This window comes from Coccomyxa subellipsoidea (genome assembly GCF_000258705.1).
Source record: "Coccomyxa subellipsoidea C-169, whole genome shotgun sequence".
Taxonomy (NCBI): Eukaryota; Viridiplantae; Chlorophyta; class Trebouxiophyceae; family Coccomyxaceae; genus Coccomyxa; species Coccomyxa subellipsoidea.
In genome coordinates this window covers 3,499,801-3,770,612 of record NW_005178041.1, presented here as the reverse complement: position 1 = coordinate 3,770,612, position 270,812 = coordinate 3,499,801, and the positions used below count along the sequence as shown (strand labels likewise).

General features: G+C 52.0%; 47 protein-coding genes and 4 non-coding genes across 51 annotated transcripts; 25 read left to right on the top strand and 26 right to left on the bottom strand.

Moving 5' to 3' along the window:
* Positions 1-223: 223 nt before the first annotated feature.
* On the bottom strand, positions 224-9,337 carry COCSUDRAFT_59482 (hypothetical protein; the record flags this gene model as incomplete). The annotated part of the gene is made up of 14 exons (XM_005651475.1): positions 224-378; positions 783-1,589; positions 1,940-2,114; positions 2,513-2,688; positions 2,882-3,542; positions 3,851-3,976; positions 4,338-4,481; positions 5,808-5,900; positions 6,204-6,331; positions 6,849-7,011; positions 7,840-7,944; positions 8,440-8,558; positions 8,923-9,041; positions 9,183-9,337. 14 exons carry the CDS (start codon positions 9,335-9,337, stop codon positions 224-226), a joined length of 3,126 nt encoding a protein of 1,041 aa, XP_005651532.1.
* A 5,084-nt stretch (positions 9,338-14,421) lies between these two features.
* Positions 14,422-15,258, top strand: COCSUDRAFT_59481 (hypothetical protein; the record flags this gene model as incomplete). Its single annotated transcript, XM_005651474.1, has 2 exons — positions 14,422-14,661; positions 14,941-15,258. The coding sequence occupies 2 exons, from the start codon at positions 14,422-14,424 to the stop codon at positions 15,256-15,258; spliced, it is 558 nt and encodes a 185-aa protein (XP_005651531.1).
* Positions 15,259-16,358: 1,100 nt separating this feature from the next.
* COCSUDRAFT_59480 (amidohydrolase 2) lies at positions 16,359-19,293 on the bottom strand (the record flags this gene model as incomplete). The annotated part of the gene is made up of 7 exons (XM_005651473.1): positions 16,359-16,386; positions 16,597-16,813; positions 17,167-17,353; positions 17,947-18,051; positions 18,251-18,472; positions 18,827-18,978; positions 19,134-19,293. 7 exons carry the CDS (start codon positions 19,291-19,293, stop codon positions 16,359-16,361), a joined length of 1,071 nt encoding a protein of 356 aa, XP_005651530.1.
* Positions 19,294-29,775: 10,482 nt separating this feature from the next.
* COCSUDRAFT_35315 (CRAL/TRIO domain-containing protein) lies at positions 29,776-31,657 on the bottom strand (the record flags this gene model as incomplete). Its single annotated transcript, XM_005651472.1, has 4 exons — positions 29,776-29,973; positions 30,469-30,623; positions 31,106-31,296; positions 31,596-31,657. The coding sequence occupies 4 exons, from the start codon at positions 31,655-31,657 to the stop codon at positions 29,776-29,778; spliced, it is 606 nt and encodes a 201-aa protein (XP_005651529.1).
* Positions 31,658-32,451: 794 nt separating this feature from the next.
* On the top strand, positions 32,452-34,797 carry COCSUDRAFT_64748 (catalytic/ hydrolase/ zinc ion binding protein). The gene is made up of 8 exons (XM_005651471.1): positions 32,452-32,714; positions 32,815-32,852; positions 32,969-33,035; positions 33,158-33,240; positions 33,366-33,438; positions 33,654-33,739; positions 33,989-34,092; positions 34,298-34,797. The coding sequence occupies exons 1-8, from the start codon at positions 32,652-32,654 to the stop codon at positions 34,375-34,377; spliced, it is 594 nt and encodes a 197-aa protein (XP_005651528.1). The 5' UTR covers positions 32,452-32,651; the 3' UTR covers positions 34,378-34,797.
* Positions 34,798-34,957: 160 nt separating this feature from the next.
* On the top strand, positions 34,958-39,884 carry COCSUDRAFT_64747 (hypothetical protein). Its single transcript, XM_005651470.1, has 7 exons — positions 34,958-35,089; positions 35,264-35,332; positions 35,458-35,622; positions 36,400-36,594; positions 37,515-37,628; positions 38,173-38,337; positions 38,807-39,884. Exons 1-7 carry the CDS (start codon positions 35,033-35,035, stop codon positions 38,951-38,953), a joined length of 912 nt encoding a protein of 303 aa, XP_005651527.1. The 5' UTR covers positions 34,958-35,032; the 3' UTR covers positions 38,954-39,884.
* Positions 39,885-41,583: 1,699 nt separating this feature from the next.
* Positions 41,584-41,655, top strand: COCSUDRAFT_t17. Its single transcript has one exon. It is a non-coding gene; the product is annotated as a tRNA-Thr (tRNA).
* A 1,101-nt stretch (positions 41,656-42,756) lies between these two features.
* Positions 42,757-58,650, bottom strand: COCSUDRAFT_64745 (ARM repeat-containing protein; the record flags this gene model as incomplete). Its single annotated transcript, XM_005651469.1, has 21 exons — positions 42,757-43,492; positions 44,010-44,198; positions 44,568-44,757; positions 45,407-45,610; positions 46,267-46,390; positions 46,638-46,845; positions 47,122-47,259; positions 48,414-48,542; positions 49,281-49,395; positions 50,372-50,448; positions 51,248-51,355; positions 52,014-52,238; positions 52,794-52,934; positions 53,865-54,020; positions 54,410-54,576; positions 54,987-55,283; positions 56,176-56,344; positions 56,684-56,802; positions 57,529-57,719; positions 58,049-58,248; positions 58,519-58,650. The coding sequence occupies 21 exons, from the start codon at positions 58,648-58,650 to the stop codon at positions 43,412-43,414; spliced, it is 3,360 nt and encodes a 1,119-aa protein (XP_005651526.1). The 3' UTR covers positions 42,757-43,411.
* A 1,389-nt stretch (positions 58,651-60,039) lies between these two features.
* COCSUDRAFT_59474 (hypothetical protein) lies at positions 60,040-60,981 on the bottom strand (the record flags this gene model as incomplete). Its single annotated transcript, XM_005651468.1, has 2 exons — positions 60,040-60,134; positions 60,792-60,981. 2 exons carry the CDS (start codon positions 60,979-60,981, stop codon positions 60,040-60,042), a joined length of 285 nt encoding a protein of 94 aa, XP_005651525.1.
* Positions 60,223-60,294, bottom strand: COCSUDRAFT_t15. The gene has a single exon. It is a non-coding gene; the product is annotated as a tRNA-Asp (tRNA).
* A 2,572-nt stretch (positions 60,982-63,553) lies between the features above and the next one.
* On the top strand, positions 63,554-63,625 carry COCSUDRAFT_t18. The gene has a single exon. It is a non-coding gene; the product is annotated as a tRNA-Asp (tRNA).
* Positions 63,626-64,232: 607 nt separating this feature from the next.
* On the bottom strand, positions 64,233-67,153 carry COCSUDRAFT_35311 (tetrapyrrole methylase family protein; the record flags this gene model as incomplete). The annotated part of the gene is made up of 8 exons (XM_005651467.1): positions 64,233-64,436; positions 64,646-64,714; positions 64,896-65,014; positions 65,220-65,339; positions 65,649-65,781; positions 66,067-66,179; positions 66,334-66,547; positions 67,091-67,153. 8 exons carry the CDS (start codon positions 67,151-67,153, stop codon positions 64,233-64,235), a joined length of 1,035 nt encoding a protein of 344 aa, XP_005651524.1.
* A 43-nt stretch (positions 67,154-67,196) lies between these two features.
* On the top strand, positions 67,197-70,040 carry COCSUDRAFT_32319 (iron-sulfur cluster assembly protein). Its single transcript, XM_005651466.1, has 5 exons — positions 67,197-67,521; positions 67,879-67,989; positions 68,320-68,456; positions 68,745-68,847; positions 69,351-70,040. The coding sequence occupies exons 2-5, from the start codon at positions 67,905-67,907 to the stop codon at positions 69,509-69,511; spliced, it is 486 nt and encodes a 161-aa protein (XP_005651523.1). The 5' UTR covers positions 67,197-67,521; positions 67,879-67,904; the 3' UTR covers positions 69,512-70,040.
* Positions 70,041-70,207: 167 nt separating this feature from the next.
* On the bottom strand, positions 70,208-72,273 carry COCSUDRAFT_12443 (hypothetical protein; the record flags this gene model as incomplete). Its single annotated transcript, XM_005651465.1, has 4 exons — positions 70,208-70,284; positions 70,958-71,051; positions 71,526-71,657; positions 72,079-72,273. The coding sequence occupies 4 exons, from the start codon at positions 72,271-72,273 to the stop codon at positions 70,208-70,210; spliced, it is 498 nt and encodes a 165-aa protein (XP_005651522.1).
* Positions 72,274-76,069: 3,796 nt separating this feature from the next.
* COCSUDRAFT_59470 (hypothetical protein) lies at positions 76,070-77,674 on the top strand (the record flags this gene model as incomplete). The annotated part of the gene is made up of 5 exons (XM_005651464.1): positions 76,070-76,156; positions 76,420-76,624; positions 76,754-76,871; positions 77,011-77,162; positions 77,289-77,674. The coding sequence occupies 5 exons, from the start codon at positions 76,070-76,072 to the stop codon at positions 77,672-77,674; spliced, it is 948 nt and encodes a 315-aa protein (XP_005651521.1).
* Positions 77,675-78,960: 1,286 nt separating this feature from the next.
* On the bottom strand, positions 78,961-84,068 carry COCSUDRAFT_46302 (hypothetical protein). The gene is made up of 11 exons (XM_005651463.1): positions 83,816-84,068; positions 83,258-83,348; positions 82,937-83,074; positions 82,679-82,713; positions 82,344-82,435; positions 81,910-81,998; positions 81,422-81,521; positions 81,110-81,135; positions 80,695-80,788; positions 80,195-80,316; positions 78,961-79,630 (listed from the first exon to the last, which is right to left on the bottom strand). Exons 1-11 carry the CDS (start codon positions 83,989-83,991, stop codon positions 79,520-79,522), a joined length of 1,074 nt encoding a protein of 357 aa, XP_005651520.1. The 5' UTR covers positions 83,992-84,068; the 3' UTR covers positions 78,961-79,519.
* Positions 84,069-84,903: 835 nt separating this feature from the next.
* Positions 84,904-91,476, bottom strand: COCSUDRAFT_46301 (hypothetical protein; the record flags this gene model as incomplete). The annotated part of the gene is made up of 9 exons (XM_005651462.1): positions 91,391-91,476; positions 91,068-91,091; positions 90,544-90,769; positions 88,094-88,268; positions 87,601-87,800; positions 86,726-86,885; positions 85,978-86,097; positions 85,357-85,497; positions 84,904-84,957 (listed from the first exon to the last, which is right to left on the bottom strand). The coding sequence occupies exons 2-9, from the start codon at positions 91,072-91,074 to the stop codon at positions 84,904-84,906; spliced, it is 1,083 nt and encodes a 360-aa protein (XP_005651519.1). The 5' UTR covers positions 91,075-91,091; positions 91,391-91,476.
* A 486-nt stretch (positions 91,477-91,962) lies between these two features.
* COCSUDRAFT_12091 (hypothetical protein) lies at positions 91,963-98,977 on the top strand (the record flags this gene model as incomplete). The annotated part of the gene is made up of 10 exons (XM_005651461.1): positions 91,963-92,155; positions 92,665-92,821; positions 93,224-93,309; positions 94,048-94,148; positions 94,428-94,542; positions 95,579-95,733; positions 96,200-96,337; positions 97,384-97,615; positions 97,908-98,116; positions 98,813-98,977. The coding sequence occupies 10 exons, from the start codon at positions 91,963-91,965 to the stop codon at positions 98,975-98,977; spliced, it is 1,551 nt and encodes a 516-aa protein (XP_005651518.1).
* Positions 98,978-99,676: 699 nt separating this feature from the next.
* Positions 99,677-101,715, bottom strand: COCSUDRAFT_35307 (putative cyclase; the record flags this gene model as incomplete). Its single annotated transcript, XM_005651460.1, has 6 exons — positions 99,677-99,802; positions 100,283-100,448; positions 100,842-100,914; positions 101,175-101,219; positions 101,413-101,467; positions 101,575-101,715. The coding sequence occupies 6 exons, from the start codon at positions 101,713-101,715 to the stop codon at positions 99,677-99,679; spliced, it is 606 nt and encodes a 201-aa protein (XP_005651517.1).
* Positions 101,716-102,471: 756 nt separating this feature from the next.
* COCSUDRAFT_46300 (amine oxidase catalytic domain-containing protein) lies at positions 102,472-111,783 on the top strand. The gene is made up of 17 exons (XM_005651459.1): positions 102,472-102,524; positions 102,993-103,201; positions 103,574-103,738; positions 104,229-104,374; positions 104,827-105,025; positions 105,507-105,656; positions 105,961-106,056; positions 106,350-106,433; positions 106,806-106,928; positions 107,404-107,604; positions 108,393-108,531; positions 108,804-108,871; positions 109,419-109,541; positions 109,950-110,222; positions 110,516-110,657; positions 111,066-111,250; positions 111,567-111,783. The coding sequence occupies exons 2-17, from the start codon at positions 103,007-103,009 to the stop codon at positions 111,729-111,731; spliced, it is 2,454 nt and encodes an 817-aa protein (XP_005651516.1). The 5' UTR covers positions 102,472-102,524; positions 102,993-103,006; the 3' UTR covers positions 111,732-111,783.
* A 1,201-nt stretch (positions 111,784-112,984) lies between these two features.
* On the bottom strand, positions 112,985-114,676 carry COCSUDRAFT_59463 (hypothetical protein; the record flags this gene model as incomplete). Its single annotated transcript, XM_005651458.1, has 5 exons — positions 112,985-113,042; positions 113,527-113,692; positions 114,085-114,180; positions 114,303-114,390; positions 114,575-114,676. 5 exons carry the CDS (start codon positions 114,674-114,676, stop codon positions 112,985-112,987), a joined length of 510 nt encoding a protein of 169 aa, XP_005651515.1.
* Positions 114,677-116,319: 1,643 nt separating this feature from the next.
* Positions 116,320-118,820, bottom strand: COCSUDRAFT_64739 (hypothetical protein; the record flags this gene model as incomplete). Its single annotated transcript, XM_005651457.1, has 6 exons — positions 118,413-118,820; positions 118,048-118,141; positions 117,677-117,760; positions 117,136-117,275; positions 116,677-116,728; positions 116,320-116,361 (listed from the first exon to the last, which is right to left on the bottom strand). Exons 2-6 carry the CDS (start codon positions 118,135-118,137, stop codon positions 116,320-116,322), a joined length of 408 nt encoding a protein of 135 aa, XP_005651514.1. The 5' UTR covers positions 118,138-118,141; positions 118,413-118,820.
* Positions 118,821-119,428: 608 nt separating this feature from the next.
* Positions 119,429-123,294, top strand: COCSUDRAFT_59461 (hypothetical protein; the record flags this gene model as incomplete). The annotated part of the gene is made up of 9 exons (XM_005651456.1): positions 119,429-119,668; positions 119,937-120,041; positions 120,352-120,570; positions 120,923-121,086; positions 121,418-121,493; positions 121,752-121,937; positions 122,388-122,481; positions 122,776-122,919; positions 123,203-123,294. 9 exons carry the CDS (start codon positions 119,429-119,431, stop codon positions 123,292-123,294), a joined length of 1,320 nt encoding a protein of 439 aa, XP_005651513.1.
* A 1,367-nt stretch (positions 123,295-124,661) lies between these two features.
* On the bottom strand, positions 124,662-130,377 carry COCSUDRAFT_59460 (hypothetical protein; the record flags this gene model as incomplete). Its single annotated transcript, XM_005651455.1, has 12 exons — positions 124,662-125,401; positions 125,716-125,930; positions 126,122-126,181; positions 126,616-126,693; positions 127,162-127,345; positions 127,634-127,808; positions 128,140-128,289; positions 128,737-128,874; positions 129,300-129,422; positions 129,684-129,821; positions 130,073-130,141; positions 130,324-130,377. The coding sequence occupies 12 exons, from the start codon at positions 130,375-130,377 to the stop codon at positions 124,662-124,664; spliced, it is 2,124 nt and encodes a 707-aa protein (XP_005651512.1).
* Positions 130,378-131,404: 1,027 nt separating this feature from the next.
* On the top strand, positions 131,405-144,683 carry COCSUDRAFT_39910 (hypothetical protein; the record flags this gene model as incomplete). Its single annotated transcript, XM_005651454.1, has 23 exons — positions 131,405-131,654; positions 132,349-132,472; positions 132,863-132,991; positions 133,400-133,508; positions 133,840-133,939; positions 134,304-134,463; positions 134,809-135,580; positions 135,939-136,241; positions 136,528-136,660; positions 137,042-137,223; positions 137,562-137,699; positions 137,982-138,036; positions 138,362-138,461; positions 138,804-138,905; positions 139,216-139,317; positions 139,829-139,946; positions 140,280-140,486; positions 140,771-140,855; positions 141,516-141,690; positions 142,483-142,602; positions 143,173-143,368; positions 143,915-144,070; positions 144,645-144,683. The coding sequence occupies 23 exons, from the start codon at positions 131,405-131,407 to the stop codon at positions 144,681-144,683; spliced, it is 3,855 nt and encodes a 1,284-aa protein (XP_005651511.1).
* Positions 144,684-146,761: 2,078 nt separating this feature from the next.
* Positions 146,762-150,626, bottom strand: COCSUDRAFT_39909 (DUF1682-domain-containing protein; the record flags this gene model as incomplete). The annotated part of the gene is made up of 8 exons (XM_005651453.1): positions 146,762-146,878; positions 147,411-147,524; positions 147,974-148,096; positions 148,572-148,673; positions 149,020-149,153; positions 149,445-149,541; positions 149,847-150,031; positions 150,425-150,626. 8 exons carry the CDS (start codon positions 150,624-150,626, stop codon positions 146,762-146,764), a joined length of 1,074 nt encoding a protein of 357 aa, XP_005651510.1.
* A 1,042-nt stretch (positions 150,627-151,668) lies between these two features.
* Positions 151,669-156,796, top strand: COCSUDRAFT_64738 (hypothetical protein; the record flags this gene model as incomplete). Its single annotated transcript, XM_005651452.1, has 11 exons — positions 151,669-151,834; positions 152,114-152,227; positions 152,456-152,682; positions 153,129-153,330; positions 153,536-153,659; positions 153,841-153,968; positions 154,338-154,456; positions 154,935-155,046; positions 155,324-155,443; positions 155,931-156,095; positions 156,629-156,796. The coding sequence occupies exons 1-11, from the start codon at positions 151,673-151,675 to the stop codon at positions 156,794-156,796; spliced, it is 1,641 nt and encodes a 546-aa protein (XP_005651509.1). The 5' UTR covers positions 151,669-151,672.
* Positions 156,797-158,379: 1,583 nt separating this feature from the next.
* Positions 158,380-162,433, top strand: COCSUDRAFT_59456 (hypothetical protein; the record flags this gene model as incomplete). Its single annotated transcript, XM_005651451.1, has 8 exons — positions 158,380-158,391; positions 158,773-158,850; positions 159,246-159,302; positions 159,613-160,812; positions 160,987-161,101; positions 161,279-161,427; positions 161,717-161,902; positions 162,167-162,433. The coding sequence occupies 8 exons, from the start codon at positions 158,380-158,382 to the stop codon at positions 162,431-162,433; spliced, it is 2,064 nt and encodes a 687-aa protein (XP_005651508.1).
* A 1,853-nt stretch (positions 162,434-164,286) lies between these two features.
* Positions 164,287-170,113, top strand: COCSUDRAFT_59455 (hypothetical protein; the record flags this gene model as incomplete). The annotated part of the gene is made up of 14 exons (XM_005651450.1): positions 164,287-164,340; positions 164,595-164,684; positions 164,970-165,176; positions 165,542-165,697; positions 165,913-165,999; positions 166,180-166,365; positions 166,726-166,891; positions 167,244-167,407; positions 167,748-167,881; positions 168,149-168,266; positions 168,554-168,787; positions 169,013-169,189; positions 169,523-169,633; positions 170,051-170,113. The coding sequence occupies 14 exons, from the start codon at positions 164,287-164,289 to the stop codon at positions 170,111-170,113; spliced, it is 1,947 nt and encodes a 648-aa protein (XP_005651507.1).
* Positions 170,114-170,628: 515 nt separating this feature from the next.
* Positions 170,629-178,442, bottom strand: COCSUDRAFT_21995 (cobalamin-independent methionine synthase). The gene is made up of 19 exons (XM_005651449.1): positions 178,391-178,442; positions 177,728-177,777; positions 177,455-177,503; positions 177,170-177,258; positions 176,951-177,039; positions 176,523-176,684; positions 176,192-176,246; positions 175,781-176,022; positions 175,247-175,486; positions 174,628-174,833; positions 174,485-174,516; positions 174,234-174,362; positions 173,834-173,987; positions 173,358-173,548; positions 172,960-173,090; positions 172,511-172,675; positions 172,025-172,167; positions 171,613-171,730; positions 170,629-171,382 (listed from the first exon to the last, which is right to left on the bottom strand). Exons 2-19 carry the CDS (start codon positions 177,750-177,752, stop codon positions 171,320-171,322), a joined length of 2,283 nt encoding a protein of 760 aa, XP_005651506.1. The 5' UTR covers positions 177,753-177,777; positions 178,391-178,442; the 3' UTR covers positions 170,629-171,319.
* A 459-nt stretch (positions 178,443-178,901) lies between these two features.
* Positions 178,902-179,494, top strand: COCSUDRAFT_39905 (hypothetical protein; the record flags this gene model as incomplete). The annotated part of the gene is made up of 2 exons (XM_005651448.1): positions 178,902-179,041; positions 179,305-179,494. 2 exons carry the CDS (start codon positions 178,902-178,904, stop codon positions 179,492-179,494), a joined length of 330 nt encoding a protein of 109 aa, XP_005651505.1.
* Positions 179,495-181,506: 2,012 nt separating this feature from the next.
* Positions 181,507-181,954, top strand: COCSUDRAFT_59452 (ATP-dependent Clp protease adaptor protein ClpS; the record flags this gene model as incomplete). The annotated part of the gene is made up of 2 exons (XM_005651447.1): positions 181,507-181,621; positions 181,875-181,954. 2 exons carry the CDS (start codon positions 181,507-181,509, stop codon positions 181,952-181,954), a joined length of 195 nt encoding a protein of 64 aa, XP_005651504.1.
* Positions 181,955-182,101: 147 nt separating this feature from the next.
* On the bottom strand, positions 182,102-192,308 carry COCSUDRAFT_46296 (hypothetical protein; the record flags this gene model as incomplete). The annotated part of the gene is made up of 20 exons (XM_005651446.1): positions 182,102-182,624; positions 183,134-183,283; positions 183,608-183,681; positions 184,147-184,208; positions 184,330-184,509; positions 184,804-184,957; positions 185,400-185,545; positions 185,879-185,962; positions 186,330-186,463; positions 186,814-186,967; positions 187,339-187,424; positions 187,684-187,755; positions 188,065-188,284; positions 188,785-188,921; positions 189,339-189,474; positions 189,875-189,992; positions 190,404-190,560; positions 190,926-191,004; positions 191,440-191,721; positions 192,045-192,308. 20 exons carry the CDS (start codon positions 192,306-192,308, stop codon positions 182,455-182,457), a joined length of 2,859 nt encoding a protein of 952 aa, XP_005651503.1. The 3' UTR covers positions 182,102-182,454.
* A 4,094-nt stretch (positions 192,309-196,402) lies between these two features.
* On the bottom strand, positions 196,403-199,581 carry COCSUDRAFT_27331 (hypothetical protein; the record flags this gene model as incomplete). The annotated part of the gene is made up of 8 exons (XM_005651445.1): positions 199,333-199,581; positions 199,003-199,202; positions 198,527-198,721; positions 198,060-198,150; positions 197,679-197,795; positions 197,259-197,402; positions 196,851-196,985; positions 196,403-196,615 (listed from the first exon to the last, which is right to left on the bottom strand). The coding sequence occupies exons 1-8, from the start codon at positions 199,516-199,518 to the stop codon at positions 196,403-196,405; spliced, it is 1,281 nt and encodes a 426-aa protein (XP_005651502.1). The 5' UTR covers positions 199,519-199,581.
* Positions 199,582-201,307: 1,726 nt separating this feature from the next.
* Positions 201,308-203,477, bottom strand: COCSUDRAFT_27330 (L domain-like protein; the record flags this gene model as incomplete). The annotated part of the gene is made up of 6 exons (XM_005651444.1): positions 203,443-203,477; positions 203,166-203,331; positions 202,875-202,984; positions 202,423-202,629; positions 201,795-201,906; positions 201,308-201,441 (listed from the first exon to the last, which is right to left on the bottom strand). Coding segments are annotated over exons 2-6 (720 nt in total), but the record flags the coding sequence as incomplete, so codon positions are not given.
* Positions 203,478-204,972: 1,495 nt separating this feature from the next.
* Positions 204,973-208,967, top strand: COCSUDRAFT_59450 (hypothetical protein; the record flags this gene model as incomplete). The annotated part of the gene is made up of 9 exons (XM_005651443.1): positions 204,973-205,065; positions 205,391-205,510; positions 205,783-205,877; positions 206,202-206,441; positions 206,686-206,752; positions 207,857-208,027; positions 208,208-208,251; positions 208,396-208,501; positions 208,830-208,967. The coding sequence occupies 9 exons, from the start codon at positions 204,973-204,975 to the stop codon at positions 208,965-208,967; spliced, it is 1,074 nt and encodes a 357-aa protein (XP_005651500.1).
* A 194-nt stretch (positions 208,968-209,161) lies between these two features.
* On the top strand, positions 209,162-209,833 carry COCSUDRAFT_32314 (hypothetical protein). Its single transcript, XM_005651442.1, has one exon. It carries the CDS (start codon positions 209,554-209,556, stop codon positions 209,737-209,739), a length of 186 nt encoding a protein of 61 aa, XP_005651499.1. The 5' UTR covers positions 209,162-209,553; the 3' UTR covers positions 209,740-209,833.
* Positions 209,834-209,881: 48 nt separating this feature from the next.
* Positions 209,882-211,622, bottom strand: COCSUDRAFT_32313 (ctr family copper transporter). The gene is made up of 5 exons (XM_005651441.1): positions 211,404-211,622; positions 211,206-211,311; positions 210,814-210,960; positions 210,204-210,444; positions 209,882-209,899 (listed from the first exon to the last, which is right to left on the bottom strand). The coding sequence occupies exons 2-4, from the start codon at positions 211,289-211,291 to the stop codon at positions 210,231-210,233; spliced, it is 447 nt and encodes a 148-aa protein (XP_005651498.1). The 5' UTR covers positions 211,292-211,311; positions 211,404-211,622; the 3' UTR covers positions 209,882-209,899; positions 210,204-210,230.
* A 156-nt stretch (positions 211,623-211,778) lies between these two features.
* Positions 211,779-216,294, top strand: COCSUDRAFT_21987 (chaperone DnaJ). Its single transcript, XM_005651440.1, has 9 exons — positions 211,779-211,859; positions 212,168-212,592; positions 212,720-212,786; positions 213,140-213,441; positions 213,888-214,038; positions 214,286-214,400; positions 214,847-215,037; positions 215,479-215,604; positions 215,952-216,294. The coding sequence occupies exons 2-9, from the start codon at positions 212,249-212,251 to the stop codon at positions 216,066-216,068; spliced, it is 1,413 nt and encodes a 470-aa protein (XP_005651497.1). The 5' UTR covers positions 211,779-211,859; positions 212,168-212,248; the 3' UTR covers positions 216,069-216,294.
* COCSUDRAFT_21985 (hypothetical protein) lies at positions 216,264-220,011 on the bottom strand. The gene is made up of 8 exons (XM_005651439.1): positions 219,791-220,011; positions 219,588-219,657; positions 219,316-219,456; positions 218,849-219,015; positions 218,388-218,515; positions 217,915-218,089; positions 217,354-217,488; positions 216,264-217,024 (listed from the first exon to the last, which is right to left on the bottom strand). Exons 1-8 carry the CDS (start codon positions 219,851-219,853, stop codon positions 216,845-216,847), a joined length of 1,059 nt encoding a protein of 352 aa, XP_005651496.1. The 5' UTR covers positions 219,854-220,011; the 3' UTR covers positions 216,264-216,844.
* Positions 220,012-220,150: 139 nt separating this feature from the next.
* Positions 220,151-222,279, top strand: COCSUDRAFT_46291 (hypothetical protein). The gene is made up of 4 exons (XM_005651438.1): positions 220,151-220,411; positions 220,672-220,767; positions 220,953-221,083; positions 221,459-222,279. Exons 1-4 carry the CDS (start codon positions 220,261-220,263, stop codon positions 221,570-221,572), a joined length of 492 nt encoding a protein of 163 aa, XP_005651495.1. The 5' UTR covers positions 220,151-220,260; the 3' UTR covers positions 221,573-222,279.
* Positions 222,280-223,147: 868 nt separating this feature from the next.
* Positions 223,148-228,694, bottom strand: COCSUDRAFT_59445 (hypothetical protein; the record flags this gene model as incomplete). The annotated part of the gene is made up of 11 exons (XM_005651437.1): positions 223,148-223,238; positions 223,488-223,631; positions 224,004-224,125; positions 224,559-224,659; positions 225,103-225,221; positions 225,607-225,725; positions 226,216-226,356; positions 226,781-226,955; positions 227,815-228,027; positions 228,134-228,348; positions 228,626-228,694. The coding sequence occupies 11 exons, from the start codon at positions 228,692-228,694 to the stop codon at positions 223,148-223,150; spliced, it is 1,509 nt and encodes a 502-aa protein (XP_005651494.1).
* A 1,577-nt stretch (positions 228,695-230,271) lies between these two features.
* Positions 230,272-235,414, top strand: COCSUDRAFT_59444 (hypothetical protein; the record flags this gene model as incomplete). The annotated part of the gene is made up of 12 exons (XM_005651436.1): positions 230,272-230,308; positions 230,461-230,724; positions 231,053-231,172; positions 231,465-231,601; positions 231,811-231,885; positions 232,158-232,325; positions 232,695-232,873; positions 233,378-233,483; positions 233,840-234,100; positions 234,486-234,636; positions 234,886-234,994; positions 235,276-235,414. 12 exons carry the CDS (start codon positions 230,272-230,274, stop codon positions 235,412-235,414), a joined length of 1,746 nt encoding a protein of 581 aa, XP_005651493.1.
* Positions 235,415-236,224: 810 nt separating this feature from the next.
* Positions 236,225-239,305, top strand: COCSUDRAFT_39894 (hypothetical protein; the record flags this gene model as incomplete). The annotated part of the gene is made up of 7 exons (XM_005651435.1): positions 236,225-236,282; positions 236,974-237,026; positions 237,434-237,646; positions 237,804-237,821; positions 238,196-238,336; positions 238,697-238,814; positions 239,172-239,305. The coding sequence occupies 7 exons, from the start codon at positions 236,225-236,227 to the stop codon at positions 239,303-239,305; spliced, it is 735 nt and encodes a 244-aa protein (XP_005651492.1).
* Positions 239,306-240,246: 941 nt separating this feature from the next.
* COCSUDRAFT_35298 (proliferating cell nuclear antigen) lies at positions 240,247-242,734 on the bottom strand (the record flags this gene model as incomplete). The annotated part of the gene is made up of 9 exons (XM_005651434.1): positions 240,247-240,298; positions 240,666-240,736; positions 241,005-241,128; positions 241,444-241,545; positions 241,807-241,878; positions 242,012-242,112; positions 242,220-242,287; positions 242,411-242,564; positions 242,684-242,734. 9 exons carry the CDS (start codon positions 242,732-242,734, stop codon positions 240,247-240,249), a joined length of 795 nt encoding a protein of 264 aa, XP_005651491.1.
* Positions 242,735-243,593: 859 nt separating this feature from the next.
* COCSUDRAFT_11792 (hypothetical protein) lies at positions 243,594-246,813 on the top strand (the record flags this gene model as incomplete). The annotated part of the gene is made up of 9 exons (XM_005651433.1): positions 243,594-243,711; positions 243,875-244,032; positions 244,341-244,437; positions 244,617-244,656; positions 244,868-244,945; positions 245,163-245,268; positions 245,633-245,866; positions 246,206-246,402; positions 246,627-246,813. Coding segments are annotated over 9 exons (1,215 nt in total), but the record flags the coding sequence as incomplete, so codon positions are not given.
* An 877-nt stretch (positions 246,814-247,690) lies between these two features.
* On the top strand, positions 247,691-250,834 carry COCSUDRAFT_12493 (hypothetical protein; the record flags this gene model as incomplete). The annotated part of the gene is made up of 6 exons (XM_005651432.1): positions 247,691-247,822; positions 248,598-248,858; positions 249,180-249,321; positions 249,730-249,896; positions 250,209-250,319; positions 250,637-250,834. 6 exons carry the CDS (start codon positions 247,691-247,693, stop codon positions 250,832-250,834), a joined length of 1,011 nt encoding a protein of 336 aa, XP_005651489.1.
* A 4,635-nt stretch (positions 250,835-255,469) lies between these two features.
* Positions 255,470-259,044, bottom strand: COCSUDRAFT_39891 (hypothetical protein; the record flags this gene model as incomplete). Its single annotated transcript, XM_005651431.1, has 8 exons — positions 255,470-255,510; positions 256,055-256,297; positions 256,852-257,079; positions 257,470-257,616; positions 257,908-257,970; positions 258,241-258,454; positions 258,617-258,745; positions 258,859-259,044. 8 exons carry the CDS (start codon positions 259,042-259,044, stop codon positions 255,470-255,472), a joined length of 1,251 nt encoding a protein of 416 aa, XP_005651488.1.
* A 3,780-nt stretch (positions 259,045-262,824) lies between these two features.
* Positions 262,825-265,856, bottom strand: COCSUDRAFT_39890 (Clavaminate synthase-like protein; the record flags this gene model as incomplete). The annotated part of the gene is made up of 6 exons (XM_005651430.1): positions 262,825-263,006; positions 263,343-263,507; positions 263,790-263,905; positions 264,276-264,523; positions 264,835-264,998; positions 265,703-265,856. 6 exons carry the CDS (start codon positions 265,854-265,856, stop codon positions 262,825-262,827), a joined length of 1,029 nt encoding a protein of 342 aa, XP_005651487.1.
* A 1,506-nt stretch (positions 265,857-267,362) lies between these two features.
* Positions 267,363-269,677, top strand: COCSUDRAFT_21982 (3,4-dihydroxy-2-butanone 4-phosphate synthase). The gene is made up of 5 exons (XM_005651429.1): positions 267,363-267,473; positions 267,690-267,836; positions 268,219-268,352; positions 268,920-269,005; positions 269,314-269,677. The coding sequence occupies exons 1-5, from the start codon at positions 267,408-267,410 to the stop codon at positions 269,487-269,489; spliced, it is 609 nt and encodes a 202-aa protein (XP_005651486.1). The 5' UTR covers positions 267,363-267,407; the 3' UTR covers positions 269,490-269,677.
* Positions 269,678-270,396: 719 nt separating this feature from the next.
* Positions 270,397-270,470, bottom strand: COCSUDRAFT_t14. Its single transcript has one exon. It is a non-coding gene; the product is annotated as a tRNA-Thr (tRNA).
* Positions 270,471-270,812: the final 342 nt, after the last annotated feature.

The window sequence follows — 270,812 nt, the reverse complement described above, 5'->3', positions numbered from 1 at the left end:
CACGTCTACTGCTGCTCACTTGCAGTGCAATGCGCATTTGTGTGCTCCTTATCGTGTCTCACTTTTGACAAGCATGCTCTCCGGGCGCGCACACGTTTGGAGAGTCTGGAGGACCATTCAAACCACAAACTCAAGTCCAAATTGGCCAGAGCTATATGAATTCCTGGCGGCTTCTGCCTGCCGCCCTGTAGCCTCCTAGCACACCTTAGAAGATTCATGCTTTTCATGCGCGCACACCCGGCTGACTGTGCAGCTTCCAGGCTGCAAGGACGTCGTCAATGCGCGTGCGTGGGTTGGTGCAGGGGTAGTCTGCAATGGCGTTCCTGGCATGCAGGCAGCTTCCGCCAGCTTCCCCCGTCGTGTTGCATGCGCGGACCCCTGCGGCGCACACTACTCCAGCATGAGCTCTCTGTTGGTTTGCTTAAGGGTACTTCTGCGGCTGGGAAAGGAATAAAAGGGCCAGCTTACAAAAGCTGGAAGTCTGCAGGTCGGTGTGATCTGCAAATTACCCAAAGAAGCTGGATGGGCTTATGCGCCCTTTCAAGCAGTTGGTAACAAGTGAGGGCAGCCTTGCAAGGGATGGTTTCAGACTCTACAGGTGATTTTTGTCCTAGATAAATGGACAACCGACAGACTACCAAACACATTGCAAAGGACGATGTCATGTGGTGTGCTAGGGGCAAAGACCTTTCTCAGATATTCGCTTGACACCACAAAATTATTTACTGTCCCTAATTGTTTGATCTGTCACCTGGGCCAGGCTTGAGATGGTTGGGGCCGACGGGTCACCCTTGGATCGCCCTGGTTTCCGAAGGCTCCATAGCTGCTGCGCCCCGAGCTGCGGCTGCGACTGCGGTCGGTGGAATTTGAAGATATATTTCCAGGCTTCAGGACCTTGCTTAGGGTCAAATTATGGCCATGGGTCTTGCCAGTCTTCAAGGTCTTGCTGCAGCTGCGGGTGGGGCTAGGACTGCAGGACATGGCGCTGGGAAGTGCCGGCAGCGGACTGCCCTTGCGTTTCTTGCCATACTTGCTCAGGCTGCGGCCGCCCGTGCTGCTGCGGCCGCGGCTGCGGCTAGTGCTATGGGCTGCCTCGCGCCCGCCGCGTGGCTGGTCGCCAATAGGGCTGCGGCTGCGGCTGCGGACGGGGCTCATGTAGCACGGAGACGGCCGCGGGGCCTTGCGGCCGGCGTCGCCGCGGCCGTCCCGGCTACGGCTGCGGCTGCGGCAGCCGACGCGGCCGTGGCGGTCGATACCGTCAGCCCGGCCGCCGGAGCGGCTGCGGCTGCGGCTGCAGCTGCTGACGGGGCTGTAGCTGCGTTTTGGAGCATTGTTGCGGCCGCGGCGGCCGCCGTAGAGGCAGCCATACCAGTCATGGGATTGGCGCGGCGGGGGCCGACGATTGTTCCCCGGCTTTGCGTAAGGCGCAGTGTGTGGGGGATAGCCGCCCACATCGTAATATCTCCCCGCGTAGGCCTGGCGGTTGCAAGTTGCGCGCTGGTCTCGGCTGCGGCCGCGGCCGGCCGCGCGCGACTGCCGGCCCGAGAGGTCGCCGCCGCCAAGCGCTTCGCCAGCTTTGTTGGCGACGCCTGGAATTCCTCCAAGTTTCAGCTGAGATAATTCACTAAAGTCCGTAAGGGACACCGCTTTTGTGGCTGTATCCAATTTGTAGATGTATGTGTTCAGTTGGTAATCAATACAAAAAAGTTAAGAGAAACACTGCAGTGCATGACTTGACATCACAGGATGAGATTGTTCTCAGCGGCACTGACTTCTGTGATGCTCCCCTGTTGCACCTTCAAGACTTTCATGTTGCAAGTCCAACATCTCTAGGCAGGTGTCACCTCTCTGGAACCTCCCAGGGTGCAATGAAAGGGTCTGGGCCAATATGAATGTCCACCGAGGCCCAGTAAGGCCCTGGGAGATGCGAGAGTCTCACCTTTGCTGCAGCTGTCCTGGCAGCTCTTGACGGCCACCTCGCCCTCTTCGCGCTCGTCTGACTTCTTCCTGGGTTCCGGCTTCCAGGGCGGCGGCTGCGGCTTCAGCACAGCTGCCGCCTTGATGGGGTCATTTGCCAGCTCAGCAAATGTGATCATTCCTCTGTCAACACCAGCCTGCAACACCAAAATACTATTTTACTTTTCTTACATCTTGTAGGGTGTAGGGGTTCGTCTTTCTGGGCGGTGTTCGCAATTTTTCTGTTTTCAATTGTCTTTGTTTTGTTCTCGGTAAGCAAAACATGAAATTTGACCAGAGACATGCAAATGCCATTCAGCAGAGACTGCCACGGCCTGAGAAAAACAACACGCCCACAATGTACCGCTAGACTTTGAAACCTGTATTTCCTGGCTCGGGGTTACGTTGTGCAGCAATGTATTATTCTGCAGGGCAGAATAGCTGGTTATGTTGTCAAGCACATGGGAATGCATATCCTCAACTTCTATCATTACACTGATTTCAGACACCTGATGAAGCTTGCTGAGGTTGAGTATCATGGGGAAAAGGGCTCAACCTGCGTGCCTTTCTGGTTCCAAGCCGGCTTGCTCGCAGGTGCCGCATTGGCAGGCTTCTCAGGCGGGCACGGGTCTTGCGGCTTCTGCATGCTTTGATTGTGGCGAGCGATGAGCGCAAACAAGTCAATGCCCGTGCCCTCGTCATCGGCTACAGCTGGCGCGCCCTCTCCTGCTCCTGAGTGTGACACCACAAGAAGGTTCAAATCAATAAGAGATGAGGCAGCAGCAACGACAAGACACGCTGAAGGTAAATGGCACCTCCTTAAGGGTTGAAAGACGCCTCGTTTAGGTGTAAGCTCTCATTTCTGCGCAGGTCTGCTCATTCAGTCCCTTTTCTGAGCACCAGGCATAAATAGATAATGGTTTACCTTCAGGCCTGGACGCATTGAAATCCCATGTCTCCTCTGCTGGAAATGCCAAATGCTCATCGCAGCCATCCTTCTCAATACGTGCGAACGCCGGCTGCTCTTCAGCCGGCCCGGTCAACATGCATGCGCGCGCCGCCGGCACCGGCGCCGGCGCCGGCACCGTCACAATTGCCGGGTGCGCATCGGCCGGACCGGCAAAAATACATCCGCGTGGGGCCGGCACCGGCCGCATCGGCGCCGGCCCGGCCCCAAAGAATGCGCGTGCAGCCGGCACCGTCGGCGGCCGTGCCACACCCTCGGCACCGATGCATGAGCGCGCAGCCGGCCGTGGCGGCGGGGGCGGCGGAGGCCCCGGTGGCGGGGGCGGGGGCGGCGGCAGCGGTGGCGGGGGCGTTGGAGGCAGAGGCGGCGGCAGTGGCGGTTGCAGTGTGCGAAGCTGCACTCGCGCGAGATCCTGTCTCATGCACTCAATGACGGCGTCCTTTTCCCTGAGTTCCCGGGCCCTTTCGGCGGCGGCCGCTGCGTGCATGGCGGCCAGGCGCGCAGCATCCTTGGCAGCTTCCTCTTGCACCGCCAGCTGGCATGCCAGCTCAGTCTCCTTTCGTGCATGCCCCTCGCACGCAGCCGCCACCGCCTCGTGCCTTCGCTCCATCGCGCGCAGCTGGTAGCAAAAAATCATTGAAGGCATTTTGGACTTCTACTTGACATTTTCCCTAGGTATGTAAATGTTGTCCTCTGTGGCAGCAGAGAACGATCGGAGCGGTGTCAAACAATATGCATTGTCTGTATTGAACGGGGCACCGGTATCCCTTTTTACTCGTTTCTTGGCAAGCGCCTCAGATTTGATAATCAATTGTCTGATGATCAAACCCAAAAGATAGAAATGATGCTCACAGAGAGGCACCATTGCGCAATGCACTATTCTCGCAGGGATGACAAAAGATTCAGCTATCCAGAGAAAGAACCCACCTCTTCTTCGGCACGCTTGATGTCCAGCTCCCGCTGTTTGGCGCTGGTGAGGGTAGATACGCGAAGGCGGCTCAGCTCCGCCTGCTTCTGCTGCAGAGCAAACTTGCACCGCGCCTGCTCCGCGACCTGTGGCAGAATGTTGCCTATGAAATAAGAGGCACTCACCTTGGTCTAAATTACCAATTTCTGACAATTGGCACCACCAATCCACCCGTGATGATCCCTAGCTGACTCTGAGCGTCTCCTTTCAACTTCTTGGAAAGATGCCAAACGTTTCCTATCCTGCAGGGCCTCAGCATTGCCACCCGGGCCTGCTGTTGGGACCGGTGATTCTTTTCCCCTCTTCATTTCAAGGGCACTTTCCTCCTTAGCCTCATATCTCACCAGCACTCTCACATACGGATGAACGACACAATGCTGCTTCTCTAGAGCTCCATTAAATTGTGGCACAATATGCAATCCCAATACTTGTGAGTCAGCGAGTCACCTGAAACTGCGCCTTGCCAAGCTTTGTCTGCAGGGACTTGATGGCCGCATCGCAGCTCTTCTTCTCCTGTTTGAGCTCCATCTCTCGCTGCCTATGCAGAGCCTCTGCCTCCAGCTTCCTCTCACCTTCCTCGCACAGCTTGGCCTGAGCATGCACCACTCTCCCTTAAAATTCATCTTCTAACCCTTTTTACCCTGAATTTGTCTTAGTTTTTATCACTATTGTTCTTCTTATTACACACTTTCCTGCCAAAAGGCAAGGTACGACCTGCAAATAAGCTGCAGGTCAAAGGCTGCCCACAATGCCACCCCTGTTCGGACTCGCCAGATCCAAGCAAGACCCAATCAAATCTGGGCGCGCTTCTCAGTATTTATACCGGCCCCCGCCAGCTGGAACCGATAAATGGATTTCAACGTTAATTTTTGTTAGGCTTGGCAGTGCAAATAACGGCCCAGGTGGGATCTGCTGTGTCACCCGTCAGAGCATATGCAGCTGAGAGGATATTTGCTGCAAAGCGGGATGGGATGATCTGAAAAGAGCATAGTTCTGGGCAGGATGAGCCTCAGCATTGGGGACAAAAGGGTGAGAGACATGAGGCTTCTTTAACGGAAGGCACTAGCAAAGTGTGGCAGTGAGACCAAAGAATGCTACCTCGAGTGCTGCAATCTTCTTCCGTTCCGCCTGCAGGAGGAACCAATGGTTTAGCATGTCATACCTCTACCTAAGCCCGGGCGATACAGACAACACAGCATGCACACATTTTCCAGACACGGGATAAGAAGGATTGTATGACATTGTCATTAACTCATTTCAGACTCTGAAAAGGTCTTTGAGAGACCTGTTGCGAGAGGCCCGTCTCATGGGCAGACTTTCACAGGCAATGCTCATATCTTTTGATTCGTCTGCATCCTGCCAAGATCATGATCAACCCTATAACGTTTATTGCCCGAGAATCTGGGGTCTCAAACCTAATTATAAAGAATGGCATCTCAGGATTGCTACGGGCAACATGCGTGCGCTCTAAATGTCACGGCAGGCAATAAGCTGTGATCGCACCGCTAGCTTTTTGGCCCAGGCAATCTTTCTTTCCATAACCTCCCAGAATGACTGCAGCACAACACAAAAGGTGCTCAATTGCCCCAGCACAGCTGTCATTTACTCTTCATCATTTGACTCATCACTGAAGTATTGTTCTCTACCACAATCTCTTAGAATTTTGACGACAGCAGGTCGTGACTGCTGCTTGTGAGTCGCGATAACTCATCGCTGACTCCTGGCCATGACTCACCATTACCATGCCTAATGCAAGATACATAACTACAGATGACTCATCTGTGAAAAAGCACATGCGGCAATCACTCGATATGTCACCTCTGGAATCCAGGTCAAATTTCCAACTTGGCAAGTCGCTGAGTATAAAGTTGGAAGATTTGAAAAACCTTGACTCAACATGTCCAGAATATTAATCACCTCGCCATAGTCCAGCAGAATTTCCTCTCCTTTCTTGATCCCGCGCTTGGCAATGAAGAACAGATGCAGCTCAGTCGTGGTGCGGTCGAGGACCTGAAAGGAACGAGTTTGTCACTTTCTTTTCTCTCTTTTTAGTCACCCTTCAGCCACCTTTCAGTCGTGTTTCATTCACCTGTCGGTCTGAAAACAGCACCCTGCAATGTGAAGCCCAAATCCTCGCAAAATGATGCAAACTCTTTCTCGACACAGTACACTTAGTAAATTATTACATGCGGAGAGGCAGTATCGCTCTCCTGATTGAAGTTGACCAAAGCATTCTAACAACTCAGGGGATGAGTGCATACGGCATTTTGTTCACATGTTTTCTACTGGCTAACAGCCTACTGATTGACTCACCTGGAAAGACATTATGTTTGACTTTTTTTCCTTGTCGAGGAATCCCTTGGCGTCGTTGATTAGGGCCAGGCAGTTTCGCGCGCGTGAAGCATCTATTATTATCTCCTGGTCCTTGGCCCAATGGTCCTCTGCATGCACAAGCATTATTGTCCTTATTATTACTATCACTAATGCTATTGCTAATATCACATGCTTTTCCTGCCAGAATGCAAGCTGCGTCCTGCAGGCAAGCTGCAATTAAAGGCTGCCATGATCCTACTCCTTGATATCGTGGATGGACTCGCCAGATCCTAGCAAGACTCAACCAAGCGTGGGCACGGTGCTCAGCATTTATACCGCCTCCCGTCTGCCGGGCACAAGCATGGGGGACTTGAGTATTCCAAACCAAGAGAGAGGAACAAGAAATGCTGCAACGTGGCCACTCGTGAAGAGTATCGCAGACAGGCGCGCAGAATCAGCATTCCTGCTAAGAATTTTGGCTGAAAGCCAATGTGGCTTTGAACATGCCTTTGAATCAGTGGGTCAAAGCCAGAAGCATGGCAGAAAAGAGGACCTTGACGAACTTCTTGAAGAAGCTCAGAGCTACAGGGCACAGTCCTTACTGCAATGAAATGCAACAAATGGGCATTTATGGTGTGTACGCACTTGGGAGGTCAATTTCGGAATCAAAGGTTTCTGTTTTGTCCTTTATTATGAACCCTGTCACGCGCTCCTCGCCGTCGCACGCCGCAGCCGCGTCTTCTTCCGACTGCTCCTCAGTTTTTACCACGCCGCAATATTCGCCGAGCAGGTGGAACTGCGGCAGGTCCTGCATGACAAACCACGGTGGTTATCGCCGTATTTCGTGCTCAACATACACATTGCCTTCAAGAAGGGTAAAAGAAACCCCAAAGACGCTATAGGGCAAGCAGCAAAAACAAGCCTGCCATACATCGTGGACTGTATCACATGCACAATAAGCGGTCTGGCTGGGTGGATCTTTGCTGCAAGACATACTATGATATGTGCAGAGGGCTGTGAAATGAGTGTAGTGATCCATGCAATGTGACTGAGCAGGCTGTCAGGAAACATGATTTTCAACCCTCAGCCAGAAGAGGCAGTTGTCAAAATCAGGCTCATTGTAATAATTCAGATTGCTACATGAGAGCTGTGAGATGAGGGTTTTGAGACCAGGATTCCGAAAGACTTGTATTGGAACGCCTACAGTACAGTTTGTAACCAGGCATTGTCTGACAACCTAGGGCTTGGACTCAGGGATGTTGCCAGTTCAAGAAGGTGTCAGAACCGATACATCTTGCATGGCGCAAAATGCAGGGGTTACCTGGGCACACACTGCGCCCATCAGAGCAAATGTCTACTGCCATGTTGTGCCAATCCAGCATCGGATCTCTCTAGGGTACTGCACTTGTCATAAAATTCTAGTTATCACACGCTTTCCTGCCAGGTGGACGGTGCGTCTGCGGACAACCCGCATGCACAGGCCGCCATAATCCTACCCCTTGTTGGACTCGCCAGATCCAAGCAGGATCCAATCAGCCATGGGCGCGGTGCTCACTATTTTGTACCCGCCCCCGCCAGCCGGGACAGAGTAGGGTTCTGCCTGGGAAATAGAGAGGAGAGTCCAGAGCAGGCGCACCTTTTTCGCGCTCAGGCCTCGCTCTCTGGGTCGGACATCGATCCAGCGTAGCACTTCTTCAGTGCGCCTCTTTGCTGGGTGGTTGGGGTCGCTTATTTCAAACACCTGTTTGCAAGCACAGAGAAGAGGGTAGAGTCCACACGTATTCTGAAAGACAGCTTGTAAGCATAGCACTCCTAATTTAATGAAAGGGGCACAATCCCCCTAGGAGTACTTTACTACTGACTCACGCGTTCTATACTAATTACTAGCAGGGCCACCCTGGCCAGCAACGCATCAGTTCGTAGGCCTTGTTGTAAAGGAATGCAAAAGCATGCAGTTAAGCGGTGCATGTCTCAGCAACCAATGCAGTGCAGTCTCAGGCTGTCATTGGCATGTCCATTTATACACGGTTTCTTGCCAAGAGGCAAGGTGTGTCCTGCTGACAAAAGTGCAGTGAAAGGCTGCCAATATCCTACCTATCGTTGCACGCGCTAGACCCAAGCAAGACCCACTCAATTGTGGGCACGGTGCTCAGTATGTATACTGCCCCCCGCCAGCCGGGGCCATGTCCGTTTAGGTTATCAAACAGGTATGATTTTAGGAATGTCTGTGACACACCTTCAGGTGCTCGGCCATGTGATTCAGCCGGTATGCTGAGTCGCCGGCCAGGTACGCAGAGATGTTCTTTTTCAGCTTCAGCACAACAGCATCCAATTTGGATTCGTCCACCAATGACTCTGCGCATGCATACATGAAAGCACCTCAAATGCATGATCTGCTGCAAGGTTCCATGAACAGGCATGCCAACCTGCAGAGCCATCTAGTTTGGGTGCCATGCATTCCAAATTTACAATTGTAAAGCGTGCATGCAAGCGGCCTACAGGAAATTTGCATTCGATCCCTTCCTATGATGTGCCAATCAGTGATAAGCAGCTTCTAGTATGCATGCATGCATGGCAGCTGCCGCCTTCCAATCAGCTGCGTCCTAGGCAGTTGCATCTGTCAGGGACTCGGCTTGAGTTTTTCACATCTTCCTTGCAAGTACAGCAAATGGCACTTCTGCATACAGGCAGTGGGCAGGTCTCAAGATGAGGGCCTCACCCAGTGTGTTGGAGTAGCACTGCACGTCAGGCTTGCGCCTTGTCTTGGCCGGCTTGGCCTTCTGTGCGGCCGCCACCTCTTTGCCAGGCGCCTCAAAGTACCAAAGCTCCGCCAGTTCCCTGCACGAGCACCAGCGTTAAGCACTGTGACGAAGTGCTCCCGTGCCAGCAGGGATCGACATCCAGCGTTGCAGGGATCATAGCTCGTTGCTTGGAAGGTCATTTTTTAAGAAGGAGGACGAGTTGTAAAGTTGCTCGTACTCCGTTTCAGGGGTGTCGGCGTCCGTGGCGACGATTTTGATCTTCGGAAGTGCGGAGATTGGAGCAGCCTTGTAGTGTTGTGGCTTTGGCTTCAGCTTTGGCTTTGCCTGTGTTGAATCTGGCGCCAGCACGATGGGACTCGCTCTCCGCACCATCCTGGAAACTGATCTTTTCAGGAAGCACCACAGGCACGACTTGCACAGCAGCCGGTGAGTTCTGAGCTTCACAAGTCGGTCAAAAACTGCAGGCGTGCGCATCAAAGACAAGGTCAGGGCAGCAGGGGACACCTGCCGATGTACTCGGAGGGTTGCTGGACCCGAGAGTAGATGCGAGCTCCAGAAGATTCCCTTTTTTCAATGCCGGCTTCTGTCCATTTAATACCAATGTCTTACGCACAAACAAGGAGCTGAATCACATGCAGAGTCCCTACAAGACGCACTTTCTGCAAATTTGTCCTCGAGATCAATTTCAGCAATTGCAACCTTGTACACAATGACGGCTGCCTCTTTGCATGAGTGAGGTAATGTGGTGTAAAGTGGGGTTTCAGTAAATTTAAGACCCCCTAGAAGGGATATCGCCGGTTGTCTGCCCAAGCCAGTGCAGAAAATCTCTAGAAATGTGATGATTTTTGGAATGCTTGTGATTCTTTGTAAGCCCTCAATATTCCCTTGGAACCAAAAGCTGCGTGTAATTCAGGGTATCTGCATAATTACAGGTGTCCAGGCCAGGCGCTCATAATATGCTGGTACCCGCAGTCCACAGTGACATGCTGTAATGGCTAACCAGCAGGTGCACCCTTTATCAAAAGATCGGGGTTGTCACCCTTCACTGAGCCTACAATGACCTTGCGGCTCTGCAATTGTGGATGCATCTTGCCTGTAAACACAAGGCATTATCCGCATGCCTGACACCAGCATACGTGGCTTGAGGTTGTTTGCCCAAACGATGCGTTGTAATTGAGAGAATGGCTTTCAAAATTTGTTTAAAACATGTCCAGCCCGTGCCATTTATCTGATTCTTGAGAGCAGAAATAAGGTCTTGCAAAATTGTACTGGCGCCACTCGAAGTAATAGCGGGTGATCAATATATCATGATAAATTGCGCAAGGACTGAGGGTTCCCAAACTTCACACGCCCATTTGCATCGAGGTTCAGGGACCTCACAGTTGAAGGCTTTGATCTGGATGTTCTCATTGCCAGAATACCGGGCATCCAAGTGTTGCAGGTTGGGAAACACCGCAGCAAAGTTGACATAGAGCAGCGGCCCACGACTGAAATCCACCCGCCAGGCATCTCCCCACATGATATTTGGACTTGTCAGGTTCTGGCGCAATCTGCTCAGAAGCTACATAAACGCATCACATTTTCGGGAAGCATTTATGACTCCAGAGGTTGCATGGCGCCAGCTGTAGCAAGCAGTCAGACATGTCTCAACCTGACAACTGATATGCATTTTGCAACCTTCAGGCCGCGCAGCTGCATAGCAGCCGGCATGACCGAGTCAAACTTGATTGCATGCAAGAGTGACCATCTGCAAAAGTCTATAGCGGGCATCAGCATGTTTTCACCCTGATACTTCTCAGGCTTGACCCTGCGGTACTTGCTACATTCTCTGCCCATGCCCAGAGTTTCCAGGCAAGCAGACTCCCCTATAGCATCGCAGATATCACCTACAATTATTCCCTCTGTTTTGATGTACCACAGCAAATGCTTAAGGCTGCTCAAGAGCGGCAGAGGCTGCAGGCTCACAAGAATTTGCAAGACCTGCAGGTTGATTGCCTTGCTCAAGGCCTGGAACAGCCAGGTAGACGGCTGGCCTTCCAACAGTGAGACCCCAATTGCTGTAGGTTGCTGAAGGCTGCCTCTAACCTGTCTGCCACACTGGGCTCCAGCTCAGCATCCGTGCTCTGTGGTTCTCTGCTGACTGCTTGCAGGTCCAGAGCAATGATGTCTGCACGGTGGCTCCGGTCGGTGTACCACAGCTGCTCTGACAGGCTCCTGGGGGTGGGTTCAACTGCTGTGCTTGACAACTGCACTCTGAACAAAATTTGGCAGGTGCCACAAGCTCTGGCCCAGTCTCTGGTGTTCTTTTAAATGCTCAGCTATGGCGGAGACCTTGAGTGGCAGATCTGGCGTCATTTGCAGCTGCTCCAAACTTTGCTCAACCTGCAGCAGTTGGGGAGAGAACCCTCTGTGAGAGGCTCCTGGCCAAATACTTTAAGAACGAACGACAAACTTCACTACTGAATAAAAATCGCTGACGTTGTTCGTGGCGTTTGTGAAGATTGACCAGACCTGTGATACACTGCTGCTGTGTGGTTCAGCCATCATCGCAAGGGAGGCCGAGAGCACGTCGTCTTGAGCAGAAAGCCCGAAATACTGTGAAAGGACAGATTGATCATCATGCTTTCCTTGTTCTACACCACGAGGCGATAATATGACCATGCCAGTAAGGGGAATGGCATGGCTGATATCAGTAAGAAGTCAGACTCTTAATAGAACGCACACCTCTAAAGTGGCCCTATGCTCTCTGCTGCTGTGAGCTGCGCACAGGCCGACAGCTTCGAGACACCTTGTGTCGACAACCAGAGAGACACCGAGTGGAATTAGCACTTTGCAGCGCTGGATGAACGGCCTGGGAAAATGGCCTGTAACAAATCCAGGAGCATCAGACGCCTTATATGTATCTAAAAGCAGCAATTGAGCAATGGCACGACTCTCCTGGTGGCGTCAGGCTGTAACTGGTTCGAGCCCAAGTCCCTGGACGATTTGTGTGTAGAGGGTTCGAGCCCCTCCTCCTAGTCGGAATGCCCGGGTTCGAGTCCTGTTGGGTGCCTATCTACATACTTTTTTGCTCTCTTTTTCGCATTTAGGTACCGCAGCCACATACTTGTGGACATTGATGTTTATGTCGGATGCATTCCATGTACATACAATTGTAAGACCTCAATGACATACCGCCAAGTCGATGCATGGGGATAATATTGGGGCCAACAAACTATACAAAAAACTTAAGCATGATAGGCCTTTAGTGCACAAATCGTTTACAACAAAAGGAGATTTCCCAGTGCTTCCTGCTTCAGTCACCAGTCATGCTCCAGAATTTTGGACAGGCTGAATCATTCAACGTTGTTTTCACATCTACAGCTCGGAGACATCACCTATTCAATGCACACACATGCGTGGGGCTGGCTTCAAGCAGGGATCAAGGATGCCTGTACGCGACAGGCATGCCCCACATGCTTGGCAATGGCAGGCATCCTGCTGCATGCACCCAAAAAGCGCCGCTATATCCCCGTTTCCTAGGTATGACACAGCGCAAGGCTTTCCTACAAGCTCCATGGCTGTCCACAGATCCAGCTTGCATTCCCAGCCGCTCCAAGCCAGTCTGAGCGCACACAAGCTCTCTGCCAAGGCTTTTATGTTTGCAACTTGAATGAGTGGGGCCGCGTTTGTGGCAAGCTCTAAGCTGCTCAGAGTTGTGGGCACAATCATCACGCAGTCATCGTGCACCGACGTGACACTCAGGTGCTTCAGCTTGGGAAACGCTGCAGCAAAGTCCATCAGAGATGTTGTGGCTGTGGCGTGTATCTCAAGACGAGTCAGGTTCTGATGAACGTGAGAAAAGAACCTTGTCACAAGATGCCCATCATGTTCCGCGGCACTGAACCTGGCAGAAGTGGCTTGGTGCCAAGTCGCTGGCACCTTCAGGCATGTATTTATATCACTTGCCATGCTGACTGTGCATCCATCTGGCACCGTCAAATCCCAGGGTGGTGTGTTCTCAAAACTCACTGCTTGCAACTGCAAGCACCTGTGCATATACAGGGCTGGCAGGTGCAGGTCACCGGTATCTCCTGGCAGGAAATATGTTCCTAAATAAAGTGTGCGCAGGCAATCCATCTCCTCCAGTGGCATGCAAAAATTCCTCGGCATTCCTTGCCCATGCGAGAAGCACAGCACCAGATGCTTTAGATGGCGCATTTGCGGCAGGATTTGCGGCTTCAACGTTTTTAGTTGCAAGAGCTGCAAATTGACTGCTCTGAAGAGCATTGCTGTGATCCATTTGAAAGGTTGCGACATTCCAAGTGTCACACCAAGCTGTGACAGATTGCCAAAGCTGCCTGCACGGCTGGCTGCTATGATGGCGTCCAACTCAGCACACCACTGATCTGCTTGTGGAGAGTCTGGCCAAAGGCGCCCGAAGCAATCTGAGACGCAATAGGAGAGGTCAAGGCCAACGACTGTGGCGCTTTGCCAGCGCTTTGCGAACCAGCACAGCTCTCGAAAACTCATGGGTACAGCCCCGAATCGTGCCAGGTGCACGCCGAACGAAGTATGGCAAGTGCCGCAAGCTTTCGCCCACTCTTGAGGAATTTCCATATGCCCAGCTATGATGGACCAGACCTCAGGCGGGAGATCTGGCGCCATAGTAACCTGCTTCGAGATATTGTTTCGCCTGACCAGCCCAGCCTGCGAATGGAAATACGAACAAGGTTTTAAGGTTATTGGTAGCCTTTACATGCAGCTTATCTGCAAACGCACCTTGCCTTTGGCAGCAAAAGCGTGTAATCAGAATAATAATAACAATTAAAAGCGCCAAACATTGATGAACAAGGTGTTCCTCTTCGGGTGTGTTTATCCTCTAAATAGTGCGATGGTGCACTGCAAATCGGAGCAGACGAGGGGGCTTATGTTGAATCTACCTGCCCTGGTTTCCACGACAGGAGTTACTCGAGACCTGTCTGGCACCAGTCCTCTCAGGTTCAGCAGCTCAGCTTGAGAAAATGCAGAAGGCCGAAATCAACAAGAAATGGCCGAAGGAACAGAAAGATGTCTTCAAGCGTGCCTTCCACCGTTCGTCACGTGCCGTTCGTCACGTGAATTGCCCAGTCTGTGTGCGAGAGTTCATCATCAGAACTTTTTCGCCGTCCTCAATTCGCCGTTTTACAATTTTACCCGATGAGCTGTTTCACAATTCTTCGCTTGTAGCTGCAAGCAATGCTTGCCCAGAATAAGGGATAGAGGGCCGGTGTGTAAACTTCTGAACATAATTGCTTAAATTAAGATTACAAGTAATTTCAGACATTGCCATGCACTCTTGTTTATTCGTCCGTTCGTCGAGCATCAGTGGAAACTGCTCTCTCAGAAGTTTACCCACAAGACCTCTTCCGAGGCTGTATCTCTTGAACAGAGGCCAATCTCAGCTAAACTGGCAGTATGGACGCTGGTCAAAGCGCATGCTTTCGATCCCGAAGAGCATCAGCGAAGATCAGACTGAAAAAGTAGCCACAAGCCAGCCAGGCGACCAAGTTGCAGCCTACCTGCCTCCGCCAAGCACGACTGCCAAGGCAACAATCAAAGAGCTGATGACGCTGTTGGACGATTCAGACTTGGCAGAAGTGGCGGCCTTTGTTAGGCAGGCCCACGAGGAAAAGCTGAGTGTACCTGAGATTGCAGCCGCAAACAAGAGACTGCAGGTGTGCGGATGAAGTTACTGTACTGGTGCTTGGCATGTCCCTCACAGTGCAAAAGAACTCCGGCACTCTTTGCATTCTGCCGGGCAGTGACAATGTGATTTCCTGAAAATCTGCCCCGCTTGCCACCTGCTGTTGTAACAAGTCCCAGTACTGTCTCATGTGACGCAAGGACACTCGTTGCCTCAATGTATTCCAAATGAATCAAAGCTGCAAATTGAATGAGTATTCATGCATTTGAATTGATACAAAGGACTGCAGGATTTCATACTGCTTGCGTAGGATTGTGCTGCGGATCTGGCACAGCGACTCGAGCTACCCTCTCAGCTGGTCGAGTATCTGGCAGGCCTGAGAGTGACAGACATTGGCGGGACAGACCTGAACTTCAGGGCGTACATCTCACACATGTCCCCGGAGTATGCACTTAATCCGGGGTACGATAAGATAGCATGCAAGTGGTTGCTCGTGGATTTGCCTTGTGAAGGGAATGAGGGGCGAGCAAAGAGGAGCGTGCGGGCGGCGGTGTATAAGGATGACTGGGACAAGCACGGCCAGCACATGGAAAACGAGACTTTACTGGTGCATGATGCAGGTCAGTAGCTCCACGAGGGGCAAGCCTTATCACTTCACCGTGGCATGTCGTGCAAAAGCTACATGCACTTGTCAATTAAGGTGTTTCGGATCAGTTTTTATCCATATCTAGGACCTTGCCGCCCAGATGCATGTGTCTAATAGCTCTTTTTGTCATGCTATGGGAAATCTGGGATTTATGCATTCACCGCTATGCTTGTTCTTGCAGGAATTGCGACAATTCAAGGATCCGACAAAAAGTACTTAGTTAGCTTTGGTGGGAGCATGTTCGAAGCAGAGCGCTATTCATACTTGCCAGACTTTGGAGACAGTGATGAAAGCTACTTAGAAGGCCTCTTTCCACCCTCTGTGCTTGCAGCCTCCATAAGCACAGACAAAGACATGGACAGCGAACACGAGAGGATGCAACTCACGGAAAGGGCAAAGAGATGCCTTCTTGCAACATTGATGGCTGCATTTGGCGAAATTTGGCTTCGGTGGCTCAAGGAATTGAAGGATGAAGACCCTTTCAAATATCCATACGACCCAGAAGACGACACCCCTTCATGGCTTCTTTAATCATGGCGATTGAGATGAGCACCACAGGACACAACGTGCTATGTTCTGTAAGTATTGTAACCTAGATTACATCCTTTTAAGAACTGCTCCCTTGGGGCAGATTCAGCGTCAACAATGACGTCACTTGCTGGCCATGACAGCGTCATTCACATGCACAGCGCAGCGAACTCACTGTTTGTCTTGTGCTGGACGGTCTAAGGGTAATAAACCCTACACCATTAGCCCTAAAATCTGAGCCCTGACCCTATATTAATAAAACCCTAAGGGGAGTGTACACAGGTCCAAACATGTTCCCGCCTGTGTCACATCCTGGAAAAGCAAAGGACATCTATAGTGAGGTACAACAGCCAATCGCCAATCTGCTGAAGCCTCCTCAAGTCACTAGAACCAGTGCGATTACGGTAACGCTTATTTTAACGTTAACCCAGATGCTCTGCAATGCGCAGGCTGGCAGCTTTTATTTGAACCCAGCACCCTGGGTGATAAAGTAAAAATGGAACACACACAGGACATGCCCTGCGTGAAAAACAAAATACTGATCCTTTCAAGCCTTATGACAGCACCCAGAGCTGGCCGAAGCTAGCCAATACAGGCTCCAAGACACCACCCATTATTCCTCACAACTTTGTTGAATTCTTTGCCGCAGCAACTGTTGCTAAACGGGGTAGCAGCGCCGCAGCGTTGCCTCTATTTATTGCCGCGAACGCTGACATGGCAGCTGACTCATCTATGCAGCCGTTTATTTTAGAGGGTCCCATCCCCCCAGCGCCTGAACAGGCACCGGCGCACCCGGAGCCTGAACTGGCACCGGTGCCCCCGGTGCCGGTGACTGTATTATTTTCCTCGGCGCAATTGCACGCGTTATTTACCCCGGCGCCAAAGAAGGCGTCCAATCCGCGAGTGCTCGCGTCCAGCAGGGATGAATTTCCGAACAGAAAGTCTGTTCCAAAAGTGATGCGAGACGCGTTTGTGAACGCAAGAAGGCCCTTCAGCGTGTACTTGTTGCCTGCACAAATTTGCACTGGCTCAATGTTGGGCACAGTTGATGCATCTGTCCTGTCTGTAGACAGCCAAAAGTGCTGCAAGTGCTCATCAAAGGATCCTGAGAAGAATTGCCATGACACAAGTAATCTCAGCACCCTGAACTAATTCAAATTGCGTTCCACTCTCCTGGATGGGGCACGAACGGCTTGCCCCGTTCCTTCATTCGAATATCCAGTGCACAAGTGCTGTCAATAACAGTGGCGCAAAAACATCACAAAGATGACCTGCCAATATGCTCACAAGGCTTGCAGCTACAATTAGAATTGCCCCTCTTGGTGTCAGCCAAGAGCATCCCAGAGACACAGCACTGCGCACCCGACAGCGTGGTGTCAAAGTAGAATCTGCGCATGTCGGCGACCATGTCATCGGCCGACGGGCCGGGATTCGCGGCTGACCGCGCTGATGCGCGCGCGATGCGCACGGCCTGGAAGGGAACGCTGCCGCCGGCGTGGGAGAGGATGACCGACATGTTGGGGTAACGTGCCATAAATCCTGACGTCACCTGCAGTGCAGGGGGTCCTCTTACAGCTGTTTATCCCATGCACTCAGTCTCGAGCTACTAATTGCTCGGCTTGGCTGTGGCGTCCTGGTGAGATGAAGAAGTGTCAGAGATGCTGCGCATCGTAAGGGCTTTTACCTCTCACAGGAACACCAACAGAAGTATTACCACTGCCACGGCCTCAAAAAGAGGGGCAAGCTAGACATTTATACTTGCATCTTTGATCTGCTGCCACAGTACGCGTCTTCAAATACCGTACTCGACCTAATTCAAATGGAACTGCACCTTAGTTGGATGAACGCTAGGAAGGCACAACTGTAAATCCACAATGCAAAGTTGCATACAGGCAACTCCTATGGAATGCCCTCGCCGAGAGCTTTCCAGTACTGACTTCAAGATTTTTGAAAGCCTCAATATCGGTGGAGACCCTAAATTTATATTTCGACCCTTAATAAAAAGAGTCGTTTACTTCTTTTATTAAGTATTAGGCCGAGTACGGTACTATGCGTGGAATCCTGTTGCTGTGGTTCTTGCAATAGAGACTAGAGGGGACAATATGTGATCAGCGTCATCACAACTGCAAGACACAGGCTCACCAGGAGTGTGGCTGCCCGGGTGGTATCCAGCAGAATGTCGGCTGCGCCATACTTGAGGCCCGGCACTTTTGGCCCCGGCAGCTGGTTCGGATGGATGAACACCACCTGCAAGAATTATACTTCTCCCTTCAATCATATTACCAGCACTTGGACCTCTTTCTGAAGTAAGCGGTCACACTGTGCACAGCATATTGGAAGGGTACAGCACACAAAAGAAAAAAAAACAGAAAATGACAGAAAGGGTGGCCCGTCTTGACAGGGTTTTGAACTGGTGAGTACTCTATCGCAAAGAAGGCAGCCGCACCGCGCGGCGCCGGTTGAGCTCGGCAAAGAGCGGCTCCGAGGCTGGCTCGCCCAGATACACGCTGCGGCTGTTCGCGAATAGCTCCACCCCGTCGGCTCCGAGTGTATCCAGCGCATAAGCCGCCTCTGCGAGTGACGCATTCACGTCCGGCATCGGCAGCGCCGCGAAGAAGCCGAAGCGCCCTGCATGCGCGCGGACGACCTTGGCCGCAAACTTATTCAGCTGCAAGCAGAAAGTCCACGTCAGCATTTCATGCATTGATCACTGGCAATTAAGACGTGCAGATTCGTTGTTGACATGCAGATGCTCCTGCTGGGAGAGGGTGTCATGAAATTGTCCGGCAATGCACGGGTCTCATGTGGCCATAGAAATGACGCAGCACCAGTTAGCAGGTTGAGCTACACTCGCAAAAGTAGAATTCGGAAGAGCACAGGAATCTCCAAGATGGTGGGCTCCCCTCAGGCACCAGCGTCCTCTGCATGTGTGATGACGCATTCCTTCTCTTAGCACTGCTGTCACTTCAACAAATGTGAATCACAAGGGCAAGGGCATGCATGAGGATGAGGGCAAAAACACCTCTCGCGCCTGCCTGGAAGCTTCCTGCAGTTCCCCAAAGTCCAGGCCTGGGATGGTGATCGACAGGATGGCAGTAGAAATGCCCGAGGCATCCATGTAAGCCAGTGAGGACTCTGCTGTCCAGTTCTGTGGCAGATCAGTCCTGTTCCCTCCTGCAGCACACGCAATGAGCCATGTGAAGGAGGCTGCATCATGCAGAGATACGTAAAACGAGATATCTTTTCATCATCGTATAGGGCAGATCTCAAGCCCTCCCAAGAAAGATTCCCCACACATCCTTTACGTTTCGTTCTGAGGTCGTGCACACCATGTGTCCGCAAGTATGCGGCATAAGACGGTGACAGGAAGTGGTGATGCAGGTCGATGCGCTGTGGGGATGCCTGTTTTGATGTGGGATCGCCTGAAGCTGCAAGCAGCAGGTGGCTTGCCAGCAGGGCTGCCAGGAACGCTCGAAGCAGAAATCGCATACTTTATTATTTCTACTTCATCATATGATGCTCTAATTGATTGATCCACTCATTCCAGGAGGTTTTGAAGAGAGTGATGGACCGGTCCACTTGTCCAAATAGCGAAACATGAAAGTCCGAATTGTGCCCCAAATGCAACAACAAATTTAATATTTACCTATGCCTGTTTTATTAGCACCTCAGAAACAAGAAAACACTCCCCAAACAATTAATGCTGTCCACGGACCTGAGCCCTTTGATCCCAGACATCCCAAGCAAGCCAAGTTACACTGACCTCGTCGGCCTCCTAAAGTGTTGCTGCAGCAAATAAATTATTATTACATGCAATCTCAACCGTTAATTTATTCCTGGAAAAATTATCTTCTTCGAAATGCCCTAACATGCCCTAGCTACCTAGCAGGTGCCACCTGCTTTCATCTGAACACTGATCTAGATACAGTGATCATCTAATCAGCCTTGTTGGCTGGCATGATGTAATGTTTCTCTCTCTCTCTCTACATGGTTTTCCCTGGTATAGTCTTCAAGGGTGAGGTCAGGCGAAGTCCTACGTCAACAGGCTATACTGCAGAACTTCTGGCATAATGATCTTATTGGTGTTGCTAAATTTTTTTTTAAGTGTCTAGATGGCATGCTGGGCGCTGCCTTTGAAAATCAGAGGCAGGCGCTAAGTTGGCTGGAAGCATTCTAATCTCACGGACTGACTGACAGGCATGAGAAGATCTGGTGCACAACAATAAAAAGGAGCCCATGCATGATGATATGATCAGGTGGCCCTTGTGGGCCAGGAAATTGGCGCACGCAGCAGTGTCACCAAAAGGAGGTAAAATCCAAAGTTTTAATTAAATGTTGCACGGTTAAGGCTGACCCCACATCTGTTGAACTATATATTGACCACAGGTAGCAAACTTTCCTCCAGAAGGTCTTTTGGCCATCACAACAGGATGACCCATTGAATCCTTTCATGATGCTGCGCATGCATGCAACGCCTAAATTCAAAGCGCAGACGTAAAGCAAACCCGAAAACATATCGCTGCGACCTCCGGAGGATCCTGTTCCTACCTTGCAGCCAGAGTGTATCGAGAGAGAAAAGTCAAACATCTCAAGAGAGATATGATCGCGACATTCAATTGTGATATTTGCTGAGCAGTTGAGTAATCCTTGACAACTCTGCTGCAGCATGCTAGCAACCGCCAAACATATGTACACAATGGGAAAATGCACTCGCCTCAAGGCAGAAGCATCGTCACCAGTTGTCTTTGTGACCATGAAGATCAGTGAAACACCGCAGCAAATTGAGCCGCATGAGTCATGTCTAGGTCCCCTAGGGAGTCACCCAATCGCTGTCCGGGCATGATACTTCAAAAATTTCCCTTGCAAACCAGAGAGGCATTGTTCCAGGATTGTGTACATTGAAAAAGGTTTGCAAGACCCAGGAAAAAAGTCATCAGAGCCCCGGCAAATACTGCCAGCTATGCCATGTCTTTGCTGCACCATGAAGCAAATGACAGGAGAATATGCGTCACCGTATTATGTACTTGCAGTCATTCCCTCGAGATGCCCGATGATAAGTTGATCCCCCAGCCATGCCGACCACCGGGCGGCAAATGCTGTCAACAATGTCATGTGTCACCAGAGGCTAGCCAGAGGGAGTAAAAGGAGACGGACCTAGGAAGTACATACCAGATGCCCCATGACAAATGATCACAGCATGGTGTGTTTGTCATCACTCCCCCGATGTTACTTTGGCAACCCCGGCCCTACGCACTGAAACGTACAGGTAACATAACATCACATGCAACGTTGTCAGCAGCGTCTATCTAACAGCACCGTACACCACTGACAACCCATCACAGCATGGTGTATTTTCCGTCATTCCCCCGCGAAGGTAACTCGGTGTCCCCAGCCCTGGCAGCCGTGGGGCGGCCGCCGCTGCTCTGCTTCAGGAACGCCGCGTGACGTGCGCGCCTGTGGTCGTAGAATGATTTAGCGCCCCCCAGGAGCCAGATCAGGACCCAGATCAGGCAGAGCCCCAGGTACCAGCCCCAGTCGAACCCGCCGATTTTGAAGCCGATCATCGCATTTGCAAAAGCTGCCATCACCGCGATCCGGCCCACGTTGTGGTGGTAGTAATTCCACAGCAACCTACACATATATTGCAGACCTTTCAAGACTTTGTCAGCTTCTTCGATTGCAGATGAGGCCTGGCCAGTTCAGATCACCCGGCGCTGTTGCTATTTAGACAAGTAGCCAGGTGCAGAGCCCTCGAATAAAGCAGAGCTTCCTGCCTTTCACTTTTGAGGTTTTGGGCATGAAACGAAGAGAAGTGTTATAGAATAAGTGCGTGCACCTGTGCTTGCTGTCCGGCTGGGGGCGTGCCACGATGGCGAGCGCCTGTAGGATGGCGAGCCCTGTCGTGGTGACACCTATGACCACATGCCCTAGTAGTATGCCCTCCACTGGAATGGTCGTCCACAGATACACTCCCAGCCCAAAGCCCACCAGGATGCAAACAACCGCCACCACCTGCAATACACACCTCTAATAGTTAGTTGCCCTGCATGTTTTACACAATATGATGTGGCCATGCCAGCATGAGTGTATGAGTGCATCAAATGATGCACGTGGGCTATTCATGCAAATATGGGACTGATATTATGGAGCGGCCTGGCAAAATCCTAAGTGAATTTCAGGGCTGGAGGGACAGCGGCACTGCGAAGCAGGGGTGGTGGCTGATAAAAATTGCCTGGCCAAATCACACATCGTCTCAGGGTTGTGCGGTGATGCACAGCAAGTTCCGCTGTCTGACCAGACCACAGTGCTAAAATCTTGCCTGGTAGGATCGAAAAAAAGGAAGCATCGAGTAAATTCCGCTAGTTCTGTGATTCACATTGCACACTTGACAATGCCCCAATGACATCCTTGACTCTTGCCTGAGAATCTCACAAGAACAAGAAGAATGGATGAAAGAAACCCAGCAAGGCACAACTTAGCAGGATATACTGCAGCGGGATTTGTCAGGCAAACTAAGCCTTCGTATCAATCAGACGATTGCTCAGCACATAGACTGAGTATCATTTTCTGATGACAGCAAGTCTCACCCAACCGCGCCACCAGATTGACATGAAACCATGCTTCCACCCCAAATTTTTTGCCGACCAACTTGAATGGGGAGACTCGGTTCAGCTTCCGGAACAATAAGGGTCCGCTGTAATAGATAGCCCCATCCACAGGTCATCTGGTTACTTATGACAAGAGCAATGCAGGTTACTAATGACAAGAGCAATGCATTAAGCAGGAGAACGCACCCCGAGTGCTCTGTGAATCTGGAACCAGATGTTGGGGCCCAGAGTGTTGCGCATGGAGTGTGCTGTCACAATGCTGATGGGCAGAATTATTGCCCAGGCTACAGTCATCAGCACGCCGTGCGCCTGCGCTCAGATTCAAGGGCCCATGTCAGCGACTCTGAATTGCACTGAACTGCACAGGTCTGGATTCTGCTGTGAAGATGGCTGAGCACCACTTGATATGCCAGTCAAAGGGCCCTGTCATCAGCAATTTGTGCGCCTGCAACAGACTCAAAGTATTACCAATCAGGACTGGCATGTGCTTGCTTTTGACCGCAGCGCGTCATCTAAGCTAAGGCAGTGCGCTACAAACTTGCGGGTGCTCTGGAACACTCGTAGCCAGCGGTTGACGAATACCACAATGGTTCCAGCATGCAAAATGTGAGAGCCTTGCAAACAAGCGAGCAAGGCCCTTGCGCGCTCTTAGCTCCGGATGGCTCAGTGGTGTTGCAAAACACAAAAGCAGGGGCCTCCAGTTGGCTGCAAAAGGGACCACGTCTCTCCACAAGTAAAACCTTTGGAATGACGGCTGTGGCTGACTCAACGATGCAAACTTATTACCGTGAGATCCAGGCGGACTCATCCAGATCAAGGTTTGACAAACTCAATAGAATCCGCAGACCTCAAACGGGATAAAACTGCACAAAGTCTCATGATCTGACCTGTGCTGGTTGAGTCAAGCCAGAATATGGGTATTAAAGCACAAAAGAGTCTGCCTGGCCCTGACAGCCTTGTCAAGCTCCAGAGAGGTGGTGAGGAGGATTGATGACTGTCTTGAAAGGCATCTTAAAGAGTGCGTCATCCTTGGATCTTTGATGGTTGTGTCAAGTCAGGACCCGGATATTCAAGCTTGAAAGAAGCTCTTCCAGCTCCGGAGGGGTGGTCAACAGGACTTTATGACATCTGGGTCTGGCAGGCATTTGTGCTGAAATTCCTGGATCTGATCTCCGCTGATCGGGTCAGATAGGAACACTCACCATGACTTCCTTGTCACTTGTAGCCGAGCTGAGATTGTGCATCTCCAGACACCAGGCTCTGGATAGTGTGTAAGGATTATAGATAAATATAGTCAATAAATGATAACGATATTTATAATGAGCAGCCCACTCACCATGGCTTCCTTGTCGGTGGTCGCCGAGCTGAGCTGTGCAGCTCCCGAAGCCAGGCTGATCGTACCGGCCACAGATTGCGCGTCAGAATGCGCCTGCAGCGAGTCATCGGCACCTACTGTCCCATGCGCAGCTCTGCAACCACACAACAAGTCACAACCTACATTGTGAATCTTAGAACATGCTGTTCCTGCTAGAGGCAAGGTGCGCATGCAGACAAGATGCAGTTGAAGGCTGCCGAAACCCTGCCCCTTGTTGGACTCGCCAGATCCAGGCAACACCCAATCAACCGTGGGCACAGTGCTCAGTCTCTGAGGCATATGATGTGCTCTTAAGGACATCCGACTTAAGAGGGCCTGGATGTCTTGATTGCAAGCAGGCAGGGGACGCTGCACGTATATCACACATACTGAATATTCCACCTCATTTCAGTTTAGAGCTCTTTGATGCAGTGGATTTCAAGGAAATTGAACTCACATGCAGTCGGTGGAGGCGGTCGGTGCTTCGGCGCCCGCGGGGAGTTTAAGGGTGAATGTAGTGGCCAATGCCCCGTCGCCTGTTTTGGCGGCCGCCATGTCACTCGCCAGGTTCAGCTTGCCCGTGCCCGACTGCACTCCTGCTGTCGACTTGGACGCCAGCAGATAATTGTTTGCAGACGCGCCTGCAACCACCGCACTTCATTGAGATTTCTGCGGTGAAATCCAACGAGAGGCTGAAGGTTGAAGCTGTGAATTCCTGGTTGAACATGTGCCAGAAAAATACAAGCGGATGCAAGGCGCTGCAAAGACTAGAGAGTGGCGTGCCAGTAGACCTGAGGCAAAGCACCTCAACCCACCCATTGGCCACGTTTGCCACCACAGAACACTGCTTTGAATCAAAGCACACGCGACCTGAGCAAAATTTCCACACCCAAGAGACCACTCTCAACACCACTCTTGCCCATCCCACATTCGTGAATGAACCTGCCCTCTGCCCGAGCCTCTCAGACCAAATTTGCGCCATGCACAACTGGCGAGTACTGTGGCAGCAATACAGGCTGCAGTTCCAACAGTTGGGTTCTCGATAATGAAAGGGAGACACAGCTGAAACCAGGGATTAAAAATGCCCAAACAGAGCCTTGGCTCTACATGGCAAGCATTGCAGCAGGCAGCTCATTGCTAAAATCACTAGATAGTTCAAGTGAACTGGGAAAAATCCTTACACCCGGCCCTCAACTGTGCTCTTGACTCTACAGATACCTGCGCACACTCGCCCACTGCCCACTCTTGAAGCAAACATGCAATTTGCGCAACAGCTGGCCATTCAAGCAGACGGTGGGGACGTATATATCCCACCAGTCGGGCAGGAAGTGCTGGCAATGTTGCAGAGAAAAGGGTCAACCCAGAGTCTACAGATGCTTGCGCAGGCTTGCCCACTGTCCACATTTTGACCAAACATGCACTAGCTGGCCATTTGGGCAGTAAGCAGGCATAAAAAAAACCCCACCGGTCGGGCAGGTGGAGCAGGACTTGACAATGACGGCCGATGCGCCAATCATCTGGCCGGGGATGGCCGGCAGGCCCCAACCACACCAGCCGTCGCCATTCATGCACTGCAGCGCCGCTTGCATCAGCGACCCCCCACCCTGCACAGTGTCCCAGGGGATTTATGAGGAGACTGAGGCAAGATGTATGAAGCACCAAAGATAGAAGAGACGCCGTGATAAGTCCACAGTAGAATCTGTGAATCGCTGCTGCGTTCACACTGGGCAATAGATGGGCAATGGCAGCAGCTGAAGTTCTTCCCTGCAGTTTTGGAGAAACCTTTTGACATTATCAGTAACCAGCCCAAGAACTGACAGGGTATCACCTTGCATTGTAGGCTTTGAGATTCAGTAATTACCCCTACATCGGAAGTACATAGATGATGACATGAAACATATTAAGAAAAATCAAAATCCGGACCTGCTGGTCTGGGGTGAGGGTCCACAGCAGACGGATGCCGTCCATGAGGTCTTTGCACTGCGCAAAATCCTGCGACTTGCCATTCAACTGCAGTGTGCAGCCGCCAGTACTTGCCGCCTGCAGCAGAAATGAAACATATGGCTTGAATCCCCACACAGCACTCCACCTCCCGAGATTGAGGTTTTCAGAGGGAAGAACTCAGGAAACAAGCTTAAGAGACGCAGAAATTCTAAAAAGTCTTGAACAACGATGGAGCCAAAAAATTGCAATGGAACCCATACAGAGTGCACACACAGAGCACACGAGGTTGTTGGGAACCCCCATAGAAGTTTTACAAGATGCTACACAAACAGCACCAGAAATTGGTGGTGCATGGCTAACAGATCAGCAGGCATCAGGCGCTGGCCTCGACTGATCATGTATCTTGACATATCAGCGGGGCAGAGAGACGCTTCAAAATTCAACATTCAACTTTCAAAAGTCTTCCTCACCGGGGCGGCGCTTGCGGCGGAGGCAGGCATCAGCTTGAGATGCTGGCCTCCACCACTCAGGCGTTCAGATCTCCTACCAGCTACTCATCAGCAAGGCATGAGAGCGTTTTGAAATTTAAGTTCAGAATTCCTCACCGGGGCGGCGCTCGCGGCGGAGGCAGGCGCGGATGCTGTCTCGCTGGTCTGCGCCGCGGACGGCTGCACGGCGGCGATCTTCGGCGAGCCGGCAGCGGCTGCCGGCGCGGCCGCTTTGGGAGCGGTTGCCGGGGCGGCTGCCGCATTCGGCAGGCCCGCGCCGAGATTCAAGGTTCCCTCAACTCCCTGCAAATGAAGCGATATGCGCCTGTTAGCAGGATGAAATAAATCGGCAGGCCCGCACTGATACTCAGTGTTTCTTCCACTCCCTGCAAACGAAGCCTGTTAGCAAGGAGAAATAAACCTGCAGGCCCGATTGAGATTCAGTGTTGAATCAACTCCGTGCAAACGAAGCCATGTGCGCATGTTAGCAAAGACAATAATGTGCGCACATTGCGAAATGAACGTCTGCTTGTGCAGCCCTCTGTGCAGAGACTGCCCACATAACTAGCTGAAGGTGGGAATATTTCCGGTGTTTCTCAGTCCCACACTGTTTCACCAATCGTGCGCCATTTTGCATTGCAGAGCAGTTGATACACAAGTGAGAGTTGCAGTCACTTCCTTCAGCCACCAGGCTCCAAACATGCTCTTTTGGGGTCTTTAATCTTCGATCACCTAGTAATGCACTTGGTACTCCACATTCTTTCCAGAACGCCATTCCAGGGATCACAAGATACCAGATACCGGAAGCTGGATAGCAGAAACTGAAAGAACGCACCTGCGCGTCGGCGTGCTGCCGAAGGGCGCCACCGGGACCAAGCTGGCCGAGCGCCATGAGAGTGGCTGTGGGCGTGGCTGACAGGGCGTTCCCTGCGCTCAATGTCTTACCCCCATTAGACATGCTTTACTAAGGGGGTTGTGTTTATCTGCAGCATTCGAAAATCCTCTGCACTCCTCTGGTCAGTAGTGACCAGGATGGGGCACGCTGACACAGCATGTATGGCAGGGATGAGTAAAAGACAGGCCCGGCCCAGGCAAAGGGTCACTGCGGATATTTGAGCATTTAGAGACCACTCTGCGGGATAAGCGGACAACTGTGCCCAAAGACAACTGGCCGTCTAGCACTCCTAAGCTGACCATGTCACAAGACATCAAGAGCTTTTACACACTCTGAAGCTGACCACTTCACCGGAAATTGACAATTTTTGCCTTTGCAGTACAGCTGCATTGAGATTTGCATACAAGTGGCTGACCTGTTCCGGGCACCCTGATTTTGAACAGAGCTTGCAGCCGGTCGCCAGACTTGGCCGCGCTGGCAGAGATCAGGTCCAGCTTCCCCGGCGGCTTCACCTGCGCCGGAGTGTATCCGCCCAGGTAATAGTTGTCCACGGACGCGCCTGCGACAAAAATAGTCATCGGTCAGACTTGCATTACACTCACGTGCTTTCTACTCAGCGATTCTGGGCCCCGGACTGCATGACCAAATGGATGCCCATTGCTAATTAAAAGAACCACGCTGCACGCTTGCATGCATGCATGCCTTCTCAAGAACAACATCCCTTCAGGTCATCCATTGTTTCAAATAACAAGCGTTGCAGGGACATGGCAGGATCTCACACAGGAGATCAGCCTCGCAATGGCTCTTGCTCTGGTCGTTCAAGATGTGAGAAGATCACAGTATTGTGATGTAGTGGTAGGCTTGCGCCAGTAGAGCCTGACCTGAGGGCGCAGAAGAATTCGTCTTGACAACAACGGCTGAGCCGCCAAGCATGCCACTGCCAGGAGCCGCTGGGAGGCCGAAGGCTGCCCAACCAGTTGACTGGACGTCCAGTGCGCCAGACATGACTGAGCTGCCATTGCCCTCGTCAGTAAGAGACCAGAGCAGGTTGTAGGGCGCGCCCATGTCAGCGCTCATGTCCTGACAAGCCTTGAAAGTCTGCGGCTGGCCGTTGAATTGCAGTGCGCAGTTTGCCTGCAGTGAAGACAACCAGGAATGGTCACCTTTGATGGGTCAAGAGGCTGTCTGTTTTAGAACGTCACAACATGCTATGATCGGAACACATGCATTGGTACTTCTGTGAATCGTGCGAGCTTCTGTACAGTGACAATATCAGCTCGCTGGCTCCACAGCTGGGGTGGAAAGCCGAGATGCCCGCCATTTATGAAACGTGATCTGCTATTCCTACAGGGCCCTGCTCTACAATAAGGGCTGATTCCAAAGGATATCGTAGTCAAAACTTTCTCATATGGTAACTACCTGCAAGAGGAGACGATGATGCGAGACTCCATGTGTACTGCAAAGACACCGGAAAAATTTAATGGATGGAGCAGTGTGAGAACTCGCAGGCAGCTTTCTGCAAGAGGAGAGCGGTAGTAATAACATAACAGTGTTGTCAATTGTCTACAATCAGCACGCCAAAATTTTAAGCAACTTTGTAATATGAAGAAACTCTCTAGCTAGTGTGAATAACCTAGCAAATGCAGAGTTTTCTGATTGTATTGGCACTTGCTGTTTCGTACCTAGGTACCAATTTGAATGGACAGCTTGCTTCTGATGTCGCTGCGAACAGCACCACCGCTAGGGCAAGTAACGGCACTAATGAGTGCCGCCCCATGCTGTGGTCTCTGAGAACTCGTAACAAGCGGCGGAGGCGCGACTACATCACATACTTAAGTTGGATAGGTAAACAATGTTCCCGAGACGTCATACACGCAATTCGAAGTTGACATCCCGTCATAATCAGATCCGCAATGTGGAAGGCTCCTGTGCCTCGATGAACGTCATGGTTCCCCAGAAAAGCTTGGGGGTCCCGAAGCCGGGTAAGCCACCAAGAAGACACAATGCGCAAAACCATGCATGCTTAGTCAGGGAACCTGATGTCCAACAAAGCTTGGATTTGTCATGACTGCTAGAGGATCCGGAGAACTCCGACATAGAACATGTACTTGTGTACATATCTCGCCGCGATTACAATCATGTGATGTATATCCCCTCTACGGTGAAACTAATAGGAATATTAATTTACTCTAATAGTGCTTCACCCAAGAACCACACGGACAGGCGCATATTCCCTGCTGCCACTGTCTTCGGCTGCCCTGCGCACCTTAAGAATTTTCATGCGCAACTGCTGCGGCTGCTTGTGCAACCGGTTATACGACATAAACTGCGCTACATCGATAGATATCTCTGCCTGGACTCCGAATCACTGGCCTCAAAAGAATTCGTCATTAAATAGTCATCTCTCACACTCCAAGTCTTCTCTGCATATCAACTCTCGCTCCGCACACTAATCAATGAATGATTCATCAATGCCCGGGTGCACTTCTCTACTTGGCCTTAATTATCTTCGCTCTCGCACTGCCGTGTGTGTCACCACAATCTCCCTGATTCAACTATAGATATTCTGGCACAGGCCGCTTAGTCAACTATAGCTATTATGACACAGGCCACTCTAGGGCATCATTTCTTTACTGTGGCAGAGTGTCTGCCACTGCAGCAGACGAATTCAAATTCAAATTCTCATTTGAATTCTTCCGGGCAGGTTTCTGGGGTGAAGAACTCTTTGCGAAGTTCCTCCCTGGACACAAATCTCACGAGGGCGGCGTACTTCTTGAGCCAGGGTTTGACCACTTCCCAGCCGGGGGCAAAACCCCAAGGGGCGTCGAGCATCAGGACCTGCCCCAGCCGCTTGGGATAGTACAGGAAGAAGACATCCACCTGCGCATGACACCAGCATATCCTCAGAGCAAGCCATACTTCCTTTCATTTACTAAGAAAATCACCTAGCACAGTACCAGTCGCCACGAGAACTAGGCAATGCACTCAGTACCCTCCTGCTCATGTAATTATATCACTATTGCAGAGGTAAGTCTTGAGAGGTGTTAATTTTCTCTCCTAAAAAGTATGTAATCCCTTACTATCCGACCTAGACACACCATTAAGGCGTTGCTAACCATGCAAAATCTTATGCATGCGCCTTGAGACTGTTCTTTGTCAGCAGATCACTCATAGATGGCAGATATTGCATTGGAGGACGAAAATCACGAGCACCAGGAGAGGGACAAAGCCAAAATGCATTGTACAGAATCCATGGACTACTTGACATGCACCTGGAAACGACACTAAGCATGTACCTGAATGCACTCTGTCAGCCTTTGATCAGTACTATATCACCTCGTCACCTCTCTTCTGTAGAGGGAAGATGAGGCATACCAGAAAGCGGACGAAGCCGAAGTCGGCGTTCCGGTGGCCGAAGCCGCGCAGGTCAAAGATGCCCAGCAGGGTTTCGGTCCCCTCTGGCATCGACGCAATCCCCTTCTCCAGCAGGTACGCGCACAGCCTCTTGCTCTCATCCAGCGGCCGCGCACCTGCAACAGCATTAAACCACTTCAAAATTCTTCAATCACACTCATCAGACGCAGAGATGTGTTTACAGCTAGTGGTCGGTCTTAGCCCTGCACAAAGCTGTTGTTTTAGAGCTTGCAGGTGACGACCATGCTATCTTGTCTGCATGCGGTGTGCCTCATTGAATAGAAGGAAGTTCCATTCAGTGACTTCATCTCCACCGTTGTACACTACCTAGCCACGGGAGCTGTGACTTGAGCACAAGCTGCAACATCAGCCTGTGGTAATGCAAGCAAAGCTCCAATTTTATGAGACCGATTCCGGCATGTCTCGACATCCCTGCTTTGAATGGCAGATAACAGATTGCCCCACCTAGAAGTCAGATGGGGCACTAGACTCCGGTGGCTACCTATGACCTACATCACGCAGCCCACCCATGCAAAGGTACCCCTTTTAAAGCAGAAGGTCAATTTTTCTCACGAGAGCAAAACACAGCCAAGCGCACCGGTGATGTGGCGGGCCGCGCGCACAACAATGACCGGGCGTCCATTGACGTCGGTGTGGCTGTGCAGGAATGCTTTGCCTGTGGCAGCTTCCTCCGCCACGTCAGCATCTGTCAGGGGAGCCGGCATGAAGTCGCGCCGCCACTCCATCATGCGCGTCAGCTTCTCCTCAGCTTCCTCCACGTCCAGCTTCCTGCCACACGGAAGCTGCCCCTTCAGCCGGCGGATTTCTTATGCAAAATCCTCACATACCAGCGCACTTTGGGCCAAGCACCGCTGGCATGAATGGAAGGTCAACAAGAAGGCAGATTTCCACAAGGGCTGCTTCAAAGAGGCACCGAGAAGCTGATAGCATAAAAGAAATAAGTGAAAGCACTGCCCTATTTCAATGGTCTTACCTAAGTATTCATCGTGAGCCACGAGCATAGATCCTGCACTGCGTGTTCAGCCTATACCCAGCATTCATTGTGTGCCAAGGAATGGAATCTGCACCTGTCTCGCAAGAACCATTGCTGTGTTGCAACATCAGGCTCCCCAGCTTTGCAGTCTGCCATACGTGCACGCAGCTCTTGCAGCGCCTGCAAGTTCAACATTTACAGCTTGGCACCTCAAATCAATCAACGATGCATAGGTGCAACCTGTGTGCGTATTAAGTATCTCAGGTGCAGCAATCCAGTTCAGGACATCTTGGAATCCACATGAATCAAAGTATCCACTGTACCTTCAAGATCTTCATGACAGGAGAACGGATGTGTGACTGAAAGGGTAATTGATGGGCTGCAAGACTATTTACCAAGGTGAACAAGTAGGAGTGCCTGAGGCGCCGTAAAGAGCTCTTGCCTGCTCTTCTTCGGGCGTGCCGTTCCATGGTACTGTTTGAAGTCCTGGGGGCGTCCGCACTGCCGTCTGCTGCGCCCTTGCTGAAATAGCCCTGCTTTTGTGCGTTGTTCTTCGGAGGTGGGTTCGAGCTGAATGCGCTAACCTCTGACGCAGATGGCTGTGACAAAGAAGACTCGAAGTGACTCCCGCATGATTGAGAAGCATTGCCATCCTGGTAAAGGACCAGTGGTCAACTTCCAAACTAGATCATGGCCAGATCAAGCAGGGCTACGGCGAGCTGCTCGTGTTGCCAAGAGTATGGAAAGCCGTGCAGCAGACGCTCTCCAAAGACTTCGTATCCAGCCTAGAAGAAGGACTTCAGGGATCGCCTCCCAAGTCTGATTGTGAAGGACGAATCTCAGCCTTCAAAGTCCTCGCTGACGTCAACATGCACCGTCAGATAGAAGCGAAGGCCTTAAATGAATCTGGAATCTCATTTGTCATATCTACTAAAGACACAGTGTATGATGCGGCTTGCAATCGATTAGGAGCAGTCATCTGATTATACCACGGTCTTCTGAGCTACGGTTGCTTGGTTGCTTCCATCAACAGTTCTGCCTGTCTCCTGAGAGTAGTTAAGGAATTGAAGCTCGATGCAATCCTTTTTTGAATCAAAACTATTCTAACTGAATATCTCACAAGGGCTGATGCCTAAATTGCATTCTTGAGATGGAACCTGAAGAAGCTTTTACTGAGAATGATCGGCACTTCATGTTACTAGCGTTCGAGGAGGTGTGAACTTGTAGATTTTTAAGATGGAAATTTAAGACAAGTCTTCGAATTATTGACAGAATGTCAGCCTTCCTGCTGAGGCCTCTCTTGCATATTTCAGGCCAGAGGAGCATTGGCTCGCGGCGAAGTCCCAATAGGGTACAATTGATCACTGCTGCAATCTGCCTTCCTACATCGAATCTCCTGCAAGTGGTTGGATATTGCCAAGGCATCAGCTAGTGCTCCTGATGTAGACATGAGCATGCATGCTCCAGGTGCATCATCGTCCAGGATGATGAGGTCATAGCAGCAGGGAGCAATCTCACAAATGAATCAAGGAATGTGAGGCCCCATCTTCTTTAGATTGTAGACCACTGTGCAGAGAGCTGAGTCAGTTGTTTCCAAAGTGTTGGGGGGTGCCAATGTCTTCTCCTGCTCGGGCTGATCTGGCATTGCATGCGCAGGCCACAAGGCATGCAGAGATGGATGCTGTTGACAAAATTTTTGCAAACATTGCCGGCCCTGATCGCAATCATGCATTTGAAAGGTGACTGACCTGTCCTTCCCACATGTTGTCACATGTCCTGCCGTTTCAACCAGCTACACAGCTTTGTGTGGTCCTTGCCAGTAAGATGTCACTTCATTGACGGCTGGCGTTTGGTATGCTTTCAGGTGCCGGCTGTTTGTCACTTGCGAGCCTTGCATCATGTGTGCTGGCGCGCTGAGCCTGCTGCGCTTTGCTCAGGTGCAAATCTGGGCAAGCCTTCTCCATACGTCTTGTCAAATATAGTATGCACTGAGCCTGCTGCGCTTTGCTCAGGTGCACCACTGGGCAAGCCTTCTCCATGGGTCTTGTTAAATATAGTATGCACTAAGATATGGTCACTTGCCTGATTGGTGGCAATTATGACGTGGATTGTGGGTTGCATGCAAGTAAGTAATTTCCTTTTACTGCTGCAGGTTGTGTATGGGTGCAGAAATGACAGATTCGGTGGCTGCGGCTCAATCTTGTCCATCCACGAGAATGGATGTGGGGGCTGTGGAGGGTGCGGCCCTGTTGACCGGTCTTGCCAGTCCAATGAATGCCACATAGTAGATCTCTCAGCCTCACTTCACTTATGGTAGTGCCTATAGCGCGAGCAGAACAGATAGTAGGATTTCAATTGTCATGGATCCTGCGACTCCTGCAAATGGCAGCTACTTTATCCTAGATCCCAACTTATTTATTGTACGTCTAGCGCATGATTTGAAGTGCTCAAAGTCTGAGTACATGATTGTAGATGTGCATTGTGCAGGGATACCACGGTGCCTGGTTTCAAGCTGCGGTGTAGGGGAGGACTCATGGCTGAGGAGGCGGTCACCCTGCTCAAAGAGTTCTATGCCACAGGCAACCCAAAGGGTGCTTCGCCTGTCTATCTCATTCTGTTGCAATGCTGCGTTCATTCAGCTTTGCTGGTTTCAAAGTCCTCTTTTTCAAAGAAAATTGGAAATAGTAAATGTTATCCTGCTGGGTCTGCTAGAACCGTATCCTCAGGTATTGGATTGTGTGCGTGGATTTGGATACATGCAGCTTTGGTCTGAATGGCTGTGTCTCTGTGGTGCAGCCCCAAAACCGCATCGCCCTCTAGCACCCGTCAGCAAGGGCACTCCAGATGCCGGCACAGTGACAGCCGGCCGAGCTTGAGCGTGCGCGTCGAGGCCAGCCCTGAAGCATGCTGGACAGTAGTTTTCAGTTGACGCTGCAAGGTCCAGATCCAATTGGGACCCCAATCGCGCCACAAGAATGTCCAGAGAGCTGCCAAAGAACTCCTTACGTTGACGCATCAGGAACTTTCTAATAGATGGGACCGGTTTCGGCCAAAAGATCCTACTATGTTGAATTGGAGAAGCAGCGAGCCACCAGCTTGTGCCAGCAGTGTAATAACAGATGCTTGCGCTAATGCTGCTCTCCAGCAGCAGCACATCTGAGCTCTAGATGTCTCGACCTGAAACATGTGCTGTGCGATGATCGCATTGTGATCTTGTCTGCATGCAGCAACTTTTCTGCTCTTCAAGCAGTATAGCGCTCTAATGGAAGGCACAGACTTCTGTAAAGCATCCCCATAAGAATAATTTGCATCACCAATTGCAGCTGCCTCCAAATACTTGGAAGCTGCCCGGGTGACTAACCCCACAAAGCTCCAAACTGCCCAGCGCAGAATGTTCAGCCCAGTCTGCTCCTCAGACTCCTTTGCGTTCATCGTCAGAATAAAATATATATCTGAAAGTAATCCTCAAAGCATCCTATTGGGCTGTCCTATTGAGACCCGAGCAACATCTCCTGCGGAGGGTGAACAAACATGGATCGAGCTGAGCTCCTGAGCAACTTGCAGGAGTACAGGGCACAATTACAGCAGGTTTGCCTCTTGCGCACATCAAAAATATCTGGGGTTTTATTCTGGAGAAATGGGCTCATCGAGAGATCTTTTAAACGAAACATCTTGTGGTCTCAACTTTGGTTGACAATAAATCCAAGAAAAGGAGTGTCCCCTTTTGAAATAGCATATCCAATTTATTAATTCTCCTTGCAGGTGGAACAGCTGCTGATCGAGGACTCGGAGAACCAGGAGTATGCTGAGATCCACAACAATCTTTCAGAGGTGATCTTGTTGCTCCCTCAGTTTTGTCCCATTCACTACTGCCATCAATCTTTTGAGACCACAGCACAACAGTCTTATGCTCGTTTTGGAGGCTGAAGTGTGCCATTTCACCATTTTCTGTGCAGGCCATCAGCCTCACAGAGGAATTGCTGCAAGGTGAGGATGATGGAGACGAAGGGGCAGGGCCCTCCACGTCTGCAGCAGCAGCACCAAGGCCAGCAAGGCACGCACCGAACGTGGTCCTGACAGAGGCGCCAGCCATCCAGCTGTCTTCAGTCCTCCCTGCCACGGTGCGCCCTTTCAGATGGCCTTGACACCTGGTGCATCTCATTGGTGGTGCATCAACATTGTATGTTTCGGCGCGAGTGCCTTACAGAGGGGCCGCTCAACAGAGCACCACCATATTCTCTATCGGCACAACTCCATCTCTGGTATTTGCCAGAGCTACCAGCACTCTCGTGTTATGACACATGACCGGGTGATGACCACCATGATGTACTTACTTGATACACCATTCCAATGCAATACAATCCTGAAGGTGCAAGCCTTTTTTGAAGGTTGTCAAGGGTGGGCTTTGGGCCGGCTCTCCCAGCAGAGACTCCATGTAAAAGACTCTTGAAGTCAGTTCAGGGGTACCTGTCGCTGCTTGACAGGATCCATGGCTGCACACTAGTAACAGCGCCATCGTTAGCAGGTCTAGCTGGACAGTGCCAGTCCATCAACCAGCCCTTGTCATCCTTCAGACTGCCCTTGATGACTACTAGCCCCTCCCTTTCCAACGAGAGCAGTTTGCCACAGCTGTGGGCAAACCCCAGGGTGCTCTGACAGACGCCTTCGTGTTCATGAGGTCTTGGGCCTCTATATGACCTCCTAGCTCTCAGCATTTGTGAAAACTTTCGCCACCTGTGTTCCAGGCCTCAAATACGGACATAGCAATCACTTGGGTGCGCGCGCATGCATGTACCACAGCAAATAGGGCGGTGCAGCAGTGGATCAGGCCACAACTGCTCCAGAGTAGCACAGACCGTGAGCATGACTATGACACTTCTGCGGCTGTGCACGCGCAGGTGGCACAGCAGATCAGGGCGGCGCAGCAGAAGGCAGCGCTAGCGGGGCAGGCGCCTCCGGCATGGGCCATCGGCGCGGTGTGTCACGCGCTGAGCCCGCTGGATGGCAACTGGGCCGAGGCGAAAGTGAAGGGCATCAGCGCGGGCGGCAACTTTGTCGTCGCCTTCAGCGGCCGGGAGGACGAGCTGGAAGAGGTAATGTTTCTGTCTTGGGTGTTTTCTGTAGTCTTGCAGCTCGTCTCCAGGACGTGCTTTGCCTTTGGCAGGCAAAGCGCGTCATAATAATAGTAATAGCAAAAATATTATAGTAGTGGGGCAGCTGCGTGACCTCTTTTTGCGTTTCACTTACTTCATGGACGTACACCGCTGTTTCGGGCGATCTCGTGAGCAGAGAGAGCATGGCGATGAGGGTGTGCATGCTCTCATGCACTCCCTCCTTTGTGCCTCTTTGCTCCCAGTATCAAACAGCGCTGGTGTCGCTCCATTGTGCAACCGGCTGCAATGCAGAGGCTGGCCTGCGCATCTAGACCACTTGAATAGGACAGGACCCTTCAACTGTGTTTACATGTTTTTAGGGCGCTCAAGGGCTTCTCTCAAGAGATTGATAGACTGAAAACAAAACTCAATTCGCCATAGACGAAGCCAGGACCGTCTACAAGCATCCCTGCTTTGCAGGTCTTTTCTTGATGCGCCTGAGTTACGAGGGCACCTAAGGCTCCAAAGCCCAGAGAAGCGCCAGACTCAGAAGGATATATAAGGAGATTGGAGGGGGTTGCCAATAGCCTGAAATCCTTTGCACAAACGAGTGAGCGTAACTCACGCATGTGCACCAAAGCAGGATCAGTAGAAATCTCCCGCCAGTGCCAGAGCAACCTGTGAAGTAGACATGCACGCAACGACGCAGACGACAAAAGGAAACACAAGGCTCAATTTTTTTTGTGGCTGCTAACTTCACACATACACATTGTTATAATTTTGCAAGGGCCACATCAGCTACCAGCAGAGTGTAGTTATAACAAAGGCGGACCCATTCCCACTGCTGTCCATCTTGACAGGTCCTTGGCTGTGGCATAGAAAATGTCATAGGAATTCAGCAGTGATCCGCCAATTCACAGGTTGATCGCGGGAGTGTGAAGCCGCCGCCGGCAGTGGAGGAGACGTACAGAGGAGTGGCCGCGCCCTCACGCCCCAAAGTCAACGCCGCGCCGGAGGCCATCGAGATGCCCCGGGTGAGGCGCCCTGTATAGTGTCTTCAGGGAGTACGTCGGTTTAGGGTTTGAAACTTTTTCATTTAGGATTTATTTTATTTTAGTTAGGGTTTAGGGTTTTTCTGTTCAAAGGCAGCTAATTTGATATTTGTTGTTGCGATCGGACGTAGCTTCTTCTCCTTTTCATATATCAGGTGTTGAATGTGACTGCTGCACCAAAGTAGGCAGGCTTCTCGTTGCTTTCTCCCTGGCCAGGTCTGCATGCCATGTAAGAACATCCATAGCAGAGCTGCAATGTTCATGTGCATGCGTTTTCGCGGCTCATTGGACCGTGCTTGCTTTTGATTTCTTCCTGCCCAATGTCTGTCCTGCCTGCCGCTAATCAATATAATGCCATTGTTCAGCAAACCGTTTTGGGATTCTTGCCCCGCTTGCAGGGGTTCCATGGCGCCCATAAATATAATAAATAAAAAATAAATATAAATAAATAAATGAATGCAGTGCTTGATGTTTATCTCTAGCTGGTTGTCCTTTGCCTGACTGGGGCTGCTGTGGGACGCTGCAGTGGCTTGAGATCAAGCCGACGGACGACGACAAGACCAAGGCGAAGAAGAAGAAGCTGCAGAAGAGCTACAAGAGCAAGAAGAGGTTCCAGGAAATGGACATGGTGACCAAGAAGAAGCAGCAGTCCTGGCTTGACTTCAAGTCCGGCAAGGGCGCCAAGAAAAAGGTGCGCTCACTGCCCTGCACCTTTTGCATCTACTACAGACTTATTTTCCTTTTGTTCAGGCAATCCTGAAGCAAAGCCGAGCAAAGCTGAAGCCGCAATGCAGGGGAGGTATTAATGCATTTGCTTTGTTGCATCTCAGATATTGGCAGAATTGTGTGCGATGTTGAGCGGTTGTTGCTCAAATCCACATGTGCAGTGCTCATATGGCTGAACACTGGCATTGCATGCAGTGCAGTCTCAAGCATGCAATGGTGTTGCTCGAGAATGCACTGTAGGTATCCCATTGAGCAGGACACATGAGAGCCCGCTCCAATGCTGGTGTGCAATTGCGGCTATTTAGAGCTGACCATTTAGAGATCCCGATAAAGAATGTGGTGATCTCTGACATGCCAGAGTTGGCAGCAGGAGGGCATCATTGCCCTCTGCAGTGCAGTCTATATCTGAGTGTTTGCTTTTGAGTGCTGTGCAGACGGGCTTCCTGTCGACCACAAAGAAGGGCAGCATCTTTTCAGTTCCGGATGGGCCTGGGGGCAAGGTGGGAGTGGTGGGCTCTGGCAAGGGGATGACTGATAACCCCACCTTTGTCAAGCATGACTACAGCGCTGTCGGCCAATGATACGTGCTGAAGGCTGCAGAAGAGTCTTCTACCCTGTTGGCTGCAACAGAATTCACCTCGTGGCAGCTACATATGTACAAGAGCCATTGTTTGGGTGATCGATTGTTGAAAGAATAATGACTTTTTTGCAAAGGTGTTTCACCGGGAAGCAATGACCTCTTTTGGTAAGCACCATGAGCGTTACATCCTACCTCTTATATGCGCTTCCAATGCCAGCCATACCAGACCACCGACTGGCTGTAAAATTGTATCTGCAGACTATAGAGTTAGGAAGCAAGCTCAAAATTCACAGTGTTGCCTCGTGTCTGTATCTACAGATGCCTTCAGATAATCAAGGGCCATCTAACTTCTATTGGCCATTGGTTTACTAACCAATATTATTAGCACAGGAGCTCTCTGTGTTGCTTATGACATGTTCAAAACATAAGCAGCCTGTCCGGAAAAGTCTCACGAGCTACCGATCTGCTTCATGACCAGCTTGGGCCGCAGCGTGACACAGTCAGCGTTGACAAGCCCGAGTGCGCAGATGGCACGCCCCCCCACGGGCATCACATCCACATTCACCACCCACTCGGGGTTCTTCAGATCCACCGCGGCCATTGCGCCACCCTGCGCTGTTCCCTCCGCAAACCCTGCCGCAGCCACCGCAATCCCCCTTTCCCTACTCAAAAACCCTTCGTTCCCTTTTTCTGCCCCAATCTCCTTCTGCTCTTCACTGCCATTTTCACTGCCAGCTAACAGCCTTTCATCTTCGTCTTCTCTGTCCCTCTTGCCGCTAGTCAAGGCTGCACCATTGGACTCAGGAACACCGCTGCTGTGGCCGTTCTGCCGCTCTAAACTGGCATTGCCAGATGGCACCGCTGTGGATATCTCAGCAGCAGCAGAGGTCGGCTTCTGCCACATATGGTCGGCTGCGGCACCGTCCGACGGCGTTCCTGCTGCTGTGCTGTTTGATGGCGTTCCTGCTGTAGCCGCGTTCGACAGCGTCCCTCCGGCAGCGGCCGGCTCGGTCGTGCGCGATCGGTACGCGATGGCAAAGCGCAGCGTGGGCGCCGCTGACTCATCCTTATCTCTTCCTGTGCTATTCTGCCTTGCCTCGCTGCCAGCCTCTACTTTCTCCTCGTGCCCTATGACACTCCCATGTACCTGCGCCGTGGCCTCCCCCGACTGCAGCTGTGGCTGAGCTGCGGTGGTTGCACTGGATGTGAGCATGGCTGCCGTATGCTGTGCAGCCATGATCAGCACTGCAGCGCGGATGTGGGCCTCTGTTGCGCCGCAGGTGGTGTGGATTGGAGAGATCCTCTGCACATGCCTGCACACACCCACACACACCAGGATGTCAAATTCTGGATGCAGGCAAGGCATGCTTCTACCACCATAGCCCCTCTGAAAAAGATTCATACCCTACCACCTGGACACTTGGGCGGATGCAGGTCAGGCCTTGACAAGCCAGCCACCAGCATTCAATCCGAATACTCCCTTTTAGACTGCGCTGCAAGCAGCCCTCCCTCAAATATTCTAATGATGCAAGAGGTGATTGTGTTATGTGATTGTGTTAGGCCTGTAAATGCCACTCAGGGGAAAGCAAATTGTTCCTCACTTCAGGCGTGCGCGGTCGCCGCTGCTAATCTGCCGAATGAGGTGCGCCACAACATCGGCCGGCGACGGCAACCCCGGCCGCTCGCCGCCGCAGCCGTCACTGGCGTTGTGGCCTGCTGCCTGCCACTGCAGCAGCAACACTCCCCGGCAAGGGAGCTTGACGATGGAGAATGCCACATTTGGCGCGCTAGGCGCCACCTCCCTCAAAGAGACCTGCAGCGCTTCCATCGCCTCCCTTGTTGCACTCTTCTCCCTGCAATTATTCGCAGTACGCACCCATTTCTCACATGAAAAGTAACTCGCGATGCCTACCAGTGACTATATGACGTTTTCTGGACGTTTATACGCCGCAAGAAAGTACATTGGTCATTGAGATGGGTTGCAGTCACCTCCTGAACTGGCATGTGACGATGAAGCCCTGGGATCCCTCGGCAATGGCGTCAGCAGCTCGGTAGTCAAATCGACCCAGTTCCTTGAATGAGTAGCCTGGAGTGTCATCCAGCCTCCGCTGCTTGTTGCGATGGAGCTCTGGTGCAGGTCGCCGCATCTCCTGCACAATTCCCTAACTTGTGAATTGTCCCCTGCTGTACTCATGAATTTAGTACCATGTAACAATGATGCATCGGATATGACACTTGCAGTGCACATTGCCCAGAAATTTCGTCGTTGGCCAGGCCAGATCGGCTGGACATCCGAAAAGGGGCTGGCAAAGAAACTGCTTGTTTGTGCAGAGGTGCAAGTGCAGGTATTGTACCCTTTCTGCTGCCCTGATGAGATCCTCATCCATCGTGCTCCAATGCTGAATGCGGAAGTATACGATGGCCACTGCCGATGCAAGAGGTCTACAAGGACACTGCCTTGGCGCAATCAGGGAACATGCCTTTCTTACAACAAGAAGCCAGGTCTGCTGACACTTTGAGATCAGGCGGAGGTTTGAGTGTGCGATCAAAACCGATTGTCATCTATGAGCTCAATATCTCAGGAGATACCGAATGATAAGACCAAGAAATTGCGGTTATGGCATCCATGGAGCTTCCATAGCTCAGTGGTAGAGCGTTGGTCTTGTAAACCAAAGGCCGAGGGATCGATACCCTCTGGGAGCATTATCATCTTTTCCTAAATTTTTGCGTTCCTCACTTGCCTTGAGCATCTTGCCGTGCTCAACATCACGCACATCACAAAAGGCTAGAAGCCTCCTGCAAACCAAAGAAAAATTGCTTTGGCGGTGCCGCACGGCATGCGGCATTGCGGCCGTGTGCGGCATGTCATGCATGGTGCTTTAGAATCACCATCATGGTTGTGACGAACAGGTGCAGCTTATCGTAAGAAGATGTTCGCCTTGTGAGAGAACCAACTATCTCTTGGACAACCTCAGGAATCACGTTTGCAAGGAGACAAATATGAGTGCAGTGGGGAAGAAGCTGGTCTTTTGTTGGCTGGTGCCTTTATCTGGACCCGCATTGGGACTCGTGCCACTTGAATTTTCAGCTGTTCCGCACAATACCAAGCGATTCAGGGGAAGAGTAGCAAGTGAGTGAAATTCCTTGGGGCCATCATTTCTAGTTCTCCGGCAACACGATGGGTTGCCGCGGCGGCTGCGACGCATGCGCGCCAGCCTCACCGCTGCCGGCAAGATAGGCCTCTGCACCTGAGTGTGCTTGCACCGTACATAGAAATGACCGTAAGGTGCACAATATATCTCCTAGCTGTTATAAAAAATAAAGAGAATACTTCATATGAGGGCAGGTACTGCCGCCGGGAATCGGTGATAAAGGATAGCGGGGCATCGGAGGGAAGGATGTTGCCATGCCCATTCCAACCCAGAACACTAGGCGCATGCTTGGCAGAGTGGAGCAATAGTACCACTCCCAAGATATTTACACAAGATGACTGCATGCATGCTTTGCCATGATCATATATGATCATGGACACATGGGATATGAGATAGGGGATATATATATGACAATGATGAGACATGGCTGTCCCACGAAGACAGGCGGCAAAAACAGCTTCTGTTTGGAACTAAAGAAGGGCCAGGCAGAAGAAGCAGGCCCGTCAAATCCTGATATGATTGTATTAGGGATGACCTGGACTCCATTGAATTGACATACCATTGGTGGAGAAAGTGCCAAGACAGAAAAGGCTGGAGGGGAAGTATTGAGAGCAAGTTGCTGCAACGCACCTAGCCCTGAGGGCTGGAACAAGCATGCAATAATAATAAGAATAATCTAAGCTGACAGCACTAATCAGCGTGCCTCTACGATTCCTGGGATGATCTGAACTTTTCATCCAGGCCTCCTAGGAATACAAAAGGTACCTTGTTCAGGTGTGATACATATGTAAAAATGATGTTGCTCAGCAGTGAAGTCCCCACTCAAGATACACTGTTCACACCATCCCTTTGCCCTTCTGCACCATTCTATTTAACATATAATTTCAGATCTACAAAGCTGCTACAAAAAGCTCTCATACCAGCTGCAAATTGTTGTCAAACTTGTGCTATATACACCCGCGTGCATTCTCTTCTTTCCCCATACGTTCATGATGTGTTCCTTACGTTCAGCTCAATTCTTGGGACAGGATCAAAATCCTGACAGCTGGGCCAAAAATATTTGCAAAGACATGGCCTCAAGCGCTGCAGCTTTCATACATTGTCCCCTAGCCAGCTGGCTGCAGCCCACGCCGATAAGACTCGCACAACAGTGTGCGGGGATTGCTCCAATTAACTAAATGGATCTATGCCAGGCACTTGGGCTTCAGTTGAGGGCAGGCGTGCCCAGGGTGTCGCAGGCAATAGCCCATCTACACAAAGCCTTCAATTCCTGCGGCGGATGTCCAGAGCTGGATTTCCAACGCATTTCACTGCCGCTGGATCTGCCTATTCTGGCCTATGACCATTCGCAGGGACGCCTCCAGGCTGCCGTCTATCCAGCCCACCGCCTGACCATGCACACCCGAAACTCAACCGAACAGCCTTTCATATCTGCAGGGATGTGAGATGCTTTTGCATTGTCAAGAGCCCAGCAAAGCCAGTCCGCAGCAAAGCCAGCATTCTGCCCCCGGCCTTGCCCGACATGGCCGCCACATCACAAAGACTTCCCTTCAGGGGTCGGCACAGGAGAACGCAGCACAGAAATCAGACGAAGGGGGGACACTGCAAGGGACAACGCCACAAGTCTCTTCATGGAAGGGATGCTTCAAGGGACCAGGGGACTCTAAATTAATCGACTTCATCAATTTTTAAACAAGCAAGTACGTTACCTTGATCTGAAGTCCCTTGTGGGCACCAACGCAAGGGGCTTTCATCATGCCAATTATGACTGCAACGGTCACAGAATGCTGACTGGGCATCACCTTTACCAATTACTAAGCAGGAGGAGTACCCAACCACATCAAGATCATGGTGTGGTAACCAGATTCAACAAGATTAGTAAGAGGCACGGTGCGAGGGGCGTACCTCCACGAGCTTGGCCTCCGGTTGGCGCTGGGCGGCTGCCGCGAAAGCAGCGCGCAGGGCGGCGGGCAGGTCGATTGTGAGAACGGGGGATGCCTCCGCCAGCACGGCTCGGCGCAGCAGCAGAGCGTCTCGCTCCGAGCGCGAGGCCTGCATCTCTGCTATGCTGCGCCGGATATCTTCTCGGTCCTCCTGCATTGGGGAAAAGTAGAATCAAGCACAGCTGGAACAGATGTTCTCAGTATAGGTTGTTCCTGTCGTTTGAAGTAGCATGTGTCTTGAAGTTGTGGGATAGAGGCTTAGAGTGAAAGAAGCATGGTCAGGCAGCACGCTGAGAAAAAGCTCAATCCCAGAAGCAGCAGCAAGCTGGCAAGCCTGAAAATCTGCCCTTTGTCTTGACACCTTGGGCTTTCGATTGCAACTGTCGCCAAGGTGCACTTCTTAAAGTCATGCCTGAAAAATACACATTCCGTGCTGCTCAATCAGTCACCCACAACACGCCTGCCCCAGCCGGGTGAGACTCTACCAAACGTCCCTGGCACAAGAGGATGCAGAAATCACCTGAAACAGGTTTTCCTCCTCTATGGAGCGCAGCGACAGCGCGAAAACGCGCGCGAGCCGGCCCGGGTCATCAGACAGAGCGGGGCTGACGCCGGCGCACACGAATGCGCAGAATGCAGCGGCCGCGGATCGCCGTCGGAGACGGCCCATGGCCGCCATCGCAGGCACGCCCAAGATCTCCTCCAGGTACCTGTGTGGTCACAAGAGCTTGCATTCCTCATTAGGTGCAACCATAGAGGAGGCAGCTTGTGTCTTTCAGCCATGCATTTGCAGGCAGGAGGGCTGTCTTTATTTCTGATCGGACTCTTGCAAAGGCGACAGAAGCATTGCATACGAAAACTCGGCTGATACTATGTTGCCTGTCATTCTAGCTGCATAGCAGGAACGCTTGGAATGCGACTGGCCTGCTTAAAACCATCTGGCAGACCCTCTGATCCTACAACTTCAGAGGGCATCACAAGCGCATCTCGCTTGCGCAGTTTCGGTGAGTATCAAGCAAGGAATCTGCATGTTTCACTGTTGTTAGCGTTGCGGAGAGCCAGGCGTCCACCACGCTCCCAGTGGCATCGGGCTTATTGGCCGGGACAGAGTGTAAATCGCGGTTGATCGAATCACACCAAAGCCTGGATATATCTTCGTCTCTACCCGAACCTATATCTGACAAGTCAAATTCTTAGGTGCACAATCACCCGGTGAGCGCGGCAGAGGGCCCAGCGTCGAAGACCCGCCCAGCCGCATCGGGGTCGGCACAGAGCGGCCAGCGTATTTAGCTCAACTAGATACATCTCTACCACCACCTTGTCCTGTGTCTCACATGCCGTGGAATGCTGCACACTCACCTGGTGAGCGCAGCAGAGAGCCAGGCGTCGAAGAATCTTCCAGCGGCTTCAGGGTCGTTGCCCGGCAGCAGCGGCGGCAGCGCGGCCGGCCGCGGCAGCAGGACTCGGCCCAGCACTTCTAGCAGCCCCTCTGCAATCGTCACCAGCGGCTGTGGCACGTCCTCCGCCGCCATTATCGGCGCGCACACCGCGGCAGCCATCGCCCTGCGCAGCATTTCATGCCTTTATGAGTTTCTGCGCACTTCATGCAAGAGTAGCCCCTGGCACCCCTTGAACGGTCAATGAATTGGGAGGATGTACCATGCTGTTGCGGTCACAGAACTTGCTCGATAGGTTCTCCTGTTCCTCTTATCTGAACTCTGCAGCCATCTTCTCCCTACAGTGCGCAACTGGCAGCTGGTGGGCAACTGGCAACTGTCAACTGGTGCGCCTTCTGGCCAGAACAACAGGTAGGTTGGAGTTGCATGCCTCTCAGGCAGTCTTGACAACTGGAGAATATATTTAAATTAAGCCTTTTTCTTCAATGCACAAGCCACCATAGCAGAAAGGCAGCAAAGGCTACGCCCACTTGGCATCATTGGCACAGCCCACATGATAGCAGACAGGAGCCCTCAGCCATCATCAGGAAAGCGGCAATCGATGCCAAGAGCACAGTGCATGTCACCAACAGTGGAATCCGGAGTAATGCTGCCCGCACGATTCTAGATCATGTGTCTTGCTATTGCCGTGGCATCAATGTCTCTTTACATCATCATTGACACAGGTGACGGGTCAAATTGACTCACAATGTGACCCCAACTCTTCCCACGTGCAAGGGGACCTGAGGAGAAGAGCCGCATAAAATGGAAAAAATGCCACACCTGAGGCTGGGCTCGAGGGGCTGCAGGGCGGCGTCCCCCAGCAGCTGCACTAGCACTGTGATGAGGCTGCTGCCGGCCAGCGCCTCGCCCATTGCCTCCCGCGACAAAAGCCCGCCCCGCTGCCCTGTTTTGACAACACGCACACGCGATCAGTCGCCCCTCTTCCAGCACAATGGAGATGGCAAAAAGATTCCGCACAAGACTCTGCAGGTGTTCAGGCCGGGTTTGATCTATGTGAATGGAGAGGTGCTGCAGCTTTGTCTTCTTTCTGCAAAAGCGAATCCCCTGCCGCGTGTCCGCCACCCGACTGTGCAGAGTATGGCAGAAGTGGTAGGCGGGAATGTCTTCAGAATTTCAATTTGAATGCGCACCGGGCTTTGGCGGCTGCGGCGGCTCGGAGGCGGCGGCCAGCTCGGCCTCAAGGGCGGCCATGGAGCGGTGCAGGCACGCAAACAGCGTCCGCTCATACGGGAGGAAGAGTTGCGCGCCGCCAAGAAGGGCAAAGGACTCGAGCGCTGAGTAGACGGCCGCGTTGTCCCGGCCCCGCTGCAGCACCGCAAACAGCGCTGGCAGCAGCGCCTGCAAGAGGAGGATTGCACGACTGTCAGTGTATGGGAAATCCTTTTCCTACCATTGCATATGTTCCAGGACACTTCAGAGGTAATGGCGACAAATTGCAGACAATGGAAAGTTTCCAGTGGAAATTGCACATGAAGACTGGACGTACAGGGCACAACCAAACCAAAAAGCATTCTTGGATTCAGTCTTATTTCTTGGTGCACCCTTGCAGCTTTTTTGAGTGGCTGCATCATCAGCTAAAGGGGGCTAAAGTTTTGATTAGGTGCATGGCCCCACCAGCAGCGGCGGGGGTAACTCAGCCACGCTGCCGAGTGTGGCAGTGAGTAATCGCAGCCCCTCCTCCACCAGAGTCTCGCTCTCCGCGCTGCCCACGTCCAGCGCCGTGCCCAGCAGCGGCCACAGAACGCCCCCGAACTGCGCACCAACCACACACCTAATGGGTTTAAGGTAGGGTTTTATTTTTATTTTTTTTATACCCTATAACCCTACACCCTAAACCCTAAGAAAATATAGACCAGACCTTCAGGCCCCGCAGGTGTGGCTGCAGACACTCTGTGTGTATGCCCTATTGGCTTCGGGCCTTAGGTTTGCCGACACTGTAATAATAATAACACACACATAATGCTCAAGCATCCCATTGCCATGCTGGCAGGTGTCACAGCACCCTCCAAAGCTGCCTGCACACCCCATGTGTGTCAGGTGGATCTTTGTTTTAATTTGCAGAGCTCAAGTACCAATGCGCAATCATCTGGGGTCTTTGCCAATGTGGCAGCGGCAGCAGCACAACCCCATGCTGCATGGCAAAGATAAATGGGGATCAGACATCTGCTGATGTCACATGCGCACGCACGAATAGCATGAAATAGAAGCATGTGAACCCCAGAACTCCGATGAGCTGTTGACTAAACGCTGACTGCAGGTCTCCAAGCTGCACTGCACACAATTGGCCAGACCCTACAGAGACGCACAAGCAGTGCCAAACTCTTGTTATCGATTAAGAACAGAGAGTAGAGCAGTTCTCTTCAGTATTCCGTTACCCTGTTCTGAATCTGAAGTGCAGAATCCATATGGCATAGGCACAGGCTGTTGTGACAGCACCTTCGAGACCAATTGCCCAATTTTCAGGCTGTGGAAATGTATCTGTAATGTGCAGCGACTGACAAGAATTGAGAACATTCCCATAACCTTGGGTCAGCATAAAGAAGTCATAAAGGGATGCGTTGTCCTGGAATGATTATGTCAAGACAGGACCTGGCTTCTCTTGGTTTATCTCTGACATGGTGGAGGAAAGCCCAAGATAGAGAAGGTTGGAAGACTGTCATAGAAACGCTGCTGCGACGCACCTGATCCTCATGGATTGGAAAGGCGTGTAATAATGATAATAACAGTAAAAAGGGATGCATTCACCCAACTTGTGTCAGGGAGGCCTGCACAACATGGCCCCATCATGCATTTCTTCTAGAAGAACTTTTCTCATTGGCAGGCAGAGTGTTAGGAAGGGTTTAGGGTTTAGGGTGTTTAGGGTTTAGAAATTTCTTAGGAAGGGTTCCCTAGGAAGGGTCACCGACCTGAGGGTCTCTCAACGCGCGGCTGCCGAGGCGAGTGACGACGTGTGTCACCACTGCTATGAGCGCGCTGTGCAGCCGTGACAGCGCGCCCGTCTCAGACTGCGTTGCCTCCTGCGTGGCGCTCCACACCTGCAGCAGCAACAGATCACGCAAATTCTGACACTGACATTACCACACCATCACAAAGAAGTGAATCGAGCCTGAATACATGTGCATCATGAATCTTGCGGCTGCCATGAGGCCAATGCGGCAATATTGAGAGCCTTGAAAATGCTCCCAGGCAGAAGCACACTGGTCTGGCACAGGGAGCCACAAAGTGGTACACTCTATCTAGAAGTTGCAGCCAGCAGTGAAGACTAGCAAGCGTGCGGGCATCGACAGACCACAGTCTGCGCATGGCCAGCAAGTCTTCAAGGTGACAGATGCACTGGCAACAATTGCCACCTGTCAAGACGCGCTGGCAATATGGACACAGCCTATTGAGAGCCCGAGGGTACCACAGACAGAAACCAAGATCTCCACATGCTCAATGCACCATAACAGAATCAATCGCTACTGTACAATTTTGCTTCCTTTCACGGCACACTGGTGACATGGAGACGGCCTGCCAAAGCCCAGGAGCACCACAGACACAGATAAGGATGACTTTCACCGGCATGCATGTAAAGGCAATTCTCCGATTTATTTTCACGCCTTCCTGAGACTGTTTCCTAAGTCATACACCCTCCAACTGTTCGGACAGATTTTATACCGACATTGTCTGCAGAAGCTCGTCGCCTCTGGCAGGATGGCTGAGCGTGTAATAGGATGAAAACGAATTGCCCGCAGTGCGATGGCACATGGGCATGTGCAGGCATGTGCGCGCACCTGCGGGAGCGCTGACGCAACCGCTCCGAGGTGCGGCTGCGCTGAGTCGCCCAGGACCTCGACTGCCACGGAGACCAGCTGCAGAACTCGCACCTTGCTCTCCGCCTCCTCCAACCTGTTGCATGCCATCAGCACAATGTGTGACTGGAATAAGACTCACTCAGCAATGCGAGTGAGGTAGTGTAATCCACCGGACCCTGAAGCGCCTGCTTGACCTGCTGAATATGAACACCTGGTAGGAAGGGCGGGATGCAGTGACAGGCCTGGCTCGGTCTTGTTCTCCCCACACAATCAGCAGAGCACTTGATCAAGTTATATAGTCACCATGTCAAAGAAAGCTAGGAACCTCTTTCCCCTCACGAGCTGTAAACTTGATCCTCCTATTTTGCTGCGTAGGAAGCCGGCGCAGGAAGAATACGCGGCTTTCTAATCACTGCTGGTTCACTGCAGTGCTTCGGTCCGAGCAAGCCGATGTATGCTTCCTTGGGAAGGGAGTAGGACAAGTCTTTCCGATTGAGGCCTTGCAGTAAAGCAGGATTCTAGACCCACTGAAGCATTTACTGGCCACACAGGGGTACCCAACAAACTAGCCTTTATGCGCAGCATTGCCTATTGTTAGGGTTTAGGGTTTATATTTAGGGTTTAGGGTTTTCTTTTAAAGGCCTTGCCACGCAACAACTGCAATTAGGAATTGTGGGCTGACCAGCTGGAAACCAGGCCATTTAGTGGATGTCGCCGGTTCTCAAGTCGCTGATGCCTTTGACTGTTCCAGTCCTTCGGCTTGAGCGACGGGAACAAATACAAGTGACTGGCTGTCCCTTTGCAAGGCCAAGAAAAACAATGAGAACCCTCTGCATCTCAATATTCAGGCAGAAGAGGACTCCCAATTCCTAGCCTTGCAATTAGGCAGGCTCATTTCAGCCTGGACCTACCCCCTTGCCAAAACATGCAGCGCCCTGAGCATGCTGCAAAGCACTGGCTGCAACTTTGGGGCTTCTGTTTTCCGCAACCCTGGCAGAACGCAGGAAATCTCACATGTCAAACGCGCCTGCAAAGTGCTGCAGCAGAGGCAGAGCAAAATGCAAGCTTACCTGTTGAGCAGCCCGAACAGCGCAGAGAAGAGGGCAGTCGCTCCTGAAGTCAGTGCGGCAGTGCGAGCCTCGTGGTCCTGCAATCAAAACCAACACATGCGCCTCAGATCTGACATCCCATAAATCCTCAGCACAAAGTCTTCAGACAGCGATTGCATGACATATTGAGCTGACAGAGGTTCTGGCTGTGTCCATAATAGATTGAGGAGCGGCTGGCGCGGTGGGAGGTATTTCATCCCGTGCACATGATCAGCCGCACAGTCAAGAGTCACTCGCTGAATGCCGATCCGGATTCCAGTCACAGAAACGGATGTCTGAGGGCCATCATACAGTCAGCAATGCAAGGGGCCTGCAACAGGGAAATTATGTTGGTGCAATTTCTGACACCTACAAGGCAGCCTTGCTTCCTTTTGTGGGCGCTCGCTCTGTCTTCATGTCTGCATTCAGTCGTGGCGAAGTACGTGAAATGCTGCATGCAGATTGATAAGAGAGCCAGCTGCTGCATATGAATGCCGAGGGCCATGAGGGCGTCTGGAGCCTGTCAGCTGGGCGTTGGCAACCAACAAGGCGTTGGCAACCAACAAGCCCCATAGTGGCAGACCCGATGGCCCGGACACACCGAACATTCGCCAAAAAGGGCGCCTCGCCTGAAATGTAGAAAACACACCGAACAGAAATCACTGCAGCAGTGTCACAAGGAAGAGAGCTGCATCATTTGCCTGCTACCAATGTGGCAATAGGCAATGGGCGGATCTCCAGAACCGCTTCAATGGGTCCCGACCGCCAAAGAAGCCCAGTCCAGCAGTTCTGCACAATCGCACATTGCCCACTTTGCACACATGGGCACGTGGCAGCCTTTTTAAGACAAAGACGTACCTGCACGGCTGAAGGGTCTTCTGCGGCGGCGTTGCGCTTGGAAAGGAAGATCAAGCCCAACCGCGCGTCGTTGGTGTTCTTTTTCCTCTCCTGAGCCTGCCGGATTGCCTGCGCAGTCACATTCTGAAGATTACTCATCAGACGCGTCAATAGCCAAATTTCCCAAACAAACGAGGCGTATTGAGCTGTCTGCAGGCAAAGCAACAATGTTGGAGACAACCTGCCACACTCATCACACCTACAAAAGTGGTAGTCCTCCTCGTCAATTGCCGCTGTGTCCGCTGACAACCTATTTGGGGGCCTTTCTGTTCTTCTAAGGGTGGGTGCTCCAAAAATCCTTCACGTGGATCTTGCCCACATGTTCTTGGACAAGCTAAGTCACAAATACCCCAAAGCCGGAGACAAACAGATTATACGTCTAGAAAGCACGGAGGTGGACAGCTGTCATAGGGATGGTAACCCAGGTCGGACCCCTTTGCAACCTCTAACAGCCAGAAGAACATCAAAACTCAGGCAGGCATGCAGACTTTTCTTGGCCTCTGATGTCCCTCTAATTCTCAACATTGCTTGGCTGTCAGGAAATCACAGGTAATACAACCCAAGAAATCATGCCCATGACTGTTAGTGGTGCACCACCTTGGTCAAGGCAGAAGACGCATGAGTCCAGCATGTATTCGGACATAAAAAAACCTTGAGGTGCCGTATATTGGCATGAAATCTGCGTAAAATGTCAATTGAGACAACACAAGGAAGAAGGAGTGCGCACATGCTGCTGTTCGAGGAGGGCGGTGCAGAGGGACATGGCGGCTGAGGTGGCGGTGAGGCCGAGCACGACGTCAGCGTCGGCGATGTGTGACGTCAGCGATGACAGAGCCGATGACCACAGCGCCGGCGGAAGCTCGCCCCCGCAGACGCCCACCAGCCACGCCGCGCGCGCCACCAGCACGCTCCGCTGCAGCCGCCCGGCACCTGCCGCCTGCCCGCTGCCGTTCTGCGCGCATGCAGACAAAAAATTACTGGTCACATATTGCACAAAAGCAGGCCATATGGTCATGTGTAGGTCTTATTTTTGGAACAGAGAAGGGCAGGCGGTCCCGCCGTTATATGTGCGTGGAGATGGATTGGCTAGTAGTCACAGGCAATCCAGAAATTGTCAGGCTTAGATGCACTTGCCCACGCACTTAAGATGCCGTGTCAGAAAGAACATGGACAGCTTTCGACTGCCCTCTACGTGTCTTTTGACAACTGAGCCAACAACTTTGGTTCTTTTCACAGGGAGGACAACATAAGAAAGCAGTCAAGCTGGGCTATCTCAGCATGGCCATCAGCATTTACACATCTGACTGTGACTGCCAGCAGGCAGGCAACCATCACTGCTCCGAGAATCATTCAGAGGTCTGCACATACTTGGGCCCAAAGCACCACCCATCACCCCGCAGAAGGAATGCAAGTGGAGATACGCTGTTCGTTTCAGAGACAGTCTTGCATCCCTTATTGGCTCCTCCACTGACAAAGAGGAGGGTCCCTAGGTGGGTTCACAGCGCACCTGCAGAAGGTCTGCTAGCTCGGAGGAGTACCAGGCGGGGAAGTTGACCTGCGCGGCCACGGCCGGCCGGAAGAAGCCCTCGCCAATCGCCCGGTACACCGCCTCTCGCGCCAGCACCGTCTCAGCCGACAGCGGGCCCGCCTGATCAGGCGCACGTGATGAGTCATATGTCAAGTAGGGATTATGTGAGATTACTCATGTTGCAAATGGTGAGCCTGCAATGACGCACACCATGTCAAGCAGCGCTCCCGCTGGGTCGGGCGCATGCAATGACACATTCTATGGTCAGCGCTGAGTTATCAACGCACATCAAAGCATTACCCCTCGCCAAAGCTTGTAAGAAAGACGGCTGCTCGTGCGGACACATTTGCCGCCCAGAAGCACCCTGCCAAATGCCTTTCAGATTACCTGATCATCCTCCGAAGCACACAGCATGCCATCCAGCCATAAGGGCATTCTTTGCAATGTGCAGGAGAGAGTGACGCAGATCTCTGATAGGCATGTGGCCGGGTGGACAGCAGCAGCCTCCCACAGCAGATCAAATCAATTCATAAAGCGGTTTTGCTGTGGAACCTCAAGTCTTGCTGTGCCTCCAGTAAGCTCATCCTGGCATTAGTACGAGTAACATGTAGTAATGAACAAGCTGGACCTGCAGCATGACGGCCAGGGCGACAAGCGCGGCGGCCTTCAAGGAACCTCTTCACAACTTGACAGGAATATCAGAGGGAGGGAACAGCATCGGCCAACTGCACTCTTGAAACAATCTTTTTGAGCCCAACCGTCAAAGCTAGGCCTGATCCCTTATCTTCACAGCAGAAAGAGAGAGAGTGAAAAACAAACCTGCAGCTCGGCGGCCAGAGGGGTGTGGGGCTAGCCTCTTGCAAGAGAGCTGGCAGGATGTCCGACAAGCTCAATCTGTCTAGCTTACCCATTGTGGCAGCGTGGAAGATTGACATTTATAAGTCAGCACCGAGCCACCAACGCACCAAATAGGGTTTTAGGATTTAGGGTTCAGGGTTTAGGATTTAGGGTTTACCGAAAGAAGCAAAGAAGATATGAAAAGGCGCGCACCTGCAGCTTGGCAGCGAGGGAGACGAGCGCGGCGGCTACGGTGTCGGGTCCGCGCTTGAGCATGCAGATGAGCAGTGCCAGTCCGCACGGCCGCGGCGTGTCCGCGTCAGGGCTGCTCTCCACGTCCGTCGAGCGCACATAGCCCTCCGGGTTGTCCTGCAATCGCAGCAGAGCGCACCTCAAAGTGTCACGAATTAGATCCACAAATCATGATTTCTTGAAGTTTGAAGGTAGACGCATGGTGGCTGGGGGTCTCTCAGGAAGTCACACAGACATCAGGACACACTTGTCACTCATGGACCTAAGTTTGCTTTCGTACAACCGTCCCGAGTGACAAAGCATTTCTGTTCTTTGTGCACTGCCCGGGCATCTACAAGGTGGAAGAAGAGTCTCCCGCAAGCCCACTGTAGGTGATTGGGAGGACTGCAGAAGACCATCAGAGGTAAGACAAGAAGAACTTCCACAATCGGAGGGTCTGTCCTCTCCAGCCACCACGAGAAAAGCAAATGCATGCGTAGTCATCCCTCGACTGAAGGCTGACTCACCTGCCACTCCTGCAGCTCTTCCGGAGTCAGCGCCACGTACTTTGTTACCACGGCCTCCACCAGGGCAGCGCACTGCTCCGCGCTCAGCATCTTGTCCACAGCCGCGACCGCCTTTTCCAGAGACTCCTTCGTCTCGCGCCCCTTTTCCGGATCCTCCTGCTCCGCCTCTGCACCGGGCCATTGCATGCATGCGCCAGTCAGTGCATGGCGGCAAGTCATGGCAAGCATGGTAGACATTATCCAACCACAGGCATTATATAGATACTGATCAAGTGCTCTGCAGAAAGGCAGTACGCAGCTGGGTCCTCTATTAGCTAACTTCTGTTGGATACGCCAAACAAGATCTTCTAATTCTGGAAAAGCCAGATGGGGCAGGGCACTAGGCAGCTTGTGGGTGTTCTCCACCAATTGCTGCCCAGACAGGTCCTGGGCAGAGCTGATGTAAAACGCCCACATGCTGACAGTAGTCCTCCCAAAATATTTGCTGGGGAAGTCTTCCAGCAACGTGGCATGCAGGCAAACATGCACAGAGAGGCTCCCAAATCAGCCAACAGCATCTCACAGAACAAAGCTCCACCTCTCGCAGTGCGGCCCTCCAGCCACGAGCTTGTGTAGTAGGGGCAGAGCAGCACGCGCGCCAGGAACCTCGTCAGCAGCACTCGCGTCTTGGGCCGCACGTGCTGCAGCGCCGCCGCGTCCAGAGCCACCAGAGCCGCGTGCCCGTAGAATGCCAGGAAGGCAGGCAAGAATCGCGCGAAGCCGACCGGCTGCTTGTCAAGCGCGGCGAGCACGCACTGCAGTGCGCGCTCAAATGACTTGGCGGCCGTGCCCACGCGTTCCCTCTCGGCCGCCGCCGCCGCGCCGGCCCCGTTGCCTGCGCGCATAATTTACTAGTGTTGGCTTTTATTTGTTTTTATTTGAGGTTCCCGAGGAATGGTGCCGGCGTCAGATTATGCAAACTTAGAAATTCATGAGACTGCCAGCTTGGGGCCACTTACAAGGGAAGCGCCTAGAAGCTTTGCATGTCAGACCGGCAGTCTGTTCCTTGCACAGTTCGTGGCCTACGCTGTACCTTGAGTGTTGCGTTACCATCAGCCATTCAGGATGCACAAGCACCCTCCATGGGGTAGCTGCAATACAGTGCGAGATGGTCCCCTTGACTAAATACATTCCGTCAGTGGCAGGGACTGCAGCGGGGTCTGACAGGTGATGGACACGCCACTCTAAGGCACCATAGCACAGAAACAGCACGAGAATCAAGGCACATGTCATGCACATGTTGTGCAATAATAGCAGGCAGAAAGTGAAGCGATTAGGACGCGACGAGGAATATTTGGCAAAATTGCATTTTGAGATAGAAGTACGTCCTGGTAGCCAGCCCGATCCTACCATCGGAAACCGTCACAAACCCCAGTGGTGTATTGCAGATCAAATTCTGCCATGACCATGGCTGGATACTTATCAATTACCCCTGGCAACTCAACATGTGTTGCCATTCCCGGCATTGGGTGCATACAGGAGTCTGAGGCTCCAGTGGGCAGGAGAAACGTAGGAAAGAAACATGAGGGGTTCTTCCTTCTGCCTACTACTTTCAAAACAACTGACAAGCTGCCACATAGGCAGGGCCAGTAGTGCCTTCATGCATATTCCTGCTTTGCATGTCACGTGAGAGAGTGCCCTACTTCAGAGGTCATCTGGGGCCTAGAGGTCCGGGGGAATGTACAAGTGTGTGTCGAGGGGGGTAGCATTGGAGCCTGACAGCCCACCTGGAACGAGCATGGTGACAGTGGCAGAGGAGCCTTGGTGCAGGGCTTCCAGAAACTGCCCAATGTCGGGCAGCAGAGGGTCCCAGTCAGGCAGCAGCAGCAAGAGCTCGCGCAGCACGTGCAGTCCCCTGTTAGCCAGCCGCCCTCGCTCGGCCCAGCCGTTTGCTCCCTGCAATGTAAACAATCAACATTTCATGCGTTGCATGATGTCGGGCTCCCCTGAAGTGCAATTTTGGCTGATGTGATGCACATAGGGTCCCCAAGCAGAACTAAAATATTAAAGAGCTTTGGCACCTCCCCCGCTCTCATCTGACAAAAAAAATGGAGACCTGGGCCTGGGCAACCTTAATCCCCTCTGGGTGACCTTCACTGGTTTGGATACCCATCCAAATGACCCATATGAAGTTTTCAAGTTCCCTCAGGTACTCAGAAGCGCCCACGGATGCATCCCAAAAAGGTCCACCCAGGTGTTCAATGCCAGGAGGGGGGCACTGCTCAAGAAACTCACCTGCGCGGCTGCGGCAAAGTGGGCGCGCCATTCTGCGGCAACTGGAGGGAACGTTGCTCGCGCGCGCTCGTTCATGGCCGCCCGCTCCGCCGCGATGCGGTCCGCCAGCGGCTTCAAATCTGCGCTCGCATGGTGAGTCAGCGCTCAGTAGCCAATGACCAGTAAGAAACCCCTGAGCCTGCCCCTGGGGTAAAGATCACCCTGAAGCATGCAGCAGCGAGCCATCCCCGCCTTCATTAGAGGTGTGAATAAGTGCTTAGTCACCATTTGGTCATGAAAACCCAGCAGATCTCGCCGCAGCCTGCTCATCATAATCAGCCACCGCACGTCTGAGCCTGTTGCTGGGCTGATGAGCACCCAAAAGCATGCAGGAGCTGCCGAGGACCCCCTCTCGATAGAGGTATGCACGTACTGACTTCAGGCATTCTCAGACTCTGAAACGAGGCGGAGGACACAACTCACTGCTGCATGCTCACTGCACTGGCAATAAAGCCCTGAATGCATCCCTGAATGCATCTGTCTGTCAGTATTGTGGAATTTGTCGAGGTTGTACCTTGCAGTCCTTCTAAGCAAATTTGGTTTTGACTAACTACTAATCACACTGTCTTGGCAGCAGTGCAGCTGTACTGCTGCAACACGTAGAAGGATGTGTCAGGCAGCGGCGTGCCCTCACGCCCTGTTTGCAGGATTAATAAGAGGTGTGGTGAATGCACGTGAATTGTAATGTGCAATATATACAGGAATGTGGTGATCTGCAAGGTGACAAAATGACGGGATGCTGTGCAGTAATAGGGGAAATACTCCTGCAAGGCAGAGAAGTGAACGCGTTCTGGCAGGTTACTCACCCTGGGGGGACATGCTGCCGTTGCTCCGGGGGGCCTCCACAACGATTCGCTTACCCCTCAGCGCGCGAATCACATTCTTCAGGGTGAATAAAGCGCGCTCCTTTCCGCGGAAGGTAGTTGCACCGGTCTCCCATGCAGCCGCCTGTGTGAGGTCTGCCAGCAGCGTGCCCCACTCGCTCGGAAAGTCAAACCTGCATGCATGCAATCACACGTGCAAGTTACTTTTGCGCTCTTGCAAATTTCTGCACGGCTTGCATTGTGCACAGCTACGAGATAATTGAGGCATGGTGTGTCTGGCAATTCCAAGCAAAGCAAGCAGCCTGCCGTACTACCGGCTCAAGACAGATTTGGATGTCATGCAAAACCTTTTGGGCCCCCGACCCCTGTCAACTGAATATGTGAATCTAGCACCTTTTAGAATCTGAAAGAGGCGATATGACGAGGAGATTAAAGGAAATGTTTTTGCATTTATGGACCGCAAGTATAGGAGGTGCATCTGGTGCGGGGAGAATGGGAGCACCTGGCAATGTTTGTGATGAGCAGGCCCAGCTGCGTGGCCACACGGTCGGAGGTCTCTGAGAAAAGCAAGTGCAGGGCTGAAGTGCGCACACCCGCCTTCTCATCTGATGGCACCCTGGACCATTCCCTGGTCCCCAGTGTCTTGCGCCAGGAGCTGCCCACCGAATTCTTGGCAACCACAGCAGCAAGCAATCGTATTGACTGCAGCACAGAGCGGAAATTTTGACACCCAGGAAATTTTAGCAGATACCGTTCCAACTTTCGATGCTGCCATGGAGGATCCCATATGTGGTCGCCGCACACCAACTCACAAGCATCATCACTAATCATGGAACAATGTGACAGTGTATTATCTTTTATGGCACGATAAACATCCCCCTTCACATGAACCATACATGAAGGAGGCACAGATCTTGCCTCGTCTTTGCAGTGCTCTAGTATGTTAAGCAGAGCTGCCAGGAAACCTGGCACCGCATCCGCCTCCCATTCCTTCAGACTAGCCTCTGAAGCATTTCTAACAGGCGCATCGAGGCTGAAAGCGCCCGTGATCGCTGCGAAAACGTTCCCAAGTTCCACAGGATGCTGCTGTACTTCTGCCTCCATCCTGTTGCTTGCACCTATTGGAGCATATGCATCTGCTGAAGATGAATGGAAACAATATCAATGAACAATGTCATTGAACATTGAGAAGGAGCCCAACCTCCAGGATCTCTCTTCCGAAATCGGAGGATGCATCTCGAAGCAGCTGCCTGAATTGGCAGCGTTCCAAGCAACGTTCTTCAGCATTCCAACTCATAGTTGCGAAGAGATTTGTCTGCCTATATTTGTCCACTGCTACAACATGCAGCACTGAGCCTGAAAGCGCAGATATATGGAGACATCATGTGTGAGAACCGCTCTCACTATGGCGCGGAACCCCCCAAGAAACCCCGGGACTGGGGAGAGTGTCACACGGTGGGAAGGCTGCTGGGGATGGCGGGAGCAAGAGAGGGATGGGTGGACTGCCTGGCCGACATTGCTCACACAGCAAGCGGGGCAGGTGCAGAGGCTGAGTTTGACAGTGACAGTCTTTGGAGAGCTTTCTTTGGCAGAGAGCCTGCAGCACTCGTGCTCAATGTGAGGGAAGACATCGGCAGAAAGGATGCCGGTGCTTGGAGGATATGCACATGCTGAGGACGCTGTGCATCTCACGCAAAGGTGCAGTTACTTAAAGGAGGAGGGGATAGAAATTTTACAAGGGCACACCTTCTTCTGCCAGTCCACTGCAGACCCCAGGCTGGACTTGCGTGGCTGCAAATCCCTCACTGCTGTGCAATATAACATTGGTCCTGCCAACTAACATCAAGGTGCCAGAAGCCTGCGTTGTCAGAGCGCAGTGGACTCCCACGTATTCTGGCAAGACTGTCCTGTGAGATACTCTTAGAGCTTGCTGTGTGGCGTTGCGTGTCAGCGCTGGCATCTAGTGGAGAATGACTTCTTAAAAGTGTACTACCACCATGCAGAGGATCATGAGTGCTGTTTTCCTTAAATTGAAGATGCCATCGACAGGTGAAGCAAATTGGCCTTGAGAATTGCTGCAGCTGCGGCGCCTGTTGGTGCTGCCTTGCCACTGTTGGCAAGATGCACTCTCCTTTCCAACGCGACCTTGTGCATATCAGCTATCTGTGCAGTTAGTGAATGATGTGAAAAGCTAGAGCTGGCGAAGGTTTTAAGCAAGTGTCGGTCCTGAAACTAGCTGCCTGACTTTTCTTGTGATGAGTAGTGCCCGGAATTGTCCGAGAGGTAAGCCATTCATCAGCGACTTGGGATCATCCACTCAAAAACACACAGAACGGCGCATGCTTGCACAGCCGCTGCGGCTGCCATGACAACATCATACAATAGAACACAAGGCCAGCATTGTGAACCGCGTGTGAAGTTGTTGGACTCCGCCCTTGTCTGCGCCTTCTGCCGTGAATGCGCCCGGCATGGTCCACCACGTCACTGACACAGTCACTCTGACCCGTAGCGCTCGTGCGTGTAGCGCCGCATGGCGGTGACCGGCGTCGGCGCCCAGGTGTCGGCCGGCGCCGGGCGGGGAGACCTCGCTGATCATCCGTAATCGCCACCTGTGCCTGCATACGGCACAGAAGGACCCCAAAACATTGAAAAGGCAAAAAAACTAAAAAAGGGAAGCTCGGCGACCGGGAATTGAACCCGGATCACCCGCGTGACAGGCGGGTATACTAACCATTATACTATCGCCGAATGGCCAATGTACTGGCCGATAGTCTGGATTTGCCCTCAATCGCTTCGATGCAACCTCGACCAAATTTTGTGCCTATGTACCTTGGTTGGTCGTCATTAACTCACACGCCAATTAATTGCTCCACCATCGCCATTGAGTGTAGGTGCCCGCTGTGCGTCGCAGCTTGCAGTCAGGGAACGTGTAAGAGCATGGGCGGCCTTTTGGAGGACTTGCAAACTTGACCAACATGCCACTGGCAAACCATACAAAGAAAGCCCACTTCCATTCTGCATGGGCGCGAGCATATATGGCGAGACGTTCCACCCGAGGGTGGTTTCGAAGGCGCGATCAGAATGGCGTTAAGTGTCTGAAGTGCCATGGTCCCACCCCCTCATAGACACCTGTGGCCTTGACATGCATGACATGGCCGGGACATCGGCGCATGCATATGCACCTTGCAATGGTGCTTGAACTTAATGCCCAGATCCCATGGAAGCACATGGATAGCAGATCAGACCTTCCGGGGGACCATGCGGCCGATGCAGCCCAGGGCTTCTTCTGCCGTGGCATCCTTCATCATCGTGGCCTCCTGTGCAGCCCTCGGAAGCGGGCCCGGGGCTGAAGAGCCTTTTAAGGTTTGCGCTCGAGCTCTGCCAGCCTGCGCATGCAGCGGTGCGCTGTGCTGCAGTCCGCGGCTGCGGCTGCATTCGGCGTTGCGGCTGCGGCGGCGTCTGTGGCAAATTGCCGCCTCAGATTGCTAGATTTTTAATAATTTGCCCTTGTATGGTTTTCACGCCTTGAGTACTCACACTAGTGCCCGGGGCAGGATGAGCACCGATTGGCATCAGACTAGGCTACCATACTACGCCAGCCCAGTGGCATCATGCCAGATGATCTTTAAACCGCAGACGTGAGAGGTATGTATTTGCCTTCAAATCTTAAAGGTAAAGTGAGAGGGCATCATAAAACTTCCAAAGTCTGTACGTTGAAAACCCTGAACCCTAAAGTTTGCTTATCGACCTTGAAAATTGCCTCGCAATACTTGTTCACCGCATTCAATGACAAAAATAATGTGGTTGTGGTGTACACATGCGTGGAATGATTGATGGCTTCTGCGGCCTTGGACTTAGTAAGCTTGTTGATGGCAACATCAAACTTGAAGTAGCGGTACTGCCGTATTGCTCACCAGCCAGCTGGGGCCTTAAAGTTGATAAAACAATCGGGGCGAGCTCGAGATGCATCTTCTCGAGATCATCTCGAGATGCATCCCGCGTTTTTACTTCTTTTCGAACGTATCGAATGAGTTCTTAAGCTTTCATCGCTCGCATATGCATGTGATCACCGGTCATGACATCGCAATTCGCACAGTGCGATTCCGAGGTTTTGTAGGACGGCCTGAACCTAGTTGTTTTAGTCGTCATCTTTAATTTGGTAGGTCTGAATTTATGCAAGTGGAGTGTTGTAAATCCGGGCTATTCTTTCAAAAGCTGATAATTTCATGTTTATGAATTCATAAAGGCCCTTCATTAAAATCAATGTTGGATGAAAATGAGACCGTGCGACGGACCTGGGTCACTTGTGCAACAACTAGCTAGCTATAGCTTGCAATCAATTGAAGCTGTCAAATTCAGCGGATGATAGAAACTTGTGCCCCAGTGGGGGCGGGTACACATACGCGCATCATAGATATGTGTGTCATGATGACGTGCAAAGATGGTACTTCGATTGATCATTGAAAGCTTTTATGTGGTCACCACATATACTCCAGTGTGGCACACTCGTGCACATGTACGGTACATATGCACGAGTGTACACATGTGCTAATAATACACGACAAAACAAGGATACCCCAAGGCATCTTTTGATTATGAAAACTGTATAAGGTGCTGAGCACTGCAAGCGAGATGGGTACCAATGGGATGCTTGGCTCACGCAACAGGTATGGCAGGTGCTGAGACTTCAAGTTGAGGATGACAATCACAATGTCCGATTGACTTCCGTTGTTGTCATGACAATCACACTACAACATCATGCAACATCAGATGATTTCATGCTCAATGTGAGGAGAGCATAGGGAGCGAGGATGCATATATTTTATATAGCTGGACATGCGGATCTCTAGAGGACACAATGCATCTCACGTGCACTTAAGTGTGAGATATTGCCGAGGAAATTGCCGACTTTTAGTATATTAATATATTGAGAGTCGGAGTTCCATAAGGTTCCGACGTCAGCGTCGCATGGCATGCAGTGCGATTCCCACCCAGCATGATGCCTTTTTACAGAATCTTGAGAACCTCGAACGAGCTCGTAAAGGTATACGTACAGGCAGTGCCGCAACTACCAACGCTTCCCAGGGACTTCGTTCAGTGTCATGCAAACCCACCGGTTTACATAGATTAACACCTTATAAGATCCCGGGGATAATCGCAATGTTCCTCTTATCAACAATTTCATCGGGGTGGCTACGGCAAGTCCGACACTTACGTTCGAGAGGACCTTGATCAATCACTGGGGAGGATCCTTCAGTTCTAGCAGCACTCAAGGTGCTCTTATCAGTTTCATTCATCAGCAAATCAATTTACATTAAGGCTGTCAAAGCATTGAGCCCACATATTATTAACATCTCCGGGGTATCATACCCTGGACCTTACTTGTGATGATCACAAGTAAGGTCCCCCCTGGGCCACCATGTGTCGGACACTCCTGTCATTGATCAAGGGGCCTCATGGTCACCAATGGTTGATACATAATATATTTTGAGTACCATTGAAATTGCCCTGTGGGACAGTTCCCAGCTGGGGCTGTGGCACTGTCGATTGTACGATCTCGCGAGCTCACCAGTAGTGTAGTATGCTGCATACTGTATGCATAGTATGTGCGTCTGACATGATGCCGGCCGGCGGCTTACAAGTGTTGCTGGCTCGCGGTGGCCCTCTTAGCTGCAGGCTGGCACCACCGATGCGCGCACTATACTCGTATCTGTCCATCAGTTTGTCTATCTCTTGATTTAGTGCCATACCCCTGGGGCTGGTGAGTCCTGCTGGCTGCCATATGCTGGTGATGGTTCCTCAAAACTGCGCGCATGCTCTAAAGATCGCACGTTCCTTGCCTGCAAGCTGCGACGCGCAGCGGGGCCCCAACACTCAATGGCGATGGTGGGAGCAATTGATAGGGTGTGAGATAATGACAGCCGAGGTACATAGGCACAAAGTTTGTTCAAGATTGCATCGAAGCGATTGAGGGCAAATCCAGACTATCGGCCAGAACATTGGCCATTCGGCGATAGTATAATGGTTAGTATACCCGCCTGTCACGCGGGTGATCCGGGTTCAATTCCCGGTCGCCGAGCTTCCCCTTTTCTGTTTTTTTGCCTTTTTCATGTTTTGGGGTCCTTCTGTGCCATATATTGCAGGCGCAGGTGGCGATTACGGAAGATCAGCGAGGTCTCCCCGCCCGGCGCCGGCCGACACCTCGGCGTCGACGCCGGTGCGGCACCACGCGCGCGGTGACCGCCATGCGGCGCAGAGCGCTACGGGTCAGAGTGACTGTGTCAGTGACGTGGTGGACCGTGCCGGGCGCATTCACGGCAGAAGGCGCAGACAAGGGCGGAGTCCAACAACTGCACACGCGGTTCACAGTGCTGCCATGCACATGCTGCAAAAGCAACTTGCCCTTGAATGCAAATTTTACTAGCACTGTAGGCAAAGTGCATGCATGGCGCCTTCATATGAAGGCGCCTTCTTACTTTCTTTGCGAATAATATACTTTCTAAGCATCCTTGATTTGCATAAAAGCATGGAAGCTTTTTAAGGTACAAATGAAGCTGATGTACTCCCTTTCCATTGTGTAAAAGTTAATTGCTGCAGCAAAGGCATGCGCCGTCCTAGGTGGGTAGATCTTCAACTACCGCATGATGAAAAACACCCATACATGTCAAGGGCTGGCCCACAAACACTCATCCCGTCTCGCCCTTAATACGCACAGCAGTCTCGTACAAAGAACTTCGCGGCACACCCAGCTGCTTGGCTGCCAGCTTGGCTGCGTGGGAGGCAGGCACGCCATCAGATATCAGCTCCCGCAGCTGCGCCTCTATCTGCGCATCTGACGGCGCCAGTGCCTCACTACCCGATGATCCCTCCACCACAACAGTCACCTCTCCCTGCACATGCAGGGAATGCAGTCTTTACAGGAGCATCATAGACATCTGGGCCTCTGTTGAGAGTCTCCTAGAGCTTCTAAGCAATGTCAATGGCCCTGGGCATGAAATAGGCACCGAGGCAAATTGAGTACTGCATGTGGCACAATCAGCACCACAGCACCTGCACCGCCGTCTGCACAGTCAAGGGAGACCTTGCATCAAGTGCATACCTTGCAGCCTCGCAAGCGCATCTCGCTAGCCACACCCTCCAGCGAGCCCCTGGAAAACTCCTCATGCAACTGCAAGCAGACAGATGAAGGCATCAGGTATTTTTATTGGCCATGCGGTTCCTGTCCATTCTTGAGGGTTCCAACCACAGCATATCCTCCCTGCGTGACAATAGGTGGTTAAAAATGCCTGTCAGCATATAGCCAGCATTGGCACCCGCTCTTTGCAGATCAAGGAAGCACAAAGGCGTACCTTCGTCATTTCCCTGGCTACAACGCATCTGCGCGAGCCCCCCAGGGTTGCAGCCATGTCATCGAGGATGGCCGCCAGTGAGTGCGGGGGCGCATAGAATATTAGAGTAGCTTCCACGCCTGCGATTACAAGATAATCCAACATATTATTGCTCACCGCTTTCTCTGAGCCAAGCACGGGCTGCTTAAGCTGAGAATTGAAGAGCTTCTCACAGAGTCTCTCTTTGCAAATGAGAAAGGCTCCACTTTGCCTGTATAGTCGAGCAGCAACTCTGCAGAGGAAAAGGGGCTCAAGAGATTACATGAAGGCAAGAGGAGTGCTCACCTGCAAGCTGCGACAGCCTCTTCTGCCGCTGTGAGGCCTTCGGTGGAAGGAAGCCCACGAATTGGAAGGATTCTGTAGGCAGCCCAGAGGCCACCAGCGAGGCCAGCACTGCCGATGGACCTGCCCAGACTTCAGAGGTCAACAGACTACAACTGCTCTGGCACCGTCTCTGGCAGCAGATCAAGAAATCACATGCTCCTTACATAGTGATTCGTGACAATATATTCACATCTATAGGCTGTCTTCCCCTGCAACGACCATTCTATACTCTCCTGGCAACAAGCCTTCAAGCTTGCAGCAAGGTAACATACAATCGCAGCTCTGCAGTATGGCTCAAACCGAGAGAACTCATCACGCAAATGAGTTGCTATCAAAGATACCCTCTGCTGCTGTATGGGTGCACTGCACTATGACAGCAGCGAGGCACACCTGGAACAGGGATGACTGAGTGGCGCGCATGCACTGCAGCGGCTATGAGTTTCGCCCCCGGGTCACTGACAGCTGGCATGCCTGCGTCGCTGATCAGCGCTATTGACGCCCCTTGCGCCAACCGCTCTAGTACCTGAACCATGCAAGTTTAATACTTCTTCTGAAGATTCAAAATTATAACTTATTCGCGTTCCTGGGGCGGGGAGGTGTTTGCAATGGTGACGCACATGGCTACACTTCTGGGACAACATTGGCGCTTGCTTTGTCTTCTCATATGCCTGACTTCCATTAGGCTCCAGATAACAAGCAATCACTTGTCGCGGTGACTTTTTAGCTGCCGGTGCTCTTAAGGCAGGGGACAACTTCATTGGAGTGCAAAAGTGGAGAGGCATTCGTGGGTTGAAAGGGAATCAGTCACCTGGGCCTCCTTGACGTGCTCGTTGTGCTCGTGGAAGCTGTAGAGCTGGGTGGAGATGCTGAAGTAGGACAGCAGCTTGCGGCTGTGCCGCGTGTCTTCCGCCAGAATGCAGTCTGCACCAGAAAACAATCTTTTGTCAGAACAGGAGAAGACAGCTTGCATCTAGTGACAGCGGTGCTCACTTACACAGCTCCAACAGAGGGCACTGGCACTGTGTGCATTTGCACTACACTCACACACACTCTCAAGACAGCCACGCTGTCCCACCTGCATCTCGCAGCACTCTCAGCGCACGCAGCGTGACATCTTCCAGGTTCCCGATCGGGGTCGCCACGATGTAGAGCCCCGGGTCCAAAGCTGCAGGCTGCCGGATCGCTGCCAGCACATCCCTGCCCTGCCGTGGCCCTCTGATGTCCTCTGACTGCTCTGGAGGCGCCTCATCTGCAATGTTCTCCGGCACCTCAGAAGCATCATTGCAGTGCTTTGTGGGCAGGGAGTCTGTTGGCAGGCCACCTGCGGGTGCTGCGGATGCTAGGCTGCTGCTGCATCTGATCTTTGATGCGCAGCAGCACAAATGTGTTCTGAGTGAAGCTGCTTTGTGTGGCTGATGCACGCCCTGCGCTGCAACACAGCGCTGCCTGGTGTTGTGAATGGAGAACGTTCTGGTGCTGAAGAGTTTTGTGAACGCTGCCCTGCTGCAGAGACGAGGAACGAAGCCGCGTGCCGGGCTCATGTCCTGTGGCACACCATTTTGTGCCACTGTGAGCAGGACATGCACCCGGTCCGGGCTTGAGAGTGTGCAGATAAGCTATATCAAGTTGTGCACTTTAAATATTCACCATGTCGAGTGATTTATTGGTTCCGAAACATATCAGATCACCAGACATGTGGCTCTGGGATCGTGACTGCAGATTTCTTGATCCACAAAGGTCGCAATAATGATCAAACGTAACGTTGCCTGGACAATGTGGTGTCCTCTTCTGCATTCTCTCTTTGACTTCGCTAAGTTGAAAGATAGCATAACGTGATGGGTGAGTAATCTCCGTTGAGGCAACATCGTGAGGTTGCGAGGGCGAAGAGCTTGCATTGAGAGATAACAATATCATTTCAAGCTTGCAAAGCTTACTTTACATCTGCACGGCATCGATTGCTCAATTTGCGAAGGCGGAGATAGCTCGAGCTCCTATCTTGTCCTTTCTGGTAACTGAACAGAAAGAAGACGTCTTTACGTTATGTCGTCTGCGCAGCTGAGCCACAGCATGCAACGCTGCTGTCCAGCAAGCACATCCGGGCGCCAGCGATCCAGCACGGCACACTGCCATGCACAGCACACTACTGGCCCTGGGCTTGGCAGACAACTCAGATCAAGCAGCGTTCTGGCTTGTGGCCAAAGTCGGTCTCTAAACAGCGAACAGTCGAATGTCTCACAGCATGTAAGGACGAGACGAAGAAGAGGTGCGATGCTCAGCAGTCCCGGCTGCCTTAATAAGTGTTGTTGCAATTTGGGCAGCTTCAAGGTGTAACTGGAGCGCCCCACGAAAGGGCTTTCTCAGAGTCTTTGCCACTGGCTGGATGTTGTTACAACAGCTCTGCGCATTGACAGGCTTACAAGAAGCTCCGCAGGATAATGGTTCTAGTAAAGTAGCGAGGAAAGCTGTGCTGTTGTCTTGGTATTTAGAAGACAAATTCCTGAATATGTGGCGAGAACTAATATGGTAGGTAGAGACTAATCGGCATTCACACTGACCAACAAGGATCAGGGGGTCTGCTGTAGTGTCCTGAATTGTTCACCTCATAAAGATTTTTTTGCAGGTGCGTCAGTGGTGCGCAGCGCAGCTATGACAGATGTAGGGCAGAGCCTGGAGCTCACGGATGAGAACGTGGAGCTTGTGCTGGACGAGATCAGGCCGTACCTGATGGCAGGTAAGACCCTTCCCCCATATCTAAAGGCCTCTAAGGGCATGTTGGTCGGTGTGATCCAGCAAGCATTCTAGCTCCTGTGAGTAGCCTGCATGATTCCTTCCTATCTCTGGGTTCTTGCCGACAATGTCCACATGATGGCTACAAACCTATAACCAGATGCAACACTGCAGCAACAGGTTGCCTGGAGCAATCGCTGCCCTTTCTGTATAGCGAATGTGAGCTGAAACATGCATGCAATTGTATACATGCAGCTGCGCAATGGACCAGAACTGCAATAAAATGCATGCTGTTTAGATCAGCCGTCCTCTGACTACTGCATTTGCCGTGCAGATGGAGGGAATGTTCAGCTGGTGGAGATTGACGGCCCGGTGGTCTACCTGAAGCTGCAGGGTGCATGCGGCTCCTGCCCCTCCTCCCTGACCACCATGACCATGGGCATCAAGCGGCGGCTGCAGGAAAAAATCCCGGTGCGTGCCAGACCACTGCCCTCTTACTGCCACAGCGTGTTCCTGCCAGGACATGACCAGTCAGCAATGAGATCCATCGCTGCGATTGCCAATAGTACTGTATTGCGATGTGCAGTGGTTGGGGCTTGAAAGGGCACAGTAATCTCTCAAAATCCTTAGTGGGAGTCTCTCTTAAGGACGCAGAAACCAGTCTCAGTGCTGGCCTGCCACCCATGGAACGCGTTGTAAACAAGGAATAGAGGAGTTCTGGTGGGGCAATGTCTGAGCGTACCTTTGAACATGCGCCAGGAGATTTTGGAGATTGAGCAGATCATGGACGAGGACACAGGCCTGGAGCTGACAGAGGACAACATCGAAACGGTGCTTGATGAGATCAGGCCCTACCTCGTAGGTAAGGCTTCGCAACCGTCCTTGAACCCGCAGCGTGACAGACCTCTCAAGAGACAGTGGCCTGCTGTAAACCGTCCAGTGCAGCTTCACCACGGGTATATTAGTGCCCTACCTCCTCTACCTTTGCTCTCACATGTACAGTGGCCACACCAGCTGCTAATCCAGCTGCATACCCTACCGCTGCATACACCCCACTTCAGCTTTGGTCGCCCCCTTTTCTGACTATCATTTATGAAGCCAAGATGGTCGGTAGCCGCAGTGCTGTTCGGACCGGAAAGCCTCACCACGGGTATTTTAGTGCCCTTGATATGTGCATCGACAGATTGTCAGGGACGACCTTACCTGCTGAGAACTCACCAGCTGATCAGGATGCTTTGGCGCACTGATTACATGTCCTGTGGAGACAGTCAGGTGTTCACAAATAGTACTGCACACACCCTCAGACCATGCCGTAGGGAATTGCATTCCTCTTCTCCAAGTTGACATTTTCGTGTGGTTTTTCAGGGACGGGTGGCGGGGGACTAGAGTTGGTGGAGATAAGTGGCCCGATCGTGAAAGTGCGCATTACGGGGCCGGCCGCCAGCGTGATGACTGTGCGAGTGGCAGTCACGCAGAAGCTGCGCGAGAAGTTTCCGGCCATCGCTGCCGTGCAGCTTGTCAACTGAGAGATGAGGGATTAAGGAGTCAGCCGTGACAGAAGGTTATGGCTGCATTGTTCAGCGGATCTTGCATCTGTGTGGCAAGCAAATATGCTGGTTGGTGTACTCTAGAAGAAGTGGAATCCTGTCGAGGAGCTTGGTGGGTTGATGGTCTTGCCGTTGGAAGTCCCACTAAGATCAGGGTAAGCACGTTGAGGGCCGTTGAGATCTTGCGATGGGGGCTTTGATGCTGCAGAATATTTGTGTGATTCAGCCCTGTCATTGCGATTGCATAATCTGGGATTGAAGCAAGAGACAATTTGCAGGCCGTGAGATGCTCTGCATGTGAGAAATTTGGTTGTCCAGCTGTTGACATCATGTGCCATTGCTGCTTTTGGTCATCAATCATCGGACGTTGGTTTGTACTGCTGTTGACATCATGATCGCATTCTCCATTGCATGCTGCTTGTCAATTCTTTGCCTTCTCAGTGATCATCAGTATTATGGATCTGTAATGCCTTTGATAGGGGCTTGGTGAAATTGCTCAATTTTCTCCATGTACGTACTCCTGAGAATTAGAGGAGTGTTGATTTGAACCTAGCGCCGGCTGTTCACGCTGTTCACTTTCGGCGTCACCACAATAGTCAATGGTTGTTCAGCATCTCATTGTCCTGGCCAATCATGCGCCAGAGGGGTTTCAACATCACAATGACTGTTCCCTGATCAATCTGCCTCTGCAAATTGACGCCTGTATGCTGCCTCGTCCAAGATGGGCTGCGGGAAGATCCAGCTGCCAGAACCTGCATGACAGCATCAGAGACAATCAATTGAAAACTAAAGATCACCCCAGGTTTTGGCACCAGGTTTTGGCCTCCAAGGGGGATCCCCTCTGGGATTGGGCTCAAGCTTTTGGGTTCTTGGATGGGGTTCTGGTGCGCCCTGAACTCTCTGCATATCGACAGATAAATCCACTATGCAGAGATGGAATCCCTAGGATTGCCCTGTGACATTGGAAGCTGCTGTTTGGGCAGCCCTATACATCTGTGGAGGCACTCTCAAAGCCTGGATCAGACTGGCCCCTCCTCAATCATAGACACTTCTAAGACCTCGGCAGCGATTGAGGAGCATTATTATTATTATTATTATTATTATTATTATTATTTCATGGTTCCAGTTCTCAAGGACAAGGTACGTCAAGCAACACCTGGATTATTGCTCTCCAGTCTAGGAGCATTATTATAATTATTATTGTTATTACACGCTTTTCCTGCCAAGAGGCAAGGTGCGTCCTGCAGACAAGCTGCAGTTGAAGGCTGCCATAATCCTACTCCTTGTTGGACTCGCCAGATCCAAGCAAGACCCAATCAACCGTGGGCACAGTGCTCAGTATTTATATAACCCCGCGCCAGCCGGGGACTAGGAGCATTGAGGAATAGAAACAGGACATTACAGCACAAGTCGGGATTTCAGCACCTGGCGCCTCCGAGGCTTCTGCATGCCGCCGTCGGAAGTGCTGCCGCGTCTGATCTGGCAGCTGTGCCAGTAGCGCGGCGTGCCTGGCCTCCAGCTCAGCGATGCGGTCAACCAACGGCAGCTGCGCGCGGCTGCCGTGCACATGCACATAGCCTGCGCGCACATGCCGGCCGTCAGCTAGCGCAGCTTCATGCAAACCTGCCAAGCTCATGGTTCCAGCAGACGTGTATTGTGTGTTGCACTAGTCAATCCCCCCAATCAACACGCAAACCAGAGCGCAAAAGACATCAAGATACTGCCTTGAAAACATGTGCGCAAATGCCAGCGGCCACCTATTGCCCCAGTATGGTTAAGGGAATTAGTATTGAGCATTCTCAGGCACCTGGGAGAATCAGCACACCTCTGTATATGTTGAATGAATTCCCCATGACATCGTCCTGCAGGCAGCGCAGAAATTGTCCGTTTCAACAGCTTCATCATGTCACTTACCACCCAGTGTTCAACCCAGCAATCTCCTCGCAAAAGTACATGGACGTTGGAATTCCGATATCTGCGTGGAGCGGCCTACACGGTATGTGCTTGCCTCATAGTCCACGAGGTCATCACCGATGTCGACCAGGTGCTCATCGACTGCCAGGAACTCCATCAGCTGCTCGTCCACTGGACGTCCAGTCAGCCCATACAGTAGCAGGTTCAGCACCTGCGCGCACGTCATTGGATCGATTCGCAAAATCAGCTGCCACGCAAGCATCTTGCCGCAGTCGACAGAGGATTCCCGAAATGCTGACTTGTCTGCCTTCTTGCTTCGGACAGCTCCTGTAATGTCAGTGGCAAAAGATAGCCACATTAGCTAGACCGTGCAGAAAATGATGCTGACATGTGCCATGCTTAAATGGGTCAAATCGCACACCCGGTCCTGTCATTTCGCATGCTTGTATAGGTAGTGATTGTTGATACAGTCCTGTTTACACAGCGCGGCAGCCCTTGCTCCCTACTTTGGTGCTCGCACTGACATTCATGTCTGCATTCTCTCCTGGGTTAAGTTAAACCTTGCTGCTCAAGATTGGCACGGGCATTTTCACCGCAGCTGCGGCCTCGTAAGGTACGGGGTGTGCACGCACCCGGTAGTCGAAGCTCTTTGCCTGGCTGGCAGCATGGATCTGCTCGATGCTGAGGTGGCGCGCTGACTCAGGCGATGAGTCAGCCGCGCATGCCGGGTGACCCAGCATGACTGCACAGATCGCCCTTTCCTGCCGCCAGTATTCCTCCCCCTTTGCTGCGCCAAACGCCACATCAGTGTAATTATACCGTGACATGAGCCTTCAGTAATTGCTCCCAGCGTTGAGGCTGAGCCTTGTCTTGCAGGACAGAGTGAGCTGCCAGAATCCCTCACAAAGAAGAGATCCCACTGTGTTACTAGCGCCAAGGGCTGCCTAATGCTCATTACAGCTGCTTAACCATTTCTGACAAGGATGGTTTGCTGCACATCTGTAGAGAACATAGACGGATAATCTTGTATACCAAATTCAGTATTCTACAAGGCAATGTCTCTGGCTGTCTTTACAAAGGGCACATGTCCTGCACTTGCAGTGCATCCCTTGGTGACAGAGCAATCACAGATGGAAGGGGCTCCACCTTTGCGATCTCATCTGCTAAACGCTGGTTCCACAGCCCTCTCCCTTCCAGCACAGTCTGCAGCGTCTTCCTCACTGCCCACATGACATCCAGACATGCTCAGACGTCTGGCATGAATGGACTGGACTGCACAGCTGAACCCTCCACTTTGATTTATCCTCCCGGCGTGGCAGCTGAGTGAGCAGTAACGCGCATGGGCTGAGTCCTCTCAAATAGGAGATACCACAGATTTTTCGCAACTGCACAGGACATGTGATTTGTGTCCAGGGGTTCAAAGGAAGGAACAACTCACAGTCTGAGTGCGCCTGAGGCAGCAGCAGGCCTTGTCTTGCGTAAAACTCATTGGTCTCATCGGCCTGGTAGATGGTGGCCTCCACAAACACGAGGATGTCCAGATAGTCAAAGAATGCCTACAAGAAAAAAGGAGCTTGGCGACAGAAATCCCCATCCTTTTGAAGCTGGATAACAAACATGGCGTGGAGATTCAGTCATACTTTATTGGAGTTCTCTTCACGTCAAAATGAGATTCTTCAAACCTTTGGAACTTCAAGGTGGTGGTATGGGAAGTACGTCTGCACGAAGTCCTCGATGGTAGTCCGTGATCTTCTTCTGTCAGTGAGCAGCGATTTTTTCAGAGATTAACATTTACACCAGCATCCGAAAAGGGCTTCCAGAACCTCGAGTCAAGACTTCAGATCACATTTACAGCAAGCAGGGGGCGACGTCAGCTCACAAGGCGTTGTAAGAAATTGTTGCCGTCCTCTCAATCAATTCTTGTTCACGACACATGATACAACGCAACTCTATAACACATTCTGCCAACCAATGCTTCAGAGCATGCTCTTATTATTTGTGCCTGCCTACGAGGATACAAGTGGTCTATTAAGAGATACCTGACCAGTCAAACAACGCACAAGCTCAGTATTGATTGGCTGGATGTTGGGATGCGATAAATCCGGTCAGGTCAGTTCATCAAATTCATGCGTCTGTCAGGAACGCCGTCGACCTCCGTGGGCCCAGTTTCGCACAACTTCTTTTCTCACTGCCTTCCAGATTTCCAAGAAATAAGGAAGTATGCCGACTTTTTTATACCATGAACGTGTCGCCATTCAGGCATTACATTGGCAGTCGGGGCATCATCAAAACCTCTTGTTGGCTGCGGTTTGGTGCATTTATGTTCGACTGATCATGGCAGAGCACCCAGCACCACTGGCTGCTGCCTGTGATGAAGAGCATGCAATATATCTTTTGCAGAGGCTGAATGATCTGACCATGAATGAAGGCGAGCCCTGCTGCGACAACGTCAGGTGCGACACCTACCATGTGCCAATCTGTGGCTCGTTCGTAATTGCACTTATTGTGGCGAAATATTAATAGGAGTGTTGCAGCAACAGCACACCAAATTTTGGGTTAGGAGGGTGTCAATACATCGTTTTGCCGCCATTCAGATTTCAGCACTGAGAGACTTATCGAGCTGCTGCTTACAGAATCTGCTGTGCTATCGCTATGGTGCCGGTATGCAGGCCGAGCTGCGACCCTCAACTTGCTGAGCATGAAGGCCAGCACAGCCAGGGTCGAATGACGAGGACGCCTGCCAGTACACCGCCGCGGTGTTCAAGTGGTATGAGTTTGGCGGAGGATTCTTTCCTGGACTGCAGGGCAGACACACCAACATAGTCGCCTTAAAATACTCACCGGAGAGGGCATTGACATCACTTGAGGTCAGTCCAATATCAAGGCAGCATCACATACTTCGATGAGCATAGGGGTCTCTGCACCAATATGCGGCACCAATATATTACGGGCTTGCTCTATCCCATGCCATCGGATGGTGCAATGCAAGTGGAAAGTAAGCTTCTGAAAAGCTTGGGGTGCGCCTTCATATATACCTCTGTAAGGGCAGAAGGGGCAGTGGCAGATTTCTGCATGTTTGCAGAGCCCCCTAAAAAGGCTGGTCCAGAAGGAGATCCACTGCCAGAGGCCAGTATCAAAACATTAGAGGACTGGGACACCGTCGAAGACGAGCCGCTCACACCAGAAGACATTAGTAATGTCAGCCTGCACACCTTCACCTACTCCATGCATGGACCTCTGCAAGAACAGGTTTGCTTTTGCAGATGCCTTTCCTGACCACTGGCTCCTGTGCACCAAGTTTGAGTCCACTACCGTTGAGTATGCCAGGGATGGCACCCTACACAGCGATGCTTGCATGTGTGCTCTGGCGGCTTGAAATGACATAATTGACTTGAGTGATTTTGAGGGTGACTTGGAGGTCAGAACAGAGGCTGTGCATGTGAGGGCTGGCCTCTTGTATGCTGCTGGCACCGGCGGTTTGAATGATTGCCACCTTGAGCTCGAGTGGGTGCCTGCATTGTTTGACTGGGAGATTGGCACGACTGACGTCACTAAGTATAAGAGGTCACAATGCTTGCGTGAGGGGGTCTCCTGGGGCCTCGTGAATGTAGAACCCTTGTGGTGAATCCAGGCCTCCGGAAGGCGCTGAAGAAAATGCACTAAAAGAAAGCTATGCAACTTCTCAAAAGAAGAGGCACTTGTGGGTGTCACACTTGCTCTATGATTGATCAGGATTATATAGAGCAGCCATGGAAGCCTATTGCTTAGAGTGCTCCTATGTTTGCTAAGCAACTCAGAGACATTCCCTGCACAACGCAGCGTGCCTGCCTTGACAGAGAAGAATGTATTGCCAAATTGTGAGGATTCTGTATGTTTGATATTGATCGATCTGAGCAATCTGCCCTCTTCCGCACATGCAATCCATGTGACGTGTGAAAGGTCATTTGCAGTGTTGACGCACAGAGTGGAATTTTTTCAATATAAGAATAGATCCAGTAACGCGGCGTGCCAGCCTCCAGCTCAGCGTTTGGGCCTATGAGGCCGCCCACATGCCCATAGCCTGCGCGGCGCATAGAAGTATACATGCTATGCAACTGCTGTATAATAATTGCCCCTAGCGGCGCACAGCGCGCACATGCCGACTGCAGCGCTCCTTGCTTTCATCAGGGGGAGTAATCCATTGTTCTCCTAGGTTACCTACCCTGCTTTCATAGAATATTCTCTGGCCACAAGCAGGATCCTGTGCTCGGTCAGATTGCTACGTTTCCGACTGAATGCAACCTGAGGGAAATTAGCAGAAGCTGAGCAAACTTTCGCCGGAGATAACGGAGGTAGGTACGAGTAGGTACTAACCCTAGGGTTAGTCCCCCTGATACAAAGAAGCACGTGTGGAGCAGCCGCCAACGAACGAGTGCCGCTTGCCCCTCCCAGAAGACTTTCCTGGTCGTCCGCTGTCACACCAAGTGTACGTTCGATAGAAAGCGGAAGTCGATACCGGTGTCAGAGCGACCTTTGACAGCGCATGAGCAGCAGAGATTGCGTTGCCTCGCTGCATATAATAACATTGTTACTTTGACGTCTCAGATATTTCGCCATACAAGCTTTCAAGGGCTCTGGGCGGCTATGTCAGCCAACACATTCAACGAGGGAGCTGATGTGCGGCAGCTTCGAAACATTGCTCTCAGAGCACATTTCAAGTCCCTGCTCGAGGTGAGCTTCTCAATGGTACCTGTAGCTACTAACACCCGCCATACATGAATGCAAGGACGATAATCATAAGAGGTTAATTGTGTCTCGCTTGGATCTGCCAACAAGGGGTAGGACTGTAGCAGCCTTAGATTGCAGCTCGTCTGCAGGACGTACCTTGCCTTTTGGCAGAAAAAGCGTATAGGAATCATAATAAGAGCTCACACAAAGGGATTACACTGGTAAAACTCTACAACACTGAACCAGAAGTGTCATGTTTCATGCAGGCTGGCATTTGTCCCAAGGATGCGGAAGATGAATGGCACAGGGCGAAACTGGAGGTGTCAGAGGAACTCCCAAAGATTCCAGTCATCTACAAGCTCAATCGTGAAGACTTCAAGCTGTCGGATGATTTTGAGGCCCTTGCAAAAGCCCGGGCACCACTCATTGGCGAGCATGCTGGTCTCACCTTCACAGAGAAATACAGAGACAGTTTGCAGCAGCGCTCAGAGCTCTATCCACTGATTCTTGCTTACGGGGAGCACATATGCACCAAGTATCCCCAAGTGTACCAAGTTCTCAGCATTCTTATGGGAAAAGGCCTGGAGCCTCTTGTGACAGAGCTGAAGCCCCTGCTAACAATTGAGCGCAGCTGGCAGATGGCACAAGACCTCTTGAAGGCCATGAAGGCACAGCTCAAGACCGGCTGCTTTGGCAGCGAAATTGGATGGCCATACAAGTGGGATCTGCCAGGATCACCGGAGTGGGAAGCAACAGAATCATGGGAGCGGGGCGATGCATTTGATGCTGCCAGGGAAGACGAGGGCCGGCTTCATGCGAGTCCAGTCGGGTTAAGAGATACTTGTGAAAGCCGTCAGGTTTCTTGAGAGACAGCTCCAGGATGCACCCGCCAGCCTGCAGAAGAACGCAGAGAACTACCAGGTGCTCTGTGGAAAGTATGGGAACAAGAGGGTGGAGGCATGCGCTGAGTATCTGAGGTCGGAGGATGGGACTTGGCTGCGCCGAGTGCGTGACCAGAGATACTCTCGCACCTGTGCCACCCGCACAAACTTTCTTGAGTCAACACAAGATCTTTGGCATGCCTTAGAGGACCGCGATATTGACAATATCTGCACGGATGATCTTGCCTTTGCAGATGCCTTCCCGGACCATTGGTTCCTGTGCGACAAGTTCCACTGCATCTTTATCGCGTATGCCCGACCCGGCAGCCTTGACAGCGATGCCTGCATGTGTGCCCTTGCTGCTATCAATGGCGCCATTGATCTGGGAAAATTTGACAGCGATCTGGAGGTGTCACCTCAGGCTGTGCATGAGAGGGCCGGTCTTCTGTTTGCACCGGGCGAGGGTCGCCTCGGGTATTGTCGGCTGGAGGTTGAGTGGGTGCCGGCGCTTTTCGAATTCATAATCGAGGAAAGTTTTGTGGCAGATGTTCACAAGGGCCCATACAATGTGGAGAGAGTTTCCTGGGGACGGGTAAATGCAGATCCTGTGTGGTACATCAACGCGTCTAAAATTGCATGAGGTTTCCTAGGAGTCGAATCTGTCTGCCACAAGCCTGGGTGGCAGGCATGGGCAGTGCCATTGTGTAATATGCACCAGTCAATTGTGATGTGTTTAAAATCACCAATTTGACGAATATTAATATAGCAGCTGTGTAGAGCAGCTGCCACGCCGCCTGCGCTTCTGACATCACCCTATAACCTACTTCAATAAAAGTAAGCAATGCGTCCTTTTTGCAGCGCCGCCACAGCTTGTGCATGCATTAATTGCAGTCAATTGAGTGGCAGTGAGATTTTTGAGGACCAAAGATTGCAGAATCAACGAGTGGTGCCATTTGAGAGGATTCCTGGAATGCACCACCTCGGGATTTTTTGCCAAAGGGAGTAAAAGAATAGGGAACTCTTGGTTCTGCGATGGCAAAGCCCTTCTTTGCAGCCCTTCTCTGCTAGCTTCGTGGAGTTGTTTGCATGCACCTTCAATGTCTACTGCTGAAGTGGGCCATGTGAGGCTCCTTGTGAATGATATCACAGCAGATCTTTTTGCACTCAATGCGGCACAAAAGAAAGACAGTACACACTTAGCATTCTGCGGAGCCAAGCAGCGCTGAAGGAATTGGATTACACAATAGCTGCAACAGGACACAAAGTGACTCGGCAAGTTTATGTAACTGGAAACAATGCACAGGCAGTGACAACCCTTCTACAAGGGTTCAACATACGAAAGCCTAAAAGTAGAGTACACTAAGGAAGCACCTGATAGCAGGATGTATAAAATCAACGAGTGAGTTACTTGAATTCACGTGAACGGCAATGTATTACTTTCGGTGTGAACACTTCAAGATCTTTTTCAATACCTAGTAGTTGGCTCTGCACTGCAGCAGCGAATATATAAATGTTGCCCAGGACAAAGCCTCCATATTCACCCGGGATTCTCCCTACAATGGGTGATCCCACAAAGTACACCTAATGAGTCGCGGATGACTAAATATCAGCAAACATGCAGCTTCACACAGCTTCCTGGAGTGCCGTCCTGATTAGGCCAGCTCTGCCAGACAGCAAAGTGCACTGCAGCGCCCGTGAACCAAATGCTGACTGCTCTTATTGAACTTCTCAAGTCATTTTAAGTAATGCGTAGTGCCAATTGCCCCCTGCAGATGGCACCTTGCTTTGTTGCAGCTTTGCAAAGAATGCAAAATTTGTAGCCATTGTTTTGCTTCTGTCCCAAAGAAAATTTGGATCCAAATAAATTTGGCGTTGCTGCCTGTTCCTTGCTTCCCGCCCACAGGGAAGCTTCAGCTCAGCGGCCGCTTCCAAAATAATCCCATACGTCTAGGCACAAATGCCAGGCAACCCTCACCCAGAATATGTACTTGGCAATTTTACATCCCTCCCGGCTTTTTCAAGCCAATGCATACAGCCTAACGAAGGCTCCTGCCCCGAGTCCTTGAGGGATTAATGTATCCCCATCTGGCCATCCACCAAATTTCACATAAAAGAGAGATTCAAGCCCGCAAAAAGTTTGTCATCCCTCACCCAATAAATCAAACCATGCTTCACAGCACCGGGCCCCAAGAAGAATTAGCAGCTACTGCACCAGTTGTGCAGGCCTGCTGATTTAGCCTTTTGAGACTCATCTGCAGCTCGGATGCAAATGCCCTCATTTTGGATCATGTCAAACAGATCAGGAATGCCCCTGCCCTGCTGCTTTTTGGATCTCTAGATCCGCAAAAAATCAGCATGCAAGGGTACGGGTGGCAGCAGATGTTGAGCCTAATGTGGCTCTCTGCTGACCACTCATGCACATGCACTCTGCCGCTAATCATGGTCCCAAATTCGAATTCGAATTTGAATTTGAATCCGTGAATTTTTAAACCCGGGCGGCGGCTGCGGAGTCGTTTCTGAAGTCCATTGACTGGCCTTCAGGGATTGAGCCAGTGGTCGAGTGGTAGGAGCCATTGGCCTTGTCATTCATGTCCGCCTGTTTTGCAGAAGCACAAGCAAATGTCAGGCATCTCCAGCTTTGAAGTCTTTCTTAATTGCTCCAAATGCAACAGTAGCAGCAGCCACGATGCACGGCCTGGCTTTCTTTGCCTCTGATCGGCCTGGAATTTAAATTGAATATCCGTGCAGATTGCTATTTGCAGGCACAGCTCAAATGTGGTCGCCAGCACAGAACATTTAAGTGAAGCACGGTAGCATTCCAGCCAAGTTTGATTTCTGTTGCTTGTGCGGCAGCATATACACACACGTTTTGAGCTCACAGCCAAAAAGCGCCCGGCATGTAGTGCGGGAGAAAATCTCACAGCGATTTCACCATGGGAGGGCAGGCTACAAATTCAAAAGGCCTTTTAGCCAGCCGTTGTGAATCCCGGTGTAACTGTTTGGGATAAGAGCGCTCCCTAGACCACTCAGGCAGCTGCTTTGTCTTTGCACCAGCCCTTTCGCAGATACTTCTGCCTTTTTGTGTTCCATTTTGTGATTGTTTTTGAATTATAAATCTAACTCAATTCAAGGCTTTTACACTTGCAAAGCAGCAGCTCACCTCCTTGGACCCTTTGAAGCCGGGCAGGTGAGCCATCTGGCCAGCTCCCCAGATCATGGCAGAGAGCCGGTTCGCCAGCGTCCCATACATGAACGCATATGACATTGCCACAAAGAACATGGCTGCAGAACAAATACACGCCACAGCTCAGCGCAAGCATCGAAAGTACAGTTGTTCCAGTGCATGCTGAATGTTGGAACAAGCTTAACATTGGTGCCTTGAATTTTGCATGCAGCAGATGTAAAGAAGATGCAGGTTCACTGGCGCAGGACAGGAAAATACATGGCAGCGCCTGTTTCCGCCAAAAATATGTCTAATACACCAGGCACAAAGCAAGTAGTTCTGATGCACTGCTCTCTTGCGCGGCAGCCTTTTCTCCTTGATCTCTCGCTCGCACTATCTCTCATGCATGCGCTTTCTCCTGGTAAGAGAGAGTAGGACAAGCAAGGGGTCGCACAAAAGAGAACGTGAGAGCAGCTGGAAACAGGGACTTTGCGCACCAGCAATGGTGTTGCCAATGAAGACGGGGATCATGGAGTGCACGATGTAGGTGCTCACACTGACCGGAGCTCCAATCTTCATGCCAAAGGGAATCTGCATGCATGCGCGCAGCCAGCCGTCAGGTGCTGAGATATCAAAACAGCACGTTTCTGTGCTTCAATCTCTGACTGTGAATATGGCACGCTTTCTGCCAGAGGCAAGATGCGTACGCAGACAAAGCTGCATGTGAAGGCTGCCAACAGCATGTCTAGTCCTTAATGGACTAGACAGAACCAAGCTTGCATATTAGGCTGCAACTGTCAAGGCATGTGGAGAAAACTGAGCTCGGTGTGAGCCATTCAAGGGTTCAAGGGTACTGAATATTTGGGCAGTACAGGTGGGGCTATTTTGTCCAGGCTGCATTTTAGGGCGTACCAGGAACATGTTGGCAATCACGTGATCTGCGCGCAGGCAGGCACAGCATTGTTAGTGTCTCTTTGATTGCTTCCAAAAAGGCACAGAGTCACAGAAAGATTAGATCATACTCACCAAAGATGATCAGGTTTAGCTGCAATTAGTCATGAACACAGCAAGCCATCGGTTGATGCTGCTATTCATCCCACTTCAATGGTCAAAATTGCAGGTTGCAAAATGTATCACAGACATTCAAAGGTTTGTCTGAGTATACAATGCCACCAAAGCTGAGCGCTGATGCGGGGGGTAACGCTGCAGGAGACAGGGCCGCACCAAATCCGACGGCAACGAACGCCAGCACCGGGAAGTAGACACCAAAGATTTTCCCGATAATGTCCTGCGCAGCAGTCGCCTGCCAGATGCCCAGAGTCACCTGATCCAACCACACCACCAACTCTTCATATTTATTCACGTTTTTACGCAAGTTCTCATTTGGCCCCTCCACCAAGCTGACGAAATGTCAATGCAATGCGTCACCCAGCAAATTACAGTGTCCAACACACATAGTGAGCAATCAACAAGAGCGTGTCATGTTTCCTGTGCATACTCGAAAAGCGAAGAGGATGAAGGAGGCTGGTTCTGTTGGGGGAGACAGACTTCAGATCAAGTGTGGTGTTCCTTTCAGCCACAGAAATATATTTCACAGGAGAGCTGACCTTCTCAGCACACCTCCTGCTGTGCACTTGAAAAACGAGCGACACTGTGGCGCAAAGAAAGAAAAGCATGAAGAAAAAATCGCAAAGAGTGAGACGGCAGCGCACCAGCCAGTTACAGAGCAGGCCGCGGACGACAGTGGTGCCAAAAGAGGCGCTGGTCTTGGACTTTGCAACCATGATCGCATTGGCCACACCTGCGCATGCATGCAGCTGTCAGAGCACAAACCTTCAGGACCCGCCTTTCGGCTGTCTTTGTCAGAAGACAATCATTCGGTACTGCTTTTTGCAACGGTGACAATCCAATCAGATTGGCAGAGCAAGGGGCCAAGGTTGTCAAATTGCATGCGGGTCTGAATCATTGCGGATTATAAATTCACAGATTGACCCCTTGAGAACGAGCAACATGGTACTTGGAAACGAGAAAAGATTCAAGAGGCAAATCAGTCTTTCAAGCATCCGCTGGGCTGTCACTGCCTGTCTGAAGCCACTAGAGACAAATGTAATTGATTGAATTTCAAAACATAATTTTAGTGTCTGACCTGCGGGCATGCCGCTCTGGAAGAGCAGTGTCTCGTCGACAATCCACACGATGAAGAGAGAGCCGGCCAGGTTTCCAAAGAAGGAGAAGAACCTGCCAAAAACAGGCAAGACAAACATCAGTGCTGCAGTTGTCACTTGACAGCACGCAGCCATGAAGAGCTGTCAACTGCAGTGCATGTGCGGTGACTAGAGCAGAAGCAGAGGCAAAGAGAGCAAGGATAGAAGTCTGTGTCGCTGATGAAAATGTGAACCAGGTTGCATGCACTGTAAGGAACCATGCAGGATCTTGAAAGAGGAGGGAAAGGGAAGGGACTGGCTGGGGGTGAAGACTCACCAGTTCTTGAGCAGCTGCAGCCACGTGGCCCGGCCCTGCGCAACACAACCGGAATCTTCAAGTCAGGGAAAACTCTATCAGGACCCATGCATGCCATGACAGCAATGGGAAATTTTTTGGTGAGGGTGTGCCGCTTCAACCAACCAGAACAGCGTATGCCGCATTGCATATTACCCGTGAATTAAAGACACCTCCAGACAGCGTGAATCGGTACCTCAGCACTGTGAGACACAACAGCGGTGGAAAGAGATGACTCACCTCAAAGACAGCGGCAGGCAGCATGGCTGCGTTGCCAGTGTAGAGCTCTCCACCGCAAATGATGATAAGGGCGAGCCCAAAGGGCAGGCCAAAGGCACCATAGACCAGCTTCTGCAGACCTGGGTCCGACTCCTTGACCTGCGCACATGCAAAGGTGGGCTTCAAAACACCCAGGCCGTTGTGGGCCCCAGAGCGTGAATTCACTGATGCAGAACGTGCTGTAATGAATGTCTGACGTGAGAGGAGTCGCGGGCGGGATCTGGTGTCGAGACATGGCGATTGATTGTTCTTGACCAGACTACAAAAGGCGAAGAAACACACCCCGGGCATCTGCCCACCGATGGTGTAGGCTAAGCAGCCGCCGAAGCTCAGGTAAAAGCCGGCCAGGACGCCAAGGTAAAAGGTCTTCCACCTGTGCGTTCAAGTTGCGTCAGTGCATGCCTCTAGCCAGAGTTGATAATGCCCAGCATGGTCTAAAGTAATGGCAGTGAATTCTTATTTTATGAGAAAAGAAGAAAGTTGATGCAAACGTATACGGTGAGCGCCGTCAGATTTGGCATTTAAGGCCCCTGAGCCAAGAGCCTAGTCGAGATGCTCGACTCAAATTTCTTGCTGGGACGGAGCGGACAACACCACCATAACTAAAAACTCTGCATAGCAGTCTCGGAAGCTTGGCGAACTCTTCTGTGGCCACTGTGGCCTGGAAAGAGAAGCCGCCCACCTTGGAGCATCAGCTGCAGCAGAGCGCAAGAAACTCTACGTCTCGTGACGGCATTGAAAAGTCATATGAAATTTATGGATAACGGAATCAAATTGTTTAAAATTACAGACAGTGCCTCCGTCCTAGCACCGACAGCCAGGTTGATGCCATGCACTCACCATGGCATGTTTGCCTTCTCCTCTCCCATCCGCACAGCCGCGTCGTAGATGGCAGGCGGCGGCAGCAGCTGGATTGTGGGCGTCCTTAGAGTGGGCTGACGCACCGCCACGGCCTTGCTGGTGTCGCGGCGACCGCGAGTCGATTCCTCGCGCTCATATGTGTGAGGGAGCGCCATCCTTGCAAACAAGCTCGCTGCTCGTTGTGAGGAGCTCTCCCGCAAGATAAACCGCAACGAGTGAAGCTCAAGGAAGCCCAAACCGAGAGGAGAGAATGAACAGAGCGTCAGATGTCGTAGGGCCACGGGGGTCCTCAATGACCTCAATTTCTTACTAACATCTGTCAAAGGTCATTTTTTCTTCGAAGGGGCCGCTTCCTCGTAAGTGGCAGCTTCGCTCCAGATACTGATATCACAAATAGCTGCACGCAGCCTCTGTCATTGGCACAAAAAAACCCGCGAACTCATGTGCATTTGCAGTGAAGACAACTATCCCACATTCTCCATAGCTCGCTGGCACCGGCCCCGGCTTTGCACTCGAGCTTCAAGCTCAAAGCTGAAGTTCAGAGCTGAATCCAGCCTGACCATGTACTATAGTAGTACAGTGCCAAAATTAGTCAACTACTGTAATGATGAGGTGATCAGGGAGACAACTTGAAGTTGAAAGCATGCACATTTACCGATCATTCTAGACTCAACAGAACATCACTTACAGAAGTACAGTCTCAAAGGCCCAGCTGCAGACATTCTGCAAGTGAATTCAATTTGGCTGTGCATGATTATCAGGTGATCATGCGTATACAATGTCCGCATTCGCTGAGTGTCTTTGACACCAGCAGCATTCTGTCATCAGTGGCTCCCCTTTTCATTCTGCAAGCAGTGTCACCATTGCACATTGTATTTCTCAAGTCTCGCTGCTATTCTCAGCTCCCTGGGGTGCACAGCGCTGCAAAGAAATGCAGTCCAGCAGCAGTTGCCAGCTGCACTGGTTTCATGGCTGGCGGGCATTCCGGCTGGCTCTAGCTAGCAGTATTCAGCGGAGATCTCAATGTTTATAATTGTGATGGCCAAAGCAGCTTTGCCACAATGCCATCAGCCAAACAGCTTGAAGGAGAGCTTTGTGCGCGCCCCATTCCTTCCAAGCACCTGCAAAGCACCCCTAAGATTGGAGAATTACACCTGGCCCCCTATTCCTAAAGCCATGAGTGCCAGAAAGGCAATACACAAAGCCAACGCCCCCTTCAAGAACAGCAACAGCGCATCTTGCTCCACACTGGAATATCACTGGGCTCAGGGGATGCGACTCTGCATCCACCTCAGAAGCCATACCAAGCACAAACGAGACAATTGATGCCATCCCTCACATTGTGCTTTAAATTAGCAAACCTTGTCTTTGCACTGAGCAGCTGTCTTAGCTTCAGCATCTAAAGCCACAGGTGCCTTCTGCTCACAACACCCAGGGGGCACCCCTTGGGCAGCTGACTCTCAGACAGGTTTAGTAATTCTTAACGACTTCAGTCAGCATGAGTCAGCGGTTAGTCACACCTGCGCCTGCTCCTTCTTCTTCTTTGCTTCTTCCTCCTTGGCGGCCGCGGCAGCTTCCGACGCCTTCCGCTGCAGCTCCAGGAATCGCTGCTCTGCGAGTGACGCCTCCGCATCAAGCTCCTTCCTCCGCGCTTCCTCCTCCTGCAGAAGTGCAGCCACAATTCGATCTTAGCAAGCTTGGTCACATGCCTCGAGAAGATGGATGGATTCATGCCAGCGTTCAAATCTTGGATCATCAATGCCTTTGGGTGAGCTGTTTCATGGAACAAAGACAAATTCTGCTTGATCTCACTAGAACATATGTTTCTCTTCCACCAACGTGTGCCCCACTTTTGCAAGGACTCTGTGCCCCAGAACTAGCAGCAAACTGCCATTGCCTTGTCGGACTGGTCCAGACCTCTGCATGTTGCGTCTTTCCACTGCCAGGATGGGTGCCTTGGATACTCGCTGCATAAAGAGGCATGCGTCTGCAGAGGCAGAACAGCGCACCTGCTGCTTGCGAGCAGCTTTTGTTACAAAAATTTTTCCCAGAAAATACAACAACATGCCACTGTACTATCAAAAATGGCAGAACCTTGCCGCATGAAGGTTGCTAACTCTGCAGTGCAAAGCAGAACGCACCTCGGCCTTGCGCGCGGCTTCAATCTGGGCCAGCTCGGCCTGTTTGGCCTTGATGGCCTCCTGTGCCCTGCGAGCATCATCCTCTGCAATCTGCCGCTCCTCCTCAAGCTCTTTCTTCACCTGTAGCAGATCATCACCATGTTCAGCAAAGCGTCGTCCTGTTTTGAAAGAGTCCGCCTGACGAGCCTTCAGCAACTCAAGCGCACAACAGCTCAGGCGAGGCATGGGGGACTCTTCTGACCCAGAAATGTCAAATCCCTGTAACGAGCCATGCAGCACCAGCCGCAACTTCAAAGTAGCAGTGCTCAAGTCTGCATTTGACCCTCGTCACCGATTAGAGTCAGGCTCTTTGTGCAAAGCATGCGACAAGCAGGTGTGTCAGAGCGTAGGATGCCGAGCATAGTGGTGGATAGAACCAGTGCGCTCAGCATCATCTACTGTGACAGGCATGCCTTCAAGCAACACACAACCCCTCCGCTTGCTCAGACCAGGTCGAAAAGACTCTCCCAGCCTCTGCACAATGGGTCGCAGCCTCACTGAAAGCACTTATTTATTCAATTTTTGCCAGCATGCAACTTCTTGACCCTTCTCGCCACAAAACCTGTCCCAACTCTCGACCCCTATAGCCATGCCTTCCCAGACACACTCAAAACTGAACAGAATGTTGAATTCAATCTTAATTACGAGGCACGAATCACACGATGCGACTGTCGAATTCATTGATGATAAAGAGTTCAAGAGACATCACCTGTTCCTCCAGGACCTTGCGCTCGGCCTCCAGCCGAGTCTGCAGCGATTGCTGCACCGCGTCGCTGCCCATGGCTGCTTTGACTCTCTCCTCTATTTGTTCCTTCACCCTCCGAGCAACCTCCTCCTCTATCAGCTGCTCCTCCAACAGCGCCCTCTTCCTGCGGCCATGTCAGCACCGACATGAGCAAGGTCTGGCATATGATCAGCTCATATAAAGGTCTAGTACACTACAGTATCTGACAAAATAACGAAACAGCTGCTTGCGGCTGTGCCTGACAGTAGTGTACTGGTGTCCCTGTCAGGGCAGGGCAGGGCAATCCCATGACAGATGGCTGGCAAAGAGACCCCACAGCTAAGGGGGAGAGGTTACAGAGGAACTTGCCAAAAGCACCATGAACTTGGGCTGATCATGAGAGGCACATCACCATTGCGTCAGGCAGTGGCCTGAAACAGAAGCAGCTGACACGCTGTGCCATATCCACTGTAACTTAATTCACTGTAACTGCAGACGCCCTGCGTGTATGCCCTATGGCCTCTGGCTTTGGGTTTGCCGACCTGTAGTAATAATAATTGGGCATCGCCGCAGATATGGCGTGCCTTGCGCTGCTCTGTTCCAGACCAGCCGAGGCCATCCTCTGCCACAGCACTTGAGTGAGAGGGGTGCTACACAGTTTAGCGCATTTCCCTTCTACCCCTGAATGAATCTTCAGTGGCACCCAATAACACACAACCAAGCCCTAGGCATCCACCAGATGGGAACAGTAACTGTACTTCGCGTGATTATTAGCCCAGGGAATACACCTACAAGAGGGAGGGAGTAATTTAAGAGAAGTAGGTTACTTCCCCTGCTCCTACACTTGCTGGGCGTGTCACCTGAGGCGCTCCTCCTCGTCCTCCTGCTCCACCTCCGAGTTGTGCTCCTCCTCGTCAGACGATGACGCATGGCTTCCGCTGGCTTCCGAGGAAGTTGCGCTGCAGGTGCCCGCGCGCGCGCGCGGCTTCGCTCCCTGGTGCCGCTCCCCTGCCGCAGACCCTGACCTGGAAGGGCTCCTCGTACGCCGCCACTTCCGCTCCTGTGCATTTGATTTCGTCAGGAGTTGTCTTCTTACAGCTTCAGGTCTCTTTTTTACCTGAAGCTGGTCAGATCCATCCTCCTTGGCAGGAGCTGATAAGCTGGGAAAAAGATGACTTATGCACGAGGCCCAAGATCAGCAAACATGTGCTTGTTTGCGACTGTGGCATGTTCCAATGCCACTGCATTTTAGTCAATCTACAGGTTCTCCTGCTGGCTTCAGCAGGGCAAAACTCGTTTACTATAACAAGGAGGGGAAATGTAAGAAGGAAGGGAGATATTCCAGGCGCTCACCGGTGACGCGGCCTGGCGGCGGCGGCCATCGGCCGGGGAGGCGCGCCGGTCCCGGGAGGAATGCAGCGCGCGCGTGGGGGCATCCGCGCTCTTTTCCCGGCGGCCGTCTCGCCGTGGCCGTTCCCGGGAGTCCTCCCGGCGCTTGAGAGTGCGCGAACTGTCCTCCCATCGTCCCCTGCAAACAGTATCATTACTATTACACGCTATTCCCGCCAAAGGCAAGGTACGTCCTGCAGACAAGGTGCATGGAAAGGCTGCCACATATCCTACCCCTTGATGGACTCGCCACATCCAAGCAAGACCCAATAAACCGTGGGCACTCAGTATTTTTACTGCTTGCTAGCCGGGGGCAAACTTACATACTGCAAAAGAGATGAATCATGCATGCCAGTTGTTTGGCCCCTGGGGGTCGCCACAGAGGCTCAAAGCAGAAGGATAAACAGTGACCGAAACAAGTAGCTCACAAGGTAATGCCCAGGCTAGGGTGCACTGTGGCTCTTTGTATCTGACCAGTCAAAGGATCTGGCTTTGTTTGCAGGGATGAAAATCAAATGCTGTGCGTCCAAGCTGCTCTGGACACAATGTGACAAGGCGACACCACTCTGTGCCTGAGAGAACAGAGTAAGAGGCCAAGGCACCTGTCACTGTCCCTGTGGCGGTCTCTGTCCTGGTTCCTCCCTCTTTCTTTCTCCCTTTCCCTTTCTCTTTCCTTCTCCCTTTCTCGCTCCCTCTCTCGGCGGTCCCTCTCCCTTTGTCTTTCTCTGTCCCTGTCCCTGTCCCTTTCGCGGTCCCTGTCACGGGCTGGCGAGCGGCGTGACCTGTCGTCAAGACGTGGCCTGTGCCGCTCCCTGGATGCTGAACGAGACCTGCGCCTGCGCGAGTCATGACAGCCACCATTAGCATTTCAGGTCCCAATCTTCGTGCACCAACCCCATAGCTGCAACCATACCTGCAGTGATGACCTGGTTCTGGTTTTTAAGGACAAGTTCTTTCGGCAAAGGAAATTTTGTGCAGCTGGAATAGTGCACCAAGTGAGGTGCACAAGATCTCCTGAGGCAATCCTTCTCATTGGTGCTGTGCAGGAGGTGTAAGACATAATAGGTCAGACCATACAACCAAATTTCATTAAGGGTATATTTTCTGCTTGTTTCTCGAGGGATCAAGCTCCACACCGAGGTCCCTTCGATGCTGATCTGCGACTCCTGCCTTTCACCCTGTCGTCATCTCTACCTCTTCGACCTCGATCGGGAGACCTTGAGTCTTTCCTCCTCGCCATTGTCCAATCTTCAGACGCTTGAAATGTATCTCGCAGCCATACGATACTTATTAAGTTGACTAGTACCTGTTCCAAATATCAAGTAGTGCTCGTTGCCGTTTGATTTGCTCCGACTAACGCACATATCTCTTCCACGCGATGACTTCACAGTCTAGCCTTCTGCTTGGTGAGCAATTCTAGCCCTCAACATAGATAATCAATATTTACTGATTACTAACGATGACTGCGCTTATGCAGAAACATGCCCGTTTAGGATCCTTGGTTCTGGTACACTAGACATGTAACACATTATTCCTGCTGGTATTCTTTTCAGCCATTTGAGCAGTAACATCATTATGCAAAACCCCATATCCAAGCTGGCAGATTCTAGAAGTGCTGAAAAGCCAGGAAGCTCCAAAACCACATTCTAAGCGGCAAACACCGCTGACAAGGGCAGGCACAAAAACTTTCACCAAATCATCCTCTCTGTTGGTATACATCTCTCCCGGCACACATGCATTGCCATGTACAGCTTGTTTCAGCTGAGGCTTCACAAGCTTGATGCCTGAAACAGCGAGCGGCCCATGTCCAGTGACAACCCCAGTTTCACGAGGCCCGGGCATCCCAAAGTCCCATCTACTTTGTCCTTCATGAGATCTGCGCACTCACCAAGAAACATCATTCATGCACCCCGAGGCATGAGCACTTCCACAAGGGTATCAACATTTGTCGACACAATACAGTGCTGGTAAAGTCAGCCCTGCAGCTGATACTTGACAAGAGGGCCATGTTACTGGACGGTGCCGCACCTGAAGCATCCGATGTCATCATATTCCCATACAAGTGTGGCAGCTCCTTTGACTGCACCACCAAGTGCCTGACTTCTTTCCCGACCTGCCTGTGCAAGTCTTTCGGATCGTACATGGCCATTTCCATCTTGACAGCCCTGCAAGAAGTCCGGGTCAAACACCATCAAAATCCCAGCCCTTGGTACAGAGGGGGCCTTGTGGCACAAACCGCTTGGGAGTGCGCAGTGAACTCAATTCCGCGCCCAGCATCAGGTAAGGACCTCCCGCAGAGCACTCCTCTTGTAAGGACTACAAATGCTATCAGCATGACTATTGCCCACCGACCATGCTGCACAGAAGGGTTGATGCTTGCCATGATGACTTCTGCGCATGCTGCAGCCACTCACCCGTGGATGTCTGTCTTGGCGCCACCGACACAGCCCTCCCCAATCTTGGGCAGCCGAAGCACTCTCACCATCTCAGGAGACAGCAGCAGCTCAACTGGAGCGGCAGAACCTGTCAGCAGCTTGGCAGTGCAGCTGCGCGGCGGGTCTGCAAGCTCATTTGTCAAGGTGACAAAGGCACACATCAGCCCGCCGCCATTCCTCACCCTCTCATGAGCGACGTGCACACCTGTTGCAAGCATGCAGATCACGATGATCCGGATACTGAATGCACTCGACCCAAGCGGCTGTGTGGCGTGGCTTTCAGGCCCAATGAAAGCAGATCAAGATGATACAAATGAACAGCGATGGATGCCACGGATCAACCAATGCCACCATCGACAAGGGCACACTGGACACTGGGTGCTAAAAGTTCAAGGAGATAAGGCAAACGTAGCCCAATGTAAAGTACACGGCACAATGACAGATTGAGTGCTCCAAATTGGAACTGAAGGTGACACACTGACAGGATCGCTATTATAACGTACCTGGCATGCTGGGCTTGGGAGTCCCTGAATCCGCACCACATAACGCAAGGGTGATAAGCAATCTCTATGTGGTGCAAAATGTTAGAAATTTGCTTGGTTTATTGGAGTGCAAACGTATTCCAGTTCAAAGTCGAGCCTAATGTTTTGCTTGAGAAGATCTTCATATAGACGTAGCTGCGGCTTGTAAAATGCACCAGTCTCATACGTCGTTTACTTCAGATAAGTTTCAAAAAAAGTTCGATGCGAATACTAACAGGTTTTATAGGTTGATTAATCAAGCAAACCGCCCTACTCTGGTTTTCGTGCACAATCAAGGCTCCCACCTTCTTGGAGAGCTGCCGCTCAGGTCTATGCGCCTCTTGTTACAGTGTGTATTGTCAATCCAAGACTGCATGAGTTCCGATTCTCTTCTGGCACACGTTGATCTAGGACGTGTGGACCTTGAACCTTGGAAGCTTCCAGAAGATGTGTCAAAATCCACTAGGATTACATGACTGTTACTACAAAATCCATCTCCCAATCTAAATTTAGCTCCGTACGTCCTGGCGCAACTGTTGCATCTTAGATACCGACATAAGTACTGTTGTAAGTTCTACTCATTGTTCACAGTGCGAGCAACCGTCGCTGCAGGTGAAAAAGACGCTTCACCCGACCGGCATCTAGGAGATGTTGACCAAGAGGCGAAATTTCGCCTCGTGCATTCTGATACTTGCTAGCAAGCTTTTTGATCACCGAGGCTCGTATTAAATATTTCGGCATAGTAAACCGCCTCCGAAAACCGCACATGCTTATTGGAGGCACGAAATAAAGATCCTTCAGAGTTCTTGCAGAGGCACGCAGAGGGATAAGCTGCCAATGTTCGAAATTTAGAAGCAGGCCTTCTGAATTTTTTCCGATGGCGGGGTTCGCCTGGTTCCTGATCGTGGTGACGGTCGTGATCGCCGCTCTGGCGGTACTCACGGCGCTGTACCTGCTGGTGCACTACATGCATCCGGAGGACAAGAATCAAGCCTGGTTCCCAAAGATAGTCGTCATCGTGGGCATCACGCTCGCCATCTGGACAGTGCTCCTCTTCCCGCTGGACGCCGGTGAGCCCACCAGCCACTATTGAAATCAACAGCTTGAAAGACAGTCCTCCTCTGCAGCGGTTCAAGGTCAGATCTTGCATGCTTGCCAGGCATCTGGTCCTCTACCTGAGACTGTGCAGACTGTGGAGCATGTCTGCTGCACTGTGATACCACTGACAAGCTGCATTTGCCAGCGGATTGTCAGCTAGAGGCCTGCAATCCCCGCCAGCCTTGAATGACCGTCACCTATTGACTTGGCAAGCAGTGCTATTTCCTGTTCAGCGGAGTCCATGGCATTTCCCTTGTTCATTTGCACCGTATTCCACATGCTCTTGGGCTGTGCCAGACACGCATGCACCTCGCCTACAAGTCTGCCTCATGCCAAATGACCTCGCAGCCAGAATTCGATTCCTTCTTTGCACCGAGGCAGCCCTGTCTGCGTCTTCCGCAGCACTTCCTCTTCCTTCGTGTCTACATCTGTGTGTTTCTTTGAGTGTCTTGATTTTGAATCTGATTTCTATTGCGTGCAGCAAACCGCAAGGCGTGCAGCCCGGACGTGCCAGTGTCCTATTGCACGCTGACAATTCCAACGCGGCAGCTATGGCTGGCATGCTTCATCGCGAATGCTGTGCTCACTTTCATCGTCATCCCCTTCGCCATGTTCTACTATGAAGCCGACAGCGAATCGTGCGTCCAACCTAATCCTGCAAGCTTTTTTACCATTGTTGGCATTGACTCTGTGCTGCTGTGGCGTGCGCTGTTGCTCCAAAGTTTGCTCAAGAATTGGATCTGTTGTCAACTGAGGAGGACTGATGGTGGCTGTGATTTGCAGTGCCTTTCTCTTGCTTCTGTAGTCAATCAACACGCATGCACCTTGTGTGCTTTATGCAATCGCCAAAGCATGCTGAGGCAAGCACTCATGACTGTTTCCGGGTCTGCAGCAACCCACCTATGGGCTCATGCCTCTCGGCTTTCTGTTGGCATGCAGCTCCCACATGTGACGCGGCGCCGATACCTGAAGACAAAGATAGGTGCATTAATAGTTTGAGCTTAGTTTGAGTTTTGAGCGCTGCCAATTCTTCTGTATAGGACGGCTGGGCAGCGTTGGATGCATGCGCTGCTGTGGGAGGCAGCCACGGTTGTCACCTTTGGCCTCATCCTCGGCATCTGCTACGGTGCGCTCCAATTTTAATTTCAGCGTATCAATATCTGCATCCCCGCCCCCATGCACCCGTGCTGCAGCTAGGATTTTAGCATTTGCTGTGTTGGTGACTACTGTGGTGATTCATGGCATGCAAATCAGTGCAGACATTTTTCCGCTGCGGCTCTAGTGTAGAGAGCACAGCTTGGCAGGGCTGCAGACTCAGAGGTGAAGGCAAGATTGGTACCTGCTGCACACACTAAGCACCTCCCACATATAACCCAAAGCTTGGCTTCTTGACAGGAACCGCCTGTTCCTTCCAGAGTTCAGTGGTTAACTTGTTTTTATTGGTAGTAGTGTTCCTATTATCGCATGCTTTTTCAGCCCTCAGGGCTTGGTGCGTCGCAGCAACCTCTCAATGATTCCTCTCCAACCTTCCCTGTCTTGGCAGGTTTTTTAGCAAAGCAATGAACCACATGGTTCATTTATAATAATATACATGATATACAAAACTGTATACATGATATACAATGATGCATACTGAGCGTGAGAGAAGGTTGGAAGGCTGTCATAGAAACGCTGCTGCGACGCATATGGATTAAAAAGGCGTACAATAATAATAATAATAATAATAATAATAATAATAATAATAATAATAATAATAATAATAATAATAATAATAATAATAATAATAATAATAATAATAATAATAATAATAATAATAATAATAATAATAATAATAATACTGAGCGTGGAGACTTCTGCCCTGCAGCGCTGGTGGGCTTTGTGGAGTATCCAGTCGCGCCGCTCATCAGCGGCCTATCACCGGTGCAAGCACTGCATGCCAACTCCACGCTGGTCGACACCTGCGCGGTCCCGGGCACCGGGCCCGGGAATGCCCTCTACTCTGGCCGCCTGGTGAGTCACCAACATGTAACAGCATGTCATGCTTAGTCATACCCTGTTGTTGCTGCGCTCCAGCTCTTTGATTCAACAGCAGCTGGCTGTTCGCCAGTGGATAAAAACAGATTATGACGGAGAATGGCGCAAAGTTCTTTTGGACAGCTCAGAGGACAGCCCCTTGCTCTGTGTGTTTCTGGAGCAACTCAGTGTGCATCCTTGCTGAGTCCCAATTTTAAATGTAAATTTGAGGGCAGTGTGTGTAAACCGACGCAGTGTGATGCAATCAACGGCAATGCGGGGACGCAGATTTGGAAGCTGCGCTGCAGCTTCCCCATCTACATCATCGCCATGTCAGCGACGGCAGGTGCGGTGACATCACCACCCCTCTCATTGGATGACAGCATGAGTTGGCAGGATGCGTATACGTGGGATGATGCTGCGCGCTTCCTGCAATCTTCTTCCTTGTTCTTGAACACCCATCCTCAGGCCTACTGGGGTGATCAAGCACTGGGAAGGACATTGCTGTGAGCCCGCATCTCTGCCCCCCGTAAATTCATCTCTTGGCTGCGCAACATCACAATGCAGATGCCCCCCTATATAGCACTATTGTCTGCATTCAGGCATCACATTCTTCAAATCCCCTGGCATGATTATCTCTTTTCTTGGGTCAACCCAGGCTTTCATTTGGGTTTCAATCAGTCCCATTACCATTACAGGCAACCCATGCTGGGCAGAAGTACAAGCTTTTGCTGCACAAAGCATGGGAATCGACTTTGCTGGATCACCTTACAAGGGCAATGCCGCACGAGTGGCAAATCCTTTTTTCCAGAGTGGCCTGATCACTCTCTATCCAAGACAGTGTTGTCAGGCTGCTCAGCAAGGGGATGCGCCAATGCAGCATAGTCCCTGTGAAGCGGTCTGGGAGTTGCAAAACAATTTCTCAATCGCACATCCAAAGTAGCAAGTGTTCCTATTTTGGAAAACCTTTCCGGTGGGGTTTACGATTAAGTGATAGACAGACGGTGTTTTGCCCTTTCTGACCGGCCAATCACAGCACAGCAAGAAAGGGCATTCGCGAGGTCCGTCTACTGGTCTATCTGTGGGACAATCTCCCGGCTCTGCATGCTCGAGAGACCTTCTCTCACATTCCCTTGCTGTATTTATCTTTCTAGCTGCATGCAGGTCTATTTCATGAAGACCCGCACAAGACTCACTGTGTACCCTTGCATTCACTCCCCGCTATTATCGATTACTACTGTATCCACTGTATATCAAACGTTGAGGAGCGAGGAAGTCTCTTTGCAAGAAATTTTCACATGCCTATGAGACAAATGCCACATCCTAGGTGAATGCGGGTCACAGAAATTGCAGCTCAGTAAATTTGGTGTCTGTGTACGCAGGCTGGCTGCTTTTCATGGTGTTTGCTGGCGTGGGATTCGTGGCTCTGCCCCTGGATTTGATAAGGGACTTCATCGGTCGCCCCAAGGCAACCATCACCCACTCCGAGTACATCAAACGCGCTAAGGCGCTCGGAGTCAGAGCAAAGGCTGTCAAGGTAGATACAGTACCCCCCCTTACTTGCAGAAGAGGCTGGGATCGGCATGCTGCTGCTAATCAGCTGCTGGGTTGCTGGCCACAAATGAGCCATGGTAGGCCTGGGGCGTCAGCCAAATTGGCCAGAGTTATGCTTTTGAGTGCACCAAAATACCCGGGTTTCGCATGCGAGTTTTGCCCGTGCACTGTTCTGAGACCCTGAGATCAACGAACTCTTCCGAAGGAACATGTTGGTCGGCCACAGCAGTGGAGTGCAGTCGAATTTGCACAGAGCATGATTCATCTTGCATGCATTAGCAGCACTGTGTCACAGCACTTCAGCTGCGCGCAGCAGTTGGTTTGCAAGGAGTGCCGCACTGCTTGGTGTCACTCGGTGGGATTACGTTGCTTCCAGCCAACTTGGGGCCGATCTAAAAAGTGAAATGCAGTCCTTGACAGCACTGTCACAGCGCTATCTCATCCTTCAGGAAATTGTGGATACCTTGAAGAAGGAGGAGAGGGCGGACGGTCGTGGCCGAAAATGGCGCGGTGCCTTCCGGCGCATCCAGCAGCAGCTGATCGACTTGGAGGCAGACTCCAAAGCCCTTGAGCTGGTCTTTCCCCAGGTGTGCACCACCTTTCATTACACGCTTCCTGCCAGAAGCAAGGTGCGTCTGCAGACAAGCTGCAGTACAGGCTGCCAAAATCCTACCCCTTGTTGGACTCGCCAGATCCAAGCAAGACCCAATCAACCGTGGGCACGGTGCTCAGTACTTATACCACCCCCCGCCAGCCGGCACCACCTTTAGGTCGGGAATAATAATGCCGCTAGGCAGGCTGGAAGATCACCTTCAGACTTTCATCGTGGAGGAGACTCGAGAGCATGTCTCTGAATCAATGGGTGGGAAAGGATCTTGTCCCGAATTACTGGGGTCAGGCCAGCAGTACAATGGATATTTAGAGCTATGGGGTGGTTGTGGTTGCGAATATTGGATGGTGTCTGTTCACCCGGAAGAGATGATGAATAGGTGGTTGTAGTCTCTGGTACCTTGACAGGACGTTTCTGCTGAGGCCTGATACTGGGCACACAGGAGATTGTCTCTGTGGCTAGGTTTGCTTAAAGCAAGCCCAGCCAGTCAAGGCAATCCTCAGTGTCTCTCGGGGCGGGCCTCAATGCAAACCTATGCTGGGTTCCCGTCAGCCAGATTTGTTGTAAAGAATATTGCCACACAATTCCACAGCCATTGCTTTTTCTTTCCGAGGGGGCTTTCAACTTGATCATTTGATAGAGCCAAATCATTTACAGGTCACCAGTCTTACTCCCATGCCTCTGCAGGCTGAGGACCCTGGCAATGTATGAGAACGATGTGACATGGTTATCCAATCTAGGTAGTGGGTGCATACTCAAATCCAATAAGAGCTTGTTGAGGCCTGCCGATGGGAACACACAGGACAACAGCATGGCGTCCCTAGGTTTGGACCATGCAAACCTCAGTGTCATCTTGTTCTGCACTTTGCTGATATTCTGCCAAAATAGAGGGCTAGCAGCCCTTCAATACCCCCGCTTATTGCCCCTAAAGGCCGAAGCATCCTGCAAAGTGTAGATCAATTGACAAAATATTGCAGAAGAGGCCAACAGCCCTTTGATCCCCTTGTTTATTTCCCCATGCAGGCCGACGACCCTGGCTACGCATGGGCGGTCACAGTGATGGGCTTTTATCTGCAAGCTTTTGGGGGATTAATCGGGGCGGTGCTATCAGTTGCATGGCTGGTGCATGTGGTGCTCTATATGTTCGTGTACCCTCCAATATCCCCCTTCCTGAATTCTTTCTTCATCACCCTGGACGGCGCGTTTCCCCTGTTCGGCACCGTCGCCTTCGCGCTCTTCTGCTTCTACCTCATAGGTGGGCGCTTTGTGACACATGATTAGTCATTATACTGTTCCAATAATTGATTTATGGTAGAAATGAATAATTGTCTTCAGCCATCTGGAGGAAAAGATGGCACACTTAGTGATCGTGACTAATATGTAACATCTCCTGCGCAGCCATCATCATAGGGGGCTGTGATTGACCCTGCCTACGGTGCCCCTGAATTCAAAAATATCACCCCTTCCTCATCTCAGACACAACTGTCGGTCACTGGTCATCCTTACTAATACGATGACTGATAAATTATGTGATGTTCTCTGCGCAGCGATCACCATAAAGGGCTGCACAAAAGTAGGACTTCTCCTCCTGGTCTTCACAGTTCGGCCCATGAGAGCGGGAGCCACTCTCATGAACGACATGCTATTCAATGTGGCGCTGGTTCTGCTGGCAACAAATGCGGCGATCCAATTCTGCGCGCAAGCTTTTGCGCTGTACGCGAACCAAATGGCCATCCATGAGATCTGGGGCGACCAGGTGAGTCACCTTCGTCATTGTTGTGTGACTTTAGTAATCCTGGTAGGGGAGTTCATATGTCAGCACCCGTGGTGAAGAGCATCGTAACAAGAGCATGCAGAGGTGGTGTTTGGCGTGGAGATTTGGTGTGGTGGTTGTGGAAATGTTGCCATGTGGATGTGTGTGATCCTGCTCTTTGATTGTGGCGCTTATTAAGGCTCAAATCAGCAAGAGCAGGCATTTGCAGCCCGGGGAAATAAGCAGGCTGGCTTAAGCCCTATTGTGCAATCTAGCACACAATGTTATCTGGCAATCTTCTTGCCTGGGCACATCTGCACAGGCAATGGCGACTGCTAGGAACATTGCTAGGTGGAATGGGCATTGATGTCCTAACATTTGGACCCTGTTTTCCAGACGTTACTGCACAAGCCACAGTTTCAAAAACGCAAAATTTTGAGGAATCTCGTCAAAAATATAGGGGTAGGGGTAAGCTGGGAGCTCCTAGTTTTCCAGCAGTCTAGCAGTCCAAGGCACCCACTTTTGCTGCTGCTGGCGTTCTGTCACATGGTTGTGTTTGCCTGTGGCCTGCTTGCAGTCTGGCCGAGACCATGTTTGATACACGGTGACGGTACAACAGGGCCCCTTTCATGCACGGCAAGGTGTTGGCAGCACAAGTTCACATTGTTGCCATGAAATGCGTGCATGCTTTCGGCGCAGATCCTGCACCTGATGGGCATCAAGTACCTGTACCAGCTGAACGTCTTCGTCTACTGTATGTTCTTCTTCATCGCAGCCACCATACTTGTGCTGATGATCCGGGGGCCTGCCAAATGGAAACGCGTCAGCCAGGAAGAGCGCTACGCAGCAGCCTACGCCGGCTGATGTCACTCTTTCTGCATCGGCTAGTGTGAACATCGGTATTTAGGAAGATGAAAAGTACCAAGATTACATACCCTTTGTAGACTGATTTTACGCTGGCATATCGAAGCAGTCATGAAGGTTCCTGTGCAAACATGGTACCGTATAAATTATTGCATGCATTATCTGAACACACAGCTGTGCAATAGAGAGGAGGTGCACAAAGTAATGCACTAGTTATTGCTGCTGCCCGAGAAGGCAAGAATTTCTGTTTAGTTCTGAGCAAGCCAGAAAAGTATCAATACCATAGGCTATCTGCAGTAGCAACTGTAGAGCGTTGTAGTTAGTGCACCTAGATCTGCGCCAATGGAGCAATTGAGTGGGAGGTTTGCTCCCTGACATCCGCTGTGCTTCTAGACAATGGCATCTGCATGTGACTGACACTCTCATTTGTGGGTCGAGCATGTGCTCCTGCTGCGTCTACTGCTGCGTCTACACTTCACAAATGGTTTAACTTAGCATGACTAATAAGATAAATGCTCCTGTTGCTCCTACACTTCGTGAAAGGTTGGCCCTGGCATGACCAGTAAAGCAAATGCTTCTGCTGCTTCTACACATTACCAATGGTTGGCCTCGGCATAACCAACAAAGTAAATGCTCCTGCTGCTTCTAAACATCACGACATGGTTGGCATTGGCATGATCAATGAAGTAACTCCTGCTGTTAGGGCATCAGTATGCAGCGGGTGGGCGCTCCGTCCGAGTCCACCAGTTTGAGTGGCAGGCAGTGCAGCGTGTACAGACCCGCCTCCACCTCCTCTAGAACCAACCCCTCCAATGGAATGATCTCCTGCAACACAATATATATCTGCCCCGTTACGATCTGCACTCCTCCTTCATGAAGGATTGTCACAGACCCACTGTGACTTCACCCCAGATCCGCACCTGCTCTTTGTCTCCTGCTCTCGGCCGTAGGATTGCATGCCAACAGGGGAGATAGCAGATAGAGAGCAGCTACAGAGTGGTGCAGCACAGGGTCCTCTACACTTGGTGTAAACCCCCTGTACAGCAGGAGCAAAGGGTGCATAAAGTGTTCATGCACAAGAATGCATGTGGCGACATCAACAAGCAAAGGAGCTGGCATTTATTATTTGCACAGGTAGGCAGTCACTGGTACGCAAGCAGAAAAAAAAACCTGAAGCAAAAAGGGCTGCAATTCTGCCAGGCTGCAGGGTTCTATCTGCCCAGCAGATGTAGTTGCAGGTGCCCTGAGACTTGTACTTTCGAAGTTGCAGTTAACACAAGTAATAGATGGAGAGGAGGGGCGCACCTCTGACAATAATACAATGTGCGGCCCGATCAGATCCGCGTAGTGCGCGATCGACAAGTAGTCGATGCCCACCAGCCTGATGTGCGGGTGGGCCACAATCCACTCAGCCCCATCCTTAGTCACCGCCGTGTAGGTTGGGTCAAACTTCGTCTGCGTCATGAGCTTCCTGATTCCATGCAAATCAGTCATCAGCGCATAATGATTTTTGCATACACACCTGTGTTGTCAAGGAAATTTCCACACTTCTTTGAGAAGCAGCATCAAGTATCAGCGTATGGTGATCATTTCCAAATGTGTCTTTTTAAGTCAAGAAATTGCCACAGCCATGAGAAATTGAAGCTCTGCACAGCAGGGATGCAGCCATTGTAGCAGTACATAGAAGAGCTGCAGCAGCATCGATTGCTGGGCATAAGGATGGTGGGAGCCGGAATCTAATTTTATGGTCTTCCAATAAAAGAAAGGGATGCATGGCCTGTCCAATTCAGCAAAGCAAAACCGATGGTGCTGTTCCATGGTAGGAATCAAAAGTGATGAAACGGCACGGAAAGAGGGTGCGCACTTTTTGGTGTTGAGCGTTTTGAAGATCAATCGCACTGCGCCGGGCGGGATTGCCAGTGCCTCCAGTGCCGCCGCTGCACCGAGTGAAATTATTTTTAATGCCAATAGAAAACATGCCCCTTTATCTGTTTCTTATCTGGAGGAAGAGTCTGACTGCCATTTTGGGTACGTCTTCAATTGCTTGGCAAAAAATGGGAGAACAATGGTCTGTGCTTACTAGACAGATCTCAAACATATCTTCCATGCTGCAGGGACACCTTACTAGTCGCTTGCTGTCACCGCATGCATGATGGCATTCCCTAAAATCATATATTTTCAATTGAGTCATGCTCACCTGTTATGTTCGTGTTGTCTGGCACCTCTATCACCACTGCTGGCCCTGTTCACGACCAAAGCACTGGACAGTTAATTAACTGACGGGACAGAGTGAGGCACAGCAAATCTGCAAGCCGCCCATAACCTTCTCCAGCCTCGCACTGGAGGGAGGGAAGAAAGGAAGGACACTTGATCAGAGCTGATTGGTGTTGTGATAAGCAAGAATGAGGGCTGCTTGCGTGGAGGGCTGTGCTCACCATTGAGGATGTCTAGATCCAACTGATGCACGCCCTTCTTGGCGTAATAAGCTTCCTGCACAAAAAAACATTGCCCTTCACTCTTTGCTACTAGAGTTTTCTGCCAATTGGAGGAAGAAGGACCAAGTGATGCAGAGGGAGGCGACTTCAGATTGGCCTCACGTTGATGAAGTGGCCTGGTGAGTCCACGTGAGTGCCAGCATGGGCCGACAGATCCTTCAGACCAGATCCGTTGAAGAAGTCGCCCTCGTCGATTGCGTTCTGGAGGTACCTGAATTCTCCCAGGCCCGTGTCTGAGTCCATGGACACTGTCGCACTAGATAGTCCAACGCTGATGTCGATGATGCCCTGATCAGGAAGCAGGAATCATTCAGGCATTTTGGTTTCCCATTTGCAAATTACATTGAAGTGACTAAAATCGACACATTCGGTGGCAGACCTTTTTGGACCTTGGTGCTAGAGGCGATGTACACGACTCCATATCCGCACCGACCACACTCCACAGCACAAAAGCTGTCCATACCACAAGATTGATTTCTAGCCAGCGTATTGGCCCCTTCATACTGTGGTCTCAGTGCTCTGAAGCTTGAGATCACTCTGATCAAAGTGGGGTGTTAATTGTAATGTAAGGATTTGCACTGCTGCCGCGGAGGGCCCGCTGCCATAACAACGCATCTGTAGATGCAATTGGTGTCAAATTTGAATCGTCCAGCTCCGGTGGTTCTTCTGTGGTTGTGTCCAAAGTGGCACGTGCGTTTGCAGTTTTAGCACGTGCGGACATCACGGATTCCTGCCCCTCGTCGACGAAGGAGTTGGCACCCGCGCACATTTGTAAATGCACACCGGTGCAAAGATGCCGGGATTCAAAGACATATTACGTGCTCTGGTTACGTCAAAGTCTCCTAGCAAAGCGAAATCTGGTGTCGAGACCTCGCAAGCATCTGCACAAGTCGAGCATAGTAAAGTTGGCAATGAGACGACTAATGGCGGCACTGACCACACAGAAGACTTATATCATGATCCATCGGAAGATCGAAGGCTTCTACGGCGATCCAGAACGCAGCTGTGGGTCTGGCGCTGTTTAGCATACCTCCTGTTGGCTGCCTTGATCGGTGAGGGCCTCCTTGCTTGATCCTGGTAATTTTAGATGTTGTCGATTATTCATAGTTTTCAGACGCTTGCAGGGTCGCAGATGTATGCTTGGCCAGAGATTTCTCTTTCGAATCTTTATCTGGGTTCCAAGACGCCCTACCTTACAAAGGAACAACATACCTGCATCGATTCCTTTGCACATCCAAGAGCAAGTGGCTAATTTAAGTCTGGTGAGAGAACGTGCGTTCGTCAGCATTGACACTGCCAGAACATCCCCAGGCCCATAGAAGATTGGTCCAAGAAGCCCTACTATAGTGGATCAAGCAGGCCTTGCACTGCCCGCTATCATGGCTCCAAATGGCAAATCACATCCCAATGGGCATAATTTACGTGCAGCATCCAGGACACCACCCGTCACGCCTCTCCTCCCATCCCTTCCCAAGGAAAGATTCTTGAACCTGAGTGTCCTGGCACTGTTTGGCTCGCAGGGCTGGCCATATCAATGGCGCTGGTGATCTCGGACCGCAAGTCCCTACGGCGGGAGGTTGGCGACTTCCGTAACACAACGCTCTACGCAGAGCGCAATACCTGTCCCGGCTTCCTGGACAAGGGGCAAGCGGTGCTGGAGTCTGACCGTGTTCCCTCCTCGGCCCAGCCAAATCTGTTTGAGGAGCTGACTGTTCCAGAGATGGCTGCGGTGAATCACTCTACACATGCAGCTTTACAAAATTCACCCGGGGTACCTGCTCTGTGTTTGGTAGGCCATTGCATGCCAGCTGTGCATGGTATATGTGCAACAGGCGCTGATGACTGTAGTGGCTTGGAAGCTGCAAGGAGAGTGGCCCTACCATCATCAATCAGCCATATACCCGGCCAGTGTATGCGCCTGCTCTGACAATATCAGACCTGCGAACAGTCGGCTAACGGCTCCTCAAGTCCTTGTTGCTGCTTTCTGAGCATCACCCAAAGCTCTCACAACACCGGCGCATCACTGTCAGCAGTGGATTTGAAACACACATGCGCTCCTTATATCGATGCATTGAAATTGACAGCTTAAGCTTGTGCGCAGGTGCGGAATTATCTCTTCGCGCAGGCAGACCTCAATCTCACGCGCTCGGACGAGGCCACCCCAGCCTCCAACGTCATCTATCTCATGGAGCTTCAGCCGCCGCCCAAAGTCCCGGCGCTGGCATTCCTTGACTCTGGCGGCGCAGTGCCCGCACCGCCCAGACAGGCATGCTCACCAAAGTTTCATTCCCTGTGTACATTAGAATACAAGTAATACTCTCTTGAATTGAGGAGGTTCCTGGTTTTTTGCTGGCTTTTAACTAGAGTTTGAGGTGCACGCATGGGCTATGGGCAGGCTCTCATTTAATACTCATGAACGGTGTCTCTATCTGATAGTATGAATGTGCCCAATGGTAGTTTAGATGTGCCCAATACCGCACGCTTCTTTGAATGCAAATTTTGCACATGATGTCATTTGCACAGGTGGGGAAGATTTGAAAATGAGAAATGCTGAAAGCCATGATAGCCAAATCGTATAGCCATACCAGCACCAGACAAGGTGGCACTGCGAGTGTTTCCAAGCTTGCACTTCCTATGTTTTGCCCCGGGCCTGGTTTAGCGATACCCTCGGGACTGACCAAGGGGAGAATGAAGAGGAACCTTCACTTCCTCCTCTTGACAATTGACTTGACAATCCCCTGTGTGTGCCTGTTCAGGCGCGGGTGGTGGTGTATTTGGGATACCTGGAGCAGCCAAAAGTGGTGGAGATGACAGTGGGGCCGCTGCCGGCTCCAACCAATTACACCATTCTGCGCGAAGTGCCTTGGAACACTCGGCCGCCCAACTCAGCCGAATACTCAGCGTGCGTTGCCCTCTCTTGCCTTTCTGCTTATCTCACCTTTCAAGTTCTTTGTTTAAGGAAGGAATTTGGATGGTGCTTGCTGCTTGGACTGGCCAAACTTATTAGGATTTGCTCAAGCGATGCGAAGAAGGCATCTATTGTGCTGAGGTCAGCATATGATCATGTCTGCCTTGTGCTGTTGGCTCTCTTAGAAGTGGAATGGCCACTTTTGCTGGGGGGGGTCTGCCTTCTGAGCAGCTTCTCTGTAGTTTGAACAGACAATCTGGCATGCACAGCTACTCATTGCCAATCCTTGTCCTTACCTGACAGCTCAACAACGCGGTGTGCTGTGCATCTGCATGCAAATCTGATGCGCGCATGGTTGGGGGGTGTAAAATATGGTGTAGGGTATATTACCTATAGCTCTTAATCATGAAACCAAAAGCAAAAAGATATGTTATTGGTCTCTGCAGGATGGATGCAGTGATTCAGGCGGCTTCTGCGCAGCTGGAGCAGTTCATGACTCAGAGCTTTGCCGGTTTCAAGTACTACAACTGCGAGTTTCCCCGCTGCCTGTTGTGGGGGGACACCACCCCCCGGGGGGTGACTAATGATCAGCGCCAAACCTGGATCTGGTTCATGCGCTTCACTGACGGCTACTACCTGAAACCGGTGAGTTTCTCCCGTGCTCTACTGCCAACCTCCCGACTTCTCATGTCTTTACCCTTGTCACCAGATGTGTATCTCTCCATTCTCCAGTAAGCAGAGGACTAGAGGACCTTGCTAGGCACCACAATGCAGTCTGCAAAGCAGAAGTAGGTGAATGAAAGGATTCGATGGGCTGGAGGGGCTCTACAGACGGACATGTCAGTGTGTATTGTGAGACAAGGGAATCCTGTAGGGACAGCGGGTGTGATCTGTACCGAGGGCATGCTTCTCGTCTGTGCTACGGTGGCAAGAAGACTGTTTGATGGATGCCGTTTGTCTTTCTCATTTGCTGTTTGCGCCACCCCTTGCCTGGCCACCCTTGTGGCTCAGGCACTGCTCCATTTCTGCTGCATGCAGACAGGACCCACTCTTCCTCTGCGGCACCTGAATACCAAATATATCTCAACAGAACATGCTAGACAGAAGTCCCATGTGCGCTGTGCAGATTGGGCTGGAGTTCCTGGTGGACCACAGGGGCAACGACCCCTCCAAGTGGGCGGTCACCCAGATCTTCTACAACGGGCAGGTCTTTGGCAACACCACCGAACTCAACACCGCCTTTGCGGATACCACCTCCGGGCTCAATCGCCAACAGGTGAAAAGCATGCTTTTTCTGGACGCATCACTTGTGGCATAGTTGGCATGCTTGCCTGTCGTTGGATAACCCATAAAGTGATCAACAGCTGATCCACTTCAGACTGATTTGGGCGCATTTTGGGCATGTCGAAAGATTACTGTCATAAGCGTTGCCAGCTAGGCGTTGCTTTGTCAGAATGCAGGAAGCTGTAATACTCGATGCAGGCAGCGCAGAGGATGTATTCTGTATGAGTTGGAGACAAATTTCATGGTGCATGGGATCTGTCAGAAGCTGAAGGGTTGTTCTACGCGTGCTTGTACAGTTGAGGCAGCCGCTGCCGGGGGAGATAAACTATGCGAGCCTCAAGCGGCAGCCGGGGCCGGGGCGGCCGGAGCCGAGAGGCAACGCCGCGCCACAGGTGTGAATATGAATTTGGTTCTTACTCTAGGTGGATATGGAATGTTCGAATGATGTCAAAAAGTACTGTAAGTTGAGACGTGTGATCTCGTTCAGTGCGAGAGTGAGAGCTCCGATCTTCAGGTATGCAGGTGTATTGCGGTGGACTTAGGGCACCAACAATTTACTTCTGAAATGTTGCATGCAAGATGGTGTGTGGGCAGAAGATGCATGCCGATTCAAGCGTGTCTGCCCTGCACAGTACCAAGTCTCCGGGGTTTCCCATGATATCAGTCATAGGTTATGTAATCGCAGGCGGGGTCGCGGCAGTACGAGCCGTCGGGGAAGCGTTACAGCATCGACAGGAACGCCGTCTCATACATGGGCTGGACATTCCAGGTCAGCATTGAAGACCACCTTTATATTTTGGGAGAGAAAAATGCAGCACACACATTCCGATGCAGCCCTACGGCCTCTGGCTTTGGGTTTGCCGACCATGTAATAATTATAATTATAATAATTCCGATGCAGCAAGCTCATCCCCAGATAAATCTCAGCACCAGGACGCCAAGGCAGCCTGGATATAGTGCCCCCCACTAATTTTCAACTGACTTGAGCCAAGTCTCCGTCACACTTGACGGCCAAGTCATGTGTCCTGCATACTGATGAGTGCTGTCCACGGTTCATGCCTCTGGCATTTGCAGCTGAGCATGCAGAGGGAAGAGCCTAACCACAAATGATCTGATGGGCTTCTGGACATCGCGTGGCCAGGTGAGCATTCGGCCGAGCGGGGGGATCAGGATATGGGACGTGCGATTTGGCGGTGAGAGGATTGCGTATGAGATAGCGCTGCAGGAAGCCATGATCTCATACGGAGGAGCCACGCCGTCGCAGGTGCCACCCATCTGTCATGCTGACTCATCATGCCTGACGTGCATGACACACACCTGCCGCTACGCTGCTGAGAAACAACATTGCCGATTTATTGCCTGCCTCTTATACCTCCTGTCAATTTGGAATATCCTCGTTTGATCCTGGCACTGCCCAGTGCTTCCAAGTTTTGGCATTTGCTTCACGTGTGCTCGTACAAGCCTTCTAATGACTCAGCCTCAAGCAGCACTGATCACCTGCTATTCGCAGCCCTACCACATGTTCAAAAGGACCCCTTTTGAGATGCAGACCCCTCACGCCTTTGAAAGTCTGGAAGAGGAGAGGATTCTAGGAGAGTCCTATGACACGGCCAACAGCCTGGGTTGCTCATTTGACGCAATTTCCTCATCTTTACAGCACACCCGTTTTGGCCAATCATGTAAATCCCTTCATGTCCAGGAAGATGTGTGACTTGAGAGATTGAGTCATTGCTGCGCAGTCGGTCACGCAGTCCTATGACACGGCCAACGGCCTGGGCAGCGGTTTCCACGAGTTGGTGCATGGGGTGGACTGCCCATTCCATGCATCCTACCTGGACTCGGCGGCGTTTGTGGACCGGGATTCTCCGTTGCTGCACCCGCAGAGCATCTGCGTTTGGGAGCAGGACAGCGGCAGGCCACTCTGGCGCCATTACACCCAGGCGAGCCACTGCATGTTCCATTCATAGATGCACCTTTCGGTCAGAACACTTTTTTGGGGACCGTAAATACGGCCGAATATACGGTCATACGGTATTAAAATATATGGAATACGGTCAAAAACGGCCTCTTTTGGCCCAAACACCGAATATACGACCGAATATTCACCGTATGCCGAATGGCCGAATTCCTATGGTGCTACTATGTGTTCCATAGATCTCTACACGAACCGTCAGGTATCAGGTCGTGAATATTGTTGGGTGCCTTGCCTGATCTAAAGAAATTTTCTCTACATGTCATGCTGGGGAATGGCTGCATGCAAACTTTGTTTTGCTTGGCTGGTTTGGCCATCCACCGGGATTCTGGTGCATGTCTGATCCCACTTTGTGTGCTGCTTTGATGTGTGCCTAATCCTTTTTGTCCTGGAGCATGCCTCTCTAGCCCTGTGGCAGGTGTATTGAGTCACACGCTCAGGAGGCCTCATCTGCCTCAGTTGCCACCCCACCGGCAGCTGCAAGTGCCCAGAGCTGCTAATTGAAGCCATCACTGCCCTGAAGTTGGCCCCTACTGGCGGGGGGCGGTACAAATACTGAGCACCGTGCCCACGGTTGATTGGGTCTTGCTTGGATCTGGCGAGTCCAGCAAGGGGTAGAAAGCTGGCAGCCTTTACATGCAGCTTGTCTGCAGACGCACCTTGCCTTAGGCAGGAAAAGCGCGTAATAACAACAATGATAATAACTGCCGAGAAAATCTGCAGCGCGGTGTTTTCAGATTTGTGTCATGCACGCAGGAGTTTGCAGCCAAGGGGAGCTTCATCCAGTACGGGGGAGTGGCGGACCACGCATTAGTCGTGCGGGGCATTACTACGGTCTACAACACCGACTACATGACTGATTTCGTGTTCCACCTGGACGGCTCCATCAAGGCGCGTTCCTCCTCTCTCCGCGATGATTACTAAGTACACATTGATATTAATACTGTACCTCCTGCTGCCCTGATTCCAGGAATACCGGCCCTCGAATTTTTGCAGCCGGCCTCTCAATTTCTAATCCCTTCTAAAGCCTTAACAAAATAATCACAAGGCCAAAAGAATGATCTGTACGGTCGAAATCGTCGTGGTGTGCTACTAATGTTCATATGTTTGACGTAAGCCTGCAACCTGCACACCAAGCCAGAAGCCATGTGTCTGTCCATCGTGCAGGTCAGAATCAATCTGCAGAAGTGTCATCAGGAGTGTTTTTCTCAGATCTGTCTATGCTTTCCCGGGCGGTGAGAGGTTGTGGTGAGAGGCTGCAGGGGCCACAACATGGGGTACTGTGGCGGCAGCTGTGCTGTGTGCTGAGGCTATCTATCTATGCTGGGGTGCACATCTCACATGGTGCCGAGCTCTCTTGGTGTCTTTTGCTGACCATGTTCCAGTCATCAGATTGCTGCTTCTGGGTCTCTTCTTGGACACGTGCATCTTTGCAATGACGCTTAATGCTCGAGTTGCACGGTACAAACTAAACCAGTGTTTTGATTAAGAAAGTGGCGAATTATGCCTTGGTGGCTGTTTTGACAGCCCCGCAGGGGCAAAAAAGGCCATTTTATGACTAGCTTTGCTTACTGATTGCCAATTTTGCCATTCATCATTACCTCCCCTACGGAAACGTGGCTGTTGCGCCACCCAAAATGTATATACCGACAGCCATTGTGCCTGCGGCAGCCCAATAATCAAAATGGCCACAAAAAGGCCATCAATTAATCAAAAAAGGCCAAAATGGCCGAAAACAGCCACTACTCGAACACTGAACTAAACCACATTCATGTTGTGCAGGTGTCGGTGGGGCTTTCAGGCTATGTGCTGGCAGCGCCCTGGAGTGGGGCGACTGGCAACTACTCCTACCCGCTCTATGCTGACATGGGCGCCAGCGTTCAGGACCACTTCCTCAACTGGAAGGTGCTGCAGAAGAGGCTTTATTGGCCAAGACCACCTGGACTCTTTGACTCAACATGAGGACTCTGACAAATCCAAGTTGAAGGCTCACTTTTCAATATGATAATTTGCTATTGAGGTCTCTGAGTCCAACTAGACGCATGAAGAGCTGTGCCACGTGCATGAGCGATGTTTCAATTTGCTGTTGTCGTACCCTTCCCTAGCATCGGGCAGTGCGTTTGCCGTGGTACCTCTGTCGATAGCGACTTCCCCACAATTCTTCCTATTTATTCTAGGGTCCTTGGCGTGAAAGTATCGAGATTCAGAATTTGTTCCAGTTACATGCTACTGGTATGGCAATGTGGCGGCACGCATTATACGACTCACATTGATCATGTCATCAATTAGTCACTGCGTATGTAATGCTGACAGGTGGACCTGGACATAAAGGGGACGGAGAACAGCATGCGCCAGGACTTCATCGAGATCGAGGAGCGGCCGCTGCCGTGGTCCGTAGCCGGGGCCAACGGGCCCGTAAACGGCACTGCGGCGCCCGTAACAGTCCAGAAGCGGCTGCGGCGCGTGCTGCCGGAGACGGAGGAGGACGCAAGTTTGAGTTTGAGTTCAAGCCGGCAGGTGATGTCAGCGGTGATCAGCGAGCGCAGCGTCAACAAGTGGGGCACGCCGCAGGGTTACCAGATTCAGGTGTGTGGTCGCCCGTTCATATTTGATCCATCCTGTTCTGACTCATACCGAGCATACCTTCTACTAGAGTATGAATGCTATAATTAATCTTGCCATCCTCCTTGCAATCTTGGCTGCGTTTATCTTGGAAGAGCTTGTCTTATGCAAGGAGAAATCCATTCTGGCGAGGACTCAAAAATTTTGAGTCAAAATCCATACAGCGGGTAGTGGTACAATATGGCCTGTGCCACAGCTTCTCATCACCTTTTATTCAAGAGCAGCAACTTCTCAACAAGCCCCTTGCGCACGTGCAGGTGGACAGCTCGATTAGTCAGCTGTATCCCGACAGCTGGCAGGCGGCGCAGGCCGGCTCATGGTCCCGCTACCAGATCGCCACGACCGTGCGCCGTGACAACGAGAGCTCTTCATCTTCCATCTACGCAGCCGCGCACCCGGGTGACTCACTCCTTCTGGCTTATATCTCTCCACAGTATTTGTTTCCTGGTTCATTGTTTTCTCGTAGAATAGGGCGCAGATTGGATGACAGCGAGGATTGCTGCTTAGGACACTTGGCAAGCTGGGAGCACCACTCACTGCAGGTGTTCTCAGTCAATCAGTCAAACAGTATAGCCTCCGCTCCAGATCAGCTAGGCAGTTTACTGCCGGCCAATCCCAGGCGCATTCAAATCTGAGGAAGATCTGATCTGACTCCACGGGCATACCATAGGGCCTGTCTGTTTCATGGCCTTGTGGCCCAGGGCTTTCACAAGGGAGTGTCTGCACAAGGTGCCAATTAAACGACCACCAGAAAGCACTCCGTGAGCAAGCAATAATCCTGACATGCATGTTCTTTGCCAAATTTAGGAGTGCCGCCGCAGCCGGTGAACTTCTCGTCCTACATCAACGGCGAGTCTGTGCGCAATACAGACATCGTCAACTGGGTGACGGTGGGCGCTTATGACGTGCCCACGAGTGAGTCAGCGCCAGTCACCGCCGTTACGGGCAGAGAGCTGTCCTTCTGGCTGCGTCCCTACAACTACTTTGACCGGGTGAGAGGCAACGCCGCCTTATTGCTGCAATCATTGCTTTGCCTGACTGCCATGACACGGCCTTGCATTGCGCGCTGCTGCTTTTGCATTTTTGCGCAGGTGTTGATAACGTGCAACGAACTTCTTGCCTCTTGTGTGTCTATCAGGGCCAAAGAATATGCATGCCTCCAGCCCTGCCTGTTGCAATCAGACTCATGTGTCCTTGCATTACCTGTCGGTATAAACCTGCCCTGGGCGAGTGACACAGGGTAGCAAAAGTTGGTCACTGAAGTCATTCTCTTGTCCCTGGCTGAATCTGCAGTGCTTGGCTTCACAGGGAGCTGCGACAGATCTGTACGGCATAGTGGTCATGTCTCCGACCAACTACACGCGGCGCGCGCAGCCAAAGTACGAGACATATGGGGTGGCCACAGACTTCAGCTGCGTTCCCTCCAAGAATGCTGCCCCCTTCAACCGCACTGAATTCTCCGCCTACGTCTAAGCGTGTCTTGTCGGGGCGTTGCCTGCTCTTAGCATGCGCCTGATTTGGCTTGGGCAAGGGGATAATAAGGCTTCCACATTATTGCCTAGGGGCGGAGGCTCTTCCTGGTGAGGAGCATTGCCTATTCTGGCAAGTACCACTGCTGCCAGTTTTTGCTGACACCAAAAGGAGAGTATGATCAGGAACTCTTCAAAAGTTCCTCTTTATACTCCACTTGGACGCACTGAATGGCACTAGGTTCCTTGCCGCCATGCCTGTCAACAACTCACGTTAAAAACAAGAAAATTGATACAGCTACGCGGGGTTGAAACATGAAGAGTCGAATGAGTCTAGAAGCCACGGCTACGCTTGCCGTTTTTGCTGGTCAATTTGCTCCAATGCAGCTGTTTCTGCATGCCGGTCTTGAACAGTTTTAGCAAATGCCCTTGTCTGGATCAAGCAGGCATAATTTTGCCCGCGTTTGTCGGCTATTGAAGTATTTCAAAATGTGAGATTTAGGATAGAACGCATTGACATTCTCATCGATGATGTCTTGCTTGCTGCTTTTTAGATAGTAAATAGATTAGTAATTACATGTCTATTAGATATAGCCGGTGGCAGCGCTGAGGTTGGAGGTGCTTTTGAGGCAACCACGTATGAGGTTAAAGTTCACAGAGAGTCCTCTTCTGAAGAATGTTTTTTTTTTTGCTAAAATTGCAAATAGCAGGGCAAGTCACTTGTGCCCAGACAGTGAAGTTCCAGAGTAGGACAAGATGCTTTTGTAAGAAAGAAGCTTACAATCCAATAATCTGTACATACTTTTGGGGCTTACTTGCCTTTGATACCTGCATTTTCCTATCTCTAGCCAGTATGACATAGAATCCGGCAGGACTTGGCCTGACAAGTAATCTAAAAATGAGCAGTCATTGCAGATAAACTGAAACAAGTAAATCAGGCGTGCTAGAAAAGGAGCCCCCATCACAGTTCTACAGCATGCGTTATCAATGCCTGCCTTAGCTCTAGAAGCTGGCTTGATGTAGCTATCAGGTCAAACAAGGATCAGTGCTGCAATCTACTTAATGATACAGAACAGATGCTGGTACAATGTGCATTTTTAGAAATCCCAAGGTGCACTTCTTGGGATCTTCTTGTCACGTGAACCTAACAGCTGCAGGCCAGCTGGTGCTTCAGGTCCTGAAATGCAACACCCCTTCACAGCGTTCCTGGACTTCAGATTGCCTTTGACTGCAATCACAGAAGAGTCTGCCGAGTGCTCAGAAGAGGGCTGAGCCCTTGAGTGCCTCGATTCCAATGAGGGCGGCAAAGCCGATCCTGCACAGCACCAGAAAATTCTGGATCAGACTCTGTCTCCGGACATACCAGAACTGCCTATTGAGCCATGATGATATGAATTGTGCAGGTCCAAAGCAAGACCCCATCTTTTGCTGGTGATGCAAGATCAAGCTCCAGCCTGAGACAAAATCATGTGACAGGAAGAACAACAGCGTGCTGGTTTCTGCTTCATTCTTTGCTGCTGGGAATTTTCTGATTCATTCACTCTGCTTTGGTGGGGCCCATGTGCTACAATCAATATCAGAAATCCTTATCTTCACAGACTCTTGTGCAGGGATTGCATGCGTGTATATGATGAGTGAGTGATAGGCTGCAGACTAATGAAGGCCCCGCAGATGTGGCTGCAGACGCCCTGCGTGTATGCCCTATGGCCTCTGGCTTTGGGTTTGCCGACCTGTAATAATAATAACTAAAAACCAATAAATCTTGTGTCACAAGTATCCTCGGCACCAAGGGGGCTCACATGGCTGCGCGGCCGTTGATGATCTCTGCTGAAGGAGTGAAGGGCCCGAGCGACTGCCCCTTGTCAGCATTCTTGAACAGCGGCGCGAGCGAGCCGGCAGCAAACAGCACGAATGTGACTGTGATCAGTGTAGGCTCCTGGGCCCACTGAGAGAGCACTCCCTTGCCTGCAGCAAATGCCAAATGCTCAGCACTGATGTTTGCCGCAAATGCTCTCAAGTAAGAGTCTTGCAATCTTGAGAAGCAGTCAGTGAATCCAGTCGAATTGGGAGTCATATTAGCCCATTGCAGGGCAATTGTGCTATTGGGGCACTGCATACCTCCAACCTCTGTGCCTTGCAAAAGATTTGATGCAATTGCACTTGAGCCATGCAGCCAGAGGAATGTTTGTTGGGTTGGAGTTGAGCTAGCACACCATGACTCCTGAAAGACGGAGCCAGGGCCTTGGGACTTGGGAGATTGCTACATAAGGGGCCTCTCCAGGGAGTGCATTTTGATGTGCACAAACATGCATGTTGACTGTGTTGTAGCCAAGCTTATCGGGAGTATATGGTCTCACCTGAGACAAGCTCTGCAGCGACTGCTGCCACAAAGCCCAGCATGGCGAGCCTGCCATTGGTCCTCTCCGGGGCTGGGCCAGAGAACGCCATGATATCTGTGAAAATTATATAAGCACATCAGTCAGGAGCAAGCCAGGTCAAGAAGTCTTGATGTTATGGGGGGCAGCAGGGAGGATCAGTGCCTTGTCGCAGATAGGATGTGTTGGGGAAAACATACCCCCTATGTTGGGAACTGAGCCTGCATCGCTGGTAGAAGGCGTCGGTTGTGTGTCAGCGACGCGTCCACTCCTCACTGCCGCGGCCCACTGCAGGCATTGCCTCCAAGAGTTAGCTTTTTTTGGAATCAGACGCATCGTGAGAGGCGTGCTCACTTCAACAGGCAAGTTCTTCTTTGGGAAAGCAGGATAAATTTTCAAATAAATTGTGATCAAGGGAAAAGTGGTATCCACGTAGGGGGTGCTGTGCGGTGTAGCAGAAACGAGGCATCACCTCTGATTCTGTGTAGCTGTTGCCGCCGTAGAATACGGTCGGCTGAATCGGCGCCTCTGACTTCACAACCTCATTGTCGCTGGTCGCACGAATTGCAGTCATCCTCCTCGGAACGGGGCGCGCTACTCTGCACGCAGGGGATGCTGCAGCTATCGGAACGACAGATCGCGCTAATGAAGCCATAGCGGAAGCAGAAGCTAACAGGCAGAGGAACCAGCAGTCGAATAGAGGTATTAAATGTATGTTTTTGACGTCCTATCTGAATTTATCGGCGACTTGCTCCTCTCAGAGTCCTCTCGACAGATGTTCTTCCATTTCGAAAGCGAGGTCTGCTGTCGTGGTCGCATGTGATACACACGTTGCTTGCAGCGCCACGTCGACCGCAATTTCCAGTGTAACGCTTCCAGTGGAATGTCCAGCGTGCTGTGTCATGCATACATGAATGCTTAGCATAGGGGGAGCTTTGACAACAAATGCTGCAGTAGAGCCTCACCAGGGACAGCAGGGTATGTATGTGTCCTTGAATTTACAAGCTTAAGCTTAGAAAGCGCTTGAACTTGGAATCTAAAAGCAAATTTGATCTTTAAGTCTCACTGAGGCACAAGAGTGGCGATGCGGTGTCAAGATGTGGATGACCGATCATCAATCAACCATATCTGCAGATCAAACATGTGCTTCCCTAGTCAAACATGCAATTGCAACTTAGGTGTGCAAGCTTGCAACTTGAGTGTGCAGTTGCAAATCCGGCTGATAGCATATATGTCCACAAAAACCCAGCATGTGCATTCACCTAGATAGCCCAATCACCCATCACATCATGACCTGTGATTGACTGACTGACATCATTTAAAGTGGACAAGCCAGCTGGCAATGCATCCTGGTCAAACACACCAGCACAGCTTTGGTGACACAACCATGGCACATATTCAAGTTCACAACGAAAAAGGAAGTTATTTTTCTTTGCATCAAAGCAGAACCCCAAGTACCCACTGTCACGCAACCATCCCCGGATATTGCAAGTTCCAAACTTGCAACACCCAGCTCGCTACATGTACAGTCCAGTAGAGAGACATTTAGGCATTACATAGTGAAAACGACATCACAATCTGTCACCAGCCATCACATGGCCTGGGCATGCATGCCTAGCATCCTGACCTGCGTCACTGCAGACGTGGCCCTCCCTGAACACTCGAGTTTTCCAAGATCAATTGTTCAAAAAGGAGTCTATGGTGCAGTCGCCACAGCCCCGAAACCATGATACACAAACTGAGACCACGTAGCATCAAAGACACCATGCCTCACATGGGGCCTCAGCACAGCGTGGGCAAACAAGCAAGCATGCAAAGTTTCTTCCCGAGCCTGCTCGCCTGGCAAATTCACACCCACTTCAACACAGTTTGCCTGTGATGAAAATCCCTTTGCCCATGCACCCTCCTTTATTCAGCTCCCCTTTCTTCAGCTGATGAGATCCAACCCAGGACTTGGCTGCACTCCGCTTGCTGCGCTGTTGGCTCGATTGGACGAGGCACCTCGTCCTGTTTATGGTCATCTGCTTGTGCTACCTGTGACTGTACAACAGGCGGCCATGAATCTTTCTTCGTGCAGCTGTCTCCTACAGTTCTTCCTCCTCTATCAGACCGTAGGAGGCTCCTTCCAGGCGCAGTCTCTGCAGACCCCGGAGAAAGGGTTTTGTACCATGTTTTATCCCCCAGGGGGAGGGGGTTTGATTTGATGGCGCGCCCGTCTCAGCTAGCGTTGCCCTCCTCGCTCCTGGCCCGCTCCAGCTTCTGCGCAACAGCAACCGACTGTAAGCCATAAGAAAGTATTCCTTACGGGAGTGTCACAAACCCCGCCTCAACACCCTTGTAGAGCACTGCACTCAAACATCCTGCTGAAAATCCTTCCTCGGCCAGTGTGCACAGGTTATCCTTGACAGATAATGCGTGACGGCAAGCAAGTGTAAGCCATAAGAGAATATTCCTTATGGGAGCGTCAGCAACTTGCCCACAAAGCCCACCTCAACACCCACTGAACTGAGAACATGCGGCTCTAAAATCTTCCTCATCCCTTGACAGGTAAATTGGGATGAGGGGATTTCTCACCGCACGCCTGCGCTCGGTGGCAGCTGCCAGCTTGGCCGCCACATCAGGGTCCCTGCACAGCAACTCTAACTTCTAAGGTATTGGCGAATCTCAAGGCCAGAGTTGCTTTGACATGTGACAAGACCTTTCACTAGACTTTGCCAAAAAGGCAAGGTTCAAAACTGTTCTGAACCTCCACTGCGCACACTTGAAGGCTGCAGCTTGAGACATTGAAAGCTTCAGGTTGAGGTTCAAAAGCTTTGGCAAACCCATGATCGATTCAGCTGACCAACTGCATGCTGTAAACCTCTGGAAATTTCAATAAAAGTGAAACCTCTATATAGTCACAAGGTTGGAGACCAGGACTTGGGACTATATCTACATGTTCTCATACAGATTCGCCAAACTAGGAAATCCTGCGGCCCTTCCTTTCTATGTAAACCCAAAGGGTTGATGTGGGGATGGAGGGAGGGAACGCGCTTGGACTGGGGTGCACCGCTCGGCTCCACCTGCAGAGCGTTCAGAGTGTAGCGGCGGGGGAATTGCGACGCGTGGTGCAGGCGCGGATAGGGGATATGGTAATGCAACGCATACTCCAACCGCTGCTCACCCTCCTGCACCTGTACTGGAGAAAACGCAACTGTAACAATGACAGAGTCCATATAATGCTGGCTTGCAAGGTTGAAGAAAAGCTCATATGCAACAGCAGACAAGAGCTGATTGCATGGCATATTTGGCGAACAATGCTCTGTGTGCTGCCATACATGTTGCCAGGCAAAAGCCAGAGAAAAGAGTGGTCTGCAAAGCCGGCAGATTGGATGGATAATTGCATTGGCGTTATCTGCTTCAGAGAATGAGGTCTCTAGTCAAAGCCGGCACGGCACGGCACTGCTTTGCTACCACAGCCTGATCATGGAGCAGCATGATGCTACTTGAAAACCCCAATGGGAGATGCAGAAGCCTACGAATGTGGCAAAGGGAAGTCAGATTCAGCTACGGCTGCAAAGTGGCAGGAGCTGACCAGTTTATCCACTTCGGTGGGATCGCGCACTGCTGCACTGCGCCTGAACTGCGCCCTTGCCTCCCGCTCTATGTACTCCCTCTCCTGAGACAACAAAACAATCACATTTGATTTATCGCTTGCCAGCCTTGGAAGGGAAGAGAATGCACGAATGCGGCTCGATATACTTTTGGGTCATTGGGCATGAATCACAGGCTGACAGCAGGCAGCAGATTGCTTGGATCGGCCTAAGATTGCCAAAAGGCTTGATATTTTCTGGGCAGAACAGAAATATCCCTTAGGCAGTACATCCTCTGTCCCTGCAGCTGTATGGCGAGGATATTGTGAGATACTGCTGCTGCAATGATCTGAGCTGATGAGTAAGAGATTACCTCTTGGCCTCCCTTCCAGCTGCGCCCCGTGCGCAGGATCCTTCGGTACAAGCCAAGCACTGTGCTCCTGGTGTCTGGGGGAGCTTTCATGCACCTGCCGCATCGTGCATAGAATCTCTGACGGTTCCGAATGTCATATGAGCCGGAACGGAGATGATGATGGCATGTATGGCAAGGACAGCTTGCTAGTTATGGGACGAGCTCCCATCCATGTCCAGAAACTGTAAACATGATGGGTTTGCCCTGTGCAAAGACGTCGACTAAGAACAATCAGTTCGTCAAATTGCAATCAGAACCCAAGAATTATCCTTCGCTTCGTGCAGTGCATGGATATCCTAAAAGCCAGGCCAGACTCTGGGGATCACCTTTCAAGCTACGATGCTATTAGGTTGTTGAGGCAGCTGCGGCTATTGGGTCCCGGGGGCCTCGCTTGTCCAATTACTTCTTCAAAGGTGAGCACCAGATGTTGCCCCACGTCGACGCAAGCAATTAAAAAGTTGGACCAAACAAAATCGAGGATGAAGGCAGGAAGAGAGCTGGGCTTGTTGAAGTACGCCGCAAAAGCGATCTCCTCTATACCACGGTAGCGGAGCCTGCGTGCCGGCATGCTCCAGATTCACATCGTGGGCACCGACTCAACCGATTGCTGACACTGATACGATCATGCCCTCTGAAAGCGGCCCATCGCGTGCCAACTTCGCTGGCATTGTCTAGTGAGTGTCCTCAGACACGGTAATACAAGGAACCCTTCGCATCGTGCACCTCCAAGGAGGCAAGATTGGACCCAACAGGAGGTCACAGGCTCAGCTGCGAGAAAGCTGTCGCCGGGACTCGAAACAAGGGTTTTGAGGCGAGCCTGAACAGGCTCCTCTTTCGGAACCTTGCTCACCGATTTAGACTCCCCTCCGCAGACTGCCATCCTTAAACTCAATCGCAAGGACGATCTTGATCCCAATACAAATGCTTAGCACAAATTAGGTACATTTGTCGGGATCGGCTTGTGACTGCCTCGTAAGCAGAAGAGATCAGGGAAGATCGGGACCAGAATCTAGCGAACAGATCGAGTGGCATGTTCAAGAACCGACACCAGCACATCACCACAGCAGCCTGATTGTGGAGTCTTCTGACAGTAGGTATTCTACCACTTTCTCCGGGTATGTGTCAGGTCACCTCTACGGTGTCTAGGACACCGCCTCCGATCGCGTGATAAAGCGTCTTGACCTGTTCTTTGAATTCTCTGCAAGTTCAAGCCCACATCCCATAGAACTCCATCGATGAATCAAACTTGTATATAAATAATAGATCCAACTTGATTTTGTGGTGATCGTCAATCGCAGGACACAGGCATCGCTGGGACACGATCAAGATCTAGCGAGCGCAGATGCAGGGCGACGCTTACCACGCCCGGTCGATGAATGCCGCAAACTTGAAATCGGCTTTCACAGCCCCAGCCGACTTCAGGTTGGAAAGCTGCAGCCCGGAGTCCGGGCTCAGTGAACTGGATGGAGCACTCGAGTTGGACGGCCTTGAGCTGGGCCCAGAGCTCCAGTTCCTCTTGGAGTCGCATCTGTCCCAATCGCCCACCCACAGCGACAGCCACTTACTCGATTCACTGGACAAGGTGCGTTTCTACCATCGCCATCGGTGTATGTCGGGAAGTCGCCAGCAGATGTCACCCCAGGGGGGCTGGATCCCAGCAGCCCGAACACACAACTCTCTGCCCTGCGATGTTGTCAGACTGACGCAATCACAACGAACCTCCAAATTCCTCTCCGACTTCGTGAGTTGCATAGTCGCCAAGAGAAGATCCCTGTTCGCTCTGGCTGGCCACTTCTGCCTTGTCAGACGCAGTGACTATGTTGAAGCACTGCTGTGCTTTCAATGCACAGGGGATGTCACCATGCACGCCAGATGGCATGCGCATGGGCAGCAGAGGCGCTCAGAGCCACCCCCACGGCCCCAGGAATGTCATCAACATCACAGCATCAAGCGCGGTATGTGCACCCGACAGCCAGGACCCTGCAACCTCTGCTGGCTGGTCCTTGTCAGGCCATCGCCATGCCTTACTGCCCATCATGCATCATGGCTTTTGTTCTGGCTTGCACCAGCACACAGCTGCCAGCGCTGCAGAGGCGGTCAAAGGCAGTCCGGCAGGTCAACACTGTGAGAGCCATGTCTGCGTGTTGACATGCCTGCATTCCTCAGCCTCTGAAAATAGATCAGGGTGGCCCAAAGAACCCAAAACAGTCCTGTATGATCTCAAAGTGATGCAACTTTGAACTCATGTTGATTGTGTGCGCGCAGGGAGCACATCAGCCGACGATCAGCCTGAGCGCGTGCAGCACAGACAGCCGCACAGAGCTGGTGTCCACCACCGACAGCCACCACCCGCAACCGCGGGGGGGCCGCCCCCCGCGCCGGGCCGCCGCAGCCGCCGCGCTGGAGGCGCACCACATCGTGGGGGGATCCCCCGGCGCCGCCAGCGGTGGCCACCACCGCGCCGCCAGCACACCCCTCCCGCAGGTGTGACGCTGTGATCTCCTTTTTCTTTGGGGGGATTCGGCAGTGTTGTAGGTCAGAAGACAGCACCTTGAAACGCCGATGAAGGGACACGCTGACGATGAGGCGCTTGTTGCGTAGACCTAGTGGGATGATCAGCTCTGCAGATCTGCTCTTGCAGAGCACTGCACCCTCAGCTCTTGTGGTACATGCAGTCGCCAAAATTAACAGTAAGTGGCATCAACAGCCGGACATACCCAAGCTTGTTAACCCTGAGGATCACAGCAGCGCAGGCCTCCTCACTCCATAGCTCATCCCGCAAATCTGTGCAGGGATCACGGCAATTCTAATGCAACATGTCTTTCTGGCTTTGCAGGCGCGGCTGGATGACATGGACCTGGATGTGAACCTGGACGATCTGCTGGACAGCGACTGCGACAAGCGCAGCGGCCAGAAGAGGCCGCGGCGGCGAGTCATCGTCGAGACCAAGGACGCATCTGGACGGCCCTACACCGCCGCAGAGATCCGCCGCATGAAACGGTGCGCCAGCCTTTCCTAAATCCAAATACATTTGAATTCAAACAATTCTTACAAAAATCCGTCGCATTGAGCGGTGTGCCGCCCTTTCTCAATTTCAATATTGATATCAAGGACACTCTCACAGAGATCAGCCACATTAGGCGCTGTGCCGCCCGTCTGCCATTCTACAATTCTGAATCCGAGCCCTCTTTTGGGGAGGTCTCAATGTGACATGGGAAGTGCGCAGCACCTGCAGCAGGAGGAAACACTGCATGGCATGCATTACTTCCTATTGTTACGTGATGTGTAGTTTATTCGCGGGAGACTGATGGGAGCATTTTTGGTTGCGCAGACGGATTACCAACAGGGAGTCTGCCCGCCGCATGCGGCTGAAGAGGCAGGAGGAGTGGGGCATCATCAAGCGCCAGGTGCGCCCACACAAATAACTTGTCCCAAAACTTCTAAACCTTCCCCACCCCGCCTGTGGCTCTGGCTGTTTGCAAGCAGGACCGATCCTGCAGCTTCGGTTGACTTGCCAGCAACTTGCTTGCACTGTATTGCCTGAACGAACAGTCCTCCTTGACAAGGAAACACCCATGATTACCACAGCTCATATAGCAACCAAAAAGAAAGTGAAACAAAAAGTAAAAAAGAAAAAAGGTGCTGACCCCGGGGTTCGAACGCAGGCGCGGCTGATGCGCGAGGACGTCCAGAAGATGGGCAGCAAGGTGGCTGCGCTCCAAGCACACTGCAGCACTCTGGAAGGCGAAGCGGACCGCTGGCAGCAGCTGTGGAGGCAGGCTGCAGCTTCAAATGCACAGCTGACTCAGCGCCTGAAAGCACAGCATGGAGAGCACGGCCGGCCCAGCGATGTGAGTGGCCTGCCCTAAGGCCTTACTCATGCTTACCTGATGTTTGTTAGATATACTGCCGGGCAGGATGAGTGGGCTGGTAAGGTCTGTGGGTCACCTCAGACTGCTGCAAGGACTCTCTTACCGGACGGCACAGCAATGTAGCAGGCTTTGCTTTCCAGCCCAAAGTTTTGCAAGACTCCTGTATTTGCTTGTCAAAAAATATCACGGCTTTTTGGAAATTTGACTCTCGCCGTGAGGGCTCAAGAGCTCAGCTGGTGGCAGCAGATGTTGTGACATGCAAGCAAAGTGGCACGGGCGATCTGCTGTCCCGGTGTATGTCTCGCCCAACGGATCTTGGGGAAGGAGTCATGCATGCTCAGATGGCAAGTTCTGTGTCTCAATCACGGCCATGCAGAGGCATCAAGGAACAACACACTCTTGGCTGATGCCTTGTTTGTGTGTGCGCAGGGTTATGAGTCAACGCTGACGAGCCCAGAGCCGCCGATGTCACACGAGGATCTCCTCGCAGCCGGAACAGGCGCCGCTTCAAAGACCCTCCCAGGTGAGATATATTCCTATACTCACCAGCACTGCTTATGCTCATCTGCAATCAATGCAATATAAACCCACCCCCTCTCTGAAAATATCCTTCTCCCCAGTCCCAAGAGATGAAATTCAATTCAACCGCCAGCATTGCAGTGCCTGCAACATATCTCGGTTGACAATTTCTAATTGGCAGACCTCTCAGCTGACATATCTGCATCTCAGGAGAACCGGTGTTTCATATTCCGGCGGCCTTCTTTCGACTGTCTAAGTCTTGAATGCCAGGAGCTGACAATGACATTCAAGTGTGCAGGTATGGGACGCGCACAGTCAGCGGCTGGGCCGTCACCGTTCGGCGGCGATGTCACCGATCCGTTCGGTTCTGCCCGCCGGGCAACATCTGTGCCCGAGCCGGGCAGCGGACCCCTCCGCACTTCGTCTCTTCCCACTGTCGCAGGTGGGCTTCACACCCTGTCATAAAATCTTACGATGTTGTTGTCCGCTTGGCTCTTTTGGGCTATGAAGATCATGCAGCTGCTTGCATTCTGCTGCACAGCGCATGCATCGAGAGACCAGATTCGTTGGTTGCCAGGAGTTAGCCAAAACAGGCTTCCCAGCTGATTAGCCAAGCATGATGAGCAGCATTCCTGCACGGTGTTTGACTTTTTGTGCAGTGGTAGTGTGTATCAAGTAATTCAAGGGGAGAGAGCCAATGCTGAGGGCATTATACTGCTGCACAGGGGCTTTGGCGGCATTGGAAGAGGAGGCGCGCCGTTTTGAGGACCGTTTCGAGGACGACGCCGCGTTCGCCACCCTCTTTGACGGCTTCTGAGGGGTGTTTAAAACCGTAAAACCCTCCAAATATCACAACATCAGAAATTCACAGAAAGGTGGCAGCTGAGCTTTGTCGAATTTGGCCTTCAAGAGGGGGTGGGCAAGACAATCTTGGCTAATATATTATATAATGCCTTGGGCGGTTGACTGGGCAAGATTCAAGCGTGTGCAACACCAAAGAATTACCTGGGATCTAGGTTGGGAGTTCACATTGACAGCACTGTGATGTGGGCTTCATTGCTGGTGGCGTCAAGCAGGAAATTTCAAACAGCTTCAAGAGCATCAAGTTCAAAGAGCCTCAACCCTACAGCAGAAGCGGAAGTACCTCCAAAATAAGGGTGCAATATTGCATGCAGAGATTTCCTTTGATCACATCAAGGAAGGTACCGGTAGGCAAGAACAGTTACATCGTTTTCTGTAGTTCCAAGCTATCTGCAGAGTAGCTGGGGAACCGATAATGAAATACATTGCAAGAACTATGACTGTGTATTACCGTACTGAGAGAACTTATAGCCATGCTGAGTATAAAGGACCATTCATTGGAACAGTGGCAACAGGAACTAAATACATCACGATAAGTGTGTCTTGCGTTTGTATACGTCTGTAGTTTACGGTCTTATAGACTCCCGGCAAAGTACATATTCAGGCAGGGTGTCTTGATGTCACTGTTTATATTTGTTATGTTTCATTAGATGCAGCACTTGTCGGAAGGGTGTTGCAGCCGTATTTGAAGATCCATGGAGACGTTCAGTGGATGTTGCAATGAGGATTATGCCTGCCAAAGGCACACAAGAGGCCTGGCCTACTCAGCGCTGTACACGGGACAGTCAGCGAAAGCACATACTGCCATTAGTAACTGCCATTTGTAAACATGCAACTTATGTTTGGAGTCTGATGCCGGCATAGGCGCCTATCATGGACACATGGTCACATGGTGCCTAGTCCGCACTCAATTTGTAACGGAGACTATATCACACTTTGGCGACCCGGATCACATTGTTCACTACTTCCTCAAGTGGATCCATGAAAGTGCCGATATTGACCTCATGAGGACAGGCCGCCTTCAAGGCAGCACACAATGCATCCATTGTTGTCGACATGAACCATTCTAGATACAGCGTTTTTGGGCGTGCACAGAATGCCGCCAGGTCAACAAACTCCAGCTCAAGATTTGCAGGACTCCTCCGTCAGCTCTGTGAGTGCAAATGCTTCATTCCCTATCCATTCATCCTCATAAATCCTCAATGTTGCTTGCTCTGTTATCCTACATTTATTTCCATGAACATCGAGCTATGTAAGTATCCCCAATTGATTGGCATACGTTCCTACTAGGCTGACAGCACAGGCGCTCTCGCGCAGCTGCTCTCACGCTGCTGCCTGGCTTCTGGTGAGGCGCTTCCCAGGGCCGGCCGCGTTCTCTGCTGCACCCTTCCTCTGCCGCTTCATGGGCTTTGCCTTCGCCGCAGCATTGTCACAGTTGCCTGCATCCTCTGCCGGCTCGGCTGCAGCCGTCTGCGCTGCCCCTGCGGCGCCGTTCTCCGGCTTGGCAGTCAGCACAGCAGCAGCCCTCTTCCTGCCCGGCTTGGCCTTTGCTGCCGCTGCATCCTGAGAGGCTTTTTCAGCAGGTGTCACCTTTGCCTTCTGCGCTCCTGCCTTTGCCGGGGCTACATCCGCCGCACCAATCTGCCCTGCGCTGACCGATGCAGCTTCCTTGGTCGCCATTGCCGCAGGCTTGGTTGCTGCGAGTGATTCGGCTGCCCCTGCCTTTGCCGCAGCCTTCTTGCCTGCGCCGGCTTTGCCGGCGGCTGCTTTGCCGGTGCCTGCTGTGTCAACGGTGCCAGTTGTGGCAGCGGCAACGTTTTTGCCGTTGCCTATTTTGGCGGCGGCGGCCGGAGGCGCGCCAGATTTGACACCGCCGGCGGCGGGGCCAGATTTGGTGGCACCGAGATCGTAGCCTGCCTCCAGCGCGCGCAGCAGGCCGGCTTCGCGGCGGCCGCGGCCGTCGAGGGATTTGGCGAGGGTTGCCGCGTCGGAAATCACCGACCACTCGTCACTGTCCGCGGCGCGGAACTCGCTCGCCATCAGCACCGCAGCATCAGCGCTTCCTGCTGCCGCCAAAAAACACAGCATTAATCTCTCTGCCATGCTTGCCCTCCTGAAGTGCTCAGCCACGATTGCCACTTGAGAGATCAGACATGCCATTTTATGTTGAACAGAGGCCCTCTTTTGCAGCAATCTGCAAAACTCTGCGTCGGGCTCTCATGTAAATTTGCCTGATGGTTGGCCTTGCAGAAATTCACAAGCAAATCTCGGGGACTCTATGAGACAGAAACCCTCTCAGATCTTAGAGCCTCTGATCATGGTAAAATGAAGATGCATTTGTAACGCGGCAAATGTAGGTGATACATGGCAAACATACCGGCAAGGACGGGGCAGCAGGCGAGTTTCCAGAACAGCGCGCCGGAGCGGTCCCTGCCGAGCGGCAAGATGCGCACAGCTGCCGGGAACGCCATCGCAGCCCCGGAGCCAGGCAGCTGCGGGGCAGCCGTCGCAGCCGCTTCGGCGTCCACCTTCGCCCAGCTTCTGTCCATCAGCGAGCGCTGCTCCTCTATCGTCAGCCCAGAGCCGCTGCCGCTGCACATAGAACATGCATCCATTCCTTACTGGCATTGGCATGAACATAGCTAAACTTGCCTAGGGGTTTCCAGGGGTTTTCTGTCTTGGATCAAGCATGCAACGCGCCAGCAACACAGCAATGTGCCAGAGATTGTCTACTATGTCCTCTACTCAATTTTGGAGTGGTGGCAGGCAGACATGTGGCTGACCTGGCCAGCAGGAGAGCAATCTGTTTGTCACGCTGCTTTTGCCAGGCCTCTCTTGCCTCCCTGCAGCAGCACAAGCAGACAATTGATTGAAAGCGATACACAAGACCTAACGCAGGGTTTGGATGGTGGTAAAACATCCAAAGAATGCAGTGGTATTGCTGGAAGACTCCAAGGCTCAGCTAGGCATTTTATTCTCCGCTGCCCTGCTGTAGCAAAGGTTCATGCAGGTAAACAAGGAATTACAATGAATGAATGGGCAGATGAATACAGGGGTGTCTCAGCGCAAAGGGGCTCATAAATGTCGGACACACAGGCATGCATCCAAATACCTCTAATGACACCTATTGGCACGAATGTCTTACACCTAAGCGCTCCCCCGCAGCATAGGCAGCTGCAGGGGCTGGGTCAATCACCATGGCATTTGTCTTGCACATAATATACAACCCCCGAGCACCCTCATCACACCCCTAAGCAGAAGTGATAAATGTGCGCACCTCTTGGCGGCAGCCAGCTCTTCTCTGCGTCCCTTGTCTTCCTCAGCCGCAGCGCCCATCGCATCCTCCATGCACTGCCTGATCGCACAGGAGCAAGTTGATGCTCAATCATCGCCTCTGCAAGCCAATTGTACATCCAATTCTTTCTATATATATTTTTTGCCAGTTTTGCCTTTTTTTTCTTTTTTTTCTGCCATTTCTGCAGTGCATACTCTTTATAGAAAAGCTGTCACCGAAACACAAGGCTTGGAATTGCTGAGCGGATGTCCGGGAAAGGAGACAGTGTTGGAGCGCTGTAGGGGGCGCAAGCTGTCTACTGCTGTCTTGGCCGTCACGGCTCGCAAATGGTCAACACAGTTGATTGTCGTGGGACAGCCTCTGGCGTTCAAAGAAAGAGTATATGGTATATACCGTCATGGGTGTTGTGTATCAGATAAAGTGTCTGCTGTCCACAACTGTCGGTGCGGTAGGTTTAGAGGATGACTATGACAACTGCAAAGGGAGATTTTGCAGTCTGTCAAGCGCGGGGAGGTCTGGATAGGATACCTGATGGCGCGCGTTTCGAGGGCGTCGAAGCAGAGTGAGCGCAGCATGCGCAGCCGTGTGCCCGGCTGCAGCGCCCAGTAGCCGCCGGCAGGAAACATTAACAGCGAGTCCTCCCCCTCTGACTCTTGGTCGCCCCCCACCGCAGCTGCCACCGCCCCCGGCGATGCCACCGCTGCATCCACTTCTGCGCCACATAATATTGATGAGCCCACAAGCCTTCGTTCTTTTTCTTGTATATCAGACTCCAATTCACTATGAATTCCAAGAAATTCCAAATTTGATTATAAATTAGAAGGAGAGTAAGTAACAATACAAAGAAGGAGCTCAGGCTTTGCCTTGCTTCTGACTCCTGGAATAGCAAACTCACGCTGCCTGCTGCCATCAGAACTTACTTTCTCCAGTACAAACCAACACCGCCCCTGCATGCATTCCAACCAATTGAAATTACTCATCTTTAGCAAAGGTGACTCACCGTGATCATTGGGCAGCTGCGCGGCGGCTGCCGCAGCGCAGCCGGCGGATGAGGCGCCGGAGAGGCGGTCGAGGGCGGCCAGGCCGTGGAGGCGATCCTGCCTCAGGTACTGAGCCATGACCGGCTGCCAGCCGTGGATGCCCACCGAGTCGCGAATGCCCCAGTCCGACCGCACCTGCGCACATCGATAACTTCGACTTGAGAATGAAGGTTCAGCTTCCCTTGCAAAGATTGAGCAGTCCTGCAAGGTCACTTTTCCCACGCCTGCACTGCCGGAAATTTAAGCAAGCACGCCCTCCAAATAATTCCTGGTGTTTTTAAATTCACTGGAACAGAACTTGAAATTGGGGAGTAAGTTCTAGAGGTGCCATTCGATTATTGTAGTCTTACAGCAACATGGCCCAGGACACAGCAATTGCAGCTGCTAGTATCTGTGTTGTTGCATCTGCACATCCTTTCAAAGGGTGGCGTTTAGACAGAAATGATGACAAGGCGTTCCCTCTCACCAGGTCCAACAGGCGCATGTGAACGTGGCCTGCCACCGAGCGCTCCTCGCGCGTGTAGGCGCTGTGGCCGGCTTCTGTCGCCGGCTGCAGCAGCTCCACCGCGGCGAATGACAGCGAGATGCCGGCTGTGCCCGTCTGCTCCCCAAACACCTGCTCGTGCAAAGATCCCGCTGACAAGGGTATATTGAAATAAGTCATACCTAGGCACCAGCTTGGCCACTTGCATTCAAAGGAAAGCAGGAGGAACAGGGATGCCATGCGAGGTTAACGGACGCCAGTTTGATCATGCTGCAGCAGAACATGGTCAGCATTGCCTGGGATATTGTTCTGGATTGATCAGTTGACAGGAACCCTGTGTATCAAAGTGAGGAAAGAACTCCGCTAGTGCTATGAGGTCCTGAGCAGGAGCTCCTCTTGAATTCCAGATTGATCATCTTTGTGCATGCAAAGAGCGCTATGAAGAACAGGGTTGCACTGGTCCGGATGATGTAATGGCAGAAGCTTCACAGGACTAGCTTCCTGGCTGGTCATTTTGGTGCATGCAGAGCGCATATGCATATACAGGAGCTGTTGATTTATCTTTGTTATACCACTTACCTTGAGGAACTCCAGGACTTCTGCCAGGTCGCCAGCGCTGCAGTCGGGGGGCAGGTCGACTGTGTGCGCCAGATCAGGCGGCCACCTCATATCCGACACCTCATCGCTCACCCTGTGCATGCGCACCGCCTCCCTCTCCTGCGATGCAAACACCCTTGTGGCTTTACTCTTACAGTAAGCAGCTCCTGCTGTGTCTCAGTCTGCTCACAAAACACCCCGCCCGAACCTTTGCTCGGAACTTCTAGTGCTAGCCACTATCACTGGGTCGTCCTGTCAAGGTGATCTGCTACTTGTAAATCTCTCGCCCTCATCAACCGTATGACCTCTAGATGGGATTACCTAGCGGAGCATGCAAAGCAGGTATGTGGAAAAGGTGAGCCTGGCTCGGGCAAAGGGGCACCATAGCCATTTGAGTACTGAAAGGAGGACAACTTAATATCGTAGAGGATTTCATAGCAGGCCATCTCCAGTAAAATTTCCCTGCTCCACCAATTCGACCATACTGAAATGTATAATGTATCTGGCATTTTTTATTGGTAAGAGTGAGAAATATGTGAGCGCACAGGCATGGAATGCGGCCGAGCGCCCAGCAGCTCGTCATCGATCAGGTCCGGGGCAGCCTCGGGCTTTGGCTCTTTCTTCTTCTGGGCCTTGGGCTTCGCCTCTCCTGCGGCCTGTTTTGGCGCCTGCAACAAACGCTACAGACATTCTTCGCGGCGTCCAAGAATGGCACAGGTTGGTGTCTCAAGGGGTCCTCCTTTCTACCATGCAAGAGGATCTCTTTTGCACGTTAGACTGTGCTGTACTCATCAGGCTCATTACGGCTTGTGTGATTATGATCAAACTGTCACATGCAATGTGATGTGGCCATGCATAACAGATCTGGATGGCACAAAATGAGGGGCTCCCATTGTAAGGCATATATAAACCATGGGGATTTGTGTCACCTTGGCTCCTGGGGCCTGCAGGGATGCAGAGGGAGGCCGCTTGGCGTTGGGGTTCTTCTGGAGGAGGTCAGAGACGGATGTAAAGCCAGCAGCCTTGGACATGTTGGCCAGAATCCCAGTGGCCTCCAGTCCCCGCTTCTGTAGGTGGCAGCCGAAAACTTTGTACACGGGATAGAAACTTCAGAGTCATGAATGCATCTCAGATCAGACATCAAATGTGCCTGAAATGCAAGAACAATGCAAGTAAATGCCTGAACATGTGGGGTCCTGATGCTGAGATTGTAGATGAGGGGTCGCCATATACCAACAAATTGTTTGGCTCAGAATGCGCTGTAAGCTTCATTGACTCTATTGAAGCTCAGTGCTGGAGGGAGATCCAGAATGTGCACCTTGCGGCAGTTGCTGCAGTTGCAGATGTCCCTGCACTTGGGGCACTTCCACTGCGCCAGCTGGTTCACCTGCAACCCCCAAGCTCACTTGGTACATGCAGATCTGGGCTCTTGTCCTTTTATGCTGTATCTGGCTAAGAATTCGAAATCATCGAGGGCAGAGGCAAGCCTCCACAAGACAAGAATGCTGCCAGGACACAAGGAAGAAACGGTTGTTGATGTTGCAGTGATTGCGTGTGCTTGGTTCGGACCTTTTCCACTTCCTCGCCATAGCGGTTGAGCAGGCAGCGGGGGCAGAAGAACATTGTGCATGTGCCGCATTTTGCCTTCACCTCCACTGTCTTCTGGCGACACTGCAAAACAGAAAAATGCAAACCATTTGGCATGGTCCTAATTGAGCAGTGCAGAATCACACCCTCAGAAGGATGTCCTTGCAGAGCTTCGCACACATCACAGTCTGTGCTTGAAATACCAAGTATTGGAACCTGCGAGAACTGAAAATGGGCTGCACCTGATGGCAGGTGGTCCCAGTCTTGCTATCATAGATCCTTCCTCCCTGCAATCTCAAAATATCAGTCAAGTCTTCAAAGATCTCAGGTGTCCAAGAGAACGATGCAAGCCCGTTGTAGCAGCAGATGACGATCAAATTGATTTACCTGTACACGCACACCGGGGTCCGTGGTCCGTTTTTTCACAGGTTTTGACGCAGCAGCGGAACCTGTCGCAGCAATAGAGGTTTGATTACTTGCTGCACGCTTCTCAAAGTTACCAGCATTGTGCTACCTTGCTCTAAGTACGGCCCTTGTAAGGGGATTGAAACTTTTTTGAGCTGGCAGATTGCTATTTAAAAAACCAATATCCAATTGGTGCAAATGGTTTTATCTTGACCGTTGATTTAACATCTTGGCGCCGAGATGTTCGCTACATTCAAACGTTCCCCAATACTCAACAGAATGATGTGAGAAATACTAATATAATGCAAGATCACCATCGGGGTTCTCTTTTGCCCCTTTGCCTGCGTTTTTGCCCTCCTCTGGAGCTGATGCTCCATCTTTCGATGGCATCACGACTCCCGAACAATTTCACTTAATCGGCTTGTGGTTTCGCTACCCGTTCAGTGGTGTTGCTTTTTGTGCATCCAATCCACAGAGTGGCGCATCCCTTGCAGTTCTACGTCACAACCTTCAGAGAGGAAATTTGAAAGCAAGACGGGCAGATGCAGGCACGTGCGAAAAGTGACGCAGGACTGACTGATCGCGCCAACATCTCGAGCCCAAAACTCCACATCACAGCCGATCGGGGCATTTCGGCGCTGGAAGCACAGCATATGGGATGCCTGCGCTTCACATCTATGGCAGGAGGTGGCACACGTGCACCGACATGGTGCCCGTGCCCTCCATCCTTGGTCTCTTGTTTCACGGAGCATGGATTGTGGTGTTCGTCTCGCTCGTTGAGGTTACTCATGTGTGGGAGACATGTCGTGGGCCTGGAGTACACTACATAGTAACTACTGCTGGCCTTCTGGCGGTGTTTGTCGTTTCATTTGTGGCGGAGGTGCTCTTGACAACGATAGGTTGCAGAGGTGCGCAGGCCTTGCAAATTGTACAATACCATATGACTTTTGTTTTGGAGGTGTATTTCGGAGATTGCAGCCTATCTTGCAAGTGATCTGTCAATCTAAGTTGCCTGCATATGCGAGGCGCCGATGTATCGCATGTCTCCGTCGATTTGAGAGGAAATTCACAAGAATAGTATAATTGTCTCTTCGTATACAATACAAGTGCCGACTGAATTGTTACCAGTCAGCAGTCCCTGCCGATGTGCATTTTTCCCAAAAGCACTTTTATGGATGTTTTGTGTGTCGTGCATCTGCTCTGCAGGAACACCATTGGAGATTTCTAAGCGGCATGCGGTGGTTCCGATTTTATACGTTCAATCTGTCGTGTGGATTCTGCAGGCAGCCTTTATGTGTACGTCTCAATCGTGGTCTCGATCTGTCCAGCTGGCACCATCTTCTCAGAACCCCTTGCTCCAAGCTGGCGTTGTGCGTGAGAAAGTGGCTGTACAAAGTCCATACATACAATACAGGCATTAGAGATGGTGCATTTACGCTAGGTTAAGATGCTCAATACTAGGCAAGGCTGTTGAGAAGGTCACATCTTCCCCAATCCACTGCAGGGCCCTTGAAGGGGGGCAATTTTATGTGCTCTGGGCACAGTAACAATATGCCGGAAGCTCACCAAATGCAATGCGCTGATCATTCCCTGTCTGCGCAGTGTACGGTACTGTGATGGTGGCACACGTTGAGCCATCCTGCTGGACGGGCCTGCAGCGAAAACATGTGCTCATGACTGCACAGGCCATGGTCTACAGCACTTGGATCTTCTCTGCCGTCCTCTGGTGAGCCCCCACTGTTTGCCCTGCCCGTCTTGAGGAGGGCGGGTGTATGTTCTGAGCAGCATGCCCACGGCTGATCGGGTCTTGCCGACATCTGAGCCCATCACGGGGTAGGACATGCAACAGCGATTATCTGCAGCTTGTCTGCAGACGCACCGTGCCTCGAACAGGAAGGAGACTGTGACCAAAACAATAACATCACCTTGGTTGCCGGTCATGCATGTACGCACCGGCGGACCTGGAAGGAGAATTGCAAAAGGGAGAGAGCATGTCACAGGCTGCCCGCATTGGGCTTCTTCAGGATTCACTCAGAGGCAGCCATGCTTGCCCAGATGATTGTCCATGAGAACAAGGCAAGGCTGAGCGCTGATGCAAGTCCCTAATGTATGACAGGCTGACGGTGTACATGGTCTACAATGCGTACCCTTCCCGGGCCAAGGTGCGCACATGGGAGCAGCGCGTGGTGTGCGTCAGCTGGATGCTCGGCTGCTACAAGACCATGATGCAGCAGGTGGACGGCAGGTGGGCCTGATTGAAACCCCTCAGCTGTGATCCTGCTGTCATCGATGAAGCTTTGGCCTAAGTGGTAGCCGGGCAGCTTTGCAGAATAGCCTCAGACTGACGAGGAACTGGTCCATGGCAGAGTAGCGTGTCATTGCCTGCTTGATAGCAGTCAGCTACAATCCAAAGGTTCCAGCTCACTGTGCTGCAATTGAGGGCTCCTGACCAAATCAGCAGCAGCAGAAGTGCGCACTGCAGCAAGGAATTCACCACAATCGAAAGTCATGGGTTTGGAGGTAGTAGTGCAAGCGGTTGATGCATTGAGGCACGCCAGACTTGTGTCAAACGCTCTCAGAAGTCTGTAGTGGTGATGGAGTAGGTGAGTGTACATAGCTTGACATTATATGATGCTGAAGTGTTACTGTGCAGGTCGGCTCCCCTCACAAGCGTGGCACAAGTGCTCTCAGGGCTGTTTGGCAATGCAGACCTGACGCCGTCAGACCTGATAGCGGCGCTTGTGCTCTGTACAGCCGCACAGGTAGGCCAGCGGCTCTCCTGACTGCTTCTCTGTGCTCCCAAAGAGATTTTTCGTCTCACCTTTGCGCAAACTCACACACGTGCTCGTGCCTACTGATATTGGCTGGGAGAAAGGACCACGAGGGGTGGAGGCTGGAATGATGTCTGCGCATGACTGCCGACATAGTACGGAGGGATGCATGTGGCAAGTAGACTTTGGCATGTGGGCTGATGGAGTATTGAAAAGCCAGAAAGTTGATGAAGATAAGCATGTCCTCGCTTGAGAGAGCCAGCATTGCCAAATACAGGGTGACAAATTTTTTACGACATATCTGGTTGCTCATGGGTTGCAGCACCAGCGCCGGCGGCTGCACATCAAACACGCGCTAGAACCAGTGGAGGACGCACTGAGCGCCATCACTCTCAGCGAGAGCAACGACAGCCTCGGCCAAGGTGAGATCTGATTGCTGCCTCTTCCGGAACTGCTCTTCGATCCACTGACGTGGTTTCCATGTGGGGTTGTGGAGTTCTGCCATCCATCCAATTCGGTCACATTAGTGCTCAGACCCTGTATGTTGTAGCGCTCGACTTCCACTGTTTCAAGGATCAGCAGTGCTGCCCCTGCATTTGCAGCCTGCAGATCTGTCGGAGATTGGCAAAGCTTCACAACACAGATACCTTAAGGAACTCGGCTTTGCCAGTCAAACCTGTTCAGGTGGGCTTATGGATGGCCACCAGAATGATGTTTGATCCAGGGTGTGCTCAACTATCAAATCACCAGAATTGATCTTGACATGATTTGAAATGTTTCATGCAGGCGGCCCGAGGGACGATGGCGCGCAGATGTACACGGGGATTGACAAGCGAACGCTGGCCAAGAAGACCTCAAACTTCAGCGGGACGCCCCCCTCTGCGCCCCCCACTCCCGGCCGCGCCGGCGAGTCCCCCCGAGGCTCCTATGACAGCTCCAGTGGCCGGTGTGTCTACCTTGCTTTACATCCCAGCCTCGTAACTCATCTAATAGGGCTCTCGGGACAACTGCCGCATGTTTCAAATTCTGCATGCAGATGCTCATGCTTTGGGACGAGCTATATCGCCCTGCGCTCTGGAGCTGAGTCATGCGGTGCCTGTCATGTCAGCACAATGAATTCTTGCGTCAGGAGTTGTGTCAAGACCTCACATGCCCATTGCTGTCGGCTACAAAAGGATCAGGAGGACATGCCCAGCGGTGCACTCCATCAGAAGTAATGTGATACTTTGCATGCATGTGAAATCTGTGGGTGGCAACCTTGTGCCAACTGTCATGTGCGCACGGACGGCAGGCTGGCGGAGGTGCAGTTGAGCACGCTAAGGCACTCGCTGGAGGGCATGCGCAAGTCCAACGTGGACCATACCGGGCACCTGCAGGGCATCCTCGAGGCAGACAGCTCGCAGGAAGCCATCAGCACGCAGTCCAACGGAGGCAACGCCGCCAGGCAGCCCGAGCAGACAAACCGCATCGGCCGCAAATCTGACAGCGTTCCCGAGCGGGCGGCCGTGTCAGATCAGGCGACGGCACCCCCCGCCGAGGGATCCTCCTCCGGGGGGACCACGCCTGAACAGGCAAGAAGCAGCCATTCGGCCGCGCCTGATCAGGCCACAGCCGTGGCCGCCAGGGGGCCCGAGCCTGAACAGGCGCGGCGGCCGGAGACGGCCGGCCTTTTGGAAGCGGGGAAGTCAGCCTTCAGCCGCGTGACAGGCGCCGTCTTTGGGGGAAGATCCGCAGAGGATGCAGAGCCTCCAACGCGAGAGAGCAGGGCTCAGACAGGCGCGGAAGATGCTATGGAGAGGGGGGAGGGAACAGCGGTGGCCGGGGAGACAGCCAGCGGAGAGCTGGCAGTGAGTAATGTTGCGAGTGATGTGAGCGAGGCAGGGTCAGGGGATTGGAAGGGTGAGGAAGGCGAGGACGGGGGAATCGCCGGCAAGCTCAGAAATCTCAAGGAGCGGTTTTCGCTGAGGGACGGAGGGCGCTCAGAGGCGGATGAAGGGGAGTCTGAGCAGGAGAGGGAGAAGCTTCACCTCACACAGGAGCTAAAGCAGAAGCTGAAGGAGAAGGTGCGACGACTTCTGTCTCCTCACATACGACTCCAAGCAAGTTTTAATGCACAGCAATCCTGTAAAAGCATGGCTTGCACATTGCATACCACCCTGCATGTGCTGGACATGCATGCAGGCTGGATTGCATGCACACCGTGGTTGTGTGCTTAGCATTATAAGCCAGCTATCTTCCCTTGCAAAAGGATAAATTGAACAATTTTGAGCGAATCCAAGATGTGGGTGTTCAGCAAGCAACTGCTCTGTGGTGACCTAGGTGCATAGCGAGCTCCATTCCTTGCATGCAATCCAGCACAACTTCTCCAAAATGATCATAGGATTGCGGTGTTCAAGCGAGCACCTGCTCTGCTGTGTACAGGTGCACAGCCAGAGCAAAGCTCGGCGAGAGGCGGGTCCCACACTCAATGCAGGAGGACACAAGGTGACGGCGCCTGACAAGGACACAACAGTGGTGCCACTGCCCCACAGCCACCACCATGAGAGCTCCAGTGACATCGGCCCCATCTGGACAGAGAGGGACTCTGCTGGGCACGGCGCCAAGCAGGCAAGCCTCTCTTTCAGCCATGCAGCCACCATAGAGATTTGGTATATTACTATTGATATTATTGGTGTTCTTGCTGTTTGGACGCTATTGCTGCACACAGAAAAAAATGAGCTGCAGGTGAAGGGTGTTACATATCCTACCCCTTGATGGCCTTGCCTGGTGGTGTGTAATGAGGAATACCGAGTGGTCTTGCTTATTTGCTTTTAATCGTGTGGCAGAGGCCGATTATGATGCTAATAATAAGATGATGATTACGATAAATTGAAACGAAAATGATAGAACTGCCAGCTCCTTGAGACAGCATGGAATGCAAACAAGGAAGGAATCTGAGCAAGCTCTGATGCTTTACTGCTCAAAAAGCAGCTGCTCTCGGGTTGAAAACTGATCGTTGATGCCCTGACAGGCGGGCGGCGCTGATAGGGTGAGTGAGGAGGGGCGCAGTGAGGATGGCGCCAGCGCACAGGGGCAGCCTGGCACACTTGCAGCCATAGGCAGCTACCTTGGCAGCTGGATAGGCATGCCCTCCGTGGATGAAGGTGCGCACACCCGTTACTGCATGATGAGTCCGAACACTTGTATGATCATTTGTTGCACATGCATGAAGACCTGCCAGCGATACATGCGTGAAAGCAGGTGTTGGTGTTTATCATGCAGATTGGCCGGTACTGTCATCTTGAATGTGCAGAAACAGCCCTGCCCTTCCATTGGTGCTTCACTTCAGTGGCAAAGGCCTGACTGGTTCAGGCTGCCTTGGACTTGATGAATGAATGCACTGAACAGGTCTGGATATCTTTATTAGCACATATTTTTACTAAGCATCAGTTTCTCCTTCAAAATTATCTCAGCAATCTATTAGCAATCTGTCATGAGCATGGTGATCAGCACTGATTGGAGCGCTGCATTGTGTCTTTCCGCAGGCACAGAGCAGGATTTGGATGAGGATCTGATGGCGGTGCCCGATGTGCCTGGGGAGAGCCCAAACCACTCGCGCCATGGGACGGCCAAAGGGAATGGATCCTCGACTCCTTTCATGCACAGAAAGGGCTCTGTGACCCTGAACCTCAGCGAAGTGGACGAGGATACACTCCGGGACTTTGAAGTGAGCGACTCCTGCCTTCAATTCTGTTTTTTTTTTTTTTTTTTTTAGCAGAAGTGTTTGCCAATGCTGCTTGAAAGAATACAACATGCAAAAGTGTAACCGCAATACTACCTGGTTATCAAATGCAGAGGGCTGTCTTTTTGCAATTGCTATAAAGACAGCGCAGCACTGCTGTCTGAGGCTTCCTGCGTTATTGGAAGCATCCTGACTGAAACGCAAGACTCACCTGAGCCAGTGGCCCCTCATTAGAGACTGCATGTCTGGCCGCCATGCATTTTCGATATAACAATTCAAATGATATGAGGTTGAACTTGACAAAATTCAATTCTGTGGTGCAGAAGAGGACGAGCGCAACGGGTGAGGGCATGGAGCAGGCTATAGAGGACTTGCGCGACAGCCGCCGCTTTCCCGACTCGCGGCGCATTTCTCAGAAGTTCCCTGTCATCCTAACTCCCTCTGAGCAGGTCACAGAGCAGGTGCGCAGACAGATTGGGTTCTCAATTCTCTGTGTTATACACATCTATTGTCTGCAGGTCTGTCACAAACATTCCATGCCTGTATGAGATGGACCAGGCAGCAGTGAGTGATAAGCGCATTCCTGCATCGACGTACATGCGAATGTGCCTGCTCATGCAGTGCTTTGTATGGTGCCATCATACGTACCATTATGGCAGGCCCCATGCAGAGAGAGGTTGCTTTCAATGCAGCCACTAGATCTGAGCACGAAGCAGAAGGCCAAAATTTCATGACTGTTGCAGGTAGAGGAGCTGAACATAGACATGGAACCAGGGGAGATTGTGGACGACATCCTAGGTATGGCCTCCTGCTGAAAGCTCTGCTGCAAAGCATTGCACGCTCAATCCCCCATCTGCCATTGCAAGAAGGCTGAAGCAATATCCTGGAGAGTCAGTGCAAAAACATCACAGCCAGCAGACGTCGTTTCCATGTACCTAGTCGTAGAGCTGCAAAGTCTTTGCTTCTGTATCCTAGCAGCATTCAGGAGAGACTGAGTATCTAACAGAGGCATGGAGTACTTTCTGTTAGGGGGCCATGCCAATGGAATATGTATTGCTTCTCTGTGATCAATACTCTGCCAGGTGTGACACGTGAGACAATCTTCTGTGCCTTTCTGTCACAGGTAGGCGGAAGAACGTGGCGTTTGATACCCTGGAGGAGGCAGCAGTCTATGCAAGGTTTGCATGCGCAGCCTATGCTGTGGTGGAGTACCAGGACACCAGGTGCTGACCTCAGCACCATTTCTTACCCCGCTCTTGAGTTCCACCTCAAAACAGCATCATTACGCTTCAAATGAACTTCTCATGCAATCTTTTGCTGATTCCAGTGCCGCGCATGAAAGCAACTCTGTCTCATACTATGCAGGTTTGTGTCCTTGTAAGGAGACATCCCGCGAAGGAACAATAATTACCTGCGGCAGGATCTATGAGTAGCAAGGCTTGCAAGGCCGAGGAACACGAATGACATTCTCTTTTCATGTCATCTGATGCAGGGTTACATAGTGAAACTGCAGCACCAAAAAACGAAAGACTGTGTGTGTGATGTGCATCTCCTGGTAACTGCAGGGATGAGGAGCCCAAATTCAAGATCCCTCCCTGCTGTGGAACCTGCGGCGGCTGCTGCTGCTGTGCTCCCAAGACAGTGGAGGGCCAGGATGAAGTCAGGAGGTGAGCTCTTCCACATGAGCATGATCCCTTGGAAATGGCCTTATTGACAGCGCAAAGTGCTGAACAGATTAGAGCCCGAATCAATTAGAGCCCGAATCACACACTATATTTATTTGTAGTGCCCGAGCAGGAAGGACCTTTGTATATGTGCTGATGTTGCCGAGTAAGAACTTTTGAGATGGCCGCATTATCAATGAAGAGAGGCTTTGCCTGGGCTGCCATGCCTGACCTGGTGTGAAGAAGGATAGGGGGCTGCCAGTCCTGTCTGATGCTGTGAAGTTTGATAATTTTGTTTAATATTTGTCCCCAGGACTATCGCTGAGGTGGCGGGGGTGGACGAGAAGGACATTTTGTACTTCAGCCCCTCCAATCAAGTGCTCGCGCATCTGCCCTACTGCATCGGTCTGGACAAGTACGCGCCCGACATTCCCCCCTAACCTAGTGTAACAGATTACTATCTGTTACTAAGTGGTTGGTTGGGGGGCCTGCCCCCCCACACTCAGTAAATGCTGGGCCAATCACCACTTATGATTCGGGCACCTGTTCCTTCACACATCTTCAGACTCACATCCTGTTGTGTTGCAGTATCAATGCCAGCACTTTGTGCACGTGCATGTGCATGTTTCAGTGCTCATGCTTTTGCGAGTTTGCGGAAAAGCTGGGATCAGAAGGTTGCCACGTGCCAAGGTCTAATGCGTGCTTCAAGGCTCACATATGCATGTGCTGCTTCCAAGCGTCAGGACGACTTTTTGCATTGTCCTTGTCCTCATGTTGCAGAATGTGCCCAATGCTGGGCTCCCCCAAGGTGTCATGCAGATCTTTGTTTCTGCAGGAACCCAGCTCACATGTGCAATACGCTGTATCCGTGCGCCAAAATTTGAACTAAGCACATTGTCCTGACTTTGATAGAGTTTCCTTTGCAGGAAGCACAAAGCGGTGGTGGTGGCGATTAGGGGCACGATGAGCATGGCAGATGTGGTCACAGACGCTGTCGTGCACCCAGAAGGCATCGATGACTGGCTGCCGCCAAAGTTTGCCAAGGTGGGGTGCTGTTCTGCGGACCTTGTGCAGTGTCATAATGCCCGTCACGTGTTCTGCTGCTGAAAATTTTCACTCTCGGTCGGTAGGACCTGCAATGATCTGGCAAGCCCAGAGGGGAACGCACCTATGTCTGAGTTCTGCTGGTTGCGCCAAAGCAGAGCCTTATGTCTCAAGTGGCTCTTCACGTTCCAGGCCTCATCTGGACAGCTCTTGTTCCTTGAAAGGGGACACTGCCAGTGTTTTGTAGCCCAGCTTGATTGCTGTCCATGGCCCTGACAGCGCAAGCGTGTGTTGAGGGTTCAGGCTTCAAATTTTGGGTGTTGCATGCGGCAGGCAAACAAGCACAAGCGAGGGACAGCGTTCGGCCATGCGGGGATAGTGGCGTCAGCTTCTGCAGTGCTGGCGGATCTGGAGAAGGGGGGAATATTGAGGGTTCTGCTGGGGGGCGACGAAGAAAGAGAGAACATGGAGGACGAGGGCGGCGCCGATAGTAAGGGGGAGGCTGTGGGCGCCTTCATGCAGGAGAAAGTGGACGCCAAGGTGTGCTTAAATCATTTGGAATTCAGAATAGTCAGAAATTTAAACTTCGGGATTTTCGAAATAATTGTTTTTTTCAATGAATAAAAATGTAGAATGTGCTTGTGATTGGCGGTGATCACGAGAAGGCCCTGCTTGGCATGTAAGTTGTGGCTGGTCGGCATGACTCATGCGAAGAGAGCTTCTACCAGGCGTTTAACAGCCTCTTGAAGCAATTAAGAACCATGCATGCGTGGATCAATATGACGTAAGGATTACTCTTGCGAGCTAATTCTTGTTGTGCGCAGGGGTATCGGCTGGTGGTGACGGGCCACAGCTTGGGCGCGGGTGCAGCCGCCCTCATCTCACTCAAGCTGAGAGACCGATTTGAGGGTGCGTTCTGCGTCTGTCAGTTTGGGCACATGCTTTCTGGCCAGAGCTTGAAAATGCCCTGGCAGGTAAACAGCCTTGTTGCTTGTCATGCTACAGCACTGCGGGGAATTCTCCGTTTTAGCAGGCCTGTAGCACTGCTTGGAACAGTCTGTGCCACTCCTTCACGGCATATTTTAACAAGCTTTCAGGCGCCATAATGTGCAAAGCACATGCACATGAGCTCTGCAGACGGTCTGTTGCAGCTGTCGCATATTCTTTACACCTCCCAGGGCTCCCATGGACGGATGCCCCCCACGACGTGCTGTCACTCTACATGTAAGGGTCGCTTCAAAGCCCCCTTTTGGGAACTATGCTGTGTGAGCAAGTCACTGCCCCGCAGGCCGCGGTGTGGCTTATACAGCTGGGTAATGTATTCAGCAGAGTCAGAGACAGGAATTGCTCTGCGCAGAACACAAGTGCTGGGCGTACAGTCCGTCTGACCGGCTCAGTCAGCAAGTCACTGCCACACATGCCGCAGAATGGCCAATAAAGAAGAGTGACCAGAAAAATTTTGTGTTTGAAGGTTCTAGTGGTGCTGCGCAGACCTCAAGCACTGGGCTGCCGCACAGGATGCAGGGTGACTATCACAGTTGGGTGACTAATAATGCTATTCCTGCACAGATCTGAAGTGCTGGGCGTTCAGCCCTCCCGGCGGCCTGGTGAGCGAGTCGCTGCTGCCGGCAATGCGCGAGTGGTGTGTGTCGGTGGTGTGCGGCAAGGATGCAGTCCCGCGCATGACCGTCAACAACCTCGCCCGCCTCATGGACGAGATGATCACCGCCCTCGCGCGCTCACGGTGCGCTCCCCTTTTGAATGTGTAGGGTCTGGGGGGTTTATGGTACTTCTTTCTAGGGTTGTGGGGGTCTGGTTTTTATACCGTGAACTTCAGAACCGCCGCGCCTCATGAACGAGGTGATCACCGCCCTCGCGCGCTCACGGTGCGCTGCCCTTTTTATGTTTAGGGTCTGGGGGTTTATGCTACTTCTTTCTAGGGTCTGTGGGGGGTCTGGTTTTTATACAGTGAATTTCAGAACCGCCGCGCCTCATGAACGAGATGATCACCGCCCTCGCGCGCTCACGGTGCGGCTGCCCTTTTGAATGTTTAGGGTCTGGGGGGTTTTATGCTACTTCTTTCAAGGGTTTGTGGGGGCCTGGTTTTATACAGTGAACTTCAGAACCATCGCGCCTCATGGATAAGATAGTCACCGCCCTCGCCTTCCTGCTTGATTTAGGCTTTGAAGGTTGGGTTGGGGGTCTTAAATATTACAAAGGACCTAGATTCGCGTTCTGGAATGGAGGGGATGGCCACTGTGCTTTCAGCTCCCAGTTTCCTGCCACTTCCGGTCTTGGCATGCATTTCAAGGGTGCTCACTTGCGTATTTCCCGTTTCTAACAGTCCTTGTGCATGGCATTGTGGAATTGAGCATCACCCTGCGAGCTCCTAGGTACCGTCATTTGCCAGGCAACGCATGAAATGACAGCAGTGTATTGCTATGTGCTGTGGCGTCAGCATCCTATACTGATGACTACCGGGCAAATGTGGTAGTGCTGGAACACAATGTGGAAATCTCTTTGTGTTTGCGCGCAGGCATCACAAGCTGCGCGTGCTGATTGGCGGCTATTGGCGCAAAGAGAACCGGCCGCCGCCGCAACACCTCTTCCGCGCCTACGATGACATCCCCCGTGAGTGCCGCATCTTCCTCGAAAAGTGAGCGGCCCATTTTTCCTTTCCCCCTGCCCTCTGCAAATCAATGATGTGCGATGATGCTTGCATGGGTGCTGAAAGGAATGCTGAGGGAGGGCCAGACACTCTGCCTGCTTTCCCCAGGGCAGCTGCTTCTGCCTCAGCGCTGGTTCAACCCTGCTCTAAGCCTCTTTGTGCATCTGAAGAAGGGTCTTTTCATCAGCATCTTTGTCTGTCACATCCAGGTCCTGCAGTGCAGCTGGGCATTGCTCTGCTGCGCCCTATCTAGACACCTGAAATCATTGCTGGGACCACACAACATCGTTGCACCAAGCGCCAATGCGAATGTTTCATCACTATTTTGTGTTGAATAGCGTCCCAATCAGCGCAGTATTCAAAGTACACCAGATACTGCGCATGCAGGGTGATCACCGATTCGTCAAACTATCAAGCCTTGGGTATTGTTGTCTCAGCCGAATCCAACGGCGGTTCAGATGCAAGCGCTCTGCTCCAGTGGTGCACGGCAAGAGCGCAGCTGTGTGCCCATTTTGATGTGCCGGTCATTGGCTGAACAGTCACATTGCAACCCTGCAGGTACTACAAGAGCGTGGAGCGCCGCGGCAAGGAGATGGACATGTTTCCCCCGGGGCGCATGATCTTTGTGCGCCCGCTGAAAACACTGGTCGGCCGGCGCCACCGCGGAGGGCCGAAGCGGATGGAGAAGGGCTGGGACTGCGTTTGGGTCTCCCCAGAGGAGCTCATTGCCGAGGGAATCCTCATCTCAGGCCGGGTGCGCTGGTTTCTTCGTCCACATTACGTAAGTGACGCTTGCAGAGGGTGTCCAATAGGAAACGGTGGGCAGATTGACAGTCGGCGCCTGCGCTCATGACTTGGAAGGACCAGTTCCCCGGCACGTGAGCTCATACAGATCACCCTTGCATCCCTGACTGACATTTCATAATTCCCCGGCGCATAGCCTCTCCCAAAGAACACCGCTGCGGCACCTACTGGGCACTTGTCTCACAGCATCACACTCCATCTTCCCAGACAGACACTGTGTTATGCATCTGTAATGATTCTTTCTTGAGTGAGCTGGCGGACTCAGTTTTTGGAGACTTGCGGTGTCATACATCTGTGCAGGCAGGGCATTGCCACACGCAGTCTATGCCGTTGAAAGCAGAAGTCCCACTGATCAGAAACACCCGCATTGACCGGTGCCCCTGTGCGCGCACATGATGGACCACCACCTGATGTTGATGTTGATGCAAACCCTCTGCAATCCCCTCTATTATACCCCCGTAATATAAATTAAACGGTTATACCCCTGTTCGCGCAGATGATGGAGCACCACCTGCTGCAGTCAACGCTGATGGGCGCCCTGGACCACTGCATAGAGCGGCACCCGGCCAACCCACGCCCCAAAAAGGCTCCCAAACGGCGCCGCCTGCGCAAGAAGGCCGACGACCCCAAAGACATTGTCGAACTGGCGCAGGTGTGTGCTGCGGACCTTGTAAAATTTCACACGTGTGGCTTACACATGTCTTGCCATGCGTGCATGTGATGTCGTGACACGCCGTTCCTGCCAGAGGCAAGGTAAGGCTGCAGACAAGCTGCAGGTCAAGGCTGCCACATGCCCTGCCCGTTGATGGGCTCGCAGGTCCAAGCAAGACCCGATCAACTGTGGGCGGGTGCTCAGTATTTAGACTGCCCCCCGCCAGCCAGGGCCGGAGCCTGCTTGTGCACTGCTACATCTGAGCGCTGTGAGGCATCCGTCCTGCTCAGTTTGGGCTCATTGGGCTCTAGAGCAGATGTGACTGTCTGTAGTGCGAACCAAGAGGATCAATTAGACCGAGCACACAATGCTTTATATACAGTGAAATCTAGTCAGCCTTGTTGGCTGCACGATGTGATGTTTCTCTCTCTCTCTCTCGCTCTTGCTCAGGCAGAGCATGGGGAGTGCTGAAGCTGTCTGTGAGAAGACAGGACACGACTGCCCTTGTTTTCAAGGGCACCCTGTCACAACTTGTGATTGGGACTTTTGACATTGTAGTGATTGTATGGCACAGGTGGTTGTGGAGGGGCCTGACCAGCAGTCCCCTCTCTGAGGGCCGCCGCTGGGGGACCACAGGGCACTCGGGAGGAGCAACTATCAAGGATCAGAAGTGTTTCATCAAGTATGAAGCAACACAGAAGATCGGGGCAGTTCAAGCTGCCTTGGAGCGAAATGAATTTGCAGACGGGCTGGAAGCACAGGCACAGAGAGGGTTGTATTCCTGTTGGTTTGTAAGCGACAGCGAGTCATATAGAGCGCCCTTTTTGGCAGATTTGCCAAATGGCAGGCCTAAGAAAATTAAGAAAATCTTTTTGTAAAGATTTGGGGCCTGAGATCCTAGAGGGCAGGACGAGGATCATCATGGCATTTGATTTCCCTCGTTTGAAGATGAGGTGACGAACAGGTTGTTCAAATGCGATCAGTCTATGACAAGACGCCTTTTGAGCGAATCTGAGCAAGCATGGCATGCTTTTGGAGATGAAAGCGACACACAGCTTTCAGATATTCTTATCCAACGTTTCCATGGTGCCCCTTGGAATGGCGATTAGCCCTGGGCAGTTTTAAAGCCATTGCTTTCTGCTTTGGGCACCTGATATTGCATGCTATTCGAGGCGTGCGCAGGAGCAACTGAATTTTTTAGTATATTTCCGCTCAGAGAGATCCAACTTTCGTGGGTGAGATCTAAAAGGGAGAGTGAGCAGGGCTGAGGCTCACAGCGTTGGCACTCTAAGCAACTCCATAGATCACCCCACTGAGAGGCAGCGTTGTCTTATGCACATCTGTATATAGACGATTGAGACTGGCAATAACCAGCCGCTTCTCTGAAGACGGATCATAAGGAGAGCCCCAAGGGGTGCCAAAGAAGAATGTTTCGATTTGTCTCCAGTTACTGGACTCCTCGAGTCACTGGAGCTTGCAGTGATTTTGCTGTGTGCATGTGGAGTGAAATATGGCCGGACTAATAGAATCTCTGGGAAAGGACAGCTGCAGATAAATAGACGGCATGCCTTGCAATGCAGCCGCAAGCGAGACAATTTTCAACAGTACATATTGCAAATTCTGAGACAACAAGGACCTTGTAAGGAATAAGTGTGTCTGCTTGTCGCTGTTTGCGCCCTCGTGCATGGGTAGCTTGCCACTGTCCATATCTGCCAGCGCTGGTTCTTGTGGGCTGAAGTACTTCATTAAGAGCATGCACACTGATGTCAACACAGAACAGCCCTCCTGATTCAGGTCTGAGAAGAAAACGTTTGTGAGTTGCTTCAAGTGTCTATGTTGACAAGGCATAGGCATAATCATAATCAGCAGTTATAATCGGTGCAACTGGCCACAATATTGTTTCCCAGGCTTTCGAAGCTACTTGGCTGGTAGTAAATGTTTCGCTAGCAGAAGAGGCAGGTCACTTGCACACTACCACCGCCACTCAAAGATGCAACTGCTGCCCTGCTAGCTGCTAGAATGTAATGCCGCTCTGCTGAAAGCAGGCAAATGCTAGCTGCAAAAGCGCAGGTCAGAAAATTCCGGCACGAAATCCTGCATGCAAGTCTGCCGCATCCTGCAGTGTGCAGATGCGCTGCAAACATTGTAAGATGTCCTCCCAGGCTGGCCAGGCCGCTCAGCCACCAGGCAGCACAGAGTTGGCATGCAGCAGCAAATATAACAATGTCTGTAAGATTTAGTGCGTCATGTCTCACGTTTGGATGTGATATTCACAGCTGTCTTGACTGCATGCGAGATGATGCTGTGCTTTGGCAGGCAGCAACCATCCTCGCAGGAAGAATACAACAGCGTCAGGGTGTTGAAATAGGAGCCCCAACCGGCATCAAACATCTCAGATGGGAACCAGTTTGACCTTCTATGGACATTGCCTGGACGGTGGCACCGAGCGTCGTTCTCGTCAGTCCGCCCAATCTCGAAGAGCACCTGAGCAAATGGGGCCATAGAGATATGGCCTGCCCAAGCCCCAATCGAGCCGCAAATTGAGGGGCTGGGGAGCTCAAGATAGCAGCAAATTCACAGATAACTCAGAGTATAGAGTAATAGTGCTGTAAGCAAGCGCCTACGTGCGGACCACTCCAGTTTTGATAGCCCTCTGCAGCAGCGGCACCCGAATCTGTGACTTGGGCTGGATCACATTTTTACCACCATGCCTTTGCCCATTCGCCGCGCGCGCCGGTCCCTTTCGATCTTGTCCTTTCGCTTCTGGTACTTCTCCCGCTCCGCAGGACTCATCCGCTTCAGCTTCTCCTGCGCGCACATTAGTCACATGCCAGTCACCGCCAAGACAACTCTGCGTCAACCTCTGTAATACCATAGCACCTCCCTAGTGACAGAGAAGAGCTGTAGCATAAACTGGATGGGGATTATGGGGCTCTGGCTCGACCCTGCAGCAGCAGTTGATGTACGTGCTGGGCTGGCGAATTGTAGAAATGCCACGTATGCATCAAGTCTGCAGCTTACATGAGTGGACATGCCAGACAAGGAAGGCCCTTCTTATCCCAGCCTATCAAGTTATCCAGGCAACAAACAAACCCCCCGTCGCAAGTTTGCCAATAAGACCACCCACCATGGCATGATCATTGTTGTGCTGTGAGCAACCCAGAGGTTTGCACGAATGCCCCAACAGGTGGCAGCGGCATGCAGAGAGGACGAAGAACTGCTCAAGCACAGATTGGACAGAAACCAGACAGCAGCCTCGATTGGGGTCCTGCTGCTGAGCCCAAACTCCACCCAGCTCTGCAAGAGGGAGTCATCAGACGAAATGTGCTGAATGCATTACCTGCTCCTCCTCCTTCTTTTTCTGGCGCAGCTTCTCCTCGCGCTCGTATGTCTCCTCCTCTCCGCCCTTCTCCGCATGCGCGGCCGCCTCCTGCCGCGCCTTGTCAGCCTTCGCCTGCGCTCAATCCCATGCACGCAGACTTAGTAATGGCTTGCGAATGCTCTGATTTACGTGCTGTGAAAACGCATTATTGGTCTCTGCCTGCACCTCAATTGCATGCGTGGACACTCACAGCTGTTAATTGCAGTCTCACAACTCACTCCATGGAGGGATCTGAAACGATCACCGTGTGATGAGCTATGGTCATGAGGAAGATGTTCTGCTCCATTTAGAAGCAGACCCGGAATGAGCATGATCTGCAGCTTCGCTGAGTGAATGTTTGCCTGGTACCCTGCCATATTCCACTAATGCAGGGCTCAGTATGCACGCAACAGACAGCCCAGGGCTGCGTCGGCAGTCAAGAATCCGCTCAAGCGTAGCCATGCCCTTGCACTTTAATGTTGCTCCGTCCTCCATGATTACTGAATGGATATCCGGGGCAGGGGGTGAGAGAGCAGGCGCACCTTCTGCTCGGGCTTCATCTTGTAGTTGCCCAAGGTGTCGATGAAGACCATGGCAGCCGTCATCCAGCGCCCCAGCTTGTCCATCTGCTCGGCAGGAGGCAGCACGAAGGAGAACTGCGCTATCTGCACGCACACATGCACACGCTAGTGAATGTCTGGTAAGAGCCCATACTCTTTAGTTGTGCATGGTCCGTGGCCTTCAGAAGCACCTGCATTCTCTTGGGACACTCCTTACAGGAGGCCTAACAAAAGGCATGAAATCACTCTCATGGGAAGTCGTGCAATATGTTCAATAAATGCGCTATCTGCACCCACACATGCACAAGCTGTGAATGTCTGGTAAGATCCCATGCTATTTATTTGTGCATGGTCCCTGCCCTTCACAGGACATGCCTTGTATAATTATGCATTGTCTTGGGAAGTGCATTGTCTTGGGAACTTCCTGCCCAGGAGGCTGCATGACAGGCTCCTCACGAGATCGATTAAAATGAAAGACACGCAAGCCCAGGGAAGTTCTCACAACTATGCAAAAAGACCTGCACGGAAAAATTGCTGCTGGGGTTCCTGCATAGTTTTGGATGCTTGGGAAGTGGTGGACTGATAGAGAGCTTGCCTGCTTGTGCTTGCCCTCGGCTTCTGTTGTGATGCGGATGGCCCTGAAGTACTGGCCGATCTCCTCAAAGGCCGCCCTCCCAAACACCTGCGGCAGTGCAAACATACGTATTATGCTAGGCCATATCTGTCAGCAACCTATTGTCGCCGGCTGGGGGATCTTCTGCCGATCACCAGCAATATGCCTTGGTGGCTGAAGATATCATGTGAATTGCTGCATGTATGCAATGTGGGCTAGGATGTCAGTGCTCCTGGGCTGGGATGTCAGTTTGCTGCACGATTTCCACTTGCCAGGCAGCCGCTTTTCACTGTGGCGCTCGCTTGGCCTAGATGGCCTGCAAATCCCTTGGTCACAGATGACTGTCGCAGGCATGGCATTTAGATTCATAAGCAGGGATGAGCGTGTGGACATGAGGGTTTGCAGGACAGCACACCTGGTCGAGCATGGCCTCACTCATGAGGTCATAGAAGATGGAGGGCTGCTCTGCCAGCACTGTCAGCTTCTCATGCGGCCAATTGGGGATGCGGTCTTTAGCCACCTCCACCTTCCGCGTGTACAGCTTCAGATCTGCATGCATGCAGTTCGATACTCGGTAAAATTCCTGTCTTTTCTGTCTTTTTCTGCCTTTTCTGTGGCAGCACTTCTACCCCTGACAATAACTGTGAAACTTAACGCATCCTGACTGCGGTATCCCCACATCAATGCAGCCATATTAATGGTGAAAAATGGTTCTAAGCCATTTTTCAGCTGCACTCAAAGGCAGCTTGCTGAGGCTAATGGCACTGCACATGTCTGCCTGCCCAGATGAGCCTTTGGACACCAAATGAGATGAGGAGTTATAGCCTTTGCATTCCTCACCCTCGTAGCAGCCTTCCTTGCGCAGCATCTCCCTGGCAAGGCGGGTGGTGGCAATGCACAGCACTGTCTTGGGCATGGACGCCTCGTTCATGCGGACCTGCACATGCCACCCACTAAAACAGTGAGTATCCACAGAGGGTCTCATCGCGCGTTTGCCAGGACAATTAGTTTCACACGTTCCAGTACTTATTTCCTTGAACATAAGGGAAGTTCCACCTGACAGTGCACAATAATGTCATGGTTCACATTGCACATGGGCCCTTAAGATGCTGGGCCAGGTAAAGAGTCAAGCATACACTCGAAAGGTCCAATTTCTGGCCATGGGAGTCTGTACATCAAAACGGCGTGAGCCACATGCAAACGCCTCAATCACAAATATTGGCAAGGGGAAGGAAAGTTCACCTCCAAGTCTACGATGTCATCCTGGGGCAAGATGGCATTGAGGACATAGCCCTGGAAGAGCTCCATGCGCGGCCGCAGGTCCAAGCTGGCGACCATGCCTGTGCAGAAGCGGCGGCCGCTCGCATAGCAGTGGAACATGGCTGCTCCCTCCTTCAGTAGTGTCACCTCCGTGCCCTCCTCGTCAGCTGTGTGCCCAAAGACACATAAGGGCCTGAGCGCTCTGGAGTCTTGTTGGTCCTCTGATCACACATCTGCACCCTGAGTCTCATAAAGCATTGAAGCCGAAACACCGCTGTCTGATGAACCACCGCCCCAGACAAAGCCCTGGACCAGGCTGAGCAACAGACAGCATGCAATTAAGACTCCGTCAGATCACATCGGAGGTCATGCACGTGTTCAATGCGCACGCATGCTTAGAGCAAATTGCCCAGGGGTCATATGCACCGCATGCAAGAACATTACCAACATGGGGTGGAACATGTGTTTGGGATCCATTCACCCTATGAGACTGAAGGAGCAGGCATCATTGAGAAATGTCTTGCATATCCTTCAAAGGACTTCCAGGGGCGGAAGCGCACAGATGCCGATGTGGCTGAAGTTGCGCTCGAGGACCTTCCCCTCGGTTGTGTATTCCTGGGCCCAGGCATACGCGATGCGCTTGTTGGCCTGGCTCCCCACAATCATGTTGACCAGGTACAGCACAATGAGCGCCAGGAAGCCAAACTCCATCCACAGGTCCTTCAGCTGCACCTCCTTCAGCGCCTGCATGATCGGCTTCATCTGCAAGCATGCAGACATCTACCTCAGCGCCATTGCCCTCCAACGACGCGCTTGTAATGATGCTTCGTTTCCAGAAGATGTCTTTTTGGACAGAGGGCATTCATGCTATCGTACCTGCTTCTATGCCAAGCATCCATTGGACCTTTTCCTGACAAGCTTCCTTGTGGGAGGATAGCTCCCTAACAGAAAACTGCTTGAGAGAAGGTGCTGGTCACAGCATGCAGGGGCATCTTAGAGGCACAAGGCTGAGACATCACCTGTCTAGGGGTTGCAGCAGCCCTTTTTGCTTTGCCGGCTCCTTCCGAGGCGGAGGCCGCAGCATCACTTGCAGCGCTCTGGACTTCTTCCTTGATATGTGCTGCGCTGCTAGAGAAGGTTTCTGACCCCCATGCTTCGTCAAGATCAAGCTCTGCAGACGTCATCAAAGACAGTTGCTGAGTGTTCTCTGCAGATCTTGAGCGCGACATATGCGTAAAAAGAACCGCGATCGCAATCCCTACCATACCAGATGATCTGAGCAATACAATTTCAAGGAATGAATTAGTGTAAAGGGCAGCAGCACACCAGAAGTTGCTTTGGAACTGGCGCATGATAGATGAGGTAGGGCGAGGGCAGTGGCCACAACCACAGCAACAAGTAAGAAACGCGCAGGATGTCTGCACGCCATAATATTACTGTTTTGCTTAGAATCCCGCTGTCCGGCAGATGCAATATTCAGGCCCGTTGATGATCATCTCGCACAAGATTGTCCATCAAAAAATTGATGCACAAAAAGTAAGGTAAGCTGTCGCAAGATTGACTATTTAAAGTGTAAAACCTTCGAACTGCCAATGCAGTAAAGGGTCGGCAAACTTCAACGCGTCTTCGAAATACTCTTCTTCAGTGCCTCTGATCGCAATTGAGACTCTGCAACAGAGGCTTGATAGCTGGACCTGGAGAGAATTGAGTAAAACCCTGGCAAACCCCAATTTGCAAATCACGTAAGTAGCTGTCGCGGTTTGTCCTTCTCCTCCCTCTCGCAGACGGAGATCAGAATCGAACGGGCAATGCATCGGTGGCAACAGTATAACGGTGATCTCGACGGGGATGTACAACCCCGGCACAACAGCGGACCATTGGACATCGATGCCCTCCTGCAGCTCGCGTCGCAAAGCATCTACCCTCACGATCCAATCGATGGATCTCGTAATGCCCTGGAAAATCATCAGGTCAGCCCTTACAGCACCTCAGCGGTGCTTCATAACTAGGCTTATTTTCGGCAAGTTACCGCATGCACAACTGCACAAAATGGGCACCAAACGCGGTTGTACGTGCAAAGTGACTTTCTTTTTGCCCCAGAAAGATGTACAACCTTTGTTCTTGTCGCTCCAAATGGGTAGGCGCACTCTGGACCCAAGAGTAACAAACACGCTTCTTGCTGGGGACTCGGAAAGCAAGATCCACGAATTACTCACCTGCTCTCACGAGTACACGCTTGGGTGTCGCAGCTTCTAGACCCGGATCCCCCGCAGGCGTTGTTCCCCAGGGACGCGCCAAGCTTCCATGGGCCACCACCACATAGCTTTGCAGGGGATGTCCTTCTTCCTCCACAGCGCAGTCTGGTGAGCAATCCTCCTACGCTATTCTTAATATCTTCAGGCCTCAGATCCATTGTCCATTTTGTTTCGAGCTGACAACTCTGCCAATACCAAATACCTGCATGCAATCACCGCTTACCTCAATGCAATGCCCCTCTCTATACTGGAATCGTGAATATGCATGGATGCTGGGATTGCTGTGGGGAAATCTGAATGGGGCAGATTAACAAACAATCTACTTTTGCATTCCAGGACCCGGTGCCGGCAAGTCCCAGTGTGCAGAGCTCTGTGTTGCGGAGCCCTGTGGGCAGCGGGGAGTGGCCTGGGCAGCTGGGGAAGACTAGAAGGAGTCAGGGCAGGCCAGCGCCTCAGGCTGACCCGCAGGATGGCAGCAGCTCAGACGACAGGGAGGGCGGCATGCGCGGCAGCAAACAGAGTGATGACCCCAACGCCCTGACGGCACTGCGGGAGAAAAACAGGTGGGGCTCCCTTGCATTGCAGCTACCAGTTGCACAACTATCCCTGTAAAATTTCTGATGCATCATTGGCAAAGTGTGCTCTGAGATAAATAAACTTGATCTTGTTGGATGTGTGGAAAGCACATAGCCTCAAATCCTGGAGTGCACAATCAGTCCAGACCATTGAGTGCTCGCAGCCCTTTCGTTCGGCAGATTTGGGGCAGTGGAAACTCTAAACGAGAACAATGTCACTGTTGCCCACACCAGGAATGTCAATAATGATAGCTTCGTGCTTTCAAAAGTTATGCAAAGGATTAGAAAGAACTGGGTCAGCTACTAGAGGAACAAATCTGTGTCTGGCCCATACACTGACTGATTTGGCCAGGCAGGATATAGCTTGTGAGGTGGGCGCGGCCTGATATGGAAAATATCAAAACAAAATTTGGGCGCGGCCTGGTGTGGCGCAGGCGCGCGCAGCGCAAGTTCCGGGAGCGGCAGAAGCAGAAGCTGGCGGAGAGCGAGGGGCGCGCGCGAGACCTGCAGCTCGCACTGGAGCGCCTAAAAATGGAGAAGTCCGCCCTGGAGACGCGCAACGCTCTGCTGGAGAAGATGGCGGGCATGAAGCCGGGGGATCGGCAGCCGCCCCAGATCGAGGAGGTCACAGGCCGGGTGGGCGCACCTCTCCTCTATACATCTCACCTGCTCAGCCGCATGGCTGTGTATTCAGGGGATGCATGATGAGTGCATCACAAGGGCACTCCGCCACTCTAGACAGCCAGCTGGGCAACATATACTTGGAGCACCCTGCTGAGTCTTGCACAGAACACAGGCGCAAGTGAAGCGCGCAGAATGAAGTTCGTGGCGGGATTTGCAGGGATGTGCGGCAGATACTGCAGAAGAGGCCGTCTGTACCGGGGCCGCGGATGGGGCGGCCAACGCCTCTTTGAGGGACACTTTGCCACCCTCACAGAACACAATCCACCTCACAGTCCGGAATGGTGCGTGCATTATGACTCACGGCATGCTGTTGAAATCTCGATTACGGTATAGGAATGCACACTGTCCTATAGAATGTGCCCTGCTATGCGTAGCAGGACTGATGCTGTCCAGAGTGCACCCTGCTCGATGTCTTGTGCCTTCCTCTGCATGCATGCATTCTTAAATATCTTGACGATTCAGGGAGGCCGGGGCTGCGCAGTGGAGAGGGAACGCTGGCGTTGTCGCCAGAGCAGATCCGGAGCCTACCGCAGTGCGAGCTGGCGGCGCTGTGGAAGGATTACGTAAATGCGCTGACTGGACTGCTGCAGGTACGACCCCCTTGCAATTTGGACAAACAAGTGATAGCATGCCTAGCGGACATGTTGCAAGTTTGGATCAGCAGTGAACTTCCCGTCAGCAGCTCTGGAGTCTGACAAGCAACAAAGTTGTGCATGGATTCATTCTTGCCCCTTGAAGTCTTCTCATGGGGAAATGTATTGATCGATGTGGTATTGTGGCATCCTCCTCACGACATAACCAGTGTCCTCATGCCATGTACGTCACATGCTGAAGCTGCTTCCTGCTTGGAGAGGCATGTGCATGTAGAACCACTGCTGATTTATGCAGTCTGGATGGCTCCTGATAGTTTGACAGCTTCTCAAAGCGATCGCATTATTCAACTGTTGGATGTGCTGCAGGAGGCACGCGGGGATGATTCCTGTCCGGCTGGGCAGCGCATTGGGCAGCTGATAGTGGAAGTTCGCCTGGTGCTGTCGGGCCTCATGTCTTACAACCCCAAACGATGGTCCACACTCAGGTGAGCTCTAGTTACCACCTTGTCTGTGCCTGCTCTATATAAATCATGACCCTGTCACCCCTTGGATTGCTGGCACCAAGGCACACAGACTGATCAGCGTCAGCAAGTCGACGATCTCGCAATGAATACGGATATCGATTCAAAGGGAGTCGGCAATGATGTGGCAGGGGCTTCTCATAGCTCCACCACACTCGTCTACAATTTCTGGAAAGGCATGACTTTTTATAATGTTGATAGCAAAGTTTGGCAAGTCTTTGGCCTTGTTGAACGGCTTCATGTACCAATGAAGGTCACCATGGAGCCGTGAACGGAGCCCACCGACATATTGTGGCTTCATTAGGCTTCTTGTCTTGTCTGCAGCCGCACGTTGCCTGTGGGCCCTAAAAAGAATAGTTGTAATAATTAAATAAGACCTGTGATGTCTTGCAAGTTTATGTCAGCTGTCAGCCAATTCATTTCTCCTGTCACTAACATGCAGGGCCTTCAAGATGGATCCCAAGGGGCAGGCGCCCTTGCTGGAGGCGCCGCCTGCAGACTGGTCGCGCAACATGTTCCGAGCCATGAAGCTCACCAGCCGCCAGCGCCAGGCGGTGCGCCTCCGGCGTGTCCGGTTCTTTGCACTGGTGTTTTCATTACCTGTGACTATGGCCCTCATGCATTCTCCGAGCTCCCCAGGTCAAGCCAGTAGCATCGGTGTCGCAAGCAAAGCCTGTGGCTGAGCCAGTGGCGCTCGTCTCCACAGCCGAGCCCGGAAGCATGCCTTCACATGCATGATATTGTCACTCGCATGATAATCTCAGAGCATGGCGTCTGCATCCAGCAAATATGCGAGGTGTATGTTGAGTCTGGCGGGTACGTGTGTGTCAGGCCGTGGGGTACCGCAACCAGCTGCTGCTGCGGATGGGGGGCACGCTGCGCGCTCGTCGTGACATCTCCCTTGAGATCCTGCGCACCCTCGGGGGTCCCAGCACCGAGCGCGTTGTGGGGGTGCGAACCGATCATTTCATGGCGATCTCATGGGTGGAATGTCTGCAGCACTCATTATTGATAGATGCATGAAGCGAGAGTGCTGCGGTGTCCGCATGCTGCAGCCTCTAGCATTTGCTGCTCAACCAGCCTCCAATTTGCCAGCTGCTAAACGTTGATTGCATGGCATGCATGCATTTGTCTGAAAAGCAGAGGCGCTCTCCCCACCTGCTGCAAAGTCATCATGTCTTATAGCTCGGTTGCTTCGAGAACAGCTATTGGATTTATATGAGCAAGTACACTCGCTAAAACCAGCTGCTTGGTTGGCATGCATGCATGGGCAGTTGGGGATGCCTTGGCCCCCCTTGCTCTCACGAGACATGTTGCTTTCAGATCTCCTCTACAATGCCATGGTGAGGGGAGGAGTGTGGCTGGCAACATGTCCTCTAGCGCGCTGTGCTATGGAAAAAGAACGAGCGCTGACGTAGCTGTCCCGGGGTTGTTGCAGGACTTGCAGGGGGGCACGGCGATGGCGCAGGGGTTGCATGTGGCCTCAAATGCGGCTGAGGCGCTGCGGCGTAACATAATGGAGGAGCAGCAGCTGTACAACCAGTTCCTCAACGCCATCCGCACCATCGTGCTGCCCATCCAGAGCGCCATCGCCATCGTGCAGGTGCCGCCGCATTCAAATCTGCATTCAAATCTGCATGTCCTGTGTAGGACATAGTTTATCATACTCATGTTGACTGCTTTTACCCTCATCCTCTTCATGTCAAGCATTTCAAGTTGTGAGCATGGCTGTGTTGAGCATGGCAGCCCCATATGGCGCTTAGGTGGGACAAAATGATGATCCTGCCGCTGCTCGGTTAGCTGCTTGATGGCCATTAGTGCGCTTGTTCTTTCAATGCATAGGTAGCAGCAGGACAGTGATCCAGTGCTGTAGCATGCCCCTGCTCCAAGTAACGATTTAAGGCATAGCAGCATTGAGTTGTACTTTCGCTGCTGCTCACCATAAGTGCTTGGCAGAGGATTTGACACGGCAGTGGGCCGCTGTCACTGCATGCTTCACATGAATTATAGGATTGTCAAGAGGCACTGTTCTACCCAAATCTAGGCGGTCTCACTTTACAGCACCTTGCTCTCCTTAGCAGCAGCTGTCTGGTATGAGTAACCCTGCTGAATGAGAGAGCCTCATCTGGCGCGCAGGCCTACCCCTGGTGCCCGGACGCACTAGCCATCTTCAACTGCGCGGCGCAGGAGGAGGGGGCCCCCCCGGCGCATGAGCTTCTGGCCTGCCCGGTCCCCCCGGGGGTCCCTAATCTGCTCATGCCGGACCCCCCACAGCTCCCCAGATTGAAGACTGCCGGCGCCTGACCTGGCCGGTCCCCCCCCCCCTCCCCCCCCCTCACCTGATCAAGGGGCTTGATGAAATATCCTTGTCCTTCAGCCCCATCTCAAGGCACGGCGGGGAAGTTTTGACGCAGTAACCGTGCCAATCAAGCAAGCTGGCGCCAGTGACTGATCTGCCTATGGACTGCGCAGAAAGAATGGCAGCTTGGATGTGATGCCATATTTTGCTGGCACTTGCAAGCTGGTCCAGGAAGCGGCGTTGTCCTCCACAAATACATCTTTGATCCAGCTGCAGGCAGAGGGCATCTACTGATTTCTTGATTCTCAATATGGAGTTTTGGTTGACACAATTCTTTAGGCACATGTAGGGATATTTAGTTGCCCCCTGGCCCCCCTTTCTTTGTTTAGAAGTTCTCTGCAGGTGTTTGCTTTTGCAGTCTGCAGCTGCCAGCATTCTAGAAAGTACTTTGTTATATGCTTGGATTGCATCTATTAGCGTGCAGGCAGAAAAACGCACTTGTGCGAGGCTGTCTGATGCCACAAATTGAATGGAGCCAGTTGTTGGCTTTTGCCAACGCATATGTGCAGCCATGGTCACATGCTGCACATGTGCACTTGTTACACCTTTGTTCCCCTTTAAGACTTTCTGGTTGAAGTTCTTAGTTCAACGTGCGCTTGTTCCTTCGCAAGATGTCTCCTTACAAGGACACAAACCTGCAAGCTGTGGAGAAGCAGTCTCAATTAGTACGATGATGCAGCAGTTATAGACACAACAAGTCTTATGCATGTCTTGCCCTGATATGAGACAGAGTTGCTTTCATGCGCGGCACTGGAGTCAGCAAAAGATCGCGTGAGAAGTCCATTTGAAGCGTAATGATGCTGTTGGTCTGTTAAGGGATATGAAAATCTGTTTGCAAGTCGAGATTGCAAGACTGGGCTTCAAATTTCATGCATTAGGCACTGGGCATAGCAATGTGATTGCCCCTTGTCATTGAACACTTCTGCCTGTTGTAGAAGGTGCTGCATTTTGCAAAAGAAAATAAGGGCAAAAACCCTAAAAATTTTATTTTGCATTTTCACCAGGCCCGGGTATTGTAGGTGATGTGTCTTGTTTGCCTTGCAATTGATTATGGCCCTTGGTTGGGGTTCTGAGGCTCATCTTGCAGGCTATGATCACTAAAGATTATTGAGAGACTCAAACAGGTCATGTGTGACATAGCCATGTTCTTGCATCGCACTTGTAAGAAGTATCTGTTTAGGAGCGCAGCTTGGATGCTTCCAGCAGGGCCTGCGCAAAAGTCAGCAGCCAATGCAGCCGTCAGCTATTCTGGTCAGTGAGCTGACCTGGATCTGCAAAAGCTATGACCATATGGCAAGTGCCAGCGCGGCGTCTAGCAGGGAGCAAATGGCTATCAGCTGAGGATTAGCGGGTCGTGAGCTCATGGATTGACTACGGGAGATCTCCAAGAGTCTCAGTCTGCTGGTCGACCTGCTGGGAGGAATTCTTTTGGAGGTGTTGGTTGCCCCTTTACACCTAGTGCCCTGCTTGGAACTCTTTGCCTTAGGCCATACGTATTGTCAAGGCCATACGGGGTCATCATGGTATCATGCTCCTGCAGGTGCAAGCAATGGCTTGCAAGCTATCTGCAAAAAAATAAAAAGCAGTGTGTGCACGGTACTCATGAGTGCACGGTACTGATCAGTGAAGTTTTTCCTGGCTCATCCTGCACTTATGGTGCCAAGATCCACCTCTATTCTGTGTACATGAACGCTGATATTCACTATTCGCTTTGAGTAGTTCCTGCCACGCCAATCAAAAATCCACAAGCCACCACCATCTATTGTGCATGCAAAGCGCGTGTCTTTGATCCCGAGGCGGAACCTCTTCAATTGTTTCGGGTTCTCGGCAGCTTTCTATTTCATTTCTTTTCATGTTGCAGGGAATACATGCATATTGTTGCTTCATAGGAGGATTGTGGATTACTGGTGTGGTCTTGCAGCCGCTGCGGCCCGAGTTCCGGAGGTGGCCGATCTCCAAGACTCGGCCGGATAACACTCCAGCCCCTTCGGCATCTGCGGTGCGTGCTCTCCATCGCCTTGACCTTGTCAACATATCTTTTGTATCTTTTGAAGAGCAATGGATGCTCGCTAGGTGGCCGAAGTCCGGCTAAAGTGAACCTTTGTGCCACACATTCACGGATCGAGCCTTAGCGTGCGGCTTGGCTATCCCATCTTCAATATAAGTTTCCTAGTTATGTGAAAGCTCGTAAGCCGTAGCTTGAGATGTCAAGCACCTTGATAGGTGTTGGAGGATGTGGTTCTGGTGCGCTGACAAGGGATCCATCAAGCTGCTGCCAAAGCTGCAACAGCCAGCTCGACGAGTCCGATCGATTCTCATTGACAATATAAACTCCAAGCAAAGGCATTGAATGGCTATCTTCAATAACTAACGCAACTTATGTGGTGACTGCAGGACAAGAAGACTGCAGGAACCTGCAAGATCAACGCCCTGCAATGTCTCCTGGGCCAGGTGACCTTCCAGTAGCTCATTGCCTGGGCTTTTTATCCTGCATTGGAGGGATCCAGCAAATTTCCAGGTCTCATCAGTCATGCAAGTGCTCCCAAGCCTTTCAAGCATCTTAATGCTACCTTGGGATCTTCTGTAGAGAGAAAGGTCACCTTCCTTTAGGTTGGTCAAGGCCACCTGCATGCCCAATGCATGACTCACGCAGCATGAAAGTTCCCAGGAATTGGCAGCTAGCATATTGTCTGACATCATGACACGACATCTCTGCATGCAAGCAGGTCCTGTCAGCACAATGGAGGAAATGGCCATTCAGGTGGACTTCTCTTCAGATGCCAGCCTCTCCCATGGCAGCCATGAAGAGGAGACAGCCTCCACGCCTACCCTGACAAATTACATGAAGGAGAAGACAGCAGAGGATTACTTCCCCACTGGGGAAAGCAAGACCAACCCCTCTGAAGGCACCACGACACCCAGGCAGCAGAATGTGCCCAGCTCTCAGGCAGCCAGAAGCAGCCACATGAAGACGCCTAAGATGAGCAACATGCGCCATCTGCTGGGGAACCTGACAGATGAGCTGGCCAGCCCAGAGCATGCCAAGAAGCAGCGCGCACCTGGCAGCCAGTACACCCCTCAGAACAAGGTGCAGCAGCGCACACCTGGCGAAACAAAGACCCCCATGCCCAATCCGCCAGTCCGCGTGCCAGTCAACGACTCCTCCAGTTCCTCATCTGGCAAGGCAGACAGCAACAGCGTCAGTGGCACCACATCTCAGAGCAACGAGGGCTACACAATTGTCAAGGCTGCCTACAAGACGACCGCGACATCGCGCAACACCGCCCCTCCTGCAAAGAAGCCCCCAAGGAAGACACCCGGCACACAGCAGGCTGCTGTGGCCAACCGCCTGCTGGGCCGCCCTGAGCACAATCAGCCTGAAGCGCGACATGCCATCAATCAGCTGCGCGAGTCAGACCGGCAGGAGAGCTTCGAGTTCCCAGCCATCAGCCTCCAGCAGGCTCTTGTCAGCGGAGGCGTGATCTGGAACCTGGACACCCCTGCAGAGCTTGAGTTCCAGCAGCGGCAGAACAGCAAGACGCCACAGCCCTTTGTAGCTCACAGCAGCCCAGTCAGGCACCCTGTGATCAGCATTGGGCATCCAGCCTCCTGGGAGATCTACATGAGTGAGCCACTGCCAGCAGCGCCACCCCATGTCAATGCCCCCAGCAGTGGATTTGGAGCACCTTCTCAGCTGCAGCAGACCTTCCTGCAGCCAGACACAGCCAGTCAGTATCAGAACATTGCCATGGCCCTTCCCACCGGCTCGCGCATTGGAGACGGCAGCTTTGTGCGTGGCACAAACCGCATGCATGCCCGCCCGCAGTCAGTCAGCAGCATGCCTGCAGGCTTCTACAGTGCCCAGCAGGTGCACGTGCCAGCTGTGCAGAATGACAGTGTCTTCTACACCAACAGCGAGGGCATGCAGAGGGTGCAGCCGGCATACATGTCAGCGGGCGCGGTGAGAGTTTGCCTGCTTGACTTTCCAATGCATGTCCCCACAATACCTGCTTGCCACATCAAAGCTGACAGGAGAGCACTCTAAACAAAATTTCCTGATGCATCAAGTTTATTCTGCACCTAAAATTGTGTGGTCTAAAATTGCGTGGTATGATGAGCATTTTCTGATGTGCAGGTGGCCTCCCAGCCGCATTTCAGCCCTCCACCCCTCTACACAATCCCAGAAGTGGATGCACCTGCACCCACCATGCAGACATCTAAGCCAGCCTGGCAGTCTCCTCCCTATGCAGGTAGAGCACTGCGTGCTGCTGTTCTGGAGCCTCAAAACACAGCCTTTTATGTTGCATGCAGGCCTCACGTACTGTAGGCATGTACTGTGTCCGAGAAAGTATTGCAAAATGGCTGCATGCAGCACTGTCAGTAAGCATACAATAGCATGCAGATGGCTGACATGTGTCATTGTGCAGGAGATGCGGGTGTTCCTGTGATGAGGAACGGAAGGCCCTACATGCGCAACGGTATGCCTGTCAGGCTGCCGCTGCAGGACACAACAAATGTCCTGGAGGGCCAAGACATCCAGAGGATTGCCACCATGTGCTATGTGCAGGCTTCCCAGGTGATTCCCATGAGCATGCATGTGTTTGAATATCAGCATGATCAGCAACATGCTGCATGCCGATGCAAAGGTTTGCCACCATGTGCTCTCTGCAGGCTTCCTAGGTGATGCTTGTCAGCCTGCGTGTCTCTCGAGATCAGCAACATGCTGCACGTAACATGCATCATGCATTGATAAGTCCTGCTGATGGCATGCATGATGCAAAATTCTCCACTAGACATGCAGGCAGAGCTGTCGCTGCCATCCAAACATCTTAGGTGCCCATGTGACATTCGGCGGTGTTCTGCAGGGGAATGTGCCTTCCCATGTGGACAAGCATACTGTGAAGAAGCTGGTCCAGCAGCAGATTGAGGCAAGCCAGCCCATCCGTGCTCCCTGGTACCGTGAAGGCCCGCGCACATCCAGTGGCTACAGGACCTGGGATAGCCGTGGACCTGCCTCTCAGCACTACCCAGCCTACTCTCACAAGAAGCAGGTGACCACTTTCTGCTTTCTGCAAGACTCTGTGCATGCTCTTTCTGGACTGCAGCCAACCGGCAATCCTTGCATGTGCCAATCCAAAATATGCATTCCAGTGCACAGGGATGTGCAAATCTCATGCATACATGTGGGATGCATGTAGGCTAATCGTTGTTTTCATTCCAGCATGCACTCAGCGGCACAGGGATGTTACAACCCTATGCACAGAACGTGAAGCATGGCACTTACATCGTGTTTGAGCAAGGTGTGCCTGTAGCAGGGCAACAAAGCTGGCCTCAGCAGCAGCAGCCGGGCAGGAACGATGCGTGAGAACAGCAGAGCTCAGGGCACCGGCTGCTTCATCCCCACCGCACACCAGCTGCCCAGGGACTCTTACAGGCTGAGCACCAGGGACACTGAGAGTAGCTCTGCAGGGCCCAGCATTTACAATGCAGCAGCAAGCTCCTGGCAGGCCCCTGCTGCTGTCCAGGTTGCTGGAGGCCGCTGCATGGCTGTGGGCACTGGCTGCTTCATCCCCTCTGTGTGAATACTGATCCCAGAAAATGAGCCAGCAGATGCTGGATGCAGCATCAGAGAATCAGTAAGCACGGGAGTGCAGAACTCATCTGAGCATGAAACACCCTTTGGCAGTGCAATGGATGCTGTGAGAGGCACTGTGAGGCCCCTAGTTTAGCAAGCAATGCAAGACTTGAATCATTCCTGATTTGTGCAGAAGACATAAAGCTGAAGCAGAACTTCAGTAACCATTTGTGCCTGGTGAACACAAACCAAGATCAAGCAAACTGCCGCGCTCAGTGTTCAAGACTTAAATCTAGCCAGGAGATCACTCCTCTAGTTGTTTGCTATTGCCAGCGAAAGCCACATAAATAGGCAAGTCATAGAGGCCTCCTAGGAAGCAACTTGCTGGCATGGCGCGCAACTGCACTGGTGTTATATAAATACATAGATGACATAATAATATATTATCATTATTACACATTTCCAGTCCTTCAGCACTAGATGCGTCAAGCAACACCTGAGTTATTGCTCTCCAGTCTTCTCGGTCCTTGCACTTCCTCCATCAGTCATATGGATGCCCATTAGCATCAAGGTCATATCTCACATAGTCATTACAGCTCTTTAATGGTCTGCCTCTAGCCCCAGTGCCTGACATTGTGCTAAACATCATCTGCACTGATATCCTAGCAGGAAGCATTGTAACCACATGTCCCAACCATCGAAGGCGTCTATATCTGAGCAAGTCTGAGATCTGAGGCACCCTGCACCTTGCACGAATCTCCATATTTGAAATCGTATCCAACGGACTGATACCACAGAGGCTTCTGAAGCATCTCATCTGGAATCTCAAGATTTTTTGACATCATTATCTGGAATGGCCCATGTCTCACATGCATACACTCTGTTGAACAGAGTGAACTGGACTATGACTGTATGCAAAATCAATTTGACAGCTGTGAGATATCCTTGTCTCCCCAACAGATTGGGTAAATTTAATTATAACTGCATGTGCCCTCCCAATGTGAACGCACTCGGATGTGTCGTAAATCTGGCCAGTGTGACCAGCTGGTGACTGTAGTGATCACGATGCTCAGTGATCATGATGATCAGTGATCATGATGCCGGTCACTGTGACTTTTAACTCTAAAATTTTGCAACTTTGTGCAAAGCTGCATGACTCGGGTGATCTTATCATCGTGCGCAACTCTGAATGGCAAAGAAAACCCCGCAACCGTCACGCCATGCATGCTGCGCAGTGCCGCACCTGGCAGGTGTTTCTCTTTCATCATTTGCATGCACCGATGGGCACAGGCGCCTAGCTAGGCACAGGCCTGTTCATCACCATGATATCACTGTGCTGTGCAAAGCACCTTTGACAATTGCAGAGACGATTTTCTTTGTTTCTTCGGTCGGAATGGTGGTCCACCTGGAACATGCTGGACCATGTCAGCTCGCCACGATCTTGGAGGCTGAGTGGGATAATGCCAGATCAGGCAACCCGTCATTAATGCCTTGAGGGAATTTGAAGAGCCCTGGCGCCACTTGTGATCGGTCAACGCTCAAGTACCTCTGAATAAGTTATCGAGATATCCTACCCCCTCACAGGCTACATATTGCGCCACTTATTGCGGCAGAGCTTGCCCATTGCCTGTGTCTTCCACTGGGCAGATCTGAAAGTGTTCAAAAATAACATCCCAAAACTTTGTTGTGAGCGTGATCGGTGTAGCGCAGACGATTGTTGTTGTTTCAGTCGTCATAATTTATGTGCATGACTCCTGTGTAAGTGCTTCTTCGCACCTCGTCGGCAAAGTAAAAGATGTGCTGTCCGGAGCGTCGTTGACTCGGCTCTGCTTGTGACTCACGCCGGCCTCACGCGCTCACATGGAGATCGAAGTGCGTAAGCGGGGAAGGCACAGCGACGATGTGCAAATGGAGGTACGGCCGTTTCGAGTCCATATTTTCGTGTTGACAAAACGCATCCCAGGACAGAGTGCATCGATAACTTACCGGTAGTTCGTTGAGCTTCTGAATTTGTAAGGCCCAGATCGGCCTTTGAATTCTTTTTAATCCATTTGGAGCCCTCAAAATGGCAGGAAGCTCCAAATGCTAGCTACTTCTTTTCTGGGCATTCCCCTTGCTGTCGCCTTCAGAAGCATGTCCATTATCTGATGTCCGCCTTTACACCGCAGGCTGGCGTTGTCAAGAGGTCGGCTGCAGGCGCAATGGTGGAATATCGTTTGCTTTGTCCAGCTACTCGCATCGGCACGGTCATTGGCAAGGTACACCTTTCAGATTGCTCAGTCCAACTTGAATCATGCCAGCCAACCTCTCTGGAAAGCAGGACTACACCCAAACGCATTCACACGTAGTGCTGAGCATGCATGGTGCTCCTGCCAACCTTGTACCATCCTGTCAGTAGTTTTGCAAAAAAATTGTCTTGCCACTGAGCTTGCAGTGCTTAGACTCGTATGTCTTATCCAGTGACATTACAGAGGTACTTGCTCTGCCCCAAAAATGCTCTCTGAAGGTTGAGGCACAGCAGACTATAGCCTCCTGGTGCGCAGGGCGGCTCGGTGATCCAGCAGATGAGGGATTCAACGGGGGCGCGGATCAAAGTAGAGCCCGAGGTTGCAGGCTGCAGCGAGAGGCTGATCTCCTTAAGCTCGTCAGATGAGCCTGGCGCGGAATTGTGCAGGGCGCAGGAGGCGCTGTTTGCAGTGCAGAGTCGCCTCTCCGAGGCCGATGCAGCCCAGGAGGACACCTGCTGCGTGGTGAGCAATGCCGCATCTTGTAGGATCCATTTTTCTGCGCTTTGACTGCACCTCCTTGCAGCCTCACGCCATGAAGCTGTCCATGCAGATGAGCCTTTGCCTGGAACCATGTGCTGGGACATGGGCATGACGGGCATCTAGCTCACTAAACCCCATCGGTATTATTGTTGATGCTACATGCATCTGGTGGTTGCTCAGCTGCATCATACAGGAAATGCTTGACAAAGTGGCCAATGGCAGCAAGTTTCACGCAATGCGGGTGTGCAGAAGTGACAAGAATGCCCTCTCGGTCTTCAGTTTTCTGATATTTGTTTCAAAGATCGGATTGTTTATCATCACTGAAGATGTCTGCGGATGCTGTACAGGTACGGATGCTGGTGGAGCAAGCACAGGTGGGCTGCGTGTTGGGCAAGGGAGGCGAGGTAATCAGCGATCTGCGCAGGCGGACGGGCGCCAACATAAGGGTGTCGGACAAGCGCGACCTGCCGGCATGTGCCGGCAGCGAGGACAGCCTGGTTGCGGTGAGACTAGCTTTGCACCCTCACACAGGATCCGTCGTAGCAAGACATGGCTCATTCAAGAGGGCCAGTGAATGCCTGCCAGATTTGCGCGGACCCAATGCGTCTGCGTTGAAGCACTGGCTGCGGATTATTTATGTGCGATTGCTGTGTGGCCTGGTGCCGCAGTGGTTTATTGTGATGCGTGACCAAAGCATGATCCCGTGTCGGATGCGCAGGTGAAAGGCGAGGCGCAAGCGGTGTCTGATGCCCTGAGACAGCTGTCCGCCCTGCTCCGTACGCACAGCCAGCGAAAGCCACAGCAGGTGACCGCTCCACATCCAATTCATGCCTCTCTTAATGCAGCAGTGGAACTTCAATGCGCCGATCTGGCACATCAAAAGTCATGCTCAAAACCCCAGCATATCTCTGTGTTGGGGTGAAGGCAGATGCCAATTTAGGACATGCAAAACTGAAGCCGCTCCTGAGTTGTACATTAAATGCAGGCGAGGGCGCCGATGACCTTCAACATCACTGCGGTGGCCACAGCCGCGGTGCAGCCGGAGCAGGCGCAGCATAGGCGGCAGCCCATGCGCGAGCCGGTGCTGGCGCCCATCGCGCGGCCGCACCAGTGCCACAACTGCCTCCCCGACGCGCACGCCATGCAGCCCCGCATGACCGCTGTCCAAGAGGTGTGCACGCATGCTCACTCTGTCATGTAAATAATGGAGATGGGGCATGTAGGCCTTCCCAATGTGCCTTTCTACCCAGGATTGCCAGAACGTGTGTTGAAGCAGTCTAGAAAGTATTGCATTGCATTGCCCTGACATCAATGTGCCTTGTGGCCTATGCACAGCTGCTCTTAGGATGACAGGAGATGACGCGTGCCCGCCAGGCAGGCGCCTGTGCAGGTACCACAGGCACAAATGTGCTCATGTATGCTGCTTGACTCGTGATTGGCACGTAACTAAAGAATTCAGGCTGATGCATGACTCGTAATCGGCTGCATGACTAAAGAGCACAGGCTGAGTCATCACATGTATTTTGTGCAGGCGTCGGCGGTGGTGGAGGTGCAGCTGCGGCTGCTAGTGCCAGCGACGCACATCGGCTGCGTCATCGGCCGGCGCGGGGAAATGATCCGCACCATCCGCGACGACACCGGCGCCCACATCAAGGTCCACGAGGGCAGCCAGGGTGCGCGCGCATTCCCTCCCTCCGGTAATCTAATATATGCACAGTCCCTGCACTTTGCAAGCCAATGTGCAAGAGCAGAGTCCCACCTTCCCGTTTCCCTTGGCGGGACCCCTTCAGGATCGAGGAGACTTCCACACAGGGAGCTCTTGTCTCTTAAGGCTATCATCTACTGGGTACTGCACGAGCCTTACTCTTTTGAGGATTGCCATGTCCCGGCCTTGCTAGTAAAGGAACGCCGCTTTGCTCTTGGGCTTGTCTGCCTTGATGACGCTGTGCGATGCTGTCTCCCCAAGCATAGAGTGACGTACAGATGGAGATCCCTCTGGTGTCCCCAGTCCTGTGCTTACCAATGATCCCCCGGTGCCGGTCCGTGCAGAGAAGAAAGGGGTCGACCGAGTGATCACGGTGGCAGCGGCCGAGGCGGCAGGCGCGGCAGTGAGCCCGACAGAAGAAGCCGTGTGCCTGATGGCCCTGTGTCTGCTGGGCCCCTCTGGGCTACCGCCAGTGCCCTGCATCCGCATCCTTGTCCCCACACCCCAGGTGACCCCTTGCGGGACCTCACACCTTCCCTGTGTCCTGTCATGATATAGGGTGCCCCCTTGCATAGGTCCGAAGCCTTGTGATCCAGAGGATTGCACGTAGTCTGCCTTGTTCAAATAACCTTTTGGCAGTCTTGGTCAGGACAACTCGAAGGCTCTCTTTACTCAGCAATATTGTGCAATTGGCCCCGTGGGATCAGGAAGAGTGACACAAAAGTGTCAATCTGTGTCTTGCACCTTTCGAGTGTCGCTGTTTCCGGCGGTGTTCTTAGAATTGCTTGGCCGGCCAACATTGTAAGCTGAACATCCACAACATTTTGCACAGACTGTTTTGGCGGCAGGGGGGCACGGCTGAGGCGCTGTCATTGCTGCAGGTTGGTGGTGTGCTGGGAAAGGGTGGAGCCACGATCACACAAGTGCGCAAAGACAGCGGCGCCGGCGTACGGCTTGTGCCCCTGGAAGCCGAAGATGACAGGTCAGCCACTTTCCCTTTCTTTTGCACAGCCCAAGAGCATCCAATGGCTCAAGAGATGCGAAGCATGCGTTCGCCGTTACATCATGAGCGTGGTCCCCATTGGAGCTGATGTGGCGGCATTGGTGACCAAGCAACGTGCCTTGATACAGAATGCTGTACGTTAAAGTGAGCATCCCCAAAGGACGGGTCCGTGATTGCATGTGCAATTGCAAATGAAGCGTTCAGAAAGCAAGGTGGTGTTGTGAACCTGTCGTGTGCTTTTGTCAGGTGGCTGCCGAGGGATGTGGCGGCTGGGCAGATGCACAAGGTGGTCCAGATTGAGGGGCCTATCACAGCCACCGTCAAAGCCGTGCGCGCTGTGTGCGCCCAGCTGCGCGCCTGGCAGGTGGGGGTTCATGTCTTCTTATGTATTCTACTACACTGCAAGGTTATTTCCGGCTGATAGCAAGTACACTGGGGAACACTGGCATCTAGAGAGACACTGATTAGCTCTGCCAGAGACCCAGACTGCGTCAGTGTGCATATTGTTTTGCTATCGTGCTGCTAGAGTTGCATTTTGATGACCCTGAACATCCCTGACAAGCTTGAGCTGCACAGCATGCCTTTTCTGAATGCGAAATGGCATGTTTATCACACTATGCTCCTACTTATAAGCCCTGCTGGCATGCGCAGGCCAGGAGTCAGGGGGCGCAGCCGGCAAGGGAGCTTACGGAGGCATACGGCGGCGCGCATGCCCCTCAGCAATTCCACCCGATGCACCAGGCCATGCTGCCGCGCGAGACGGCGCCGGGATTGCGGGGTCGGGGCCTGCCGGATCTGTCCCGCGCTGAGATGGGCATGTATGACTCGCCGCTGCGCCACTGCGAGCGGCCGGTGCTGCAGCTCCGACACCCCCTCGACCTGCAGGTGCAAACACCCTCATCTCCCTTGTTTTACGCCCTAACCCTCCCATGACGCCGCCATGGTTTGTGACTGAACGCGTGCATCACGCCATGCTTCCCGCTATCAGACAGCTTCCGACTCCTGTTCTGGTGTTTGATTCAGGATAGCCAGAAGTGTGCGGGATTATTGTGCCCTCTACTCTGCATGAATAATGGTGTCTGCTGACCACTGTCGGTGACTCTGCTGCAGGTGCTGAGCCGGGGACAGATGGACAGGGCGATGAGTCAGCCGCTGATGATGCAGCAGGTGACTCAGCAGGTAGTAACGGCGCCAGATCAGACGCAGTCGTGCGAGCTGCGGCTGGTGGGCGTGCAGGTCGGCTGCGTGCTTGGCAAAGCCGGCGAAAACATTACCCAGATCCGCAAGGTGTGTCTCATCCTTTCCTCTTGGTCTCTTTGGTGTGGGGTGTTACTTCAACTCTAACTTAGAGATGCAGACATAAAGGCAGATTGAGCGCCCGAGATAAAGGGACTACAATAAATAGAGCATGGAGTGTGAAAGGACACTGCGCTGGCTTGGTTATGTGGTACTTGCCCTGCATTTACTGCATGCACATCTTGACACCAAATCACTCATGCTGCTGGGGTGCAAATCATTGTGTGATCTGGTCCTTCATGAGTGTGGTCTGCTTCCTTCAAAGGGAAATTATGCTCAAGCTCCAAGAGTCTGATGGCCTTATCTTTCTGAATGGCGGCACAGATATCTGGGGCGCGTGTGAAGCTGTCGGACGCGCCGCGCGGAGTGACGGAGCGGCTGCTGCGGCTGAGCGGCACATGCGAGCAGGTGCAGGCAGCCGTCAACCTCGTGCAGGTGCGCTGCCATGCCCTCCTTGCCGTAGAAAATTAGCCTTGCAACAGATTGCAGACCCCCACCCTTGGCATTTGAAGGAGGTGACTGCTGGTGTGCTGTGCGTACCATTTCTCGCTTGCATTTGCCAGAGGTTGTGGCTTGATGCTGTGTGGAGGCGATGTGCACAGCTGTGGGTTTTGGTGGTTGACAAGCAGCCTCTCTGCTGCAGCCATTTCCTTTATAAAATGACAGAAACACACTGATGCAGCACTGCCATAATGCGGCAATATCGGCGCCTGTGTCTTTCATGGAAGCCGCTGCACAGCTATTGCATCTTGGAATGGCTGGAGCTTGAATGTGAGGGTGGTCCTTGTGTCGCAGGGCTGATATAGGTCAGGCAAATTGCGTGCAGTGCTGATCGGTGGTGTGTCTGCTCAGGCGTTCCTGCTGGCTGGGCGAGCTGGCAGCCTCGACATGGAGCTGCCAATGGCCTTCACCTGACTTGGCCTGAACCCTGTACACATGTGGCGAACAATGAACGGGAAAGACATGAGAACATGCAGAATCGCTGGGAAGCTCTGAACATCATTGAATCGAGTGTGCGATTGAGCACTGAAATATGCACGAGGACAAAAGGAGCGGCTGGGATCTTGAAAAATTGCTGACCTCAACCCTCCCAGGAGCCGGCAGGCGCTGAGAGCCCTGCTCAGAATATTTACAAGAAATATTATGTAGAAGTATTGAACTGCGAATACTTGAGCAGCATTGGTGATGCTACATCACCCGATGTCTTGAGCAGTATTGGTGCCAGCATGATGATATCGAACTGAAGTATGACGGTGGATATGGCATGTTTAAGTTTGCGTGCCCTGTTTGCAGAAGTGTATGTACAGTACATAAGTGTAACACTTGTGGATGTAAGCTTGGAGACCGAGCAAATTCCTTTGTTTGAGATCACTTAATACTGCGTTAACCCTGAATCCGATGGAGCACAATTGAAGTCCCACTACTCGATTGCCAAGATCATGCACGATTTACAAAGCTGGCAGGGCAAAGTTGTTGAGAAGGATCCCCTTTCTTTGTTTGTACTTCACAGCGGCTGGCCAAGGAGGTGAAATGTTCTCAACACTTGCTGCGAGTCCTTTCTCAATAATTTTGCTCTGTCACTTTGAGCAATGTTCTTGAAACAGCAGAGGCAAAGATTGCCAGTTCTGCACAGAATCCAAGCATTTACAGCGTAAAGTCGCAGTTCTGCATGCAGGAACTAGCTTGTTGATGCAGGAAACGCCAGATCAGAGATAATCGTACGTTTTTAGCACAGACAAGAATATAGAGACCACCCAGCGTCACAAAAGGTAGTGACTTGATTCCCCAAAACAGATCCCCAGACTTGACAACAGCGTCTTGGCTGCATGTTACAAGAGACACGCGCCAACTAGAAAGGCCCCCTTTTAGAAAAACGCAGAGTTTCAAAGAGCTTGGAGGCGGATGGCAGACAAGCATTAATGGCGCACAGCAGCTTGTGCCCAGACTCAAACAAGCCGACACAACTGCCGGATCCCAAAATGATCTCTCAGCAGGGGACGCCCAGCTAGCAGATCATGTCACGGCCCTAGCCTAACCAATATCAGACCGCTTTGGGCAGAATCAGCGGCTGAAGATGGCGGAATGGGCGGTGAGTCCTAGCAGGTCCAGAGCACTGGCGCCCTAGGCGGTCTGTGCGCGCAGGTTCTTGGCGGCGATGACCATGTTCTCCAGGGACGGCAGCACCTGCGCGCATGTGCCGGCACATGTCAGCTATGATCCAAGGTACATGCACATTCATCTTGGGCTGTGCTTCTGGTGTGCAGCATCACCTATGAGGAGCACTAGGGAAGAGAAGCAGATGGCCTATATTTAGGTATGTCACAGGCATGGATGAAACCACGTTTCGGATGGTGTCAGTGCGCGTGCAATGACAAGGAGAAGTAGGCAGGTAGGCAGGCGGGAGGCCGGCGCACCTGGGCCCACTCGCGGGTCTTGAGGCCGCAGTCGGGGTTGACCCACAGCAGCTTGCGGTTGGAGCTCAGCAGGTTGACGTCCAGGAAGGTCTTAATCTTGCCCTCAATGAAGTCCACGCTGCACGCACCATGAACAATCCAGTCAGCCAATGCGCGCACGCTCGCCCGTGGACGGACGTGAAAGCCATGAGACTTTCCAATGCTGGTATCAAGATATCCAAGACTCATGGAACCAGTGTCGATGTGGTACTCCCATCCTGCAGCACTCTGGCTGCCACAAGGGGTGCTTGAGTTCAGAGCTGGTTACTCATTACTCAACCATAATGGACGTAATGCTGCAACTGACTGTGAAGACGGGAAGTCACATGCTGCAGGGTTTGGGGGGAAATAATGAAAAGGCAGGGGAGCGCACGGGGGCACGACGGGGGAGTGGACGTCGTAGACTCCGGCGCCGATGTCGCGGCTGTAGCCGTACTTGGCCAGAGCGCGCAGCATCTCATCGCCCGACCGTGAGTTCTCAATCGTCAGCACGTCAGCGTCCAGGCCGTCGATCGCCTGCGCTCAGAAGAACCCGCCACCTCAGAAGAGTATTAATGGTAGAGTGCAAAGTAAGGCTGGGCCAGACAGCGCTCTTGGGGCATCCTTGGCTACTACAGAAGGTCCACGATATGGTGCACCTAAGTCCTTGCGCATAAAAGTCCAGCTTCCAACACGCATGCTCATCTACAATGTCGTCGTGGCGCGCGCTGCACCAGACATGAGACCACGCAACAGCTGACGCCATCCACACAAGGGTTCAGGCACATCACAGGCAGGACCTTGCGGCATCAACAGACCGCATGCGCCACATGCTCTGCGCTACAGTGGTGGAGGAGAACAGTGGGGGGAAGAGGCGCACGGGCAGGATGTCGGCGAACTCGGAGTAGCAGAGGTGGGTGACGATCTGGGTGGCGGGGGCGGCCACGACGGTGGAGAGGCGGAAGGCGCGCACGGCCCAGCTCAGGTATGACTCCCACCTGGCACGCTTCAGCGGCAGACCCTCGCGCAGAGCGGGCTCGTCCACCTGCGCATGACATAATATCATGTCAGCATCTGTCTGCCACAAGCACTGTGTCTTCCTGGAGGACGCTCCCTCCGGTCCAGTGCACAGCCGCTTGAGTGTGGAGAGAGTTGTAGGCTTCCAAGAGGGTGGACCATGCACTGTGTGCCAGGCATGACCAGCAGCAAAGTAAGCCTGCAGAGTAGCCAGTCTTTATGTTGTCGACGACAAGAAGAGAAGGCCCGCAGGATGCAGCAAGGAGATGGCACAGTGCACATGATGAAGGGGTGGATGGGCAAGAGCAGCACCTGGATGACCTTGCAGCCGGCGGACTCGAGGTCGGCGACCTCCTCGCGCAGGGCGAGGGCCAGCTGGTAGGCCTGGGCAGAGCGGGAGATGTCCTTGCGCGGGAAGGACCAGTTCAGGATGGTAACAGGGCCTGCGAGCATGCAGCAAACACCCGTCAGCCAAGCCCGCTGCGATCACTTCAATTGGTGGCAGTGCTAATCCAGCAGGAAATAAGCGCTGCAATGCGGTCATCACAACATTCCAAGAGACATGCAAATGAGGATCCATCAGGTTCCAGGTCATAATTCTGATAACACCAGCAAAGAAGTCCATGCAGCCCGACAGGGTGGCATAAATTGCAAGCGCGCAGGTTTGAACGATGTGCAATAAGATGGGCGGAGAGAGAATGGGCGCGCACCAGTGAGCATGCCCTTGACGGGCTTCTGCGTGAGGCTCTGCGCGTACTTGAACTCCTTGACTGTGATGGGGCCCGTGCGGGACACGTCCCCGTAGATTATGGGAGGGCGCACGTAGCGAGACCCGTAGCTCTGCACCCAGCCGGCCTCAGTGAAGGCAAAGCCCTCCAGCTTCACGCCAAAGTACTCCACCCTGCACGAGCACCACAGAACTCAGCACGCGCTTGACGTTTTTCATTCTGCATGACAGCCTCAAAGGCCCCCAGCAGGGAACATGCAGGCATGTGCATGGAGGCAGCAGTGCTGCCGGCCAGACACTCCCAGGCATGGCGACAAGTCGTTGTAAGGGCAGGTATGCACTGCAACATAGAGCAGACGCCGCTGCCTCTCCCATCATCACAAGGGGTAGACAGACATTCCATGCAGGGCCGGAAAATGTGCGTAGATACGCAAGGGGAGGGGAATGATGTGGGCGCACATGTCGGTTCGCTCGGGCTCGCCGTGCACGAAGACGTCGAGTCCGATGCGCTCCTGAAAGTCGTTAGCATACTTCATGTAGTCGTTGATCACCTTCTCGTAATCCTCAGCGCTCAGCTGGCCCTTCTTGAACTGCAGACGCGCGCGACGCAGCTCTGCGCAACAACCCAGCAACGTATTTTAGGCTCACGCTGCATGCTCATAAGCATTCTTAACATGCCAGCTCCTTGCTGAGATCTGCCTATGTTATGCAGATAGTCTCCTGGAAAGAGACCGCGTCATAACCTCAGCATGCTTGTCACTCTGAAAATCTATGCTAGCAGACGGGGTATGGCAAAGCAGTCTCTTGCTGGGAGGCCTGCAAGAAAGAGTGAGGGGAAGGCACGAGGTGGAACGGGCACCTGGGGTCTGGGGGAATGAGCCGATGGTGGTGGTGGGGAAGTCAGGGGTCTGGATCTGCTTGGAGCGGCGGGCCTTGAACTCCTCACTGCGGTTGAACAGGTTCTCCGCGATGGCCTCCTTGGGGTCGTCTGCGCAGGGGGCAGCAAGACACGCGTCAGTCCCCATGCCATGCCATGTGCGCCAGCCACATGACAGCGATGCGCAAGGATCCTTCTCATCAAGCACAGAGGGTACCACGACAAACAGATACAGACATCCAAGCCATGCGTGCATGCCTGCAGCCTCCTCTCTGGACAGTTATTCAAGCATGACAATGTGTTTGACAAAGCGCCGCTGAGCGCATGTCCCAAAGCAAGGGCAGATCAATGCTGGGGATGAGGGCGGCGGGGGCACTCACTGACGGCTGGGAGGGCGGCGGTGATGGAGGCGGGGGCTGAGGCGGAGGGGGCCTTGGAGGCAGCCTCCACAATCTCAGCCACCTTCTGCTTTGCGAAGGCCAGGCGCGCAACCAGGTCGGCCGGCAGCTCGGTCTCCAGGTCCTTGTTGTAGGGCAGGTGCTGCAGCGATGTGGACGACTGCACGCTGATGTTGGTGATGCCCTGCCACAGAGACGTGCATGACATCAACGCTCATGCAATTCTTCTTCGTGGCACAAATTCTCTACCTTGTTGGACTCGGGCAGATCCAAGCAAGACTCAAATCCGCCGTGGACACAGTACTCAGTAATTGAACATCAATCCCTATGCAAGCTGGCTATACTCGGCAAATGCCTGATCTTTGTAAAAGGCATCTGCCACGGCAGGTACCTGCAGCTTAAACAGATCAGCACCCACAGCGCTGAGCAATGCTCATTGGGTCAGCAAGTACTCCCAGGCACTGCGCTGTCAGCCATGGATACATCTCATATTCCAGTGGACATCAGCCTTTCACATGTCCATGATGTGTGCCACATGCTTCCCACTCCCATCCAGACTTCTCGTGAGACAACGCAGGATTTTGGGCATGCGCGCACCTTCTTGAGCAGGGCGGCAACCAGGTTGGCGGGGGTGTCGCCGTCGGCGAAGACGGAGCGACCGTCAACAACTCCAGCGCCCAGGCGCTTGTCGGAGGGGAAGCCGTACTTCTCGACCAGCGCGGCAGTCTCGTTGCCGAGCGCGGAGCCTGGCACTCCCAGGAAGTCGAGGGAGACGGCGGCCACCGGCAGCTTCACGGCCCACTCGTAGGCCTCACCAATGTCGTCGTAGTAGGTCACCTACGCCCACATGGCAGATCCACCAGATCAGTACCAATTCTGCAGCTACTTGGAGCAGCAATGGTGGCTGCAGTACATTGTGGCTCAAGACACCGCACAGGCCCAAACTGGTCCAATGCAAGTCTAGACTCTAGCTTGACCTGAAGTCAACAGCAGCCGCTTGACCAGCATGCACAGCACCACAACAGAGCATGATGACATGGAGCATGTCAGGCACTCAGCTGAGGTTGGGAATTGCAGGCACAAAAAGAAAGGAGCCGCAAGGAGGAGTGATGGGAGGGGGTGGGCGCTCACCAGGTTGATGGGCACGCCGACCTTGGAAAGCTCGGAGTAGGTGGACTCGAACTCAGCCTTGAGCTTGGCGGCGTCGGATGTGGTCAGGATGGGCTCGTGCAGCTGCACCTCGGGCACGCCGAGCGCCTTGAGCTGGGTCAGCAGCTCGGTGTACGCGGGCAGCAGCGCCTTGATGGCCGAGTCATGGTCGAACGGCGCGGAAGCGTCAGCCGGCTTGGACAGGCCGACCAGGGTGTTGGGGCCTGCGCGCAATGTTCATTTTCAGCACACATGCAATTTACATGACATGTCCGCTGAGCCATCAGCATGCTTTGGGTGCACAATGTGGCGTGGCCACATGATTGCAGGGGAAAATGGCGTCAGAAATGTTATAACTAGGAAAACAACAGAGTAAGTTGGTATGGCACTCACCAATGATGATGGGCACGGCCTTCTCCTTGCCGATGGCATCCTGGCCGCGCTTCACCTGCAGCCACATGCTTGACACTTGAGCTTCATGTCCTCAAGCTGAACAGACGACATGACAACAGAGCGGTGAGAATACAGTTCATTATTAGCAAGAGTACTTGAAACACAGAACAGCAGCTGCCAACCTTTAATAGGGACCAGATTATGGCACGCAGGCAGAAAATATTTGCAAGTCTGCAAACTGCAGCACATGCAAGCTGGGCGCATATAGGAATCCTCCAACACGGCTGACATTCACACTGTTGTGGAATCGAGGAGGCATGACAAAGGTCACCTTGTCGAAGAGAAGGGAGAAGTCGGGCTTGGGGGTGACGGTGGTGGCCAGCTCGGGGACGAGGTAGTGGTAGTTGGTGTCGAAGAACTTGGACATGTCCAGCGCCTCGGTGCCGGGCACTCCGCGCGCCAGCGCAAAGTACAGGTCATAGCCTGACAGGTGCTGCTCGCCACGCACACAACTACTCAGCGCACGGATGGAACAAGATGGTACTCCACATGCAGACAGATGGTATGCAAAAACGTCATGATGGCTGTGCATGGGGCGGGAACCCAATGACATTGACTGCAGAGTTTCTTGGCTGGAATGAGGTCCTTATCAACAAGTAAGGCTGCCTTTGACAAGACAGTTCAGAGCGTCAAGGGGAGCAGTCAGAGTTGCCGGATGAGTTGAGGCAAAGTGTTGGTGGAGGAGAGGAGGGAACGCACCGAGAAGCGGGAAGGGGCAAGGCCCAGGTAGAAGATGAATTCGAGGACCTGGTCGTATAGGGTGCCGTCCAGACCGACAAGGGAGATGCCTGCACAGCTGGCAATCGACTCTTGAGCTGTATGGCTAGAATCACCTTCTGTCCCGCTTGTGGACCTTTACATGAATGCTGTGATGAGATTTGGAGGTTGCTAACGCAGGGGAAGGGATGATGAGGGTACCTGCGTCAGCCTGCAGGGTCCATGCCAGCCTCTGGGCCTCGTTGTTCACAGCCAGGAGCTCCTCCAGAGAGGTCTGCTTCTTCCAGTAGCTGCGAAACCATGCACAAACTTTCAGACTCACTCTTCAATCGACAGGGTATCAAGAAGCACTGCAGTTTCAAGTTGATAGGCTCAGCCACCAGCTTGGAGCTGGGAGAAGCTGACACAGGCCGAGGCGGGAAGACAAGCTTTGAGATCAAGAAGTGAAAAGCTCGTACAGGATGAGTCTCTCATGAGAGTACTTACGTCTCGAGAGCCTTCTTGACCTCACGCTTCTCGCCAATGCGAGGGAAACCTGTAGATAGAAAAGGGGCAATCAGCAATTATGAAAGACCAGGATGTAGAGAAAGACCATTGCTCCAACCGACTTTAAGCAAATGGAACCGTTGTTTTAAGCCAATGTAGAATATTACTCTGACACCAGCTAAAGAGATCGCTTAGCGCCAAAAGGTCAATGGCAGTTTCCAGGGAAGGCTTCATGAAGTGCTGGGAAGTACGTAAAGCTTCGGATGGACGCACCGATGGTGGAGGTTGTGATAGTCATCCTTGGTACTTTAGGATCAAGGAGCCTGCACCAGAGCGACCCGATCATAGTCAGTACAAGAAGGCACGGGGCGTCGTGGGCCAATGCTCAGCCCAGGACTGCGTCAACAAGAAAATAAGCTGCAAAACACTCACGCACGACATGACAAACAACCACATCTGGAATACAACGTTAACACCGGAAGTAAATAGCCATTCCTGGCAACAACTGTAAGAGCCGAAGGAAGGCGTCGGTTTGAAACATATCCAGACACATTCGAAACAGATCAGGCCTTTTGCGCTCAACGAGCGCATCACTCAAGGCAAAGCTGGCCGTCAAAAAGCTTTCTAGAGTACCATTGAATTGACGTGATCCTGATCCCGGCTATTCAACGGTCAGAGCACCCAACTCTGAAAATTTCGAGCCAAAGCCGCTTCAGCGGCGGCTTCTTAAAAAGCTTCTTTGCTCCTATACCCTGACGCTGGGCAGCCTTTTGCAGCCAGACATGATCAAAGAAACATTTTGCTCTGCCCTTCTACGCTCTTGAGCGACGGAAGATGGACTCAGCCAGGCCATCTTGCCATGGCAAATGCCCTTCTAAAGTCTCACCAGTACCCGAGCCTGGATGGCTGTGATTCGATCCACAAATGGGTGCATACCTTCTAATCGATGAGAAGTCGCTCCCACTGCTTCGGATCTACACAATAAATGATTCTAGACGGCTCCAAAGAAAGTATTCCCGCTCCTGGGAATATGAGCACGGACTGCGGACCTCGGTGCACCCAAATTTGGGATCCGTTACGGGTTGAGTGTTTCTTCTCCCGAGACTGTCGGAAACACAGCTTCCATGGATGATTGTCAGCGGAAGAATATCATCGTTCAAAATTATCTATCCCATTGCTTCATCACTCTGTGGTTGAGCACAGCTGGTTGCAAGCAGCAAGACAAGAGTGAGGAGACACAGTACAGTGTGACGTGCAGAGGTCACCAGGAAGGAAGGTGTCCTGTAGGGCTTGTCGATATTAATTGGCAAGTTGCAGAAACAAGGGTCAGTAAGGAGGATCACGTGAAACTACATCGATATTCAGTGTCTGGTAGTGAGGCCTTTTGGTCGATCTAGGTCTCCCAATAAGCCCAACACCTAAAGGAGCGAACAGTACTGGTGGCTCGATGGCTACAACAGAAGCCAAGGTCGAAGTACCCAAGGAGATCGAGGCCCAGCGCAAGACGAGGTGCCCTGACAACGTCCTCGTGGCCATCTATGGCAACGCAGAGGACAAGAAGAAGGCCTACGATGCCTCCCTCAACAGGTAATCTTCAATTACCATCCCTATTGTATCCTTCATATCCTCAACTCGACCTGCGGACACCCCTTCCTGCACCATGAGGAGTTGCGCTAAGTTGTAATCCTCTTCCCCACACAACTCCAAACAATCAGAGAACTGAACCCAGAGGGGCAGTCAAAGCATCTAGAGTGTCACAGTATGCATGGCATGCGCAAGGTCTTGGCCCAGCAAAACCCTCGGGTGACGCCAATGCTGCAACGAATTTGCTCAAGAGACACATCTGGCAGGTGGTGGGCGGAGTACTCGGACAGGAAGAACGACGAGGAGGACGAGCACGTGTCTGACAGCCTGCTGTATGACCGCAGCCACTTGCCGCGAACCGCGCCGCCGCCCGAGTGCGTGCATGAGGCGCGCGCGCTGCAGCGCCAGCTGGATATGCCGCAGCCGGCCGTCCCCGGCAAGCCCGACGTCGTCTGATGCGCTGGCTGACACCGGCTGTGCACAGTCAGAGTCTTGCAGAAGTTGACAGGGAATGATCCTATACTCTGCCCGTTGCCGTCTGATGCGCCGGCTGAAGCCGGTTGAGCAGAACCTTTCTTTGGCTGCTTAGTTTGCCGTCCTGGGAAAGTTTGGCGCCATGTGATGCGCCGGCTGACATTGGCTGCACAGCAGTCTCTGTTGTATGTAACAACAGCGAAAGCTCCTGTTTGGCAGCCCTTGAGAAAATGGACAGCTTTATATGTAAGGTTCCCTGAATAGCTGCGCGCAGCTGGCCGTCCCGGGAGAGCCAGATGCCGTCTGATGCGCCGGTTGCGCAGAGTCTCGTTGCATTTTCTGTCAAGGGGATCTGCCGTATTGGGCGACCCTAAGGCAGTCAGGTGGACAGCAGGAGCTCCAGGAGTGCCTGTTTTCTCTTTTTGCTAGCGCAGGAGAAAGAGTTGCGATTAAAATGTTAGGAAGTGCAAGTGCTCCGGTGCTTTGCAGGTTGCTCACGTCATTATGTGTAATATAAGCAGTCACTCTCAGGGTGGCTTAGGCTAATTTACCCGTTGCGCAAGTTGTCGCTGCAGTACCTGAGATTCTTTCCTGATCATGACTGCAATATTGCAATAATTTGAAGGCAGCGCTGTCACAGATCTGAAAGATCATTGCCGATCCACCCCACCACGCCCAGGCAAACCCCGGCATGCCAGCCGGTTCAGCCGCGGCCGTCATCAAAACTGCCCCAAGTACACGATGGTGCTAGCACAGCGCTCTACCCGGTACAATGCAGTGCTAGTCAGTAAGTGTGCTACGCAATTCTGTAGGATTCTTTGGAGCACGTTGCATGGATCTTGCCATGAGGGGTTTGTAAGAGGCCACTGACGTGCCGGGGCTCTTGGGATCTCTTTACGGTCCGTGTTTTGCTTGGGTTACGAGGGTCAACCTTGGATCGTGGAACCCTTTCCGCTCAGGGCCTAACTGGAACGCCTCCTCCCGGAGCCCACCTTCCGCCAAAGCGGCAGCTTCGGTCCAGGGCGCACAGCCACAAGGCGCTAAAACGCATTTCTCCACATTGGGCTCTTGTTGACTCCTTCGACTGTCAGGAGATTTCTGAGATCGAAATCTTGTTGTTGTCACCTCGCAGCTGTGCTTTGATAATTTTGAAGCAACCACACACAAAAGATGGAAGCAGCGGCATGCACATCGGCACAGCACCGTTGCCTCGCTTCCGTTGAATCTTTGCGAATCAGGTCTGTGAAATGTAGAGGGACATATCTGCCGGCAGGGATGTACACTTCCCGCAGGTGCATTGGTGCGCGGAAAGGGCCCAGGCCAGCACGGGCTCTTCTAGAAAAGGAGGGCGGATCTGGTGAATTGCCCCACAAATAACCTGTCTGCGTCGCATTACATTGTAAGCTATGACAGTCTACTTGTATCCTCGGAGCCACCTGTGTTACAAATCCCTAATTCTCTTCATATCTGAGGAGAACTGCCCCACAGGAGTCCTGGAGAAATCTGGCTTGGATCTTTCAAAGCTGCCCACGCCTGCCACAGAGTCAGGCCTAGGGGGTGGAGAGACGCAGAAGAGCAAGAAGCTCGGTGGAGGATCTTACAGGTGTATTGCAGCCGCAAATTGCAGCCAATACAACAGTGTCTGCAGAAGTGGGAGATATAAGTCTTGGCAGCAGCAGCAGGAGCGTGCACTTTGCATGTTCATCAGGGCAGAAGCGGCTTGATGACTGCAATCCAGAATTAGGCATCGATGTGATAGGCCCTTGCGTGCGGACTTTGCTTGGAAACGAGAGCAGCAGTATTGAGCAAAGCTCGAAAACTACGTCTGGCCAAATTGAAACAGTTGTTGCAACATTTGACCTGTCACATGCAAATATCGCGTGCCCTGATAGGGCCGTGCAGTCAAGGCTTTTGGAGCAAAGGACGTTGAGCAAGCATATGTCTCCTTTGCGCGTAGGGTGATGCTTTTGGAGCATGAGAGGCACACAGAGAAGATGGTGGTTCAGGCGATCACCACAGTCATCCCAGGCACATCGCCTGAGCACGCCCTCAACTGCTATCACACTGCCAAAAAGCTCGGGCAGGCCATCATCACTTCCTGCATCAAAGGTGGGACCCAGTGCTCATCCCTGTATAAATTGCAGTGGAGATCATTTGTAGGGATGTACATTGTTTAGCCTACTTGCTGGAGAGATGCCTGTGTTTGGGGCATTGGCAGTGCCCAGATATATCATGCACACTAGCTTGATGATTGACAAAATGCCATAATTGCCAGGTGCATTCAGTGGTGATCATGTCTCTCAGGTTCCGCTTGTAAAGGCATCTATATGGTAATGACTAAGTGTGTGCATGCGTGCTGCAGAGCATGCGGAGTTTTACTCAGAGCAGCTGTCGCGGCAGGGCATCAGCAACATGATTGAGCCTGACACCACCACCTTGTAATTATCAGCGAGTAGATGCTACGGGGTAGTAAGCATAAGCGTCCTGCCTGGCATTACTAATGATTAAGGGTGACGGCGTCAAATTGTTGAGTGGGTATCGAACTTAATTGAACAGATATCATGATATGAGGGGTCAAGTCGGCTTGGATTTCTGAAAGTTGCCAACATTACATTGGGACGGTAATAAATTTGCGGCACATGTACTGAAGCCCCAGTGGTTGCAGCAGGACAGACCAGTCATCAGTATCATGCAGCTGCATCAGGGACAGGGACACTTTGTAGTAACAACCCGGTCTTAAATCGTAACACATCATATTGCACTCTAATGAAACTCTCAACGATGGCTTGGTTGCTCACACAGGCATTTCAGCAAGGATCCTGCAGTGCTGCATAGCTGCTGTGGACTCTCTGTCATGTCATCTGGAACATACAATCCAATTTCAAGAATAGACACATTTTTGGACGAGTCTGCAAGCGCAGCACTCAAGTCCAATTTTCTCATCACTTGCCGTAGCTGCTGATCAGGGGGTGCTTGAGTAGTGCATGGTAGTCCGGCTCCCCAGAGAGGAAGTTGTTGTAGTCCAGGCGGGCTATGAGGTTCAGCAGGCCATCCAGCTCCTCCCTGGTCTCCCCAATAGACCCCACTGCATTCCTGTGGATCTCCTCGAGCCCTGCCACCCCAAAACAGACATCAAGACTTGAAGAAACAACACAAGAACTGGCCGCCGACAGCAAATTGCACATGGAAAGTTCACCCAGCCATCGCAGGTTCTGCCCTTGCTAGAAGCAGCATGATTCCCAACTGCTCCTATCCCTGATCCTCCCTGGACAAGACGAGACCTTGCACACCGCATTCCCCACTCTTTCACATACAACACCGTTTCTGCCGAGGTGCTTCTGCACTAGGCTGCAGCACACAGGCAATGCCTGCCCTCACAAATTCTGCTCATCCAGTTTGCGGCTCTCATGGCTTCGCGCACCTGAGGAGGTCCTGCCAAGTGCCATTGAGCACCTGAGGCGCACTGTGATGCACCGGACCCCACAGTACCAGCTTGCCATGGAGGCACAAGCCGGAAAAGGCAGGAGTGCAAAGCCAGGCCTGCCTCGGCCCTTCTCTGTGTCATTTCAAGCCCATCCTGACGCATGCATGCATGCGCGCAGTGGAGGGAACGCGCCGCACCTTCGTGGAACTCCTTGAACCTCTGCAGGAAGTCGCTCTGGAATTCCTCCACGCTGCACTTGAAGTTGTCGGTAATTACATACGCCTCCGCTGCTGCTGTCAGCTCGGCAGCGTGCAGCAGCCGCCGCTCGCGGTCAGACAGAGCCTGGCCTGCAATGTTATTGCCAGCCGCAATTATCAGCAGAATGCCAAGCACTGGGGCTAGAGAAAACCATTGAAGAGCTGGAATAATCATGTCAGGGATGACCTTAATGCTGTGTGCATGCACATGACCGGATTAAGTGATAGCCTGCTAGCTACGTGCAAATAGCTTCCAATAAGCACCCCTAATAAGATGGTTCAGCAGTGACCTAGTGTCAGCAGCACTGAAATTTGTCAAGCATACTTGCAAGCAAACAAAGCAGATGGCATATAAGTTGACCCGGCTCGGTCTCAAGACCAAGAGACTGCTGTTGCAAGGGGCGGTTTGTTCACCTGTTACAAGGTCCTCTGTTGGGGCCTGGATATTGTCCAGGAGCAGCTGCAGCTTCTTGGCATTATCCAAGAACCTGCACAAGCAGAGCACATTTGTGTCAAGGACAGCAGCAAAGTTCAAGGGCTTCGGGTAGGTGCTACGCCACCTGTACTGTTCATACATGTGTTCGATGGACACCACTACATGCATGCATCACAAGCCATGTTGTAACCCTCTTCACGTCGCCCTGAGGCTGATGACAAAGACTTACACTTTGCTCAACCTTGCAAGGCTCACCCAAAGCCTTTGAAAATGCCAGAACTCAGTACCAAATGCTAAATTTGCCAATTGATTACTGCCAGAAATGCCCCAAACAGCAAGGAGGGCAGCAGAGTGACCCCATGCAAGCACCCACTTCAATGCTGTGCCCCTGTGGGCATCAACTGCTCCTGTTGTCTGAAGCTACTTCTACACATTTCCAGGTATTCACTTCCTTTTGTTTCTTTTTTGATCGCACGATCCTCACGCGCCACATGTAAGAGATGCCATACAGGTGCACCGGGCTGTTCCACAGCGGGGCTTTACCCCGCAAACTGCGCTTGCAATAACACGAGCAAGGACCTGCAACGCAACCCTGCATGCTGGGCAAGCGCCGCAAGCCCAGCATCGGCAAGAGGGAGCAGGTCTCACAGGGGCAGGCCTCGCAGGGGCAGGGACTCCGTCCCAAGGGCGTTTCGCTGACCGGGCTCCCTCGCAAGCAACCTGTAAGAAGCTCTTTGCAAACGGGGTTTGTGAGAGATGGGCCAGCGCGCCTGTGCACGATGCCCTTGAGGTCGGAGAGCCTCTGCAGAACCTTGACCTTGCGCGACAGCAGCGTCCCCTTCATCACCCGCCTCAGGAAGTCATCGTGCGCCGCCAACGCCTGGACATGGAAATAAGTCGTGGGACAATGCAATGCAGCCATGCATGACATGTGACACTCTTGATGCACATTCCATTCCCCGTGCAGAGTTGCATAGTATGCTGCAGGTAGCAGGCTTGACAACACGGCATTACGTCTCTGGCAAACTCAGTGCCCCAATTTGCTACGCCACGATGCGAGGCCGCGTCAAACACTGATATCTGCGAGGCAAGCTTCTACAGTCTACAGCATACTACAGGGTAACATTGAGAACAAAAGGTTGAGATAAATCATCGTGCCGGAAGGGAGGATCACCTGGTCGAGTGTGTGAGCCTTGTCGAGGGCTGTCTGCATGCCAATCCAGGCAGGCTCCATGACCTCAAAGGTGACGTAGAGGCGCAGCTGGTGGAACACATGCATCATCTGCTGGCACAGCCCGTACGCCGTCATCAGCGTCTTCTCAGGCCGCCTGCAGAAACGCATGCATGCATGGCTCAGGAGCCAACGAAGCGTTTTTGAGCACTGGCAGGATTGTTTGACATGAAGGAGCAACAGGTGACCTAGTGTGACTGTGCACCTTGAAGATATCTGTTCAGCTTGCTTGCTCCCACTGTCATGCCCATGCCATAGTGCACAACCATAAATGTTGGCCACAGCGCATGGGTGCGCAGCACAGGACAATGGCATATCAACACAAGCCAGCAAAGTGATAGCCAAGTACTTGCCAGGTGCCAGACACAGGCAGGGTGGAATTGCACATGCACGTGGGACTTTGCATGCGTTCACAGAGGCTTTCCGCGTTCCGCATTGACACGAATGATCTTCGAGCGTCTCAGGAAATCATCATCTACAGGATTTTGGGTGTTATTAGGGGGGTTACAGATGGGAGATTCAGGAGGGTGGAATGGCACCTGAAGAGGGGGCGGGTGGACTGGTAGATGCGCCAGATGTTCTGCAGGGAGCGCTCGCACAGCTCCAGCTCAAACAGGTGCCGGAACTGGGCCTGGTACATCTGGACGCTCGCAGCACTCACCACCACCGCCACCGGCCACTCCACCTGCGCACATTGGGTGGCATCCATTCACTTCACCATTCTGGTCATGGCAGCACCAATTCTTACCTTGGATACCGTAAGGGAATTTTTCTATTGATCAGCTGTGATCAATTGACAGGCCGTCTCCTGTCAGGGGATTGACACAAATCCTGGCTGCACAGGCCGATCACGGTCTCCCTGGTCACAACTAAGGTTGTATTTGAGGTCTGGGCACACTTCATTTGCCAGCAATGCAGGCAAGGTTTGATCTCTGCAGCAAGACACAGAGAAGGGGGGAGCCTTCAGTGTATAGCCGAGTGCTTGTTATGGCCTGAAGTGCAGTATTGGCGGCCGCACCTTCATGGAGAGCAGGAAGCACTCGCGGCCGCCCCGCTGCTTCAGCGCATTCTTCTCTGCCAGCAGCGTGGACCGCCCAGCCACCTGACCAGTCAGCACCTCGTCAGCAAATGACATGCATCGCAGTGCAGTATACGTCAAGTCGTGCACAAAGAGTCTGCACCAATCGCTCTGATCATGCTATAGACTCATCCACGCGAGACGCGTGCGTTTGCAAAAAGCAAGTTACCAAGGCGCTCAGTACCAACCACTCGTCACACGAGCGACACACAGGCAAGTGTTTGGCAGATATTTCTGTGTACTTCGTTCCAAGAACACAATGGACTACTCCAAACCTAACATAATTTTTGAGGTACTAGTGTGCCTACTGAGTACTAGAATTAGCACGGATGTACTCTGCCCCTGACCCAGAAAACAGGGCGATGAAAAAAGCAAGCGAGCGGGGCGGTACCCGTTTGGTGGCCAGGGCGGGGCCAGTGGAGGCAGCCAGAACGTGCTGCAGGAAAGCCAGTAGCGAGCGCGGATCCAGCGACACAGTCAGCTTCTCCGCATGGGGGTCCCCTCCCGCCGATGAAGACCGCACCGCTGCGCGCAGAGTGAGCGGTATTCATTCGACAACTGCCTCATTGGCAACTGTGCACTGAACCCAATGCATTTTCATCCATCGCACAGTGATGAAAACGGCGTTGCTGGCATGCCTGGTGAGGTCGAAGATGACAGAAGCGACGCTCATGGCCATGCAATCTGGGGACTTGAGCTTGTGTTGTTTGCCTGGATATCTCGTGCATGCATTGTGCTCAAGCAGGGACGTTAGCGTTATCTTACGAAGCGTTATCTTGAAGCTCGGCCTTGGTACAGGTTCACGGTTCAAGCCCTGGTCAGAGCAAGTAAAGTTTTCTGCCTTTTTTGCCAAGGGACTTAGACCGGGCACACACCAAGCTCGAGCAGGGACTGTAGGCGCGTGAGGATGACGTCGCCGGCGTTCTTGGACAGCTCCATCTCGGCGATGTCTACAAAGACGGTGAAGAGGTCGCCGCGCGCCAGCAGGAAGTAGCTCTTCAGGGCCGCCAGCGTCTGGCGCAAGCCGGCCTGCCATGACACACCCATTAGTAAGCACCACTCCAGCGTAACATTACCTACAATTCTCCGTGAGGCCTCTGATGACCTCTCAGTGGGTGCATGACCCCTTAAGCCGGGAAGCTCGAGGATTCCTGGTCCATCAAATTTGCTTCACATAATCTACGCAGGCGGTCACCGGTTTGTACGTTGTGTACATGCATTTACAAGGACCCGCGGACCTGAGATAATATTTCAAATGGGGCATGTTATCCCACAACACTTGAAGCAGGGATGCTTGAAGACTATCCTGATTTACATGGCAGACACTTGATACTGTAGCAGCCCCATAAGGGTGGCACTTTGATAATAGCTCTGTAAAGAATAGACTGCAGTGTAAATACCTGTGTGACAGTGTCCAGCAGTGCCTTGGAGGCCGCGGAGACCGCCGTGTGAATGTGCTGCGCGTAGCCGCCATCCGCAGAGTACTCTGCAGAACGAACAGCACGAAGCCAGTTTTGAATAGAATTTGAGGACGAGAGCCTTGTGCATGCTACAAATTGCTCCAGAATGTCTCGCATAGACAGCTACTTGACTCTGTAAATGTATCTGCAGGAAGATGACACATGTTCTGGTCTGGCCCTTTTGCAGGAAAAACCTTCTTGAAGCAACAAAACGCCATCAAAAATCTCTACTGGAGTTCGATTTTATGCCAGCAGGGGAGATGAAGAGGTTATAGGGCGCTATACCTATGTGGACATCGGGTGGCAGCGGCCGGACGATGGGCCGATTGCACTCCTTGATGGCGTTCCAGTGCTTGCCTGCGCGATAGTACAGAAGTTTGAGTGGCGCCTGCAGCCTAGAAAGCTAGCTTTCCACTGCATGCTGATCTGATTGATCTAATTGGAATTGGAGTAGTATTGAATGCACTGCGTGTTTAGTTTCTGCGCAGGAGCTGAGCAGCGGCAGCAGGGCAAGAAAAGCTCTTGTGCTATCTCCCACGATTGCTGTCAAATTGACCTGAAGCGGCTCTGATGACCACATCATTTTTCCAAATCAACCAAACCTGAATGCACCTTGGTGGAGCGCAGAGGCAATCTGGAACATGCAAGCATGTGTGGGGAGCGCACCGGTTGTCAGGATGGTGTCCTTAAGGGCGTCCAGGAAGATTGGCACGTCCAGCGGTGCCGCAGTTCCCTCCCGGGGCCGGGAAGCTGCCGGGTAGCTGCCGCCGAATTCATCGGCCACCGGCGCCGCGGCCGCGCCGTCGCGCGCAGCCTGTCGCAGCGTGTAGCGGTCGTGCCAGAAAGCCGACTGCCCCTTTGCGTTGATGCTATCGCGGCCGATTTCCTGCAATGTGTTGACAAAATTTTACAAATCCTGTCCAGTGCATGTATCAGTGCACGTTCACTGGCTAGGAGGCAATAATGGATATTGGCTGGTGGCACCCGTACACTCTGCCAGGGTGTGAGGCGTCACAGCTGTGTTGAATTCGGTGAGTGGAAACAGAGCCAATGCATGGGTGCACCGGCCATTATCACCCCTTACGCTCGAAACTAGCTGTGAGAATTCACCTCGTGTGTCGCCTGCTTCAATAGCAGTGCGCTGTGAGCACACTTACAGGCAATGCGGTGTTTTTTCAAGTGCTCTATCGAGGCGCATCGCTTGCTGTGCATGCATGCATGCCAGGAACTGGGGTTTTCTGCCTGGAGCTTCTTATCTGTGGCTGGTGATCTGTCTTTTTATTGTCAGATTTGTGGACGTTACTTGTAGATCGCTGTTGAAGTACTGGAGATAGTGTGCTGATTCTGGCATGCGAGACTGCGGAAGAAAGCGCAGGGATCTCTCACCGGGTTCTCCTGGACCATGAATTCGGCGAAAGGGTCGTCGAGGACGCCCTCGCACAGCCAGCGCTCCAGCATCTTGAAGTACGGCGCGCAGCCCGCCTGCAGCAGCTTCCCCAGCAGGCCCCTCGCAGCCGTGTCACCTGGTGCAAAAGAGAAACAAGATCTTGGTCCTGGCCCAGCTGGAGATTTGCCTGAAAACGGATCCTACAACCTGTTCAGGTCGACATTGAGCTGCAGCAATATTTGCCGGAGCGTACACGCGTTGTAGCATGCTTGGCCCCAACCCGGGGGTTTGAAATCTCAGGCTCTCTGTGAAACGCACCCTATACCTTGTCCATTACCTTCAGGCAGACATCCGGTCAGCCCTAGATTGGCTGCAAGCCATTTATTGTACCAACTGAGTCACCTGGGGGCTGGCAACCCTGCCTGATGGGATTCATGTGCGCTCTAGCACTGGAATGTAGGATGGGTAGATACAATGACACATGAACTTGATCACGTCCGATGCTTACTTTGATAGCAACACTGTCCCAGACATTATCAAAGTGAGTGCACACCGGCGACGGCTGCGTAGCGGGAGTGGAGCAGGTTGAGCAGGGATGCGCCGCGCAGCTTCCTAGCAGCTGCCTCCGACGCCACGGAAGCTGCCAGGCCCAGCGACGCCAGCGGCGGCTGCACATAGTACCACATCGCCTGCGCAACAACCCCTATTACACTTGTCTTCTCCCACAATACCAGCAAAATAGATCCCAAGGAAACAACCCATCTTTCGTGTTGCAACATCTGCTTGCAAGGGAGCATGCATGGGACCCTAAAAAATCCATTGCCCAGTTTAAAGGCATGACCTTTCCTTCCTTTGAGGACGTAGTGCAAATAAACCCAATTGCACAGGATTCAGCATTGTTGAGTTTAGCTGACCGGCATCTGTGTATAAGCATCTGCTCTGTGAGCAGACATCAGCGGATGTTCCAAGACATGCACAGGCGTGCACGCATGGCAGGTGTCTGAGGGGCGGGGATGGAGTGAGCAAGTGAAGGTAACACGCCTGCAGGGTGAGGTGTCCAGTCAGCATCTGGTGCTCCAGCTGAGTCACCATGAGGTGCCAGTCCTGCAGCAGCACCCGCATCGCGCCAGCCACCGCATGGCACACCCGACCGCGCGAATACTCCATCGCCACGGTTGCCCACCGATCCATTATCACCACCGAGTCACTGCGGACATCACAGGCACAAGTCAAGTGACAGCTGGAACCATGGGCTTTTGCTCAATAAAATTGCCTGGGGCCCTCGAATAGAATTGTGAAGCAGTTTGCTGATTGCACTGAAGACCTGGCGTGACCGAACTGGCGTTGCTGTGGGAACCAGCCTGAAAACGTTCAGAACTGTAAAAATTGATCGGCTATCACACAGTTTTGCTTGCTGTGTTGCTTCAAAGAATGCTGCAAGCCTCTCACAAATTCAGATTTAAGCGAGGGTGCAGAGCTGTGACGTCTTGGGAGGGCTCTGCAGGAGGCCGAACCAGCCGGACTCATTCAGCTAGAGCGCAGGCTTGCAGCTACTGCACCATCCTCTGGGTCCCTTTGTGGCTGGTGTCTACAAGTGGTGAGTGTGCAAGATGCGCACCAGATGGGCAGCATGCGCGTGGCGAGCTCCTGCAGGGAGGGATCCGCCCGGGCCTCCAGCGCATAGCTGATATGCGCCCCATCCGCCTGATCCACCCTCCTGGCGCGGGCATATTTGCCATCCACCCCCATGAACGCATTGAGCAGGTCGTCCATCACTGCCATACCACAATTGTCCACATTAAAACAACGTACCTCTAGTTATTGATCAGTGCTTTGCCGCACGACCTAATCTAGACACCATGCCTTCAAGCATCAATCGATGCTGTGCCACACGTTATCAAGAAAAAATCAGACCCCCAAACAGCACAGAACTCTTCCAGCTTGTTTAACCAGCAATACTGCCAGCAATACTGGTACACCACAGGTTTTCCTGATACTTACCACAACAAGTGGTCCTGGCTTCCCAAGCAGTGCTACATGGATGCTTGTGGTTGACTTGCAAAACACAGCAGAGAAGTACAGGTGTGGGTGCGGGCAAGACTAAGGCTATAATTTGGGGGTGAAGTAGGGGGGAACGCACATATATGTTCCTGCACTGCGCGCGGGTATGTGCTGAGGGGCTGCGTGTCCTCAACATCCACCCGTGGCGCCTCAGCACTCTGCGTATCACACCGCCAACCCTCATCCACCCAAGTCTTATTTTTATTCTTACACGTTTTTCCTGCCGAAGGCAAGGTGCGTTTGCAGACAAGCTGCATGTAAAGGCTGCCAAATTCCTACCCCTTGTTGGACTCGCCAGATCCAAGCAAGACCCAATCAACTGTGGGCACGGTGCTCAGTATTTGTACCGCCCCCCGCCAGCCGGGGCCACCCAAGTATTCAGTCCTATTCTGCTTTTCATCCATCCTGGGTGTCTCAGAGAATGCTAGAGGCAACACTGATCAGTGATCCTGCATAGAGCCTGCATATCCCCACTGTTGCTGGATACAGTGCTGAGACTTGAGCGCATGTTTTGCTTCATGGGGCGTCAAATGGCCATCAATTCTCATGCTTTTCGAGGTTCCTCCTCAGCCCAAACGATCAGAACATATCACAGGTGTCTCCTGGTTTCGGTGGAAGAGGCATGCCTGCATGAGGAACTCCCCAGTCAGGAAGGGCCTCTCCTGCAGCCAAGCAGGCATGGGGGGCAGGGTGCTGTCTGCACTGGCAGCCTCAGATCTGGCGGCGGCCCTGGCAGCCTGGAAGTCAAACAGGTCCCCCACCGGAGGCAGGGAGGTCCTGCCCCCGGCCGCTGAGTCAGCGCCGCCGCCGTTCGGCTCCGCTGTTCCCTCCCTCCAGTAGTCCGCCCCTGACTTGTAGGGCGTGTTGATCCCCAGCTGCGCGCATATCAACCTTGGAGCTCAAAATTGTTTCCCACTGTCATAGTTGCTATACAGATTTGTGGTAAGCTCTTCAGTGCTCCGGGCTTCTATAGAGCTGGACATTGCACCCTCTTGTCGGGTTTGGCGTGGCATGCACGTGATGCATTTGCAGCCACAACTTCTTCTTTCTTGTCAGAGCGATAATGGCGAGTGTTGCAATGCAGGCCCATCACAGTTTTGTGTATGGGCACTCGGGGCCAGGAGCATAACAGAAATGATGTTAGGCAGACAAAAGTGCAGGTGCGCACGGTGCATGGGGACAGTTGAGAGTGTCTGACCTGGCCATAGATGGGGTTGCGGTGGTCGGACAGCCATCGCCGCGACCCCTGCTGCGCGCTGCCGCCGTTGCTGGCGGAGTGAGCAACCGGAGAATCGTCAAAATCGCGGCTGCCGCGCGCCGCCAGATCAGGCGACGGCCTGCCGGCCCTGGCTGCCAGATCAGGCAGCGCCGGTGACAGCGCCTCGTCACCTATTAGTAACATCGGTCGGCGGCTGCTCCCCGCGCTGCTGCGCTCTGATGCATCGCGCGTCACAGGCGTCATCGTCCCTGTCAATGAAGCAATCGATTTTGAACGTTCCATTTTATATTTCATTGGGATATAGCAGACGTGGCTGAAAATGTAATTGTAGTTGGGGATCTGAAGGGTGTAAGGCCAGAATTGCATGGCTAGGAACGCATGATGACCAAGGCTGCCGTCAAGAACGTCACATGCATCCTCATATGCAAAGAACGCTGGGCTGCCATGGAAACCCGAAAATCATTGAATGGTGTCCTCGTTGGCATTTGGAAGGCCGTGTTGCTTCTAGTGGGGCCTTCAACCGCAAATATACTTGATGAGCTGCCACAGCAGGACTGCAGGATGAGGGTCACCTGGTATACTGGGGGGTTTGCTGAGCCTGGAGGGGGCAGCGGTGACAGATGAGGCAGTAGAGGGCACAGGGGCGGCTCTCCTGGGTGCCTGAGCGGGGGCTTCGCTGCTGGACAGCGCAGCGTGCACCTCTGGGGACTTGAGAATGTTCTGCATGACGATGAGAAACTCATCCAATCTGGGCACCCTGCATTTCGCACCAGGCGCTGCATTATGTCTCTGCATTTATCTGATGCATGCATACAGTGGCAATGATAATGAACGAAACAAGACATCGGGAATCGTTGGCACTCTATCACCAGTTGGGGCAGGCGCCAAGCTTCTGGCAATGGAATCAGCACAGCAGATACTGGATGATGTGTGGGGTTCCAGTAACACCCTCAATGAGCATGGCCATATATGTCGCCTCAAAACAATTCACAGAATGCGCAGGAGAGTTTTAAATGTGTGGGGAAGAGCTCACCCAGCAGCTTTGAGTTCATCACAGCGCTGTTCAAACTCTGCCGCCTTTGGGTTGTCTTGGCTAATAAACTGCCTTGCTGCAGCTGCGTCCTGCACCAGAGTTACATGCATCACCTCCACAATGCAACCTCCCGGCCGCTGGCATTCTTGCTCCCCTTGACGTTTTGGCAGTTCAAAGGCAGGACAATTTTGCAGACCAGTACGTGCTGATCATTGCCTGCAGGGATACCCAACCAGGAGAAAAGGTGGCAGGTGCAAACCTTTTCCCACCGGCCTTGGAGCGCAGGGATCTTGCCAAATAAGACCCTCACTGCACTGGCGCGCAGATTGTCAGAGAGGTCGTGGCCCCCCCTGGCTGCAGATACGACATCCCCAAGCCTGGGTAGCACAGGAGACAGCGTCAGGGGCCGAGCGATGAAGTGACAAGCAAACAAGATCAACACACTCAGACGGACGTGAGGAGAGTAGCGAAGCTTGTCACAGCTGTGCCCCTGAGGGGCAGTGGCAAGAGATTCTAAGGCACATGTACTTCAAAAGATCTAGCCAAGGTGGCACCAAGGATTTACAAAGACGTTAAAAGCAATCAAGAAAATGTCGAGCAAAGAAGAGCAGGTGTTCATACAAGAACTCACCTTCCTACCAGATATTCTACTCTGCCCCTTTTGTCAGCCGACGACGAATCCATTGCAGGTTGTGGCATGTCTAATGCCTTGGCAGAACGAAATCAAGGATTTCACCCTGTTGACAGTTAAAAAGTAACTTTAGACTCGCATACCGTCCTGATTCACGCGTCAATCCCGTAAAATTTGTTGTTGTATGCATCCGAATGCATTCAGTATAGAGCGTCCTAGAGATAGACCTGCTTGCAAGTTCTTGGTTAAAACAAAGAAGCAAGATGATTGCGGAATCCTTGAAAGATCCACCTGCAAGCACTCGTGGACAAGCAAAGATGATCCGGTAATGTCACCTATGGTTTGTACGGCATGTTGAGTGGGTACTTCAGTGACTGCATTGTTCTGCGTCATCCAGCGTTGGTGACACTGTTCAGGATGTAGAGTAGATACCTGGTGCAAGACACACACACAAGGCAGCTTTTGCACAATTCATCAAACGCTCCCCCGATCTCTTTGATTCGAACTGTAACGCTGGATTAATCGATTTCGAGTGTCGTTGCCTTCCACAAAGGTCCCAACAAGCCCTGAACAATTCCCTCGTATTATTGTTTATTTCACAACTCCTAAGCTTAAGACGAACGGGATGTTGACTATTCTTTTCTCCTCTGTTTCGAAGAGAAACTGTGATGAAAGAATAACAAAACCTTTCCTGTTCATCCATCCATCCAGAAACTAATCTATATTGTTATTTGGATGTTTCTCGCCTGGTTCTGAGCTGCAGCTGCCAGGCCTGCATATGCATTTTATTTGTCTTCACTGTGACACTTTTCGTAGAAGTTATTGAAAAAAAAGGCGGAAGAACACCATGATCGTCAAAATCTCAAGCGCGATCCTGCAATGTGGACCCCAGCTGCTTTGCTGCATCCAGGCCAGCAGGTGAGTTCTGTGGTCTGATTCGCTGGCCAGTGGGCTGAATCGGACACTAAGCATTCACTGCAAAATGATTTCGAGTTCCTACAGCCAGATTGTAACTTCTGTCTTCCACTTATGGCAGGGCAATTCAGTGTGCATCTCATTCTTGCAGACCTAGGTGCGTCAACATTTCTGGCAGAGCCAGAAAGTGCCGCCAACGTGCACTCACCACCTTTGTGCGGGCCTCAAAGCAGCCCCCTCCTCCATGGGAATGGGAAGACCCTGATGCGCCTGAAAGCAAGGTGTGCAAGTATTGTCGGCAGCTCCAACTTGGCACTTTCTTTGCAATTTTAATCAACGCATAAATTAACTTTTGTGGCCAGTTTCCTGGGCTTGAGATCCCTCTTTAAAGAAAATTTTCCTGATACTTTGGTACCGTATGCATTGTTCCCACACCAGCAATAAACAAATGTTTTTAGCCAGCATAAGGACTCTGGGTCGGTGCTCAGAGCGCCAACATGCCCTCATGTGTTGAGCCTCCTTGGTCTTTTTCTGAGTTGTGCTATAGCATTTATAAGTGGTAACTACTTTATGATTACCCGGCTGGCGCGGAGCGATATAAACATTGAGCACTGTCCCACAGTTGATTGGGTCTTGCTTGGATCTGGCAAGTCCAACAAGCAGTAGGATTGTGGCAGCCTATAAATGCAGCTTGTCTGCAGGACATGCCTTTTACCAGGAAAAGCGTTTAATGATAGTGAATTACGTTCTGGTATGCATTCGGCAGCCGAGTTCCGGCCAGTTGCCGGCGGCGAGTTGTGTGCATGGACCTTTAATGTTCAATGATTGCCATGCATGCGCCCTGGCAAGTTTGAATCGCAAGCGACTGTTGCAAGGATCACTGATTGATCCTTGTGTTTCTGGCGACAGATGATATGCGTAGTGCCTCAAAATCCTGCCGTGCACCCGAGCAAGGTATGCACGTACCATATACCATGATGCCAGCTCTGAATTGTGTGTATAGCTTGGATGTAAGCACTGTATGGTGTCGTTTCTACCAGCTGTGTCTTTCACCAAACGCAGGAGTCTTTCGTCGCCAAATCGGTGCAGGGCTTGAGGGCAATGCTTGGATTCTTCCTAGAAAACCTTGGGAGGTTTGCTATGTTGGGTCTATTTACATTATGGGCCTGGTATATCATAACGTTGCCACCTAGGCCAAAAAGCCCTAAGGAGAAATTCATGGGGATACTTGACGGAAATGGCTGTTTGCATGCCAGCATTGATCTGAGCAGCCACACGAATGGCATAGATGGTTCCTGGAAGATCAAAGTATGTCCAGTTCTCCTGGAGATTTGAAGGCCAAAGCTAAAGTCAAATGGATTGATTCTGGAATCAGTGAGATATAGCAGCAGCGGCTGCCTTCATGGCAGCCCAGATCTTTGTAAATCGCTGTGAGTGCTGCTTGAATTCCAGGTCCCCCAGAGCTTTTTCAATGGCTGACAAGTTCTCCTCTTTAGGGGCCCTCAACTCCAGATTGTCCCATGGCACTCTGCAGACACGAGAAACATTTCGGGCATGTCCGAGAAAAATAAGGACCTGTCAGGTCTGCCATCTCTCGCCACAAGAATGAGAACATCTGCTTTGTAGGCAGACTTTGCAAAAATCTCACAACATCTGATAGATCAGACTGCGCTGCATCATCATGCATGCAATGCACCCTTGCAGCACGCACTTATCAGCAGCGTCCTTCATTGCATGCCAACATGGCCCAGCAGTATCTCAATAAGCCTGAAGAAAAGGAGATGTGCCTTTCAAGTGCCGGGCAAATGGCAGTGAACAGTGGGGAGAATGGTTCAGGACATAAGGGAAAAAGGCAGACCTGACAGGAGGCAGGTCCACATCAGCCTGGATTGTGACCAGCTTGTGGCTGAGGGATGCCTTTTGTATCCCCTCCACACTCTGCAACTCCTCGCGCTGACTCTTCCTCTTCACCTATTCATACACACAAGGATGGCATAAGCTTGTCTTTAGCCCTCTAATATGCTATGCAGTTGAGCGCCCAAAGCCTCATGCCCTGGCTTTGGCTCTTGCAAAGCAGCACACTACCGTACTGTTGATCAGACATTCGGACACTTCATGCACCTCAGTGAGATGAAAAAGATGTCTCAGATGTTCAGATCTTTAAACTCATGCTCTTTATGCGGGTGTTCAGGAAAGGGGTGCTCACCTCTGCCGCGTTCTGAAGGACGCCCTCAATGGTGCCATACTGTTGTATGAGGGTTAGCGCGCCTTTTGGACCAATCCCCTTGACTCCAGGGACATTATCCGAAGCGTCTCCCATCAGCCCCAGTACATGCGGCCACTGCATGCACAGCAGGCACTCTCAGCGCTCCATGAAGACTGCCACTAAGATGCACTAATGTATTGTACGACAGATGGTAATATCTCAAGCATGACTGGTCTTTCACATCGCTCGAATGTGCACACCAGAAGGATGAGATAGCACAGAGCACACAGGTGTTTATTGTGCTTTGTAATCTCTGTACGCTCTGCATGAAGATTAGGAGACAAGAGTGAGGTTGGAAAATTACTAGCTATGACAATAAGGAGCAATCGGCAGGGTGATGTGCATCACCTGCCATGGCTCAACGCCGAACTCTTCCCTGAAGGCGTCAGAGTTGTAGGCCACAAAGCCGGCGATTATGCCTGGCCCGTCTCGCGCATCCTTCTTGGGCGGGCGCAGCAGCTGCAGCCCCGGTCTTAGCAACTGAAAGAAGTCCTGCAGCCCACATTCCACCCCAGTAAACCCCTCTGGCTATGCATGTCAGGAATTGAAGTTACACGATCCCTCTTTGGGATGGTGCAAATGCACAGTTGAGAGGGCAACTGGAATCTGCGTATCTCTCATAAGCTGTACACCATACGGGAAGTTTACACTTTCTACTCAAGAATTGAGTGTGTAGAAGAGCATTGGGTGTAGGGTTGCTTAGATTTCCATGCAGATTGAGGTGTTCTGACATCAGCAACACGGCATCAGCACAAAGACAGCTCTGACCTTGTCTGGGGAAGCTATTGCCACGAGGAAGCCGTCCTCGATGGCACGTGTGGCAACGGTGCCGATGACATCATCAGCTTCCACGCCAGCCACTCGCAGGACAGGGATGCCCAGGATCTGCCAACCACCAGATCATGATTAATTATTCCATGCCTCGCGATTTGCTTGTTAGGCATGCAGGCGCATGTTCAGGAGTTCACACCAACAAATTGTTGGGCTTTCCGTGGGACCAGCCATTCTAGTGTAACGTGATGGTGGATTGATCATTCTGGATTGCATTTGTGCAGAGGCTTGAATAGCTATATTATTCAGTGGCAGTACTTCAATTTGCCTGGCCAGAGACTACTGTACAAAAGGACAAGGAGAACATAGTTTTCTCACCTCCAACAGAGCCTGGATCTTTGGGATGGCCAGCTTCATGGCGTCAGGCATGGGCGGCCGCTGCGCCTTGTAATCCGAGTACAGCTCATGCCTGCGTGACAGTGCATCCCAATCATGTCACCCTCATCACAGCATCTCTTTCTACACTGCCCAGTCACCGGCTCTTGTAACACCAGGCGACCAATGCTGCAACTCGACCTGTACGATCTAATTCAATTCACCCTCTCACTCTGCAAGTTGTTCTTTGGACATATTGTATGCATTCAACAGTATCATCCACAGGGAAGTGATTCAGCCACCGTCGCCTATGCTCAAGAACAAAAGATCTTGTCAGATATCTGGTGCTCGACATGAGCCTCTGATGCTGTAAGATTGACTCTCTTGTCTAACAGTGCAATATCAGATAAAGAACAATTGCCACAGAGTCCTTTCTCTGCTATGCACGTTACAGAGAGTGCTGCGCGCGCCTGAAGGTTTTCCCGTGGTGGTCCATGACCACAGCAAAGTGCGTGGGGGGTTCCTTGATCTCGAGCAGCCGCAGCACTGTGGACAGGAAGCCGTAGCTGATGGATGTGTCCTCGCCGCTCACTGTGGCCAGCCTCTGCCCGCTGAAGCCAAAGTGGGACCGGTACAGCAGCGCATGCGCATCCACCAGGATGAGCCTGCATGCACATTGTGTGTGGAGTTTCAACGTGACCTGACTGCCAACCTTTCTGTAGTGCTGCCGTTGCTTTGTGCTACTTGCTGTGAAGTTGCAGGACTCCCTAGCTTTCTGAGAATCCCTCTGTTGACACCATGCCAATCTTATATTGATCGCCGATGCCGTCTGATCAATGTGCTAGCTGCAGGACTGCCACAATAATCTTCGGTTGCTGGATTCTGCATCACAACAATGGTGCATGACAGGGGAATCTGCGTGCCAAGGAAGGCAAACAAGGCGTGCCTGCGGTTGTAATCCTTCTGCCCTGCTGGCAGCTCTGTGTCCTGAGATTGGCCAGATATACTGGTGGAATATTGGCTACTGGCGCGAGCCTGGGCAGCCAGGTCCTTCCCAAGGAGATGTTTCTTACTTTGGGCCTTTAAGAAGGATCCCACTGCAGAATAGTAGCATCGCAGCTCTGGTGCAGAGGAACTTCCCACCACCTGCAGGTGAAGGTCGTGCTGATGAAACAGCAGGTTGTCTTGAGTTCACTACACCAGATCTCGACGTCTGAAATATTGAGAATTCTGAGGAGAGATTTTGGGATACTTTTACGAAGCTTTCGCCACTCACCGTGCTCCTCGAAAAAGCTGATGTGCTGATTGATGGTCTAGTCCAGCTCGCTTTGGAACAGAGACAGGTCAGCTGCCGACACACTGACGCAGCTTTAGATGATCTGGGAATCATGCTAATGTGATTGAACTGAGTAAAGCTGCAAATCTCAAGCTTTTCACCAAAAGGATGGGTCCTTGCATTCATATTTGCAGACGAACAGGTAGCGTCTGGCAAAGCATCAGGCACGACCCATTCCTTCAGCAAGCACCATCAACAGCGTCTCAATTTGACATCTCCTCCATCTTGAGACAACGCATGACACTGAAGTAAATTGGCGTCATGATGAGGGGACTGACGTCAGCCTACTTGAGAATTTCCTTCGTCTTCTTTTGGGGAAGAGGAAAATCCAGCTACTCGCTTCTGTTACATGGTTTGCAGTGTCAGAACTACTTTTTAGGAACTGCAAAGCATACACATTCAAGCGTCCTCCAACATTGTCATGCTGAATAAGTGACCATGCAGCTGCCGCATGCACACAAGGCAGCTGTGGCGCAGTGTGCACCTATGAGCCGTGGCCATCTGATCACTGCATTACTTCACACAGACTGTATCAAGCATCGAAGCAGTAGCATCCATGAGTAGCGTCACAACAAGACAACCGCTCCAGGTGGGAATACCTTATTCATACAAATGTGTTCATACGTGTGGATACTCGGACATGGACACATCAACTGCACAGCTATAGTCATCTTGAATGCGACAAGTGCGACTCGTCTGATCCTTCCAAACAGACTTCCGATAGACTCAGGATGACAAGGCCATTGGGGTGTATGCTGGCATCATGAGATCTGCAGCTAGATCCTGGTGCATGGCATCCGAGGTGAGGTGGGCAAATGACGCCGGCAGATACAGCTGTGGGTTCCTCGCCACAAACCTACACCACAGGCGGAATTGATCTGAGTCAAGGCATGGCACGGGATTTGTGCAGAATGTCACAGGCACATGCCAGCACATGTGATGCATGCAGCAGGTGTTAAAAATGCAGCGGATGCAAATCTGCATTGGCCTGCGGATTCCAGACATCAGCACATATAGGTCCTAGGGCCACTAATGCCAGAACACAGAAAGTAGTTCGCAACCAGAACAGAAGACCAGCCAATTTATATTGAGGAACAGCCATCTCCTTGTCTGTGCTTTGGGGAATGAAAGAGATCAGGCAGGGACGCACAGCTTGCGCAGGCCGGGAAGGGAGGCGATGGATAGAGGCAGGGAGCGAAGCCGATTGTCATCCAGGTACAACTCCTGGAGCGCTGTGCAGTCTCCAATCTCCGCTGGGAGCGTCTCCAGCAGATTGCTCTCAAGCCACCTGTCAACATTGTTCAACCCCTCATTACAAGTCTACCGTGACTGGGTCCTTGAGGCTGAGAACCATCCCACCAGAAATGAAGTCCACAAGTTACAAGAATTGCTGAACACAAGTGAGTGATAGTCTGCAAAGGACAGGCACAGCAAATTGAGGTCTGCAGAAAATCTACCAAGTGTACCACTGGACTGCCTCAAGGATGTAGATGGCAAACAAACGACCTCACTGTCCTGTCCAAAAGATGCATGTGGACTTGTGAGAAATTTGAAGAGCAGCTCACATGCGTTTCAAGAGCTTGCAATGCCCAATTTCTGCTGGGATGCTGGTCAGCCTGTTCTCCTTCAGCCACAGCTCCTGAACATGGGAATAATGCTTTTCAAGTCTATGTCTTTGGGCATGAGGGGAACAAGAACATTCCTTTCCTCCAAATTCGATTATCAGATTGCAGGCGGCGCACAAGCATGAAAAAGACAGGGCATGCACACCATTCAATAGACAATAGATACCGGTCCTAGAACCATGATTCCTAAGTCCAGAAATCACTGCAAACTGTGTCAGATGACCCGGAATCATAGTGTCGGCTGAGTAAACCAGACGCACACCTGCAGATTCTGCATGCAGCCGATCTCTGCTGGCAGCACCGCGAGCTGGTTCGTCCAGAGACACAGTCTGGTGAGATCTCGCCAGCCAGCCAGCATCCGCCCAGGAATCTCCGGCAGCTCGTTGGTGAATCCAGCAAAAGACTCCAGAGCCTTCATTTGGCCCTGTGCATGCACAAATATTGCCATGCTGAGTCCTTTACAGAGCATTCCAAAATCTGAAATCGGAGTCATGAGTCATCTTACGGCATGGCCAATACAGCATGAGCTACCGCTGCCCTGGGCAAACCACAGATAAGAGATCCTCTATCTGCATGATGATCTGCAAAATTTTGCATGATGACCTGGATCATTAAGAAGCAGGAGGTCAGGTTTGAAATAGGCAATTGGAATAGGCTGTGGATTCAGGGAGGGCAATTGAGTTGCTGAACTCTGATTGCCTGAAACCGGGTCACCTGGCAGGACACAATTTACGACTTGTTGCTTGAGATTCAGCGCTGGCAGCAGTAATTTCTTACCAGCTCCTCTGGAAGGGAGACAAGGCGATTGATGTGCAGAGAGATGCGCGTCAGGTTTGTCAGGCACCCGAGCTCCTTGGGCACCGTCCTCAAGTGGTTGCAGTTCAAGGACCTGCGCCACACAGCATTACTTACGTCTTCACTGGTGCTAATGCGTTGTGTAAGGACTGGAAACGTGTAACAATAACAATAACGATAACAATAACAGTAACAATAACAATAACAATAACAATGACGCGCTGTGTGCATTGTATTGCGCATTCTGCTGGCCATGCCGCATGCACCCGTCTGTCTTGTAAATCCCAAGGCGAGCGCACGCGTTTTTGTTGTAGCGTTCTGCAGCAAAATCGCAACTGCGCCTGCCCCTTGTGACGGACACGACGCACGCAACAGCAGGAAGAACATGCAATCATGCCATCCTGTCAGTAGTCAAAGTTCGGAGCTGCATTACTTGCTATCATGGGCATTGCAAGATGTGAAGGACAGCCAGAGCTTACAGCCAGGTCAGCGCTGTCAGGCGGCCATACTTGTCCGTTTACAGCAAAAGATTCCAGTCGCTTATAGAGAATTGTACAAGAATTGCCGCTATTGGCGTAGGAAAAGTATAGGGGAAAAGCGTGAAGCGCACAGCCAGGTCAGCGCTGTGAGTCGGCCGATCTCAGGAGGCAGGTAGACGAGTTCATTGGAGTGCAGGCTCAGGCGCGTAACGAGGGTGAGCGCGCCGATCTCCGGTGGTAGATGAGAAATTTTGTTGGAGTGCAGGTCCAGCCTGCGCAGATTTGTGAGCCGGCCAATCTCTGGGGGCAGCGATGCGAGCATGCTCTCCGACAAATCCCTGCAGAAATGACGAATTTATTCAGTGGGATGTGCCATAGCTGCTTGCTTCAAAGTGCACTATGATGTGATTTGCAGCTGGTCATTCAGCTGTCCTGTTCCCATTCTTGACAATCAGGTACTGTCAGGTACTGGAACCAAAAGCGGGTTTTGCTACGGTATAGGCACAGGCTTACAAACATGTTTGGAAGGAGAGACCCAGCGTTTATGATGCATGAGGCAACTGCACAAAAGATAAGGGCTTACAGCCAGTGCAGGTTGCTCAGGTTGGCAATCCCAGCTGGCAGGCTGGTGATGGGACTCAAGGTGATGTACAGCTGCTGAAGGCTTGACAGCTGCAAAACTTGATGTGGCACCTGCATTGTAGTCAAATTTTCACCTCACAAAGGGTCCCTAGCACCTGCAAACTGTTCTCCGTTTTGTCATATGCGGCAGACACCTCGCGTTGTTTCGTTATGGAACGATGAAGATCTGAAGACGTCATATGTGACGACGAGCGCATGTGCGTGTATTTCCATGAACACAGACGAACCTGACCTCTTTGAAGAGAGTGTCGCCAAGCCACAGAGCCTGCAGGGACTGCAGCTGACCAAAGTCTGAAGGGAGCTGGCGCAGCGCATTCTGAGACAACCACAGCTTCTCCAGGGACGACAGGTGGCCAATGCCCTCCGGGAGCTGCACCAATCCCGACTCCATGAGAAACCTGAAAAGGATCGCCATGCTCGATCAGTGTCCAATAATGATGCGATCATTGAAAGAAAACGGATTGATCCGTGCAAATAGAAGATTTGCACAGGGTGTTCAGGGAGCATACAGCTCCGTGACTCTGCCACCGGCATTGCACGTAACTCCGCGCCACTGCCTGAAGTCGCTCCCTTTCCAATCCGAGGGGAGCCTGCTTGTTGAGTTGCAGTCTCGTATGCTCTGTAGTGTCAGAACGTCATCCATTCCGGAACGGCGGTCTCTGGCTGTCCCAGGTAAGTCGGGAATGTCTTTAAGATGAAAAGCGACTCTCGGTGACTTCCAAACCAAAAAGTTTTGGGAATGGACTAACGAGGCAACATTCGAAAGTCCTGCTTAATTCAGCGATGCCAACGCTGAACGATATTATGCTTGAACATCCTTCCCGATGCTTTCAGGATGGAAGTAAAAATTGGCATGGCCAGCAGGCCTAACACAGCCTAGGGTTCCAGATTCAAAGAGCGTCGTGTGTTTGTTCAGCAAGGACCAGGATTGATTGCCTTGGCCCAAAAGCGCAAATCTTCCCAGAATCTTCCGTGACGCACACTTCCGACATCATGCTTTCGAAAATTTCCACGCGATCTGACGGCGTTCTTCTGCTTGCGCGATGACTTCTGAGCATTTGGGTTTCTGCGAAGTTGGGTTGCGATCAGGTGTGTCATTCTTTCTTGTCAGTGCTGCTATCGCAGGATCTCGAGCAAGCGAAAGGATCAGGTGTAGACATTTTTTTGTCTTTTGTAGAGGCCTGCGACTCGAGCTCTAGTGCACTTCACAATCCGAAGTCGGTGCGTCTCAAGACCGCTAGTCACCGGCGGCAACGGCCATCAAAAACCGTCTTCTGGATCGAGTCAAAAGATGAACGAGTGAACAAGCAAACGAAAGCAAGGTGAGAATCCTTTCTGTTGTGGCCTCCTAATATCGTCATGCGGTGACACACCAGAGGTCCTCGAGCTTTGGGTGTACTTTGTTGGCAAAGGGCAGAAGATTTTTTTTTCAAACATACTTGGAAGTTGATTGGGCCGTTTCTGGATTCAAATACCTTGAAATGCAGTCCAATTCCCTGCAACGTTCGCTGCCAAACCTGTGCATCATTTACCGAACTTGGTCTCGATCAGTATTTTCTCAATTCGTTGTCTGCATAGATGGATCCACGGACTTTTAGTTTAACAAAGCTGCGATGTTGCTCGGAGCGATTCAGCGAGCAAGCAAGGAATGTGTTGGGCAACCGTGTTCCATGTATGGCCCAACAAAAATGAATTGCTGAGTTCAATCCGTGCCCGTTCAGGAGCTAGCATCATCTGCGTGGTCATTGGTTCCATCAGCTGAACATCGAGCAAGCACGAGGACGCCTAGTGTGGTGCCTTGCAAGCTACAGCCAACCTCACTTAGGTTAGCAACCAGGCGTGCCTGGACCGCCCTCAATCTCAGCCAGCAAGAGCATCAGGAAGCGCAGCAATCTGTGAACAGCCCAACCTTAGCAGGCAGGGCAAGCAGCGTCAGCAGCTGCATCAGTGGTATATTGGGGCGTTGTATACACCAAGTCAGGAAGAGGAGAGCAGCTGAGCTAGTGAGCGTTAGCGGTGTGACAAAGCACTGAGTCGCCATGGCAGCGCCGAGCCTGCCGCCAGCTGTGCTCCCACTCATGCCGCCTGTTCTGGCGCCAGCACAGATACCCCCAGCGCAGCCAATGGTGGCTGTGGGGCAGTCTCCACCGATGCTGTATTCACCGGCGTCTGGATACTTCAACCAACCTGAGCAGTTCCAGGCATGCCCACACATACCTCCTCTCTACCTTCCAACCGCTGTTTTGTGCAATATGTCACCATGATGGCTGGCTCTTGGAGCACTGCACCTTGTGTTCAAGTTCTCGTCTTTTTCTGGTGCCTGTCTCGTGCGAGCATCAGATGCACGGCTTTAGGCTAGCTCACCAGCTTTGGAATCCCTGGACATGCTGAGCCGTGGGACGTGCTGTTGCGGCAGCACTGCATTCCTAATTTGTGACAAAGGGGGTTGCCATGCAGGCGGCCAAGTATTTCACTTTTATTTTCTTCGGGCTGTCGTGCTTTGTCATCCTCCTCTTCGGCGGCTTTGTGGTGTGCCACTGCTATCGGCGGCTGCGGCTGCGCGGGACTGATGTGCCGGTGAGTCATTGCAATTTGACAGGCCCATACCCCTGCTGTAGCTTGATTCATTGCTGGATGACGATCCCCCTTCTCATAGGGTGTACGCGGTATCATCATCTTAAATCACGCCCTTCTGCCTGACTAACTTTCTCACGAAGTCCACCACTTGCGAGCCAGTTAGCATAATGTTGCAAGGGGTTTTGGGGCTTCTCAGTAATCATGACGTGCAGATGTGGCATAAATGGTGAGAATAGCTAATTGGGTCCTGACACAACTTGTTTGTTTCAAAGGTGGTTCAGATGTCTGAAATCCCAGGCGGCCAGGCAGGGGAGGTGCTCATCACCGTACCCATTAAGGAGGGGCGCCTAGTGTCACACCCCGATGGGTGAGCACCCTAAGCCTTGTCATGTCTTCCTTTGTGAACGCTCTGTCTGGGCCATTCTCAAGTCTCAACCAAGCTGCAACACCATCCAATGCTCTGTGAAACACCAAGTTTTCCTTCCATTGCTCCACAGCGCCACACTGTAGCGCTTTGGAGATCAAAGCATGGAAGAGTTTTGAGAAGTTTGCGACGAGCTGGCACCGTTTGCATGTATGGCTTCACGCGTCAAATGGAGTGCTTTGCACCTGATCGCATCGCATCTGCTGTGCGGAGGTCTCGGCCCTGAGTTGAGAGAGAGTTTTCTGAGGGTGTTTCCTTATATAACAGGGGAATGGAGGTGGCGTTTATCCCAGACACCCCGCGCCGGCCGGCGCCAAAACCGGCACCGTCAACGCCGTCGACTGGGGACCGGCCGCCGCCGTCATCGGCTGGAGACTCACCCTCTGACTCACCCGGGGCGAGTCAGCCGCTGCCGACATCCTCCAGCGCGCACGTCGCCCAGGGGCCGGCCGCGCCGTCAGGGGTCGCTGACTCGCGTGCAGGAGCCGCCGTGGCTCCAGACGCAGGGTGAGTGTTCTGTTACAGTCCAGCCTCGTGCGAATCCCCACAATAGAATCATTCTTCTGTTCAGGCTGGGGAGGCTGCACCAAGGTGTGTGTGACAGGTTCCCTGCTGCATGTTTTGCAGCTGACAGGACTTATCCCACGCTCGATGTCACTGCATGTTTGAGAGACTTCGAAGTGCTTTGCAAGGAAAGCTGTATGCATTGCACAAATGCTCAAATGAGTGTTTCTGTGCTCGGTATCAACAGGGTAGCTGCGGAGGGGCCGAGCAACAATGTCAGATTAGATGAATACTGGCGGCGGCGACATGCGCAAGTGTACCAATTATTCTAAGCCTTAAGAATCTAGGGAGATGTGTGGCAAGTGGTGGACTTAAGTGATTTAGGCATATGCCTCGCTCGCTGTATTATGAGTCATGATCTGGGCCAGATCATCTGGCAAGAGATACGATTTGATCCTAGGACAGGCCTGTCAACAAATGAGTTGACGCATGCCGTGTAGTGTACATGCTGGAGATGAGCAGTATCACTGATGTGGCATGCGCAAAGATTGTCACCTCAAGAGACGCCGAAAGGATGATCCTGGGGTGAATGTTTCCAACAATGTGCAGCCTGACTGAGAATGATGTTGAAATTTCTTGGATGCGAGGTCTAGACCGGGCCAGTCACTGTGTGTATAATATACACTGTATATATTAAGTACTACGTAGCTTACCCGGTAACTGGGCCACTGGCAGTGGCAACCGTGGTGCATGCAACTTGACGGGCGTTGGCAGCCTCAAAGGACCGTCAGATTCCTCTCCAGAGTTTGCTGTATCTGTATAATATGTAATTTAACCAAGAGTGCAATCATATTACAAGGCAGTGCGATCTGCATGCCTGTTTTGTCTCTGGGGTTTGACCCCTCACGTGTGCACATGCTCTGCCACAGTGACGGCAGGTGCATGATGCTTGTTGATCCAAGGGTAATTTTTGGGATCAGCACCGCCATTTGCTGCCAACTTGGTCAGAGTCAGTTTGCCAATCTAAGACAATCAATACGGATAATCACCAGGTTATTCATTATTTGACGTCTGGGTAGCTTTTCAAACGGCAGGCACCTGATCTGGTCTTTGTGAGCCCCACCAAAGCTGTCTCAGCAGCGGCAGCGCTCGATAAGAACCAGAATTAAAGTAGGGAATAATTATTGTATCACACCATGGACGTCCATCCTGGCGAGCTGCTTCAGATCATTGCTCTGAGTTCAGCTGCAGCCATTGGCACGGAACTCCTCATGTGGCTCTGGGCGTATAGAAAGGATTCTTTCAGAACGCTACGGGTGCGGCATTTGTATCCATTCCTTAGAACCCATGTGCAAATCTTACTCCATTTGTCAAGAACTTATGGTGCCCTGCTCGATGACATTCACACATACTTGCAGGTGAACCTGGACCGACAAGCGAGGAAGCTTGACGAGATCAAAGCGCAACCGCATGCGCCAGGGCCGCAGGGCAAGGCTGCCAAGCAGAAAAAGGTGGAGAAGCTGGATCGCAGCATCAAGATGATGCTCACTAAGGAGCTAGGGCCAATGAAATTCAAGCAGAGCCTGCTGGTGCGCGGTCCATGTATCGAATGATATAAAATGTATGGATATGTCTGTGGGCTTTGACTTCATGCTTGCATATTGCGCCAGCACCATAGAACTTTCAGAGCATGCAAGATGGTGAAACATATGTCAAGTGTTGCCCTGATGAAGACTTAGTGACTCACATCAAATGCTGCTTTTGTGCAGATGGGAGCAACTCTGCTGCTGCTCTTCAGATATGCCTCCGGCTGGTGCGTGGCGACCCACACCCTGCTCTGTGTCATGCATATCATCAGACTGTGAATTAATGACACAGCACTGCGATCTGGATGCATGTTTTCACGGTGAGCAGACTGCCTGCAAAGAACGCCAAGTGTGATGTCTGATGGCTGCAGGTACTCTGGGCATGTGGTGGCCAAGCTGCCATTCGAGCCCTTCTCTCTGTTGGCCAAACTGGCGCACAGAGGCATCCCCACACCGAGCGCCAACGACTGCAGCTTCGTGAGTCACATCCTTTGCGAGCATGCATTACCTAGTAATCCTCTTAATCTTCACATACATTTTCCTCTGGGCAGTGAGCTGTTAGCTACCGGCTGCATCGTTGTCACAAGCATGCCATTTTAGCATTTCGCAGGGTACAACAGAATGCATGCGGGTTTCAATATTTGGAGAGCCATAGACAATTGCTGTGGTCACTAGGTCGCTGCTGATCACTGTATGTAGCCAGAGGCAGCATTGCTGATCAGGGGTTGTCCAATAAGTCAGGGGCAGCGTTGCCTGATCAGGAGATGTTCAGAAAGTCAGCGACAGCGTTGGACTGTCTATGCAGGCATTCGTGTATGCGCTGTGCCAGGCGGGAGTGCGGCCTAACTTGACTAAGCTCCTGGACCTCGGCCTAACCAGGCGCATGATCGAAATGAGCTCCATGCAGGCTCAGGACTGGGCCAAGCCAGCAGACATGAAGTGACTGTGGAAATCTTGAATTCTTTCGAAAGGGAAGCTCTGTTAGTGCGCATGCTTGTGAGGGATGCATGAGGTGCAAGCCTTTGGCCTAGGCAAGCTGGCATGTTTTGAAGATCTTGAAGATCTCTAGAGTTCGAAGGTGTGTAATGATCATTGCAGCACAGTCCATTGGCTGCTGTGAGATCCTGAAAGTACTCTGAGTACTTAGAGTCTTTACAGACCATTCCCTCCCAAACAGGGGGAACATCCACCATCTTCATATTAGTCAAATTTCTCACGTCTGAGGGCGTGCTGGGCTGCATTCAGAATCACTTTCAAAAAATGGCAGAGACTACAGTAGCTATAGTAGCAGCTATAGTAAACCTATCAAGCAGGGCCTAAGAAACTAGCTGTTGACATGCATGTGTTGTACAAGAGTTTATTTGTCATACTTCATTCAATCTCATCCAAATTGACATCACACACCCTTCAGAGAAGCATTCTGATGCCATGAGCAGAATCATGGTGCTCATAATGCTCCCAACGTCAGTCTCTCAAGAGTGCGTTAACGGTATCTGATTCACTGATCAGAGATCAAGGAATCATGACACATGCGCACATCAAAGTCACTCCTAGCATATAGCGTCGTGGCTAGGAAGCAGCCGGTGAGACCGGCCAATTCAGGCGCCCAGAGCTGCCGCTGCAAGCCGGATGGCAGTGTGGCAGGGCCCCTCACAGTGCCTTGCTCATCTTTCAATGACTCAGCAGCCGCTGTCACCACTCACTTGAGCGCCTGAAGCCGCCGTTGCAAGCCGGGCCCACTGTGGCAGGGTCCCCTCACAGTGCCTTGCTCCTGGCAGGCCAGGGCCACAGTGAGCGCAAGCTCCAGCCACCGGCCGCCCAGACGCCAGCGCCCTGGTTTCGGCGGGGGAGCCTGCTGCCCGCAGCCGTGCGCACCTGCGCTAGCACACTTTGCTTTCCTGGCTTCCTGAAGCCAATGTAGATCGTGACAAAAAAGCCATAGAATTCCTGGCGATATGGGCATTTTAGTGAATGCATGGAGGCCACCGGTTGGCTTCCAGAGAACAACTCAGAGGTGCAGTAAGCCACGCTCTTTCCTCTTCGAGCTTTCATGCTTCCGTGGACAGAGTTTTTCATACCAAGGACTCTACCATCTGTTGTGGCTTCAGCCAGACAACCTCAGCACATAATTGAAGTCACAATGGCATCCGGCTGAACTAAGTTTTAAAAGGGCACTGACCTGCCCGCACATGCCCGGGCCCGGCCGTCAGGGGAGCTGCGCCGCGCAGCAAATATCCGGGGACGCCATCGGAGACGCGACGCCAAAGAAAATAAAGTGGCCAATCGCGAGGCCCAGCACAATGACCACAAAGTAGCCCACGTTGTAGGTCATCACCGCCAGCATGAGCAGATATGAGATGGCCACGTTGACGCCGTAGAGCACTGTCAGCACCACTCGCGACCCCGAGCCCACCCTCATGCTGCAAGCATCAGTAATTGGTTTGTCAGCCCCTGTCAAGCGCTGCAGGCACGAGTGATGTTGTGCAGGCCCCTGACAATCGCTGCGAGCACAAGCAGCTGTTCTGTCAGTCCCAGACAATCGCTTGATTACAAGCACCAGGAGAGGCTGCGGATGTCGAGCTCAGGCTTACGTTTCAAGGCTTGTATAGATTCTCCTTACAATCTTAATGGGGAGGCCTGTGCTGGTGAGGTTTTCAGCAGCTTCATGGCACCAGCAAGGGCCAGATTTTGTCTGTCTAAACTGAGCTTACAAATAGCGCTTTTCAATGAGGGGAAGGGTTAGGAGTGATGAAGTCTAATAGGATAGATTTTAAAGGCATGCTGCCTACCTCGCTGTTGTGAGAGGCACCTCTGCCTCAGCAGGCCTTTCCAGAGCGCTTGCCTTGGCCAGCCTTTTGGCATAGGTTGCTCGATAGCTCGTGATGGCTTCCTGGATCAGTGCCAGTCCTAGGAGCCCTAGCAAGGACACAATGTACCTGCACATTTGAAGTGGGAAGTCATTCACCTCTGGTATCTGGGGTTTGGTCGTAATGAGATGCGGTTCTAGCTTTGGATATGGAGAGATGCACCAAAAGACGAACCAACCTAGGGCAACGACTGCTGCATATACAGCAATAGCTAGCGAAGAAATGCATCGTTCCGTTCTTTGAGATGTACTTGGCTTCCACTAAACGGCACGCAATGTCACAAAAATAGAAAAGTAATGGACAGTGGCCTGTACCAGACGGATGTATGCGTGTGCCACTGCTTTAGCCAGAGCGTGACATGGGTGCTTGCAGTGAAGTACATCTGCATCATCATCATCATCCCTCCAGACCCTTCGTGCCCTGCGATCATCTCGCAGGTTATCCAGCGTGCAAATTGGTCTTTACTCAACTGATCTGGTACAAGCCAACGACAAGGCTAGTGGATCTCTCACCGCTGTGATCTTGAGCAGCTGCAGCAGCTGAAATTGTCATTGGTGCCATCGCTGCCGATGGAGATGGAGCGCCTGCCGTGATATTCACATCCATGCCCGAGGACATGGGATGGTGCCCTGCGTGCATATCCATTCTAGTAGCACACCTAGCAACAGCAACAGCCCTTTGAAGGTGACCTAAGCAAGATACTGAGATCTTCTGCCAATAATATTACAATTGTCGCTTGGGAATGCAAACTATCGTGACAATTCTTCCCAGTAGTAGTGCCAAGCCGCGAACTCTCACGAGAAGCCAAATTTGGACTTGATCTCACCACCGCACATCACTGCTCAGGCGGCAGATCAAAGGACCCGTTGCAACATTCAAAGCTCAAAATCGGATAGTTCTTTGGCTATCTTTCCTTGAAGGAATTGCCATCAAAGAATTTGAAGGGCAGGACCCAGCCAAGGACCGAGGTGACGTACTATCCTCATCGCCATATCCTTTCTGGAGTGTGTTACTTCTGTATGGGATTTGTTCATCTCTAATAATGTTGAAAATTGTCTTCATATATATTGCAAGCTTTAGACAATGTTTAGGCAAGAGCAGTTTCATTGTGGAGTTGTGCGCTGTCCTAGTGAGTAATAAGTGCGTCAGTGCTCTGCTGTCGAAATGCCATGGGCTTGATCACATCTTTTTATTATTTGCCAACAGCACGGTTCCTTGACAGAGCCGTACACGCGCCTACGATGCAGTCGGCTCATTATTCAGCGGTTTGGTGCAGGTTTGAGAGGCAGTGCTGATCCACACACGTTGCAAGAGGAAATATTCATCCACACAACTTGAGCTGCATCAAGCAAACCATATGATGGCGTTTGCGCCCAGCACATCGGCCCTCAGAGGCTCGAGCTGCGCTGGACAGCCAAGCATCTTGCCATCATCTGCACAGCTTCCTTTGAGGCCTCCAGTGAGAGCAGCACGGTGCTCCAGCAATGCGACCACCACAGCCAGCAGCACAGGCTTGCTGTCCAGCAAACGGTCTCCCACCATTGCAGGCACAGCAGGCCCAGCACAGAGCTTTCTAGGGCGGCAGAACAAGCGGGGCATGCAGAGAGGCTCCCAGCTTGTAGTAAGGGCAGACGTGGACTACTACAGTGTGCTTGGAGTCGACAAAAACACCGACAAGAAAGCCATCAAGCAGGCATACAGGTGCTTACCTCCAACAAATTATGGAAAAGTCTCTGCATTCAAGTCATGCACAAGCAGCTCTGTGTTTCCATGTTGTTTCATTGGCACAAGGTAGTCACGAATGATGTATTTGTCTGCCTTGGCACAGGCAGTTAGCGCGCAAGTACCATCCGGACGTCAACAAGGAGGCTGGTGCTGAGGAAAAATTCAAGCAGGTAAGCCTGCCCAGCACATAAATTATTGCTCACTTGCCCTGTGGTTCTACACCGGGGTTCTACTGGTAGACCCGGTCATGGGCCATTTGGGCTCTCATGACTCAATTGGTGGCTGCATCTTTTGCGTGGCCTTGCATGCTACTTTCCAGAGTTTCCATTTGCATGAACATGACACATCATGTAATCATGCAACCCCGGTGCTGGCACCTTGGCAATGATCCCCAGGCAACTCAGCGCATTCGTAACAGCCATCAGGAATCTCAAAAGTGCTGCGCTTAGCAATGGCTGCTGTTCAGAAGTCATCAGGTCTCAAAGTGCAGCGCTGAGCGTTGACTAATGGCTGCTCCATGCAGATCTCCAATGCCTATGAGGTGCTCTCAGACGACCAGAAGCGCAGCATCTACGACAGATATGGGGAGGCCGGGCTGAAGAATGGCATGGGGGGCATGGGAGGCGCAGACATGGGGGGTTTCAACAATCCATTCGACCTCTTCGAGCAATTCTTCGGCGCCAGCGGCGGCCGGGCCGGCGGCGCCAGCGGCTTTGGCGGGTTCGGGGGCGGATTTGGGGGTGGGGCGCGCTCTCGCGCTATGCAGGGAGAGGATGAGAAGTATGAGCTCAAGCTGGACTTCCTGGATGCAGTGTTTGGCGCCAGGTGGGTCAAACTCTTTCATCACGATTGCTGTTTGCTGCTCCTGCAAGGGCAAGGTCAGACTCTGGCCAGCCTCACTGTCTGGTAGTGTGACATGGTGCCACAAAAGAGAAAGTGCGCCAGCTGTGTTTGGGAAGCGTGAAAGTATGTGCATGCGCCGAGGATGTAAAATTTGGAGCCTGACCCCTCAAGGGGACATGGAGGCCAAATGCAGAAATTTGGACTGAGGCGTTCCTTTCCGTGCACAACATGCTTCTGTGTATATTAGCCTGATTGAGGAGGCGGCATTTTGGGCCTCTTGTGCCATGTCAGGCACCCCAGGAATTGTACAATGTAGCAGGTGAATAGGGGTATTCTGAATCTGTGAGATGTGCTGGGGTCATTTTGCAGCATGGTCTTGGGGTGTGCCGTGCAAAACCCTCAAGAGTACTGTGTTGGCGCGCATGCAGCAAGGAGATTGAGGTCAGCCGGCTGGAGGCGTGCGGCGCGTGCACAGGCTCGGGCATCAAAGCCGGCACATCAGCGGCCACCTGCAGCACCTGCGGCGGCTCTGGGCAGGTCGTGCAAGCGGTTCGCACACCCCTGGGCGTATTCCAGCAGGTGATTCACGCTCTGAACACCCCTTGTACACGCTCTGAGCACGCTCAGAACACATGCCAGAACAAAGCAATGCGCCAGGATTTCACTGTCCCATGTGCTTGCCCGGCCTGGAAACACAACTCTTTGGAAGCACAGCTTGTAGATTACCTTTAAAGAATATTCCGGGCATGACTTCAGGTGATCGAACGGCATGTCACAGGGTAATTGAATGCTAATAGGTGACTCATGGATGACTGATCTGGCGCAGGTGATAACGTGCCCGGACTGCGAGGGCGTGGGCGAGCGCTCGACGCCGTGCAACACATGCGGCGGCGACGGCCGCGTACGGAAATCCAAACGCATCGCCCTGCGCGTTCCCCCAGGTCAGCCATGATGATCCTTCTTAGTTCGCCCAGTACCATGTGATGCCGAGCAAAGAGGGGGGCGCCAGGATGTGGCCTGCCCAAGGCCCTGCAGGGGCCGGGGAGCTTGGAAAACACCAAATTCATGGACAAATGAAGAATGCGTAGAGAGTAGCGATAGTTCAAACAAGAGCCTACGTGCGGAGCATCTTTAATCGCAACCTGCTGCAAGCCACCTATACCTTGCATGCCAGCCATTCGTGTCTGCTTCAAGAGCTAAGTAGGAGCAAATCCAGCGGGAGTTTTGTTGGAAATGCCTTGAAAATGAGGAAGAGTTTTTCTTGTGTCTTATGGAACTGGTGAATTGGTGTGCCATGGGGATGAAGAGTGATTTCAGGGGTCTGGCACCTGGCACCGCAATTCTCTGTATGCTTGGCCATGTCGTCAAATTTCCCCTGCTCTTCCAGGGGTGGATGCGGGGAGTCGGCTGCGCGTGAGGGGTGAGGGAAATGTTGGGCGACGGGGGGGCGAACCAGGGGATTTGTACGTGTTCATCTCTGTGAAGCCGCACCCGGCGGGGTTGAAGCGCGAAGGCACCACCATCCACTCAGACGTCGACATCTCCTTCGTGGATGCCATCCTTGGAACCACCGTCAAGGTGTGCCTAATGTTCTCCTCATTGCTCCTCAGAAGAAGGCATGTGAAGGGTGCTAGCATTACTTTCCATTGGTTGTTCTCATGCTGTCATGCCAATCTCCATCAGCTGTGGCTGTCCAATGGTGGCATGGAAGCCGCCAGGTAGCGCACATTAAACCAGTCCCAGCTGCTTACATTCAGGCAGTCACCACGTTGCATTCTAGCGAATTTGGGAATGTTTGTTTTGCGGCAGTAGATCTGCTCGCTGTGCGGTTTGGTGAGCACATGCAGGTGTGCCGTCTGCAGTCCCTCCCCGGAGCTGTAAGCTGCATGCTCTTTGACCCTGTCAGCTTGGCAGCGGTCAGTGGTTACCCCTTGCGCTGCCGATCAGACACAGGCACATTTGCGCTCTGCATCTAGGGCTGGCTAGCATATGAGCTAACACCGCAATAATGCGTGGCAGGTGACGACAGTGGACGGTCCAGTGGATCTGCGGATACCTGCAGGCACGCAGCCGGGGACAACACTTGTCATGGGCAAACGTGGCGTTCCCCGCCTCGGCAATGAGACACTCCGGGGGGACCACCAGGTGTGTATTCCCGCAGAAGAGGGAAATAGAATTGCTCCTTTCAGCTCCGTCCGGCTGCTCGGCCTGAGTGGGTGCTAATTGGCGTTCTGAATGGGTTTTGAGGGCACGGCTCTGGATTTTGTGTTAGAGTACTAATAATAGTGTTAAATGAAACATCAATTATATTGCAGAAATGCTGGTGACAGAGGCATAGAGGCAGTCTGATCCTCTCCATCGTTATGCAGCAACCTGGGTATACTGCTGGAAAGCTTCTTCTGATTTCGCGCGCTCTGCTTATTGCTGTACAGCTGGAAATGATTTTTCTGACGGTGTGAAGCTGTCAGAATAAGTCTTGTGCTGCTGCGCAGGTGCATGTGCGCGTGACCATCCCTCAGAAGCTGAGCAAGGACGAGACAAAGCTGGTGGAGGAACTCAAGGAGCTGCAGGAAAGCAGCAGCAGCAAGCGCTCCAGGCTCTTCTTCTAGACTATGCGATGAAGCATCTTGCAAAATTGTCCAGCAACATTTGTGTTTAGCAAATTTTCCCAAGCGGCATGCCTGCTGCAATGCGTAGCGGTTGCGCCTCTTGATTTCTTATTGTTTGCCAGTTGCGTGGCATGTGTTGGTGCATCTGTTTGTTGTTCTGGGTCTTATCTTCTGCAATTGTGGTGCACGGGACTCCATCAAAGTTGTAAAGATACCTTATTTTTCCCACTGGAAGCTGGGGAATCAGAGTTTTGAAGGTGTATAGCTGATGGACTGGTTCACTGATGTCCGGCAATCCAATATTTGGTAAATTTTTCTTTCAAAATCGTTTGTTTAACAAGTTCGCTCCCCTCCATTCACACCTCAGCTCCAGAACAGATCCCATATTGGCCCATGTTTGCTTCGTCTATTATATATCAGCCGCTGATAACAGGCAGTCTTGAAGCAGTAATTGGCCACTCCTTGACAGCGCGTAACTCAACTTTTCATGTCTCGGTCTGTTAAGGACTCTGAGAATCCCGACCACGCCTGCCTGCAACTCTTGTTACCAGGGACCAGTAATATGTCGTGCTATTTGGCAACTCGAGTGAGCTCCTAGAAAAATGCATTGCCATTAACAATTCTTTGTCAGGCCTCGAACCCTTCTAGCTTGTTTGGGATTGCATCTGAGTGCTCTCCGCCACGCAAGCACCCCTCACAGCACCCTTGCTTCAACATGTTGTCCATGGGCTACTTGTGAGACCTCCTTGGCACACTCACAATTGCTTTCCTCTTCCTCACATGCCAAGCCCGAAGCCAAACACTGCGCGGATGCGATGGAAGATCTGTGCGCGCCAGCCCTGCGCAGTCGACTCGATCACATCTCCGTTGCCAAATCGGTCCTCCTTGGGGACCCCCGTCTGCACCAGGCGCAGCACCGTGGTGCCCTCCTGCGGCTCTTCCAGCTTTATCTCCACCTGCGCGCGCACAATGCAGCCCCTCTGATAAACTCCACGACGTAAGCTTCAACAAGTCTCAGCAAATTTAAGTCCCATGTTAGTACTCGTCACTACTTTCTACAGCAAAAGATTGAAAGTAAGTACCAGCAGCCAAACGGTCCCACAAAGTTCGAAAGGTCATTGCCTGCCTGGAGCGCCCAGGGGCAGTCATGAAATCTAACGCCAGATATGTTCCTCATTCAAGAGTTTTAATGGCAGCAGCCTGCAAAGTTTCTGCTCTGCATAGGTGCCATCAGTGAGCTGGCGGTGGTAACGCAGTGCAGTGAGTTGCTGTGAGTTGGGCCCACCTTGGAGACGGCGCCGTCTGGCCAGTTTCTGAAGCGCCAGTCCAAGGCTATCCGCGAGGGTGACTCCAGTGCAGAGAAGGTCGCATCCACCGAACCGCCAAACACACAGAACTTGCCCCCCACCCTCGGCTCCACCTGCGCAACCCCAAAGGGTGAATAGATGGCAGGGGAGATTGTAGGATTTTGAATTCTGCGGTTATTCTTGAATCCTGAATTGTCTCCAGCCAAGCAGAGGGCTACTTTTCCCAGCAGGCCCTTTCCCACTGACTTGGATTCCAGCACCGTTGCACTCCCAGTTTCTGTGTCAACACAACCCAACAACACGCACGCCTGCAAATTAAGTACGGATACTGATGGGGTTTTGATAAATCTCAGCCCTTAGCTCAGTGCTGTAGAATCTGAGGTTCTTGGTGGGCCGCGCACCAGGGCAGGGGCTCCTATTTTGCAACTGCAATTTTTGAAATATATTACTCTCCTCTATCCCAAACGTTGCCAAACCTACCTCTGACCCTGCAGTTCCTAAAGACCCTATCTTCCATACATCAGTAAGCATTGGTGCACCTGAGCTGCGCTCTGCGTGAAGGCCTGCACGCGGCCGGGATTGGTGAAGCACTCGAACAGGTCTCTCGGCCGCGCGTAAAACTTCTCCGTCAGCTCGACCCGGCCCGTGCTTGCACGGTCCTCTACGCGCCTTTTTGCGGCCTCCGCCGCCTTCTTCTCCTCAATCTCTCGGCGGCTCGCCTCAGCTGCACATAACGAACCACCTTATCTGAAGCTAGCTGACCAGGCACACAGTTTGCCGCAACTGCTAGGGCACATTGATGTTGCCCATCAAGCACCCCCAAAATGCTTTTCCCGGTTCATTTCACCCAGGATAGCTGTGTGCAACCTTCAAGTCATGATACCAACGGAAATGAAAGGTAAGGCAGAACTTCTCTTATGCACTGCGTGCCAGTACTCTTGAATGCGCAGTAAACACGCGCCCCCTGCTCACGGCTGAGGACACCAGCAGCAAATTGTAGCAGCAGGGGAACCCACCTTTCTTCTTCATGGCGGCGGCGTCATCTTCTAAGGGCTGCTTGCTGTCCTGTGCATCTGCCTTGGAGGAGGGCCCTCCCGCTTGCAGCTCCTTCACGAATGAGCGCATGTGCGCATGGAAAGCCTGTGCATGCCACGATTCAAAATAAAGCTCATACACAATCTCTATTTCAACACATTTACTGTCAGAATGGCAGCTGATCAACCTGTGCCAGGATAGAAGGCAAGCAGGCTGTGAAGACTGCTCGGGTCCCAGGCCTTGAAAAGACTACCTCCATGGCTGGGAATGCAAGCAGACTGATGTCTTTACAGCCAGACCGTCTCCAAGCCAATCGCAGGTTATTAAAAGAATGGTCAAAACTGGAGCGCCGGCTTCCAAGCAGACCAGGGTGGTTTCAAACAGTCAGAGCATACGAGCATAATGGGGGTATTGAAAGACCGGCCAAAATTGGCGCACCTGCTTGCCAGGGCCCAGAAATGCTTCTTTGAGGCGGCGCGCGGCTGCGCTGTCTGTGCTGGTGGACACCTTGAGCTCTGGGTCTTCGTCGGCGTTTTCATCCGCCACATAAGGCAGATGGAAGCTTCCGCTCGCTGACTCAGCCGCCTCGCCATCCCTCACCTCCCCTGCACAATGTGGAATTCTATGGCCGTTAGTAAAGTTTAGTGATTGAGCCAAACCCGAGGAAGTCATGCAACAAAGTGGATTGCATTGTCCTGCATTGTGCAGGACACTTGGCCAATCGTTCTCAGCTTGTGAAACATAACAGGCAGGCAGCATGCTCGTCAGGTCATGAGGTGCATGATTGCCATTCTTGGGACAAGACAGCCAAGTGTGGCAGGAGTGAACACCCAAACTTTTCTTACTCGAGGTCAGTACATCTTGTCGATTATGGCAGGTTCAGTGCATGAGGGGGAGGCAGTCACCTGACCAGGTGCCCTTAATCTCCAGCTCGTAGGAGGGGATGAGCTTCTTCTTCCTGTTGTTGACTATGGCATCGCCGCTCACCTCCACATTGGGCCCTGTCTTGAGCAGCAGGCCGCTGTTGTCTGCAAGAACCTGTTCTCCTGCAGAACACAACATGTGGCACGTCGGTGACAATGCATATATGCATGCACACTCAAGAAATCATTGGATGCGCAGCAGGCTTGATACACTTGCTATGTTGAGAGGGCAGGGAGGGTCGATGTCTGCACACCTAGGAGTTCTTGCAGGCGCACTTTAGCCCAGGGAAGCACATCTTTTTCTTGCCAATGCCAGTTGTTAACCTGCGAGCGTCAGCCCACACGATCACATGCGGCTAATTATGGGTATTTACCCACCAAAAGAATCGCAGAACAAGTGTTTCAATGAAGCATTGATGAGCATCATCCAAATCCCAGCAATAACGCCAAAACTCACATTTGCGCCATCCTGACGCTCCGACACGATCCATCGGGCGTCTCCTTCGCCGATTTTCGCCATAACCTTGTGCTGCCTGGAAAAGGTGGTGCTAAACAACTAGAAGTTTCTAGATCACGATCCGCCTGATATTCATATTTGGGAATTAATGAAGAAAGAATACTGAACGCTTCTTATGCGGATGCGAAGCTGGACTTCTTGACCTGACGCGCCACTGGATTTATACTAGATTGCTTTGCAGCTTCTGTCGTTTGTGCGCCCAACTGAGTTCCAACTAGATGGTTGCCTATTCTGGCATGCCCCCTCGGAATCCGATCACATGCCATCGAGGTCCCAGAAAGATGCTGTTTTTGTGATCATCTTGTAGTGTATATATTGCATAGTGTAGTGCGAATTATGGGCTCAAAATAAGGCTGGATCTGTGAGTACAGTTTGAAAAAAAGTTTTTCAGGGATAGTGTTCACAACACCATGCCACCCACAGAGCCGTCGCATCAGGATGGGCACAACGCCTTATCGGCATTGCAAGACTCTGTGTATGGCACTAGGACACACACGCAGGGCGCTAGATATCAGATTCCCAGGAAAGTTCCCCTGAGGATCGAGCCCAAGACCTACTTTGGTGAGAGCCCACAGCGCTCCTACATCATCGATGAATGACGTGCTCTGCAGATCGCAACTATCAGAAAATTTCTGATGACACCAGAAACCGTGGTTTTGATCCCGATACTGTGATAGTACTCCCTGACCGTGTGCAGCATTCCCAATCGTGCAACCCTTACAATTTGAGTGGACGTCTATGTATATGATTGTTTCTCACCACGCATTGAGGGCTCATGTCAGAGGTCTGCAGACTGAGCTCTGTTTGTTTGCCTGTCTCAGCTAATGAGAGGACGTTCCTGGGGTGGCTCAGTATGGCAGTGACCATTGGCAGCGTCTCAGCAGCTCTTGTGGGTTTCACAGCGTCAGAGGAGAAAGGTGACCCATTTTTATTACCCCCCGATCCCGTGCTGTGCATGCTGGGTCTTGACAGTCGAAAGACAGAATGGCCACGTCTCTGCCCCATTCAGCCTACCGTTTCCATCAGCTGCTACATGTCCTGCCTGTACTGCTGGTATGCTCCTTTGATACCACCATCACAAACGGGTCTTTGGGGCGTGCAGGGAGCTCAGGACCAATCACTCAGAACACAACCAACCTCATCACCGTCCTCCTGCTGCCAGTCTCCATCCTGATGGTCGGCTATGCTCTCACCACCTTCTACATGCGCAGCGTGTACCTGGGCAGGAAACAGGTACACACCTGACATCCCTTACTCCTGACACAATAGAGGCATATCCCTGCGGGCAATTCCCATGCAATGCAACTTTTGTATGTGGTGGCTTTTGTTGTAAGATTTCCAAGGGATCAGGTGTGATGTCTTGGTGGGGAATCTATATGTGGCAAGCAGGAATGTGAGAAGATGGGTCTGCCACGAGAGTGTCTGTACACGATAGATCCGTTTCTCTGGTAACGGGCCCCAGAGAATGGATCCTTTGTGTCTTGCGCTTGATAGTGCTGGATCTTCAAGGTACCAGATGGTGATTTGGTGGGGCACCTTTTCTTGCAAAGCAGGAGTTTTTGAAGGCAGGTCTGGTCTTGACTAATAGCTGTGTGTTGGCTTGTGCAGATGGGCTTCTATTTGGACTGGATAGGCCCCACTGTGCTGTGCGCGCTAGTGATGACCGTGCTGACGACCATCATGGTTGTGGCCTTCGTCCAAATATTGTCATACCAGGGATGAGTGTTGCCCGGCACGCCTGCCGGACAGTTGCAGTATTGCACCAAGCAGGATCAATGCACAAATTTGTGCACTGCTCAAGGCTTGCAGGGGATGAGCTCAGCATTGGGAGAATTAGAGTGCTGAAAATGCACGAGAGACAGTTGTAGGGGCTGGAGAGCTTATATAATGAACACTCCTTGAAAGAGCTTTTGACGCTGAGACTAACTTGAAGGTGCTATATAGTATTCTTTTGGACTAAGAACAATTGAACGATGGGTTTCCAGATTCATGACCCTGCCATGCTCTTATATTACCAGAGACAAGGTTGTGTTGCCGCACAGATTGTGTTGACCACTTTCTGGGGATCAAAAGTCAAGAGCGGCGTTGACTGAACATTTGGTAGGCATAAGTATGCAAAGTTACTGTATGGCTAGTGACGTCATCTGTTATGTTGCCTGAAAGGATTGCTGGCAGGAGAGGCCTTGCATGCATGGTGGCTGAATTGACTCTGATCAGTGAATACCGTATGTGACAGCGATGCAATTTTCTTTCTATGTCCTTGAAGCTATTTGGGCACTCACATATGTTTGTGCCCCAGTGGCCAATCGGACTACATAGTGGCTTGCCCCAATGACACCTGTGCACAGGTAGAAGCAACATTTTGCCGGTGATATAAGAGTGCAAGGACGAGTGTTTTTCCTTTACATTGTAATCTACCATTCTACTTCAAGATCGTTGTAAGGCAATATTTGAATGGCGTCGCCCTCTCTTGGCATGCCAGTAAAACCCATTCACATGTGTGCAGTCCCCCATCGAATGCATTTGTCAACTATCTAAGGCAGCTGCTGCACGGTAAGATACTGGTTTTCATAATACCAACACCAGCTCAACAGCGCTAAAGCTGAGGCAGCAGCATCACTGATTGCAATACTTCCAAGTGTCATGCACTCCATTGTCAAGTGGTGACCTCTCCTAGTCATTCCCAATCTTTGTTCACTTGCTATTGTCTGCAATGAACTTTCGATCCTACTCGATCCGATCACCAATGGCATGGTCACATGATGAGTCATCCTTGCCCCCTATGTAAGTGCAAGAGGATGCATAACGATTACCGTCTGATTCACCTCATATGCACAGCATGCTCTGGCATTCCAATAACTGTCTAGGCCAGCTCCAACATTGTCAAGAGTTTTGCTTCAGTCATAGCAACTATGATGAGCTGATGTCAGCAGGCATGCACCTGCGCATAAGAATAAATAATCGCCAAGCGGCTTGGCTTGACAGTCGGCTGATATCAGGAGTAAATTGCTTAGGACCCTTAGAGCAGCCCAACAAACTGATTCAACCAGCAACACTCCCTGTCCCCGCATTTGGGCCCATCCAACATTCAACATAATGGGAGTGCTACGTGTACAGCTGCTGGCTCTGTCTTCGTCTCACTGCACCAGCTGGCTCTGCAGATCCCTTGGCCCTCACAATATGGCAGGGGTTGTATTCCACCAGGCGGCTAAGCAGGTGCGGCGAGTTGCCACAATATGTGTCCGCTGTGCGGATGCGCCATTGAACAGCAGCCTCCACTGGTGGCGATGCATGTAATCAACCCCCGTGCACCCTATATTCCCGGGGGCACTGGCTCGGCCAAATCTGGCGGCTGAGCAGCCGCCGGCCGGCGTCACCGCGCCGTCCCCTGCCACATCAGATGGCGCTGCGCGCTTGGAGTCGCATCAAGAAACCCCCGGACGTATTATATTCTGGGGGTGGATAATGTACCCTAGCGCGGCCAAATCTGGCGGCTGGGCACCCGCCAGCCGGCGCCGTGTGGCATCCAGTGGCAATGCACGGGTGTGTTTCAGCAGATCCCCGGGTGTGTTATATCGTAAGGGAATTGAAGCTGACCCTAGCTCTAGGCGGCTGAGCAGCCGCCGGCCGGGGTCACCGTGCCGTCCCCGGCCGCATCAGATGACGCTGCGCGGATGCGCGCGCGTCGGGCGGCAGCGGTTTGAGCGTCTCATAGAGGGCGTAGATCCAAAACTGGTAGGCTGACGGGTGGCACATGTGAGTGCAGTCCCCCGGCTCCTCCCTGCCGGCACACAATTGACCAGATTGAAATCCAGAGCTTCAGAAGGCGTGTTTGCTGGTCAATGCTCTTATATAAGTGATAATTATGACTGCCGAGCTGAAGAGCAGCACGAGCTTGCAGAAGTGCTATCTTGTGAGCAAGCTGTAGCTGCATGCATGCATTTGCAAATACTGGCAAAGTTTTATTGGTGCAAAGCATGACAAGCACATGTCAGCGACATAAGCACAGCTTTCGAACTTTTTGGGGGCAGCTTGCTGCCTGTGTGGCCCTCAAAGCCAGAGTGTACCTTACTGTGGCCACCGCCGAGTCTGATGACATGGCTCTGAAGAAGATATAGGGAGAAACAGATTGAGCGAGACAAAGGAAGTGCACCTGTAGTTGGTGTGGTAGTTCCACATGCCAAGAGAGACATTCCAGGTGTGCACGATGGGCATCTGCAGGTCCACCAGCCCAGCGTATGCTAGCTTGTTGCGCCAGCCGCCCTCCACCACCGTCTGCAGCCATCACGCCAGTTTTGAGCGAGGTGACAGCCTTCAAGAAAGTCACACAAACCGCACACGTATGCTCGAGCTGCTTGTACTTGCTTGCAGTAGGACTTGCAATCTGCATATTCAAGACTCGATGGGGAAGAATGGAAGAAAGGTAGAGCTCAATAAAAGTCACGACAGATTCCTCCCGCATTGCATGCACAGGGATGAACGGGCCAGGATGATGTTAAGTTTTTCCTGCCCATCTCTGCAATATGCTGTCTGGACTTGCAGCTGGTTGCTGTAGGCTGGAGAGGATACAGCGTTGCGCATGTTTGGTGCAGCGGCGGCTGACCGCGAGGCTATCACATGCAGGCATCATGGGTCCTTTTGTACCAAGACAAGGGTCATTTGTACCAAGAGGTAGTCAGCAGCAGCTACGGCAATTATGGCCTCCCACCTGCAGAGCGGGGTCCCAGCTGTGCAGCTTGTTGTTGTCATCCAGGTAAACGTCCCGGAAGGGAACGCAGGAATTGGTGCGCGGCGGCCACACGTAGTCACCTGCAGCCAGGAAGTACCCTTACGCATCACTCGGCAGCCCTGAGCTGAAAAGACCACCGGATTTAGATGTACAGACGGCCATCGAGGGACAAATCAATGGATGACAGAATAGGCAATTGTAATAGTGTCCTACTGCCTCGCATACCGCTGCCATGGTCTCAATGCTAGCGCCTGCCACGGTACTGCATGCTTGCGGTCAAATGCTAAAAACCCAGCCATGATGGGATGTGCAACATTCGCAGCTGTTTTACGGCTGCCCAAATCACCGCATGGTGTGCAAAGCCGTGCACCTGACAGCGCGTAAGAGTAAGGGAAAGGGAGGGAAAGGGAGGAGGCACTGCACGCTTGGAGGTCATGACATGCGTAATGTGTTTGAAACAATCCAAGGCAGATTTAACACCACTGGCAATATTTAGCTGCTGGATGGTGGAATTGCTTGGCACCTGAGAGGGTGTCGAAATGCTGGACGCTGGAGTCGCGCCACATCATGAGCGGCAGCTCGCGCAGGTTGTACCAGACGTGCTCTCGGAACCGTGTCATGTTACCATGGTAGTGTGCGTCACTGCGAGTCATCATTAGTCGTTGTTAGTAAGGCGGGTCAATGCTTCTGACATGCTCATCCTCTGCCTGCACTTCATCATTGCCATGGTATGCACCACACACTTCCACCATACTTTTCATCCAATAGGCATTGTTGTTTTCGAGTTGAAAATTGCAAGGCCTTATTCACACAGATCCTATCTGATCAAGAACCTGCATCAACAGTATTGCCTTGAGCATGTTGCCTGGCTGCCACTGCAAGACCAAGAAAGCTTGCCAATGCAAAGACAATGCAAAGGCTGGGCCCCTCCAGCAGAACGGGGGGCCCCAGCTCGCGGCATTCTGATTGTCCAAGGAAAGTGTGTTCATGAGATGGGAAGGGGACAGCTTCGCACGTGTTCATCCACATGGCAAAATTGACAAGCACAACGTCCTCCAGCTTCACACCCAGCTTGGGGAAGGCCGGGAACACAATGTCCAGCATCTGGTCCGCCGTGTTGGCACGCAGCAGGCATACCCGCGCATCCTGTGCACAGGTCAGAACAATCTGTTTACCGTGACGGGTTCACAGCTTTGTTCACGTTGGAGGTATTTGCTGGCCTACTCTAAGGAGATGGGCCAGATGGCAGCTGGTGGCAAGGTATTGGGTTCTGTGCAAGATGCGTACAGGGGAGAAACGTGCACACGTTCCCTCCCCTTATATTGTGAATACTCCCTCAAGACTGTCACTGAGCATCGCTGGCTCCTGAAGGAAGCCTTGGCAGGTTTCCAGACAGGAGAAGAAATTATACAAGTTCTCTCTGTTATCAGATCTCCTCCCAGTTGGGACATCCAAGCCTTCCAGCGTTATACTCGCTTTACATGCTGCAAGTGCAAGCTCGCGCCTTCCCTGCTTGCTCAGAGATCAACTGTGTCGGCGCCTAATGTGTGCAATTGTTCTGAGTTCGAGAGCCTTGCAGAGGAGCGCATGTGGACATGTGCGGGCACATGGGGCCCCACAGGAAGTGGGACGGCACCTGGGGCAGCTGTATGCACCAGCCCTGCAGTGGCCACTCAAAGTCGATGTATGGTTCGCTGTGCGGCTGGATTGGCGGCTGCGGCTGACGGTCCACGTCCCAAAACTCCACCAGGAAACACATCATCGCCTTCATGAACTCCTGCGCACTTTCTCCACCCATTAAGGTCCGGAATTATACAACCACCAAGATTGGAAAAAAGGAGAAACGGCACAGAAGGACTAAGATGACAGACTATGATGACTCGGTGCCCCATTCAATGCCTGCTCTGTCCCTGGCAGGTATTGCATGCTTGCGCAGGGAAAAAATGAGCAGCAAAAAGGATGTGATATGCTGCTCGTGTTTTGCGCTCCCATATCTCGCATGATGCTGGGACTCACATGCGCGAGCTCTGCCTGTTGCCTGTTTTGTCCCTGTGAGTTGAGTGCAACTCACTATACTACTGAATAGGCGCTCCCATCCCTCGCATAATACTGGGACCCGCAATGCGAGAGCTGTGCTGGCACGAGTTGTTTGCAATGCACCAGCAGGAAAGGGTCATGCGGGATCACATGTTCACGCGCACCTGCATCATGGAGTCTCCCATGAGCCACAGCGTGCGGCCGCGCAGCAGGGGGAATAAGTCGCAGGGGGTCATTGTCAGCATCTCCTTGAATCCTGGCCTGCCGCGCTCCGCTGACTCAATCATCCACGTCAGCAGCTGCTCTTGTAACCACTCCGGGCACACCGGCCCGCGGAACCTGCCCACAACAGAACCACGCCATTCGTAGAGCCTGCCCATGTTGCTGAGTGAATAGACCATGCTGTATTCCATAGTCATTAGTAATTAGATGACCGCTAGATGCTGTTACAGCATGCATAGCAGGGATGCGTAAGAGACAGGCCTGGCTCGGGCAAAGGGGCACCACATACATTGGAGCATATTAAAGGGTGAAGAAAGAGCAAGTAAATAAGGTTGCCTGTCAACATTCAGCTCGGATCAAAGCTCTGTGTAATAAAATATTTATTACTTCTACTGGCGCAAAATATGCAAGCAAGCACAGAGCGCATGATGCACAGCCCAACACATGCACAAAGTTCATAAAGTCAAGAGATATCAGTTGCTGCAGCAAGGGGCTGCATTTTAGGAGAAGGTGCAGATGTTAAAAGTAACACACCCTGAGAAGTCGGAGTAGTCCCAGGATCAGAAGTCCCAACATAGACCACCGTATGCACAGACTCTGAAAGGCCAGATAAATAGGTGCTGCAGCAAGTGCCTCTATATTCCAAAAATGGGTGCGGCTTGGAAAGGCCACTTACCGTGGATATTTTGAGTAGTCCTAGGAGCAGAAGTCAGCCCGGGGCAAAAACAAAGAACAATGCATGCGCACACTTTGGACGGCCAGAAAGTAAGCTGCTGCAGCAAGCGGCATTGTTCCAGAATTGGGTGCAGATACAGTGAGAGGCACACACTGAGACCTTAGTTGTCCCAGGAGCAGAAGTTGTCAGGGCAGGATACACAGAACAACACATGGGTTTTTTTTTGAAAGGCCAGCAAATAAGGTGCTGCAGCACGCGCCTGGGTTCCAAAAATCGGTGCAGAAAGTAAAGGGCACCCACCCTGAGAATTTGGAGTAGTCCCAAGAGCAGAAGTTGGCCCAGGGGGCTTTGCTGCTGCAGGTGCGGCAGTGCGGCTGCCGGCGGCCCCCCAGCAGGTAGGGGACCTGCCCTCGGTCCCTGACATCCTCGTATGTCATCCTTTGGTAATGCAGCGGGCACGCCCCCTTATCCTCGTTGTACAACGCCCTGCCGTCCCCTATCGACTCCTTCACCCTGCGCATCCCCCGCTCACTCTCAGCTACTTCTCTTCATTCACTTTGGATCAGATATTAAGGTCCTCTCCTGGATGTATCTGCTGCTTGAGCAAGCAGCTGCGCACCGTATTCTGAAGGATCTGAGGACCCCCCGCTTGCCAGCCGAGCCACCACCGTAGTTCCCCCCTCTCCATCCGGCAGCGTACAGGTGGTGGCTCCACAGCACTGACGTCAGCGCCAGCAGGACGCAGCCGGCCACTTTGAATTTGAAACTGCGCAGCATCACCATCGCGCGCGGCCGGAGCTCTGCAGGCCTCACTTCCTGCGGCTTCGCTCCCTCCTGCAGCCCAGGGGTCAGCAATTAGTATATTCATTAGTCTCTTTCCCTTGATTCCCGTGTAAAACATTTCCCGTGTGCTTATCCTTTCTTGAGTCTCTACCCAAATATTTTCAATGTCGCTCAGTGGATGAGAAAAGTCTCATCGGCAATTCTTGCCGAGAAGTCCCCAACAAAAATACGGACCAGTCCGTCTCTTTTGTTGAAATTCGGATGACCTCTAGGTGGGGTGCCCTATTTCAGCATGCATTGGCAGGGATGAGCAAAAGACAGGGCTCACTCCCTGCGGCTCTCCCTCTTGCAGGCCAGGAGTCAGGAGTTTTGCGTTCGTCTGGTGGTTAGAAACCATATCTTCTCTTAATTTAGCAATCTATACAGCATGCATACCAGGGTATGTGAAAGACAGGCCCGGCTTGCGCACAAGGTAAATCCTTGAAACCTGAGTGTTGACAGACAGGACCTGGAGGGAGACACCACCCCTACACCTGCGCAGAAGTTTGCTCGTCCAGTTTGCCATAGGTACTATACATCATCTGATGAATCAATCATGAAATCTAACTGACAAGGTAAGAAGAGATCCTATAGGTATGAGATGTTTCTTGGGATCAGTCAGAGCTGCTCACCCCTTCAGGAGGTCCATGTGGGGCTCCGCTGGGGCCAGCAAGACCCGAGGAGCCCCTCCTCTCCATAGTCTGCTATCTGACTTTCCAGATTGACTGGTTCACTGGCCGAGCGAATCGCCTGCTCCAAGCTTGCACCACACTTTCACGCCGCTGTCAGTGGTGATACCCAGAGCCTCCTACTGCCACGTTCACTGCATCTGGCCTGTGGATCCTGGTCAGTGGTGAGACACATCAGCTTAGAAAACCTTGTAAAAGCGATGATGGGCTTGCTCAGAAGCAGACAGATTCCCTGGGCTCTACGTGAGAAGAGGTGCTGTTGCTGACATGCACTGGTACGTAACTTGAATGCACCAGTAATCCTGCAGACTGATGAAGGCTTGAGCAAGCAAAATGAGAAAATGCACATGCAGCTGTGATCATCAGTGTGTCATCACACATGTTCGAAGGCAGACTGAATGTACATTACAAGATGCACACTTACCAAATAATTTTAATGAACAGCTGCGCCCTCGTCTTCTATATGTGTTCAATATTAGTTTTTCAATAACATAATGTCTACTGGAATTGCCACAACAAGCACAAACTGGGTGCAAGCACTTTCTGTTGAAAATTCTGTAAAAAATCCAGGTCTATGAGTGTTTTGCTTTGATCGCAATGAGCAATCTTGTCGTCTGTGCAATATATCACACTGATATGTGACTTATTGGACGAGAGTACAGATTACTGTATAGCGGCAACAGCTGCTTCCCATTCAAATTTTACCGTGTGACCTCCTGCCAATTCTGGCAACGGAGCGATCTCCGAGACGTTCCGGCGCCTTCTAAGATATTGCAAGCAGTCTTGGACGGCAAATGGATGATGCTTCCAGCAATGGTGAGGGTTGCAGGTAGATTTGTGTCCCATCGCCTGGAGATTGCTGGGCAGTCCAGGTGCCTTTCTGACCATCTGCCTTGGTGCTTCTTGGGAACCTTCACCCCTTGGCAGGCGATGCAACGGTTACAATTTGATTGGTACATGTAAAAGAAAGGACTGACTTGTGATATAATCATCTAACTGGCTAGGTATAGGAATTCGACAGTTGATCTGGCGCAGTCATGCAGTTGCTCTGGTGTTTGCTCATTGTGGCAGTGTGTGATGCATGTCAACTTCCGGTAGAGTCCTTATTACCAACCTAATTGGTGATATTCTCCTGCCGATTCCCAGGTGCTTGAGGTCTGGAATCAGACACCACTTGCTCCCTCCAAGAAGAGTGCCCCTGCAGACCATAGCACCCTCATTCCGCCAGTTTCCCATAGTCGTCGCAATGAATGGACAAAAAGGCTTTTCCAGTAGCGCATCAGGTGCGACCCCTGTCCAAAGCTCTTTTTTCTTGTACCAGGTTGTCTGCACCTGCCAGCACTGTCCCTTCTCAGCAGGACTCTTGCATCCGGAATCAGATGAGCTGCGCCCATGGCACTTTTTCTGAAATATGGGAGATATTGCGGCGCTGCAGGGGGCAAGGAGCATGGCAGGAAGAGAAGCAGGAGCCCTGGTGTTGTGGCGGAACATGGGCAGTTCAGTCCAGCTGGCCAGAAGCCTTTGCAGCAGCAGGCACCGCCACAGCAGCCGCCTCCAAAAGAGCAGCAGCAGCAGCAGGGGAGGAAGAAGGCGAGAAAGATGACGCCAGAGGGGGGCCTGCGCGCAGATATCTTCAAGGCTGCCAAGGAGAATGACCCGCTTGGAGGCCTTGCAGCCTACGACCGAGCTGTTGCTGAAGGTGCTTCTCCTTGATGTGCCTGCTTCCCCTCTCCTCCAAGACAGCAATATTCCCCCCTTGCATGCATGCAAGGGCATCAAGTCCTGCTGCTTCGTTGCAGTTATCATCACCTCCCAAAAGGAGACTTATTGACCCTATATGAGGGATGCTTCCATGCTTCCACACGTGCATGAGCATGGCTGAATGAACACATGTTGAATGAGGTTTCTTCTAGGCATGCATATAGGCTCACTTACAAGATGATTTGATTGAAATTAATTCAATTGCAGCGATGAGCACGGCTGCAGGAACTTGAGGTGATTGTGCTGTTACACATGCATGCGTGCAGGCATCAGCATGGGCAACGACCTGTTTGAGACGCTGCTGTACCTGTGCTCGGGCGGCCAGGCATGGGATGCCAAGCTGCCTGCACCTGCCCAGACAGACGCCAAATCAGCCTCACAGCCAGGTACCTCTTCTGCTGGTGCCGTTTTCGCTGCTGCATCCCTACGTTTTTGTCAATGCATTGTGAATGTATCACCGCTGTGCTTACTGTGTAGATCAGAATGCTATAGTGTAGGCCAATGGCTCGCTTTGGGCAAGCTTACAGGCATGTGCAGTAGTCTGAAAACACTTTACCCACTGACTGTCTATATTCCTTACATTCCTTAGAGGGATGGCTGCATCATGGCTTTCCCTTTCTGGGTCAAAGACTTTGGACTTTCGGACTTTCTATCGAGTTTTCTGTGCCACTGGTGCAGGGGAGGATGTTGACGCCAGGAAAGCAGCCCACAAAGAGGCCAGCACATCTGGGCAGGCCACTTCAGGCAACGGTGCCACACCGGAGCAGGCTTTGCAGCGAGAAAGCATTGACAAAGCCGCGCACATGACCTCTGAGGTGCGCACTAGTCCAAACAAACTCATGAAGCTGACCTGACAGTGACGCAGCAAGGCATGTGCTGATTGCTGGATTGGCACACATTGCCTGGGTCTTACTTGTTTGTGAGGCCGCTTGTTTGGGGCAGTTTTGGGGTAAGTATTCTGACAAACAAAGACAATCTGTGATTCTTGCGTGGACTCTGATGTGAAACATCTGCGCACGAGCAGGAGTGGGTGAAAGTGGCACGGCGCGGCAAGGAGCTGTGGCAGACACTGAAGGAGCGAGGGGGCGGCAAATCAGAGGTGTGCCCTTTGATTGCATGTCCACATCTGCTCATCGAGTCTGTTTTCATTCTAGTCCGCTAATGACCCTCAATCAAGCACCCCTGAGTACTGCTGAGCTGTGGAGTAAGTCACGTTGCCCACCTTGCCTACGACGTGCCTATGACAATCAAGGCAGGTTGCGAGAAATGGCGTTACTGTTCTCTGCTGAGAAGTCTCTTGTGAAGTGCCTCCTAGTATGGCGTCACTGCAAGATATCACCGACTCACAACGCCGTTGAATGGGTGCGCCAGGTGTGTTACACGGCGCTGGCGCGCATGGCTGCGACGGAGGGGAAGCCAGATCAGGCGCTGGACGCTGCCAGGGAAGCGCTAGCGACGGGCCTCCATCTGAAACTGCGCAGCTTTGTTCCCGCCCTCAAAGCCTACTGCGCCGCCGGCAACGTGGACGCAGCCTTCAAGGTGAGCGCAGAGATGCTGGCTACTTGCCTGAAAACATTCTATTGATGTCTCATTGGCAGATCGCATGTTTTCCCAGTACAATCCATACGATATTATCCTGAATACAATTCTCATCCCCCTGGACCATTGTATGTTCATGGGGATGAGAGTTGGATGCTGGAGTGCACAAGCTGGACCTGACATGCTTTCTGAAAGCTCTCTTAAGTGCATGGCCCCAGCTTATGGCATTGGAGGAAAGCACTGCAAAATCTCTGACTACATGGTCACAGCGCGTCATGTCTTCAGCTTCTGGCCTTAAAAATTACAACAAGAATTCATTGGTCCTTCCGCAGCGACAGCTATCTGAGGCCGCCAGGGGTGCGATGCCAGGTGGACGAGCTGATAGCGGAGCAGGAGCTGGACCTGACTGAGGATGAGTACGCATTACTCATCGGGGTGTGCGCTTATGGGGCCGTGTGGGCTCGCGCGGAGGGGGTGCTGACGCGAATTGCCCGGGAGCTGACGGCGCTGCAGGAGGGAACGCTGGCCGCCGTGGAACGCTTCTTCAGGTGGGTTGCCCGATCCTGTCTGCCTCTCTAGAGCCTAGTCTGGCCTGCCTGTGAATGAGGAAGGGGCCATGAGGGCCTAGCAGCTGGCAGAGGGACCTCTGCGGCAAGATTGCGCAAACTCTGTAGTTGTTGCTACTTAGTAGCAGCCGATCTCCGCCCACTGTAGGTCTAGCTACTAGTCTGACCTGCCATTGTAGTGGCGCAGCTTCAAGGAATCTTAGATCAACAGCCTTGCAAACAACAGCTTTGCAGAGAACAGCACAGTGTCAGGCATACAAGAGTTTCAGCAGCAGAGTGTGCAGCAGAACACTCATAGGAACAGGCAGTCTCACACTTCTGAAGAATGAATGAAGGAGATTGTTAATGGGGGGACGATGGATCTTGTTCTGCTGAAAGGGCCAGGCGCTCTGAAGATGCAGCGTGCCGCTGCAGCATCCGCTCGCACAAGGAGGCCTGCAATAATGTGTGGAAGTTCCTTATGCCTTGTGGTTGTGCATGTTGCAGGTCACCGAGTGCGGCCCAGTCGCTAGGAGAGGGCCAGTCATGGGTGCTGGAGCGGTGCAGCGTCAGCGAGAGCGGGCAGCCGAGCTGCTGCGATGGGCAGCTCGAGGTGCCCATTTCCACCCGCGCCCAAATATTGCATGTACACAATATGTTCTGACACCCTACGTCTGCCCGTTGCCGGCACGCAATCTTCTCAGAATGCCCTCAACACGCCTGGCAGACAAGGACCCAGCCACGGACAGGCTGTGCGGCACTATTGGTTAGATTTAAGGCATGGCATGTTTTTTACTTGTTCTGTCGTCTGACGAAGTGTGTACCTATGAGTGTGTATGCACTAGCTACAGACAGCCCTGAGGCCTCCGCAGGGCGTGTGCCATGCCATGACACCGCCTCCATGCATCCAAATGCATTGGTAGATTAGTAATACGACCAAATTGTTAATCTTACTAATCTTTGCCGCAGGCGGTGGACCTGTCTCCGGAGGAGTACCACGCGTTTGCGGAGGGCATCGCGGCGCTGGCGAGGCAGAAGGAGAAGCGGCCGAGCGACTTTGACACGTTCCGGGCCTGGGTTGATCGTAACGGCCCTTACGGGTGCCTCATTGACGGCGCCAACGTGGCGCTGTTCGGCCAGAACTGGGAAGCCGGCGGCTTCAGCTTCGCGCAGATCTCTGCGGTGCTTGACCAACTTCGCGAGGAACGTCCGGACCTGAAGCCCCTGCTGGTGATTCACATTGCTAAACACGGCCTGAGGAAAGGTTGTCATTATTATCATTGTTGTTAGACAAGCCATTTGCAAACAAGCTACAGTCCAAGGCTGCCAAAATGAGCCGCCCTGTGGTTGTTGAAAATTGCCCGAGATGCCCCTCTATCAATTTGCCAGTTGGAGAGTTCTGGAATTGTCATACGCCTGACATCTGGCATGCGTCCTTTGCCAAGTGCTATTCGTAGCAGCCTTGCATGGAGACGGGCTGGCACCCAGTCAAGTGTACCATGCAACCAGGACTGCATCTTTAGTACACAGTGCCTGGCCCCCATCGCTCTGTGAAACAAATGACTAGTCACCGTGCAAACAACCACAAGTCTGAAAGATCGCATGCTGTGCGCAGATGCTGCACCAGTCACGGGTGAAGGCGGAGCTTGCCAGGGAACGCCGCGCGGCAGCTCTGCTGGAGCGCCTCAGAAGGGACCACCTCTTCTATACGACCCCCTTCGGCTCCAACGACGACTGGTACTGGCTCTACGCTGCCGTCAAATCAGGTGATCCCTGGCACTCCCATTCTAGCATGGTCCATTCAGAGCCTACCTTGATTGTGTACTGCAACAAGTTGACTCGATGTGACCCTGGAGTGATGTGCTAGTCATACGTCTTTGATGCATTGTGAAATATTGGGCCGCCTGCCCACTATGTGACATGGGGTGATAGTGCGGGTTTATTCATTGGTGCAGTGAAAAATGTGATACGGAAAGGCAGGCAGGGGTGATGAGCATGCGTTGATTTCTGTGCAGGCCCGGATGCGCTGATAGTGAGCTGCGATGAGATGAGGGATCACCTGTTCCAGCTGCTGGCTCCCAAGTACTTTCGAAAATGGAAACAGCGCCACCAGGTCTACTTCAAGTGAGCGCCCAGCACTCTTATGCCATATATTGTGGTCTTGGTGCCTGATATGTCTGCGCTTGAGCAAATTTGTCATGTTTGCGGCATCACAAAGAGGTGTGACAAGCTCGCCTTAATGGCATACACTGCACGATTGCAGTGTATTGGCTTTGCAGCACGCCCTGCATTGCCTGGGTGCTTTGATGGCTGCCAGGCTGCACGTGACCAAGCCAGCTAGGCTGCTGTGCCTCATGTGGTTATTGCTGATCAGTGGTGACTCATCTCCGGTGCATGCAATGCAGGTTCGCGCCAAAGGGACGCGCAGTGCTGACTCACCCTGCGCCGTACACTGTGTGCACACAGCACCTGCTTGTGTCCAACGCTTGGCTGTTCCCTTCTGCAGAGTCTGACCAGTGGCTGTGCGCCCGTCCATCTCAGTAGGAGTTATTGACTCTCAGAAGCCTAGACTTGCTGGGAGAGGCAAATTCTTGACTCTTTGATTTTGCAGGACTGTGGTTATGATAACCAGGTTATCAGGCTGTACCTTGTAAACGAGAGTTGGTTGACAATGATGGGGATCATAATTGTAAGGCAGTGCATGGATTTCTACATCATGATCAGGTCCGGTCCTCCTTGCAATTAATCGCAGTATTGCTCACTCCAAGCGCCCTGCTTTGCCGGCCAGGATCTCAGCGCCTCACGCCATGTGCATGCCGCAGATGCTTGCCTCAGAAGCATCGCGCATCTCCTCTGCCAACAGTGCTGATCACTGATCACTGAATGGCATTTATGACTGCGAACTGTGGCTGTGCACATGCGTAGAGATGAAGTGATTTAATGATTTCAAAGCAAATTCTGCGGAGACAGCTTGTTTCAGGGGAACACTGCATAAAATTCTTGGCTCTCAATGCACATGTGGTAGCCCACTGATTCTTTGCAGCAAAAAAGACTGTTGCTAGGGATAAGATTCCTTAGTAAATGCTGATAGGTGCTGACTGGGCCTGCCAAGAACAACCTTGGACTTGGGAGCTTTACGTTAACCTGGAAGTGTCAATCAGATGCGCGGGCGTCAGGGTAATTGGATCTTTTTAGCAGTGAGGAGTGTCGGAATGCCCCCAAAAGACCAAAGCTGGGACGGAATTAAGTAGAGTGGCCCAGAGTTTGCGCGAGAATGGACCACTCCCACGAAAATTCCCATGTTCCTCTTCTCAAGTGCGATGGCTCCACATATGACATGTATGGAGGAGGCACATGGAAGGGGCATTTCTGGCCTGGAGTCCTCTTTGTATTCTGGGGCTCGTGGTGGGCGGTGCGTGCTTTCACATCGCGCGTCCGAGAAGGCAGCAAGTACAGGAGCAAAGCCTGGTGGCCTGGCGTATATGCGATGGAGCCCCTCCTCAAAATCTTTGGACCTCCGATAGGCGTTCTTGTGGAGCTTCGTTTCGATCACTCCGAGTTCCTGTGAGTCTCTGCTAACTTGTCGATGCCTCAATGGTGCGGCATTGAAGGCAAAATGTAATCTTGCAGCTGGCGTCCTTCTTCATCTGTGCTGGATGCAGGACCTTGTTATGCCGAGATGGGCGCTTTTCTCTTCAAAACATGCACAACTACCAGCATGCAGCTTCATATCCAGCCTTCGTAGTCTCAGGTGAGTCCCACCTCAGGCGCAAGGGGCGCCATCAGTGGTGCACTGTGAAATCCGCTGTACCGTTGTCAGCCAAACTGGTAGACAGACATCCTGATACATCTGTCCCAAGTAACATGACCATTGCAGACGAGTATGATCACAATGTCAGGCACTGGGGCTAGAGGCAGACCATTGAAGAGCTGGATTGACTATGTGAGAGATGACCTTGATGCTATCGGGCATGCATATGACTGGTGGAGAGAGTGCAAGAATCGTAAAGACTGGAGAGCAAGACTTCAGGCGTTGCTTGACGTAGTCCTTAAGGACCGGGAAAACGTGTAATGCACATGACCATGTCTTTCCCGGTATGCAGGTCTTGTTGATCTGCTCGGCACAAAGGTCCAACTGCCACCGGGAACAGAGCAGGTGAGCAATTCTGCAATGAAATTTTGAGTCAACGACAGTTTCTCTTCTGATGTGCTAGCTTCTGCTTGCATGCCAACAAATCTCCGCCCAGGCTGGCGGGGGAAGATATAGGTACTGAGCACCGTGTTTGCTGAACCTTGCTTGGATCTGGCAAGCCATCAAGGGGTAGGCGTTTGGCAGCCTTCAACTGCAGCTTGTCTGCAGACGCACCTTGCCTGTTGGCAGGAAAGCGCGTCATACTTTTATCATGAGGATTGCCAAGTTTGACGGAATGCAGACACATGAGAATTTTGAGATATGAAGATGGGCTGTGACAGACTGCCTACAAGACTAATGACCCTCAGGTGGCTCCCAACAGGTCTTTACCATGCAACAATATAATAGTAATGATGACAAAACATATGCAGGTATTCCTCACGCTGGCATTTGGCGCCGAGGCGTTCCTGATGTCCTCCCACAAGAAGCACGAGGCTCTGGACGCAACAGTGCATGGCCTGCTGGCGCTGACAATGTGGGCATGCACGCTTTGCACGCTGGGCGAACTCTTTGCGCGGCATAGCATGCTTGCCACGGCCGGCCGCACCCTCAGCTGCCTGATGCAGGGCATGTGGCTCATCCAGGTGACAAATCCTGCACCTCTTACTAATCCTTCACTGGATATTAGTCTCCCACCTTGAATAAGGTCCCTTCTGCCAGCAAGATCGGCAGCGTCTCTGCAGTGCATATTTTGCTGAGGCAGCAGTAGTCCAGCAAGTGCACTGCTCTTTGCTGGTGCAGGGCATATGGCTCATCCAGGTGATGAAGTTCCTGTAGAGTTGCACCTAAGAAACGGGGTTCCAATTACAGTCCAGGGCCCAGAGATGTTTGTTTTGGCGATGCGCCATGTTCACATCATGAGGCAGCCTTCCTCCCACTGCCTTGTGTGTCGTGCATCCTGTCCTACGTCGTTTCTAGTCATGATGGGATCCATTGTCCCGATAAGGGTGGCATGCATGCATATGGCCTCCAGTTTCAGCTGTGCACAGCACTGCTTTCAGCATTTGTATATGCCCCTGAAGGTGGTTAATAGGCAGATTGGGACAATTTTGTGGACTTACCAGGGCTGATCTTCCGGCACAAGCTAGTATATGTGAGACATCACTTGAAACAATTCTGTGTGCGCCCTGCAGATTGGGCAGATCATGCACACCACCCCGCTGCCCTGGAGGACGGATGAGTCAGTGGCGGGGATAATGCTGGCGCCTGTTCTATTCGCCATGCTGACACTCTTGTGCGCCGTCATCCTGCTCGCACTCTACCTCATCCTGCAGGTAAAGTCATCTGGCCCATTTACCTGACTAATACATCCTATTTGCAAAAATTGCAAGGAGTGCACGAGTCATCCTTGAGGATGTGTCTCACTTGAGACTCAGGCTGAGAAAAAAACAGTCTGAAAGAGCCTTGTCAGTCAGATGCAAGTGGCATTGTTCACCAAAATGGACCCACGGGAACAATCTTTGACTGGCGCTTGTGGCAGAACAGACTGGCATGGGATTTCCCTAGAACTGGGAATATCATGCCGCATTGTGGCGCCACAAGTACCAGTCAGAGGAACTTGAATCACTAGCTAGAGTCTTGAAAATTTCTGCCCTTGACAGGGTCCCCTTGACCTAGATTGGCATGGGGTGTAGGCTTGGCACAACAGGAGTCCCAGTCAACACAGCCGCCTGCCCCTTAGTGACAGCCTGGCAGAGATCAACTTCCCAGACATGATCCACAGCGGCGGCGACTCTGCCCACGAGAACTCTGGTGAGCTTCTGTAAAACACTTGCATGCTCTGCTAAACACTTCATCATGATCCTACAGGCATGCCATGCATGATGCCATGCATGTGTTCAGAAGCTCTGCTCATGCAGAATTATAACCAGGGCCCCTAGAAAGGTCCAAGGTAGCCTCAACAGCACTTTCTTTTCTGCGCATCTGGCCACTCCCCGGAAGTAGGCAACCTATTTATTACATGTGTCCGGTGTAACACGAAAGCCAGGCAGGATGGTGATTGTCTAGGCCTGGATTTGTCTGTGTAGCCTCTAAAACTTTATGCGCGAGGGAAGTGAGGACACTTCTCCCCTTAGAAGGTATTTAAGTTATGGGCAATGTTTGGTGCAGACTCCTCAGGCAGCGAGAGCGAGGGGAGGCTGGCAGGACAGCCCAAGCCAGGCAGGAGGCAGCAACTGCGCAAGGCCTTCCAGCTTCTCAGCCCCATCCACGAGCCAAAAGACAAGGGGGGTCACCTGGTCTGACAGCAGTGAAGGCGCCTGCTTTTGCAAGCTCTGTGGGGTGTATCCACCAAAAATTGGGTGGATACACCCCACAAAAAATGAGATTATATTGGCGTGTTCAACACTTGGCACTTGTGTTTTATTCTGCTTTTGTTGCTCTTACTCTCAATGTGTCCATATGGGCAGTGAAGGGCGGTGTGATCAGGCGATAGCCAGGCATGATCAGCGCTTGATCATTGTGAATTGACGGGTCACTTAATACTTTTAACTTGAGAGACAGCCGCAAGCCTGCAGCCAGGCTGGATAGCTCTTGGACAGCTGAACATCCAGAGCTGCAGGGATAAAGAGAACAAAGGGTGCATGCGCACTTCTATGAACAAAATGTGCTCGTTAAAGGGTGAGGCAGATGAAGTGGTAGAAAGAATGGGAAAAAGGATGCCACAGCAGCACCCAGGCACCTCGATGGGACCTGGATGCTGCTGATAGAGATCGGAACAAAGTCATAGACAAAAGAGAGTCACGCAAAGTCGAACTAAAGTGAATACATTGCATCAAGCACTTGCAAGTGTCATTCAATGTCAGCCAGTCTGTCAGTCCAGAGATATATCTATCTATATGGTGTGAAATTGTTTCCTGAGGAAGCCCGATAATTGCCCGTGATTTTTTATCAAAGTGCCGTCCAGATTGAGGATAGAGAACCTGTGGTACGCGAGTTTTGATGTAGCCAACCCAAACAGATCGACCTCAAGCAAGTGCCTTGGGGATTTGACTGCAACACAGAGACTAGGTGACCACACATCATTTATGACTACATGTGCACACATGCATGCGCGCAGTTGACCAAAGCATATTTGAAATTAGCAGCTGCGCTAGTAGCACGTAGGATAAACAACACTGATTCCATAGTGTTCAACAATCACAACTTCTAACGAAAGAATCTTTGTGGCGCCATAATGCTCACATTACTCCTCACCCATCTCATCCTCATCGTCCACTTTTGGAGCCAGGTAGAAACTGCACCACACAGCTTTTCGGTCAACTGTAGAGATCTCACGCAGAGGCTATAGATGCACTGCGAGGCTGCCAGCAAAACATGCGCATGCGCACAAACATCGTTGCGTGAAACTTCACAAGGCAGAACGAGAACGCCTGCCAGATGGTTCCAGTATGCCAAGCAAAAGGTGGAAGCAATCTCTGCAGGTCATGCTCATGTGATCCGATAGTGCTTATTGGTGGACCATGCAACATACACACAGTCTCACAGATCGGCCCAGATGACTGGTTTTCAGACACAAAAGGGACATCTCATGACGAAATGTGCCAAGATTGATACATATCCTTGATGATCCGTGACAGACTGTGCCGGGGCTGCAAGACCCACCTGAGATGACCCATATCCTGTATCCGGTACTCCACCACCAAGGGCAAGTCCTTGGACAGCCGCAGAATGACCTGCACAGGCGTCTCAGCTCCTGAGCACCCCGTCTTGATTTTGTCGCAGACCTCAAAGACCTCTCTTCTACATATGAACTGAGATGCAGTATGGCAGTGTACTAGCAATCAAGAACCATTGCTCCCCTCTTCCCTTAACTCTAAAATGATATTCTTGGGAGAGGGGACCACATGGTGCCAGTACAGTGTTATATTGGGATGACACTGTACTGGCGTCTCACACCGGACAAATGCATCCATGTGGATTAGATGGAAAGAGGGGTCATGCCTGCGGGGAGAGTGGAGTGGCCTTGGCAAAGGAGTTGATGTACTTGAGCGCGAAACTGAGCGAGACCGGCTGCTGCAGGTCTATCACCGTCGCATCCTCCTGGTCCTTCACATTCGTGTTCTGCCTGTGCAGCAAAATCCAAACAAAAACATTAGCGGAAGAGATATGCAGGCATCAAAGCAGCGCGAGTGCCAGGGAGATATGAGGAAGGGCTGCCTCACAAGTGCACATTATGCATCAACGATACATTCAGCGCAGCCCATGCGGCACCCAAGCCTTGCTTGCAGGAACATCTGATGGCCGCTCACTTGGCAAAACAAGCCAGAGAAGTCTTCAAACAAGGTAGCGCATTCCCAGCCCAAAAAATTCCTGACAGGGGCAGGTGAAATAAACATAAAACTCTGAAGAGTCCTCTTCTCATGTATGCGATTGTGCTTGCCTAACAGTGATGTTGGCGCTGCCAATGTCCCCGCTGCTGGAGAACTTGATGCCGTCCTTTGTCACTGACATGAGTACCGTGTCCCCGATGGTGCCCAAGTCCCTGCCACACGAGAGTGCACCGCTCAACTTCACATGTACATCTACCAGATTCTTCTGCCATAGCCAAGCCAGGACTGTCTTCAAGCACCCCTGCTTTGCACTTCGGGTGCAAGTATGCCCTACTCAGGGCCATGAAGAGTAAATATCACGGACCCCACAAATGCCCCACTTTGAAGTGTGCGCAACAGCAAATGCATGATATTTGAGAGAGAGCATGTGTGTACTGCATATTGCAGGGTGAGATGGCGAGAAGATGTCCCACTTTGCTATCCGCTGGAACTCGCCAGAGGGCATCTTCACAGTTGCTGAGTACTCTGTGTCTGGAATGCCCAGCCTGTGCCACGCACAACAAAATTAGGCGCCACACAAGATCCCTCTGGCCTGGTCTAAGTCCTGATGTAATGTAGAGATGGCTGGCTCCTGTAATGCTGACACGGAGGGGTCATAGCAAGTGTTGGGTGGCGCACTGCTCGCTGTCAATGTCCATGAGCTTCAGCTCGAAGTCGCTGTGCCTCTCCTGGTTCACAGACTCAAAGAGGAACGTGAGGGAGTCTCCTGTGTCTTCTGCCTGTTACAAAACGGCACTTATCAAATCTCACCATCAACATGGACTCGCCAAAGCCACAGCTCAGGTTGTCAACACTTCCATTGGTATTGTACGGTTGGGACACCAACCTTCAAGGTGATGATGTCATCGTTTGCAGCACATTTGAGGCACTTGCTCATGTTATTCAGATTCATGCCTGCAGCAGAAATAACATTGCCATCATAAAAAGCGCAACCATTTGCAGGATGTCATTTGTTCTACACGCTCAAGTGGCAATGGGATCAGAATGGTTAAAAGAGACAGCTGTGCTTCTTCCTACCCATGCTGAGGTTCCGATCACAGCGGAAGTGTGCAAATCCATCAGATCGCAGCTGCATGGCCACCAAAGCCACATGGGATGTGTCCATAGCTTGCAAGCTCAGAGCAGAAGGACTGCACTCGAAATTTGCATCATTCACCAGGTCCTTCATAGCCTGCAAGAACGGCCGCGGCAGTCTACTTAGCAGTGACAATAGCACCTCAGATGAGGTACAACGCAGGATTGCAAGGGGAATACGACAACCGTTATCACAGTTTTGCAGCAAGCACACACCTCCAGAAGCTTTTTCAGCAAAACTGCTTGATCAAGGCGTGCCTCAAACATCTCGGAGTCCGCGCACTTCTCTTTCACTGATAGTTATCAACAGCAGTCAATCTAGTCTCTCTGTAATTTACAAGACAATTCACAGATTTCAATGAACAGGTAGTTCCGGAAAGAACTATGAGTTCCGAGATTTCGATCTAAAGATCAGGCAAGTTGCACAAGCCTTTGTCAGAATACGAGAGCAATTACGATCAGCCCCTAGACAGTCGCATAACAGTCTCTCTCGTCGATTAGGATGCAGGACGTCCTTTTGGCAGATCACGGTAGTGCCGTGCTGCGCCACGCATCAAAGCACACAAAGGGCAGGGGAGAATCAAAGTTTCGGAACAGGTTTCGGAACATTTGGTCCGGTCGTTTGAGCAGAAAAGTCCAAGCAAACACCTGTGGGCAATTAGCTGGATCTGTGTGTATAATTGTTCTTCGTAATACTCAGCTTGATTTGGAATTAGTAAAGCTTCCTTGCCACTGCACTATCTCTATACTCTATACTATAAAAATCGCATATCCCAGCGATCCCATGAATGTGATAGCATTCTGCTGAATAAATCGTAGTAAATTAAACAATCTTCGATGGTCTGCAGTACAAGCTACACGCAGATTGGCCAGACATTTGACAGATGTAGATTGACCGACACACATTCTGCTCAGAAGAATGTGAAGATATCGTACAGGACAAGAAGGCGCTTGCGCCATTTGCAATGTAGTCCAGGTACGAGCTAACGAAGAATTATAGCAATCTTGCAGACACGGCTGGTGTAATTTTTCATGCACGTACCTTCTCAGACACACATGCACCGCAGGCAGTGCACCTTCAGAGGCTGTGGAGGCAGGTGACGAGAGCGCCAGCAAAAGCGGAGGCAAGAAGAAATTTGGGTCCAGCTGGGATGCCAAAGAGGCAGGATCTACCGAGGGCACAGAGGAGGACTTCCTGTCCAACCTGGGGACAGCACAAAATTACAACATCAACGTCTCACATGGTACACTCCACCTGGTCCTCTTCAGCCCTTCTCTTGACAGCATCTTTTGGCAGCATTTTCGTATTCCACTATCCTTCCGATGTAATCACATGCATCTGAAAGAGCCATCATAGGCGTGTTAATGCTTACGGGCACTGACCTCTGATGTCTGATCTTGCAACAGGTCAGAGCAGCAAATTCATAGACCATCTCTTCACTGGGAATGTTCTAGGCCACGAGTCCGACATAGCCGACGGCAGCCTCCGCGGCTGGGAGTTCAGGAGCTTTGCCAATATAGTCGGCGACTACTATGTGTCCCCACGCTTCCTGGATGCTGTTGCGGTGCGCTTTGAGCTTATCCTGCTTACTTGCAAAGAGGAGGCTTGTTGCTGTTGCATGGTGCGCACTTGTGAAGCAGCCCTCCCTCCCATTTTTTAAAGCTCGCTCGGCCTTAATGTCTGCACTCTTCTTTCTCTATCTTGCCTAGATCTCTAGAGAAGGCAGGGCTTCGCAGGCCAGGCTCCTGCTAACTCTCTTGCCAAATCTGCACATGGATGGTATGCGTCATGGGAATGGCAGTAGGTCTGGCTTCTCTAGGTTCCTGTGAAAGCATTGTGCTGGCTTCATCTAAATCTGGCTGCACTGTGCAGATGCACATTGTGAAAAACTGGATGGTGGACAATGGCGCCTTTGACCCATCGCACAGAGTGCCCCTCATCCTCGGCATCTGGGGGCCCAAAGGGCAAGGTGTGCCTCGCTCTGACTGACTGCGCACTCTTTTGTCATAGTGCGCATTTCTGTATGCAATCCCATGCTATGGACAATTTTCCTCATTATGCATTTGCAAGAGCCCTCTCCACTGTCCTTGACATGTGCTACGGAACATCACGATTTGTCTCCTCAAGTGTGCTGTGCATCTCCTGCAGGGAAGACCTTTCAAACAGAGCTGACTTTTAAGAAGCTTGGGTGCGTTCCTGTCACTTGCTCATGTCCGATGATCCATAGCAAGTGCTTGCCATTCTGTACCTGCCTGCCACAGGGTAGTCTGCCAGCTGCTTTGTCGCATGCCGTGCCTGATTCTTCATCGGGTTGCGCAAGCAACCGCATGCATCCATGTTCGGTCACTTGTAGATGTGTCCTCTGTTCCAATCTGATGAGTACCACTGCATTGCCGCAGGATAGAGCCGGTGGTGATGAGCGCTGGAGAGCTGGAGTCAGAGTGGGCCGGGGCACCGGGGCGGCTGATCAGGGACAGGTACAGACTCTCATTTGCGTCATGAATCTCTAAGCTCAGTTCTTCAAAGCTACAAATGTAGTTCCCACTACAGAGGTGCTTGGTTCAGGCGCTTTGGGCTTTGCCCTGTGGTGGATTGAAATGGTGCTTCTGTTTTCCCAGTACACGGGCTGAATTTTGAAAATTTCAGCACAAGCGGTAGTTTGTCCACCAAAGAGGCGGCTTGGGGGTTTGACAGGTACAGGAGGGCTGCTGAGGTGGCAAAGGTGCGGGGGCGGCTGCCGTGCCTCATGATCAACGATTTGGACGCCGGTGTGGGTATTCAGGAGAATGTGCAGCGCACGGTGCGCTGCCAATCTTCTGACTGCGCCTGTACTGTCATTGCAATGTGCTTCCGCTTGGGCCATTGCGCGTTGCGCCCTTTGCAAGCAGCCGAGGCAATTTGCAGCCATGCTGCGATCGCACGCTGCACGCAGCCCGCGAAACATGTGGCATGTGCTCTGCTGTTGTGATTGTGTGCCCTCTGGTTGCTCTGCGCTGCAATTAATTCTAGCCACCCATCACAAGTAGGCCATTGGATGTCTCAGGAGTTCCCCAAGAGCGGTGCTCATGTAGTGAAGGACTGCTGCCACAGTACTTGGATCAAAGCAATCTGGAAGAGCAAATCATCAGGAATACTGACACTATGCATGACTGTTGTTGGCACAGGTGAATAACCAGATGGTGTCAGGGACCCTGATGAACCTGTGCGACAACCCCAACCGGGTGTCGGTCTTCCAAGTGTGGCGCGACTCAGACCTGGTGCAGCGGGTGCCCATAATTGTGACCGGCAACGACTTCTCCACCCTCTTCGCGCCCCTCGTGCGCGACGGCCGCATGGCTAAGTTTTATTGGGAGCCGGACCGCATCGATCTCCTCAACATCCTCCACCAAATGTACAAGGTGAGATTGCTCAGCTGACGCTCACGCTGCCTTGTGTGTCGTGTATTCTCTTAGTCCTCATCTTTGTTTCACGAAGATCACATAAGTTGCATGCTGATGTCCTGGGAATATTAGTGCAGCTGATCTGCAGTCTTCCAGATTTCCAGGAGGGACAGCATTGCTGGGACACTATACAGGGAATCTGTGAGGGGAACTCCGCACTACAATGCCATGCACTGAGCTGACCGTTGGGATTATCAGCTCCGCAGATTCATCCTGGCTGCGCAAGAGCACCCGGCAAGACCTTGTGTATTTGTGAAGCTCCAGGCCTGATAAACTCCGCCGAGCTGTACGGCGCAGGAGGATGGTCTGAGCGTGGAGGATACCCAAACGCTGCTGGACACCTTCCCGGGGCAGTCACTCGATTTCTTTGGGGCGCTGCGCGCAGCCACCTATGACAACCAGATCCGGCGGTGGATCAAGGAGGAAGTGGTCAAGGCTGACATCACCGACGAGGACGCCAACATGCGCGAGCTCTCTAAAAGGCTCATCGACCAGTGAGCCCCCTTTGCTTCCTCATACAGCGCTCATGTCGTTCCTGCTCCATGTCTTGGCAGAGCAGCTGGCTCTCTTTGGACCTTGTAGAGCTTCCCAGAACTTCTGAGATCTACAGGAATCTTGGGGTCAGAAGGCTATCGATCCTCAGCGCTGCAGCGTGGTAGCCTTGACATTTGATAGCATTGCAGTACCATTCTACAAGAGCAGAAGGAGATGTCATGAGCATGCATGTTGTGCGCAGGAAGGATCTGCCATCCTTTGAGCCGGTGGACCTCAAGCTGGAGGATCTGCTGAAGGAGGGGCACAGGCTAGCAGAGGAGCAGGAGAACGTGAACAGATTGAAACTTTCGGAGGAGTACATGAAGAATTCTGGCGGCGGGGGTGTGAGTCTTATTGGTCTGCAAGGTTGAGGCTGAGCGAAAGAAGTCTCGTGAGCATGACAAAAGAGGCCGGAGAGCATTTTAGACATAACAGGACATAAGTACATGACTTGGAGCGTAACCTTTAGTGTAGTGGAAGTCAAGAGCTCTTGAGAAGCAATGGAGAGAGGGGTGCCTCGTGATCGTGACCTAATCAGGGTGTTGACCTAGCTAGTGGTGATCTGAGTGTTTTGGTGGGCAGACAGGGTTGCGAGAGAGTGAGAATTGCTGTTGGACCCACAGAGTAGCAGTGAGACGAAGTGAACGATATTGACGTGCCATAGCCTGATCCGTATTTTCAAGCGGGAGCATCATTGTTTCCTTGATAAGGATGTCTTGTGCGATTGAACCTTAAGTGTGTTTACATGAAGAAACTGACCTCCACCAGCCCCACTTTGCTGTTCTTGTGGAGACTGAAGGACGTAGAGGCTCTCAATGTTCAGTCTGGTCTGACTTGTCATCATTGCGCAAGAGGTACCGGCAGCTGCAGGCCTCAGACAGTCATTGAGAGGGGGGCCGCAGCGGGGGGACCGCTTCAGGGCGCACTGCTTTCGAGGCGCTGCACGTTTCTCTTTCACACAGGTCCTACTGCTTGAGAGGTGGGTGCTTTGGCATTGTGGAAGTTCAAGAGATTCTGGTGCAGCATCTACGACAGCAGCAGGCGGAGGAGCAACGAGAAGGGGCGCCCAGCATAGTTGGCGTAAGGAAGGACGTCGTCTATTCGTCATAGGGAGGACTCTGATACGGAGGCAGCGGGAATTGGAGACAAAGGACAATCGGAACGTGGATGAGGGGAGCTTGTAGCTGATACGTGATTCAGGAAAGCTTCCGGCAGCCGCAAGCCGAGGAAAGCCGAAAAAGATATAGAATGGGGCGTTCAGATGAGTTCCACTGGGTGACAGACGCAGAGCCGCACTCCACACGGCGGCGAGCGATCCTCAGCAAATATGGAGAAAAAGTGCGGGCGTTGTATGGCTACGACCGCAGCACCGCCGTTCAGGTGAGCTTTCTGCGTGGCCTGTCGTGTGCTGGCCTTTGACCAACGGTTAGCGCAGACATATCCAGTGGCGTGGGCGGGCACCCTTGCTACATGCTTTTGCAGCCCAATATGGTTCTCCATAATGAGAGGATGTATCAACAGGGACCGTGTTTGAGTCAGGGCTCATCTGTGACTTATTTTTGTTTCTGGGCGCCAAGCTTCTTCATATTATTGAGCCATGCGGCCCTGCTCGGTATGATCTTTGGGATGCATGGCATGTTTTTGTGTTTCACTGCGACACTTTTGCATCCAAGGCTGGTTTTCATTTGCAATGTTCAGAAGAAGTTGAGCAAAGGGAAGCGTGGCTCTTTCATTGTCTGGAAGCAAACGCTGCCTCATTACAAGAAGCGTCATCTCATGACGTTCCTGCAGCATTGCATAGGAGCCCTTCCTGGGACCCACACTTTTCATATGTTTGTACGATGAAAATTTGCCAGCTGTCATCTTGTTTTGACTTGCCTACTTGTAAGCACCCGTGCTTGGAAGTGCTTGATAGGATGGTTTATGGCAGCTTTTCACTTATGCATAAGGCCTGGTGGTCTTTGTCATGGCTTCTGTCATACTGGGTCGGGGTGCTTTTCTCCCTTCCATTCTGCTGAGCAGCTGCGTAGTACGCTTTGGCAGGCAGCAAGAACCTCCAAAGGCTTTGTTGCTAAGACCCTGAAGCTCAAGCTGCTCAGCACGGCAAGTCCATTGTCTGAGTATCTCAACTGACCTCTTGCATGATGATGTGCAGGTGATGGCAGTCATGGCCCTGCAAGTAGTGATGGCCTATGCAGTGAAGGACCTGTCGTGGTGGAAGGTGGTGGTGGCGGCCTATGTGGTGGGAGGGACGGCATCGCAGAACCTGTTCTGCGCGCAGCACGAGCTGAGCCACTTTTTGGCTTTCCGCACGCCCCTTTACAACCGCATCCTCTCCCTGGCCTCCAACTGCCCCCTCGTGGTGCCCATGGCCACCGCCTTCAGGAAGTACCACCAGGAGCACCACTCTCACCTGGTGAGCCCCACCAAACTTGCTCCCCTGAACCATTCTGACCTTTGTCATTTCTTACTTTATCCAACGTCTGTGCATGCACAGAATTAGCTGGCTGCCTTGATGTCTGCATACCTCTTTCTCTGAATCAGCTGGCTGCAGAGTCAGCGTCAGCCTGTGGGGAGAGCTGTTGTTGGCATGTTGGGGCATGTGAGCTTTGGGCTTGCTAGTATTATTGAGACAGGGAGACAGCTGCTTCAAAATTTGATAAATAGGCATTAGTCAAAATTGCAGGTACTGCACCTGTTCTGGTGAGTGAAGCAATGTGTTCCTGCTCATGTTCAGGGAGTCGATGGATGGGATGTGGATCTGCCGACAGCGCTGGAGGCGAATATCATCACCAGCTTTGTGGCCAAGCTGCTCTGGGTGTTTGTCTACATTGGGGTGTACGGTCTGCGCCCAGTCATCATCCGCCCCAAACCCATTGGTGAGCACTCCGCTCTTGCAAGCACCTGCTGCAATGAGTGGGACATTGCAATGAGGCGCTGAAGTGTCCCTGTGGCAGCATGCAAATGAGGCTCCATAGGCTTGCTGCCCCTTTGTGATGCCAGCCAGACCTGTGCTACTTATCAATAGCAAAGTGCATCCATCCATTCATGTTTTTCAGGACAGAGGGGGTCTTGCTCGATGTTACCCATGCACGGCGTTGTGCCCTGTGTCCTCTGACCTCAATGCATCCTTCGTGCCACAGAGGGGTAGCTGATGATGCGTCCAACGCCCGAGTCATCTGGAACATTTGCATTACTTCAGGATGGTGATAAGCAAAGCGGATCAGCTCGAGATCATGTTACCTGCTTAGACAGGCAATGACCTCGTTTTGCAATTCATGGTGCAGGCATGGCTGACGTGGTGAACCTGGGGTTGGTGCTGGGCTTTGACGCGGCGGTGCTCTACTTCCTGGGCATCAAGGCAATGATGTACCTGCTGGTGGGGGTCATCGTGGGGGGCGGACTGCACCCCATGGCCGGCCACCTCATCGCCGAGCACTACATGTTCCTCAAGGTGGGTTACTCTCAGCTTCCACGAGCATGTACTTCTAGTCCTGCAAAATCCTGGAACCACAAGAGATTTTGTGCCGCGCAATGGTGCAATGTCAGGCATGCGATGGTATGTTGCTCTTAGGCTCAGGTGGATTCCTTCCTTGAACTAGAAGCTCGCGTTATTGCTTGTATGCTCTTCTGTGAATTGGGAGGCTGCTGGGCGCCTTGAAGGCAGGGCTGGGTGTGACTCCCCATCACAAAGTGTCTGCAGGGGTCTATACAGCGGCGGTTTGTTGCTCTCTTGTGAGCTAATGTTGTTTTCTGGCTGTCACAGAGCCAGGAGACATACAGCTACTATGGCCCCCTCAACGCGCTGACCTACAATGTTGGCTACCATAACGAGCACCATGACTTCCCCCAGATTCCCCACACCCGCCTGCACAAGGTGCGCATGCAGCTTGTACTGGTTTTCTACTAGCTCCCTTCCTGGCAAAACGCACTGGAGATGCCTGTCAAGGATCCTGTGTACTGACAGGTTCGTGCAGGGGCTCCTAGTCACATGTGTGTTGGTGGGCGTCTGCAGTGATGTTGTCCAATCACATTTGCTACTGCCGAGCTAGACCCGTTAACATGCATTGCCCCTTTTCTGTGCACCGTCTCGCCCTCTGCGATGCAGAGTTCTCTTTGATTACTGAGCATGGAAACTGTTGAGTTCATTCCTGTTGCTGGCATCTGACCTTGCAAAAATGGCCTGCTCCGCAGCTGACGGCGATAGCTCCTGAATACTACGAGACGCTGGCGTTCCACAAGTCGTGGACGTGGGTCATCTGGAAGTTCCTGTCCGACCCGGACGTCGGCCCCTGGACGCGCTGCCGCCGCGCCACCCGCGAAGCCCCCTCCGACAAAGCCGCCGCCCAGGTGCTGCCCCTCCTCTCTGGCTCAGTTTTCAATGTTCATTAGCACTGAGAGGCAGCCCTTCTGGAAGGCAGCTCTCTCCTGTAAGGCAGCGCTTTGACTCGTTTTTTCATACTTTGGCTCGAGGTTTGATGGGTATACAGCAGGGTGGCGCAGTCAATTGATAGTAACAGGACTGCAATGTTTGCTTTGATGAGACTAGGCCCTGTAGGTGTTTAGCGGAGTTGCCCACTCTGTCCACAAGTACTGCATCTGCATCATTGGCATACTAGGTTTCTCTAGCTGGAGCCACCGCGGATCCTGAGTCAGCCTGAGATTGATGCACCGTGGAGGCCAGAAGATTTGCCGCATCTTTGCGGGTCCATATTAGCACAGCTGCTTCTGAATGTCTCTTGAGCTTATGGCTAGGACCGTCAGCCATACTGTTCCTTTGATGTAAACCGCCTTGAAAGGCAGCGGCGTTCCTGCATCTTTGCTGGTCCATGTACTGAGAATGTGCGATGTTGTGCGCAGGCTGCGTTCCAGGCGCAGCAGCAGGCGGCGCTCAAGGCGGCAGAGAAGGCGGCAGACCTGCCGGGCGCATTCACAGACGTGACTAATTCGCCAGGCGTGCGCACGCGCGCACAGGCGCGCAAGAACCTGGTGGCCTGATCAGGCGTCTTGCATGCATGCGGCACAGCGCAGCGCCCTGCAGCCGCCAGCGGAGCTCTTACTATCAGTTACTGGCGGTGACTACCGGGGTGGATGAGATCAGCGGTCATCTGTGGCTGGACATGGAATTCTGGAGGCAGCGAGCCTGTTGTTTGAAGGCGCTGCTAGGAGAGGCTTGTTAGGCAGTGGCCTGCATCAGGCTTGCCTTGGAGGATGCTGGTATTTTGACCGTAGCTAAAGTGTGGGACGGTGGATATTTGGAAGACTGGTCTGTCGTCCTGAGGACTTGTGTCTTGGCGTCCGAGGCAATGCAGCGGGTTGGTACTGCTTGGTATAGCAGTGGCTGGCCTTAGCTGTATGGAGAGAAGAGTCAGACAGTGGGAGGAGGCTGGCTCATAGGGGAAGAACATGTGCCATGCGCGGTCTGCGCGTGTCACGCTGATGTGACGAATTGCTGATCTGCTTTGCTGGATGCCCAGTCTGATGAAACAATGAATATTGGGTCGAAGGAGAAAGTTTTGCATGGAGTGATGAAGCTTCACGGCAGCTCCACCTTCCTCCTTGAAGAGCGCCATATATATAGACAGGCAAGGAGTGTTAGCGTAGCCTTTTTTCTGCCGAGGGTTGCTGTTGGCCCAGGTAATCAATCGTCTGGTAGATCAGGACACATCAAGCTTTGCCGTTGCTTGTCTGCCATTGGTTTCTGTGGCTTATGGTGCTTTCTTGACGGAAGCTGGCTCCACCGCTGGGGTATAGTGGGGCCCCTGCGAATGACATGCAGGCCCCCCTGGGAAGTTCAGAACTTTCGCCGCTTGCGCCCCCTGCAAATGTTTCCCAATGATAGTTGTGCATTCTTTCTGCTGTGCCCTTGAGGAGACAAGGTTGTCCCGTGCAGTCTGCAAAAGCCCCACCCTTGGTCTATACTAGATTTGCCCGAATGCAATCTTAATTGTGTCCGACCTTAAAATACTTCACTGGATGCACTGCATTCTATTTGGCATTATGTGAGTTGTTGGTCGCTTTGTAGGAATGATGATGCTGTGTTTTTCTGTGGTGCCCATTGCCTGTTTTGCATTGGCACCATGGCATATTGCCCTTTAATGATCCATAATGGTATTATCCTGCAAGCAAGGCCCCTGCTATATCTGCTGACCAGAGACCCTTCGGGCTTATGTAACAGCTCAGTGCAAATAGGTGACATTACACGTTTTTGAGACTCTTGAGCAGTCTGTGCTTGTCATGGTGCCATGCTTTGATGGTGGCAGTTCAGAATTCATATGCATAGATGGCCACAGGTTGAACATGCACATATCCACACCGCATACACACTTCATAGGTGGCAAACACACACATGACCTTCATCTGCTTACATGGCACACCTCGAAGGGAGCCAGTACTTTCTGAGGTGAATGCGAGTTGTCCATACGGCATTGTCTTGGCCCTGATTTTCTCCACAGATGCCAGTAAGAAACGCAAAGAAGCCTACTGCCCATGTTCACTTTCTTCAGGCAGTCGACAAATGACATCCTTCCTTGCTTCTTCCAGGGACACCCTGACAGGACGCACACAGAAGTGCCGCTCTTCCCATAGTGGCGAGTGAGGTGCTTCCCAGTTCTTGATTGACTTGAACTTGGCTGCAGGAAGTTCCCTGTTATATTCTATCATGATCGACACCAAGTCCAGTAGAAGACCCTGCATGCAAGAACCACTTCAGCTGCTCAGTACTAGCTAATCCCGTACTTGATGATGTGTCAGCTCTTAAAGAAACTTTTTCGAATGTGGGAAGCAAAATTCTCCAGGGCATCGACGAAGATCCGGGATTTGGCCAAACAGTAGTGCCAAAATCCTCTGGGCATTGCCAGGGACTCCAGACCTGCCCAGTAGTGGTTAAAATCAATGTGGGAAACTTTCTGGACAGACCAGAAACCCGTCCCAGAACCCAGCAACATAAGCTCTGGTGGGAAGTGCTTGATGCAAAAATTGCACACATATCAGGGCCTGAAACTCAGACGCGCCAGGATGATTTGTGGCTCTCCCCACCTCAAGCTCTGTCTCCATTTCTTGCCAGGTTGAAGCAGCGGTCTCGTTAGCAATCGGCAAGTCTGGGAAGTGGGCACTGAGATTGCTGCCACAATCAGCTGCACTTGCAATGTACTCGACCATGTCTGACAGTTCTGAAGGCATCTTCGGCCCACTCTGAGATCATCGGCCATATTCAGGACACTGTCTGAGTATGCACAGTGGATCAGCATTCAGACGAATAAGTAAAGACACTGCACCTGATAACAACGCCCAACCAACCTCCTTAATTACCAAAAGTTTTTGACAAGCACTACTGTAGTACCTGGTCTGACCTGAGAACCTTGCACTGGCAGAACGAATAGAGTGAGCAGAGAATTCAGGAGGAACAGGACGATGACATATGCGTTTTCTCAGAAATAATTTAAACCAGAGATGTGCTTCAGACTGCACATCTCTGCCAAACAAATTGCCAACGAACGACTCGTGCTTCTGCTAGCTTCCAGGTTCCATTCGCCATTCCATAGTCATCCCAAGAACTCAATAGGATTGTCAGGCCAAACAGCGTTCATGTTCATCTTTTAGAAGGCAAATCCTTGACCTTATATCGCTTCTTTGCATCGCATTGCTTACCCTTGTGCAGAGGTGGCTAGGAATGCTAATTGTTTCAACAACACAAGAATATAAACTCATCATCAACGCTGTTCCTTGCTGCCCCTGCAGAACGGTAGTGCCAAGTTCTTGCATTACCTGCGATCATCAGCAGGGCAGAAACGAGGCCGAACATCAAATGGTTCTTGATGGAAGGAGGCACGATTCCGTCTGCAACAGATTCCACTACTGGCAGCAGTGCTGAACGACGTTGTTTTGAACTTGAAGCTTTCAATCGCAGCAGGGCTGTTGCTCTGACGAGGTGCTGTGGCAATCACAGGGGCACAGAGGAGACAGTGGCTCCTGAAGAAGTCAGAGAGGTCTATGAGTACACAGCCTAGTACACAGTACACAGATAGGCACACACCTGACATCTTTCCAGACATAGAGATCTACCATGCAGCAGATTGTCAAACTCTGGAGCAGTTGAAGGATGAGCTCAAGGTATGAACTACATTTCTTTGTGCAGCAAAGCTTGCAGCAAAGCCCGTGGTTCTCACAGATCTGATTTGCAATTTTCAAGCCCATGCAGTGTCAGAATAAATACCTGTGAGGCTGCACATGAGTGCAGGCCTTGCTGGAGGACATGATTGAGACCATGCTGGTCGATGATGACCTGGAAGGCCTTCCAGATGCAGATTTCAAGACCTGGAGCGACTGGGAAATGGTCATGGGCAGACCTTTCGAGGATGATGACCCTGGGCTGCCGGGAGACATGCAGGAGGCAGGGTGACCGGTGCTCTCTTTCAGAGAATCACTCATACCAGCAGAGGAAGCAGGCCTTGAGAGACCAGATCTACGGGCAGTTTGTATGGCTGACCCAGCAGCAGGCAGCACATGGCTGGGGAGTCAGATTATCTGGACTGGGGTGACATCTGCTGGAGTGGGTGGACAAATGTAGTCCCTTGCAGGGTGTGGCTCGCTGCAGCAGGGGCAGCCATTGATATGCAAGAGATGTTGGCATGTTGAAATAGACCGGGGAGAATGCAAGGGACATAAGGCAGTGTGAGCGCCAAGTAAGGGAAAAGGGCTGCCTCATGGTATCTCTGATACTTGCGGCCCGAGTACTAGCACACTGTCTGGCCATTCTATCTGAATGCAGTGCAAATCATCACATGAAACCATGTCAATGACAAGGTGGACTGCAACTGAAATTCTGGTCACATGGTCACTACTAGCTCATCTACGGCAGATTCCACTGTGTCAGGAAAGTCATATAGAAAAAGCAAAAACAGAGGTCAGTTTGTGTTCACGCTCATGTCCCAGGCAAATGTTAGAGCAGGTGTTTATCGCATCGCGTCAAGCAAAGCTTGTGATAGCGGAATTGAGCGTCCAAGCAATAGTGCTGTTCTCACGCCATCACTCCTCCTTGCTTCCCTTGGCAGTCGTTGGCTCCAAGTCTGCACACAACACAACAACAGCCCTCAGCACACATGCTAATTATCACAAATAAATCCCAGTGCAGTAGGCATGGGCACCCTAGGGTACCAAGCCAGCTCATTCCCAGAGCAGATAATCAGGCCTCATATGGTAAGCAGCAGCACATCAGAACACTCATCAGAACACTGTGCCACTTGTAAGCGATGCCCATCGTAAGCAAAGTACAAGCTTATGGCTCTCATGCATTCTCTCCTTGTCAGGCATCCTCGCTCCCTGTCACTCACATCACCGCTTCAATCCAAGCCATTGCATCCCAGCTGACATCTCTCAAAGCCAAAGATGCTCGGCGCAACTCCAATGCCACCATGCTGAGAGCTGCTCTGTCTGCTCTCTGGGCTATTGCCACTGGTGCTCTACCAGTGCCTGCAACTTCCATAAGTTCTCTCTCTGTTTCACTTCATCCCAGAGAGAATCCTCCCCCTCTGCTGGGCCTTTTGCTCTTGCTATGTTTTCTATTCGCCGGCCGGCGGCTCTATCGGCGGAAACCAAAGAGGCCCGACCCACCTTTCGCCAGGTCAGCGGTCGACTGAGCGGCTGACTCAGCACCTTCCTTCAGCTGCTCCTCGGCAGCCCTGACCTCTCCCTGGTTCTTGCCGTTTGCCACGAAGGCTGCCACTGCCACTGCAATTGAGCCTCCCACTCCCACCCACACAGGCAAGCCGGTGCCGGCAGCTGCTGCCTCCTCTGAGGGCTTGCGCTTTTCGGGCTTCGGGGCTAGGGCCTTCTGCGGAGCTGGGGTAGCAGCTGCTGCAACCAGTGCCGACAGCACAGCCTCAAGCCTCTATGCAAGTGCTTTGAGAGTCTAGGCCTTGTGTCTATTGGCGGCGCCTTGCAGAAGCGCTTATTGGAAGTATCATTCAGGGCCAAAAAGCCTTGCTAGCCTGATACTGTGGTCGCTAGATAGGTGCTAGGCTACTGCCTTTATACGCTGACTGCATCCATTCGGACCTTGCTGTGCCAAAGATGTTCTCGCAGAAAGAGCTCAGTCACGCATCATCCACTCTGGCCTGCCACGTTTTCGCGCCAAGGTCAAAAGAGAGATCTCGCTGTACGACAATGCCTCTTCTGAACCCTCACATGATTCCGACCCCGGCTTGCATCTAACAAAGAGCTGCTTCTCGCTCTTTTGCTCGGCACGCTCTGTTCTCTCCTCTGCAAAGCACCGACACTGCCCTATACCTGTCCCCTTCCGTCCTCTTGGGACAAAGCATCCGATGTGCCAATGCGAGGGGGTGGGGAGGGCGTCTGATTGGCTGAAAACACATGAGGTGTCTTCTTAGGAGGGAGAAAACAGGTCTCACATTGGCTGAAGATGGCGAAGGGGTCGTCGTTGGCGGCGGGGGCCTCAGCAGAAGGCGCCTTGGTAGCGGGCTTCGGAGACTCCACCTTGGCCTCTGGAGCGATGTTCTTCGACTCTGGCACTGTGATTTTGGTCCCCGGTGTCACTGCCGGCTCCTGCTGGGGCAGCTCTGGCTTGCCTGCCTCCCCCGTGGTCTCGGCTGGGGCCGGCTTCGTCTCCGTTCCGGGAGCTGCGCGCCATGAGGAGGAGAGTCACTTTGCGTAGTGCAACTTGTTCATGCAGTGCATAGTTGGGTGGTGCTGTATTGTTGTGCATGCCCGGTGGTGCCCTTCCGTGAAGTCCTATAGGTTTCAGCCTTGCCACCATACTCTCCCCAGAACCCAGAACTTTTCTGTGAAGATAGTGCGCTCATCTACAGGTGTATTCTCCATGCAGCCCACTGCCGCAGCGTAGCACTGCGGCAGCATAGCATACGAGGTTCTAGACCTGTGGAATGGACGAGATAGGCAATAGGCAGGAAACACTGCAATACAACTTTGCGGGGGTGCAATCCTAGGTTGTGTATCTTGCACTTTCTCTTTGTCTGAAATTGACTGGGGATTATGGAGGCAGGTGGCACCTGAGAAGAAGCCGCCAAAAGGCTTGGGCGGCTCTGCGACAGGGGTTGGCTCTGCCTTGGGGGCTTCCTCCACTTTGGCAGCCGGTGCTGGCGGCGGCAGCGGCAGCGTTGGGGCGCTCACCTTAGGAGCCTCCTCCGCCTTGGGGGCTGCACAGAGAAATCTTGTGTGTAAGGTTATGACTAAAATGAGGCCAGTGTAGTTGAAGGGTGCACAGGGGGTTCTCACATGTGAGTCAGTGACACAACTACTGAAATCTTAAGGAGTGGGTGAGCATGACTAAGAAGGTGGAGAGGTGCACAAGACATCCCACATCCTCTATTTTCAGCCACAGGGTTTGGAAGTGTCTGAAACAAGAGCATCGATTAAGTATCAGCACGATCAAGAGAGAGGAAATGCTGGGCTGCCCATGCCAAAAAGGAGCAGTGCACGAGTCCAACCTGCGAAGCTGAAGGGCAGCTTCGGGGCCTCCTTGGGTGCTTCACTGCGCTTTGCCGGTGGAGCTGCATGGGAGCATACATTGCTTACTTCACAGTTGCATAACAATTGCTGTTGCATGACGCATCACCGTGCATGCTGCTGTGCTCTCTACATGCATGCATGTGGCCTTTCTGAAACACATCTCATATACTTGAAGAGTGCGGCACAGGATACGTCTTGTGCATGCGTCAGAAAGTGTCTTGACAGGGGCAGGGGTGCTGAAGAGGATGTTGGAGAGAAGGCGTCTGGGATGCACGTCAGTACGTATCTGGCAAGGGCAAGGAGCAACTCACGAGATGGAAGGTCTCCAATGATCTTCACAACACCCTCCTGAGAGACGCTGCTCTTCTTGGCAGGCTCTGGCTCCGGCACGCGAGAGGACGGCGCGACTGTGGTGGTGCGAACTGGCTCTGATAGCTTCAGGGGTATATCCACAAGCTCCACCTGCTTGGGTGGAACATACACCTCCCCCTCCTCCTTAGACTCCAGCCTTGGTGCTGACGTACCCTGCGCATGCAAAAATGCACAGATCCATGAATTTAGGGTCTACATACATCAGTACCAGCATCAGTACCAGCAGGAGATTACAGTTGTCTTAGAGTGAGAACAGAGCATGGTCGAAGATGTCTGGGGAGATGAAAGAGCAGCGAGAGGAAAGGAGGTGACCACCTTGGGAATTGAGATCTCAGGAAGCTTGTCTCCACGCTCCCTGATGATCTTTGCGAAGAGGGACTCCTCTGCCTGGCTCTCCCTGTAGAGTTGGGCAATCTTGGACGCAGAAGCCGGTCCAGAAGCGCCCTGCAGCATTGGCAATACTATAAAATTTGCTCTTGTTGCGTCTTGAAATTTCGGTGCGCGCCTAAATCTGTGCAAAATATGTCTTATCGTCTGCCATCTATGCCTGATCTCACCATGAGGGCCGCCGCAACAGCAGCATTGATGGCTATTTTTCCGCTCTTAACGAGCAGGCTCTCTTCGTTTACTCTCGTTGAGCATTGTTCCACGCAGCTCCTGCGGCCAGACTTCCTGGACGTTCTGCTCTTGACCGGAGCACCGCACAGCTTCGCGCTTTGACCTATCTGGGAGGCTGCTATCATTTTGTAAGACTGTATTCTCACCAGTGTGTTTTTTTGACAATGTTTTCAGCTTTTGTCTGTGCTTTCCGCTCCTTATCCTACCCATCCATTTCCCCACGTGACTGCACGGGCAGGAAACGACACCTGGCTGACTTTTTCCGGAAGCTGCTAGTTCACTCACCTTGGTTTGATCAAGTCTCAAGTAAATTAACAGAACTATGTGGATCAGTCCTGTATCTGGTCAATACCTCTGTCGGAGCTGCACTTGGTCGGTGGAAGGACATATCTAGAATAGCAGTCTGTGACCCAGTCTTAACCTTGGAAGGTAATTACTGGCTTTTTTTGCTTCGATGAGCCCGTCATTTGCTTGCGATGTGCTATTAATACTTGCAGGATCATGGACTGGGTACTGACCGCAAATGCCAATCACGGAACGACAGTCCTTGCTGATGGCAACGGTTCTTTTGCTGACATGATCCGGTGAACGAACTGTCGTATAACGAAACAATACCATATATGTGTTATTACACGTCCTATCAGGTTGACAGCATTTACCCAACCTTTGGAGAGGAAACTACTGGAAGCTCCTGGACATCTGACAGCCGCTTGGGGGAAAGGAGCGCAGCACATGGATTGCCTTTTTTTACCTTGCATCTGTGGCACAGAGCCACATACTGTAGCACTGTCGCCTCCCATTTACAATTGCCCAGTTTGCCAGGTGAGTCGGCGCAATTTACTTCACATTCGCGGCAACAATGCATCCAGCTGCATGAGTGGCTCTCGCAGCTATGCTGAGAGTACCTGGGATCACCGTGCATTGTCTTGACATTGCTGCCGGATGTGTTTGCTGGATCCAGGCAATCAGGAAGTTGACTGAGCGCACTACATGTCTCGCTGGTGTGAACTTGCATCAGTGCATCCCTGTGCAGCGATGAACTCTTTTGGCCTGTAATAGATCCATACTGCTCGGTGGTCACCAACCGAACTCCAGTTGCTGCCGTGTTCATTTTTATAGATATCGTGAGAAATGGGTTTAAGCGTTACGTGGAGCGTGGAGCGTGCAGCCCTCAGGAGAAGATGCTTGCTGCGCAGGGAATGCAGTGTGTGCAGCTGTTGAGACAAGATGAGCAGTGCTGCTTCTTCTTCCTTCCCTTTGGGAAGTGCTCGCAGGGCACGCCACATTACCAGTGCATGCGTTGCCGCAGTGTCATGCCCGCATCAGCACCCATTGCAAGCATGCCCTACCCACCCCCGGGGTCCTACCCTCCGCGATAGATTTGCTGCACTATTCACCGTATTCCAATTGTATAGTAGATACAGACAATAGCAGTGATGGTGTCTGATTGACTGCGTTGCTGCTGCACTATGATCCCTGGTTGTGTTGGCATGCACATAGCTTGCTTTGAACTCAATAAAATGACTTAAGGGTGCCTTTCATGCACAAATAGCTCTGCTATGTTGGGAGGTTCCTCCCATCAAGGCGTTCTTGATCAAATGCTGCATTGATGTGACCTGCTGGCGTATGGAATGTTTATGCAAAGTCAATGAGGTGCCACTGCCTTCTGTGAGATATTGTATGTGACTGACATTTTATTACAACAGGCATGTAAATTGATGACCCAGGCCATGCATGCACTACATATAACATCAGGCGCTAGCTGAGGTGCTGGGCCACTGCTCCTGTGGAAGGCACAGGCTCAAAAGAGCAGGCGATTTGCGAGGTCCTGCAGACCTTGAAAAGAAAGTCCAGACTGCTTCACGGATTGTTAACACTTCCATCAACCATTAGGAGGTCTAACCTACCAGAGGCATCTTCTGGGTTTTCACACGTCATCCCAACATAATTCTTGCCAAGTGACTTGAAATTCTAGAGACATTACACCGGTCTCACTGCGATGGAAATTATACGCCTTGAATTGTTCATATGTTTGTTGACTCTTCCACCTTCATCCACTGCCACCAGTATTGCACGTCATGCGCCCATTGGTGTTGAAAACAAAAACAATATTAGTGGCCTGCACGCAAGTCGTGACGTCGATTGAGGATGAGTTTTCAACATGCTGAGGGGTGTAACACTTGCATGAGAGGATGCAATCGGAGATGCTGCAGCTGTTGCAACTGTTCTTGTAGCTGCCCGAGATCTCCGGACAGCCTGCAGGCATGTGAAACTAAATCAAGACCAGAGCCCTGATTGTGGTGCCCAACGGGCAAAAGTGTGAAACCTTGATCAAACTTGTGGTTCCATCAATTTTCGGGTAGTCTTCAGGCTTGAATTTTGTCACGCACCAAGGAGAGCGCGGGAAGCTCCCGAGCCAGGGGAAGTTAGAACGCCTGCAAAAATAAAGAGTATGAGATACCTCTCGAAAGGCTATCCAGCGCAATGTGCCTTCAAAAGACGGCGATAATAATTACAGTACCCGAGTGTGTAAGGTCGATATACCTGCGACATCCCTGGCGACCACGGTTTTGGCCGATGCAAACGCAAAGAAGATGATCGCAGAGAGGGTAGCAGTGTAATACTTCATGGTTGGCGCGTAGTCTTGCGTAGTTTTGGAACCTGGTCACCAAATGAAGCGCCTGGGGTGAAAATCTGGTATCGGAAACAATTGCGAAAATTCCGTCGACAAGCTCACCGTACTTGGACTACTGGCTAAGCCCGCACATCTACTGTGAGACACAAAACCCATCATTATACATATACTTACCTGATTTTGATCGATGCTCAGTGCTCGGGAAGCAATCTGTTCACACCTACAAGCACACACGGGTTGGATCAATAGCTGATGGCATGCAGTCCAGTTCCAGGTGAAATATCAGAACTGAGACGACACCAGTCGATCAATCCTGCTCCGAATTATACACACCTCAACGCGTCAATGAGGTCTCCCGAGGCCATGTGCTGTAAGACAATTGGATGTGATCAGCGCTTATCCAGCATTAGTAGTGGAACAGAACCTCACGTTCTCAGTTAAGTAGGTGCTACAAAGACAAGAGGCACTTGTCAGCAAGAGATGTCATGTCAATCCTGTCCCAATCCAGCTGTCGAAATCTCGACCTGTCCGTGATACGCTCGTCCAAGGTTTATGACCAGCTTCCCATGCAAATCCTGCCAAGGTGGACCACCCCACTCTAGCCAGAACGGCTTTTACTGAGGCAAGAAGTCCTGCTCCTGTCCATCTGTGTCCGCTTGAGGTGCATTGTTTCTGCTGCAATAAAGAAGGAGGCAGGCAGATCTTTCTCCTTTCTGAGTCTAGCTATAGCGTCCGAGAGGATCCTCATTTTTAATGATAATAAGAATTATCATTCCACGCTTTTCCTGCCGAAAGGCAAGGTACGTCCTGCAGATAAGCTGCAGTCAAAGGCTGCCTCAATCCAAACCTTGGATTCGCCAGATCCAAACAAGACCCAATCAACCGTGAGCGCGGTGCTCAGTATTTATACTGCCCCCCGCCAGCCGGGGCCCTAATTGTACTATACGTATGCTGAAATAAACATCAAGGTCCAGACAATAAACGGGATGCTTCTGGAAAGGCCTTATGCCCACAACTGTTAACTGTTGACTCCTTTTTTGACAATTCGCACGGTCGTCTGAGTCCTAATAACCAGAGGAAGACAACAAATGGCCTGTCCCATGTTACAAATATCATCACAAAGATTGCTGTACAGCAATTGCAGGACATGTCCTGCAATCGCTACAGTGATGTTTTGGGCATTCGTGCATGTCTGCAGACTGAAAGGGTGAAGAAAACTTCCATACTTCAGAATTTTGCCGAAGATCCATGCACGCACAGGGGTTGCTGACTAATTGCATTGGCGCAGTGCCCATAAAGTTGGCCAGTAATCCCCCACATAGGGCTTTGAAAACCCCCCAGGCCCAGGGTCGAGATTATCTGGCGGGTGCGTCCAGTAATTGAGTGCCATGTGCTCATTCCCGAATGACTGCACCTCATGAAACCACCCCGCAGGCAGGTACAGCATCTCCCCTGCAGAGCAGCGAAAGGTCTTGGCATGATGCTATAAACACGAGAAAAATCAGGCTTGCCAAACTTTTGTGCAGCAACTTGGCTAATCAATCTATCAAGAAGCTAGCAAACCATCAGCTCTGACAGCACACAGTCCCCGGGAAAATTTTCAGAGAACTCTCACATGCAACGCTGATGCTGCCATCTTGCGCTCAGCGGAAAAACTTAGCAACTTTGGATTGCAGGAACTGCAGGCTGCACGCCATCCTGCAAGATTTTTCTAGAATTAATTCATGCATGCCCAACCATTTTTACCTCTGATCCAGTCACAAGGACAGTATACAGGAGAAAGTTTACCTGCATGCACATCAAATTGGAGAGCGCTCTGCAGGCCAGGGAAGTCTGGGAACTGAGCAGACACCTCTGCCTCGCCCGCACTCAGGTCCACACGGCTGAAGCTGTCAGGCTCTGCTTTCTCACCTTTAGTCTCTAGACCAACTCCAGGCCTGAGATCTCCATCACCTGCAGATGCACATGCCTCTTACTTAAGCAGGTCGCTCATTAGTTTTGCGCGCGTGAACTATCATTATTGTTCTATTGCGCTATTGCGAGGTGGGAGTTGCTCCATCTGCCCTCACAAAGTTGTCCTTCTATCATGTGATGGCCAAACCACGTTTGAGCGCTGCCTTGCACAGTCAGTAGGTGGCCTCTCAGCATTAGAGGGAAGCCACCAACAATAAGCATGGCTTTTAGACAATCTGGCAGACCTGACGCACTTGCATGGAGCAAGAGAGTAGTCGGCACCTGTGGCGTTTGACGCCTCTGCTGCTCCACAGCTGCGGCCATTTCTGGCTGCAGCATCACCACTCTCGGCTTCTGCTTCGCTGTCCACATAGTCATCGTGGAAATCCTCCGGGAGTCTGGAATGCACAAAAGCCAATACGTATCACACAAATTTGCCAGGCATAAGAGCCACAAAGAAGGAGTCCTCTGTAATGTAAGCAGGGCGTAGTTTGGTAGGAATATATTTCACTGGCAGCAAGCACCCAGAGGTTGCTTTGTGGCAGGAAGTTGCCAGAACAGTGAGATCTCTGCTGGGCACTTTACCGAATTCCATCAACCAACGGGAATCACAGCCAGGTCGTTTGTATGCCATCTGCTTTGTTAGCTTGCATGCATGCTCAGTAAATATCGTGCTGCTGATGGTACATTCACTGCTGATCCACCCTTACAGCAAGTCGTTCGGCAGGCTAGCACTCGTGTGCACGAGGAGATCAAAAATTGGCTCACCCCTCAGCATCACTGCCACTGAAAGCGCCCTCCTCTTCAGATTCAGAATAGTCATCGTCTGCCGCCTCCTTCAGGGCAGCTTCAAGGACGGCGTCCAGCGCCTGCTCGGCAGCCGCCAGCCGCTTGGCGGCGCCGGCTTCCCCCCGCGCGGAAGCTGCCTCGGCAGCTTCTAGCTCTGCCTCGGCGCTGCGCCGCCTTTCCCACTTGTCAACCTCTGCTGCATCTGATCCGTCCGCCAAAATGTCCCCCTGGCGCCAAGGTAACTTGAGAATCAGGTAACAGAAGCAAGAATTGCAACGTTCTGTAGCATGGCACTAGATTGTGGCAAAGAGTTCGTGCAGAAAAGAGACTATTTTCCCAGATGCATTAGACGGTGTCACCGGTGTGACCTCCGGTAGACAGGTTTGCTTGTGATGGCCTGGCAAAGTTTCCAAGTGACTGACAGACCTAAAAATCTTAGGCCCAGACCACGGACTGATATGTGACTGAAGGGTGAGATGTGCGCCAACTATCCAGTGAGCTTTTGAATTCAAAGGATTCAAAATTATTTTGAACGCACCCTGCCCTCGTACACAATGCGGCCGCTGGGGTGTATGAGCCTGATCTGGCCGTGGGTGTGCATGCGTTTGGCCAACGAGGGAGGAAACAGCGTGAAACGTTTGCGCCCGCGCAGCAGCACGTACAGGTTGTCGTGGAAGTCGTGGTGCAGGCCGCTGGACGCCCCTGCAGACCGTGACACAGGCTCAAATCAGTCGCCCATGACTCATGCAGCCTCGACTAACACCCCAGAGCATGCAGCGGATGTGAGGGCGCAACTTGAAGCTCAAGTCAGAAACAAGCTATCCTTTTGCACAGTGGGATGATGTATAAAGCAGTGCACACAGCTAAGACTGCAGGTGCCCACTACGTAAGACTGCCCAAAAGCCAAAAGAGCAAGTGTTTGCTGCTTGAACAGGTGGTAAGTTTGCTAATACAGCCACTGATGACTGAGCATCGGCCAAAGTCACAAGCTCGTGCTTACTGGTTCAGCAATAAGGCTGAGGGGTCGTCAAGCAGCCTCACCAGATGGCGCAGCGCCCATCCACAGGTTGACTTGGTGGGGCACCAGGTTTCCTAGAAGGGACGGCCTAAGGGGAAAGTCAGATTCCAATTGGGTGATTGGCGGTGCAAAGAGCATGGGCTGCCCATCAGATCCAATCTCCACCTGCAACAAATTGAAGACACAATCTTGTAAATGGCAGGTTATAGAAAAGCAATTTCTGCATCCTCTCTGCAGGCGAACGCTCCAAAGCAGCCATATAACAGTGAGAACTTGTGCAGTGATACACTGCTGGGTTTACTACCTTCTAGCACAATGACAAGCGAATGTTTAAACAGTCCTAATATGGATGAAGTGGCGCTAAGTGGAGGAATTGAAGCAGGCGCACTCGCCTCCTGTGTGGTGAGGTAGAGAGTGTCATCCCCGGCTGCAAGGCGCTCCAGAAATTCCCCAAAGCGCATCTGCTTTCTGCAGCCCTCTCCAAACCGCCCCTTGCTGCCTTCTCTGTGCTCTACCTCCACCAGTGCATCCCCCTGCCACATTTACCTTGTCAACACATTGTCACAGACTGACTGACTGCAAAAACTCTCAGTTTCAAGGCATGCGGTGCAGGAGAAGTGGGTGTGACACACGGGTGCAAGGCTCCACCAGCATTGGATGATGGGGTTGCAAATTGCACATCAAGCAATCGAATCTTGCATGCATGTTTTCAGTTGCCGTACCGCTTTAGACTGCAGGTATTCACTAGTCCACAGAGCAGCCATCCAGTCACTGTCTTGGAGGTGGCCACGGATCAGCAGAGGCCTGCGCCTTGAGATGTGCTCACCCCAAAACCATTCTGCGTTTATGGCGTCTATATTGCGACTGACCAGCACATCTGCTGCTTCTGATGGCTGCAAGCATTCCCCACCAACACTGCTCTCTTCTTGTGTCGTCTTCTGGCGCTTGCTTCGGGATGTACTTGATATTGGCATGTTTTGGACCATCAGTGTTCAATGTGTACGATATCAATCACCACCGATGACGCTGTTCTGTACAACACACTGTACTAAAGATGAACTGCCGCTGCCTATGCCGCTCAGAAGCTGAGCAATGACTCCAGAAATCCAGAGGGCCCAAGTGACAGGATAGCTATCAATTTAATGACCCGATCGCAGATATCGGCTGTTCCTCTGGCAAATTGAGCTTGGATAGTCACGTGCTGATCTTGCCACGTCGGATCCACGGGCCGAGCACAAGCTTTCTCATGGCTGTGGCTTTCTCAGGAAGAAATGCTCGAACCTGCACCACGGTCTCTTCCGTTAAATCTTAAATACCCCATAGTAGGTGATTGCATCTCAATTTCTAGTGCTTGAAGCCTTGGCCACGTGCAAAAGCTCCACATAAAAAGACGGCGATTTACGTGACGTTTGACGTGCATATGGGCAGCAATTAGGAGGGTCTTCTTGATCGCGCATAATCCACCGGTATATATAGAACTATCGGATCGAAATGGTCTGCAGAAACGCTCACACGTCTACTTCAAACAGTGCGAAAGGTCAAGACTTGACTAGGTGAGTGCACCTCAAGGACCTGTGCAAACGTCATTCCTATAAATACATTGCATTGTCTTATTTGTCACGATCGATGTTCCTGTGGCAGGAATCTGTGTTCTTTGCCGTGCTCGAGACACTTGTGGCTACATTGCGCTACTATACTTTCTGAAAGTGACATCGTTTTCGTGTAATGCTTTATTGAAAAGTTTGAGGCATACGAATCTGCATTGAACCGATATCTCGTTGCACAGGCACCTGCTGAGCTCTGCACACAGCCATCCTGCACGGATGGCAGCTAGCTTGGCACATGGAGCAAGGCAGAGTTGCAGGAGAGTTGAGGAGGCCACTAGCCGATGCAGGCCACTTTCTGCGAGCACTGTGTCAGCCACAGCCGTGGTGGCTCGAAGCAAGGAGACAGCAGCACCTTCGGCGATCAGCATTCCAAGTGTTGCGCCCTCCAAGCTCATCTTAGACGAGGCAGCCGATGAAGGGGAGGACACTCTGGCTCAGGGCTTTGACAGCATAGAGAGCGCACTGGAAGCCCTGAGCCACGGGCAGATGATTGTGGTGCTCGATGATGAGAAGCGGGAGAATGAGGGAGATCTCATCATGGCTGCAGACAAGGTACCTGCTGCCTGCATCCTTTTTGCAATGTCTAACCTTTCTTCTAGTTTGCCAGAGGGCCTGCATAGGCCCTCAGACAGATGGGAACTGGCGTGAGACGAGTTGAAAGGACTGGGCACTTTAGTCAGAGAAATCTGTCCAACCATTGTATTGCGAGCAGATGTACAATTGCTAGTCATCACCCTGTATTGATGTGCTTTCATATGTTTGCTGCAGATTACGCCGGCTGATGTGGAGTTTTTGCGGAAACACACGAGTGGCTACATCTGCGTGGGAATGGAGGGGACTGTTCTGGACCGCTTGGAGCTTCCTCTCATGGTTTCATCGGCTGAGAACGATGAGGCCATGTACACTGCCTTCACTGTAAGACCCCATTCCACCTCCATGTATACAAATTTGTAGCCCTCCCGGAGTTCTTCACCTCATATGGAGTGTGAGAGTGCAGCTCTCCTGTGTCACCAGCCAGCTCCAACACAATGTTGCATGGATGGAAGGCGTGACATAGCAAATGCGCAAGGTGAGAAAGGGGCATGTTGCCGGGGGTTTGGGCACTGTGTTTTTTGGAGAGACTGAGCTCCTTTTGCATAGTCTTTCATCATCAAACAAACCTTGCTGCAAAATACTGCAACATTGACATCAAGAGCTATAATCAAGAAGATCTCGACTATCATCAGGCCTGTCTTGCCATATCAAGTATTGTTGAATGCAGGTGCTGTGCGATGCATCACAATTTTGCTGTGCGCAGGTGACGGTGGATGCGCGGGAGGGCATAAGCACGGGAATCAGCGCGGAGGACCGCGCTCGCACGCTGAGGCTGCTGGCCGATCCGGCCGCCTCTGCCGCCGACTTCCGCCGGCCGGGCCACATCAACCCGCTCAGGTGCAGCTTTGTCTGATCTATTTCACCTCATCAGAAGGCTTGAGGACAGACGAGGGGCTCTCACAAGAGCGCTATTTATTTGATGATGTCACTCTTGTTGAGTGTGCTCGACTGTCGTCATGCAATCTGAAGGTATGGGCAGGGTGAGCGTGAGTCTCAACCTTCCAGCAAATTATAGCCATCGGCATTATTTCACTGTGTTGTCATTGCATCTCCCAAACTTCAAGGACGCTCAGGTGCGGCTCAGCAGAACGCTCGCCTTGTGCGCACGAAGGCAGAATGGCCGGCTCCCACAAGAGCCGTTCTTAGTCGAGACGTTCGTTCTTGTGTGTCCAAGCACAACGCCTTCATGCTTCTTGACGGGATTGCCTGAGGTCCGATATGTGTCACACGCTGCTGAAAGGCAGTGCTGATGCATCTCTTTGCGTATCGCAAATTTTTTGAGGGCGCAAGCGGCAGGTAATCACAAGATAAAGAAGTGGGGCAGATGGGGCGGCGAGCACTGCTTAGCGAATGTAATGGAGAACGTCCATGAGTCTTGTGCAAACGGCTGCATGCATGCCGCAGGAGCCAGCCAGGCGGAGTGCTGACGAGGCCAGGGCACACCGAGGCCGCAGTGGACATGTGCCGCCTTGCCGGCTGCCAGCCTGCAGGTGCGCGGAAGTCTTCTCTTCTCCCCACCATTTTTGGCGCACATCAGCAGGAAGTCTCAGCGGTCTGCAGTGACCAGTCATGCTTAGCCACAGCTTGCTATCATCTATAAGAGCACTTTTCCACAGTCCCCCTATGCATGAGGAATTGTCCACAGTTTCTCCTGTAGGATGTCTTGTTTGAAGTGCAGGGAGCAAGGCACCCCTGTGTCAGACCAGCAGCAGCAAGAGAGCTTTGCAACTGTGCAGCGTTTTGGTGCAAATCGCATGTGCTCTTTCCATACCATGACGCAGCTGCCCTGCTGTTGCAGGCGCGCTATGCGAGATCGTGAACCCGGAGGACGGCTCGATGTCGCGCACACCGGAGCTGCTCGAGTTTGCCGCGCGCCACGGCCTCCGCTGCATCACCATCGCCGAGCTCGTCCGCTACCGCATGCAGCATGACGGCTATCAGGCAACGGCCACCAATGGCGCCGCGTCCTTGTGAGGGGCTACCTGCTGCTCGATCTGACTGCTAGCCGTCTGCAGCATGTGGAACTGCCGTGTGCGGGAGCGGACCCTGCCTTCTGCTGGCAGCAGCTAGTGGCATTGTCAATATTGCCTTACACATGAGCACTCAACCAGAAGCGCAATCTGATGGCCTGCGGCTGGAGGTGCCAGTAACTCTCCTGTATTACCCAGCCAAAAGAGCAATCTGGCAGCTTTCTTTATGTTTGTAGTAGGACTTTGAAGCGGTAGTGGCGCTAAGCACTTTTTAGCCACTTGCACTGCGCGCGCTTGATTGGACTCCTTCATGTTTATGTTGCAATGCCATAGTCACGATAGCTGCTGCGTTAGTTGTTTCAATACGAGTAGAAGTTTGCCTAGAAATTTTCAAGGACAATGGGATTACTTTACTTCAGTCTGCCCAGCACTTTTAGCACATGCCTTGGTAATGGTAATAATGTAAGGTTGGACCTTTTCTTTGAGACCAACTTTGAAACCAGGCGACCCGATGCAACAACAGTGGACTCAGTCTGGACACAGGCTGTTGATATAGAATCCCCTGGGAAACACAAGGAAAGCCTCAGTGAGGCCTCTCTTTAATATCCTCACTGGCCACTTGATTGCATTCTATTGTTTATCTTTGTCTTGGCAAATTCAATGAGTCCTAGGCCTAGGTGCAACCACAGCATGCATGAGATCTTGACGAGCTTGCTATTAGTAATCTTGTCAAGCTCATGAACCATGATTGCCATATATGATATATGCATGTGCATTTCAAACATGAATTCGTGGTGGTGACAACGAGAGAAATTCTTGAAACCACTCACTACCGATGACTCATGCAGCCCATGTCCAACAGCACACGATCAGAATTGGCGGTGGGTGAAAAAAAGGGATTGGAAAAAGAATGCTTTCGTCGAGAGTTGAACTCGAGACCTCCCGCTTACTAAACGGGTGCTCTAACCAACTGAGCTACGAAAGCCGCTCGATGACAATGCCTTCATTTCGTGGCCATATAATCCGCTTCAATGACCAGTGATTCAGACATCGTCCATTGATGATCTGGTATTTGAGGGATATTCTTGTCCAAGAGATGCATCAAAGCAGCACCTGACTGAAATTCTAAGTAGGTTGTGCGGATTTCCAGTGGTGCGAATTTTTCTGCCGGTGAAGAAGATGCTTTAGCGGTCGGCCTTGACGACGCAGTGGTCAATTTTACGCGCAGCTTTGCTCACATGTCAATTTGTCCCCGATTGATGTTGATTGATTGCCGTGATTTGATGTGATCTGCTTTCAGTCTTCGTCGACTCAATCCTGAAGTGGT

What these genes read in the sequence shown, in the direction of transcription:
- COCSUDRAFT_64748 (XM_005651471.1), top strand. Translation starts at nt 32,652, where the DNA reads ATGGAACCTGAAGAAGCTTTTACTGAGAATGATCGGCACTTCATGTTA. An exon ending in CGCGGCGAAGTCCCAATAGG is followed by an intron (nt 32,853 to 32,968) that starts GTACAATTGATC and finishes TGCATGCTCCAG; the next exon opens with GTGCATCATCGTCCAGGATG. An exon ending in TGCCACAGGCAACCCAAAGG is followed by an intron (nt 34,093 to 34,297) that starts GTGCTTCGCCTG and finishes TCTGTGGTGCAG; the next exon opens with CCCCAAAACCGCATCGCCCT.
- COCSUDRAFT_64747 (XM_005651470.1), top strand. Translation starts at nt 35,033, where the DNA reads ATGGATCGAGCTGAGCTCCTGAGCAACTTGCAGGAGTACAGGGCACAA. An exon ending in GGGAGGACGAGCTGGAAGAG is followed by an intron (nt 36,595 to 37,514) that starts GTAATGTTTCTG and finishes GCCAATTCACAG; the next exon opens with GTTGATCGCGGGAGTGTGAA. An exon ending in AGGCCATCGAGATGCCCCGG is followed by an intron (nt 37,629 to 38,172) that starts GTGAGGCGCCCT and finishes GGGACGCTGCAG; the next exon opens with TGGCTTGAGATCAAGCCGAC.
- COCSUDRAFT_32319 (XM_005651466.1), top strand. Translation starts at nt 67,905, where the DNA reads ATGACAGATGTAGGGCAGAGCCTGGAGCTCACGGATGAGAACGTGGAG. An exon ending in CAGGCCGTACCTGATGGCAG is followed by an intron (nt 67,990 to 68,319) that starts GTAAGACCCTTC and finishes TTTGCCGTGCAG; the next exon opens with ATGGAGGGAATGTTCAGCTG. An exon ending in GATCAGGCCCTACCTCGTAG is followed by an intron (nt 68,848 to 69,350) that starts GTAAGGCTTCGC and finishes GTGGTTTTTCAG; the next exon opens with GGACGGGTGGCGGGGGACTA.
- COCSUDRAFT_46302 (XM_005651463.1), bottom strand. Translation starts at nt 83,991, where the DNA reads ATGGCGCTCCCTCACACATATGAGCGCGAGGAATCGACTCGCGGTCGC. An exon ending in GAGAAGGCAAACATGCCATG is followed by an intron (nt 83,349 to 83,815) that starts GTGAGTGCATGG and finishes TTGAACGCACAG; the next exon opens with GTGGAAGACCTTTTACCTTG. An exon ending in CCAGAGCGGCATGCCCGCAG is followed by an intron (nt 81,999 to 82,343) that starts GTCAGACACTAA and finishes ATGCATGCGCAG; the next exon opens with GTGTGGCCAATGCGATCATG.
- COCSUDRAFT_46300 (XM_005651459.1), top strand. Translation starts at nt 103,007, where the DNA reads ATGGCGCTGGTGATCTCGGACCGCAAGTCCCTACGGCGGGAGGTTGGC. An exon ending in TGCCCGCACCGCCCAGACAG is followed by an intron (nt 103,739 to 104,228) that starts GCATGCTCACCA and finishes GTGCCTGTTCAG; the next exon opens with GCGCGGGTGGTGGTGTATTT. An exon ending in CTACGCAGCCGCGCACCCGG is followed by an intron (nt 110,658 to 111,065) that starts GTGACTCACTCC and finishes TGCCAAATTTAG; the next exon opens with GAGTGCCGCCGCAGCCGGTG.
- COCSUDRAFT_21995 (XM_005651449.1), bottom strand. Translation starts at nt 177,752, where the DNA reads ATGACTATCACAACCTCCACCATCG. An exon ending in GACCCTGCAGGCTGACGCAG is followed by an intron (nt 177,040 to 177,169) that starts GTACCCTCATCA and finishes CCAGCTGTGCAG; the next exon opens with GCATCTCCCTTGTCGGTCTG. An exon ending in CGTCAAGGGCATGCTCACTG is followed by an intron (nt 173,091 to 173,357) that starts GTGCGCGCCCAT and finishes GCATGCTCGCAG; the next exon opens with GCCCTGTTACCATCCTGAAC.
- COCSUDRAFT_32314 (XM_005651442.1), top strand. Translation starts at nt 209,554, where the DNA reads ATGCGCACATCAAAGTCACTCCTAGCATATAGCGTCGTGGCTAGGAAG.
- COCSUDRAFT_32313 (XM_005651441.1), bottom strand. Translation starts at nt 211,291, where the DNA reads ATGATGATGATGATGCAGATGTACTTCACTGCAAGCACCCATGTCACG. An exon ending in CACACGCATACATCCGTCTG is followed by an intron (nt 210,961 to 211,205) that starts GTACAGGCCACT and finishes TCAAATGTGCAG; the next exon opens with GTACATTGTGTCCTTGCTAG. An exon ending in GTGCCTCTCACAACAGCGAG is followed by an intron (nt 210,445 to 210,813) that starts GTAGGCAGCATG and finishes TGATGCTTGCAG; the next exon opens with CATGAGGGTGGGCTCGGGGT.
- COCSUDRAFT_21987 (XM_005651440.1), top strand. Translation starts at nt 212,249, where the DNA reads ATGATGGCGTTTGCGCCCAGCACATCGGCCCTCAGAGGCTCGAGCTGC. An exon ending in CCCTGGGCGTATTCCAGCAG is followed by an intron (nt 214,039 to 214,285) that starts GTGATTCACGCT and finishes GATCTGGCGCAG; the next exon opens with GTGATAACGTGCCCGGACTG. An exon ending in TCCTTGGAACCACCGTCAAG is followed by an intron (nt 215,038 to 215,478) that starts GTGTGCCTAATG and finishes AATGCGTGGCAG; the next exon opens with GTGACGACAGTGGACGGTCC.
- COCSUDRAFT_21985 (XM_005651439.1), bottom strand. Translation starts at nt 219,853, where the DNA reads ATGGCGAAAATCGGCGAAGGAGACGCCCGATGGATCGTGTCGGAGCGT. An exon ending in GCGCCTGCAAGAACTCCTAG is followed by an intron (nt 219,457 to 219,587) that starts GTGTGCAGACAT and finishes TGTGTTCTGCAG; the next exon opens with GAGAACAGGTTCTTGCAGAC. An exon ending in TCACGCAGAGCGCAGCTCAG is followed by an intron (nt 217,489 to 217,914) that starts GTGCACCAATGC and finishes GGGGTTGCGCAG; the next exon opens with GTGGAGCCGAGGGTGGGGGG.
- COCSUDRAFT_46291 (XM_005651438.1), top strand. Translation starts at nt 220,261, where the DNA reads ATGCCACCCACAGAGCCGTCGCATCAGGATGGGCACAACGCCTTATCG. An exon ending in CGAGCCCAAGACCTACTTTG is followed by an intron (nt 220,412 to 220,671) that starts GTGAGAGCCCAC and finishes TGCCTGTCTCAG; the next exon opens with CTAATGAGAGGACGTTCCTG. An exon ending in TGTACCTGGGCAGGAAACAG is followed by an intron (nt 221,084 to 221,458) that starts GTACACACCTGA and finishes TGGCTTGTGCAG; the next exon opens with ATGGGCTTCTATTTGGACTG.
- COCSUDRAFT_21982 (XM_005651429.1), top strand. Translation starts at nt 267,408, where the DNA reads ATGATTGTGGTGCTCGATGATGAGAAGCGGGAGAATGAGGGAGATCTC. An exon ending in TCATCATGGCTGCAGACAAG is followed by an intron (nt 267,474 to 267,689) that starts GTACCTGCTGCC and finishes TGTTTGCTGCAG; the next exon opens with ATTACGCCGGCTGATGTGGA. An exon ending in CCATGTACACTGCCTTCACT is followed by an intron (nt 267,837 to 268,218) that starts GTAAGACCCCAT and finishes TGCTGTGCGCAG; the next exon opens with GTGACGGTGGATGCGCGGGA.